Source organism: Lissotriton helveticus, chromosome 4_1, assembly GCF_964261635.1.
Source record: "Lissotriton helveticus chromosome 4_1, aLisHel1.1, whole genome shotgun sequence".
NCBI classification, from domain to species: domain Eukaryota; kingdom Metazoa; phylum Chordata; class Amphibia; order Caudata; family Salamandridae; genus Lissotriton; species Lissotriton helveticus.
Window position 1 is genome coordinate 998,294,238 of NC_136063.1, and position 288,358 is coordinate 998,582,595.

Sequence of the window (288,358 nt, forward strand, 5' to 3'; positions counted from 1 at the left end):
ACTATAACTTGCGCGCCCGCAATGCACTGCTCACGACATCACATATTACATCACTCATGACATGGTCAGTGACATCACTGATGACATCACTGATGACTTCTCAAATGACATCACTGATGACATCCTCCACGTGATAATCTGATGCACATACTGATGCCCTAATATAAACTTTGATTCACCCATTCTAAAATGCAGACTAGTATTTTTGAAACCATCCACACAACAATGCCAGATACTACATACCACTCACTCTTTCCTAGATCTACACACACATCCAGTCAATTATACATGTAGTTACTCATCAATACAGCACTCATACATCTATACACACAGTCACACTCTGCCACTCATCCATAGAGTTATTCACACACCTAGGGGCCTATAAAGATGGCGGACGGACCTCCACCCCAGAGGAAGAGGGATCGTCCGCAGGGGCAGCGGCAGTCCCTCCGTGCTAATTAGGATGTGACCGCCACCCTGGCGGTCACATCCTGCATCTTTAACATTGCGGCGGGTGCTGCTTGAAGCAGCACACGCCGCAATGTTAAAAAAGGCATGTTTACCTTTGCATGCATGAAGCTGCAGGCACCGCGTGGTGCCTGCCACTTCGTGCACGCAAAGGCAGGGGGTACCATAGGTACCCCCCATGTGCACCCCACCCCCCTTCACCACTAGGGGCCCGCAACGGGCCCCCAAAGTAAACACCGTATGCCTTTCCACGGCGGAAATGCCGCCATGGAAAGGCATAGGAGCACAGCCATCCTAATATGGCTGGCGGTGTCTAACAGACACCGCCAGCCATGTTAGAGCTTTTCCGCCGCGGTCGGAAGGCGACCGCGGTGGAAAAGCGGCGGACTGAAAAGAGATGCCCCAGCCATCCTAATCTGGCGGGGGTCTTTTCTCAGTCCGCAGCGGATAATCTGCATCCTCCGGGCCGGCGGTGGCAGATTATCCGCTATCATAATGGGCCCCCTAGTCAGTAATGTGAAGAATCAATCGCATACCCATTTACTCATGTATACAGGTATACACACCAACTCCATTATTTATAGACACACCACATCACTTATTTATACTGATACTAACACATATTTACTGTCTTATACAATCACTGATAGAAGCAGACACTCATTTATACACCTACTCTTCAAATAACTTACTCTCACTTATAGTCAGTTATATACTCCAACACTCACATATAGTGCTTTAAAATATATGTAGTTAGTCACAGATATACCACTGAGACATTCATTTACTCACCAACACACCCATACACACACTAACTCACCCATACAGCCCTTCCCAGATGCACTTTTGAATCCATACATCCAGTGAATCACCCACTCAGACAACTATGCAGTCTTACACCCCCGATTTACCCACACAGACACTCAAGCACCCATACAGATACTCAGACAACAAATCAATAACCCATATAGACACTAATGTAACTATTCACCAACCCATACAGTTGCTTACACACCAACTGAGAAACTAATACAGACTTTCACACAGTTTAGTCACTAACCCATGCATTCAGTAAGTGACGTTCAATCACTCACTTATACAGTCAGTCACGCACCTACTAAATAATCCCTTCAGGTACTTGTAAATGCATTCTTTCTTCAATACACCTTGGTATAGATATATATATATATATATATAAAATATGTAAACTTTACAGAAACACACATTGACTGGATGATGTCATCAGTGATGTCATCAGTGATGTCATTTGAGATGTCATCAGTGATGTCACTGACCATGTCACAAGTGATGTAATATGTGACGTCATCAGCAGTGCATTGTGGGCGTACGAGTTATAGTTAGCTCAACTAACTATAACGGGCAAATTTCAAGGGGTGGGCGTAAATTGCATAAGGGATTTACGCGGAGAGGAAGGGAGATTGAACCAATTTCCGCACTCTCCACATAGTTCTGTTACACGACGGCCCGCCTCCCGCCCGCAGTATTAAATAACATTAAAAAGCATTAAGTTACATTTAAAATAAACTTACCTTATCGGCGGCGCATCCGTCTTCATCGTGCCTTCTTCTGGGAACTGCGTAGGCGCAGGAGCCCGCACATACGCATTCCTCGCCAGGAATGCGCATGAGCAGGTTCCAGGCTCAGCGAGGCTGAAGAAGTCAATGGAATATGTGTGCAAAACGTAGAAAGGGTGCAGGGTAGAAATACTTTTACCCTCTAGACCTGCTTAGGGGTCCCAGAAGGACCCCCAGGGCCTACAAAGTTTTAATTGATTTTTTTTTAAAAAGAACCGGCAGGTGCGTGTAGGGTGCGCGGACTCTTCCGTAAAAAATAAAAATTAAAATAAAACAGAGCTTTTTTTATAATTAGCCTCCGGGGGAGGCTAAATACCGGGGGCAAAATTATTACATTTTATGGGGGGACTAGAGGGCCCTGGGGATCATCACCCCCGGAATACCAAAAAATAGTGGGGGAGGGGTCCAAGGTCCCCAAAGCCGCGGGGACCACCACCCCCCAGGGCTTTATGTATTGTGGGAGGGGGACTGTGTGGCCCCCCTCCTGGAGCACTTGAGGGCAACGTCACCGCCCAGGGCTAGAAAAAGAATGGTTGGGGGTCTGCAAGGTCTCCAAAGCCCCGGGGTCCACCACTCCCTGGGGCATTATGTATTGTGGGAGGGTTGGCTCCTGCAGTGTCCCGGGGTGTCCTTCCCGCCCTCCCATAGCAAGGAAATCTGTTTTCTCTTTCAAAATCTAAATCAGATTGCTTTTCCACATGGGGAGCTGCATGTTAGTAGCTCCCCATGTGGAAAAGCAATGCCAGCTCCCAAACGCGTAGAAGTTGTGCACCAATGGCGCTAGAGTCGTGCACCCTACAGATTATGAGTCGTGCATCCAGCACGTGCACACCAGGGGGCCGCACTGAGCGCTGCGCTGAGTGCGCGACTTCTAATTTTACCGTAAAAAAATAGCCCCTATCAGTAATTTCTAATATCCCTGGGGACCCCATTCCCCGGGTCTTATAAAAAAATGTTGGGGACCGTAGGGGGAACAAAAATGCCCTCACCGTCCCACCGGCTCCCTGTGTCCTTCAGGAGCCAGCATTGCTTTTCCACATGGGAAGATGCTAACATGCATGTGGAAAAGCAATCTAGTTTGGATTTTGAAAGAGAGAACAGATTTCCCTGCTCTCTCTTTCAGAATACAAACCAACTTTGCTATGGGAGGGCGGGAGCCGCGAGACTCCCGCCTTCTCATGGCCAACAGCAGTGTCCCGGGGGTAGGCACCCCGGGACACTGCTGTGTCCCGGGGTGCCTACCCCCGGGGTGATGGTTCCCGGGGCTTGAGGGAGGTCGTTGAGGCTCTCGCACTTCCAATTTTGCAGGGGGGCCTTGGAGCCCCCCCAACCATTTATTTTATAGCCCCAGGGGTGACTCTCACTCTTGCATAGGAAACAGAAATGTTGAGAAAATCTTCCGGTAAGATAACAAAGGATTTTGAAGTCCATTTTCAGCGTTTTTGTTGTAGTTTGCAGCCGTTAAAGCAATGACAATTTTAACTCTGTAGTGCTGAGCAGTCCACTACACGCCACTTGTGATGCACGAGGCGCTTGATGCAATGATGCTGTAGTCAGGACCTGATAAGGCCCCGTCATAGACAGCACTGGTTTCGGGGTCTACTTAAACCCCCATTCGAGTCCTCGCGCTGTCTGTCCCTTGCAGAGGTGGGAGGGGGGGCGTCCATTTGGGATCCGAGCAGGCAGGGAGGCAGAGACAGCGCCGTGACGGCAACGGCATAGCCCCGTACCTGCCCACCACTCCAGCACCAGTCCGCCGAGCGCCGTGAGGGGAACGGCCAGCGGAAACTCCATTTCCCAGGTGCCCCAGTGGCAGAGGCGCACCTGGGACGTCATAGCCAGCACCCGGAGGTGCAAACAAAGAGCGGAGCGCCGAGCGCTCTGTGGGGGCGTCCATTTGGGATCCGAGCAGGCAGGGAGGCAGAGACAGCGCCGTGACGGCAACGGCATAGCCCCGTACCTGCCCACCACTCCAGCACCAGTCCGCCGAGTGCCGTGAGGGGAACAGCCAGCGGAAACTCCATTTCCCAGGTGCCCCAGTGGCAGAGGCGCACCTGGGACATCATAGCCAGCACCCGGAGGTGCAAACAAAGAGCGGAGCGCCGAGCGCTCTGTGGGGGCGTCCATTTGGGATCCGAGCAGGCAGGGAGGCAGAGACAGCGCCGTGACGGCAACGGCATAGCCCCGTTCCTGCCCACCACTCCAGCACCAGTCCGCCGAGCGCCGTGAGGGGAACGGCCAGCGGAAACTCCATTTCCCAGGTGCCCCAGTGGCAGAGGCGCACCTGGGACGTCATAGCCAGCACCCGGAGGTGCAAACAAAGAGTGGAACGCCTCCCGTCCCGCGGGACGCGCGCGGGCAGAGCCCGGGCAGAGGGCGGGCCATCTACGGCCATCAGAGGCCAGAGGAAGACGGGCCGGGCCACCCCCCTTGGCCGTGCAACAAAAGGAGGTAAAGAACTTGGTCCAATATTCGTCGGCACACACCGGTCTTTTCCAAGGGAACCCCCTTTGTGATATGCCACTTTCTTAGATTCTATTGTGTGTTTCTTGGTGTCTCTGTGCTAATTACATCATGTCAAGCAAGGGGGCGTATAAACATCCAATTCCTACGAGGGATATGGCCAAGGGGACGCTGGACTATTACCTAAACAAGACTACAACACCCGCTGTCCATCAAATAGAGAGAACAGAACGACGACTATCTACAGACTATATCTCCAGTGACCAATCTCCCCCACAGACAGTTGCCGTATCACAAAACTTATCATTGCTGGAGGAACTCAATAGTTTATATAAATCTAACTATGCGGCTGTCGAGTCGAGAACTGAGCAATTTAGTGCTCCTATTTTCCATACAGTTACTACAAGCCCTCAGACCAGTGCACTACCCCAACCAAAAGAAAGACCCCTGGGCACTCCCCCTTGTCTACCTACAAAAGATAATGCGAAATCCATAATGCCTCTTCAGGACCCTTCGGGTAAAAGAAAACGAAATGTGGACACACACACAGGGAGCATAGCAAAACAGAAAAAGCTGACTCTGAGCCCAATACTGCCTACCACCTTTAGCCCTAAAACACGTAAGGCCACTACGAAACAACAATTGTCTGCACCCTCTACCCCACCAACCTTGTTGGCCCTGATAGAAACCATGATCAACTCAATGATATCCCCCTTGATAGATAGAATGAATAATCTAGGGGATAGGATTGCGGGTATAGAGGAAATGGCTAAGGCTAGCTTGCTACTCCTAAAAAGTATGTCAGGCTCTAACCATATACTGTCTTCATCTGCCACTGTAGCGCCCTCAATTGATCCACTAAGTAACTTTGATCAAAACCAACCAGCAGTCTCACATATGATACCTTCAAACACCCTGAAAGCATCGGCAAAACCTATAATAACACATGACACCTCCCCCAGAATAGGGTTGAACAAAGAACTCATACCCCATAAAGGGTTACTTTCTAATCTAGGGAACATGCCACGAAAAACTAATCATATACAATTACCACCGGAGGCTGCCCCGTATTTGTGCGTCCTCTCTGGAGTGCCTGCACTTACAAACGGAACATCTGAAAGCTAACAGGACTTAACAAACAAGGTGATGTTCTGGCTAACAAAAAATAGACCCCTGCCTCCCGATATTGATGGAAGAATACGAAGTGTTAGAAGGGTGGGCTGGCTAGGTCCACTCCGGAAATACATACCCGGCGACCTGGTATTGATAAACTTGAGAAATAATAACGTTGTCCGATACCTTCAAACCTGGCAGCCACAAATAGGAGATGGACCTATACATACCTGGGAACTATCTGACTTTTACCCCAGAGCATCTCTCCGCCCCCAATCAAGGCCAATGAAGAGAGTATCTTACCGATGGATAGGAACGGGCCCGGGGGGAGGGCCGATAATTTCCAGACTTTGTTCCGATGTACCCCGTAATGAACTTTAGGATTAGCTGATCTTCTTCAAAGATTTAATGTTGTATTAATATTATGCTATTGATTGTGTCACGAAATGTAATGGTGTATATATATGTAATGTGCTTTTATGATTTTATACTTCAAAATCGAATAAAGCTAATCGAATGAATGAACTCTGTATTTGTAAATATGCAGCTAAGTTTTGTAATGTCGACAACCTTGTCTTGCATTTAAATAGGCATGAAGTATTTATTGAAGTTCATTGCGAATCGTGAAGCAACACTGTCTAATTGTGATCGATAAAGAATTGAATGATTTGTGTACTTGTTTTGCTCGTAATGTGCATAGGGGCAGATGTACAAGTTCATTGCGTTACTATTGCATCACTTTTAAGATGGGAAAAGTGACACGAAAGTGGCGCAAAGGGGTTGTAAATCTGGTACACAGTGTTCTGTTTTACTTTGATTTCCTTTTTGTCATGTAGAGGATCCTGGGTACATATAATGGTTTCTGTACAACCAGTACCTTTCAACCCTACCCCGAAATGGCTTACTGCCTGTTACCATAGTAACAGCTCATGGAACACTTAAGTAAGCACAGAGGTTAGAAGTTCACCACACTTTGTTGCTAATCGAAACATTACTATGCTGGAGTTTTAAAAGTTTTCCATAGGAACCGTTAGTCGTAGCTATAGACTCTGGTAAAGAGCTGGTACAGAGTTAGCCTCAGTATTATACTTCAAGTTATAAATATCATTTCTATTTTTAAATGTTTTGGTTGCTTTGGTTGTTCACGGCAGCTTTGCTTGTTCACGGCAGAGTGGACAGCAGCGCCCATAACTTTAAAAGAGAAAGAGAAACGATGTGAGAGGGAGTAAGAGAGAGAAAGAGAGCAACAACAACATTAAAACTGTGAGAGAAAGTTATAGATGGAGCAGTTAATACTGGAGAAAATACTCGTAGCTCACCTTTTGCCTCCGTTGTGTGTCCAAGCACTTGCTGGTTCATAGTGCACCCTCCAGTTTAGTGATCTGAAAGATAGTATATAGAGATAGTAATAGCATAGTACATACAACTGGTCACATATATTTTTGCTTAATTTATTTGTACACTCAGGGTTATGTTTGATTTTCATCAACTTCCACTGTAAGGAGGTGTCTGTGCACTGTTTTTCTTTCAAAGTAGTATATATCATGCACTCCCACTGCATAGCTGTGAGTTCTCAATATTGCGTACCTAGACTGTTGCACCCCGTTGACTTGCAGAGTTCGGAGGTGAGTGTTTTTCAAGAGAAGTCAGAGGCAGATTTACAAGCTCCTTGCCCACTTTTCCCATGTTAAAAGTGACACAAAAGTAGCGCAAGGAGCTTGTAGATCTGCCCCTCAGACTGTTGTCACCTATCCTCACTGCTCAGAGGTAATTGTACATTCCTACGCAGTGAAGCTGCTGCACACTTCCCACTCTCTCCTTTCACAGATGACTTGTCGATGTTTCGAAAACAAGCTTATTTGCTCACCTTGTGCATTGGCGTGATTCAAATAGGGTGCACCACGTGTCGAAGCAGCCTTCTCAGACGTTGTTACGATGGCCATGCATCATCGCAAATTCCACAAACATAGAGCTTTGTAGGTGTTTTTGGGGGGATGATGCCAACTTGTGAAACACAACCTGTAAGATAAAAAGGAAGTTAACATTGTGTGTCATTTCTTTATCAAAGGAGAGATGAAGTGAGAGAGTGACTGAAAAAAATATTCGGAGCTCACCTTTCTGTCACCGGTGTGTTTTTCACATCGTGCCGGGACATAATGCACCCTGAAGCTCTACATATAAAAGATAGTTATAAGAAAGATGTCATGATTGGTATTTGTTACTATCTTAATGTGGAGTTGAATAACATCGCCCTTTCACACACCTTGCCTCTCGGATTTAAAAACAACTATTTGTATAGTTTATATTCCGGACTTTTGACCGATTATAAAAACTTTCCTGCTATTTGAAAAAAATATATACATGCAATAAGATATGGTATATAGGACCGCGTATGCCTAAATCGCTATGTCGCTTTTTTGTATCCAGTCTGCTGCTCCCCATCGACTCCCTCCAAGGCGTACCTAGGCCTCATTGCTCACCTTTTTGTGGACAGGACACCTTCTACGACATGCAGTCCCACTCTGCCACCAAACAATCTGACATATAGTGCTGAGTCTTGATATCGGTATGGGTAACGACATACTCGTGCTCCTATCATCATCGCAGGTTCCTCACCCGCTCAGTCCTTCCGGTACCACTAACTCAGTGACCAAAGAGGCAACGCACGTAGTGGTGGGCCCTTGTACTTGGTTGTTCGGGCCTACATGAGGCGTTCGAAGCACTAGAATGGACCATCACAGCGCTTGCGATGGGAGCAACTCTAAAATGGCGTAGAGCATCTGCGCCCTATCTTTTTTATTGGTAGGGTCACGTGTATAGTGACGCATGTGCTGGATGGGTGTGGTGTGGGTGTATACCAGCCATGAGGGAGTTTGTGTGCTTGCTGTTTTGACACCTATACCTGGAACTAAGAAATCAGTACAGTGGAAATCTGGGCAATGTTGCGTTTTTGTTTTTTCCTGTAAGCGTAAGCGGAGTGGGCTGGCCTGATATACTCCATTGCTGCGCAAGGCTCTGAACCATGAATCCGGAGCAATGGGCATGGTTCCGTCGTGAGCTATATTAGAAATCAAGTGATTTGGGTGTCCATCTTGTAGTGCTGACGTCACCCGGGTCTTAAACACAAATGTGTCATTATATCTGTAAAGTTCCACAACATGGCCAACATGGAAGGTACGGGGTATCACTGACCCTATATTCATTTATTAGTTGCATACATTAAAGATGGTGGACATAATGCATTTCTGTGATTATGAATGTTTGTTGTACATTCAGTGGAGTGTTGTAGTTGTAGTAATACAGGGCTGTTAAAGGTTTAAGTTGCAGTTTTTGACACATGAAAGGCAGATAATATATATACGTATGTGGTCATTCAGGTATACTGTTGAACTTGGTGCTGGAAACCAGTGTTCGAGGCTCGGAGTTGCGTCCGCATCCTGTTATAGTAGAGTAATGACGTAATCAACGCCTGCCTGAAAATGTTTTGTAAATACAGTGTTCATGTAATTTGCTGATATAGTTTTGGGTTGATTTTGTGCTATATAAATATGCTAGAAAAAAAAAGGAGGACTAGCCCACACCTACTGTCAGAGGTAAGATGGTTTTATAAGCTATTTATATCACAATATAATGTGGTAGGGCGCAGGAGCAGTATTTTACAAACATAATAAATACACAAATAGATAGTTGAAGTGTGTACGGGCATGTGTGCTGAACTCCATTTTATTACGTTACTGTTGGTAACAAGTAGAATAGTAATCATGATATCATACATAGATATTCAGTCATAAATGGTTTATGACTTTTGCTGTACAAAGGTAGGAGCAATACATTACAATAATACACAGGAGATTCTATCGTAAAGGGTTCATGAGTTGTGGTGCACTAAGGTAGGGTCGGTTTGTGTGGAACCTGAGATGATGTGTGCTTCAGGCAGACCGCACTGCTAACAATGTCTTTTGGCTACTAAATTTTGCCTTAATAAGGCCACGTGGCATTTATTTATGGTGCACTGAGTTAATGGTACGTCTGGTAGTCAGCGTGCTGTCTACTGGACTGCATAATCTGTAATCGCAATTGAAATAAAAGATGAGACATGTATGGAATACATTGTCGAAATGTGTATGTTTCAGGGACATTATTGTTCAAGTTGCGACCTGTGCTGTCCACAGAGTAGACTGCCATTGAGTGTGCCTTTGCACTTGGAGCATGAATTTTGTTTTTCAACTAAACCTAGAACTGATATAAAATAAGTTTTTAAAGGAAGGCTACTAAAGGGATATTGTATAGGGTTGGATAGACATTTTATGAAGTTTGGAACTGCACTCTGCAAATAATGAATGAAGAGTGAGTTGAATTCTGCCTGAATACGGCCACGTGGCGATGAATTATGGTGCAATGAGTTAGTAGGACCTTTGGGATTGAGCGTGTACGTAACCTACAATAATGTGTGGTCTAGACAGGCCGCACTGGGGGTAATGTTTTTTGTCTACTGAATTTTGCCTTAATAAAGCCTCAGGGTGATTATTTATGGTGTACTGAGTTAGTGGTACGTCTGGTGTTAAGCATGTGCTCACCCTGCGATGATGCATGGTCTGAACGGGCTGCACTCAAAGTATTGAATGTTGCATACTGGATTGCGTGTACTTTGAGAGGGAAAAAAAAATACCATTGATGGTTATCAATTGTTCTGCAAACTAGGTATACTGATTGCTCTCCATAACAAATTAAATTATTGCATTTCACGCAGTTCATTCTAACTTTCTCAAAATGGGGACATATGTCTGGTGGCGATGTTGAAGGTGATGCCCCAGGGACACTTGGTATTGCCGGTGGTGGAGGTACATTTGGCACTGTGTTCTACATTCTTTGTGAACGTAGTTCACAGGATGCTGGGATTAAAGGTGTTTGCACATACTAGCAGTGCCACAGGAGTATTTTTTGTCTGTGCCTTAAATAAATGAAGGCTAAATTCCCTACTGTCTGTAGTGTAGATAGAATGCTGAATTCAAGTTGTGAATACTACTGTCCGCAGTGTACAGTGAAGCCACTACTCAGCACAGTTATAGAAGAATGCTTTTTTTCACTTATTTTAACAAACTGTAAATACATACAGTATAATTGTCTCTGCATTAAGTAAATCGAGGCTGAATCCCATAATGTGTATAGTGTACTTGTATAGCTGTATTCAAGTTGTAAACCCTGCTGTCTGCAGTGTAGATCTTAGAGTGGAGTGCATCATCTGTAATCATGATTGAAGTGGAAGATAGAACATGTATAGAATACATTATTAAAATATGTATGTTTCAGGGACATTTAAAAGGGACAGTATGTCTCACTGTGACATAAAACTGTTCACTCTTCTTTGCGATGATTTATGGTGCACTGAGTTAGTACTATCTTTGGCGCTGAGCTTGTACGTATCCTGTTATAATGCGTAGTGCAGGGAGGCTGCACTGGGAGCAATGTTTTTTGCCTAGTGAATTCTGTCTTAATAAGGCTACAGGGAGATGACTTGTGGTGCAGTGAGTTAGAGGTATCGAAAGAACTCAGCGTGTGCGCACTCTGAGATGATTCGTGGTTTGGGGGGGTCGCAGTGGTATAATGTCTCTTGATTACTGAAATGCGTCATGTACAATCGCTATTCTACCTGAATCGTGAGCCGTCACAATGTAGATCAAAGGTAGTAGTCATCACTGACATCAAGAAATTCTTTTGTCGTATCTTTTAACAAAATTTGAGGACACAAAGTACAATAATCTCTACCTTAAATAAATCAAGGCTAAATTTCATGCTGTCCATAGTATAGATTCAAAGCTGAATTGAAGTTATGAACCCTGCTGTCAAAAACTGTATCGAAGGCAGTACTGAGCACAGATATGGACAAATTATTTTTGTTTCTTATTTTAACAAAAGCTGAACACATACAGTACAATTGTCTCTGCATTAAATACATCAAGGGTGAATTCCCTACTGTCCGTAGTGTAGATGCAAAGTTGAATTCAAGTTGTGAACCCTGCTGTCCACAGTGTAGATTGAAGGCACTACTCTACACAAACATTGATGAATGCTTTTTTGTCACAGTAAACAAAATCTGAGGACACAGTACAATTGTCTCTGCCTTACATAAATCGAGAATTAATTTAATATTGTCTGTAGAGCTGATGTACCACTGGTACCAAGTTGTGAACCCTGCTGGTCGCAGTGTAGATCGAAGGCAGTAGTTGACACAGACATCAAGGAATGCTTTTTGTCACATACGTTAACAAAATGTGAGGCTACAGTACAATTGTCTCTGCCTTAAATACATCTAGATTGAATTTAATATTGTCTGTACTGCTTAAGCACTTCTGGTATCAAGTGTTGAACTCTGTTGATGGCAGTGTACATTTGAAGGCAGTAGTTAGTACAGACTTTGAGGAATGGTTTTTGTGGCATCCTTTAACAAAATTCCCTCTGCTTTACATAAATCAAGGCCTACTTGAATGGTGTCCGTAGTGCAGATGGAAAGCTGAATTCAAGTTGTGAACCCTGCTGTCCACAGTGTAGATCAAAGGCAGTAGTGACACAAACATCGAGGAATACATTTTTGTCACATATGTTAAAAAAATGTGAGGATACAGTACAATTGTCTCTGCCTTAAATAAATCTAGAATTAATGTAATATTGTCAGTACTGCTTAAGCATTTCTGATATCAAGTGGTGAACTCTGATGATGGCAGTGCACATTTGAAGGCAGTAGTTAGTACAGACTTTGAGGAATGTTTTTTGTGGCATCCTTTAACAAAATTCCCTCTGTTTTACATAAATCAAGGCCTACCTGAATGGTGTCCGTAGTGTAGATGGAAAGCTGAATTCAAGTTGTGAACCCTGCTATCCACAGTGTAGATCAAAGGCAGTAGTGACACAAACATCGAGGAATACATTTTTGTCACATATGTTAAAAAAATGTGAGGATACAGTACAATTGTCTCTGCCTTAAATAAATCTAGAATTAATTTAATATTGTCAGTACTGCTTAAGCATTTCTGATATCAAGTGGTGAACTCTGTTTATCGCAGTGTACATTTGAAGGTAGCACTCAGCACAGACATTGACAAATGTTTTTTGTGGCATCCTTTAACAAAATTGTCTCTGCTTTACATAAATCAAAGCTAACTTGAATGGTGTCCGTAGTGTAGATGGAAAGCTGAAATCAAGTTCTGAACCCTGCTCTCCGTACTTGTAGATCGAAGGCACTAATTAGCACAGATATCGACGAATAATTTGTATCACTTATTTTAACAAAGTCTGGGGACATAGAGTACAATTGTCTCTGTCTTACATAAATCAAGGGTAACTTCAATGCTGTGCGTTGTGTAGATCCAAAGCTGAATTCAAGCTGTGAAGCCTGCTTTCCGCAGTGTAGATCGAAGGCAGTATTTGATACAGACATACGCCTGCGATGCTGTGGCGCTGAGTTCATAATGGGCCTGTATTGAGGAGGCACATGGTCATGGCGGCAGCCACGTGGCAGGCTGCGGACCTTAGCTGTGGCAGAGTCTCTTCTCTTTGTAGAAGTTAACCACGCCCAAGGCGTAGGCTAATTATTTATAGTCTTACGCTGACGATGCATATGTTGGATTAGCCCACTCTGCTTCTGCTTGAAGGAGGGGGAAAACACAGGTACATGACTGAGATATTCCCCAGACTCTGAGATAATATGGTTGCGTCCACTGTGCAGTACACTACGAGGCAGATTTGCAAGCCTCTTGCGCTACTTGTGCATCACTTTTCCCATGTTAAAAGTGATGCAAAAGTGGCACAAGGGGCTTGTAAATCTACCCCTACATGTATTAATAGTGTATCTACATACGGTGAGTTGTGTATAGCATTTCACCGGTAGTCTTGTCATTGTGTACATTATTGGTGATGTGTGAATTCCTTCTCTTATACATAGTTGGTTGCCACATTCTGAACATTGAGCTATTGTGCTGTTGAGCGGATATATTATTTTGGGAAGGTTTATTATCCTGTTTTGCTTTGCCTCTGAGGTAATAGAGGGGGAAGGGTCAGGAGGGGTGCTTGTAGTGATGGTGGCGTTGGGTATTGTGGTTTTGTTGGGTGTCGAAAGTTTATAATTAGTACCTCTATCACATATTCCTCTTTAAATATGGTATAAGTTGGATGTAAATTACGCAGTACATAGTGGACGTCCTTACACTACTTAAATGTTGATGTTAATTTGGTAGTGGTACGTGGAACTATTGCTTGTTTTTTTAGGTAGCATTACAGATTTGGCTTCTTGTTAAAAGTATGGGAAAGTGGTGAACATTATAATTAGGAATTGTCATTTAAAAAACCTTTGAAATTCACTGAAAAAACCATAGGTTTCAGACAGGGTATTGTCAGGAATTATCATTTAAAAAACCTTAGAAGTTCATTGAAAAAACATAGGTTTTAGGGGTGTTATAGTTAGCTGGACATTTCACTCGTACAAAACCATTGACGTTCCTCCGTTATAGTTAGTTGTACTAACTGTAACTCTCGCACCCGTAATCCACTGGTGGTGATGTCACATTTTACATCATTCATGACATGGTCAGTGACATCACTGATGACATCACTGATGACATCATCCACGTGACAATCACATACAACTATTATACAGTAGTATAATCTTTCATCACTCTTTGTAAAATACAGAGTATCATATTTGAATCCATTGAAACAGCAATACAAGTATCTAAAAACCCACTCAGTGATTCCTAGTTCTACACACACATCTAATCAATTACCTATAGATTCACTCATACATGTTGTCAATGATCAATAGAACACTATCAAATATACTTATACACTTTTATTAACATTACACACCAGCATATATCCTATTTACGTATGTAGTCATTCTACTCACTTTTGCAAACAATGTATCCTATTTATATTTACTCAGCTACACACTTATACAAATAGCACTTCATTTATTCATATAGATAATAACTCATACTTAGTGTGTTATGAAATCACTATTACAAATATATAGTTATCTATACAGTCACTCATGCAATTAATGAGTTTTATGTATACTTATTTATATACAATAACTGTCACATACACTGACTTTTATTTTTTCTACTTTGTTGGATATGTACCATTGAGAAATGCTTTTGCTCATCATCACACCCATAAAGATATTCAGTCACCTAAACAAGTATAATAACACGTACTCTTAACCTAATATATATACTGAATTAACTATTCACATATCTTTGGGCAGTCACAAATCACCTACCGAAGCACACACACATTCACTCTCCATTAAAAATAATTAGTTAACTAATCAATAAGTAATATAGAATTTCACAAAGCTAGTAACCAACTGGTACAGCATTTTACACAACAACTGGAAAAGTGATACAGATATTCTCACAGTCTAGCCACTATCTAATATATTTAGTGAGACATTATAAATTAGTCAAGTAAACAGTCAATCACACTGCTACTAAATCCTCCATCTAGATACTTATATATACAGTCATTCTTCAATTCAGATTGCTATATAAATAATACATATTTAAATAACAAACCAAACCATATTCACTGGATGATGTCATCAGAGATGTCATTTGAGATGTCAGCAGTGATGTCATCAGTGATGTCACTGGCCATGTCATGAATGATGTAATATGTGATGTCATCAGCAGTGCATTGCGGGGGCACGAGTTATAGTTAGCTCAACTAACTATAACAGGGAAATTTCTATCGTTTTGTATGAGTGAAATGTCCAACTAACTATAACGTCCCTGAAACCTAAGGTTTTTTCAGTGAAATTCTTAGGTTTTTTAAATGCTACTTTCTAATTATAACATACCTGGAACCTGTGGTTAATTATAATGTTCATTAAACCTATCTTTTTTTCCGTGTTTTTTAATTATCATCCCATTCTCAACCTGGTGAAAACTGCAAATCTCAGCACTCTTCCATCGATACCTTCCACCAACAATATTGCCACAAACAAGAGTGACAAGTAACGCTAATGATATCCAAAGTAGGCGCTCCTGTGCCAAAAAAAAACACGAAAACATAATTTCTCCATATTTTAAGCAACCAACCTAATCTGCAATGCGATCCAAAAAGCAGGCGATAAGCCGAATTACCAGTAAAAATTTAACATCAACTTTTAACTGGTGTAAGGAGGTCGACTATCTACTGCATGAATTGGACCCAACTCTCAGCCACATCTACAGGCCAACACGTGATAGAGCTACTGATCATGCAGCTCCGACAGCCAATAAGGCCACCACACCCAGCGCCACCACAACTAGAACCTCCCCCCGACCACCCCCTACTACCACTGAGGCAGCGCAAAACAGGACAACGGACCTTCACAAAACACCAGGGCCCCTCAGCCGCACAATAGCTGAATGTTGGGAGATGTGGCAACCAACTATGTATGAAGAAGGCAAGTCACCCATCAATAATAATGCACACAATACCAAGTGTAACGCTGATGTGCTGCACAGACCTCACTATGCAAAGAACAAACCTCTCCATGTGGAAATATACTATTGATACTTGTACTGTAGTGCACAGTGGATACAACCATGTTACCTCAGGCAGTGGGGAAGATCTCGGTCATGTAGCTGGGTTGTCCCCCCTGGAAGTGGAAGTGGAGTGGGCTGGTCCAATGTACATTACTCCAGCGTAGGAATATGAATAAATAAGCTGGGTCTCTGGGCGTGGTTCACTTGTGGAAAGACCAACTCTGCCAGAGCGGCGGCCCTCACCCTGCCACGTGGCTGCTATCATGACCACGAGGCTCCTCGACACAAGCCCCCTGTGAACCCAGCGGCACCGCACCGCAGACTTTTGTCTGTACCGACTATTGCCTTCAATCTACACTGCAGACAGCAGGGCCCACAATTCAGATGCTGTGGCGATTTCAGATGACGCAGTCCAGTTCAGAAGACAGGTTGCTCCCAGTGTGGCCCACCCGCTCCACACATCATCGCAGGGTGCACACACGCTGTGTGCTTCAGGTGCTACTAACTCACTGCACCATAAGTCATCACCACGTGGACTTAATAAGGCAGAATTCAGTAGGCAAAGACATTGCTTCCAGTGTGGCCTGCCCGGACCACGCATCATCACAGGGTACGCACATGCTGTGTGCTTCAGGTGATACTAACTCACTGCACCATAAGTGGACTTAATAAGGCAGAATTCAGTAGGCAAAATACATTGCTCCCAGTGCGGCCCGCCGGAACCACGTATCATCGCAGGGTGCGCACACGTCGAGTACTCCAGGTGCCACTAACTGTGCAGCTCAACTCAACGCCACGTGGCTGTGCGCCCATCCTGACCGCTGCCTCCGCTCTACACTGAGGTTACACTCAATCAATCAATCAATCATAGTATTTGTAAAGTGCGCTACTTACCCGTGAGGGTCTCAAGGCGCTGGGGGTGGGGGGTGCTGCTACTGCTTGGAGAGACAGGTCTTGAGGAGTCTTCTGAAGGCCAGCAGGTCTTGGATCTGCTGTAGGTGGGTGGGGAGGGTGTTCCAGGTCTCAGCGGCAAGGTGGGAGAAAGATCTGCCACCGGAGATCACTCTTTGGATGCGGGGGACTGCGGTGAGGGTGAGGCTGGCAGAGCGGACCTGGCGGGTGGGGTGTAGAAGCTGAGTCTTCCGTTGAGGTATGCTGGTCCGGTGTTGTGGAGTGCTTTGTGTGTGTGGGTGAGGAGCTTGAAGGTTATCCTCTTGGTGACGGGGAGCCAGTGCAGGTCTCTCAGGTGGGGGTGTTATGTGGCTGCGGCAGAGGATGCCAAGGATTAGACATGCGGAGGCGTTCTGGATGCGTTTCAGTCATTTAGAAGTTTGGCTGAGGCTCCTGCGTAGATTGCGTTTCCGTAGTCCAACCTGCTGCTGATGAAGGCCTGGGTTCTTCTTGTTGCAGTGGGGATCCACTTGTAGATCCTGCGGAGCATGAAGACAGTGTTGAAGCAGGAGGAGGAGACAACGTTGACCTGCACAGTCATGGAAAGGGTGGAGTTGAGGATGACCCCTAGGTTGCGTGTGTGGTCGGTGGGTGTTGGAGCTGTTCCCAGTGCGGCCGGCCACAAGGAGTCATCCCAGGCCAAAGGGGTTTATCCGAGGACCTCCGTCTTATCAAAGTTCAGCTTCAACCAGCTGCTCCTCATCCATTCGGCGATGCCTTCATTCTTTCGTGTCGGTTGGTTTTGGTGGTGTGGGGGTCTTTGGTGAGCAAGAGGATCAGTTGGGTATCACCGGCGTAGGAGATAATGTGGAGGTCGTGCTGTCGGGCAACGTGGGCGAGAGGTGCCATGTAGATGTTGAACAGCGTTGGGCTTAGGGATGAGCCCTGAGGTATGCTGCAGATGATCTCGGTGGCCTCGGAGCGGAAGGGGGGGAGGCGGACCCACTGTGTTCTGCCGGAGATGAAGGAGGTGGTCCAGTCCATGGCCTTCTGTTGGAACCCGGCGTCGTGGAGGCGTGTTTATAGTGTGTGGTGGCAGACCGTGTCGAAGGTGCCTGACAGATCCAGGAGGATGAGGGCTGCTGTTTCTTCATTATCCAGCATGTTGTCGGTGGCGGCAATGAGGGCGGGTTTGGTGCTGTGGTTGCTGCGGAATTCCGACTGGGATGGGTTCAGGATGCTGTTCTCCTCAAGGTAGCGGGTCAGCTGTTTGTTGCTGGTTTTCTCGATGACCTTTGCTGGGAACCGGAGCAGGGAGATGGGTCAGAAATTCTCAAGGTCCTTGGGTTCCGCCTTGGGTTTCTTGAGTAAGGCTTTGATCTCGGCGTGCTTCCAGCTTTCCAGGAAGATTGCTGTCTCGAAGGAGTTGTTGATAACTTTCCAGAGTTGGGGTGCAATGGTTGTGCTTGGTTGAAGATGTGGTGTGGGCATGGGTCTGACGGTGATCCGGAGTGGATGGAATTCATGAACTTGCAGGTTTCGTCGTCGTTGATGTTGGTCAAGGAGAGCAGGCGGTTGGTGCGAGTGTTGGTTGCGGGGGTGGAGGTGTCAGTGGTTGTCGAGGTGGTCGTGGCGTTGAAGCTGTCGTGGATGTCGGCGATCTTGCGGTGGAAAAAGGTGGCCAACGAATAGCACAGGTCTTGTGAGGGTGGGATGTCGTTGGTGTTGGAGCTGGGGTTGAAGAGTTCCTTCACGATGTTGAAGAGCTCTTTGCTGTTGTGTGCTTGTTGTCTAGGTGGTCTTTGAATGAGGCCCTTTTGGCGGCTCTGATGAGGTGGTGGTGTCTGCGGGTGGCATATTTGTGGGCTGCGTAGCTGTCCGGTGTTTGTTCGTGGAGCCAGTTCTTCTCCAGTTTTCGGCATGTTCGTTTGGAGGCCTGGAGGTCTTTGGTGAACCAACTGGCTTTCTTGCTGGTGCGACTGTTGGAGGATTTCTTGAGCGGGGCGAGGGTGTTGGCGCAGTCGTGGATCCATTGTCTGAGGTTTCGGGCAACGGTGTCGGGGTCAGTGGGTTCGGCAGGTGGGCGCTGGGCAAGGATGGTGGTTAGTTGGTCATCGGTGACTTTGCTCCAGCTGCGGTGAGGCATATGTTGGGTGCGGTGGTGCATGGTGGGCTTCCTGAAGGTGAAGTGGATGCAGCGATGGTCGGTTCAGTGGAGTTTGGTGGTGTGGCTGAAGGTGGTGTGGCTGAAGGAGATGTGGGGGCTTGAGGAGAAGATGGGGTCGAGTGAGTGGCCGGCGGTGTGGGTGGGTGTTGTGACGAGTTGTCTGAGTCCAAGGTTGGTGAGGTTGTCGATCAGGGTGATAGATTTGGTGTCGCTGTTGTTCTCGAGGAGGATGTAGTCCATGGAGGCAAGGCCAAGTGTGCTGATGTAGTCGACGATGGAGTCTCTGAACTCTGGTCAGAGTCTGGGGGAGTCTGTAGAAGAGGGTTCCTCTGAGGGTGGTGTTGGGGTTGGTGTGGATCTGGAAGTGCAGGTGTTCGGCAGAGTTGAGGGTGTCATCAGTGTTGGTTGAAACTCTGAGGGTGTTCCTGTGGACAATGGGGATTCCTCTTCCTACTCCATTGGTGCGATCCCTGCGGGTGATCTTGTAGGCTTCCGGGATGGCTATGGCAATGTCGGGTGCTGAGGCGGGGTTCAGCCAGGTCTCCATCAGGAAGGCGACGTCTAGGGAGGCAGAGTCGAGTAGGTCCCAGAGTTCAACTGCGTGTTTGCGGGTGGAGCAGGTGATTAGGAGGATGCATCTGAGGTAGTTTGATTCTTTCCTGGGCAGTGGTTTGGCGGGGTGGATGCTGGTGAAGCTGCTGTTCCGGCAGATGAAGGGTCCTTGGGTGCACTTCGTGGTGGCACTGTAGCAGGTGTGTACCCGTCCGTGGGTGAGTCCGTGGAGATTGCTGACATCGTAGTGGCATTGGGCGTCATGGCGTACGCAGGGGCCAGGGGTTCTGGCGCTGGGTGCAATCCAGGCGCGGACGGGCTTGCCATAGGTGCCCCTTCGGCACACCAGCGGCCTCCATATAAGGGGAGGTGGGAGGGCGGAGCAGCTGGGAGGTGGGGGCCAGCGAGGGGCGGGCCATGGGGAAGCATCGGCGGGAACGGAGGAATAACGGGATATGGAAGGCAAAAGGGGGGTCAGCACCAATACAGTAAAGGGGCACAAAAAGGAAGTGGAGAGAAGCAGGCAACAATTACCACAATTACAGGTACAGCAGTCAGAGGCACAGAAATGATGCGAAGGAACGGCGAACTTACGGCATTAGCGGGGAGAGGCAAGGACACACAGGAGGCTGCTGTGTGGCATGGGGAGCGGCCTGACCTGCAAGCAGGGTCAAGGGTCACAATTCAAGATTAGTAGTGACAAAAATTGTGTAAGAGACTATAATGGGTTAAGAAGACCAAATGCTCCCAATCTGTGCAACTCAAGACAACGTCACGTGCCTATGGGCCTTTGCTGACCGCTGCCTCCAGCATACACTGTGGAAGACCAGCGACACGTGGTGCCAACTAACCCTGTTCAACACAAGCCGATCCAACATGTGTAACTGTGTCCTGAGTCATGAATGGCAGCAACCCCAACTTTGTGGCAGTGACCATAGCACCAGGCTCCTTTCAATCAGTGAGGGATATTTGCATATGGAAAGCTAGCGACACGTGGTGCCACTGAACCTGAGCTACGCAGGCTGGTGGAGCCACCAACGTATGCACATAGCTGTGGGCCCTTGCTCCGGCCTACACTGTGGAAGACCGGCGACACATGGTGCCACTAACCGTCTACGACACAAGCCAATCCCACATGTGAACTGTGTCCTGAGTCCTGAATGGCAGTGACCCCAACTCTATGAGACAACCACAGCAGCAGACTCCCTTCGATCAATGAGGCACGTTTACATATGGAAGGCCGGCGACACGTGCTGCCACTTACTATGTTCAACACAAGCCGATCCCACATGTGTAACTGTGTCCTGAATGGCAGTGACCCTAAGTCCACAGCACCAGACTCCCTCTGATCAGTGAGGCATATTTCCATATGCAACGGCGTCGTCACGTGGTGCCACTAACCCTCTTTAACACAAGCTGATCCCACATCTGTAACTGTGTCCTAAGTCCTGAATGGCACTGACCCTAAGTCCATGGCACTGACCACAGCACCACACTCCCTTCGATCAGTAAGGCATATTTTGATATGCAAGGCCGGCGACACGTAGTCCCACTAACCCTCGTAAACACAAGCCATCCCACATGTGTAACTGTGTCCTGAATCCTCAACGGCAGTGACCCCAAGTCTGTGGCACCAACCACAGCACCATTCCCTTCGATCAATGAGGGGTATTTCCATATGCTACTACAGACTCCAGCAGGCAAGTAACTTTCACAGTCCTACACCCTATATATTATCCTTTTAGTATCCTTGCTTCAAGAACTTTTTTTATATCAGTTATAGCTTTACTACAATGACCAAATTAATCTTCAAGTGCAAACCAACATGGAATAGCAGTCTACACTGCGAGCAGTACACCTCGCAATTCCAATTTTAAATGCTGATTTCTAACAACAAGATTGTACTCAGAAAATACAACACTTCGTCAGAGTATTCTATACTTAATTCATCTTTTCATGATATGCCTACACCGCACTCAGTAGGGCTCGCAATTAAAATGATTTCTTCATTTATTAACTACAGAGTCCACTAGGCAAGTAACTATTACAGGACTCAAATCTCCGGCCGTTGTTATGCTGAGCTTCCCGCCGTAGCGGGCAGCAGAGCTCTCAATTTGAATTTTAGACACGTGGTGCCAACAAACCCTATTCAACATAAGCTGATACATGTGTAACTGTGTCCTGAATGGCAGTGATCCCAAGTCCATGGCAGCGACTACAGCACCATACTCCCTTCGATCAGTGAGGCATATTTCGATATGCAAGGCCAGAGACACATACTCCCACTAACCCTCTTTTACACAAGCCGATCCCACATGTGTAACTGTGTCCTGAGTCCTGAATGGCAGTGACCCCAAGTCCGTGGAATGACCACAGCACCACACTCCCTTCGATCAGTGAAGCATATTTCGATATGCAAGGCCGGCGACCCGTAATCCCACTAACCCTCTTTAACCCAAGTCGATCCCACATGTGTAACTGTGTCCTGAGTCCTGAATGGCAGTGACCCGAACTTCATGACAGCGACCACAGCACCACACTCCCTTCGATTAGTGAGGGGTATTTGCATATGGAAGGCCGGCGACACGTGGTGCCACTGAACCTGCACTACGCAGCCCGGTGGCGCCACCAACGTATGCACGTGGCTGTGGGCACTTGCTCATCGCTACCTCTGGCCTACACTATGGTCAGCACGCCTCACAATTCAGATAGAGTCCTGATTCCACATGACACAGTCCAGTAGGCAAGACACATTGATCCCAGTGCGGCCCATCCACACCAAGCATCATCACAGGCTCATACAGTCTCATTGCTTCTGGTGCTACTAACCCTATTTAACACAAGCCGATCCCACATCTGTAACTGTGTCCTGAGTCATGAATGGCAGTCACCCCAAGTCCGTGGCAGCGACCACAGCACCAGACTCCCTTCGATTTGTGAGACATATTTCCATATGCAAGGCCGGTGACACGTACTCCCACTAACCCTGTTCAACACAAACCCATCCCACATCTGTAACTGTGTCCTGAGTCCTGAATGGCAGTGACCCCAACTTCCATGCAGTGACCACAGCACCAGACTCCCTTCAGTCTTATTTGTTGTTGTTTTCATTAAATATTTTTTTTTATATGTAAACCTATACATGACTAAGATTTTTCTTTGTCCAGCCGCACAGGGACACTTCCGGGCCCAAGAAGGTTGTTGGGGGTATGTTGGTAATGTGGGAACAGGATGCGTTACCTGCTGATGTGGGGAGAGGCAGCGTCAAAGGGGTCTCTATCACAAGGAGAACTCTGATGTTTTCACAAATGCCTCGGACAGATGCCAGCTGACAGACTGAATCACAAAATGATTCGTCAATACTTATGCAGTGTGAGTTATGAACAGTTTGCACCCAGGCTCGCAGAGGGACAGCTGCATCCCGTCCGCTCGACTCACAGACTCAGTGCTACGAGCCGTCCGGGTCATTGCGCCATACTTGCCCTGTTCCGTCATACGCCACTCCACTCTGATTACGTTCAGACGTTGGCCCCACATAGCTACCTGTCGCAGGCGAACTCTCTGTTGGTGTGCAGGTCAATGGTCTAGTTCTCAACATCTCACGGCCACTCCCTGAGGGAAGGTTTGTGCACACACCACTCCCCTCCGGCACATGCATCACAGGCCATATGACCACGTAAATATATTAGATCGACAACGTCACATCCTTTATTGCCAGTACTGACTGGATGGCGGACGCTCCACGAGTCTCAATCATAAAGAGTCCATGAAAAGTTGCGCAGAACATTAGTCACACCCAGATCTGTATGGCCGTCAGGGGCCTACCATCCCTTTGGCGCAGACTACAGATGCACAGGGTTAGTGCCACCCAAAGCTCATGTGGCCATCAGGGGCCTACCACCAGGTGACACGGACTTGAGTTCCACAGTCTTAGTGGCACCAAAAGCTGATGTGGTCTCCGCCATTGATGACTCAGAACTCAGCGACATGTGTGAGATCTGCTGGGCTGTGGAGAAGCTGATGTGGTCTCCGCCATTGATGACTCAGGACACAATGACATCTCTGAGATCCGCAGAGTTCAGATGGGCATGTGGAGTGCTCACGGATACGCAGGGGCAGCAGTATCTCTCTCTCTCTCTCTCTCTCTCGCTCTGTCTCTCTCTCTCTTCCCTCTTTCTCTCTCTCTCTCTCTTCATTCCTTTCCCTCTATCTCTCTCTTCCTTCTCCCCTTCTCACTCCCCTTCTTTCCTCCTCTCTCTTTTTCTCTCTGGCTTTTTTTCCTTCTCTGTTTCTCTGTGTCTCACTCCTTTGATATGCGCATTACACACGTCCTTATTATGTGCTTTATTTTCCATGCTCTGTTGTCGACATCCATGGTCCCCACAGGAGTGTTCTGCCTTGTTGTTTTGTATTATTTTTGTAAAATTTTGTTTATTAGTTTATCGTTCATATATATGTTAATAAAAAATAAAGTTTGAAAATAGTTTATCATATATATATGTTTATAAAAAAATAAAGTTTGAAAAAAAATAATAAAGTTTTTGGTTGTTTTCTTAATTGCTGTCTGACTCTTACTTATTCTTAATACTGTTATTTGAGTTATTGTTATTTGTTATTCAGTGGTGTGATGTTGGCCTGTTGTGTGACTTGTGCTCCTTGTTGGTGTGTTTTATTTTGGCCATTGTTTATCTATACTTGTGATGTCCTTAATTGTGCATGTGTGCCATGGTGCCCATCTCCCCCATCCCCCCACTCCCTGCTTCTTCATCTTCCTGGTGCTGTTGTGTCTATAATTTGGTGCTCCATACATAAATACATGTAAAGAACAAATTAGAATAGTTCCTTGATTCTTTTAGGTTTCAAAACTTTTCTCTATTAGTTTGTTTTTAATTGTCCATATAAACATTTTTTTTCATATTCAACTACACATAGGAGTCAGCAGAGCAATGTATTCTATCAACAAACTTTCTAGAACACTCTTCAACACATGCAGGTTAAAAGTTCATCATTTTTTTAAAACCTAACAATATTTTTTTGCAACATTTTCTCAAACATTTAACGGCACGTGCAGGTTAAAAGTTCACGATTGTTTTAAGTTCGAGCAGTGCCTTCCAAATGCAAGTAGCAGGTGTGGTTGAGTTGAACAAATTTTATCCTATGGTATGTACTCCACGTTGAAACTGCTTTTTCTTAACCAATCACAAAGATGCTTTTCCACAAATCAAATGTGCACCCTACATTTAAAAAACAATGCTTTTCATCTCCCAATCAGGTATCGTTTTGTATGGCAAAAAGAAGTAGTTCCCCATCTTTAAACATATCTCTTATTCTACGAAGGAACTGCATGAGCTACAGACATCTTTCCATACCTTCCAGCCATATCTTCAAAATGCTAGCGTGTATCGTAGGACATAGCTATGTTTTCTGATGCAAGAGGTATGCAGAATAAAGACATATTGACTTAGACCTAGGTTTACAAAATATGGACATTAAATGGTTTGTACAGAGAGGATTGAAGTGGCACCAATTCCTACCTTTGGTTAAAACCTCTTTGCATCTTCCACACCCTGACCTCATAATAGTGCATTGTGGTGGAAATGACCTAGGCACAATGACTGGGGTAGGTTTGGAAATGCTTATGAAGGACACCTTGGGACAATTGATGTTACTTTTCCCTCAAACCGTCTTTGTATATTCCAATATATGCCAAAGACAGAAGTTGAAATGGTAAAAACAATGTTGTCCTCAGATTGAAAAATCTAGGAAGAATGTCAACAAAGCTGTGTCTGCATACCTCAGAGACCATAGAATGGGGTCGATCTACAACAACAACAAACGTTTTGATATGGCTGATATCTACAGAAGTGATGGACTACACTTCACAGATCAAGGAAACAGAGTTTTTCTGAATAACCTGAAGTTGTGCATCCACACCTACATGTAGCTCCAACTAATGAACACAAGGGCTCTTTTTAGAGCCACCCTATAACTGACAACTTAGACCCGCTATTTTAGAGCCAGGTAACAGCAACTCCCGAACCCTTGCCAACATTTATTCTCCACATAGCTGTGGCGCAGTAGCCAGACCATTTGACTTTATAGCACAGAACTCTCACTTTGATCACCGGCTCTAGCAACAGCTCAGGTTAGCACCATGTGACTCTGGGCAATAGCTCACTTTTTCAACGTCGGCCCCCAGCGCCTGCAGACCTGTACAAGTGAGTAGTTTGTACTTTACAAATACCGGATTGATTTGAAACGGCAGAATTGAACTTCACACTCCCTCTGTAGCACCCCCAATAACCCTACAGACGTCAAACTATTTAAAACAAAAGTTCCTCCTAGTACGTATGCACACATGCTGTCAATACTTGGACAGGTGTGCCGCAGCGGCCAGGAAACATGAGTTCAGAACACAGGGCTCACGGTTTAATCCCCTGCTCCTGCAACAGCTCAGCTCAGCACCATGTGACTCTGGGCAATAGCTCCCTTAATAGCTCACATGATTTCCACGCCGGCCTCCAGGGCCTTCAGACCCATAGGAGTGAGTAGTTTGCACTTTACAAATACTGTATTGATTTACCTTCGCAATACCTGTATAACACCACCTAAGCACAATATACAAGTTACTGTGTTCCACACAAAACTTCCTCCTACTACGTATAAAATATTGCTGACACTACTTGGATTAGTGTGGCACAGCGCCCAGAGCACATGACTTCACACCAAGGTACACACAGTTTGGGCTCACGGTTTCATCCCCGAGTCCAGCAGCAGCTCAATTTAGCAGCATAACACTTTAGGCAATACCTCACTTAATTTCCGTACCCTGCACTTTCAGACCGGTAGGGGTCAGTAGTTCAGCAGCTTTATCCCCGAGTCCGGCAGCAGCTCAGCTTACACCCCCAGCGCCATCACACCTGTAGGAGTGAGTAGTTTGCACTTTACACAACCCAAATTGATTAGATACATGCAAATTTACCTTTCGCACTTCCTGTATAACACCCCCTAAGCACCATATACAAGTTACAATGATCAAAAAAAAAGTTCCTCCTAACTACATGCTGACACTACTTGGGCTGATGTGGCACAGCGGCCAGAGCACATGACTTCACAGCACAAGACACACAGTTTGGACTCACGCTTTCATCCCGAGCTCAGTTTAGCACCATGAGACTCTAGACAATACCTCACATATTTTCCATACCCCAGAACTTTCAGACCAGTAGGGGTCATTAGTTTGTCCTAGTAGGTATAAACACATGCTGACACTACTTCCACAGGTGTGGTGTTGCGGCCAGGGCACATGACTTTACAGCATAAGACACACAGTTTGGGCTCACGCTTTAATACCTGAGTCCGGCAGCATCTCACCTTAGCAGCATCAGACTCTAAGCAATACCTCACTTAATTTCCATACCCCAGCATTTTCAGACCGGTAGGTATGATGTTCACTTTCCACCCCCTGTATAGCACACCCTAAACACCCCACATAGCTTACAGTACTCCTACCCTCCTCTTTTCTACTTTTTTCACCCTTTTTTCCCCTTACTCGCTTCAACAGAATCACAAAATGGCGGCCAACACTTCCTTGTTGCAACTGCTCGTAGCACTCGCAACCAATGAGCAGCAAGCTCCTGTTTGTAATATCTCAGCCAATCAGATGGTAGAATTCCCAAATATCGATATCTGAAAATGTAGATATTTCTCAAAAACTACTGAATGGATCTACACCAAATAAACAAAAGCATGCTTTCTAAACTAGGACCCTTCTCCTTGCCAAATTTGTGGTAATTCCATTCAACCGTTCGACTTGTAGCCTTGTCTAAAGTTTCCAATGGAAATTGCATGGTGAAAACACGTTTTGGACCCGCCCTTTCTTATCGGCCCCCCCTTGACGAATCACCTCCAAACTTCCGACATAGGAGCTGATATGAACAAAGAATTAGTTTGGAAAATTTCATGAGGATTTATCAAACGACGCCAAAGTTATAAGCAAAACAAAAAATGCTCTTCCTATATATATATATATATATACATACATATATATATATATATATATATATATATACATACATATATATATATATATATATATATATATATATATATATATATACACACACACACAAACGATTCCTCCTCCGAATGTCATCAGCTGCCAAAAAGTACTTTTGAAAATATTTCATTAAAAATTAAATGTTTGGTGAGACATAATTAATTTTAAAAATCATTTTTATTGTGCAGACGTGTGATTTTTTCTAGGCTGTTGTAGCATACTATTTTTAAGTGTTGCTCTTTATTTCTATGCAAACAAATGATGGACGGAATGCTGAATAAATAATACATTCACCCCAGTCAAGAGATCTGGGTTAAATCCATCGTTCTTTTGCTCACCATCCTACCCCAGTTAAACCCAGCCATATGCAAATCAGTCTTGACCCTGTGCCTCATGGGAACAGTCCAGACCGAGCTGCTAAACCATGTTCTCCCTGGACCGGAAACAAGCATGCTGGGACCGGTTTCTGGGTATTACCCTTTATCAGCCATGCTAGCTTGATTCCAGTGGCACAGTGAGCAAGGAACCCACGTCTGGGAATACCCATCCCACTTAGAGTGAAAAGTGTTACGCAAACAAATGTTGGACGGAACACTGAATAAATCATTCATCTACCCCAGTCAAGAGATCTGGGTTAAATCCATTGTTCTTTTGCTCACCATGCCACCCCAGTTTAGAACCAGCATATGCAAATCAGTCTTGACCCTGTGCCTCATGGGAACAGTCCAGACCGAACTGCCAAGTCAGGTCCTCCCTGGACTGGAAACAAGCATCCTGGGACCGGTTTCTGGGTCTTACCCTTCATCAGCCATGCTGGCTTGAGTCTAGTGTCACAGTAAGGAAGGGACCAACAGTCTGGGAATACCCATCCCACTTAGAGTGAAAAGTATTACGCAAACAAATGATGGACGGAACACTGCATATATCATACATCAACCCCAGTCAAGAGATCTGGGTTAAATCCATTGTTCCTTTGCTCACCATGCCACCCCGGTTTAGACCCAGCCATATGCAAATCAGTCTCCACCCTGTACCTCATGGGAACAGTCGAGACCGAACTGCCAAGCCAGGTCCTCCCTGGACCAGAAACAAGCATCCTGGGACCGGTTTCTGGGTATTACCCTTCATCATCCATGCTAGCTGGATTCCAGTGGCACAGTGAGCAAGGGACCCACGTTTGGGCATACTCATCCCACTTAGGGTGAAAAGTGCTATGCAAACAAATGATGGACGGAATGCTGAATAAATCATACATCACCTCGTCAAGAGATCTGGGTTAAATCCATCGTTCGTTTGCTCACCATGCCACCCCAATTTAGACCAAGCCTTATGCAAATCAGTCTAGACCCTGTGCCTCATCGTAACAGTCCAGCTCTTTATTTCTATCTCATCTCTTGCTGTGATGTTGGTTTTTATTATAGTTCATATTATTGAGTTGTTAAAGTTTTTTTTTTAGAAAGTTCTAAAAATGATAACTGTTTTAAGTTGTATTCTATTGAATTATATTTTGTTATTATGAAAATGTTCACCTTTTCAGGTCTGTCAGCACTCAAGATGGGTTTCCTCCCTCCAATCTAGCGGTGGCTAGCATTTCCCCCTTCAAAAACCATCAAACTTACTTGCAAGTAAATTTTCACTTGAGTTGACGAGCTTGTTGGCACTGCCAGAATTCCAACATGGCTGCCAACATGCTTCAGCACACTGCTGTTCAGCGGTCTAGTTCTCCACGTTAATCACTGCCTGCTGAATCGCGCTCCAACATTCCAAGGCGCACTTCAATGAAGATTTCACCTGAGAAAGAGCTGTTTCTGACATCGTGGAAGATAGATAGGGTAGTTTGCGACTAAAATCAAGTTTGCGGTTAATTTCAATGCTATTGGAAATTCCTGAGTCATAGGTTAGTATTTACTCTAGCGTATGCTCTGAAAACTCATGTATTAATCACTACCGCATGCCCATAGCAGCTTCATTGGTTTCCTTCAGTTCAGCCTCAACTCGGAAACCTCCGAAGCACCCCCAAAGGTTAATAACCTTTTATGTATCCAAAATAAAAACATTCTCTCCTTTAAAAACATCTAAATGCTGTAAATCTTCTCTACAGAAAAAACCTTCGAGGAGATAAAACGCATGTGTTCTGATTGTAGATAGAAGTCGGCTAGTAACGACTATCACTTCAATAAATCATAAACGCTCTCAACACCCACACATAAAAGATTGTAAGTGCGATTTCAGTCACAAGAGTTTGGGCTCTAAATAACGGGGGCACGATATTCCACGCGCCGCGTAGTCTCAGTCAATAAATTAAGAAATAATATAAGATATAATAATACTCCAATCAAGTAGAGTTAATTGCATAACCTCGCAAAGAAACAGAAGAGAAGCAACAAATGCCGAATTGCGGAACCTCAACTAAATATCCACTTAGTTCTATTCACAGTGAGTAGGTTAAAGGAATTCTGGAGGTGTGGAAAATCCCACACAAGAGAAGATAACAAAATATACACCCCATATGTTTTCTTGTACACTAACTGACGCAGGTTAAACGGTGGTCGTCACTCTAAAAGACAAGAGTGAAAGAGAATTAAGTGGATCTTCTCAGCACAAATACACAAGCATTAAATGAGAAGTTAGAAGAGAAGTAGACTCCAACACATACTCTGGTAAGACAAACAATTTGGTTTGAAGTAAGAAAGTAAGTCAAAGGTTGGTTGATACAGTAGTTACATTTATGCCAATGTTTCCAGTACTTACAGAAGTTTAAAAGAAGAAGAAGACGAAGCAGAACAGGCAGTGAAACTTGGGGCTGTATCTTCTCTGTCCCATTCCCCTTCCCCCCTTGGTACTTACCTGCGAAGGATTATCCAAACCTAGCAGGGACGTTTTGAGAGGGGCATTGGAAAAAAGCATCACTTTGCTCCTTTGCGGTTAGGCCTGACAATGTCACTCTGCTTTTGAATTCGAATTTTAATTTAACCAGTTACCAGTTAATTTTTGCAGAGTGAAAACATATTATATCAGTAATTTAAACAAAGCATTTTTCAAAATTTTTAGGAACTTTTTAATACATGTTTTATTAATTTGATTAGTATGTTTTTTATGGGTATATGATAAAGTAGATTGCACAACTTGTCTATTTTTTCCCATTGGCTGAGCTCTGTGAAATCTAACGGAGTTTTGGTGTAACTCCACGACATTCTGTGGAGTCAATTTCTGTGAGTCCAGCCCACCTTTAATGATCGGACAGTACTTTATTTTTATTGTGGACTGTTGGAGGTATCAACACAAGGTTCAATTGAAATGCGAATAACTACTTGGTATTGCTCTGTGAGGATATATTTTAATGACTGCTTTAATTATTACCTGTTTAAAATTCATAACTATTTTTTTGTGGGTAGTATTTAATGCTTTTCTATTTTATATTATTTCCCAAAATGTGGTGCTTAGCTTATTGGTTGTAGTGCATACATTAGGGTTATATTAGTATTTTGGTACTGTCTGTGGATAGTGTAAATTAGAACTTTTAAAGTTCTGCCCGTCATCCCAGCAATGTGCATTGAGTCAGGGCTGGTATGCTTTTTGCTATCCAGAAAATGATCATTCCTGTTCACTCCGTTCTATCATAGAGAACGGAGTCATCCTATGTGTGAGTTATTTTTAGGTGATCAGAAATATATAGCTCCTTACATCTTCATGGGGCTCTTTTGGCTTGCCTTACAGTTCTTCTGGTTCTAGTTTAGTATTTTTAAATTAGGTATTGAGAGTAACTGTCTCATTAGTTCTTCAGGAACATTCAGAATATTTACTTTTAAAATTGTTCTTTTATGTCTAGACTACATTACAAACTTGTATTTCAACTATGTTAGGAGGATGATTATGTTCTTTTATATTTTTACAGTGTTATTACTACACGTTATTCTAAAGATAACAGCCATTAGAATAGGACTTAAGACACTACTAGTGGGCTCTTTCATTGGTAGTGCTCTTTTACTGTATGTGTAATCCATATGGCTTAATGGAGTCTTCTTTTCTACAAAGTTATGCTTTTAACTGTGTTGGAAATTTTGAAATATAAAAATGAAATAAATGTGAGATGCATAATTTAAATATATATTAGAAGGTTAACATGAAATAATGTAAAACATTTTATGCTTGCATTCGTTGTCTTCTTTTTTTAAACTTTCTCTTGGTTTGTCCTGAAGTTTACAGGTCTATTCCTTTTCTTGAAGTTATTTTTTCATGCTTCACACATTGATTTCTCTGTTGGGAATAGATAACAACAGAGTAGACATTTTATCAGTTTTACTTACAAGTACTTTTTACATTGGAAATAAATGTCTCTTTGTGTTTTTTTTAGTTATAGCAAGTTAGTAATCTTTAGGCTAGATGTACAAAGTCATTTTGTGGTTGCAAACACCTGATTCACTGGATTGTGCACTTTATGACCACAAAAAGGACTTTGGAGATGTACAAACCTCAAATTGGGATTCTGCAACAGGTTGTTTGAAGGGGCTTGTTTAGAGTATCCCTTCTAAATACTGATTATAAGTGCTATGTATTAATGTTTTGCACCCACTGCCTACTTACTTACTTACTTACAAGTAGTGGTAAGACATTCACAAACTGGAATATGTTCACAAAGACTACTGCCTACTCTTAAAAATATTAGTTAAAATTCTTACTATTTTTTTTAAAGCATTCCGTTTTCCATTGAGGAAAACTAGTTGCATTAAAACAAATTGGGTTATTAAAGCAATCACAGATATGGTCGTCCGCATATCCCAGCAGGCCATCATCCCTGTGATGGCTGATATTCCTAGTGAGTTACATTTTGCGTCCTACCTCATTAGTATTGCTGAGATAGGTTAAATTGCAATCCACCAGGAATCTGTACTTTGTGAAATATTATTATAGGTCGGTTTGCAAAAATAGAATGAATCAGTTAAAAGTTGCTGCACACTTTAGGCCAACCTTTACCATATCCATTCTTTGTACAACTGGCCCCTACTTCTTTAGTAGGATGCACTTTGTTTCTGTGTGTTGATTGTTGGTAACAGTGTTGAAAGACTTCCACTCAGGGAGGTTCACTTTCTCATTTGTTATGGGGTAGTAGTACAGCACTTTGTGTGCCTCTCTGGTTCTGCTTTTATATTCCTTTTAATTAAGCTCAGTTTTCATATCTGTTAACTGGTTTGTAACTGAATTTGATTGGTTAAAGTTCTAGGTAGATAATATATTTTCAGGTTTTACTATATATGGAAGCCATCATTTAAAGTGTTCTTTTTTTACATGCTGCAATAGTGCTGTACTATATATATGTGTGTGTGTGTATTTTTTTGTTGTTGTTTTTTTTACTCCTCATCTTACCGTGTCAAGTCTTTGTGGAAATTTTACAGTCGTACTCTCTACCTGTGGACCACTTGGCTGACCACGCTTCACTTGGGTCGCCTGACCTCCTCCCCTTTAGTACCGGGGACATGGTGTAATCATTGGAGCGCCTGGATCATTCTTAGGTTCCTTCCCCACCTCATTAGAGGGTGCCAGATGTTAGACGGCTTATCCTCTGCCCTCTCATATTCCAGCCGAGCCATGATAAATGATGCTTTTAACCAGTCCTCACTTCTCAGGGGGAGGTGATCTTTCCATCTCCTACATATTTCCCTCCTTGCCAATAGGATCAAGTAGAGTAAAAGCCCTTTTTCCTGCCATGTGGCTGTCTGATAAAATAGACCATCATCCCCAAATATAACCAGGGAAGGGTTAATTTGAACCCTAGTGCTAAAAAGTCCTGACAGTGCCAATCCCACCTCCTTCCAGTATGATTCCAGCTCTTTACATTAAAAAAACATATGAATGTCATCTGCCATACATTCCTGACACCTCGGGCATTTTGGTGGTGGTACGGGGCAAATTTCCCGATTTTATAGGGGGTATAGTAGAGCCTATTGACCACGAAAAAATGATTCTTTTTCAGACAGGCAGGCTTTATGTGTTTCTATAATATCTTCAAAGATGGTTCAAGCATGCCCTCTGCCTGCGGTGCCATGGAGGAACTGTTCCATACCCCCTCTGCCGGGGGTATCCCAGAGTCTTCACCCTTTAATAGATGTTGGTACCATACCAGGATTTATTTTGTTATGGGTGTGGGGGATTGGCTGAGCCTTTCTAATTCCTCATTAGTTTTCATCTCCCCCTGTTCCGCTGTATGCCAGGACACCAATTGAAGATATTTAAACCTTGATAAATCTTCGCCCTCAAGTACTCCCATGGGTGTATCCCTTCCTCATCCATTAACTCTTTCCATTTTGAAATCCCAGCTCTTTTAATAGGTATTGCCAGGGCATCTTTCAGGCAGTCCGGGGTACCGGGTGAATCCCAAACTGGAGCTAAATCTGAGTAATACCCAATCCCACTGCTTACCCTTACCCTGTACCATATCTCTAAGGCAGTTTTTAATATCTTCAAACGAACTCGCTTGAAGAATCTCAGAGATCCAAATTCATACATAAAAGCGTTATATCCCCCTTCTACTCTTGCCATCTCTCCCAGCAATTTGCCCCAGGATGAGTCATCCGGCTTAGTAAGTAGCATGCGTAAGCTTTTCAACTGAAAAGCCACTACATATAAGCTAATATCAGGGAGAGCTAACTCACCTTTTAACAATCTTCTACTAAGTTTCTTCCAGGTCAGGCGCACCCCTTTGTCGCCCCACACAAAACTACCAATTTTGCTCTGTATCTTTTTTATGTCTTTCATGGGGAATGTTAGCGGTATTGTAGAAAACAAGTATAAAAGCTTGGGGAGAATAACCATTTTTACTAAATTCACTTTCCCATAGATGGACAATGGGAGGTTCTTCCATCTGCTAAACAAACGGTCTATTTCCCTAGTTGTTCTGTCCAAATGTATCTTTGGGATCCGATCCAATTCCTTAACAATATATATTCCCAGATATCTAAATTCCAGACTCTCTGTGCCAGACCATTGATCCACGTTCCAACACATGACCTCAGTCTTGGATCTGTTCACCTCATATCCTAATAATACCCCGAACACTGCTGTCAATTCCTCAATCGAGGAATAGCTGTACCTGGGTCTTTCGTGTATAAAATCAGGTCATCCGCGTAAAGGGCCAGCTTAGAGCTATACTGGCCTGACTGGAATGGAGTTTTTAAGGAATTTAGCCTGATTTCCTGAGCCAGGGGTTCAATAAATAAATTGAACATCAATGGAGTGATGGGGCACCCCTGTCTGGTTCCTTGCTGAAAGTTAAAGGCTGGTGTTAGTGTGCCATTTAAAATAATCCTTGTGGATGCACCTTTATAACAGTTCTTTAGATTATAAATAAATACTGGCCCAAACCCCATTATTTCCAGGACTTCCCACAGGTATTTCCAGCAGACTTTATCGAATGCCTTGGCCGCGTCCAAAGCTACCACGGCCAAGGGATCCGATTTTCCCACTGCTAGATCTATATTCCCCAGCAGAAGGCGTGTTTGGTCTTCGATATGCCTACCAGCCACGAAGCCCTTCTGATCTTCATGTATTAATTTAGGTGTTAGTTTGGCCAATCTCCCCGCCAATATGCCCACAAAGATTTTATAGTCTGCATTTGGCAGGGAGATTGGTCTAAATGAGTCTGCTCTTTGGGGGTCCTTCCCGGACCTCAAAATCAAAACAATGATCGCTTCCTTCCATGAGTTGGGGACACTGCCCGTAGGTGAATATACAGAGTTAAAAATGATTTCCAAGACAGGGCATAATTCATCCATTAAATGTTTATATACTTCGCTAGGAAGAGCATCAGTGCCAGCAGCTTTTTTATTTTTTAATTTCTTTATCTGTGCTGCTATCTCTTCTATAGTGATGGGCGCATCCAAACTATTTCTACCCTCTTCGGATAGTTTTGGCAGATTTTTACTGTCCAACCATGTGCGTAAGGATTCAGTGGACGAATTTACACCCTCTCTATACAGATCTGAAAATAGGGAGAGGAGACAGCGTTGCTTGTCCTCTAATTTCCTCGAAGTTTCCCCATTGTTATTGATTATTAGCACTTTAATATAATTCCTGACCCGGTCGGTTCTGTATTTCCAAGCTAATAACGCTTCTGCCTTTTCTCCGTATTCAAAACTGTCCATCCTACTTGCGTCCCACTGCGCTTTACACTTTGCTTCTAAATACCCTCTGTATAATTGTTTTGCCAGATCAAGTTCTTGTTCAATCTGGAGAAGCCGTTCCTGATCTATACTATGTGTATTAATCCTTTCCTGCTCCAGCTGACCAATTCTATTCTCGATCTCCTTCAATACCCCTGCCTCTATTCTGTTCTTAGCACAAATAATAGCGTGGAGCTTCCCCCTAAGCCCTGCCTTGTAGGCATCCCAAATGTAGTCCAGAGTTGTAGACCCCATATTGAATGAAAAGAAATCTGAAGTGAAGGCCCGGATAGAATGTATTATCTCTGGGTTGGAGAGCATAGCCCTCTTTAACGTCCATCTGGACTGCGTCAGCGATTGACTTTTCAAGTAGACCAACTGTATAGGAGCATGATCGGACAAGAGACTGGGCTTCACGACTATCTTCTTGATATCAATGGTAGATGTCTATCTACGAAAACATAATCAATCCTAGAGACATGTTTGGACTTCTTGCTGTAAAAAGGGTACCCCTGGTGTGTACCCTGATTAGCTCTCCATACATCCTCCAGGTTTAAATCATGCATCATATTTCGCAGTGCACGCGTATCTTTGGTGCCCCTATATAGTTGCTCACATTGGACCTGTCCTTAATGGGATCTAATAATACATTAAAATCCCCTCCCAGAATATAAGGTGGTGTCTCCAACATCAATATAGATTGTAATTTCAGGGGATAGGAGGGATCGTCCACATTTGGGCCATAAAAGGAAGCACATACTATATCAGTATTATTCAATATCATATTCGCTACTATCCATCTACCAGAGGAATCTGTTTGGGCCCCCCTAAACGTGCAGGAAATACCTTGTTTAACTAATATGGCCACTCCTCTGTTGTGTACCGTCTGCTGAGATACCTCAACATCTTTTATCCGTTTGGTCTTGGAGAAAACAGACCGACTCTCCACTAAACTCAGGTGTGTCTCCTGTAATAGGCAAATATGTGCACTCGACAACTCCAGATACTTAAGAATAGGCCTCTGCCTACGAGGGCACCGCATTCCATTGACATTCCAAGACATAAAAATGGTCTGTTTACTCCCCCAGCTTTGGTCCCCCATCATTCTTTCTATTTCCTAACAAGCATAATTTCCTAACTCTGGTGAGATGAGTATTTATTTGGATTTTTTCCCTATGCTCCCTCCCTAAGTGCTCCCCCTGTTACCCCACCCCTCGCCAACCCCCCCTGTGCCCTACCCCCCCCCCCCCATGAGGAACCCTCCCTTCCAAAAGGCTAAGCCTATCTGGCTAGGCTCCCTTGGATGCAGCTTTATTTCCATTTTATTCAGTATTTGTGCTATCCTGAAATAACCATCTCTATATCGCGGCAGGGGAAGGGTAAAAAGAAACAAAAAGAAGAGCTAGGCTGAGCAAGACAGCATTTCTATTCACTACCTTTTGATCCCTGTTCTTTCCTGATCTTCAAAATTAGGTTATCTGCTTCTTCCCCTGATTTAACCACATGCATGTGGTTGTTCCACATCACCCTTAAGTGTGCAGGAAACTTTAATTGTGCCCTTGCCCCCAAGCCGTTCAGCTCATCCAGCCTTCTCCCGAGCTCCCACTGTCTGGTAGCCATCACATGAGAAATATCAGACCTTATTCGAAAGCTGAAGGGGTTAGAACTGTTGAAAACAATTGATTTTTCTTTCAAGGCTGACGAGAGAATCTGCTCTTTCACAGTGTAGGTCAGAAAATTTACCAAAATTGTCCGTGGTTTTTGCCTTGCAGGATTCCTTTGAAAGGGGTCTCGATGTACCCTCTGAATTTCCTGTGTTAGGTCCACCATCTCGTCCCCTTTTAAAACAGTTCCCTTCAACAACGATATCACAAACCCCTTCAGATCAGTCCCTTCCAAAGCTTCAGGCACATTGAGTATTTTCAAGTTGTTCCGTCGAGAATGATTCTCTAACCTTTCGATGTCATCTTTTAGTTCTTGATTTTGTGCACTTAGCTTCGCAACTTCTTCATCCCTGGCATGCACAGAATTCCTTATTGATGGTAGTTGTTTTTCCAACGCTTCTGTCCTTAAAGTGACATTGTCTAGTCTCTTTGCTAGATATTCACACGAGGCCTGAATAGCTGCCTGGTTCGCTTCAGATGTTAAGAAACGACTAGACAGGTCAGCTTGATTATTTTCAGAAACGGTAAACCTGTTCGTTATTTCCTCTCTTATTGTCAGGAGAATATCTGCCAGCGTTGAAGAGGTTACATCGGAGTTGGTATTACCTGGTTTACTGGTACTGGTACTGGTATGTGCTGGATTTCCCTGCATCTTGAGCTTCCCGAGAGGCGGGTGGCATGGTTTGGGGGTATCCCCCTCTTCAGAGATACTGTCTGTCAGTGCTGAGTACTTGTTTGATAAACTCACATCCGGGTGTACACTCAAGTAATTTATATACATGTGCCATCTACACTTAGCCACTTTACTAATGGGAAGATACCTTAATCCATGATTTGGCTATATGCCACACGTTGAAATTGAGAAAGTACCAATCCATGCCCACTCGGGCGGTATTCGCTGAGAGTAAGACTATTTTTTCTACTCTGTGACTGGATACTTATGTGGTGAAAAAATGTATGCCCACTTGGGAAAATTCTTGTTGGTCTTCACCGCTGCAAGGTGGCTGAATAATTTATAACAACACATGAATTATTTGTTTCTATTTTTGTCATTGGGGCAGTAATCTGCATCATGTGGATTTCGATCGTAATATATCACCATTCCAATATGTCTGCCATTCATTTGCACTGGGGGGTGAGTGTGAGGCAGTCCTTTGCCTATGTCAATATTTTGTTTGTTGTAAAAGGACTAGGATTTGGAATCCATTACAAACGTGATCAAGCCTGTTGGTGAAACGCGTTGTTTGTTTTGCTGCCAAAATAAATCTTTGAAGCACAGCAACTCCTGGAGTGTCGTCGTACGTTTCCTTGTACATGGGAGATTTGTTTCCTGATATATATATATATATATATATATATATATATATATATTCACTGGAAAAACTATACGTTTCAGGGACGTTATAGTTAGAAATTGGCATTTAGAAACCCTTGAAAGTCACTGAATATGTTTTTTTCAGTGAATTTCTAGGTTTTTTTTTAAATGCTAATTTCTAACTATAATGTGCCTGAAACCTATGGTTTTCTTCTCTGAATTTCAACGGTTTTTTAAATGCTAATTGGTAAGTTTAATATTTATAAAACCTTTTTTTTCTGTATTTTGTTACTGTAATATCCTATAATTATTTTCTTTTATTTTTTTCATGTTATTTTAAATATGTAATGTACTATGTCTTTTAAAATATATGGGTTTTTTTTCCCAAAAAATACTGGAGTCACGTATCCATCATGTACCTATCACGATGGGTGCAGGAATTCAAGCCGCCATATTGGTAAAGTCGAGAAGGAGCCGCGTTTGGTAAGCAACGGGTGCGCAGTGCATGACTCCGCGTAACGTCATATAAGAATGGGTATGCATCATGTGTGCGATTAGTAAGCGACGGCTGTGCGGTGCCGGGACCCGCGTAACGTCATATACATGCTGGATATTGTCGGGTGCGCGACTCTTGTAAAAAAATGTTATGTTTAAAACTATATGTATATACCTTTAATGTAAATATTAAGGCAAGAGATTATCTAAACTATTTATAAAAATAATATATTTGTACTTGTAATAAAATTATATTATTCTTAAATATATTTTTGCGCAGTCTCGTTGGGTGGGCACTGGTTGCACCCTGGGTGCGCGACTCCCATGTGACTTTAAAAGAAACCATTTCATTGGATGACAATTTTTTCCTTTATAGAACTTGAAGAACGCAAACCTTTTTAGTCATTCTCTCTACTGCATCACAGGTGAGACACCTGTTGTGATTTTGGGAGCAAAAATGTGATTTTTTTGGTGTTTACTGGAAAACCTTTACAATGGCTTCTTCAAATCCACCAATAGACCTTCCATATGATGATGAAGACTTGGTACCACCTCCCAAGAGAAGACCAGAGTCTATTGTGTGGACATTTTTCACAATCCCGGAGGGTGAAAGAAAAGTAAATGCAAGAAAGGTGAGCTGCCCGCTCTGTCCCAGAGTTCTATCAAGAGGCAGCAAGAAGAAGTACTGGTGTGGCACTTCCAGTATGTAGAAGCATTTACAGACTATAATTACGAGACAACTTGCACGGGAACAGCTGTGACGAGCTCAAAGAAGCCACACCACAAACTGACCAGGGAGCTGATCCCAGCACTTCCTGAACCTCAAACTCCGCATCTTGCGGGCCAGACATTCGTCCAGAGTTTGCGACGCTCAAACAGCATTCCATAAAATGCAACCAATTTTATGTTGTGGGGAGCAGTCAGTTGATGCTGTTTGTTCAGCAGCAAGAAACCATCGCTGCTCATTTTTTTTCTGTTCCTATGACAATATAATTTCAAAAGTTAAAAGTTTTGTCTGTTGGTTTATTCGTTTTTTAATAAAACACCAAAAGATCACAAAACTGTTTAAAAAACGCAAAAAAATTAAAAACAAGAAATAAGAAAAAAAACTGTACTCTTCAGAACTACCTTATTTGATTAAAAAAGAGAAATAACTGCATGCTAATATCTGGGTGATTGCTTGAGTACATGTGTACAGCATGATTGATTCAAAGAGCACATGGGTAGTGACACGGAGATGGCTGGACTGCATGAGTAAAGCTCAGGTAATTGTAGCTCTGCATGTGTTAGTGCTTGGGTCATTGCATGAGTACATGGATAGTGAATGGATGATTAGACTGCTGCAAGGAGAGTGCAGGGTGAATTTATAACTGCTTGCGTATTGGCGTAGTGATTGGATAAGTACATGTTGTTGGATGGGTGATTGGAGGAGTGCATGAGAAGTAACAGAGGAATTGCTGGACTGAATGGGTAGTACTTGGGTAAGTGGAGGAGTGAATCAGTAGTGTGTAGGTGATTAAAGGACTCCATGGATAGTGCACATGTGATTGTAGCACTTCATGTGTTGGTGCCTGGGTCATTGCATGAGTACATGGATAGTGACTGGATACTAAGAGTGCTGCAAGGAAAGTGCATGGTGAATTTATATGTGCTTGGGTCTTGGCAGAGTGATTAGATAAGGATATGGGACTAGATGGGTAATTGGAGAAGTGCATAGGTAGTAAGAGGGAGATTACTGAACTGTATAGGTAGTGCTCACAGGATTGTAGAAGTGCATGTGTTAGTGCCTGGGTCATTGTATGGGTAGTGACTGGATGATTAGAGTACTGTAATGAGAGTGCATGGTGAATTTATAAGTGCTTGGGTTTTGCTGCAGTAAATAGATGTGGACATGAGACTGGCTGTTTTTTATTTTTTTTATTAATTTAGTATTTTATAGAGCGCGAACTTGACCCGTTAGGGTATCATAGTACTTTACATGAGTCATAGAGTTATACAAAAGGCTTGGAATCACATGGTATTCATACAGTGGTGGAAATATGATGATAGAGGACACGTATGTACTGTTTATGTTTACAATTACACAAGACAGGGCCTGAGGTATCTTGGGGGGAGACTAGGTAGTCGGGGGGGAGGCCAAAGCCAGACTTTAAACAGGGTCTCAATGGTGGTTGATGGCAGAAGTTAAACGAGTAATGCACCCATAAGGAAGTTTTTGGCTTCCTCCTTGAAGCATTCCAGAGAAGGCATTCTTCTAATCGCGAGTGGGAGAGTGTGCCATATTCTTGGTGTGACACCGGAGAAGGCTGGGTGATTGGAGGAGTGCATAGGTAGTAACAGGAAGATTACTGAACTGTATAGATAGTGCTCATGGGATTGTAAAAGTGCATGAGTTAGTGCCTGCGTCATTCCATGAGTACACTAAGCATAAATGCAACTGAATAAATAGGATCTGAACACATAGATAACTCATTACATACTATCTAGTTAAGTAGGTAGGTGCAACATGCCACAAAGGGTAATATATGGTGGTTTATTTTTTTGTTACATCTTGGCCATTCAATCTACAAATATGCGACATCATTAAACTATACCTTAAAACAGACTTTAAAAAGAAGAGAAATTATCAACACATTGAATCATCAATTTTAAAACCGCATATATCTTCAGCTTTGTATCTAAAAGGATGTGGTTCATTCAACTATACCTTTGCTTAAACTACAAAAAGAAAAGAAACCTAATTAACAGCACCTTATTTCACCACTCTATCTTTAATTATATGCCATAATTTATCTTTACCTCACTAATAACAGAAACCTAATTAATAACACCTTATAACACCTTATATACTCATCTTTCAAATACCACAGTTGTGCTGCATCTTTACCAAAGTATCTATAATTATACAGAATCATTAAACTATACCTTTGTAGATAGAAGAAAAAATTATGCCTAATAAACTACACCTTATATGAACATCTTTCAAAATACACATTTGTACTGCATCTTCAACCAACTATCTAAAAATATGATTCAGCATTCAGCTATACCTTTGAACAGACATATAAATATATATATATATTATTGTACAGACTGTTTTTAAACAAACTGTAAGTATAATGTAACTAATTCCAATATACATCTCTACATTTAATGATATATTTCAAACAACACAGTTTTAGAATAATGTCAAATCTTTTTTAAATAAACCTCAAAAATATATAACTCACTTTGAAAATAAAACTGTTGAATGAAAAATCCCACACACTCAGACAGGATTTTCTTTTACACACAGTCAATATAAATCACAAGACTCTGCAAGGTAAAACCAGTAATGGCAAGGTTTCCCTCTCCTTTTCCATACAAATACACATAAGCAACAATTTACATTGTTTCCCAGAGGTATTCAAATTGTAGAACACAATTCCATTGGTCACAGATAATAACCCTTATCAACTGACTTCTTCCCCCCCTCTGCCTAATGTCAGTTTCCATAGCAAAAGGGCATGCAACATTCAACTTAACTCACAGGTCGCAAGTTCACCACACAATGTTGCAAATGAGACCAGCGGGTGTGGTTGGCATTCCAAAACATGACCTTATAATTTCTGCTGTACCTTTCAAACATTTTCTACTAACTAATAAGAAACTAGCTTTTTAAACAAAGTAAATTGCACCCTATTTTTGAATGTACAATGTTCTTAAAAAGCCAATCAAATTTCTACTTTCTTTAAAACAGAATCTTGTACACCATTTTAGATATCTCTAATTCTACCAACTGACTACCTCAGCTATAGACATCTTTTCATCACCTACAGTCATCACTTCAAGATGCTTTCAATGTGGATTGTTGGGCACAGCTATGTTTTCTGGTGCAAAAGGTATGATGAACACAAAGGTATTGACAAAGACCTAGCTTTGCCAAATGTAGACATTAAATGGATTGGACAGAGAGGATTAAAGTGACATCAATTGATGCCTGTGGTTAAAACCTTTCTGCATCTCCAACCCCCTGACCTCATGATTGTGCACTGTGGTGGCAATGACCTAGGCACATTGACTGGGATACGTCTGAAAATGCTAATGAAGGACACCTTTGCTGAATTTATGTTGCTTTTTCCCCAAACTGTCTTTGTATACATATGCCAAAGACAGAAATGGAAGTGGTCCAATGAATTTTGTCCTCAGATTGACAAAGCCAGAAGAAATGTCAATAAAGCTATTTCTGCTTACCTCAGACCATAGAATGGGCTCCATATATAACAACAATCTACATTTCCATATGGAGGGTATCTACAGGTGTGACGGAGTACACTTTACTGATGAAGGGAACAGAGTGTTTCTCAACAACCTAAAGCTCTGCATCCGCACTTACATGTAGCTGCAAGAAACATTTAATAAACACACATCCATTGCATTCACACTAGGGGGCAATCCTGAGCGCAGCGCACCCTTTGCGTTCACACTAAGGGTCCGTGCACCCACCCCGTTTACACTAGGAGCCGCGCTAAGAGCCGCAAACCCCTCGGGTTAACACCATGGACCGCGCTGGGAGCTGTGCACCCCTCACATTCACACCAGGGGGGCGCGCTGGGAGCCATGCACCCCCATGTTCACACCAGGGGGCCGTGCTGAGCGATGCGCTAGGGTCTCGGATAAAAAAAACCACCAAAAACGTCCACTTCCATTAATTTACATTCACCCCGGGGACCCCATCCCCCGTGGCATGCCCAAATACACTTTTTTTTTTAACGGAGGAGGGGGACAGCCACCCCCCTCCTGAGCCATTTTGGGCCCCGGTGACCCCATCCCCCGGGACTTGGCCTCATGGTTAGGGTCCGTGGGGAGCCACAATATCCCAACGTTCCCACCAGCTCCCCGTCTTCTGCTGGAGCCGGAACTGCTTTTCCACACAGGAAACCTGCTCTCGCATCCAAAGTCCAAACCAGAGTTTGCAATGACAGGGCGGGAGCCACACAGCTCACACCCTGGCTGTCATAGCAAACAGAAGTGTTCCGGGAGTGGGCACCCCAGGATGCTGCAGGAGCCTGCCCTGTATGGTGGTGGTCCCCAGGGCCACCAAGGGCACCAAGAGGGGGCCGTGCGCTCCCCCAACAGATTCTTGCAAAGCCACGGGGAGGTGGTGGTCCCCGGGGCTCGGGGGTCCGTAACGGACCACGCATTTTCATTTATAGTGCCCCGGGGAGGTGGTGGTCCTCGGGTCGTGTGGAGGGGCATGAGCCCCCCCCCCACTCAGGTTATATTTAAAATAGAGCCCCTGGGAGGTGGAGGTACCTGGGGCAGCGGGAGGGGCCTGTGCCCCCATGAATATTTAAGAAAAGCCCTGGGGGTGGCGGTCCCCGGGGCTTGGGGGGGCCTTGGAGGCCCCTTCACAAATTAAATAAAAAGAAGCCCTAGGGAGGTGGCAGTCCCCGGGGCTGCCGGAGGGCTGTGTGCCCTCCAGCATATACTTTAAATAGCCCCGGGGCTGCGGGAGCCCAGCGGGCCCCCACAATTATGAATAGGGCAATGCTCCCAGGAACTGTCCCACTAGGGGGCCTTATTTAAATCAAGCGCGGAAGCCCGCTTTTCATTTAAAAAAAAAAATTCTGCAGTAGTCGTGGCCCCATCACGCTTTCCGCCGAAATTATAAAAAGAAATGCTTTTTTTTGCCCTGGGGCCTTGGGGGTCAAGGTGTTTCTATCCTGCCCCTTTTTCTTGTTTTTCAATATTTGTTTTACTGTTTTCTTGTGACTCGGTTCTACCGAGTCACAAGATGGCTGCCAACACTTCCTGGTTTGGGGTGTTGGCAGCCAATCAGAGTGAAGCTTGTGCTCGGGAGAGGTCGCAACTCCACCGCGTCCCTAGATATCGAAACATTTTCCCTCTGAAATTTTCAGGAACTACTGAATGGATTTACACCATTTAACAAAAAGGACTCTTTCTGAACCAAGGGCTACCTTTTTGCCAAATTTGGTGTGATTCCGTTCAGCAGTTCGGGCTGTAGCTTTGTCTAAAGTTTCCAACGGAAACTAACATGGGGGAAATGCATTTTGGACCACCATTTTTTCTTGATTCCCGCTTGGCGAATCACCCCAAAACTTTCAAGAAAGGAGCTGACCAGAGCTGATCACTAGTTTTGGAAATTTCGCAAAGATTCGTTAACCGGAGCCAAAGTTATTGGGAAAAAAATGCTTTTCCTATGAAATCTCGGTCCTAACTATAACTACGTACTGGAGACCACTAGTAGGTAATATATACATAAATATATTTAAAGTACTTTTTATCACTATAATAATATGCTAGTCGTTTATATGTTCGTCGTTGGTATTTTTTGCTAATGTATACTTGTATTAGTGTGTTATCAATATTTAGATACTCCTTTTTGTTATTGGTAGTTTGCTTTTCCTATATTTTTCATGACACTATAGTTGTTGTAGATATTTAGGTTATTAACATAAGAGTTTAAGAAAATCGATAGTATGATTCTTGATGTTTTTCTCACCATATTTTTGTACCACAATATGTTTGTTCTCAATAATGGGTCATACTACCACTGCCAGCTCCAGGTTTTTTTCTGAGTAAATAGAGAAGGTGTTATATTACATTTCAGAGAGATTTAAATAAACGCCTCCACCGCCGAGAGTCACTTACCTGCTGAGAGGGCTCCTGTTGTTTCAGCCGCCACCGCCAAGAGTCACGAAGGCACTTTGACTCCGCGCCGCCGCTCCGGGGGACTACAGCACCCGGCAGGCCTCGCGGCGGCGTGTGCAGGGTGACGCAGGACGCGCCAGAGAGCGCCAACGGGGCCATAAAGGAGGGAGAAGCCCGGCAGAGCGGGGGAGAGATTTAAATAAACGCCGCCACCGCCGAGAGTCACTTACCTGCTGAGAGGGCTCCTGTTGTTTCAGCCGCCACCGCCAAGAGTCACGAAAGCACTTTGACTCCGCGCCGCCGCTCCGGGGGACTACAGCACCCGGCAGGCCTCGCGGCGGCGCGTGCAGGGTGACGCAGGACACGCCAGAGAGCGCCAACGGAGCCATAAAGGAGGGAGAAGCCCCGCGTCGCGGGACGCGAGCGGGACGCCCGGACGAAGCCCGGACAAAGGGCGGGCCCTCTACGGCCCTCATCGGCACGAGGAGGCTGGGCTGGGCCATAAATGCTGCAGAAAATTGAAAAAGACGCCTCTCCAAGTAAGACTTGCTCTCCAGTTGCTTCTTTGCTTAGTTAACATACCAGTTTTGTGTGGAAAACGCTAAAGATGCCTAAGAAACAAGCGGAAGCTCAGTCAAACACTATTAATAATTATCTGGCGCAGACTATTAAAAAGATTAACACGCAAAGAAGAGAATCCCTGGGACTGAGTCAGTCCCCTGACATGCGATGTTTATCACCTTCTGCATCTATCTTGATTGATGATACTATCCTGCAAGAAGCTCATTGTGGCGATATTAGTAGCGGCTCTATTCCCCAAGGCTCTATTGTCACATCTGATTATGTTACTCCAGTACTTGAAGGATTAAACGAAGAGGCTGAGGGAAACATAGACACAGATACCGAACTTGAACTAGAAAAACAGATCTGTGCCTCAGCGGATGAACAGTCCCCCACAAGACAAAATGCCAGGCCAAAACGACAATGTACTAAAAACCCCCCAAAGCGGGTGGGGCTACGTCCAGGGGCAAAACGGAAGAGGGTTACTACTCCAAAAGCTAAGTCAGTGGTTTGTGATGAGGACTCACCCAAATTGTCTCTTGAGGATGCCTTCTTCGAAAAAATTAGTGAATTCCTTGAGACAAAAATTAACACCATCATCAAACCTCTAATATCAAAAATTGATAAATTGCAAGCAGAGGTAAAAAAGTTGGGTGGACTTCATACCTTGGTCGCTGATGGGGTAGAAAATATAACTAAAATTGTCACACATTTAAATAATATTATAGGGGGAAAATCTATTGGAGATGTTGTAACTGAACAAGCAGGTAATCAATTGCCAGAGGAGATTCCATCTTCTCATCCACCAACAATGCTTGATAACAGTGAGGGTTCTCTGTTAGTCAACATTCCCACAGATATAATCCCTCCGCAAATAACCCCTCAGCACAAACGCACACACCAGACCCCCTACAATTCTTAGTAGAAGCTACACCTGTGGTCTTGGTCTTAGCAAATGTCCCTCCATTGGAAGAGGGAATAGTGGAAAGCCCTACTTCCCTTAGTAGTAAGGCGCTACATTGGATGACTAGTAATATGCGGTTTGCACCAGGGGGGAAGCATCACCTGGCTAGGGTTATTAAGTCAGTAACTAGGGTCCCCTGGTTGGGAAACCGCCCGAAAAAATTCAAAGGGGATTGCGTGGCAGTGAGTTTCTCAGCAAATGAAGTCCTCCCCAAAATTCTTGCTAATATATTCCCTCCCCAACGCAGACGGGGCAATGTTGTTCCCTTGACTCTAAAGTTTTTTTATGGCGAGCAGCAGAAAGTCACCTACCCAAGGACCCCAGCCCCAGGGTGGGATAGTAATTGGGATTCGACTTTTAGATGGGATCAGGAATCAGGGCAAAACATAGCAGCTTATCACCACCATCCAGCACAATTTAACCCGATTGCACATCCCCTTCAACTGTCCAACCGCTATGCTCCACTGTCTTTTCTGGATCAGAATGATTGACTCCCCCCAAGACAGGAAAATGGAGGCGATGACCTTCAGCCTGTACTTAGTCCATCAGTGCGGAGTTTTGTAGGCATTGGGGCATGCAAAATTATGAGCTGGAACATCGCTGGTCTCAAAGCCAAAATTAATGACAAGAATTGGCTTGATATAATTAGATCCTACGATGTTCTTGCCTTCCAAGAAACTTGGGAAACGTCAGACAGCTTGGTTCTGGACGGCTTTTCCCATTTTTTTGTTCCTGCAGATCCTAGCAACGCAGGAAGGGCAAAGGGAGGCTTGGCCATATATATTTCATTAGACCTCCAAGGAAAGCCAAGATACATTAAATCTAGCTCAATAAATTGCTTAGCGGTTGAACTATCCATATCGAATTCCTCTCCCATATTATTAGTTAACTTTTATAATTCCCCTGTCAGTCAAATTCTCAATGAGCATTTGGCATCTTTAGAGGAATTCCTGTCTACCCACAGTGAGAACAGTACCCATGGATACGAAGTGATCCTCATGGGAGGTTTTAATATTCATCCATGCCATGCGGATTGCTATGTGGAACAAGAGGAATTTTCCTCCCCTTCCTCTCCACCACATTTTGAACATACACCACGTGGGCAGATGTTGGAATCGCTTCTAGCCACTTTTAACCTTTATGAATCATCTAGTCGCCCTATAGGTCCGAGGTTATCGACATATGTGAGCAATAATACAGGCACAATTATAGATTATATTTTTTTATCTCCTAGCCTTCTACCTGAAGTTAACATCTATAAGGTAGAAATGACAGTTTTTAGTGATCACAATCCTGTGATTTTAGAGATTATATCTCAGGGAGTCTTGGGAAAAAGAAAGGCTGATATCTTATGTGCTACAAAATTAGTCTTAAAAGATCAGAATCGGAGACTGAAGTGGGACCAAGTGACCCCTATCACCTTTTTGCAGGAAACCCTGGCAAAAGTAGAGGGTGAGGTTGCAATCTGTCTGGACAATAAGAATTCTGGCTCCAACATGATCGAGGCCTTTGATGCCATTTGCCGACAGGTCAACTTAGATCTGACCGTCAAGACAAAGGCAAAAGCAGATGGGTTCAGGGGCCCCGGATGGTTTGATTCAAATTGCTCCAAGGCTTTTAAATTACCTCATCCTCTGCTGACTGAAGAGCGGCCTTTCGTCCCGCTGACTGCTAGCGCTGGACGCCATCATTCACTTTTTAAAATTCACTCCTCCCGCCCTGCTGGCTCCTCCCACCTCTTGCGTCACGCGCCTATTTAAACGTCCCCTATGCGGCCGCGCAGCGGACGAGCGCAGCAGGCGCGCCGGCAGCGCGCCGGAGTCGCACCAGAGTCAAGCCCGTCTGCGCCCGTCCGCGGCCGGACGGGCCCAGGGGCCAGGGACGCTGCCACTGCTATTTCCTATTCTTCTCCCGCCCTCATGCACCTTCGCGCCGCCGTTTGTCCCCTATCGTCAGACACTTGGACACGGATCACTTCACTTGGAATCGCTGGTGACCTACCCCCCTACCTGGGACCGCTCACCCTCCCCACCCCCCCTATCACCCCTGAGTCACAGATCCGCGTACTTTATTTAAACACTCGTTCTTTTGTCAGGCATCAAACTGACATTTTCCACTTACTCTTGACTGAAAGGCCTGATGTCCTCCTACTCTCTGAGACCTGGCTTACGGACGACTCCCTTCCGGACATATTGGCAGCGCTACCTCCTGACTACTATCTGCTTAACACCAACCGCCAAGGGGGCCGCTCTGGAGGGGGGGTCGCAGCGGTAATTCGTAAGGACATCCAGGTTATCGCCTCCACCTCTATGACTCTTCCTGATGTGGACAATCTGGTTTTCAGCCTTGGGACCGAGGTAGGCGCAGTCACCTTTATGGTACTCTACCGTCCCCCCCAGCCCATGCCCTCTTTCCCTGCATCTTTTATTGAACAGCTTGTCAGCCTAGCTACCTCTTCCCCACGTATAGCCATCGTTGGGGTTTTTAACTACTGGTTCCAGCATAAGGACGCCGGTCCCCATACCTCCGAACTGTTCGAAGGTCTCTCTAGCCTGAACTTTAGCCAACTAGTTACTTCCCCCACTCATAGTGGCGGCCACACACTTGACCATATCTGGGTTTATGGGGTGAAGCCCTCCCACCCGCTCACCACGCCTTGTGTGTGGTCTGACCACTTCCTTATTGACACCACCATCTCTGTGGTTGGTCAGATTAGGATTCCCCCGCGGGAGGGTGGCATGGCCCGTAAGTGGAAGGCTGTTGATCCCTCCAAACTGCTATCCCACTTGTCTCTCACACGTCCCCCTACCCTCAATAATCCTGACATCAACGAGCTAGATGGCCAAGTTTCCAACTGGCTCGTGTCAGCTAGCGACATCTTTGCCCCACTAACCAAGTTCCCTCGATCCCGACACAGCAACTCACATAAATGGTACACTCCCCATCTCAAAGCCTTACAGCTGGAACTCCGCCAATTTGAACGTAGATGGAGAAAAGACTACTGCCTGTCAAGCAGAGATACTTATGTGGCAACCCGCAATAAGTACAAATCTGCCATCTCTGCAGCTAAAAAAGCCTATGTCTCAGAGAGAATCTTACTAGCCCCCTGCAAGTCGAAGGAGATCTTCAGAGTTCTGGACGAATTTACCTCCGATTCCAGAACGCTTCTGTCCCAGGCCCCTACTCAGGAATCCTGTAATGCACTTAGCACTTTTTTTTTACAGAAGATTGTTTTGATTAAGGACACCATTCCGGTCACCTCACTGGGCGCTGACTCCGCTACTCCCCCTCATAATGCTCTTTCTATTACTCAGTTCCCCCCCTTAGATCCTACATCCCTAGCCAGCCTGGCCGTTCGCATTAAGTCTGGTTCTCCTGACGACCACTGTCCACCTTCTATACTACGGGACATCTGCCATTCCTTACCCGACTGCATCCTTCCTTTGCTTAATTCTTCTCTCCTCTCCGGGACTGTACCCAGCTCCTTCAAGGAGGCCGTTCTAGTGCCTCTGTTGAAGAAGCCTGGAGCTGATCCGGCCGTCCCGGCGAACTATCGTCCTATCTCTCTTCTACCTTTTCTTTCTAAAATCTTAGAAGCCCATGTCACTGCCTGTCTCTCGAGGTACATCGAGGGCTCCAACTTCCTCGAAGCCAACCAGGCCGGTTTCCGTCCTGGTCATTCCACGGAGACTGTGATCCTGGCCGTCCTGGACACCTTGAGAGACGGAGCTGACAAGGGTACCTCCCAGGCCTTGGTATTATTAGATCTGTCGGCCGCCTTCGACACGGTGGACCATAACATCCTTCTCCACCGTGTCGAACAGGCCGGCATCCAGGGCCTAGCGTTGGCATGGGTTAAATCCTTTCTCACTGGGAGATCCCAGACCCTCAGCCTAGGTACATTCAGGGCCCCCAGGGAGCACCTGCCTTGTGGGGTCCCCCAGGGCTCCTCTCTATCCCCCCTTCTCTTTAATCTTTATCTTCGCCCTCTTCTTTTCTCTTTGAGGCAGTGGGACGTCACCGTCTTTAATTACGCGGATGACCTACAACTCATTTTCTCTCTAAACTCTTCCTCTGCTATCCCCACCTTCCAGGCAGTCATGTCCCATATCTTTCAGTGGATGTGTCAGAACCAGCTTAAACTGAACCCAGGAAAGACGGAGCTCCTCCTGCCGGGCAAGAGCGCCGTCTACTGGGGTCCACATTTCTGGCCGGCAGAGCTTGGCTCCCCTCCCACTCCGGTGGCCTCGGTGAAAAGTCTCGGGGTCACTATTGACGCTGGGCTCTCTCTCGGGCCGCAGGTGGGGACGGTGGTCTCCTCCTGCATGTTCCAACTACGCAGGATTAGGAAGGTGGCCTACCTCCTTACCCCCGATGCCCTGCTGCAAGTCATTATGGCCCTCGTTCTCTCCCGCCTGGATTTTTCGAATTCCATCTACCATGGTTTGCCCAAATGTTCCATCTACAGGCTGCAAATCATTCAAAACCAGGCGGCGAGACTGGCCCTCGGGATACCGAAGTGGCAGTCTGCCAAACCCCTCCTCATCAAACTGTATTGGCTCCCTGTCAGCCTAAGGGCTGCCTTTAAGCTTGGGTGCCTTATCTTTAAGTCTCTCTCTGGCTCTTGCCCCGCTTTTCTGAAATCCCTCATTCGACCTTACTGTCCTTCACGCAATCTTAGATCACTTCACTTACATCTCTTGGTGGTCCCTTCCTTTAAACTCTATAGATCTGGTGGTCGAAGATTCGCCTTCCTCGGCCCCAAATTCTGGAACTCCCTCCCTCTCCCAGTTAGGATCTCTGGCACTCTCATCCAATTCCGCAAATCACTAAAAACCTGGCTCTTTCCACAAACTAGCTAAATTCCCTCTGTCTCTTCTCAGCACCCTACCAGCGCCATGATACCCACGGTGACAGTGCGCTTTACAAGCACCCCCCTTAACATAACATAACATAACATAACAAGGCTCACGCTATTCTCTTAAAGGCTTTAAAAAAGAAACCTAGAGACAAAGTAGAGATAGCGTTACTTAGGAAGCAGTATAACCACGCTATCAGAGTGAGGAAACTCGAGATAAAAAACGAGGCATGGAGCGAATTATTATTGCCCGAAACACAACGAGACAGTGCCAAATTTTGGGCAATCATAAATCACCCATACTTCGTAGGACAAAATAACCAGAGAGCAGATTGTGTTGTACCAGACGATAAATGGGTGACACACTTCAGCAACATTTACAGTTGCCCTGATATCCCTTCAGATTGCGAGACGCTACTTTCGCAAACTAAAACCATAATCCCAGCCTTTACTCCAGAGGAGGTTAAGAAAGCAATTCACGACACACTCTGCAAAAAGGCACCGGGGCCTGATGGGGTCCCTCCAGATTTTTTCAAAAGCGCTCCTGAATTTAGTACCAAGATTCTTACAAATATTTTTAATGCTACTAGGGACCACATTTTTCCTATCAGTTGGACAAAGTCCACAATAGTACCTATTTTTAAAAAAGGACAAAGGACAGACCCAGCCTGTTATAGGCCAATCTCCCTTATAGATTCAAGCTTTAAAATCCTGGGGAGAGTCATTTTAGGTAGACTGACCCAGCTCATAGAAGGGAAGGACATTTTATCAAATGCACAGTATGGCTTTAGGGCCAAAAGAGGCACTATAGACCAATGCCTAAACCTGGAACAAATCCTAAATAAATATGTGATCGCCAAGGGGGACTCTCTGTACATGGCCTTTATGGACCTCTCATCAGCTTTTGACCTGGTTAACAGGGCTAAGCTGTGGAGGATCCTTCTGGTCATGGGCATTGATCCTCCTTTGGTTGAATATCTAGCTGAAATACACAGGGACCTAAAGACCTCAGTTAGAGTGACTAGGGAAGGAAGATGCACTTAACTCGGAGAGGGGGGTAAGGCAAGGATGTATCCTTGCCCCCCTACTTTTCACTCTTTATATAAATGACCTGGAGAAAGTTATGGCTGCATCTCATATTGATATTCCGTGTGCAGGCGAAACAAAGTTACCTGTCCTCCTGTACGCGGACGATGCAGTCTTACTAGCACGCTCTGGAGTGGCACTGAACAAACTCCTCTCATCCTTTGGGGATTTCATGACCTCGTTAGACATGAAAACTAATACAGAGAAATCCCATGTGATGATCGCAGGAGTCGCAGGCAGGAAAAGAAAGACTAAAACATTTTTCTGCACAGGGAAAGAGGTTAGGAGAGTCCCATCTTTCCCATACTTAGGGGTGACCTTTGATGAAAAGGGCACTTGGGGCCCCAGCACTCTGTTAAAAGCAACGCTGTTGCTAGAGCGGCAGCGGGGTTGCTTGGATTTGCTAAAAAATTAGGTGCCCGTCCCATGGAAAGCATTATCAAAGTCTACAAAGCAAAATGTCTGTCCATTGCCCAGCACGGCTCTGCCATTTGGGGGTATACTAGTCACGATAAAATTCAAAAAGCAGAAAATAAATTTTTGAAATCTCTGCTTTCAGTCCCCCAATCGACTCCCACTTACGTATTACACGCAGAGCTAGGTTTGGGCTATATAATGGACACCCTGAAATTAGCCCCAGTTATTGGATGGATGAAAACTTGGCTTAACCAGGAGCTCACATTAAATCACATTATTTTAAAAGATTGTTTAGCCCTGGATAGAGCCCTACATATCCCGTGGGTAAAATTTGTACAAACGCAGCTGACTCTTGCCGGACGTCCGGAGCTTTTTTCTTCTCCAGACTTGATTAGCCAGGATGATCTTAAAATAGTAAAAAATACCCTGACTAAGTTATATGTTCTGGAGAGGGAAGCTATAGAGCTTAGAAAACCCACGGTAAGGAAACATTGTATGTTGTCATCTGTTCCAGGAATGGAACCATACCTTGTCCTGGTAACAAAACCATACCATCGTTTCCTCCTAACGAGATTTCGTCTTGATTTGATCCATCTTTTCTTGGGCAATTATAAAAATTGGAGTAGACCAGATGATGCTGAACCATGTGATTGTGACCACTTTTCTACTCAGGACACGACACATTTTATCATGTTTTGTGGACATTATATTGATATCAGAAAAAGATATTTGTTTCCAATCCTGCGTAACCAAGGTTTTATTCAGGTCAAACCAGCGTTGATGTTTTTGCAACTCCTTCCAAGTGTTAAAGTAGCTTTCCATGTCGCTAGTTTTTTAGTTGCAGGAGTACGGATAAATAAGAACCGCACTAGAGTTAGGCATCTTACTGAATATTGAATACTGACTTCCCTTTTTTCTTTTAAAATTTTGTTTTATGAAGGGTCTCTTTTTAAACTTTTTAAACTTTAAACTTTTTAATACTTCTTAAAATTTTTATATGCTCGTTTTTGTATATTGTGATTTTAAAATGTTTTTGAATATTGATTATTTGTTGAATTATGTATTAACTTGTGCCTTGATGAATTGCTATGTAATTATGCTCATTCTTTTATGATTTTTAATAATCGAATAAAGATAATTGACTGACTGACTGACATTTCAGTAAATCTATTTCCCCTTTGAAGAGCAGAATGTCAGTCAGATTAGCTTTATTCGATTTCAGTATAAAAATCATAAAAGCAACAACAGTACATAGATATACACCAATACATTTCATTAAAAATAATAACATCTGTTAAAATTGGATTAAATCAATAGAATTAATCAGCTAATCATTGAAGAGCGAGAAAATAGATAAAATTGATTAAACGTAGGGGTGATGTGACCACTCAATACAAGACCACTTCTGCCCATCAGGTGGTTGCTCTGTGCTTTTTGACATTGCGACGGGACATATAATGTTCTAGGGTAGAATTCACTTAGGCTCCAGATAGATATAGGACCATCTCCTATTTGTGGCTGCCAAGATTGGAGATATGGGACGGCGTATTTATTCCTAAATTTTACAAGTACCAAATCGCCCACAGTATCTTTTGGAAGAGGTCCTAGCCAACCCACCCTTCTAACACTTAGTATAGTGCCATCGATGTTGGGTGGCAGAGGTCTATTTTTGGTTAGCCAGAACACAACCTTATTTCTTAGGTCCTGATGTCTTTCATGTTTCCCCTTTGTGAGTTCTGGTACTCCCGAGAGGACGCACACAATAGGAGCGGCCTCTGGTGGCAAATGTAGATGGTTAGTTTTATGTGACATATTGTCATGGTTAACCGCTGTTCCCTTATCTAATGTAGTTTCTTTGTTCGGCCCTACTCTAGGGTAAGAACTCCGTACTGTTGTGGCAGCTTTCGAAAGGGTTAAAGTTTTCATATGTGGGGTTACTAGTTGATTACGGGTGGTCTTACTTTGTGTTGTGGTTTTAGACATTTCTGTGGAGGCTGGACGTTGTGGTTGAGAGGGTCCTGCCATAGTTTTTATAAGTAACAAATTGGCCTTAATTGCTTCCTCGACACCCGTGAGCCTATCCCCTAAGCTAGTCATTTTTTCAATCAGCGGGGATATTATTGACTTCATCATTTTTTCGATCGAGGCCAATAGAGAAGCCTGGATAGGTGCTTTCGAGGTGGCAGTGCTCGGAGTGTTGGGCAGTGGGAGAATTGGGTTTAGTTTTTGTTGCTTAGCCTGACTCCCCATTTGTTTGACCCCATCTCTCTCCCTTTTAGCAAAAATTACCTGAGGGGACACTGCAGATTGCGAGTAAACTTTTGGTTGTGTTATAAGGGGAGTACCCTGTAGGCTTGGAGTTAGTTGAAGTTGACTGCTGGACCGAGGACTAGTCGTTGCTATAGCGCAGGTAGGGGCACTAGTTTGCACATTTTCTGATTCCACAGGAGCGTACGTGGATTTACACATATTGTTTAATTCCTCCAGCAGTGATATATCACGTTCTGCATCGGCAGTCTGTGAAGGAGAACACATACTGGAAGAACTAACCATGGCTGGGGATCGTTCTATACTCTCTAGTTCACTGGCAATGGGGAGTGTTGCCCTCTTTATATAGTAGTCCATCGTTCCCCTAAGCAAGTCACTCTGGGTGGAAATATTTCTGATACCCCCCTTACAGGTCATAGCGTGATAGCTTATATGGATTAACACTGAATCAGCAGCAGCAACTACCAGGAGATAGTTCAACAGTTCCACTATGGTGACGCTTGGGAAGGACCTGTAAGAAACTGAGGATTGTCAATGGGTATCTGTACCTTTTGTCTTTTTTCTTTCTTTCTTAGTTCAGTATCAAGGGGCGTGCCCCGTCCCGGCCTCCTCTGGCCTTTGATGGCTAGCCCGGCGCTACCCGTGCGCTACCCGCGACACGGAGGGCAGTCCTTCGTTTTAAGCGCCTCCGGGCGCTCCCTGGTTACTGGAGTTGGCGTCCAGCCGCTGAGGATCTTGGGGGATGTAGCAGCAGCGGCGAAAGCGGGGATAGAGAGGCGCTGGATTGAGGTGTATGAGGCAGCAGGTAAGGGACAGCACTTTGGCCCCACAGCACAGACAGGAGGGCAGTTGGGTCTCCTGAAAAATCCAGTATTCCACGCTGCAAGCACTGGGTCTTGCCCGATTTCCAAATAAGTCTTATGCCTTTAAGTGCCTTTAAATACAAAAAAAAACGGTGATTAAAGGCTAATGTCTCTTCTCTTGGAACAGTCTCTGTGCAGGCATATAATAACTACTAGGCTGGCCGCCACTGTCTCAACCCTGAAAGGGGCTCACACTTGCCCACTTATAAGCGCTGGCCTCACTCCGGGGCACACGTTTTGTAGATCAAGCCGTTGCTGCAGCCACCGCAACCTCTTTTCTCCAATCTCCCCTCTCACCTGCCGCTGGCTCCGGAACCGCCAGGAAAGCACAGGCACCACAGCGGGAGACGCTCACACATCGGAGTGAAGGGGAAAAGAAGCGCCGCCAAGAATCCGAAGAAGCCGAAAATTGCTTCTGTTCCACCACAGTATACAGCTGCTCAGCAAGGAAAATGCCCCAAAGTCTGCAGAAGCCACGAATCTCCTCCGGGTTTCACGAAGATCGGAACAGAGCCCTGCACGCCACGAACGCGCTCAGGAGCAATTTGCCACTGCTGAATGGAAAACCCTGCCACTTTGAAGTGTACCTTTCTTGAAACAGGGATTAGATCATCTGCTTGTGGTTATGCAGTCCTTGTGGAAAGATCAGTACTGACTCTGAAGTTCCAAAGTCAGGAGCATGTTCATGCTATTCATCCCCATTGGTCACAAAATGCTCACTGGCCACATGCTGAAATCTAACTAGAATACCAAAGGTATAATAGCATTTTGCATCAAAGCTCTGGTTAAAAGAGAGCTAGAAAGTATTGTGGTTTTCTTTCTTAATATATTTAATGAATTGTATATATTTTATATTTGCATTGAATTCGTTTTTTTAAAGTTAAACAATGACTGAACAATCAGTTACTGAGAGATATTAAAGTATTCATTTGGAAGGAAAGTTCTCCCTCATTCGTGTGACTCTAATTCTGTGCATTCCATAGGCTATGGGCGTGCCAGAAGTATCATCGGGAAACACCATATATTTAATGTGGTTAGAAGCCCTTGTGGTTCAGAGTTCATCATAAAATGGCAGCACTTAGAGGTACCCATAGGGAGCCCACTCCAAGATGAAGACACATACAGGAAAGCGGTGGGAGCTCATGTCAAGATAGCAGTACATAACGGAGAACCCACTGGGAGCCCACTCCAAACTGGCAGTGCCTTATGTGGGAAATCAGAAAATATCAATGCAGGGATATCAATGGGAAAGAGAGTCAGAGAACTTGTTGTAAACATCAAGTACTAGACATAGACAAAGAGAAGGTCAAATATTCCCACCTCCATTACTTGCTAAAATGACACACTTCATTTTGCATGCATAAGCAGTGTGGTCACAAACAACACTAACTATTCAATCACAACGTGCAACTTAAATTGTTAGATCATAAGGCAATTTGGATGCTTATGAACATCATTTACAGTAAGAAAAATATAATAAAATATTGTTCTTCAATCATTTGGGCATTATTTACTTTTCTTGTGCATTACAGTATATGTTGGAAAAGACCATGTTTATGGGGTTCTGGTGGACGTAGTAGCAAAATCGAGTTGTCTTGCTTGATGCCATCAGAAAAACAAAACAAACATAACTACTTATTCATTATATAAATTTTACAATATTTGAAACAAATGCATACAAAATCAAGAATTAACTTTGAAACGCCGATACATTAAAATAATTATGCTTACTTTCCCACTCTCAATTGGTAGATGTACATAATAATTTTATTGTTTACTTTGATTAATTTCACTAGCTTTTTGGCATCTATAAAAACTTTAGAAGCTACATACATGCTTGACGTATTATATTATTTAAGAAATATAAACAATACTTTGAAATTCAATCTTACAAAGACCACAATACATAACAGATTTAAATGTTCACTTCCAAAGCTCTAACTGCAATAGGTACACAAGCAAACAGGCACAGATTTGTATTTTAGTTTACATGGATACAGCACCGCCACATTTAACACATTTATAAGACTAGAACCTGCACCTAACTCCTTGCATCGGGAATATTCTAACGTTTGCCTTCGAAAAGCATCCTGTTGACTCCAGTTGTATTTTATACTTTTTAGTGTTCACAAATTATATTATAATAAAGTTTGAGTATGAGGACTTGAAGAACATGGTGAATATTCCAAAGAATTTCCTGTATTCGTAGAATAAAAGTTGCTGTTTTAAATAGAAGTAATAAACTACCTAATAGAACATCCAAGTTTTGGTTTGCTTATGGAAAGTGTCTTTGAAAGATAATACTTGTATTAAAACACAACTTCAAATGATTTGCAAATCTACATACGTTAGCTTCTCCCAATGCTCCCAGCTGAAACTATTAAGTAGCCACTTCTCACCCAATTGTCCTTAAACTTTGTTTCTCTTTCAGTGTTGCCTTTCAAGCTGTTATACTGTAACTTAAAATGCTCTACAGGAGAAGTAAGTATGCAAGAAAAAAAAGCAAATGCAAGAGTAATCTGTACTCATGCATATATGAGTGTGTATAGGGGTGAACATCTGTGTTCATATACATATATTTTTTGAAAGCTCAAGGGTGGCATAAAGCGATATTTTAGAGTTAAACCTGAGATTCATCTTAGATTTTATTTTAGCATTTGAGTAGTGTCCTGCATTTTTAGTAAAAATGAAATGAAAATTAAAAAATATGGGATTTCACTGGACAAAATGCTGCAGTGAAAATGTCACTTAAAAAAACGGAAATATATTCAAAATTGCATTGTTGTATTTTTACAGCGAAACTGCGCTTATGCCCTATAATGTGAATCTCAATGAAATTGACAAAGCGAGACACAGCTGTGAATTCACAATACTTTGTGATGTGGAAAACGGTTTAGCTCACTGATTTATGCGGGATCCCAAAAAAGCCCCTAAGGCATAAGAGGAGTATTTGCCAAAGGAAGACCCTTTGGCTAATTGTGCTTGCGCCATGGGGAGGTCATATAGTTAAGTATGCTGTAGGATGCTCGTAAGCCCCATCGTTTTACATACCGTACCATTTACAGCAGAAATTGAATATTCTGAACTCAATGAACACATTCCTGACTAGTGAATGTCACGAGAGATGTAAATGATGTTCAAAGCATCCCTCATTTCGTGGTAACTACTTCTCAAGTTTGTAATAGCGTATTAAATATATTCTGGTAAAATTGCCTCAAAAAAACCTGGAATGACTTAGAATAAGAAGAAAACTGAAATAAACATGTCATTTTTGCATTGTAACGTATGTAGTTGCAATTAATGTGTAAGACATTTTTTTCTTATGAATTATAGAAAATGTGTAATTAAATGTGAGCGCATTATATGGCCCAGTTTAGAGCTTGTTTAAATGCATAGAATTCCAAGTCCACTATAGTAACACAATAACTTTTGGATTTGTGTAATGTTACAAGTTTATCAATTTTACGGGTGGTGGGTAATTATTTAATGAATCACCTCTTGACAATTACTCACACTAGCCCAAATCAAAGTCAACAGTAAAAAAATCCAAAGACTAGCTTCATTACAAATGGCCCATAAAACTGTCAAGTGCTGGCACCAAAGACAAGTAATTTCCTTTTTCTTTAAAACCATTAGGTGGAATGGTAAGGGCGGGGGATGTGTTAAAGAGCTCGATGGGTCGATTACAAGTTGATACTTAAACAGTAAATGTGAGTCATGCTACTGAAGGTAGAGAATAATATTTATGCAATGTTGGATTTTACATGTATTTTTAATATCAACAAAGAGCAAAAAAAAAAACTAAAAAACGAAGGGCCATATTTATATCCCTTGTGGTGCAGGGCAGCAAGTCAGCTTGCTGCGCTGCCCTGTGTCACAGGTAAAGGGCAGGAATGAACTGCATTTATCCATTACGTCACATTCTTGCTCTTTCCCCTTGCGCTTGCACCGTTTTGGCAGCCTAGTGCCAACACAGGCACCCTTGTATCATGGCGCAAGGGTAACTGTGTTGAAGGCAGGATACTTTTTGTGCAGGAAGGGGCCACCTTCCTGTACAAAAACAATTCTGAGAGTTTTTTCTCTTTTTATGCGTGCTGCAGAATGAAGCACACAAAGAAAGAGGAGAAAACGAGGAGAAACAAAAATAATTCTACTCGTTACGCTTCATTGCAGAGGTGTATCTTTTTAGTTCATTTCCAGGTTTACCAGGTTGGGGAAATCCAGGTATGCATCAAAAACCATGGGATTTGCTTGGGAACACCCACACACTGCCCATGGAATGCCTCCCTCGTGCACATTAATGTAACACAGCGATTTGCGCGGCATTGCATTACTCAATTTTTTTAAGCCATTCAAAACCATGCAAAGTGGCTTTGCATGGCTTAAAAAATATGACTTTAGGTTTGCGTTGCTCTTGCACCACCTTGCATGGTGTAAGAACCATGCAAATCGGGTCATAAATATAGCGCTATGTTTGAAATATATCTTTTGCCTATTTTTACAATGATATCCCTGCAGCGGAACATCTGTTATTTTGTTTCCCTCTGGATTTTGCAAAAAGAGAGTGTAGAAGTTCAACTAGAAAGTTCTTCCTGTTATTTCTTTTTCAAATGTGCATAGCAATTAAGCAATAGGTGCTGCAGAAGCAATTGCTTCCATTATTTTACAGCAGTGCCAAGTTCGCGCAGCTCATTATGTTAAAACTACAATCATTATATTTCTTCTAAAGACTTCAATTACATTTCCATTTTCAACAATCGATGAGGTAAATTTACCCTGAGGACATTTTCATATGATTCACTTTAACTGAGGGAGCCTGATATTGCAAAAGGAAATTTCAAATATATTTTACTAAACTATAAAATATATGTTCTGGCACACAGTGATGACTGAAAGTTTGATTGGGCCCATTTCAAAAAGAGAATAGGTGAGGGCATCCTCGGGGAAAATCCAGAGTGAAGTATTACCTCACCTTATGCTTCCACTGAAATTAAACTGTAGTAATGTGTTGGGAAGGGAATGGCCCCTGTATGAGTAGTCATACTCTTCTGCCCTGTGATATTAAAGGTAGATGTTCAAATTAGATAAGAACTAACTTTTAAAAACAGAAAAACAACTTACATTTGCCAGTTGTAGTTTATTGAACTATCATTTGTGCCCCATCATGAATGAATGAATGAATGAATGAATATTAGTCTTCTAAAGCGCAAACTTAGCCCAGAGGCATCAAGGCGCTGCAGGAGGGACTGTCAGACAGAAATAGAAGTGAGGCTCAGACTGATGTACCTGTAAAGAGCCAAGTCTTCAAAGCCTTGCGGTAGAGAGAGTGAGACACTTGTCAGCAGGGACAGAATTCCAGAGCCTAGCTGTAGTGAAGAAGGCTCTGCCTCCCCATCTAGCTCTCTTAAACCTGGGACTGCCAGCAGATTTTTACAAGCTTATCTAAGCTGTTTAGTGGGAACATAGCACCTGAAAAGCCCATTAATGCCATCTGAACCTAGGTCACCATGTGTGTAAGACAGAGACCCTTGAACAGAATTCTGCTGTTTAAAGGGAGCCAATGCAGCTTGCTCACCGAAGCCAAGACTGAGTGGTATTTAGGGAGATCCATCACCAGCCTGGCTACTGCAGTCTGTACCAGCTGCAAGCGACAAACAAGGCCCTTGGTAATGCCCAAATAGAGAGCATTACAGTAGTCCAATCTGGACAGCACTAAGGCAATAACTGCCTGCTTTTCGAAGGCAAAAGAGAGGAAGAGGGAGATTTTCCTGAGAGTCCTGATAATCCCAAAGCAGGTGGACACTGTTCTGTTAACCTGAGGACTCAGAGAGAGAGAATTGTCCACTATGGCCCCTAGATTTTCTTCCTGGGATACAGGGCAGGGACAAGTACCAAGCGTATCTGGCCACCAATCATTGGACCAGACATTCTGTTGGTTTCCAAAGATCAGGACCTTTGTTTTGTCCCCGTTGAGTTTAAGATAATTCTCAACCATCCAAGAGGAAACTTGTGTAGGTACAAGGTTTAATATGTTGTAACATGAAAAAGCCAGGGTTCCTGGCGCAGGGCACAGACCTGGCGAGGAAGGGTGCAGACGGGCTTGCCTTTGGCTGGGTCAGAAAACAATTCGAGCGCAGCCTTCCTTCAACAAACGGAAGACAGTATGAGACGTGTGGAGGAGTACTCACTTCCCTCCTGAACAAACGGCAAAGCCGGACGGACCAAGGAAGTGAGGCGTGCCCCCAATTGAGTTAAAAAATGAAGTGCAGCAGTAAAAAGGAGGAAACTAATTCTAAAAAGCAGCCCTCATTAAAGAGAATTTGAAAGGATTTCTTAAAAGCGTCAGTATAACAGAGTAAAGTGCCCAGTGCTTGCCGCAATCAATCTATGTACAAGTAATCCACACAAGGTGATTGCCTGCAATCTATCGACCAATTAGCCTGATCCACTGTGTCCAGAAAGTCATCTGTCACTCGCTTTTAGCCAAAATCACTGATTGGATGGAAGAGAACGACATTCTCCTTTCCCTCCAAGAGGGCTTCGATGGAAAACTGGCACAACCGATCAGGTTTTTCATCTGTCTATGCTGGACTGGAAGGTGGTCCTGCTGGGTAAAGGGAGCCTGTATATTGCATTTATTGATTTAAAGACCACATTGGATCTTGTTCCCAGGGACAACCTATGGCTGGTGATCAGGGAGATGGGCATGCCTCCGGGCATCCTCGCACTTTTAATCAGGCTCCACGAAGAGAACTTTGCTAGGGTCATGAGGATAGCCTTAGACAGGTCACCAATCCAATAAAGGTACAGCGGGGAGTCCATCAAGGATGTGTCTTGGCTCCAACTTTATTTTCATTGTAGATCAATCACATTGATGAGCTTCTATCTGCCATCCCAGCGGATGCCCCATCCTTAGCTAAGCAAAGTTTACATACCCTCCTATTCGCAGACGACATCCTTTTTGTTTTGAAGACCCCAAAGTAATCCACACAAGGTGATTTCTGTCGAGACAGTCGACTGCACTGCTTATGACCTCACATACTATATAATTCACAACATGTTATTTGACATAATTATGGCATCACTGATGACATCTTAAATTATATCACTGATGACATTTCTGATATAGAAAACATTTCAGTGAAATTTTATGACCTTTATTAGGACATATAAATACCATTGTCAATTTTGTCATTGTCATTAGCTCATTAGGATTGATTTCAATAAAACATGAGCACAAGTCTTTTTTCTACTTTCAACATGCTGCAAGCATTGCCAAAGAACTCACCAAAAGAATCCCCACTATCCAAACCCTCTGAACAAAAGTGCAAGCTCTTGGAGTTCTTAAAATTGTGTGAACACTCTCGAGGGTCACCAATTTAATTAATTAATGGGTGCTTCTGTGGGGGGGTGCCACATTCCTAGCATCTCCACAAATGTTTAAGAACAGGTTTGTGGTACCCTCACCCTCTCTGGAAAAGACGCACAATTGATGGATAGAATGCAGGACAAATAAAAAATTCACCCCCAGTCAAGAGATATGGGTTAAATCCATCATTCTTTTGCTCACCATGCCACCCCAGTTTAGACCTGGCCATATGCAAATCAGTCTTGACCCTGTGCCTCATGGGAACAGTCAAGCTCGAACTGCCAAGCCTGGTCTTCCCTGGACCGGAAACAAGAATCCTAAAACTGGTTTCGGGGTTACACCCCTCTTCAGCCTCTTTCATGGTAGAAATATTTTAAATTACAATTCTGAAAATACCACTTTTAGAAAGTTGGCATTTTCGACCCTTGCAATTTGACGCCTGCAGCCTGTCCTAGGTCACATGGCCTATTATAGTTGGCATTTGGACTTTGTGAATTCCTCCTAGATAGTCACACAATAAAGGGATTAGGTGTGCCTTATTGTGCCATCTGCTGGGAGAATGAGGGGCTGGAGCTGGGCACAGCCTTTGTTGCAACTGCATTCACCCAAAGGGCTTGTCACCACTGCACAGTTCCTGAATCCAGCTAGGAGCCAGGGCAGGGGAGTCAGTCTAAGCATTTCAAAGAGCAGCCTCTAGAAATTTCTCCTACTCCAAAGAAGTCAACAGGTATAAAACTAAGATCCTCTGACCCACTCTTCAGGTCACATTTTGGACCTGCAGAAGGAATCTCAGAGCACTGTTTGCTGCTGTGACCTGCGGTGTACTCCACAAGACTTTTTTGCTGTACCTGGAAGAACTACTTAGCTGCCCAGCGCCTGCCATGAACCCTCAAAGGCCTTCCCTGCTGCTTGAGCCCGACCTCTTGCCTGAACTCTGAACTACCAAAGTGACCCCAGGGGCAAGTTTGCTGGCCTCCTGGGAAATAGCAGGTTCCCATCATCTTGAAACCACACCTGGACTCAGGTTTAGTGAGTCCTAACCATCAAAGAGGTGACCCTCCAGTCCTGGACCCCTAGTAGAAGAGCTAAAGTTGCATAGAGAGCCAAAATCCAAAAATTGGGCCTTGGCTAACAGCTGCTCTGGGAACCAAGAGAAAAACAAGACCAACCTATTCATCCATCCGGCCAAGGTACATTGTAAGTCAGCCTGACTTCACAGTAGCTCCCACTACGCTCTTCTCCACAAAAGCAAGTTCTGTTCAGTGGTCCTTCACCGAAGGGGTATTTGGCTTCCTGAAAGTCTCGTCAGCTAAAGCCTCCTGCCTCGTCCCCCTAGAGATGTTTAAATTCCTAAAAAAGGGCCTAAGTCTGAATATAGAAATGTTAACAGTGACTTTGTCTGGTGACTCCCCGATGATAGCGCTCCCTCTTCGGACAACTCCTGCAGCTATGTCTGCTGAGATTGACCTTATCAGGACATTTTCTCTAAAATTTGTTCTTAGTCTGAAGGTAAGTCCTGACCGGGACCAATTTGACTTTTGGTATCCAACCCCTGCTCCTTTGCAGTTGGCCATATTTTATAGTTTGACGCAGTCTCGCATGACCAGATTTCCGCTATAGGCGCTTTGATCTTTTAGGTGCTAGTTTTTACTAAAACTTAAAACATTCATAACATGTTCTACTGATTGGATTTTTGTCATTTTGCTGTCAAATGTATTTCTATTTCTGTGTTTAATTCATTACATTTTACTACATTTTCTAAATAGGTGAGGGATTTTGTTTTATGTTAATTTTTCACTTTATTAGTTTGTGTGCTGCATAGATACGATTCATCAGTGAAGTCATAAATGGTGTCATGCACCATGTCATGTGTGATGTAATATGTGAGCTCATAAGCAGTGCATGGCAGCGCGCTAGTTATAGCTAGCTCTGCAGGTGAATTTTTGTGTTATTTTTAGTTTTAAAAGTTCATGTTTTCACTGACATATTCACCTAACTATAATCTCATTTTAACCCTAATAAACAAAACCAGATCTTATTACACCTAAATATAACATTACTTTAATTTTTCAGTGTGTATATATTTATATCTATCTATCTGTTGATCTATATATATATTTCTTTATTTATTCACTGGAAAAAACAAAGATTACTGGGACATTATAGTTAGGCTCAGATTTCACTAGTGCAAAACCAATGAAATTCAGCAGTTACAGTCACCTGAGCTAACTAGATCTTACGTCCCCGAAATGCATTGCTTATGACCTCACATAATAAATCACTCATGACATGGTCAGTGGCATCACAATGGGATCTCAAATTACATCACTCATGACATTACTGATGACATCACCAAGTAAGTGTGTTTTCAAGAGTGTATGCGTTTTAAACATATATACTAACCTTCTGCAAATGTCAGATTAGCATACTAGTTGTACCAATAATGAGTGATACTATCTTTAACATGTGTAATCAGAGTGGGTGTGTGACTATCTGTATCATTGTGTGACTGGGTGTGTGATTGGTGGTATGGATGCGTGCATGCATGAGGGACTGCATGGGTGAGTGAGTAGATTTCTAACTAGGTCTTTAGGTGTGTGAGTGTTTGTTTCAGTGGTTGTATGGGTGGTTTTGTGAGTGTGTGTGTCAGTATGGGTGTGTGAGTGGTTTTATGGGTAAATAAGAAGGTATCTGAGTAGTTGTGTGGGGGACTGGGTGTGTGAGTAACTATGTTTGTGACTAAGTGGACATGTTAGTGGCTGTATGGGTAAGTGAGTGGCTGTGAGAGTGACTGTATGGGTGAGTGGTGAGTGTCTGAATATCTGTATGAGGGAGTGTCTGAGTATGTAAGTAGATGTATGGGTGAGTGCGTGGCTGTTTGAGTGACTGGTTAAGTGAGCTGGTGTGTAAGTTGTTGTATTGGAAAGTGAATGTCTGTGTGAATGACTGTATGGGTGAGTGAGCAGACATGGGAGTGCTCATATGGATGTATGAATGGGTATGTAAGTGGTTGTGTGGATGTGCAAGTGAGTGAGTGAGTGAGTGAGTGCGTGTATGGGTGAGTGAGTGGATATGTTAAAAGGCGGTATGAGTGTGTGAGCGGGTAGCTGTATAGGTAAATATGTCTGTGCGTGAGTAGCTATATGGGTGAGTGTATGGCCGTCTGAGTGGCAGTGTGGGTGAAAGGCTGGTTGTATGAGTCGCTGTATGGATGAGTGAATGGTTATGTGAGAAGCTATATGATTGAGCAAGTGGGTGTGTGAGTGGCTTTAAGGAGGAATGAGAGATAATATGAGTACATAAATGGGTATGTGAATGCTTGTGTGGGTGAGTGAGTGAGCGTATGAGTGGTAGTATTGGGCTGTGAATAGGTGGTTGAGTCGTTCTCTGTATGATGTTATCAGTGATGTGTTTTGAAATGTCATCAGAGATGCCATGAGGTATATCAATGATCATGTTCCGAGTGATGTATTATGTGAGGTCATAAGCTGTGCATTGCGGGGGGAATAAGGTAACTATAACCGCTGAATTTAAATGGTCTTGTACAAGTGAATTCTGAGGCTGTAACCTTTGTTTTTTCAGTGAATTTCTAAGGTTTTTTAAATTCTATTTCCTAACTATAACATCTGTGTAACCTTTGTTTTTTTACGTGAATTTCTAAGGTTTTTTAACTATCAGTCATGTTTGCAGAGTGGTGAAGAAAGGAGGAGGGGCCTCCAACCAGCTCTCAGGCAATCCCACTGTGTTGGACTTACTGGAGGTAATAGAAGGGGATCTTGGCCCCAAGGTCCCTCAGCATCCAAGAGAAGTTCATCCCCCAACTAATGGTGTACCAGGAGGTGCATTTGCAGAGTGACGGAGAAAGGGGGTGAGGCCTCTGACCAGCAATCCCACAGTATGGGACTTACTAGAGGTAACAGAAAGAGAGGATGAAGCCTTAAATCTAAAGCGATAGATCTTGAAGCTGCTGAAACCGGGTTCGAGTCTCAGCAGGGACGCTCAACATCCTGTGATTCTGGGCAAATCACTTAATTTCCCAGTGTCTAACAAAAATTAATGTGTCCATCTGTAACAAAACTGGTGCTCATGTAAAGCACCCTGATACCTGATATCTTCGGGCCGAGTTCACGCTATATAGAACTCTAAAAAGTAGTGTGCCTGGAGGTGCATTTGCAGAGTGGTGGAGAAAGGGGGAATAGCATCTGATAACCTCTCATCAATCTAGCTGTGTGGGACTTACTGGAGGTAAGAGCAGGGGTTGTTGTCCCCAAGGACCCTCAGCATCCAAGGGGACTTCATGCCCCAAAACATTGTGTGCCAGGAGGCCGCTTTGCACAGTGATTGAGAAAATGGGCAGGACCTCCGGCGCATTCTCCTGGGCGGGCATGCTATTTCATTTTTTTATTTATATTAGGGGAGGGGAGCTGCAGGCCAATTTCAGCCTCAGGGACACAATCCCCCGGGGAAAGGCCTTATTACAATGGGGAGGGGGCCCTGGGGTGATTTTGGCCCAGGGACTCCACCCCCAGGGCCATGCTTTTTTTATATATGTATTATATGGGAAGGGAGCTGCAAGGCCCACATCGGGCTGACTTCAGCCCCGGTAACCCTATCTACTAGGGCCTGGTCTATTTATAATAGGGGAGTGGGCCCATGCGGCCCCCCTCCCTGGGAAATTTTTGTCCCAGGGACCAGAGTCCCCAGGGCTCAGCCTTTCATTTAATATATAATTTATTGGGGAAGGGTGTTGAGCGGCCTCCATTTCCAACTAATTTTGGCCACTGGGACCCCATCTTTGGGGCCCGACCTTTTCCAAGGAGAGGAGGCAATGTGATTCCCCGCCATATGCCCATTTTGGCCTCCGGAATCACATCCTCTAGGGCCTGTCCTCCATTGTGGGTACCCTGGTCCCACCCCGGGCATGCATTCACATCTGGTGGTGACTGTGGGGAGAGCCTCAAGTCCCCCATGGTCCCTGCTGGGGCCCTGCCTCCTGTAGGAGCCGGCATGTCTTTCAGACACAGGGAGCTGCTAAAAATGCAACTGTCTATGTCTGAATTCAATTCTGCTCTGTTTCTAGCAAGCAATAGCATTTTCAATACTCTCGCTTGCTGACAGTAGAGCGCTTGTTGTGCCTTGGAGGGAGCGGTAAAGCTCACGCCAAGCCACAGCAAACAGACATGTCGCGGGGTGGGAACTCTGAGACATAGCACTAGCTGGCCTTGCACGGTGGCTGTCCACAGGGCCATTATTGTTTCAGGAGAGGGGCTGCGCGGCCCCTCTTCTTGTTGGAGTTTGGCCTGTCCTGGGGAGGTGGCAGTCCCAGGGGCGAGAATTACCCAGGAGGGGGGAGTGCGCCTCCCTCTCATGTGTAAAAGTTTATTTTGGTCCCTCAGAGCTGGTAGACCCAGGGGCGACCATGAGGCCCCCAATATAGATCTACCAGCCCCGGGGAGATGGCGGTCCCCAGGGCCGAGAATGGCACAGAAGGGAGGTCTCACTGCCCACCTTCCATTTTTAAAAATTGATTTAAGCCATGGGGAAAATGGGGTCCCCGGAACCTGGGGATTTTTTAGTTCCCCACATTATACATCTAACTGCCCTGGAGAGGTGGGGTTCTCTTTGGGCAAGGGGGGGGTTCAGCAAGGATACCTTAATTGTTTTGTTTTAGCCAGTGTAGGCCATAGGGCCCCTCCACATTAATTTAAACAATAGCCTGGTGGAGGTGGCCTTCCCTGGGGCATGGGAGGGTTTGCGAGACCCCCATTTGTTTTAAATAATAATGAACACATGTCCCTGGGACCGGGTACACCTGGGGGTTTAAAAATAGAGAAGCGCAGGGGCCAGCGCTTCTCTTCTTTTTTGTTTTTTGGTGGAAGTGGCAGCTCCAGTGCGGCTCCAGCCAATCTTTTTTTTTAAGTGTTTTTTTCCTGGCAGTGACCCCCTGGGACCCCTCAAAAAGGCCTGGAGGGTCACGGTAGTCATATCTTGCCACTTTTTCCTATTTTTTTAACTTTTTTTGTGGGACTTCGCTCAAGCTGAGTTCCAAAATGGCTGCCAACATGTCTTGGTTTGAAGTGTTGGCAGCCATTCAGATGTCAGCATGAGATATGGAGGGTTCACCGAACCTTCATATCTCTATATATACAAATTTGGATTTCAGTCAATATCTCTAAAACTACTTAATGGATTTTCACCAAATTACAAAAAGGCACTTCACTTCAAGAATATCTACCTTTCTTCATCAAGACGTACCCACAGGGGTCGGGATGACAAACCTCATCACGATCTGCCATTTCACTGTGAAAACAGAATATAGGTTTTAGAGATGGTTGTTCTAGAAATACACTAGAAAAAACATGAGTTTGAAGTGTACGGTAATAAACATCTAGGGCCCCATTAGGATGACGGGCGGACATCCCATCGGTAAAAGGGACCACCCGCCTTAAGGGCGGGGGTCCCGATGTTTGCATTAGGATGCGCCCGCCATAGTGGGGGGCACAACCCTCATTTTCAACATTGTGGCGGGCGGTGCTCACTGCACAGCCCGCCACACTGTTAAAAATGTATGCATGAATTTGCATACACGAAGCGGCAGGCACCACGCGGTGCCTGCTGCTTCGTATATGCAAATATGTGCACCGCCCACTCCTCCCAGAGTGAAGACCGCATGCCTTAAGGCATCAAATCGGGCCCATCATAATATGGCTGGCGGTGTCTATTAGACACCGCCACCATATTAATCCTTGTCCACCCCGGCCGCAAGGTGACCGGGGCGGAAAAGTGGCGGACGGTCTTTCAATCTGCCGCGCTCCCCCCCGCCATACTAATATGGCTGGGGGCATTTGGGAGAGGATGGCAGGCGGATTGCCCCCGCCAGGCCGGCGGTAGCTACCGCCAGCCTGGCGGGGGCAATCGGCCCACCATCTAATGGGCCCCCTAGTGTGTAAAATACTGTAATGTGTGTGCATATATGTGTTTTCACTTTAACGAAAAGGCACGATCGTCGCAGTTAAAGATGTAATCGCGATGTCCTGAAAAACTGCAAAAACAGAAAATAGGTCTGAAAGATGGTTTTTAAAGAAACCTAGTACAAAAATATGAGTTTAAACATGCTTTTAAAGAAGTTTTTATATAGTAATGAGTGTAGGGCAATGTTCAAAACAGAATTCTTTACATATTATTGTTTGATGTGTTGCTGGTCACTGAATATCTGCTTTTCTTTTCCTCTTTGCAATGTGTCTGGAGGAATCACAATTACAGACGACATTGCAGAAAAAAAATACGTTTTACAGATGGTTTTTATAGAGACCCTTTACAAAAACATGACTTTGGAGAATACTGCAAGAAACCCCTAGTGGGTAAAATAGTGTAGTATGTGTGCATATATGTGTTTTCACTTTATGAAAAAAGAAACGATTGTTGCAGTTAAAGATGTCATTGTGACGTCCCGAATATCCACAAAATCGGAAAATATGTCTGAAGAATGTTTTTTTAAGAAACTTAGTAAAAAAACATGAGTTAAAACATGCTTTGAAAGAAGTATGAATATAGCAATATGTGTAGGGCACTTTGATTGGAGACAAACATGAAGATTTAAAGAATCGTAATAGGAAGAATAATGTAAGAATGATGGATTTTCATTTGAAGAACAAAAGAGGGAGTAGCCCTATGTTTTCAGATAAAAACTACGATAAAAGATATATACTCCTGAATTCCAAGAGAAAATAGCTATAAAAAGAGCTCTAGAGTATCAATATTTTCATTTGAGCATTCTCCTAAACCACATTATTCTGGATAACTTTGCAGATGGTAGATTTAAGAGATACTCCTTCACAAAGTCCTTAAGTGGAAGCCCTTCAGAGAAAAGGATAGACTAACTTTTTAAGTGATTTAAGTATGTCGACTGAGTCAGGGAAGAAAAGATGGAAATTCAAACATTTGCTCACTAAATTTCAAAAACATGCAATCCAAGCAACAACAGTTCTGTTCTTAAGAATCAACATTACAAATGTCAAAAACAAAACATGAGAATAATCGTGAGTGGGCTTTTCTGAATGCAATTTTATTTGTAGAATCACTGCGGGCAGTGGAGGGTTGAGCATTGACGAGTCAGGTACAATAATGACACCCTAAGATAGTATGAAGCAGCTTTAAAGGTGGTATATGTGAACTATACCATTGAGTCAGGGTGAGAAGGAGATGAAGGATGGGATACGGCAAAAATGGACTGAACACAGGTATGTACAAATAAGAGGCACAGCAATACTTAACAAGGGTCATTAATCACACAAAACAGGATGACACATGCAGCTATAAAAGTTGAATATATTTTAATTATATACAAAAGAATATTGAAATCTATACACAGCACTTTTTAAGAGGAATCTTGTAGGCATGTTTGATCTCAATGTTGTTTTATGTAATGCTAATGGCTTTAACAACCAACAGAAGGCAACATCCATTCAAACATGGCACTTAATTCTATAACCATTCATAATTCATCTTCAAGAGAACCATTGGGTTACATCTAAGATAAATAAAATCCTATTTCTCGAAGAATGGGCTGGTTAGCAGATTTTCCCTTCCACTGAACCACACATAGAGGGGTAGCTTAAATGACTGATAAAATATTCGATTTTGAAATATTTTCTACAGGCACAAACAATAGGAGTCAGTGGACATGGATTAATCTGTTGCTCCATCAGACAACATATGTAATTATTAGCTTTTTATGGTCCCAAATTGGATGATCCCCAACTTGACTGTGTTCTGTGTTTTGGTCTGACACTGCAGTATCCATGACAAACTCTTTCCACTTGGAAAGCTCTGAGTAGCATGTTTATTGTTGAAGCTGAGACTGAGAAAGACAGTTATCTGAGTTATCTGACAGCGACTGTGGATGTACAATAAACTAAGGGGCATATTATCAAGGGGCTTTATCTCCGCTTTTTTGGCTTTAAAAGCCAAGAAAGCGGAGATAAAATTATCTCCCTATTACCAAGCTGTCACTAACACCAGTTAGCGACAGCTAATAGGAGATAGTGACCATCTTGGGCCCCGCTTTGCATGTCAGTGATATTTATCACTAATGACATGCAAAGTGGGCGTGCCAAGATGTTAGCGACTGAAAACAGTTGCTAACATCGCTATCTCCTATTACCAACTTTTGGAGATATTCGCGCTAAGCGCGAATATCTCCAAAAGCTAACACTTGCCCAGGAGCAGTTCTTAGCCATGTTATCCAATGGGAGGTGGATAACATGGCTAAGAGCATTTGCTCGATAATGCATGAATATCGCTGACTTTTCAGCGATATTCATGCATTGCGGACGTTTTTTATCGCATTTGCGATAAACCTTGCTAATAGCAAGGTTTATCTGCGATAAAAATCGTCGATTTGCGGCGATAATTTTTGTCTCTAAACAAGTTAGAGACAAAAATTATCTCTATTGGTTGGTAATATGCCCCTAAGTTTTATCACCTCTACTCTGCATGGACATTTTCTTGGAGTCACCCGACTTCACATAGTGGCTGTATTTAAAAGGTTTAGACAAGAACTGGTTGTAACTTATTCATGGTAGGCTTTGAATCCCGAGGTTGTCAAATATGCTTGTTTCTCCTCAAGATTTAAGACAAGCACATGGATTCATTATTTTCAAGTAACCCCCTACTCTGTCAACTATCAATTAGGATGTAATTCCATGGAAATTTCCATTTGTAGTCTTTAGTAAAATAAAATCTAGGTGCTATTTAACTAAATTATCACCCTATGGTGATAATTATCCAGGGTTGGTGGAACTTGTAGAGTTTCACTCTATGAAATTTCATGGAGATACATGAAAACTCATCGAGATTCCATGGAGTTGTGAAATCGGCATGCCGTGATTCTTGCACTGAATTTAATCGCCAGGAGCTTGCTCTGTACTGACAAATCAGCACGAAATGCACCCAGCAGCACACCAGAGGTTTTGCTTCTTGAGATGGCTTTATTGCCAGTCGAGTAGACATTTGATTCGAGTAGCAGCATTCTCACCACAAATGGTTGCAACCGTCCGTGTTGGGAAAATCTCACCAGGTGCCTCCTTAGCACCTGAAAATTGTGCTACGGGAAACCAATTCTCACTCAAGCTCACCAAATTACTGTTACCAAGCCATACAGAGAAAAAAACTCTGCTACTCCACCGGCAGAGCAGAATTCATAGCCCACCCCTTGCTTGGGAGAAAGTCTGGACTACAATGAATGTGGGGCAAATATCAAGAGGAAACCAGGGGAGCCCGAGAGCGGGGAGGAGAGCGAGCAGGCCTGCATACAGCAGAGGAAGCGTGGTCGCAGTGAATCCAGCTCGTGCTGTCTGGAGAGCTGTTCATACCTCCCGAGCAGAAAGTGAAACAACCTGAAATATTATAATGCTTCAGGGGCTAAGATTGCGCGCAGCACACTCTTCGTGCTAGATATAAAGCAAGGCACCTGCGGTCTTTATAAAAGTTAAATCATGGCATAGAGTGCTAGGAAATTTTTTATTAAATGAAATGAGACTTATTCACAATTTCACCAAGGAAAGAATGAGCCTCGAGAGCAATAAGTTGAGTAATGCATGTATATTTCCTCATATTTTGTAACAGAGTGTTGCATGTTCCTTCAAAATGAATAAACACCAATCATTGCAACAAACAAACAAAATCATTTATTTGTGCACCTGTTTCCAACTCGTAAGAGCAAAACATCAGACTGAATGATATGCGTGGAAGCTTCTGTTTTATGGAAGTAGTCCTCTAAGGAACAGTAAACAAGCACAAGTGCTTGAAAAGTGCACATGCACGCACGGCCATGCTAATTGGAAACAGATGCCCCCTGCGTGCCACTTTTCGCTCCCGCAAGGTGGATGCTGCCACAAGCACGAGTGCTTGAAAAGTGCAGATCAATTCCTAAAGGTCATCTCCTAGGGCAGTGCATGTGCGCTGTGCTAGGCTTGACCTAAAAAACTACAATCAGGAACCTAGAGGAGAGGATGGGACACTCATCAATTTTTTGCTTACAGACTCTGATATTAATAGATACCATTGGGAAGTATCTAAAAGGGAGTTACAAGATTATTATTATGAAAAAAGAAAACTTAACTCTGCTGCCCAAATAAAATGACAGCATGAAGGAGGTTGGGAAAATGTTACCCTGATCCTCCAAAACTATTATAAATAAGAACAGAATCAATACAATAATGAACTCACAGATAAAAAAAAGTGATTTCCGACAAAGCTATTTCATGTTTTTTTAGATCTTTATAAAAAAAAGTTATACTCGAGACCAAATAATACAAAGAAAATATATATTATAATATTTTTTTTAATTATCTCTCTCAAAGTTATTAGAAGCAATTAACAGATCTGTTTACCTCTGAAGAAATAGAAGAGGAGATACCGAGGAACAGTGGTACCATTAAAATATAAGGATCAATTTGGCTTTGTGCCAGGGAAAGAAATATACACTAATGCAAATGTTGGGGTGCAGATTGCAAACATTTTTATTGAAAATAAAAGTATTCTAGCTGCCTTGCCATTGCTACATGCTAAAAAAGACTTTTGACCAGGTAAGTTGGGAGACCTTAATGTTGAAATTATTTAGATAGCCTATCCAACTTATCAGTTTAATCGCTAAACTTTATAAAACCACAAAAGCCACCATAATGATCAATACCTCCCTGGCAGAATCCATTTCTTTTATGATGGTAAAAAAACAACACAGGGATGCCCCATGCCTACTCTTTTATTCGTTTTATTTATTAAAACCTAAGCAATTGCAATATGCTTGAGTTCTAAGATACACTGCAAATAGATTATTTTCAGAAAATTAAACTATATTCTGATGATATAGCTCTTTATTTTAATGAAAATAAATATATTTCAGATTTCCTTGAAGAAATACAGAAATTTTCATCAATAGGCAGCTATAAAATTAATCAATACAAAATGAATTGTTGCTATTCAGTTGTTCCAGTGATATACTCCTAGGGGTAAATTAAAACAGGATGAACAGACCATATGAAGAGATAGCTGTGAATATTTGTCACAGAGTATAACACCCATTATTCATTAAATTAAAAATCTCTCATTACAAAAGTGAACACCTTAATAAATATGTAAAAATATTCTCCTGTTAACTATAATAGGGTGCATGGCTCTAGTGCAGGTGTCTCCAACCAGTGGATCCCATTATCTCTTCAGAGTAGCTCACATCCTTAAGTTCGATTTAAAAACAGCACAAGGTCACTTTCTTTTAAGTTAAGGGAAGGCTGTGTTTATTTTACATTATTATATTCAGGCTGCAGATAGCAGGGCCTGATAATTGCCATTCTCAAATTACCATGACTAGAGAATCTGGATTTCATTAAAGACACGGAGGCTAACATTATGCATATAACTTTTAATGCAAACCCAAGCAGCCACATACATCATAAAGCAAAAGTTCCACATTAGAACATTAGAAGACGTATAAAAAGTGTGAGCACCAAACAATCAGCCTCTTTTAAATGTGGTGTAAAGAAGGAAAGGTCCAATAAACGTCCAAGAAAAGTGCAATAAACTTCAAGTAAAACTCCATAAATTCTTTAGTGTTTCACGAAGAAGAAAGAGATGAAAGATAAATAAACTGATCCGTAGGCCAAGATCATAAAGTTAGGAGACATTATCTGAAAAAGAGAGAGATATAAATGGTTCAAGAAAGAAAAAATCCAAAAGGTGGAACACAATTCTGTAAAGAAATATAATCATGAGAATGAAATGCAAGCATTTAAAATAAACATATCACAGTAACAAATATAAGATACAAAGTATGTCGAAGTATACTGTATGTTAAAATCAACCACCCAAGGGAAAGGATGGTAGGGGCAATGTAACCCCCCTGTGTATTTAATGAAATCCAGATTCTCTAGTCATGGTAATAGGAGAATCGTAATTTTATTACAAGACCGGAGGCTACCACTATGCATGTTGGTGGCCATGTGAGACAACATCAGACATATGAGTGAGTGGTTTACAATAGTGATGAGCAAAAGTCCTAGAATTAGACCAATCAGCAGCTTTAAGAATATCATCCAACACACCACTGGACCAGAAGGACTTACTGGCCATTGCACCTCTGATAGAATGTGGTTTGAAAATATTCAGATTGATACTTGCAGGAATGCAAGATTCATAACAGTTTTAACCCATCTAGCAATAGAGGCAGAGGTAATACCTTTGTGAGGTTTAACAAAGGAGATAAGTAACTGATTCACATAGAAGGGGTGAAGTGCATTCATTCTTAAGTCATATTCTTTCATACAGTCCATAACAAAAATATTTACATGTATCAAAGCGTTGGTAGAAAATAGAATTAGACATAGTCTTTGTTCTTCTATGCAGTTCAAATTTGACTCCAAACGTATTATAGGATCTATAGGAGATATCAGGAGCTTTAACATCAGAGACCCCACAACAAGAAATCAAGCAAAGAAGTGTAGCTAATTTGATGGAAAGGTTCTTTCTGTTCAGAAGAGAATTATCAGGCCAACTGGAGAAAAGGTCAAGAATTAATTTGACGTCCCACAAAGATTGATATCTAGGTTTTGGAGGTCTCCTAAGTCTGATACTCTTAAGGATTCTACAAACAATGGCATTTTTACCTATCGTTTTACCATTGACTAGGGTATGACCTATGGAAATAGCTGATCTATAACAATTGATAGATCTATAACTTAGACCCCTTTTGAATTGTTCCACTAGAAAATTTACTATGTTAACGATAGGTGCCTCCACGGAATCAAATTCCTTTCCAAACACCAACAAAACCAAACTTTCCAAATGTTGTTATATCGTTAGTGTGTCCCAGGGGCCCAAGATTCTCCAAGGAGAGTTGAAGCCGTCAATGAAAGTCCTGCGAGATCATTGGACCTCCTGACACTCTCCAGACAAGAAGGCTCAAATTCCCTGTTTGAACAAGAGGGTGAATTTGTCCATCTACGTCTGTAAGAAGGCCCAGAAGGGAAGGGATTAGGAAGGGGAGGTCGAAAGCAAGCTCCAGGGTGGTGGGAAACCATGCCTGAGATGGCCAAAAGGGAGTTATTAGTACAATTGAAGAGTGATGATGTCTAACCTTTTGAAGAACTCTCTGGATCATTGCAAAGGGGGGTAAAGTATAAGCATTGATCCCTACCCAGGATTGGAGAAAGGCATTGACCGCTAGAGCACCCAGGTCGGGCATCCAGCTGTAATAATCCTCCAGATGGAATGTCAGTCTGCTCGCAAAAAGATCTATTTGGAAAGGACCCCAAAAACTGTTGAGGGAATTGAAAACAGATACGTTGAGTTTCCAGTCGCTGTGATCCAAGAGGAACCTCGAGTTCCAATCTGCACAAAGGTTGGATTTCCACGGAAGGTATTCCGCCCTTAGGGAGATCTTGTGTTCTAGGCAGAACATCCAGAGTGTTTTGGCTAGGTTCGAGAGGTCTACTGATTTGGTACCTCCTAGGCGATTTATGTAAGCAACGGCGGACATGTTGACAACAGGATGTGCGAGCACACCGCTGCCTCTCAGGCAAGGTTCGCCCCTGGCATTCTAGGAAATGCAGTCTCTTGTAGCACGCTCCAATATTTTTAGTATTTCAACAAGGTTGGCGCAGATAGTGCTGATCTCTAGACACGTGTTTCTAGTTTATTAACCGCCATCAGTAGAGAATGCAGTCTTGTATTTTTGGGTTTGCTGAGGAGGCTGCCAAACATTACATCAGGTCGGGTACCACTCACTGGCGCGCAGGTGCTTCATCCAGGAGCTCGTCAGCTCAATGACTCACGAGAGTACTTTAAATAGACAACAGTATGTGGGAGCACACCGCTGACCCTCCGGCAAGGTTCACCCCTGGCATTCTGCGAAATGCAGTCTCTTGTAGCTCGCTCCGATATTTTGAGTATTTCGCCAAGGTTGGCGAAGATAGTGCTGATCTCTAGACAAGTGTTTCTGGTTAATTAACCGTCATCAGTAGAGCATACAGTCTTGTATTTTGGGTTTTCCTGAGGAGGCTGCCAAACATTATATCAGGTCCGGTACCTCTCACTGGCGCGCAGGTGCTTCATCCACGAGCTTGTCAATTCAATGACTCACGGGAGTACTTTAAATAGTCAACAGGATGTGGGAGTACACTGCTGACCTCTCAGGCAAGGTTCGTCCCTGGAATTCTGGGAAATGCAGTTTCTCATAGCTCGCTCCGATATTTTAGAGTATTTTGCCAAGGTTGGCGCAGATAGTGCTGATCTCTAGACACGTCTTTCTGGTTTATGAACCGTCATCAGTAGAGAATACAGTCTTGTATTTTGGGGTTTGCTGAGGAGGCTGCCAAACATTACATCAGGTCCGGTACCTCTCGCTGGCACGCAGGTGCTTAATCCATGAGCTCGTGAGCTCAATGACTCACAGGAGTACTTTGAATAGACAACAGGATGTGGGAGCACACCGCTGACGTCTCAGGCAAAGTTCACCCCTGGCATTCTGAAAAAGGCAGTCTCTTGTAGCTTGCTCCAATATTTTCGAGTATTTCGCCTAGGTTGGCGCAGCTAGTGCTGATCTCTAGACACGTGTTTCTGGTTTATTAACTGTCACCAGTAGAGAATACAGTTTTGTATTTTGGTGCTTGCTGAGGAGGCTGCCAAACATTATATCAGGTCTGGTATCTCTCACTGGCGCGCAGGTGCTTCATCCATGAGCTCGTCAGCTCAATGACTCACAGGAATACTTTAAATAGACAACAGGATGTGGGAGCACACCGCTGACCTCTAAGGCAAGGTTCGCCACTGGCATTCTAGGAAATGCAGTCTCTTGTAGATCGCTCCGATATTTTAGAGTATTTGGCCAAGGTTGGCGCAGATAGTGCTGATCTTTAGACACGTATTTCTGGTTTATTAACCACCATCAGTAGAGAATACAGTCTTGTATTTTGGGGTTTGCTGAGGAGGCCGGCAATCATTATATCAGGTTTGGTACCTCTCACTGGCCACAGGTGCTTCATCCACGAGTTTGTCAGCTCAATGACTCATGGGGGTACTTTAAATAGACAACAAGATGTGGGAGCACATCGCTGACATCTCAGGCATTCTGGGAAATGCAGTCTCTTGTAGCTCGCTGCAATATTTTTTAGTATTTCGCCAAGGTTGGCGCAGATTGGTTTCCTGTTTAAAAAAGGCTCCCTTGAACAAGTTGAGCTGACGAGCTCGTGGAGAGGCACCTGTGCACCTTGAGAGGTACTGTGTCCTGAGAATACTTTGGCTGCTTGCTCAGCAACCCCAAATATTTGATGCCTAATCTCTACTGACGATGGATAATGATCCAGAAACACGTGTATAGGGATGGCCAGTACAACTTTGTAATTACTCATGACAATCCTGCAAGCACACACACTTGGTGAACTGCATTGACAACAATGCTCACGGGCGACCTGCTGGGAGGTGAAGCAGTGTGATGCCACATTGTTTTCCTGTTTAAAAGGCTCCCTTTAGCCAGTTGAGATGACAAGCTCATGGAGAGGCACCTGCGCGCCTTGAGAGGTACAGTAACCTGAGAATACTTTGGCAGCCTGCTCAGCAAACCCAAATATTGGATGCCTAATATCTACTGACGACGGATAATGATCCAGAAACACGTGTATAGAGATGGCCAGTACAACTTTGTAATTTCTCAAGACAATCCTGCAAGCACACACGCTTGGTGAATTGCATTGACCACAACGCTCAGGGGCGACCCGCTGGGAGGTGCAGCAGAGTGATCCCCCATTGGTTTCCTGTTTAAAAGGCTCCTTTGAGCCAGATGAGCTGACGAGCTCCTAGAGAGGCACCTGCGCACCTTGAGAGGTACTATGACCTGAGAATACTTTGGCAGCCTCCTCAGCAACCCCAAATATTTGATGGCTAATCTCTCATGCTTACGTATAATGATCCAGAAACACGTGTATAGAGATGGCCAGTACTACTTTGTAATTACTCATGACAATCCTGCAAGCACACACGCTTGGCGAACTGCATTGACCACAATGCTCAAGGGCAACCCGCTGGGAGGTGAAGCAGTGTGACCCCACATTGGTTTCCTGTTTAAAAGGCTCCCTTGAGCCAGTTGAGCTGACAAGCTCATGGAGAGGCACCTGTGGGCCTTGAGAGGTATGTGACCTGAGAATACTTTGGCAGACTTCTCAGCAACCCCAAATATTTGATGCCTAATCTCTGACGAGGGATAAGGATCCAGAAACACGTGTATAGAGATGGCCATTTCAATTTTGTAATTTCTCAAGACAATCCGGCAAGCACACACACTTGGTGAACTGCATTGACCCCAATGCTCATGGGCGACCAGCTGGGAAGTGAAGCAGTGTGATCCCACATTGGTTTCCTGTTTAAAAGGCTCCCTTGAGCCAGTTGAGCTGACAAGCTCATGGAGAGGCACTTGCACGCTTTGAGAGGTACTGTGACCTGAGAATACTTTGGCAGCCTGCTCAGCAACCCCAAATATTTGATGCCTAATCTCTGACGACAGATAATGATCCAGAAACACGTGTATAGAGAGGGCCATTTCAACTTTGTAATATCTCAAGACAATCCTGCAAGCACACACACTTGGTGAACTGCATTGACCAAAATGCTCAGGGGCAACCCGCTGGGAGGTGAAGCAGTGTGATCCCACATTGCTTTCCTTTTTAAAAGGCTCCCTTGAGCCAGTTGAGCTGACGAGCTAGTGGAGAGGCACCTGCGCACCTTGAGCGGTACTGTGACCTGAGAATTCTTTGGTAGCCTGCTCAATAAACCCAAATATTTGATGCCTAATCTCTACTGACGATGGATAACGATCCAGAAACACGTGTATAGAGATGGCCAGTACAACTTTGTAATTTCTCAAGACAATCATGCAAGCACACGGTAACTAGACACAATATCGACTCCACAATATCGAATGGACAAAATATCGAGTTAAAAATATCAACAATAATAAAATATCGATAACAAAAATATAGTTGGGAAAAATATTGATTAAAATAATGATAAAAAAATATCGAGTACAAAAATATCGACTCAAAAAAATCGACAAGACAAAATATCGATAAATAGTCAAAGTAAAAAATATCGATAATATGTAGAAAAAAGGTTAAAAAAAATAAAATTATTAATAGTTATATAAATTGTAGTTAATGTTTAGGAGCGGGATGATGGGTTAATAGGGGATAAGGGTGGGGAGTAATTTAAAATAATTAATTAATTAATATATGTTTGTAAATATTTTTAATTATTAATTAATTGGTAAATAATTAATATTAATTAGTTAATTAATTAATATAATTTTGTACATATTTTTTATTAGTAATTAATTGGTAATTAATTAATATTAATTAGTTAATTACATTAAATAGAGTAATTTTTATATATATAATATTTTGTTATTGTTAATTATTTAATTGGGAAAAAATAATATTAATTATTACATTAAATTAATTACAGCTAATGTGCTAATATAGTAACTTCTTTGTTATTGTTATAAATGTAGTTAATGTTTAGGAGCGGGATGTTGGGTTAATAGGGGATAAGGGTGGGGAGTAATTTAAAATAAATAATTAATTAATATATGTTTGTAAATATTTTTAATTATTAATTAATTGGTAAATAATTAATATTAATTAGTAAATTAATTAATATAATTTTGAACATATTTTTATTAGTAATTAATTGGTAATTAATTCATATTAATTTGTTAATTACATTAATTAGAGTAATTATTTTATATATAATATTTTGTTATTGTTAATTAATTAATTGGGAAAAAATAATATTAATTATTACATTAAATTAATTACAGCTAATGTGCTAATATATTAACTTCTTTGTTATTGTTATAAATTGTAGTTAATGTTTAGGAGCGGGATGTTGGGTTAATAGGGGATAAGGTTGGGGAGTAATTTAAAATAAATAATTAATATATGTTTGTAAATATTTTTAATTATTAATTAATTGGTAAATAATTAATATTAGTTAATTAATTAATATAATTTTGTACATTTTTTTTTATTAGTAATTAATTGGTAATTAATTAATAATAATTAGTTAATTACATTAAATAGAGTAATTTTTATATATATAATATTTTGTTATTGTTAATTAATTAATTGGGAAAAAATATTAATAATTATTACATTAAATTAATTACAGCTAATGTGCTAATATATTAACTTCTTTGTTATTGTTAATTCCCAATTCGCCAGAGAATTGTCTTCAAGGGTCTGTGCATTGCCCACAAGGCTCGGTATGGCAAAGCACCAAAATATTTGAAATCCCGACTATCCCCCTACATACCGGGTAGGACCTTGCGCTCATCGGACGCCACTCTCTTGTCCCAATCCCGCTTTAAATTGACCACGGTGGGGGGTCGTGTGTTTTCCAACACGCTCCCAGCTCTTTGGAACAAACTGGACTCAGAACTCAGGAAGGAAAGTAAACTACTCTCCTTCAGGAAAAGATTAAAAACTGTACTTTTTAGACAAGCGTGGGGCAGATCTTAGGCATGCAACTGGTCTCAAGTGAATGTAACATCCCATCACGTAAATCTGGACAAACAGCGCTTAGAGACCCCTGTGGTTATAACGCGCCATATAAATTAAATAAATAAAATAAATAAATAAAATTAATAATTAATTGGTAATTAAATAATAATAATTAATTTTGGGTAAAGGAGTATTTTTAGGGTTCAGGGTCAGTTTTGGGTTTTTGGGTAAAGGGGTATTTTTAGGGTTCAGGGTCAGTTTTGGGTTTTTGGGTAAAGGGGTATTTTTAGTGTTCAGGGTCAGTTTTCAGTCTTTAGGTAAAGGGGTATTTTTAGGGTTCATGGTCACTTTTGGGTTTTTGGGTAAAGGGGTATTTTTAGGGTTCAGGGTCAGTTTTCAGTTCTTGGGTAAAGGGGTATATTTTTGGGTTCGGGGTCAGTTTTCAGTTTTTGGGTAAAGGGGTATTTGTAGTGTTCAGGGTCAGTTTTCAGTCTTTAGGTAAAGGGGTATTTTTAGGGTTCATGGTCACTTTTGGGTTTTTGGGTAAAGGGGTATTTTTTAGGGTTCAGGGTCAGTTTAAAGTTCTTGGGTAAAGGGGTATTTTTAGGGTTCAGGGTCAGTTTTCAGTTCTTGGGTAAAGGGGTATATTTTTGGGCTCAGGGTCAGTTTCCAGTTTTTGGGTAAAGGGGTATTTTTAGGGTTCAGGGTCAGTTTTCAGTTTTTGGGTAAAGGGGTATTTTTTGGGTTCAGGGTCAGTTTTGGGTTTTTGGGTAAAGGGGTATTTTTTTGGGTTCAGGGTCAGTTTTAAGTTCTTGGGTAAAGGGGTATTTTTAGGGTTCAGGGTCAGTTTTCAGTTCTTGGGTAAAGGGGTATATTTTTGGGTTCAGGGTCAGTTTTCAGTTTTTGGGTAAAGGGGTATTTTTAGGGTTCAGGGTCAGTTTTCAGTTTTTGGGTAAAGGGGTATTTTTTGGGTTCAGGGTCAGTTTTGGGTTTTTGGGTAAAGGGGTATTTTTTAGGTTTCAGGGTCAGTTTTAAGTTCTTGGGTAAAGGGGTATTTTTAGGGTTCAGGGTCAGTTTTCAGTTCTTGGGTAAAGGGGTATATTTTTGGGTTCAGGGTCAGTTTTCAGTTTTTGGGTAAAGGGGTATTTTTTGGGTTCAGAGTCAGTTTTCAGTTTTTTGGTAAAGGGATATTTTTAGGGTTCAGGGTCAGTTTTGTGTTTTTGGGTAAAGGGGTATTTTTAGGGTTCAGGGTCAGTTTTGGGTTTTTGGGGTACAGGGATATTTTTAGCGTTCAGGGTCAGTATTGGGTTTTTGGGGTACAGGCGTACAGGGTAAATATAAAATAAATTTATATTAAATCAATGAAATGAAATTAAAAATAAACAAATTACATTAAATTATTACGTTTTTAATTTATTTAAAATGTATATGTATTAGTTATAATTTTTTAAATATGTTTTAATGTTTTTATTTAATATTTGTAAAATTTTATGTATTTTACAATTATTTTTACATTATTAATAATACTTTTAAAAATAAGATTTTTTTAATTTCTAAATTTTTGTACTACGATATTATTTTTTCTATATTTTTGTACTTACCTTTATGAAGATATGACTCCGATATTTTTGATTTAGATATTTTTGTGTTGATATTTTTGTATGTAGATATTTGGTCTGTCGATATTATGTCATACATTCAACATAATATTAGTATTAGGAATATAAAGTGTGCAAAAAAATAATATAAATATAAAAAAAAATTGAATACATTTTAGTGACAAAAAGTTGCAAATTTTTCTGCTAAAAAATTAATTTAGTACTACTCTACAAAAAATATAATAAAATAAATGTAAATAAAATTAATAAAAAATATATAATTATTTGACAAAATTTTATACCATAACATTATACTAAAGTAGCAATTCTAATTTATACATGGTCAGTGTCCAGCACCTTTCCTGATATTAGTTTGACTGGAGTAGGAATAGTAAATAATAATTGGTCAGTGTCCAGCAACTTCCCTGATAATAGTTTGACTGGAGTAGGAATAGCAATTATTAATTGGTCAGTGTCCAGCACCTTCCTTGATATTAGCTTGACTGGAGTAGGAATAGTAATTAATAATTGTTCTGTGTCCAGCACCTTCCCTGATATTAGCTACACTGGAGTTGGAATAGTAATATAATTTTTTTCTGAGTCCAGCACCTTCCCTGATATTAGCTAGACTGGAGTTGGAATAGTAATTAATCATTGGTCACTATCCAGCACCTTCCCTGATATTAGCTTGACTGGAGTAGGAATAGTAAATAATTATTGGTCAGTGTCCAGCACCTTCCATGATATTAGCTTGACTGGAGTAGCAATATTAAATATTAATTGGTCAGTGTCCAGCACATTTGCATATAATTGTACATTACCGGGTTATTATATTACAAAATAATGCAAAATGGATGTTTTCACAAAACTTTATTACATTTTTTAAATTTTTTTATGTGTACTACAATACAATCACAATCAAAAAGTACATAACATTTTTTTGAAATGTAGTATTTGCAGAATAACACATTATCATTTATGTACATGTTGTAAATTATCACACAAAATTATTTAACAACATTTTTTCTGTAAATAAACATATTTATCATCATTAACTTTGAGTAACAAGTATTTATATTGAAATAAATAAAAAACCAGTTCTTTTTTCAGCTTCTTCCATTTATATTTAATAATGTTAATATTATATATTAATATTATTAAATATTTATTTTTTAAATTTACATTTTTATAAAGTAACATGACAATTATTATATTTGCTCAATCTATGGAAATACAAATTAAGACATTTTTTGGTACATATTTCAGACAATGTTGTTTTTAAATGAAACATATAAATATATTATGTTGTAAACTTTATAACTGTATAGGGGAAGAATATGTTTAATAATAATATCTGGTATTGGCAAAAGATTATTTATGCAATTATATCCTTTTATAATACTTAGAAATTATTATAAAACATTTTGTAATAATTAATAAAAATAATAACAAATATATTTATTATTATTATTATTAATTACTAAACATAATCATTTATCTCTTCTTTTCTGAAAAGCATACATTCAGAGAAATAAAAATACATTATTTCAGGGAATTGTTTATATATTAAATGGTTATAATTTTTTTATTAATAACAATAAATAAGTTATTTTATTTATTATTATTAATTTACCATAAACAATTATTATGTTTAGTTATAAACAAACACAAAGTTATTCCAATAAATTTACACAATAAGAAATTATTTACATATATTATTTCAAGTGTTACATAATTTTTTATTATTATTAATATATAATAATTACTATATATTAATTAATATTAAATATATTTATATTCTTTAAACAGTTTAAATTATAATGAGTCTAATGTATTAATTTGTTAAAATAACAATGTGTATGTATTATATTTTTTTACTATAACATTGTATTTTCTATGATACCTTTTCAAAAATGGTTTAAGGGGACTACTTTTTTACCGCGTAAGGTTATTGCGCTTCATTCAGGACTGGAGAAGCTCGCGGTTGGGAGTTGCTTCACGTGGAGAGAGGTGAGGTTAATTTTACATACAATTTATAACTGAGTGGTAATGTTTGAGGGTATATTCGAACTGTGTAGTGTTTTTGTGTGTATGTATGAATTGTTTATGTAGCGTTTAGGTGAAATGTCGTGGTTATAGATGCGTCGTGTATCTTTTAGTTCTAGTGTTATTTTAAGTGTTAGGAAATGTCTTCTTACATGGTTAATGTTAATTGTGAGTGTATTTACAAATGTTATGGGCTATTTGTGGGTGGGTTTCGTTATGTATGTTTTTTTACAGGTTCCGGTTCCTCGCATGAAAACTACATGGAAGGAAGCGTGTTTTTTTCCGGAGAAACTAATGTATGACTTATTATGGTTATATTTTGACATGTATCTCCTATTTTTCGTGTTTGCCAGGAGCGGATTTTAAATTTTTTAAACATTTTTTGGGTTTTTGGAGGGTTTCGTATTGGATTGATACATTGATATGCGTGACCGTTTTTTAAAAGTTGTGTGTATATCACTTTAAATACTAAAGTGTCCACACTACTGTTTTCGGGATTTCCTGGAGCGTTTATTTCATTTTTACATAATTTTCGGGTTTTCGAGGGTTTCCCATATTGGAATTGTCCTACATTGCAATGGATTGTATGGATTGTATTTTGCTTCATTAAGTCTTTTTCATCTACAAAAATTGTAAGTATTTAAAGTACTTTTTTTATTGGGTGGGAAATGTCGATCTTTATGTAATGTGTATGTGTGATGTAATTATAAATATTGCATATTTGTTCAGAAATAATGTCCCAAATTTTGATAAGTTTCTTAAACAAATATGTATTATTTATAATTGTTTAGAAATGTTTATGATTTTTATATTTACCATTATTGTAAGAAGACATTAGTATATTTTGTAGACATTTTTATAGTAGGCTTTTAGCTATTATTGACAGGTATTCTAATCCTCTAGTTGTAGGATATAGTGTGACTTGACTTTGCAGTAGTCGGAACATTTGTTTAGTTTGTTTAGTTAGTTTTGGACCAATTTGGGTCACAGATTGTTCCATTCTTAGTTCTTGATAGCTTTGTTCTTTTTTCAAAGCTTCTAGTAGGTTATGGAATGTGGGTTTGGCTCTGCTTGTGGTAGCTTGGAAAGCATTATGCCACCCTTCTACACTGTTGTTTGTTTTAGCCTCTTGGTTTAAAGTACTAAGATAGACATTCCAACAAGGGATTTGGAATTTGGGTTGGCGCGATGTCCAGATCTGTGCAACCTTCCCACCCAAGTATCTTCAAAGTAGTCCAGTAATGGGGTTAGTTTATCTTCATTCCTCTTGTAATATGTCCTGTCAATTAATAAATTATAGTGTTCCGCTACATCGGTAACAGGAACATAGGCCAGTGCTATCAATTTTTTAATTTGATAGGCAAAGGTGCTATCTGTTGAGTATAGAATACTTAAAGTTGATTTCTGGAGATGTCTCCATATGCTCTGATTGAAATGATAGTAGCAACCCTGGATTGCTGTGTGGGGAAATGTTTTCAAAATGCTATTAATCATAGCTAATTCGAAATCAATAATTATTTTTTGTGGAAAATAATTATTGATTTCATTTTTGAGAACATTTAATATTTCTGTATAAGTGTTTTGCTGTTTGTTAGGTAGCAAACAGTAAATGAAAGGGATGTTATAGTTATGGTATAAACCGTGGATGGAATATAGTTGATAAAAAGCTTTTGGGCATGGTTTAAATGTTCCATCTATCATCCATTGGGGACACTGTTGGATTTTTCTTAAATTACTTGCAGTTGCAAACATTATGATTCTGTTTGTACTGCTTTCATTGTCAAAAAGGATAAATTTGTCTTTATTGTGTGTGATGCACATTTCTGGTGAAATAATAATTTCCTCAAAAGTAGTAGGGTTGGGTTGGGTTGTGGTAGTGAGTCTTTTAGTGTATGCAATTGTGCATTTAAGGGAGTCAATAGAGGGTAGTTGACCTGAAGCATGGGCTGCGACTTTTAACAGTTCTTCTTTAAGGATTTGTGTTGTTGGTTTATCACTTTGTGTGCTAGCAGTTTTTATACTTTCTAAAGCATCTCTTATTTCAATTTCTGTGACATTGGGGGGATGATTGTGTTCCCTGGTAAATAACACATTAGTTTCCTCAGTAGTAGCCCTTCCATAACATTTGTTTGAGTAATATTTGGTACATTTCCAGAAAACTTTTCTACCACTTTGTCTTTCCTGATTATAAACATAACCCATATAACATAACAGTAATTTATTTTTCTGTGACATAACAAATTCTGCACCTTCTGTCATTTTGTTTTACTTGTTCTAGGAAAGAGTAGAAAGAAACAAAATCAAAAAACATATATTTCACTTTGTGGTGCAAACATAATTAATGATGTATTTATATTTACAGTTACTAAAAGTAGTAATCACAAATGCAGAACTGTATTTTGAAGGATTTTCTTGTATGTATTTCTTTATTTACTGTTGGTATGAAAATATAGAAATGCTAAGTTAATGTTTACACATAACAAACGTTTTTCCTAGGAAAAAGCAGTTTTCTATTTTGCTTAGTAGTACATTTGATGTAAACATTACATATACTTACTTGTTTAAATAGTTGAGTTGTAGTATTTGGTGGAGTACATCAAGGTAGTAAAGTTCAGATCTGTAGAGAAGATAAAATAAATAAATGTAAAATATTATAAATAATATTTGGAACCGTTGGGAAATTGGAAATATTTAAAAGTATACAAACTTCTAAATAAGTAGTTTTGTTTGCTGTAGGTAGAATAGATGTATGATGTATTCAGAATATCTGTAGAGGAAATATAAAATAAATAACATGGTGTTAAGAACATAGTTTTCGTTTTTTTCGGAAGTTTTAGACAAATTACAAGTATACTTACATTTTTTACAAGGGTAGTCTTGTCTTTTGGTATAGTTGATGTTGGATGTTTTTATTGGATCTGTAGGGAAGATGTAATATGCAAGATATGTTGTTTAGAAAATAGCATTTTTAATATTGGGTGTTTACTAACAAAAACATATATACTTACATGTTTAATTAGTGTAGTTTTATACCTTTGTAGTGTTGAAATAGGAAAATCTCAGAATATCTGTGAATAAAATGTTTAAATTAAAGAATGAATCTTGTGAAATAGTGTTTAAAAACAGCAGTTGGTGTATAACAGAGCATTAATATATACTTACTATCTGATTTTCCAGGTGAAGAAATAGGAGCATGTATTAGGAATTTATTTGGAGTAGTTTCTATCAGAAATGTAGAAGGAGATAAAAATTAAATAAGTGCAAGAGTTAGGAGATATAAGTAAAATAGTAGACTACTAATTTAGATTTCTAAATAATGCACTGTAACTTACTTGAATAATTAGCTAGTGAGCTGGATCTTTAAAGATGTTTGTTCAGGAACAAAATCTTCAGAGTGTTGGCATCTTCTTTCTATAGAGTTAGCAGCAACAAATGGTAGAATGCATGTATTCCTTTTATAGTATGTGTATTTTGTGTGCTTTGATTTGATTGGTTGTAGGATGAAATGAAGCATTGTATAGGCTAGTTTGAATTTTTTTTTTGTTAATTGGTGTGTTTGTTGATGTGAGAATGGTGGTATGTGGTGATTTCCGCATTAAAGCAGGTTAGTTGTTAAATAAAATAGATGTGTAAGTGAAAAAAAATAATGAAAATGTTAGTTAAATGTAAAGAATATTTTTCAAATGATAGAACGCATTTAATAGAATGTATAGTAAATGTAGACAAATATGAATGTTATAAAAGTAACAGGTATTATATGTAAAATGTTTTTTGTATAGAGCAATGACTTTTATTGACGATTAATATGGTATTTTAGACATGAAAGGGTACAAAAAAGAACTCGATATTTTATTTGAAACGATATTTTTGTACTCTATATTTTAGTAGTCGATATTTTTGTAGTGTTAGGGGTAATTTCATGAAAAACTATATATTTGTAGTAGATATTTATTAAGGTGACATTTATGTACTCGATATTCTAAAGAGTCGATATTTTTGACTCGATATTTTTGTAGTTGGTGTAATAAGTATACAAAGTCGATATTTTTGTCGTCGATAATTTTTCAACGATATTTTAGCAAGTCGATAATGTGACCGTCGATAATATTTCAGTGATCCCAAGCACAAACGCTTGGTGAACTGCATTCACCACAATGCTCAGGGGCGACCCACTGGGAGGTAAAGCAGTGTGATCCCACATTGGTTTCCTGTTTAAAAGCCTCCGTTGAGCCAGTTGAGCTGACGAGCTCGTGGAGAGGCACCTGCGCGCCTTGAGAGGTACTGTGACCTGAGAATACTTTGGCATCCTCCTCAGCAACCCCAAATATGTGATTCCTAATCTCTACTGGTTACGGATAATGATCCAGAAACATGTGTATAGAGATGACCAGTACAACTTTGTAATTTCTCAAGACAATCCTGCAAGCACACACGCTTGGTGAACTGCATTGACCACAATGCTCAGGGGCGACCCGCTGGGAGGTGAAGCAGTGGGATCCCACTTTGGTTTCCTGTTTAAAAGGCTCCGTTGAGCCAGTTGAGCTGATGAGCTAGTGGAGAGGCACCTGCATGCCTTGAGAGGTACTGTGACCTGAGAATTATTTGGCAGCCTCCTCAGCAACCCCAAATATGTGATTCCTAATCTCTACTGCTTACGGATAATGATCCAGAAACATGTGTATAGAGATGACCAGTACAACTTTGTAATTTCTCAAGACAATCCTGCAAGCACATACGCTTGGTGAACTGCATTGACCACAATGCTCAGGGGCGACCCGCTGGGAGGTGAAGCAGTGGGATCCCACTTTGGTTTCCTGTTTAAAAGGCTCCGTTGAGCCAGTTGAGCTGATGAGCTAGTGGAGAGGCACCTGCATGCCTTGAGAGGTACTGTGACCTGAGAATTATTTGGCAGCCTGCTCAGCAACCCCAAATATTTGATGCCTAATCTCTACTGACGATGGATAATGATCCAGAAACACGTGTATAGAGATGTCCAGTACAACTTTGTAATTTCTCAAGACAATACTGCAAGCACACACGCTTGGTCAACTGCTTTGACCACAATGCTCAGGGGCGACCCACTGGGAGGTAATGCCGTGTGATCCCACATTGTTTTCCTGTTTAAAAGGCTACCTTGAGCCAGTTGAGCTGACGAGCTAGTGGAGAGTGACCTGCGCGCCTTGAGAGGTACTGTGACCTGAGAATTTTTTGGCAGCCTGCTCAGCAAACCCAAATATTTGATGCCTAATCTCTACTGATTACGTATAATGAGCCAGAACACGTGTATAGAGATGGCCAGTACAACTTTGAAATTACTCTTAACAATCCTGCAAGCACACACGCTTGTTGAACTGCATTGACCACAATGCTCAGGGGCCACCCGCTGGGAGGTGAACAAGTGTGATCCCACATTGGTTTCCTGTTTAAAAGGCTCCTTTGAGCCAGTTGAGCTGACGAGCTCATGGAGAGGCACCTGCGCGCCTTCAGAGGTACTGTGACCTGAGAATACTTTGGCAGCCTCCTCAGCAACCCCAAATATTTTATGCCAAATCTCTACTGCTTACGTATAATGATCCAGAAACACGTGTATAGAGATGGCCAGTACAACATTGTAATTACTCATGACAATCCTGCAAGCACACACGCTTGGTGAACTGCATTGACCAAAATGCTCAGGGGCGACCAGCTGGGAGGTGAAGCATTGTTACCCCACATTGGTTTGCTCTTTGAAAGGCTCCCTTGAGCCAGTTGAGCTGTCAAGCTCGTGGAGAGGGCCCTGCGCGCCTTGAGAGGTACTCTGGCATGAGAATACTTTGGCAGCCTGCTCAGCTACCCCAAATATTTGATGCCTAATCTCTGATGATGGATAATGATCCAGAAAAACATTTATAGAGATGGCCAGTACAACTTTGTAATTTCTCAAGACAATCCTGCAAGCACACACGCTTGGTGAACTGCATTGACCACAATGCTCAGGGGTGACCCGTTGGGAGGTGAAGCAGTGCGATCCCACATTGGTTCCCTGTTTAAAAGGCTCTGTTGAGCCATTTGAGCTGACGAGCTAGTGGAGAGGCACCAGCGCGCCTTGAGAGGTACTGTGACCTGAGAATTATTTGGCAGCCTGCTCAGCAACCCCAAATATTTGATGCCTAATTTCTACTGACGACGGATAATGATCCAGAAACACGTGTATAGAGATGGCCAGTACAGCTTTGTAATTTCTCAAGACAATCCTGCAAGCACACATGCTTGGTGAACTGCATTGACCACAATGCTCAGGGGCGACCCGCTGGGAGGTGAAGCAGTGTGACCCCAGATTGGTTTCCTGTTTAAAAGGCTCCTTTGAGCCAGGTAAGCTGACAAATTCATGGAGAGGCACCTGCACTCCTTGAGAGGTACTGTGACCTGGAATACTTTGGCAGCCTGCTCAGCAACCCCAAATATCGGATGCCTAATCTCTGACGACGGATAATGATCCAGAAACACGTGTATAAAGATGGCCATTTCAACTTTGTAATTTCTCAAGACAATCCTGCAAGCACACACGCTTGGTGAACTGCATTGACCACAATGCTCAGGGGCGACCCGCTGGGAGGTGAAGCAGTGGGATCCCACTTTGGTTTCCTGTTTAAAAGGCTCCATTGAGCCAGTTGAGCTGATGAGCTAGTGGAGAGGCAACTGCATGCCTTGAGAGGTACTGTGACCTGAGAATTATTTGGCAGCCTGCTCAGCAACCCCAAATATTTGATGCCTAATCTCTACTGACGATGGATAATGATCCAGAAACACGTGTATAGAGATGTCCAGTACAACTTTGTAATTTCTCAAGACAATACTGCAAGCACACACGCTTGGTGAACTGCTTTGACCACAATGCTCAGGGGCGACCCACTGGGAGGTAACGCCGTGTGATCCCACATTGTTTTCCTGTTTAAAAGGCTCCCTTGAGCCAGTTGAGCTGACGAGCTAGTGGAGAGTGACCTGCGCGCCTTGAGAGGTACTGTGACCTGAGAATTTTTTGGCAGCCTGCTCAGCAAACCCAAATATTTGATGCCTAATCTCTACTGATTACGTATAATGAGCCAGAACACGTGTATAGAGATGGCCAGTACAACTTTGAAATTACTCTTGACAATCCTGCAAGCACACACGCTTGGTGAACTGCATTGACCACAATGTTTAGGGGCGACCCGCTGGGAGGTGAAGCAGTGTGACCCCACATTGGTTTGCTGTTTAAAAGGCTCCCTTGAGCCAGTTGAGCTGACAAGCTCGTGGAGAGGCACCTGCGGGCCTTGAGAGGCATGTGACCTGAGAATACTTTGGCAGCCTTCTCAGCAACCCCAAATATTTGATGCCTAATCTCTGACGAGGGATAATGATCCAGAAACACGTGTATAGAGATGGCCATTTCAACTTTGTAATTTCTCAAGACAATCCTGCAAGCACACACACTTGGTGAACTGCATTGACCACAATGCTCAGGGGCGACCAGCTGGGAAGTGAAGCAGTGTGATCCCACATTGGTTTCCTGTTTAAAAGGCTCCCTTGAACCAGTTGAGCCGACGAGCTAGTGGAGAGGCACCTGCGTGCCTTGAGAGGTACAGTGACCTGAGAATTTTTTGGCAGCCTGCTCAGCGAACCCAAATATTTGATGCCTAATCACTACTGACGACAGATAAGGATCCAGAAACACGTGTATAGAGATGGCCAGTACAACTTTGTAATTTCTCAAGACAATCCTGCAAGCACACACGCTTGGTGAACTGCATTGACCACAATGCTCAGGGGCGACCCACTGGGAGGTGAAGCAGTGTGATCCCACATTGGTTTCCTGTTTAAAAGGCTCCCTTGATCCAGTTGAGCTGACGAGCTCATGGAGAGGCACCTGCACACCTTGTGAGGTACTGTGATCTGAGAATACTTTGGCAGCCTCTTAGGCAACCCCAAATATTTGATGCCTACTCTCTACTGCTTACGTATAATGATCCAGAAACACATGTATAGATATGGCCAGTACATCTTTGTAATTACTCATGACAATCCTGCAAGCACACACGCTTGATGAACTGCATTGACCACAATGCTAAGAGCCTACCTGCTGGGAGGTGAAGCAGTGTGACCCGACATTGGTTTCCTGTTTAAAAGGCTCCCTTGAGCCAGTTGAGCTGACGAGCTGCTGGAGAGACACCTGCGTGCCTTGAGAGGTACTGTGACCTGAGAATACTTTGGCAGCCTGCTCAGCAACCCCAAATATTTGATGTCTAATCTCTGACGACTGATAATGATCCAGAAACACGTGTATAGAGATGGCCATTTCAACTGTGTAATATCTCAAGACAATCCTGCAAGCACACACACTTGGTGAACTGCATTGACCACAATGCTCAGGGGCAACCCGCTGGGAGGTGAAGCAGTGTGATCCCACATTGCTTTCATGTTTAAAAGGCTCCCTTGAGCCAGTTGAGCTGACGAGCTAGTGGAGAGGCACCTGCGCACCTTGAGAGGTACTGTGACCTGAGAATTATTTGGCAGCCTGCTCAGCTAACCCAAATATTTGATGCCTAATCTCTACTGACGACAGATAACGATCCAGAAACACGTGTATAGAGATGGCCATTTCAACTGTGTAATATCTCAAGACAATCCTGCAAGCACGCACACTTGGTGAACTGCATTGACCACAATGCTCAGGGGCGACCCGGCTGGGAGGTGAAGCAGTGTGATCCCACATTGGTTTCCTGTTTAAAAGGCTCCCTTGAGCCAGTTGAGCTGATGAGCTAGTGGAGAGGCACCTGCGCGCCTTGAGAGGTACTGTGACCTGAGAATTTTTTGGCAGCCTGATCAGCAAACCCAAATATTTGATGCCTAATCTCTACTGCTCATGTATAATGATCCAGAACACGTGTATAGAGATGGCCAGTACAACTTTGTAATTACTCATGACAATCCTGCAAGCACACACGCTTGGTGAACTGCATTGACCACAATGCTAAGGGGCGACCTGCTGGGAGGTGAAGCAGTGTGATCCCACGTTGGTTTCCTGTTTAAAAGGCTCCCTTGAGCCATTTGAGCTGACGAGGTAGTGGAGAGGCACCTGCGCACCTTGAGAGGTACTGTGACCTGAGAATTTTTTGGCAGTCTGCTCAGCAAACCCAAATATTTGATGCCTAATCTCTACTGACGATGGATAATGATCCAGAAACACGTGTACAGAGATGGCCAGTACAACTTTGCAATTTCTCAAGATAATCCTGCAAGCACACACGCTTGGTGAACTGCATTGACCACATTGCTCAGGGGCGACCCGTTGGGAGGTGAAGCAGTGTGATCCCACATTGGTTTCCTGTTTAAAAGGCTCCTTTTAGCCAGTTGAGCTTACGAGCTAGTGGAGAGGCACCTACGCGCCTTGAGAGGTACTGTGACCTGAGAATTATTTGGCAGCCTGCTCAGCAACCCCAAATATTTGATGCCTAATCTCTACTGACAAGATAAACGGGGGGGTAGGCCCAAAAGACCGGAGCCAGGTAGGGCCTTTTACAAATAGTATCAATAGTGATGACCTGATCTCCTTGTTCCTTATGTTTCAATTATTTACGAAATAACCACACTAACTTCTGTTTGTGGTTGGGTTATTTAATCACCCAATTATTTCAAAAAATCATTCTTTTAGGTAAAAAGGACTTCGTTCTCCTCAGAACCACACATACAGTTTACTAACATTAATCACATTACTTGACAAATAAATACAATTAACATATACAAACAATTACATGTACACACAATTCAATCCTTCCCACTTAATGGGATTTTCCACTACTATACACAGTACACTTTACTATACATAGTGCATAGGAAACACAAAACCAATGTGGAGAAAAGATATGTGCTCTTTGTTATTCAATCCAATTGAACAATAAAAGCCGTTTACAAATTACAAATCTAGTGTCTTTCAAAGGTGTCAATTCCTATATTGTTTTTGTGGGTGCTTTAATTTCACTCAGCGGAACTCTCGCTCTGCCGACGCGTTTCAAGCCAAACTGTTACCTTTGTGGGCTCTCATCAGGGCATCTTAGTTTCCAACATTGGGCTTATCTACAGGACAAAAACAAGTTGTATAGTAAAGTGTACTGTGTATAGTAGTGGAAAATCCCATTAAGTGGGAAGGATTGAATTGTGTGTACATGTAATTGTTTGTATATGTGAATTGTATTTATTTGTCAAGTAATGTGATAAATGTTAGTAAACTGTATGTGCGGTTTTGAGGAGAACGAAGTCCTTTTTACCTAAAAGAATGATTTTTTGAAATAATTGGGTGATTAAATAACCCAACCACAAACAGAAGTTAGTGTGGTTATTTCGTAAATAATTGAAACATAAGGAACAAGGAGATCAGGTAATCACTATTGATACTAATCTCTACTGACGACGGATAATGATCCAGAAACACGTGTATAGAGATGGCCAGTACAACTTTGTAATTTCTCAAGACAATCCTGCAATCACCCACGCTTGGTGAACTGCATTGACAACAATGCTCAGGGGCGACCGCTGGGAGGTGAAGCAGTGTGATCCCACATTGGTTTCCTGTTTAAAAGGCTCCCTTGAACCAGTTGAGCTGACAAGCTCGTGGAGCGGCACCTGCGCGACTTGAGAGGTACTGTGACCTGGGAATACTTTGGCAGCCTCCTCAGCAAACTCAAATATTTGATGCCTAATCTCTACTGACGACGGATAATGATCCAGAAACACGTGTGTAGAGATGGCCAGTACAACTTTGTAATTTCTCAAGACAATCCTGCAAGCACACATGCTTGGTGAACTGCATTGACCACAATGTTCAGGGGCGACCCGCTAGGAGGTGAAGCAGTGTGATCCCACATTGGTTTCATGTTTAAAAAGGATCTCATGCGCCAGTTGAGCTGACGAGCTTGTGGAGAGGCACCTGCACGCCTGGAGAGGTACTGTGACCTGAGAATACTTTGGCAGCCTGCTCAGCAACCCCAAACAATTGATGCCTAATCTCTACTGATGACTGATAATGATCCAGAAACACGTGTATAGAGATGGCCAGTACAACTTTGTAATTACTCAAGACAATCCTGCAAGCACACATGCTTGGTGAACTGCATTGACAACAATGCTCAGGGGCGACCTGCTGGGACGTGAAGCAGTGTGATGCCACATTGGTTTCCTGTTTAAAAGGCTCCCTTGAGCCAGTTGAGCTGACAAGCTCATGGAGAGGCATCTGCGCGCCTTGAGAGGTACTGTGACCTGAGAATACTTTGGCAGCCTGCTCAGCAACCCCAAATATTTGATGACTAATCTCTGACGACCGACAATGATCGAGAAACACGTGTATAGAGATGGCCAGTTCAACTTTGTAATTTCTCAAGACAATCCTGCAAGCACACACGCTTGGTGAACTGCATTGACTACAATGCTCAGGGGCGACCCGCTGGGAGGTGAAGCAGTGTGATCCCTCATTGGTTTCCTGTTTAAAAGGCTCCCTTGAGCCAGTTGAGCTGACGAGCTCATGTAGAGGCACCTGCGCGCCGTGAGAGGTACTGTGACCTGAGAATACTTTGGCAGCCTCCTCAGCAACCCCAAATATGTGATACCTAATCTCTACTGCTTACAGATAATGATCCAGAAACACGTGTATAGAGATGGCCAGTACAAATTTGTAATTACTCATGACAATCCTGCAAGCACACTCGCTTGTTGAACTGCATTGACCACAATGCTCAGGGGCGACCCGCTGGGAGGTGAAGCAGTGTGATCCCACATTGGTTTCCTGTTTAAAAGGCTCCTTTAAACCAGTTGAGCTGACAAGCTCATGGAGAGCACCTGTGTGCCTTGAAAGGTCCTGTGACCTGAGAATACTTTGGCAGCCTCCTCAGCAACCCCAAATATTTGATGCCTAATCTCCACTGCTTACGTATAATGATCCAGAAACACTTGTATAGAGATGGCCAGTACAACTTTGTAATTACTCATGACAATCCTGCAAGCACACACGCTTGGAGAACTGCATTGACCACAATGCTCAGGGGTGACCCGCTGGGAGGTGAAGCTGTGTGACCCCACATTGGTTTACTGTTTAAAAGGCTCCCTTGAGTCAGTTGAGCTGACGAGCTAGTGGAGAGGCACCTGCGCACCTTGAGAGGCACTTAATAGTAATAGTAATAACTTTATTTCGCATAGTTACTTAAAACCATTGCAATACAAAAATAGGTTAAAAACAGAGAATTATAAAGGTACAATTGTAATAAAAGAGAATAAAACATTCACATTTCCTTGGTTCGGATGTGCATGCAGCAACTTTGTAACCGATCAGTTAATAAATAAATTATAAGTTCAGCTTTGTGATTATAAAATATTTCTGCTTTCCTAATGTTCCCATAAGCTCTTTGAGTCAGTAGTGTCATTCGGCAAGCAGGGTTAGGTCAATAGTGCAGAGGCCGTTATAGATTTATTTCAGGCATCTTTTTTTCCACCGCCTTCATAAATTTTACGAAGCTACAGCTCAGGCGAGAGTCATGGGGAGAGAAACAAGCAAGGAATGCCTTCCTTCATGTGCGGATTCCTTGCCGATTGAAATGTTGTTTCAACAAGTGTTTCCGTTCATCGTGTAATTTCTCGCAAGAGCATATCAAGTGCAGCATGTCTTCTTGCCCCAAGCCACATAGCCGACAAAGGGGATCAACTTTTATTTTAATCCAGCACAGGAAATTTTGAATACAGGGTAGCAGGCCCAGCCTATGCTTTAAAAAATGCATTTTGACAGATTTGGAGTATCCCTCGCCAAGGTAGCTCTGTGGTGCCATAATAATGTACGTATTTAGGGTCATCCAACCATGTGTTCTTTTGGAGAGAGCTGCCTTATCTTGGACCCATGATAGCTGTTTTATCGATTTCTTGACCAATTTTTTAAAAGTTATATGATTTACTGGGGTGTCCTAGAGCTGCTCTAGTCCTGTGTTCGTCCGGCTGTCCAGTAGGAACTTGGCTGCTGCTGAGGACGGATATTGTACTAACTCACTCCACAAATATTCATTTAATGTTTCCTGTTTTGACTTCCTCACTTTGACCCAGGCTATCATGTAGGCCCCTGCCTTGCTAGGAGCTGTTGCTCGATGCCAAATTCTTGCCTGATTTGAGCTGGTGAGGTTTGTTTGGGCAGGCTGAAGATGATTCTGTAGGCGGCTGTTATTGTGTTATCAAGGATCTTGGCATCCCTTCCTCTAAGTGCTTCGCTCCTGTAGGTAATTGTTGGGAGAAGTTTAGCACGGATTACTTGCGTCAGGGGCAGAAGTGAGGGGCCAGAAAGTTTGAGGTTAAGAGACTTTAGCGAAATTGCCAGAGATAACCCTTTCCCTCGTATACTCGTTCTCTGGGCGGAGAACTGCCCGCTGTTGTCAATTTTCACTCCTAAGTATTTATATGTTGGGGTATCTCCAATTCTTGTCTTGTTCCAGTACCATGATGTTGGTTTCCTTTTTTTCCTGCTGATGGTCATTGTCTGTGTTTTTTCAAGGTTTATTGTGAGCTCATTTTTGTCTGAGTAGCATTGTGTTGCATTCAGGAGATGTTGAAGTCCTACCTTGGTATAACTTATAAGCACGATATCATCAGCATACAGTAGACAAGGTAGATGCAGTCCCCCTAACTTCGGAGCGTGGGAGTTACATCCATTTAAAATGGGGACCAGGTCGCTTAGGAACAAGTTAAATAGGGTGGGGGCCAGAAAGCAACCCTGTTTCAGGCCCTTGTTGGTCTGTATGCGCCTGGACAAAACAGATCCATCCCCCACCTTTATCTGTACCCAGGTCCCTGTGTGGAGGTTCATTAGCAGGTTCAAAAGTGGTCTCGATATCCCCCAATTGTTCTGTTTAGACCATAAGAGGTTCCGGTTTATATGGTCGAAGGCGGCCTTATAGTCAATGAAGCAGAAATGAATGGGCATTTTGTTAGATTCTGCCTTGTCTATGAGCATGCCCATGCACAAAATATTAGTCATTGTGCCTACTGATTTGGCAAAACCTGTCTGGTTTGCCGGGATTAAGGATTTCTCTGTTGCCCAGGCCCTCAGCTCTTCAAGAAGGATGCCTGCAAAATATTTTGCCTCATTGTCGATTAAAGCCACCAATCGATAGTTTTGGGGGGAAGCCTTATCTCCTGCCTTGTAAATTGGGGAGATAATTGAACCCTTCCAGGAGTTTGGCAGGATGTTGAAGTGTCTTATCTCCAAAAAAAGGGGTTCCAGGGCTGCTGCCCAGCCTGCCGCATCTTGTTTGTAAAGAATTGGCGGGATACCATTTGGCCCTGGAGCTCCCTCTCTTCTTTCCTTCTTAATCTGGCGCTGAATGATGTTTTTCAAGTTTGGCGAATTCCCTGTTTCGCTCAGTGAGTGCCATTCTATGGAGCTTATGTCGTTATTCGTTGGAGGTTTTTCATTAGTAGCAAGCTCCTGGTCCTGGTTTTTTCCCTCAGCCTGGTTAAAATGGGTACCAAGATAGTTTGCCCATGTGTCCTCTGCGATGTTAGATGAGATTCCATGGTGCGTTGGTCTTATAAATGAGTTTATTGATTTCCAGAACCTTGCCCCATCATTCCGTTTAATGTCAGCCTGAAGTCTCGCCCATAATTTATCCTCAGCAGATTTATTTGCTTCCCATTTTGATTTTTTTAATGTTGATTTTAATTTCCGTAATTCATCATGCTTTGCTGTGTCGTTAGGTACCTGTTGGAGCTCTCTCATTATACAATAGATTCTGGTTTTTACGCCTCTGATTTTGCTTTTATGTTCTTGAGACCATTTGTTCGATCTTTCATTGCCTGTTGTGACTGTGGCTTAGATCTTGTTGCATATGTAGACATGATGTTTGTAAATTGTTCCCATTTCGTGGTTTCGCTAGATCCAGAGCAGCTCCCAAAATGCTGTTTTGCTCTTTCCACTAGAGTTTCGTCTATGGCTGCTGAATATTACATTTTTTTGAAATTGACGGTGTGGATTGACTCTTTCAGGTCTTTAGATTGCTCAAAGTTGGGCTTTTCGATCCTAAAGATGGTTTCTTGGGGGCAGTGATCGCTGTCTCCGCTGCGGCCTATCTGGTATGATTTTAAGAACTGGAATAGTGGTAATGAAATAAAGGTATAGTCTAGAATGCTGCTTGTTCTTGTTGAATGAAAAGTTGCGGCTGAGGGGTTGTCTCCAGGGGTCCTTCCATTTAATGCCCTGATGTTAAAGAATTCCAGATCTTTTAAAGTCTTATTACCTAGCTTTGTTTGCTTGGAAAATGGCGGAGTCACTTGTGATGGAATGTCCCAGCTTGCATTTTGAGTTAGTAGTTCGTCTTCTTGTGTGGTGCCCATGAGGTTAAGATTAAAGTCCCCAGTAAGAACGATATTTGTTATGTGTCTTTCCCTTATGCAAGACTCCATAAAGCTGCAAAGGTCATTGGCTGCTTTTCTTTTCCTTCTAGGGTGGATATAGACATTGATTAATGTAAAGTCGGTGTCAACGGTACTTGTTTTAAGTTGTGACAGGTGAATATTGACAGCCAGCAAGGCTGTAGAAGTTGGTCCGACTTCTTTAGCAGTCAAGGTACTTGTGGCCGATATGTAAGTTACTAGGCCGCCTTGAGAGTGCCCATATTTAGCTATCCTTTTTGCAGCGGAGTAGAAGCGTAAGTAGCCATGAAGGTGCGGGGGATCTGCGAGCCATGTTTCTTGGAATGCCACGACATCAAAGTTTCAAATGTAGGTCATAAACTCTGTGTCAGTTGTTTTAGATGCCAAACCATTAATGTTCCAAGAGCATATTCTCAATAAGTCGTGGGCGCTCACCATTGACTTAGGGCTAATTTGTCAACCATTATTATTTAAAGTTCTGGCTGTCCATCTTGGGTCGGGCAGTCCAGATAATTGTGTATATTCATCTACAGTGCGTCGGGTGATCTCGTTATGTTGCTCGGCGTTGTTGCCCCCTGGCCCTACCGCTCCTCTCAGGACCGAGTTTCTGAGACTTTTTGTGATGACTTGTTCTGCCTCATTTTCCACCGGGACAAGAATATCAGGATATCTTGGCTTTGTATATGGTTGTATTGTAATCCCCCAGTTTTTAAAGGTTTCAGCCTCGGCATATATTTTTTGTGAGGTTGCTAACGATTTCCAAGTTGCTTTTGTTTTTTCTCTGCCTGTGACTTCATCGGCTATAAATTCAATAGAAACTAGTTCCGTGCTTTTTACTTCTGCCAAAGAGGGAATGTGGGATAGCAGCCGTAAAATGTTGCCTCTGTTCAGTGTGTCATGTCTTCCTTGCCAGGTGTAGTCTGGATTGAACCAAATGACACCTGTTGCGTTTCTTTGTTCGCTTGTCTGCCCACTCTCTATTTTCGGTTGGCTAGATCGCATTTCCTTTACTAGTCTTATTGCAGTTGTTTTCGTTTGAATAGAGTTAGGTGCGGTAACTCTTAGCTCTCGGCTAGGTATTTGTTGATTTCGTGCAGACTCTTCAACGTTTATATGTTCATTTGACAGCCCTCCCTCTGTTTTGGGAATTCTGGGTCGCAAGTCCTCTACTAGTCTTGTTGCAGTTGTTTTAAGCTGGTTTGTATTAAGTGCAGTTATCCTTAAATCTCGGCCGGTGGTGTGCGGATTCCATGCTGGCTGCCCGGCCGGATGATAATTGTCTCCAGGCCTGGAGATAAAGCATATGAGTTCTGCTGTCCCTGTGGTGGATGGTTCTTCTTCTCTCTTTGTGGATGATGTTCCTTGGGTATTTGTAGGTAGATAGCTCTCTGGCTGTCCTCTGCCCATTACTACTTTATCTAATTCCGAATTATTCTCAGGCTTCACAATCCGAGTGTGTTCTTGATTTTTTATATGCCGTGAATTGGGGCCGGGCTGCCTGCTGCTTTTTGTGCCTGTTCTGCGCTTGGGTTAAGGGTTATTTTGCTCAGTTCACCGATTGGGAGGCATGAGTTTTGTGTTCCTATTTCGGGCGCTTTTTGTGTACAAATCCCATGTTTTTCCGAGGTTTTTGTTTCAATTTTGCTGTTGCACGCTATCCCATTAATGGTTATTGCCTCCGTAGGACTCTCAGATATATTAATGGCTTCCTCGCATTCCGATAAACACGTGACCCCTTCGAATTGTGCTGCGCTTTGTTCCGTAGTTGGAATGTTCCCAAAGAGGTGCAGAAAGCCTTTCCGTTGTGAGTCAATTTTGTATTTCCTGCCTTTGCGTTTTTTTGCTCGTCTTTGCTTGGCATTCATTTTTAAGTTTGCATTATCTTCCTCCGTATTTTCAGAGAGTAGAGGATCTATTGTTCCGTTTTCACTCACCCCTGTGCTTGTTGGTATTATAGGTGGTGGGGCCCTTGATTTAGAATTACCTTGTCTGTTACTCACCGGCGCTTCTTTGGACATTGGATTATCTATGTCCGCTTTGAAGGAGCTATCGCAGGGATTGCTTTGTTTGCACTTAGATGGCCTTCTGAGTTGTGTACATAGGTCACTCAATATTGTTGGTAATGTTGCCAGTTTATCGATGATTGGGCCACATCCGCATCCCTCTCTATAATTCCCGAGCCTTGATTCGGCTGAGACAGTTTATTTTGAAGAAGCGTATTTAACGTGCCCAACTTCCCATCAATGGCAACCACGAATACAGCCAGTGTGTCGAGTAGCGTCAATTGAGTGTCCATTTTATCCGACTGATAGTTGAGGGCTTCTACCAGAAGTTGTGTTGTTTTAAGTAAACTGCACCAAGCGCTTTCATGCTTTGTGAGCTTTGGGGTTTCGTCATGATTTTCTGCAGTTGTGGGGCTTTTTTGGCCCGTCTCTGAAACCCCCATATCCTTCATTGGGTGTTCACAAGAAGCATCGCTTATTGTAATAGGCGTATTCGGCACCTTGGTATTTGTCTCACTTTTACTGTTGTCTTGAGTGTATGCAGCTGAAAGATCTTCCCATTCTTCCTTACCCTGATATGAAGATATTTCTATTACCTCTAGCGGCGAGGTTGGTGACCTATCAGTGTGGGCAGGATCCTTCCCGGTTTTCAACGTGCTATTGTGATCAATTGCTTGTTCGATATGGGTTAAAGTTTGATTTCCCATATTTAAGTCGTTCTGTTCCCAGCGCTCCTTTTCAAAGTTTACATTCGCTTTTTTGTTGACGCTGAGATACTTTGTTCTTGGCTTATTACAATGCAGTTCGTAGACCCGTCGACTTCGCCTCCCTTGCCGGGTATGGTGCCCTCATAAAAATTCCCATTAGCAGTAGTGCAAGGGCCTATGAAGCTTTTGTGAGGTGTGTTTATAGGTAGGCTTTTTGTATTATTATTTGCCCTGTGCACTTGAACAAGGTTTGCTTCTAGGACAAGTTTTGTTCCTGGCTTTATCTCTTTGGTTGTAACAGACCTTAAGATGGAGCTTTTGTCACGCTGAGGGGTTGATGTCACCTGTAGTGATCCCCTAGCCATAGGGCTGGGGCTTCCCTTGCTGTTGATTACTGGCAGTAAGTCAGTATGCTGCATAGGCTGGGAAAGCTGAGATGGTTCAATGGGTTGCTGTAAGCCTGAAGATTCATTGATGTTTGAGAGTAGTGTGTCCCCCGCATTTCTTAAAAAGTGAAACCTTGTGTAAATTTTTGGTTGAAGCATTGCAGGGTTAGTTTTTGTTTTTTTGCCCTTTTCTGCTTTTGTCGGTTGTTCTCTGCTCAGGCTGTTAAGGTCGGACTTATCGCTTGTTATATCAATTAGTGAGCCTTCGCTCTGAGTTGTTTGCCTGGTTTTGGTCGGTGGCTCTTCTCTTGCGAGAGCTTTTGGTGATCTTTTGCATTTGTTTGTACGTTTGTTTGCCCCCCCTTTATTCGTGGGGCACTCCCGAACACGTCCTGATCTCATATCACCAGGGCAGTCCGGGTGTCTAGGTCACGTCCGTTTTCACCCAATGGCCCAGTGACCAGCGGCCTGGAAAATGTGGTTTTGGAGTAATGCCTTCCAACACAGCCTCAGGGGTCAGGCGCTCTGACTGGTACTTGGCAACCAACAGGTCTGATGAGGCTTGCAACGATCGAAGTTCCTGCCACAGGCCTCCTGCTATTGCTGCCTAGTGCCTGTCATAGGTTCTCTGTCTGTTGCGGCTCTTCCGCCACCGAGCCTTCCACCGCTGAACCTTCTCTGCAAGCCCTGCCTCAATGCCTCAGCGACTCCGCTCCTTTGGCGTGCGGTGGCTTTCCTTAAAACCCCGCTTCACCAAGCTTTCTCCAAGCCCTCCACAGTAATGACGTCTTGCTGCAATCAGAGCTGCTGGCTCCTTTGTTCTCTACCCCAAACGTGACACCAAAGCAGTGATACAATGATGTTTGAGACACCCACAGTAACACGCTACAGAGAACGGGGGTCTCACAGCTCTCACAGTGCTTGCAGTGTTCCCGGTTCAAATAGTTCCTGCAAAGCACTCGTGCCAGCTACACAGCTGCACAGCCACACAATTTGCAGTGTTCCCGGTTCAAATAGTTCCTGCAGAGCACTCGTGCCAGCTACACAGCTGCACAGCCACACCGTTTTTTACAGATTTTACAGTTTTTTTTAATGTATTTTTTTATCCCACGGTGCACTGTGCCGCCAGGATCGATGCTGCCACTGCTTCTCCCTGCCGCGCTCAGAACTCAGAGCTGGCGGTTTACACAGCTTCTCAGCTTCCCCCGTGCTGCCTCAAAGCCGCCTCTCACCTCCTCTCCTTCTCCAGGCTGGCTCCGCGGCTCTCGGCTCTGCGGCTCCAAATCTCCAAGACGGCACCGAAGCTCTCCAGAGCCCCAATCCTCTCGCATCAGCCGTAGGTTTTTACAGCTGACCGCCGCCGCAGCTTTTCCTCTCCTTGCGGCTACTTGGCTGCTCGCGGTCCGTGGCGTGGTGCGGCGGTTTGCTGTGGTTTGCTGTGGCTGTAGCGTCCGCTGCACTCCGCTCTCTACTGCTCTCTACCGTCAATCAGGGGATTGAAACAGAGCCGTGTGAGAGGTACTGTGACCTGAGAATACTTTGGCATCCTGCTCAGCAACCCCAAATATTTGATGCCTAATCTCTGACGACGGATAATGATCCAGAAACACGTGTATATAGATGGCCATTTCAACTTTGTAATTTCTCAAGACAATCCTGCAAGCATACACACATGGTGAACTGCAGTGACCACAATGTTCAGGGGCGACCCGCTGGGAGGTGAAGCAGTGTGATCCCACATTGGTTTCCTGTTTAAAAGGCTCCCTTGAGTCAGTTGAGCTGACGAGCTAGTGGAGAGGCACCTCCGTGCCTTGAGAGGTACTGTGACCTGAGAATACTTTGGCAGCCTGCTCAGCAACCCCAAATATTTGATGCCTAATCTCTACTGATGACAGATAATGATCCAGAAACACGTGTATATAGATGGCCATTTCAACTTTGTAATTTCTCAAGACAATCCTGCAAGCATACACACATGGTGAACTGCAGTGACCACAATGCTCAGGGGCGACCCGCTGGGAGGTGAAGCAGTATGAGCCCACCTTGGTTTCCTGTTTACAAGGCTCCCTTGACCCAGTTGAACTGACGAGCTCATGGAGAGGCACCTGCCTGCCTTGAGAGGTACTGTGACCTGAGATTACTTTGGCAGCCTGCTCAGTAACCCCAAATATTTGATGCCTAATTTCTTCTTGACGACAGATAATGATCCAGAAACATGTTTATAGAGATGGCCTGTACAACTTTGTAATTACTCAAGACAATCCTGCAAGAACACACGCTAGGTGAACTGCATTGAGCACAGTTCTCAGGGGCGTCCCGCTGGGAGGTGAAGCAGTGTGATCCCACATTAGTTTCCTGTTAACGGTGGACATGTTGTCCATTTTTAGTATGACAGTTCTGCCCTGAAGAGAGTGTTTGAAACTCATTAGTGCATAAAGACCTGTGGTGAGTTGCTAGGAAATGTATGTGGTGAAAGATTCTTCTCGAGACCAAACTCCCCCAGTGTTCTGATCTTGGAGACAGGCACCCCAGCCATGAAATCTTGCATCTGATTCTAAAACAAAGTCTGGAGCTGTTCCAAAGATCCCTCTGCCATTACATACATCCAAGTTGTCTAACCACCAGGTCATTTCCAAAATGGCCTCTTGGTTTAAAGAAACGCGATCACCGTACCACAGGCCCGATCTCAGGGCATTTGCTTTTATCCTTTGAAGGGCTCGATAATTTAGGGGGCTCGGAAAGATAGCTTGTATAGAAGAAGATAGAAGACCCAGGAGTCTGGCTAATTCCCTTAGGGATAGGTTTTGATGTTTCAGGACATGTCTAATCTCTTTCTTGATTTTGGAAATCTTCTTTGGTGGAAGAAGAAGATAGGCAATTTGTGATGTCTACATTGAAACCCAGGAATTCCATGGACCTTGAGTAAGATAGTATTGACTTCTTCTTGTTTACGATAAATCCCAGATTCTCCAAAAGGTCTACTGCAGTCTTGAGATCCTGAAGGATTTGAGAGTAATCTTGAGACATGATAAGGATATTGTCTAAGTATATGATCAGACGGATTCCCTTTTCTCTTAGAGACGAGGCAACTGACCTCATTATCTTAGTGAAACACCAAGAGGCTGATGACAGGCTGAAGGGAAGAGCTTGGAATTAAAAGAGACGTTTTTTCCAAATAAGCTGAAGGAAGGGTTGATGTTCCTTGACCATAGGAATGGTAAAGTAAGTATCTTTCAAATCTAATTTGACCAACCAGTCCCCTTCTAACAATAGGTCCCTGGGGAGATGGATGCCCTCCATCTTGTCTTTTTTCTCTACAAGGAAGAGTGTCCTTACAAATATTAGAAGGTCCATAGGGACTTCTACAATTGCGCCCTTCTGAAGCATTGAGGAGATCTCTTCCTCTATTATCTTCTCTTGAGCTACAGTAAGAGGAATTTCTCTGGGAAGTGAATTTTGGATAGGAGTGTCTGTAAAGTCTATAGTAAAGCATTTTACAGTATTTAGAACCCAAGGATCTTGAGTAATTAGTCTCCAGTTACGAATAAATAATTTTTGTCTGCTCCCACTTTTAGGGAAGAAAAGGGGGGTGTAAGGAATTGTAGTACTCACTCTGAGAGTTGGTGTCGTTAGTCGCTCCTCTTGCGCTGAAGCCTCTTGAGCAGAATCCTCTTCCTCTTGGAGGTAATAATTGGGGTTGTTTGGAGGATTGATAGCCTCTTCCGCCGTAACCCCTGGACCTCGAATAGGGCCTGCGATTGAAGCGGCCAGAAGATTGGCCGCTTCTTCTGACCCTGCCAAATAGGTTATTGGAGTTGAAGATTTGTTTCATATTTTGGTGGGCTTCATCTAGCGCTGTGAAGGTGGATATGTATTTACCTAATGTTTTAATTAGGTCTTCACCAAAAAGCAATCCCTTGGGGTTGAGTGAGGGTTTCTTGTCAACTACGTCACTCAATTTTGGGCATATTTTAGTAAGGACAACCCTTCTTTCTGAGTTGAGATCGGCATTGGCGTTACCTAATAAAACTAAGGCCCTTTGACTCCATCCATGGATTATATCTGTGTTTAATGGAGAGCCATTGATATAGCTATCCTCGGCAGCATCTATGATTTTAGCCAAAGGCCCTAGTACATCAAGGAGACGGTCTTGACAAATTTTAAGGGATCTCTCCATACCCTTTCTCGGATCTCTACCAAGTTTGAAATGGTATTTTATGAGTTTGGGGTCAAGGTTTGGGGTATTGCAGACCTTCCCCTCGATTGAGGGTCTTGAACATTCTGCCCTTAGGAGATTGCGGGTGTCTCTCTCCAGAGGATTTCTCAGCCATTTTGTAATAAATTTGCTAACATGATGGGCGCTGTGAAATGGAGAAGAGCGGAGCCTGAAATACGGGCGGTGTGATCTCCACTTCGACTCCGTTGAAACGTAGTCGAAGAGTAGCATTTCAGCAAGTAAGGAGACCTCCGTGGAGATTATCTGTCTCGTGAGGCATAAGGAAGCGGTAAGAGCCGAGGCAGTAACGGGGTTCGGTCAGTGATGGGCCTGCGGGTGTTGATACGAGTGCAGGACTGGTTGCGCAATGGTAGCGCAAGTGTAATTTGAAGAGAAACAAATCATGAAATACGATTTAAACAGGTTAGAATAAATGCACAATTTAACACAGGATGGGAGAAACGGGAGCCAATCTCCATAAATTGGAGGTTGGATGACAGAGTGAAGGAGGGGGGGACAAATCCCAATAAGTATTTTAAGGCATAACAAAGCAGTAAATAGTCTAAGACTTGATAAAGGACTTTAAAATGAGAAGTCAAAAAGCATTAATAAAAGGATAATTTTAACAAGGCAATTATCAATAACAATCAGTAAGAGGGATACAAATAAGGAACTTATCTGCTTAGAGTCGCATTTAAAAGAGGCTGATTGCTTGGTACTCACACCTTTTACACGTCTTCTAATGTTCTAATGTGGAACTTTTGCTTTATGATGTATGGCGGCTGCTTGGGTCTGCATTAAAAGTTATATGCATAATGGTAGCCTCCGAGCTTTTAATGAAATCATCAGTGCTGGAGTCAGATTTATGACCCAAGGAACAGAGGTGAAGAACTGAAACACTGAGTTATTTAAATCTTAAATAAGTACTTGTCAACTTAATATTGAATTGTGAGAACAAAATTATGTTTCTGAATGCTTTTAAATTGTAGAAATGTAAAAATTACCTTAATGATTAAGTTCATTTTAATTTTCTCCCATTTTAAAGTGTCCCATTTACCAACAGTAGGCATCTTGCTCCCAGTAGCCAGAATACACTTTGTCATATTTATGACTGAAAAATACAGTCCTCTTTTTTAAATGGAGACATTTAAAGTGAAGAAAAATATTCCTATGAAACATTGAAGGCCTTAATACGAGTTTGGCCGTCTTCAGCTGGAAGCAGGAAGAACTCCAAGTCTGTGGTCCACCCTTCCTGCCGGATCACAAGATTTATCCAGGGCAATGAGTGGCGGTGCTCTAGCGGTCTCACTGTTGTGGTATGTTAGGCTCGTAGGAGCTCCTAACAAGGATCTTGTTGCTGTGAGAGAGCTTACAGCATGTTCCTGCATGGTGTGGCATGCACCATGTTGTGCATGCCATACCATGCAGAAACAAATGTGCAGTTCCAGGGGGGCACAACATGTGCCCCCCCGCACACACCCCCATAGCCAAATTAGACGGAGGCACTGTTAGGGTCCACTTGCCTGCATTTCTGCCATCCTTTTCATGGCAGAGTCACCACCATGAAATAGGGCAGTGAAAATGTAGATCAGAATATGCTCGGTGGTGCCAGCATCGGCACCACCAGCATATTTAGGCTATATAAAAACTGCCGCCACAGCAGGATCCTTGATCCCAGTGGAGGCGGTGGACTTGTGGTGGTACCACCACCACACTTGCAATCGGAAGGCTGGGTGGTGGTGGTCAGACTGTCACTGTGAGTACGGCAGTCCCAGGACCCCCATACTCATAATAAGGCCCTAAGTCTGAATGTTTTTCTCCATTTTCAAGTAAACCATGCTTCTTCACTTTAAAATACTCCCTTTTAAAGAAATGGCTTAATGTTTTTTGTTATAAATATGATACCTTGTCTAAAGTGGAAATGGGATTAAATTGAAATGATGAGTTTTATGCAATCCATATAAACATAAAGTTAACTCTTCAGTTTACTTTTCTCCCATTTTAAAGTTTTTCCTTTACACACAGCAGGCATCTTGCTACTAGTGGCTGGTAAACATGGTACCAGATATATAACTGCAAAATACAATCATTATTTTAATTAGGAGAGATTTAAAGTGCTGAAAGATGTTCCATATCATGAACATTTTTGCTGGACGTTTTCTAGACTTTTTCTTGCATTCATAAAACGTGTTCTATGTTTGCATTATACACGTAATGGTGCCACATACGACAAAAGGTATTCCAGTGCCACAAGTACATACAGCATAGGCTCTCAGTCACCCATACACATTTATTTGCTCATATGCAGAAATGTTCATGCATCCCCAAAGACCACACTCCTACTGACACATATGGCAGTCCTGTAATGGTGGCCCAAATCATAGTGTTTTCTTCAAACCACGGTTTCTGGCTCTATAGATATTTGAATTAAAGTCAATGGAGCTGGGCATGAGGGTGTCTGGTAACAATACACAAGTTGCTTAGTGATCAGTAGCTCACGATGATTTTCACTGATCAGAAGTAGCTCTCACTAGAGAAAAGGTTGGAGACCCCTGAAGTAAACCTTTTAAAAACTGCAGAGTATGTAGGGTACAGACAAGTGGACTATGCAGTTGTTTTTAAAGTTAGAAGCCACTGCATATATTACTAAGTGTCCTTATAATATTCTACAGTGATTACAAGTTAATCACTATAGATTATTCAAGGGTGCCAAGAAGTGTGCAGTGGTTTCTAAACTTTAAAAGACACTGCCTACTTTAATTCTGCTGGCAGAGCGGTGAAATCTAATTAATCAAGTAATTCAACATTACAAGAGTAACATGGAATTACTAAAGTTCAGCTGATTTAGTTGACAGAATTAAAACATCCACCGGGTCTAAATATCACTATAATATTATATGATGCAATGACTTAATTGAGAAAAATATGTTTTTGTGTTTGCAATTTTGTTTAAAGTGTATCTTACTGAAAACTTAGTCAGGACTTTTTCAGCTTAAAACCTGAAGGGAGAGTATTGTCGTTTTTGGTTTTAGTTTGACATCAGTCTAACCCCCATACTAATGGCCTTTACTGCCTTCCAGAGGAAGCAAGAAGCGTTTGCCTTTTTAGGTCTACAAACAGCTTTAACAGTCGGTTGTCAAAAACCTATTGCAAACAATACAATACCCAGAGTGGGCTTTGGGTGAGCCCCTTACTCATGATATGAGGGCCTCCTTTCCTATCTCAGTGTCTTGCTCTTGAGTTAATTATTTTCCTCTGTAATTTTGTGTTTGCCCGCTTTACCATCCTTCTGATTGGATGGGATGTATCCTTCCACTGCTGATTTGAAGGAAATACTTTTCAATTTTTCTTGTAGCACTACATGGGAGCCCATAGGCTTCCATACTCCCTTCCCTTCCAATTGATTCCTGCTGACTATTCCCCCATCAACTGCATTAATTGATACCCTCTTTCCTGTTCCTACCCTGGTCTACTGATTTATTTGTTAGCTGTTTTTTTCAGTGTTTTAGTAAGTGCTTGAAAGATACAAACTACAACCAGGTTGCTCACATCCCCACTTGTACATTGCTTCCCTACCCATCTGATGCTCTCACAGCCTTCCCCTTTTTACCCTTGCTTCAAAGTTTTAAAACTTTTATATATTAATTCTGTAGGGTCCTTGCAATTGCACAGTCTTACTGTGTCACCTACGAATTTTAGTTTGCATGTCATCTCCCACAAACACTATTTTTCAATATCCAATTCCTAAATGTCTGTTGGACATCTGGGAATAGTAATTTAAAAAGGAAAATTCCAAAATGGTCACTAGTGTGTTCATATGTGCATCCTGTGCACTTATTCTTGAAATGCTCTTTCTGTTTGATAAAAAAAAATTCCAAGACGGCTGTCCTCACGGGAAGATGTGGAAAACTAAAATAAGAGAGCTGCACATGGGGGCAAGGTCCAAGGTAAGAGACATATAGTAAAAAGAAGTAAGGCAGGCAGATGAAACCCTCATAGTGTAAGGTAAGGGAATAAGGGTACTGCTGTGAGTGTGACCTCTGTAGAAAAACAGAGCCCAGGTGATGAAAAATCTAACAACTGCAATCAAAAAGGAGAAGGTAAAAATATTGTGATGGCCATAAAAAGTGAACACATGAAAATACTAAACCAATAAATCAAATTGAAATGTATTAAAATGAACGAATGAGAAAATGCAGATTAAAAAATGCTAAGGGATGGATTATGGTCACCCATTAAAACTTACACTAGACACTGATGACCTCGCCAACTACCAGCCCATTGTTCACCTACAATTCATTGGCAAGATCATCATGTCCTACTCCAAGACCACTGTACAGCTAACAGGCTGGCTTCAGACTTCAGACATCACACTGCAGCACAGAGACTGCAATAATGCACATCAAAGATGATGCCCTTCTGACCACAAACCTGGATATTCTGCACCTTCCCGAAGCACAGCCAAAACAGAATTCCTGTTAACTGACAAGAACAAGAAACAAGACACAATTCACTTTTATAATGAAACTGAAACACTTTCTTCCAAAAACTGACTTCAGAACTGTTGTTCAAGCCCCTGAACCCACTTACCTCTTTGGTGCTTTCACCCTGCACCATTGCCTCCCAGAATCCACATTAGAACACATTATTGGAATCATAAACAGCACATAATATTTCATTTAGAGATCAAAAAATATTATCACATCACCCCCATCCTGATGAAACTCCATTGGCTCCACTAGCCAGACCGAACCATTTTGGAAACCAGCTACATCATTTACACAGCCATCAAGACCAGCACCTCTTCTTATCTTGCAGATAAGCTCACCATCTCTGGTGGTTGTTTGCACACCCACTGCCAAGATTCCATCAGACTGCAGTGTAAAAAAAAAAAGGCAGCAGATCTTCTCCATCTAAGCACCCACGATCTGGAACAACATCCCAGTATCCAGCAGGACTGCCCCAATGCTACTCCTATTCAGCAAAATGTTGAAGATGCACCTCTTTAAAGACCACTACATCACAATGCATTAACTGCCCGTAAACCAGCTATCTCCACTCTCACTGTTTGACTTAATGCTTGTCTTGAACCCTCTACAGCGCTCCTCTGCCTCATGGCTAGGTTTGCACTCAAGTAATACCATATACATACATGCTATGATTTGAATCGAAAAAGTTACACAGGTTTTCAGAAACAACCAGGAAGTCTAACAAACATACATTTTGATAATTATTGGAAATTTCTCCAGCAACCTAATGTTGCCAGAATACTTGTGTATAAATGACCAGTGCTAACAATATTACAGCACATTTTTCCCCAGTTTCGCAGCCTGACTTCTAAATAGTATGGAATTGTCTGTTGGTCACGTTCATATGCCATAGTTTTTTCTGCTGTCTTTACAGACAGCTAATCCTAACAGAGGGTCTGATTACAATGGTGGTCGGATGAATTCCAGACTGCGATCACTCCAGGCAGGTGACTGTCGGACAATATGTTGGCGGTCTCGCCCACCCTGTTATGATACGACTGCTGTGCAGGCAGCTGTGAAATGTTTTTTTCTAGAGTGACTTGTGCTGGGTCGAAACGTAGACTTCTACCTCACCTCACCAGCTTCTACCGCTAGCATGATGTACACAGCTGTTTGAGGAGCATGGTGTTTATAAGGTTTTTTGTACTGATTTATACATTGTGTATGACCCTGAGATCAGGAGATCGTCCAATAATTAATTTTTGTTGGGATCCTTAAAATAGTTGCATTTATTGTTTTTTCCCCTTTTTTCATGTAAGATTGTATATATATCCCCACCATACACCCTTCCAGCACTTTCACCCCCATCCCGTCCTACCCCCCTTGTATATGGGCACTTATTTAAATTTAAAAAGAAAAGTAGGCATTTGTTCCAATGTGTAGCCATTTAATATGGTTCTCAGTACATTGTGAATTAAAACTTTGTACACCAGATTTATTTTGTCTCATGTGTATTTATATATATGAATGTGTTATTATTCGCTGTAAACCTTTTTCTGCCTCTCCCAGTCTGGGACCACTCTGTCTGTAACGTTCATTCCCCCAGGTCCCAGTGACTTATATGGGCCAACCCTGTCTTTTATAACATCACAGGAAAAGGGCTGCAGCACAAGACGCTCTAGAAAAAAGTGTTTTGGGCACATCCATGCACCGTGTGCCAGGCACCACAGTGCATGGATGTGCCTAGGCCACTAAACAGTGGCCCACGGGTGACAGGGTCATGCTTGGGGCCCTCAAAGTCCCTTTCTGGCTGCCTAAGTCATGAACTGGAAGTCAGAAAGTGACATCCTAATCGCTACGGCACTGTCTGCGCAGGCACCACCTCAATTGTAGGGATTAGAGTCTGAACGTCGTCCCAAAGGCTTTCTTGAGCCTGTCGGAGGTGGCGGTCTCTCCCCCCTCAACATATTCGCTCCAACTTGTAATCTGGCAGTTGGACCGACGGCCTGTCGGTGGCAGTCCGCCCTACATCAAAGTTATTTTCCATGATATCCTATAGTAGTTTTATGTTTGAAACATCCTTCCTTTTAAAGATATTTAGTACAGGGTTTTAAAAGAACTGTGCTTTTCTTTTGCACACCTAAAAATAATATACCTTAGTCTCTGTGTATTCTTTTAGATTATTTTAGTAGTACTCACAATGGACTTTTTTTTACCCTGGGATAGCAGTTGATATGGGGATATTCCATTTTCTTACACTGAATGCCATTTTATATTTTGAGATGGAGTTACATTTTCGTACTGTAATTTTTTGGTAAACCTGTACTCAAAACGTTACCTAAAACTGAAGGTTTCAACAGTCAGCTAGTGTCAGTCCTTTGACAAGCATAACAGTGACGTGTCTGCGTTCTACTCCTGAGTCCAGAAGCATGGCAAGCTTGCAGATATTTGAATTGCTCAATAGCTCCTAGGTGTGCACGTGTTTGGATTCGCTGATAGCCTTTGTACGCTGTACAAAAAACACACTGGTACCAACACAACAACCTGACTCAAACTTTAAATCCCTATTTATCCAGAGGGAGATTAAAGCACATAAATGCAATCATTTTACTCGGATTGTATAGAAGCAGGTGCTGTGGGCCCTTCCAGGGAAATCACACTGCAAACATTCCTACCTGTGATCCTTCCATGCCAGAACCAGATAGCCTTATCGCTGCTGCTGCTGCTTGAAGTCCTTGCAGAAAACGAAAACGTAGAATTGCTTGTTTTTAATTCTCTCCAAAAAGAATGGCAAACAGTGGCCTCTGCTGTGACGTGTTTGCTAAATCCACTTGTCATTCTTTCTTTCATCTTCGGTGTTTCAAGTCCTGCACCCCTTAGGCCGGGCTTTTAATAATAAGTAAAGAAGGAAAGTTCAAGTGCTGCTTCGAAAAGCTGACGGCCATTAACTTTTGTTAGAGTTTCTGCAGTGTTATCAAACCCCCTGCAAACATTTGTAGTATGAAGTTTACATTGCAGCTGCTGATTGGATAATCATTATTGAACTCCTCTGTGTGTAGTACCTATGTCAAACAACCTAATATATTTAAATGCCGATTACCTCAGCAGAACACATCGTGCCTGATAAGATCAAAGGTAGTTAAATGTGCTTCAGATCAAGGACCCGATATCACCATTTGTTTTCATGCAAGTTCCTCTGCCCTGTTGTACACACAAAATTTTTATTTTAGTATTTAATCATTAAGCTAAGGGTGTTTTGTTTAGCTCGCGGCAAAGTGGGATTTGAGAGAAAAAATATTTAAGCGATTTATTTTCAGAAGGGATCTTGAGTTATGCAAATGCCCTCTACCAGATAAATTGCTTTATAGCTATCACGGGAAATCAATGACATTTCTATGTGTCTACTTAAGTATTTATTTCCTGGTTGCTATAAAGGTAGAGAATGCTCAGTGATTTCTCAGTGGGCATACTCAGTGTTAACCTCATGAGCGTAGATTAGCACGTTTACCCTATATTACGTGTTAGTAGTCATTGGTGTATTGTGTCAGGAAAAGGTTGGTGTTCTGCTTATTAAATCAAAATATCAAGGGGCGCTTTTGGGCTTGTCATAAAAAACAGTTTCCTTTATTCAGTATATTTTTAAACACCAGAACGTGACATTGTACAATTTTCAGATTTTGTTTTTCTCAACATTCATGGAGTCTACTCAAAAATTGCATTTTGTAGTATGTTTAGTACAACTACAAAAGTAATAACAAATGCTACAATAGTAATACAAAATGCTATCCACAAACCTGTAAGTGTAAATCTCCACCCACACCTTCACCTCACCTATCTTTTCTATGGGGAGAACCTCACACAAGTTTAGTACTTAGTAGTAAATGTGGAACGGACTAGGAAGAGTGGCTAGAAACATCAAAAAGATGTTCTGATGTGCCATATATTTGTCCTAAATACATAATGTTACCGTTCTAGTTGTTCATGAGAATACTGTGATAAATCTGCAGATAATCACTGGGGAGTTAAGTGTCAGTTTACTGCTAGTGCTCAAACTATGTTTTAGTCTGCTTGTCAGAATGTTTTACTGAAATGGAGGAATAAAATATTGGAGAACTCATACAAAATGTTTCCTAATTTGCTTTCTACAGTACTAACCATAATATCTATGACTAAATGCACCCCCTTATTTTGCTCATTTCTGAAGGATGGTTTGAGGTATGGTACAATGTTTCATAAATTAGAATGTTAGCGCTCAAGTTGTTCACTAGAACATTGTGGGAGGCTACAGTAGAACACTGGGGAACCAACGATCAGGCTGTGGTTGTTGTTGGAAGTGCATGTTTTGTTTGGTATGTCAGACTTTGTTCTCAAATGGCTAGGAAGATAGTGTGAATTTATTGAATATATGCTGCTATATCCTCTATGAGAAAATCATATGACAAAACAGTTTTCTCTCAAACATGGTTCATGAAATCTCAGAAGAGGATCAGCATTTTACAGAGAGTAAAATCACCTTAGAATACATTACTATTCCTTAAATTAGTATGGTCCCATCAACAAATGAGACATCTTTTGAATAACATCTGTTATCGCCGTTATTATGTGCTCTTTTTGGTGATCCTTGAAAACAAAAGCAGGCTTTCACTACAATGTATTTCAATGGTGACCATGTCACAAAGACCCGTAACGACTGCCACAACATGTTGTCAATGATGAGTAAAGCCAATCAAGCGGGGTACCTATGGGACACCCACATGTCCTTTGGGATCAGGGTTTGTTCAGCCTGCCCCCTTATATATTTTTTCTTTAATATTTAGAAAACTGAAATCATGTCCCTGATTCCTGTAATGGCTGCCAAAACATATTGTTCACATTGTGACGAACCAATCAGAATTGAGCAGCCCCCTTTAAAGTGCCAATCAGAAACTAACTGGACACCAACATTCCAGATATCACTATAATTTGAATGCTAATTACTCAAAAACGGCTGAGCAGACTTACATCAAATCACAATGAGCACGCCTTCTAAATAAAGATCTAGATTTTTGCAGAATTTACTGTAATTCTCTTCAGCTGGCCCACTCCATGCCGTGCACTCCAAAGGTTATGCTCTCTGAGGGAGTTGGGTGAATATAACTTTTAAAAAAGTGACATTCACTGCAAAAACAACGGTTAAAGTGATGTTATAGTTAGTTATAGTAATATGATCTTACTTTATGTTAAACAAACATTAGAAGTCACTATACTTTTGGAGATATATTCAACGTTTTTCTTCCTTCCTAGTAATTTGATACAAAAATGTAATAGTATTTGGAATTTATTTGTTGGCAAACAGTGTATGCTTTCAGAACATGTTGTAATAGCTGTATTTGTATATACATGTTTACAGCCTTGAAGAAGTCACCTTGTAATGAAACACATGCCAGCTGTTTTACCTGGTTCTAATCCATATTTATGGTCCATAACCATCTGGCATTTGTCTTCTATAATAATATGTCCAAAAGCACCACAGAATTTGAAGATCTTGGTCCATCAACCTGACAGGTCCAAATGTTTGTCCATAAAGAAGCTATAGCTTTAATTTATAAAACCATTAATCAAAGTCCAAGCGCAAGACGAATACAGCCGACACATGTTTCATCGTTTGATGACTTTTTCAAGGCTCAAAAGTATTGTTGATGAATCACAGGCATTCCAAATTAAAATGTTGTAGAAATAACATGCGTGCATCAGAGCCCAGAAGATAAAAGTTGAATAAGTAGCAATAATTCCTAGTAAATAATAAACACATAACAGACCAACTGTCTCAACACAATGCTCAGTATGCACAATGGTAGTGAGAATGCGTAGACGTAATAGGACCTCTGATTAGCCCATCACTATCACAGCCAAAGTAACAGCACTGTGTCACATTCCGTTATTGTAGAAATAAGTGAGTCTTCAATTTAGAATCAACAGTAATGTGAATACGAATTATTATAAAGGCTTAAAACTATTCTTTTTGAACGCTTTGTGAGTGCTTTGGTAATACGATTTTTCACAGCTAGGAAGTACCTAATGCAAACATTCTTCACCCTGCGCAGAACCCCTCCACAGAGAGCACAATCCTTCTAGACACCCAAAGCCTCTTAGTTGGTGAAGGCACTGCTAGTACACACAGCTTTCACCCGGTAGAGAACACTTTGCAGGTAGCCGATCTCTTGCGGGCAATCAAGCACACATGGGTAGGCAAAAACTTGATGTGTACAGTCTTCACTTGTATGCACAATTTCTTGGGCAGAGCCCACTCCTGCACACTGAAGGCCCCTTAGGAGAGTAAGCATCACTACTGTTGTATCGTTGCTGCCGGACTCCCGTCTGCGACAGGACAGGCAGCACAGGAAGGGGCGTGGGGAGGAAGTGGAAAGGCAGGAAGGAAGTTAGTTACGAGGCAGGGAGGAGAGAATAAAGAAGTGTTTCCAACCTGCTCCCTGCTCCTGTCGTGAATAAAGGGGAAAGCGACACTGGCGACGAGGGTGGGATCCCTGCTGAGACCCCACACGCTTATGATCCCCGCCGTTTGTGAACGGCCAAAGCAGCGAGCCCGCAGCCTACGTCAGCGCGATACGCTGAGAGCGCGAAAGTAAAATCGCTCCGCGCGCCGCGTGTGAATGCTGCCTGGAACATCACCCGAAGCCCTGCCCGCACTAGCAGACGGTAGTTCTGCATGATCCCAATCTGGCAAGCCTCCCAGAAACTGCGGGAAGGAGAAAGGAACAACCGAAAGTGGTGCGAAACGGCACCGAGGACAAAGAGTGCACCGGAGGCAGCCGACCGTGTTCAGGAGTAAAGGGGTGAGTCACAAGTGCCCGAAACCCCGAACGAAAAACTGCAGAGTGACAAACGCTTGAACAAAAGACTGAAAGAGTGATAACTATCAATCGATACCGAGACCACGTGTCTCGAGCAGCGGCCATCTTAGAGTCAGGCGCCCCCATAGGAATCCATTGCAATTTTGGTGTCGGCCATCTTAGAGTCAGGCACCACCAAAACTAATGTGCCCAAAACTACTAAGTGGACATTGGGGAAATTAGAAATCATCAAAATAGGCAGCAGCAACCCGTTGAGTGACCTCATAAGCGGAAAATGTCGGTCCCTAGCTCGACAGGCGCATCAGGAGGCGGACCAGCTGCTACAGGCAATCCACCAGGACCAGTCGTCCCAGGCAACCCACCACTGCTGGCACCGGTCCCTCAAGCACTCATGGGAGTACCATACCTGCGGCCACCAGAACCCCTGGAACTGACGTCCGGCAACAGCATGGGACCTAAGTGGAAGGGCTGGGCCGAGGATTTCGAAGACTACATGACTGGGTCACAAGTACAAGACCCCAAGCAGAAGTTAATAGCCCTGCGGAACCTGGTAGGGAAGGACGTTGCGCAGATTATCAAAGAACTGCCGAACGCGGCTACCGCCCCTTATGATGAGGTTAAAGGAGCCCTCGATCGAAGATTTCTACTCAAACGCAATCTGGACTACGAACGATACACATTTAATCTAGCTACCCAAGAAAAAGACAAGCGCATGTGTGACTTCATTGTTCGCATCAGACGGCTAGCCCGCCATTGTGAATTCGACAATTTCACAACTGAGACGCGATGCGGCTTCGCATAATTGAAGGCTGCCTATCTGAATCACTACGGCGGCGACTGCTGAAGAAGCATTACACCCTTGAAGAAATAGAAGAAATGACACGAATTAACGACCAAGCGGAAGATCACGCAAAGAAGATGGAGACCAATAAGACTGAGAGGAAAGAACTAGCATTCAGAATGCAAGCACACAAGGAAAGGAAGCACCGGACAGACTATCATAAGTCAAGTAAGCCGACACACACCACGTCTTCCCGGAGGCTGTCATCACGGCATGAATCGCGACACACCAAGTCCAGCAAAAATGCACCTGCGTGCTACAGATGCGGCCAGGACTATTCACACTCAGGACAATGCCCAGCTATTGGTCAGAGATGCCATCGCTGTGGCCGGGAAAACCATTTCGAAAATGTCTGTCAGACTCAACGCTCGGGGCGAAGATCATCCAAGCCTCGAGTCACCACACAGCATCACGCTCGTGCAGTGAAAGGAAGAGAAGGACGCTCCTCTAGTTCCTCTCGGTCGAGTGTCAGGTCTACGAGCTCGTACCGATCACGGAAGTCAACATCCAACGAGTCATCATCAAACACACCCGTGTCACAAGACAGTGACGAATACATCTGTATGGTATCAGACCCGGATCGGCTGAAAAGATATCCAAAGCTAGACATCCGGATAGGAGAACACCCGGCAAAGTTTGTTCTAGACTCGGGAGCCTCCCTAAACTACATCTGCACGCTTGAAAACCAAAGCATGAAACCACGACCCAAACTAGAACCCGCAGCCGTCCGGATACTCACGTGGATGTCCAGGAAGCCACTGCCATGCCTGGGCCGTTTCAACACGACCCAATTGTATAAAGACCGACAAATCCCAGCTTACATTCACATTGTGGAAGGACCAGACGTGGATGACTGCCTGCTCAGCCTGCCGACAGCTGAGAGACTGAAGCTCGTAGAACTCCTCTACATGACTGAAGATGCCCCGGACATTGTCGTAAAGTTCCCAAACCTCTTCAAAGGACTCGGGAAACTAAATCATTTCAAGGTAAAACTACACATCGATGAGCGAGTCCCACCAGTGGCGCAACACCACAGGAAAGTGCCGTTCCACCTACAGCAAGCTGTCGATGACGAACTCCAAGAACTACTAAAGACTGACATCATTGAGCGCACATCGGGGCCAACTCCATGGGTGTCGCCTGTAGTGGTAGTACCTAAGAAGGGGCAGGACAACAAAGTGCGCCTGTGTGTGGACATGCGTGCACCCAACATGGCAATCGAGAGAGAACGCCACCCAGGACCGCACATTAGCGATATGATCGCTCGCCTCAACGGAGCCACGGTATTCTCGAAATTAGATCTTAACAAGGGGTACCACCAGCTAGAGCTTCATGACAAGTCACGCTACATCACTACTTTTACAACCCATCAAGGACTTTTCTGCTACAAGCGTCTGAACTTTGGCATCTCTTCAGCTGCCGAAATCTTCCAAAAAGCCATCAGACGTGTAATTCAAGGGATACCAAATGCGTTCAATTACAGCGATGATCTATTGGTATTTGGCAAAGATCAGACCGAACATGACACAGCCCTGGACAGGGTATGTCACGCCCTGCTGAATGCAAATTTGACTCTAAATGCCGAGAAATGTGAGTTTCACAGGTCAACCCTGAAATTCTATGGCCACATCTTCTCCAGGGATGGCATGACACCGGACCCAGAAAAGGTGTCAGTCCTTGCGGACACTCCAACGCCACAGGACGTCAGCGACCTCTGTTCCTTCCTCGGAATGGCGAGCTATTGTGCACGATATATCCGAGATTTCGCTACTATCAGCCATCCCCTCAGAGAACTCACTCGTCAAGGCCAACCCTTTGCAAGGACAGATGCTTGTGAACGCTCATTTCATAACATCAAACAAGCTGTCAGCTCTGCCATCAACCTGGCCTACTTTGATGCACAGAAACAAACTGAAATTACTGTTGACGCCAGTCCGGTGGGCCTTGGCGCCATTCTGGCGCAGTATCAGGAAGACTCGGACCAACGCCACATCATTGCGTATGCCAGTCGCAGTCTTACCAGCACTGAAAAACGGTACTCCCAACCGGAGAAAGAGAGCCTTGCGGTGGTGTGGGCCTACGAGCATTTCCATCTCTTCGTATATGGCAAACACTTTACCATCAACACGGATCACCAAGCACTTGTCACCATCTTTGGTAACCCCAAGGCCAAGATGCCCCCACGCTTTGAGCGATGGGGACTACAACTTCAGGACTATATATACACAATTATTCACAAGCCAGGGAAGTCTGAAAACCCGGCAGATTACATGTCCCGTCACCCTCAGACAACTACCAGCGCAGGATGCTCGCTGGCTGAAGAATATATCCACTTTGTCATCGACACGGCATGTCCACCTACAGTTCCCATAGCGGCGATTCAAGAAGCATCTGCCCAGGATCCCGTCATACAAGACGTCGCATACGCAAAAACTTATGGCGACATGTGAAAGACACGTCCCAGGACTCTGGCCAGAGTTCTCAGGAACTGACTGCGTTCAAACACATTCATGAGGAGTTGTCCATCAGCGAAGATGGTCTGATCCTGAGAGGGGGGAGGATCGTAATTCCTCATAGATTAAGGCAAGGAGTATTCAACCTCGCTCATGAAGGCCACAGAGGAATAAGTGCCACCAAAAAGGCTCTTCGAGAACGTGTTTGGTTTCCGACCCTCGACCAGATGGTGGAGGCCACACTCAAAGACTGTGTCTCCTGTCAATTGGTAAGCCGTGATGAACCACCGGCCCCACTACAAATGTCAGAATTACCGGAAGGAGTATGGCAGCAAGTCACAATTGACTTCTTTGGTCCTCTAAAATCAAGCCAATACATAGTCGTCATCATGGACGAGTACTCCCGGTTCCCATTCGCACACCTGATATCATCCACCAAAGCGACTGCAGTGATTCCCGTCCTCGACAAAATCTTCGCAGCATGGGGTATTCCATTGCGGGTCAAGTCGGACAATGGACCACCATTCAATGGCCACGAATTCGCAGAATTCGCGAAACACCTCAATTTTAAACATCAAAAGATCACACCCTTGTGGCCCCAAGCAAATGGTATGGTGGAACGATTCATGGGGACCCTGAAGAAAGCAGTGCAGCAAGCAGAACTAGCTCACCGGGACATTCAACAAGCCCTGAATGAAGTGCTGCGGGCGTACCGCACCACGCCCCACAACACCACCAACCAATGCCCAGCTACGTTGATGCTAGGGAGAGTCCCTCGCACTCGATTACCCACTCTGGACAGTGCACTTCAACCTCGCACCGCAATTGTTGATCATGAGACGTTAGTTAAAATAGACTATGACAAAAAACTACAACTGAAGACTGTAGTGTTCCAGGTCAGCAATAAATATTCAGGAACTTAAGTTAGTTGAAGAGTAGGTTTATTAATAACCTCAGCCACAGGTTAACAACATTAACTGACAACAGGAACTCCCCACATATTCTAGAATCCCACACGAGATTAGAATACAAGGAGAGGACATTCCAGCATATTAAAGATGCAGTAACAAAAACAGATAAACACCATTACACATCTCCCTCCTAAAGAAACACAAGAAACAATAAGCTTAAACAACCAAGGACAAGTAAAGAAAACAGTCTTACAATGAATAATCCCTCAAGTAAGCAGGAGGTCTACGTACCCTTTGACTCCTACAGGAGGATGAAGATAAATTAGAACCCTTGACAGAATTGAAAGCAGAGTGATGCAATTCTTCTCTTCCACACAACAAATCTTGTGTAGGAATTCTTGACTTAACAACAACCACTCTGCTCCTATTCCAAATTCTCCCATCCTCAGTTTTAATGGCATTCCTAAACACCTTCACCACAGCTCTTATATCAGAATATTTTGACCATGGTCTACAACCGACCGGAGCTTTTATTCTCACAAGATCACCCACAAAAATCTTCTGAACATTCACACATTTTCTTTTGTCAAAATACAACTTTCTTTCATCAAGTTTCCTTTCTTCCTTGCAACGCCACTCACCAATTGTATTATCAACCAATCCTTTATTAAGTTCCATCCACCCAGGACACAACCAAGTGTTGGGAGCCCTCCCTTTAAACAATTCAAACGGAGATCTCCCAGTTGTTGAATGCGGTGCAAAGCAATAAGCATTGATTCTTTCTTGAAGAATAGACTTCCAGTTCAACCCTGATGACCTAGCTAACTGAATTGCCTCTTTCAGGGTTTTGTTTACCCTCTCAACCGCACCATTTGACTCGGGATGATATAATGAACATCTCTTATGTACAACACCACACTTCTTCATGTAATCTTCAAACAACCTCGAACAAAATTGTGGCCCATTATCTGAAAGAAGACTATTAGGAAAACTCTCCTTCCTAAAAAGTACATCCAGAAACTTTACTACCTCCTCCGAGGTAATTTCCCTAACAGCACTCACCTCAATCCACCTTGAATACAAATCCATTAATACCAAAAGATAAGGCGTATCACTAACACCTGACAAAGGACCAACTATATCTATAGCCAACTCATCCCAAGGATGTTTTGGTAAAACTCTCTTTACCATGGGCATCTGTTTTGTCTTTAATATCTTATCACTAGCACAACACTCCGGACAATCCCTCAGCAATCTCTCAATCTCTAGATCCATTCCAGGCCACCAAAACTGCGTCCGCAAAATCTCTTTTGTTTTAACTATTCCAAGATGTCCCGAATGTGCAGGAGACAATAACTTCTTTCTGATACCCAAAGGTGGCACCAATTTCGTACCACGAGTCAAAAAACCAGAATGTATTGAAAGCCCATCAGAAACTAACATCCAGGGTTTCTCCAACCGAGAGTTACCACTTAGTGAAATCATCACTTTTTTAATTTCTTCGTCATTCTCCAACTCATCTCTCCATTCTTTCTCTTCAATTGCCCCCTCCGTAACTTCACAAACACTTATGGTGTCATCACACTCACTAAAGTCATCTTCATTATCAAAATTTTCCTTACTTACCATCCTTGACAAACAATCAGCCGATTTATTTGAAACTCCCGGAATGTAGTCAACAACGAAATTAAATTCCTGTAGAGAAACTATCCATTTCCTGATCCTAGACGAAATTGCATCTAAACCCTTTTTATCAAAAACTTCTTTCAAAGGTTTATGATCCGAAAAAATGCATACTTTCATTCCCCAAATCAGATTTTTTAATTTTCTCAAGGCCCAATAGATAGCGAGAGACTCTTTTTCTATTACGGAATAATTAAATTCCGAACCTCTTAAACACCTAGAAGAACAACAAATCAAAAAGTTTTTTCTATTTCTTTTCTGAACAAGAACAGCACCGAGTCCTTTCTCACTCGCATCCGTAAATAAAATTGTGGGCAATCCCGGAACAAATGCCTGTAGAGAGGGTGCTTTATTCAACTCAGACTTAATGCACTCAAACTCCTTCTTACATTCATCTGTCTATTCATACTCTACATTTCTGGAAGTTAATCTTCTCAAAGATTGAGTTTTGTCCGCAAAATTACAAATGAATTTACCGTAAAATTCTACCATTCCAAGAAAAGAAATTAATTCTTCCTTGTTCTCTGGCTCCTTTACCTTGTTAATGGTGTCTACTAACTCTTTTTTTGGATAAATTCCTTCACCAGTTATTCTATGTCCCAAGTAGTTCACCTCTTGTACACCAAATTTACACTTGCTTCTCTTGAGCGACATGCCTGCATCTTCCAAGCGTTTCAAAACTGCACACACACGAGCATAATGTTCTTGAACACTGTCTCCATAAATCAGTAAATCATCCTGATAGCATCTCACATCAGATAACCCTCTCAAAATTCTTGCCATAATCCTTTGAAATACAGAAGCCGCGGATACAAGACCAAATGGCATTCTTTTGTATCTGAAAGTGCCCATTGGAGTGATGAATGCTGTTAGATCTTGAGAGGACTCATCTAACACAACCTGATGATACTCGGAAGCGAGATCCAGAGTAGTGAAAAATTTAGCCCCCTTCAACGTACTCACCATTTCATCAATGTTTGGCAGAGGAAACCTATCAACTATCACTTCCTTATTCAATGATCTCAGATCAATGCAAAGTCTAATCTCACCAGTTGGTTTCTTAACAATAACTACGGGAACTAACCATTCAGTAGCCTTCACTTGTTCAATCACACCATTCTGCAACAACTTATCTATTTCTTCTTTCACCTTTTCTTGTTCCATCAGAGGTATTCTCCTTACTTTCGCAACAACTGGAACAGCATTCTCTCTCAATCTAATGTGATGTTTATATCCTTTCAAACAACCTAAACCTTCCCTGAACACTTTTGGGAATTTTTCCGCTAAAATACCTCCCAGATCTACTCCACCTCTTTCACTTCATTAGCATTTACTTGTTGAATCTGTACTTGTGGGTTAGCATTTGGATTCAATGACACACCAAGTTGGCCCTGATGTACCCAACCCAGTAACGTATCACCCTTCTTAGCAACATAAACCTTACCCACTATTATCCTACTCCCAAGTTCTATTTCAGCCATAAAGCATCCAAGCATTTTAATTGGTTTATCTCCATACCCAAGTGGTCTCAAATCAGATCTCATCAGTTTCACTTTTCCTACAAAATGTGTATTAAACAACTCTTCACCAATCAAAGTTATGCGAGAACAGGAGTCGAATTTAAAGTTAATCATTACATTTTCTACTTTTACTAAATGAGTAGGATGATCAGTCACTTCACATTTTATCTCAAAAGTAATGGTTCTAACTTGTGTCTGTGGCTGACTCCATCTTTTCTTGGTTATTTCAGGCCTAAACATTTTTGTCTTGCAGAATTTAGCATAGTGACTTTTCTTCCCACACGAATTACACACAATTCTTAATGTAGGACAGATTGAAGAATTCGCTAAATGACTTATTTGTCCACATCTAAAATAGGCAAATTTGTTACTTTGTCCTGTAAATGGATTCTGACTTGTAAGATTAGATCCTGTATTTTCCTTCTCAAAACCACTTGACGTATCATTTTTCTTCACTTGACAAACAACTTTTTCAATTTTTGTTTCTTCTTTTTTTTGTTTTTTTATATCTCTTGACTTTCTATTCTCCAGTCTTTCATTCTGACATCACAATCCTTTTTTTTTTAATTTAAAAGCTTAGTTTCCTTCTATTGTTCTTGAGTTAAGCAATTTGCTTTATTTTGTCATAAAGAGTACAGAGTATGAAACTGCATTCCATTTTTGAAGCGCTCTGTATTCTAATTTTGAAGCGCACAATCGTCGGAATCTGAATTCTTTCCTTGAAGACGTATGGAACGCAGCGTAAGAATCTGAATTCTTTCATTGAAACGCAGCGCATACGTGCCTTTAAACGCACACCTTCGTCAGTGATGCAGAGCTTCCAGTACGCTGATCAGACTACGTCAGATGTTTTCGAGAGCATGCGCGAGAAACAAACGTTCACAAAAAAAAATTCTTATTATTTTCCTTAAATCCTTTTCGGCACACATTCTAAATTTGTTCCGCCCACCAAACTCCTCACCGCATGTTTCCTTCTTCGTGACACAGCCGCTGGGAAGACTTCGCTTCTTTTTTTTTATAAAACAGCCACTGGAGGAGCAGGAGAGACGTTCTTTTCCTTCCTGTGTTGAGGTAGGGGTTCACCCGATCGTGGCCAAACAATGTAGTGTTCCAGGTCAGCAATAAATATTCAGGAACTTAAGTTAGTTGAAGAGTAGGTTTATTAATAACCTCAGCCACAGGTTAACAACATTAACTGACAACAGGAACTCCCCACATATTCTAGAATCCCACACGAGATTAGAATACAAGGAGAGGACATTCCAGCATATTAAAGATGCAGTAACAAAAACAGATAAACACCATTACAAAGACCTATACGGATCGGCGCAAATGCGCAAGAGACACTAACATCAAAGAAGGAGACTGGGTGATGGTCCGACGTGACCGAAGAACAAAGGCCGTTACTTGGCTCACCCGCTGAAAGTTAGCAGTAGGAAAGGAACCATGGTCACGGCAGAGGCCGACCATAAACGGATAACTCAAAATGTTTCACACTTCAAAAAATGTAACTCCCACAGGCAAAATGAAAGCCAACATCGTGAGTCCTTCACTGACTCAGAGAGCCGAAGTGGAAGCAGGGATCGAAACTGCCCCAGCCCAGCGAGACAAGACAACACCATGAGCCACCGCGCCGAGACACCGGAACAGCGCCACCGCCCCAGACGACAGACCAGACGGCCAAGGCGCCTCATTGAAGAGGTCTAAGAGACAGTAAGACTTTGTAAAAAAAGGGGAAGGTGTCGTATTGTTTCTGCCTGACTCCCGTCTGCGACAGGACAGGCAGCACAAGAAGGGGCGTGGGTAGGAAGTGGAAAGGCAGGAAGGAAGTTAGTTACGAGGCAGGGAGGAGAGAATAAAGAAGTGTTTCCAACCTGCTCCCGGCTCCTGTCGTGAATAAAGGGGAAAGCGACAACTACTTACAACCTTTGCACTGTAGCCAAGCTTTTAAGAAGTCAAGAACTTGGAGCCAATGCACGCGACATGAGTCAGCAAGTCTCAGCTGAACCTCTCTCTTCACAACCACTCACTCCCTTCACACACCCAAGACCCATTAGGAGGCCCAGCATATTGCAAAAGCCTGCACCTGTTAAACAGTAAAGAGGTTATAGAAAATTAGATGTAGAAGTACCTTGCTGAATAACTTTCAGTTTGACAAGTGCATACCAAACTGTCATAAGCAGAGCATTTAAACTTTCAAAGACATATGACTGTGCATGTGCACCCAAGCAAACACATGGTCAGCCATTTGTAATGTTTTTGTAACAAATGTTTCTAAAAAAAGCATTTGCAAAGCCAATTGGATGACAGCAAAAACCAGACTTAATGGCTTTGCTAATGCATCTGTATAGTTGTAACCACATATTTTTATGAAGTGCAAAGCAATTCTCACAGGATTCTGATAGACACAGGATGCTACCTTTGCTAATTGTTAGTTGTAACTATTCGTGAAGTTTGTATTGGGATTAATTTGTGCACAGGTCTTGGGTGTGCCTGGTTCCCTGGGTTATCATGGAGGATTCAAATCTTTTCCTAGTCTTTGTTTCTTAGGTTTCTTAGATGGGCTCAATCTAATAAACTGGGGTAAAGATGCATAGTGGAAGAACATTTTTTGTGAGCAATGGCTGGCATTATGAATGGTTTCAGTTGTCTTCGAAAATATGATTTGTTGAAATCTTATTATAATAATCTGTTAGCTACTAATGCTGTCATTATACGGTTTTAAAATAGCTTAATACATTCAAGAATGCTTCAGACTAGAAAATCTCTATTCCTGTCGGCAGGCACTGGTGGAAAGTTTCATTTAAAAGAAAGCTGACCTTCAACTATCCGTCTTCTCTTTATGTGTTGACTATAAGGATAGCTGTACCGGTCTGTCGGCTGAAGTATTATTTCTAACACAGGACATATATTTAAAAAATACTGAAAGTTGCCTTTGGATAAGCCCCTTGCCTATAATTGGATTGCTTTGTTGGCTATCTCAATTGGCTGGTCTTCATTTTATTTTTTTTCCTCCCTATTTTTGTGTGAGTCGCACCCACAACCATTGTGGTATTACAGTGTTCTGATTGGATGCAGTCCTTCCTTTCACTACATACTTCAGGGAACCTTTTTTAAATTGTGTTTTATGAGCTCCATAGGCTTGCAAGTGTTTCCTTACTAAGGCCTCCTTTTTCCTCTTTTCACCCCATTCTCTTTCTTTTTACTTCCCCCTTCCCTTACGCTCCCCTCTAGACTCCCTCTCTGCACCCCGCTACTCGACCTTTTCTTTATTTTTTTAATGTATATTTTTATGAAGTCCTGGCAATTGCAAAGTGCTGCTGGACCACTCACTTCTTCTTTGCACTTTACATGGACTCTATTACCTTTTGTCAACGTTTTAATTTACTATTTGGCAGGTTAGTGTCCTAAATTAATAGGGCTGCCGAGCATCATGAGCCATGCACACTCAACTGTCAAAATGCACACATGCGAAGTACAATGTATGTGCATGCATGATTCATAATTCATGTTAACATATCAGCATAACTTTATTTTATTTACTTTTCTGTAAAATTATATATAGCGCAAACATGATCCTAGTGGGCATCAGAGCGCTTTACATGAAGGGAAGATAGGGTATAATTGAGCTAACAAACCTAGCCACATATATGAATGAATATGAGTGCTAGATTCAGTTTGTATACTTTTTGCTTTTCTTCATTGTATTCCTTCCTCCAGCTCCTTTCCTGATGCTTGCAAACCAACTTTTGGTCCTGAAGCTCTTGAGAGTACCAGGGAGCTGAAGGGCAACGCATGTGGAGGCGTACCCTTTTTGGGGGGGCTAACTTGTCTCCTGCCTTTACTAGCCTATTGGTGTAACAATTTGTTGCCTGGTCAAGGTTGGTAGGGAGCAGGAAGCTATTTGAAGCGAGGAATTTGTTTTAGTCTTCTGCTTCTATGTTTTTCCATGCCCTTGTTTCGAGGTAGTTTTTGGAGGGTTTAGGGCTTGAGAGGCAGGATGTAGTGAGTTTGAAAAGAACTGCTGAGTGGTCTGACCATGTAAGGGGCGAAGGCTTGTGAAGGATATCTGAGGGTTGTTTGAGAAAATGCCATCCAGAGTGTGCCCTGCTTGATGCGTGGGTCCTGTGACCAGCTGTTCAAAATTCCCAGATGTCATGAGGTCTAGCAGACTAACTGTATCAAGATCTGAGTTCGATTCAAGATAGAAATTGAAGTCTCCTAGGATTGTATATATGGTTGAATGTAGTCCTATTTCTAATAGGGTGCCAGCTTGCTCTATGAAGCGTTTCATCTCTCCCCTGGGGGTCTATAGATAAGTCAGTCTTTAAAAGAGTCATGGTGAGTGAGGTATAGACAGAAATCTAGCGCATCACATTCCTCATTTTTTAATGGATGAAAGGATGATGTGATAGAGTTATGGTGTATAACTGCTAGACCCCCCCTCCTCTCTTCTGTGGTCTATTTAGTGAGAAGCAGAGGTAGTCAGTGTGGTACTGAAAATTTTGGACCTGTGTCACAAGCATCGTCGTATCATGACGATTTTGATATCAAAAGACCGAGAATGGCCAGTATACTATGCACAAGCATTTTCGTCAACTTCGAGTGACGATTTCACCTTGAAATCGTAGTTTTCATTCTGAACGCTTGGGTTCCATTTTGTGTACGGCAGCCATTTTGTGAGTTGCCCTCACATAGGTCAATGATAAAGGCCAAAAACGGTCCTGAAGGACACGTACACCTTTCCTGACTTCTCTGCGACCCGGGCAAGCTGACTCCACCGCCCAAGGTCAAACCTGTTCGGTCAGTTCCTCTCCCAGTGGCCGAACGAGATAGCATCAAGGCACAACGTGCCATAAACCTTTCATCGCACACAAACCACTCCTAATCCCGCACACACCTGTCCCTGTTTCCTACTTTATTACTTGCTTTACGAGGAGGTGGCGCCCGTTTTTATTGGGGGTCCGTCGATATCTGATGAAATACTGGGCTTTGCCGGGTAATTGATTGTGGGCTGAACAAACTGAAATGTGGGATTGTCATCATGACTCTGCTTTTTCTTTGTAGTGAAAATATGTGAATGGTCAACTGTAAAAATAGGAATGTTTGCCTGAAGCCTAATATTTTGTATAAAAAGGGAAGGCTGGCTTTGTAAGATTGAGCAGTCTCCTGAGAATATACACCGTGTTGTACTTCTAGGACATCTGTTACGTGGTTGCAGCCAATAAATTCGATCTTTGATTTCACCTAGAAGACTCTGTGTTTCTGTAGTCTGAGGAAACAAGAGAGGTCGCTGTACTGTTCCTAAAGGACATGGGGGAAATGTCTAGCTGGCATGACCACGGATGTTGGAGTAACATCCTGGGGCATCCATTTTGTTGGATATAGAGGCCTCACACACCCCGAAGGATGTCATGCTTCATCATCGGCAGTTGCTCCTCGTCGGGGAGGCGGTGCAATCCCCGACGGGCTCACCTCAAAGAGGGGCTCTTTGGCGGAGATCTTTTTCCAACTGCCTTTTGGTGAGGTGGGGGTGTGTGGACCGGGCTAGGTGTGGTGGTGTGTGGGGTATTAAAATGTAGCAAGGGGTACCGGAATTTAATTTATTCTGGGGGTCCCCTGGCTGCAGTTAAAAAGAGGGGTTAGGCTCACTCCGAGTCAACAAGTTAGGTCAGGTGACCCTAGATGAGGCTAAAGGTGATGAAGGTCGACATGTTTCACGCTATGGGTCTAGTCACCCGCGATTCATCAGGACCGTGTAAATGTGCAGTGTCAAAGCATGCTAGTGTCATGTATGTTTAATGTTTACCTCTGTGGGTACTCCTATGCCTAAAGGTTGAGGACTACATGCCACATGAGGCGTCGGCGGGGCAAGACATCAGGGAGAGCCCAAGGCTAAAGCTCATTCCTCCTGTGTCCGCGCAGTTCGACCTACCCTTCACCGCCGAGCTCGAGTAGATGGTTTCTGTAGTCTGAAACAGGAAGGACCCGAAGTCATAGGGTGTTGTCCCTGGCACCGCTGGGTTACCGGATCAGTACCGGTTCTGAAAAACCCAGTACTTCAGTTGGCCCCCAACGTGGGGCGATATCAGCGGTACCGGTCCAAGCCAGAGGTTCGTGAGGAGCTTCATGTGAAAAGTTCTGGAGGAAGGCCGCCACTTCATCGACCCCTGCATGTCGACGTGGACCGTAAGTCTTTGCTGCGAGATTTCCCCGCTTCCCGACGGCTACGAAGGACTGCTGCCCTGACTATCGCCCGGTTTTGGACCCTTGATGATTGGTAGAGCGAAACGATAGACGAGTCTTCTGGTGAAGTCATCGATACCTCAGTTAAGTATAGGTGGAGCGTCTCCCAGTCCTTAGTTTAAGTATCCCTTCGGGATCTTTGATTTGGAACTTGCAAGTACCAAAGCCGAGGGACTCGTGTATTCACGAGAATATCGTAATCGATAATCCCTTGAAGTTTGAAGCTAGACTAGTGAGCGTAGATGCCTGGTCTTAGCAGACTTGGAAATTTGTTTTGTCTTGGTTGTAATAGGGATTCCCGATTGGAGGACTCATGTCCGGTTCCTCCGATTGGAACTCCAACTTATGAACTTTATGTGAAACATGGAGTAGGCCCCATCACCTATAACGAAGTGTGGATCAAATACACCAGAAAGGATGGAGTTTTAAAATGGCCCCAATATGGTAGCTTTGACAAGGAGATCCTAGATAATCTAGAAGTTAGACTTTTCAAGAAGAAAGCCCGGCCGGCGATGTTTGACTCTTTCTGCCTATGGCGAAAGGAAGCCAAACAGAAGGAAATTAAATTAGCGAAGAAAAATAAGAGAGAAAGGGGTATTTCGATAATGCAAGCTGCTATGCAGTTCAAAGATAACGAAGAAGAACAGATGAGTGAGCAGTTGCATAGGCAACGTAAAATGGTTATCGATAAATGTTACCCTGTTTTGCCGCCTCTTCAGCAAGATGCAGCAACAGAACTTGAAAAAGACCCCCTAATGTCGCATTTATTGAGTTCGCCACCCCCTTATGCGCAGAATGCTACGGCACCTCCGCAGCCTTTAGCCGCACAGCCTTTGGTTGTATTGCCTCCTGCTCCTCCACAACCACCGACTGCTCTTCAGTTGGCTCCTACTCTTCTGGTGCAGCCTCCTCAAGGGCCACCGACTTTGACATCTGCTCTGCCTTTGCTTCCTACAACTTTGACAGCTATATCGACTACCACTCCTGGTATTCCTCCTGACACTGCCTCTGCATCTGCCTGCCTCTGCATCTGCCTTGCCTCACTTTGCTTCTCCGCCTGTATTTTCATCAACTTCTCCCTCTGTTCGCCAGAGAATGACTAGCACTGTTGCTAGCCTTCTATATCCTCTCTTTGGAGCAACAGATGCAACCCCTGTCTCAGAGCGTAAACAGTTACGTAGCCAACTGCCTGATTCTAGGGAGAAGGAAACATTGAATTATTTGGCACATAAATGGGTTACTGAACCGACGAAATATGAGCTACAGTCTGTTATGGATGTCTTCCATCAGTGGGAAGCACCAAAATGTCGTGTATTTCTATAGGTTCTGAATCGATCCCCCTATTCCTGACCCTATTCTGGTTAAACTACCTAGCTAGTTAACTAACAGTCAGCCCATGAGGCAAGAAATCCCCCATGATGCAGATACCGTTATCTGACGCAGTCACACTACGGCACAGGAACGTGTTATCTGATTAGGTCATAACGCTTGAGATCTAATTAGACAAGCGACATTCCTCCAGCCCCTGATAAGGCATACGACGTTCTCATAACAAATCAAACCTATGACAACCTGGAAAATCCGTGCGGCCATTGTTTTGATTTCACAGAGAACTTTTGCAAAAGAATGTGCTAACGAGCAAGTCGTATGACATCTTTATTGACGTACCTATGTCCATCCTTACGTCAATCTCGGCACCTTTAAGGTATAAATATTGCCGACCTTGCCCTATGCAAACACACGCGTGGTGACAAGACGGAGCAGCCATACTTGCCGAAGCCGAGAGCAGAAGCAGACCCGCAGGCAGCAGCCCCGCCTTCCTGACGCGCTGAGAGACGCGCTGCTATCTCAAGCCGAGAGACCCAGCACCGGCGCTTCTGGGCAGCCCTCGCAGGCAGCCTGGAATATCGAGAGCAGAGAAAGAGATACCATTCCTCATTCATCCTAAATTCCAGGTACAGAACTGAATAACCCCTCCTAGAGAATTCTTTAGTTATTCACTTGGCAAAAACAAACTTAACTTAAACTGTAACTTTCTATTCCCGCCCACGCATTAGACTTAGGTCAGGTACACGGGGTAGGCGTATTTAGAAACACCAGTTGAGTACGTTTAGTCAAATGTATATGTGTATGTAAATATATTTTAATCATTTTAAACATCATATGGCTCAGAAACCATATCAATGTTTTTACAGTATTATTTTATACTATTGCTTCTAATGTATGCACTTTACTTAACTATAAGTATTGCAATAATATCGATCCATTTCTCTTGTACGAGAAAAGAGACTGATCAATAAATAACATCTTTTATTGAACACGCCCGTCTCTTCCTTTTCTCTACATTCTGATGAGACTAAGAATGCACGTACTGACTGAGTAAAATAATTGCCTTGTGCTCACACGACTCTTGAGATTGACTCTTGATTAGGGGAGAGCAAAGTTGTCATGTTCTATGGTTGTCAGAAACTAAATCCCTTCTTGTCTAATCAGGGGAGTTAATCCTTCCTTGAACATTCGAGAAAGTTTCTAGCGAACTCTGAGCTTAGCTGGCAAACCCAAAAATTAAGTCTAGTTTCGACAGTAGTAGACCTAGTTAACGTCTGGCCTAGGCCTTTACTGCTGTAGGTACTATTCCAATGCGCAGAGCCTATTGGGAAAATAGGAGCTACACTACATGGCGCCCAACGTGTTTGGAAAGGGCGATAAAACTAACGTAAGACATTTAGAGTAACTCAGTCGTGCTTTCTCACTCAGACCCCTTTTCCCAAATACTCCAAAGACGTCTGGAGTGGGTGAAAGGTTATTATATCCTCCAAAACCTCGCAGGAGGGAACTCCTATGTATGGTTCTTGGTCTAGTCAACGTTGAAGGATAAAACAGTTCCAGAATATTGTGCATCTAATCTCTGTTTCCATAAGAAACCTGATCTGCAAACAAACATAATACCATCCTGTCTGTAAAATGGCAGAGAGTGATGATGAAAGAGAGGCAATTAGATTAGCTACTGAAATAGCAGATGCTGATGCTACCATGCAAACAGCAGACCCGGATATAATACTCATCCAGGTCGCCAAAAGGAGATCTATAACCTTAAAACTTATAGAAAATGGACTGACACCTAGAGGTGGCACAGTCATATTCGTAATTGAGGCACACGAATATCGGCAGACAGAGGTATACTATACATGGATACATTTTCCAGCAGCAAATGCTGTAACAAAGTACTTCCACTATTACAAAGTAGAGGAACCTCCTGAAACGTACACTCCTTTCGAGGAGGTGGAAGTACCACTCAAATTCCAAGAGCATTTGCTCTTATTTGATGGCGCCCTAAAACATAACAATCACATTACAAGGCTCGGTCCTTTAGGAAGACCAGGAGCAACGTGGCCGGTCCTAGCCGGATACACACCACATCCAGACATCGAAAGAATGCCTGCAGCAGAGCTGTTAATACAGCTAAAACAACTACTAAAAATTCACAGACAATTAGTTCAGTATGTAATGCGGACTTCAACAATTCAGCCAGCGATTAAACTACCACAGCTGACCCCTCACCAGGGGAACACAAATAAAATTACACCACAGAACATCCAATCCTGCCTAGGTAAAGTTCCAGCTAAACGGGAACAAATACCATTCTGGTTGGCACAGAAAATTACCCAAATAGAGTCGGTGTTTCCTGACACCACCCCATTAGAAAAACACAGGATTCTGACTATATGTCTCCCAATGGGAATCGCACCACACATTGAGGACTGTGACACTTGGGGTACAGTCTTTGCTTCCATCTATACAAAAACGCACGGTGTTCCATCCATTTCGGTGATACCAGATGTGCTAAAACAAATTCAAGATGAATACGGTCCAGAACCTGCTTTAACTCTTGGCATGAAATTACTGAAAGACTTCAAGCAGGTCTCGGCTATATTATTAGCCAACATAAAAGGTGAAGCAGCAAACGTGGCGATCCGCCAGAGGTTAAAAGAGACAGATATAGCAGACCAACCAGCTGAAATTGCCAGAATCATAGAAAAATCCTATGAAGAACTAGGCAGAGATAGTCTAGGTGGAATACCAGTAAAACCGCAACTGACTACAAGTCCAGAAAAAATGTTTTTTAATAATAATAATAATTCACCAAAAAAGAACTGGGATGGGAACAAACAATCCAATCCTAAAGAAAAGAAATTCCAGTCCAGAGGAAGGTCTCCTAGGCGAAGAGAGAAATCTCCAAACCCGAGACAAAGGTCACCCCAGAGTGACCCCTCTGGGAATAGATATAACCTTAGAAATAGGGATAATATTAAAAAACCTGATAGATATCAAGACATTGATACACGTCCCTCTCAATCTTTTCAGAATTCCTCGCAGAAATCGGAAAGAAGAGGACGATCAGAAGAGCACGCCAAGTCCAAAGACAAGGAACCTGCTCAACTGAAAAAGAAATTACAATTTCCAAAAAAGAAGGTAGCCAGTATCAAGGTAGTTAACAAAGCCGAGGATACTGAGGACACAACTGAAAAACGGAGAGTGGGCTCAGACAATGCTAGACAGCGCAGCAGAGGTGAGCATAGCTCGCAAAGTCCTTATGAATCATCTGGAGACAGTGGACACGAATGAATACCTTCAAGTGGAAACTGCAGATACCAGAGTTAGCAAGCCCCACAAAATATACGAGATAACATTACGTATAGAGGGAGATAAGACTAGGAAAATAAGGGGACTATTTTGGGATAACCTCTCCAAGGGTTATGACATCCTTCTAGCTGAAAAAGACTGGCCACCAGAGTTTGTCAGGGAGTGCCCTCATGGCGAAGAAGTAATTATGCCTGCCTTCTCGAATCAAATACCGATTCATAAAAAATACACACTTGTTAGAAAGTGGGCAGTGGCCTTAGCACCTGCTTTATATAAAAATCATGTAGGATGGGATGAGGATTCTCCTCCTCACAAAATCCAGTTAAAATCACAACCAACTGCACAAAGGCAGTACCCAATTAAGCAAGAAGCTAAAAAACAAGTAAATGAAATACTAGATCAGCTAGAATACCAGGGGGTGATTGAAACTTGCACCTCACAAATGAACAATCCTTTGTTTCCGGTCTCCAAACCAGACAATTCGTACCGTCTAGTTTTGGATTACCGACACCTTAACACATGTTGCAAAACCTTTGCAGTGCAAAACTCACACAGTGCTGCACTAATGAATAACATAGTGCGCAAAAAATACAAAACTACCTTGGACATTTCCAATGGATTCTTTTGTCAAAACATAGCACCGGAGAGCAGATATTTAACTGCATTCTCAGTAAATGGCACTCAAAAACAATTCTGTCGGTTAGCCCAGGGGTACAAGAACAGCCCGGGGGTATTCTCAGCGAGAGTAACAGAATTACTACAACTATATGATGATGAAGCATTATCTTATGTTGATGACATTTACCTAACAGATGATGACTTGGAGACTCACTTGAAAAGAGTGAACACCATAATACTTGGGTTCGCTGCAGAGGGTTACAAATTCAACTTAAAAAAATCCAGAATTGCCCATCTAAAAATTCTATACGAAGGATATGAATTATCAAGTATAGCCTGGTTGACAATTTTTTAAGAACTAGAAGAATTAAAAAATCTAAAATATGAAAAGACGTATCCTCTGCCAATCGACATTCTGCCTCTACGACATTACGCCTGTGTAATCTATACAGACGGACATGCTCAACCCTCCGTTTGGGGAGAACATGCATACAATCCCACATGTGAGATTACAAAAGAAGTGTGGCGCGGAGGTAAACTAAGACCTCTATTAACAAAATCACACTCAGTAGAAACTAATTCAGAACTACAAACTGAAATAATAGCTTTGAAAATGGCGCTAGATAATGCGGATCGCAAATTCCCGACACTTATAGTGTCAGATTCATATTTCTGCGTCAAAGCATATAACAAGGATTTGCAGACATGGATTCAGAACGGTTACAAAGATGACACAGATGCACCAATAAAGCAGAGACTGCTCTGGGAACAAGTAGCTCTTTTGAAAAAAGAACTACCAAAGACTCACGTGACACACTCACTGAGTCACCAGCGTGATGGCGTTCACGTTGTAGGGAATTCATTGGCTGAAACAGCCGCAGCGGCAGCCAGTAAACCGGCTCCCGTAGATCGAAAAAAGCGTACATTAAAATACATTGACGGCGAAACATTGCTGGCGGTGAAAACATCATCAAAAGGCGACTGCTCAGCGTTACCGATCAATTATCCACTCAATTATACATACATAATCGATGCAAACTCCGTCCCTTTTGCTCGAATCCCTGGAGTGGGGGATAGAGTAATTCCAAACATGGACAGGAGAAACTTGTTAATCGCAGACGCACACATGGGCGAGGGTCTCAGACACCTTAAATTAAAAGATTCTCTGGAAGAATTACAATCACGGTACTGGTGGCCAGGCATGAGCCTGCACTACACCATGTTTGTAAAAAACTGCCAAAACTGCAACAGAGATCGCAGTGGGGAGAGAAGCAGTTTAATACCTCGTCGTATCAAGGCAGATAATATTACCAACAAAAAGAATGGCTTGCGATTAACATACACAGGCTAGTTCCACTTATAATGTAGATCCACAGCACTCGGCTGACGTCCGGACTGTTATACAAGATTTGCGAGTCTAAATGGCATATACGCTAAGAGCATGCTACGTTCGACCATTTTTTTTCACTCAGGCAATCCAGCCTGGGGGGGGAAAGAATGGCCAAATGAGCACAGCCCAGCGGGAATCTTCTCACTTCCTTCCTGAGGGTATGGGATGGTGTAAAGAAAAAACCAAGGCAGAAAGCAATCTATAATGGAAAGGACATTAGGTTCGGGAGCTGGGTGGGTCAAACATCTAATAAGTGTCCAACGTAGTCTAAATAACTTGCCAAGAAATTCTCTGAAGGGATTCAGTCCGTACGAATTATTATTCGGAACTAGGATGTTGATCTCTGACCTTGATAGTCAGACTTCAGTGGTAATAGAAAAAACCTTTGATGTCAAAGACCGTTTGGCTATTTTGCAGGACTTAAACAAAACAAGAAAAGACCTGAGCAACATACAGTTGAAACAACAGCCAACAACCACTGAAGAATCACCACCTGTCCCAGCAAGACCTGTCTGGATTCCAAAAGTCGGGGATCTAGTCAGGGAGAAGATCGCGGTAAAGAAGGAATTTGGGCCTTCTTACAGAAAAGCAGTTCCTGTCTTGTCTGTCAACGGGACAAGATCAGTTGTACTACCGCCACTTGCTGGAAAAAAGGAGAACCGAGTTGTATCCATCGACCTGGTAAAACCACACCATGTGGCTGATAACAAACGGTAGGCCAAGTGGACTCCCAATAAGTAGCAGAACACCAAGGTTTGCTACCAGTACAGAGGTCCTAACAAAGAGGCTCATCACATTCGAAACGCCTAAAGAAGAACAACAAGGACTATGCAACAATGCAATAGAACTCAGACCTCTGAAAACCCAAATAAAGACATTTAGCAGAGACACACCAATCTACAATGAAGTTCCAAGTGAAAATGCAAGAAACAAAAATCCTGAACCAATTGGAACAATTGACAGAACTGCATCTGGTTACTTCATCAACTTCGATGATTCCTCTGAAGGTTTCAGCGAACAAAAGACACAGCCATCATCAAAATCCTTTAAAGACAAAGCTAAGGAACTTTTGAAACAACTGAAAGAAACATATCTGGTTACTCCATGGATTGAATTTTGGGTGGGTTTTGGTGCATTTATCCTCATACTTTGGCTCATCATGGTATTTACCTTGGGACGCTTCATTGAGGGAAAATATGCTAAAATGGACACAGCAAGTCAGAACATCAACTTGGTCCTCAAACCACACACATCTTCACACGTCGAGAAACGAGAACTTTCTTCAGAACTTTCTTCAGCCAACTTCACAGCAATTCCAATACCTGGTGGGGTAGCCTGGGACAACACTGACTATGAAATTTATGGTCCGGTCGAGATCCTGAAATATCCACACCAAATCAAGATCTCCTTGAGTGACTTTGCAAAACCAAACTCATTTGCTGATGATTAGGACTTTGAAAGTATAAACAATATGATGTCTGACTTAGTAATGTCTGCTAAATTTACAAAACATGATTATTTGCAAGGTTCTACAAATTATGATAGTATGTATTGCTATAACCATTATGGTAACCATTTCTTGCATAAATCTGCACAACCTAGAAATGTTTTAAATTATAATCAATGGGAACATTGTGCTACACCTCCAAAAGGGAGCTCTAGAACCGTTTATGACAAATATTCATATTTTTCAGGTTTTAACATAACTAATGCTGAAACATTTTATTACAAATTGTCAAACAAGACAGGGATGAAAACCATGATAACCAACACGAAATTGATATATTCAGATTCATTCTTTGAAAAAATGAATACTTTTGGATTTGATTATTGGGACAAAAATGTTGATTTGAAAAGTGTTTGGGGTACAAAAGAATGGCAAGTACAGGGTATAGAAGCTTTGTTTAGAGCCTGCATGATCCCAGAACAAATGATATTTTTAAATGACACTGTTCAACAAACCACCTGTCTTGGCTTAGCCAAAATCAAAGATTTAAATAACCTGTCTATTCCAAAGCCAACAATGTTTAGCAATAACTCTGATACAGATGAAGAAATAGACATAAGCCATATATTAAACAAAAACAGAACACATCCTGATTGGAAACAATGGTTGATCTGGCCCACAGATACAAATAACTGTCAAGATAGATTCCTGAATAAAACACAGGGTTTTAAAATGACCAGGCCAGACCCTAGATATCCCCAAAGACATCACCCAGGGATAATAACAACCTACAGTGTGGGCAAATTATGCCTTCAATGGCTACAGACTTCCACACTGCCTGAAATTAAGCAACACCTAACTTTACTTACTGATGGTGCTGACTTGCGTGATTTCATAATGGGACCACGCAAACAGCGTCAAAAGCGTTTCATAGCAGCCTCTGTATATGCAGCATACAATGAGGCCTGGAAGGTTACTCAAATTGAGACAGCAGAAAGAATACGGGAAATTGACCGTATTAATTTGGAAAAATCACTTTCTGTAGTGGACAATGGGTTAATGACTCTGTCCTCCAGAATTTTTTCATTGGACAGCATTGTGTCTTCAGCAATCGATATATTATCGCAAGACTTACTGTTATTACAACATGGTCAGTCACAATTGCGTTCTATTGTACAGCTTGGCTGGACGTTACAAAATCTGCGTTCAGGCTATGTGCCTTGGCGTTTAATCAACACAACGTCACTATTCCAAATCTTTAACCTTACTGATAGACAAATCGGTATGGCGCAGAAGGGTGCTGATTATACAATCTTGAGCATTGAAAAACTAGAAAGATTACCAATGACAATGTCAGAACGACCTGTCAGTGAATGGATAATCCACGGAATCATAAATATTCCAATCTCAACCTTCAGGTTTCAATACTGCCAAAAATATATACAGGCTGGCATGTACGAGAAATTATGAAAGGGGTACCTTAAAACAACTTGGAACCTGCCCTATTCACATGCATGTGTCAGTAACAAAGGACAGAAAGTGTTTCTTAGTGGCAACAATTGTGCTATGTCACTAAGCGGCACGCTTCTGTGTAACGGTATTAGTTTGCACGGAGCCTGTGAAGGGAATTCATACAACCTTTCATGTCACCAGCAAGGCGCACCTGCAACTGAAATAGAACCATTCTTTCAAAGACTCTATAATGGGAGTTACATTCTTATTGTAGACCGCAGATGTTGTAGTCTTATGCCCGGGACTCCTTATCTCGTCACCACGACGGCGAAGGTCAAGTGCTGTGGACGTTCTTTGTTCCCCAGCTCCTTACCAGACAGGGAGGCAAGGGCATGGCCCGGTTTGAAAATTACTTCTATTCGAATAGACACTTTAAGCAGAATGAAAACAGTGCTTCTTCAGACGCCTACAAGGCTCACGTCATCTAAAGAAACGTATGATCTACAAGTCGCAAGGACGACTGCAGAGATACATACATTATTATCAACTAATTCCCCCGTACATTTCGCGGAAATCCTGAGCGAAATCTTAAATATTTCTGATACCACTGGGGTCTCAAAGGTATTTAAGACAGTATTTTCGATGGCATTAACACCATTCAAAGCCATACTGGGTATTTTTCCAGATTTCGTCCATTCGATTTTTGGCGGACTTCCCCTGATCCTGGGACTAATTGCAGGAATCCTATTCCTAGTCCTTATTTTTCGTTATGGCAACCCATGTCACAGATCAAACTCTCGCGACAATGGAAGATACGATCCTAGCCATTGGATACCGGGACCGGATATCAAAAATCCTGGGACTCTCCCGGCTTAGAGACCTAAACATGACTTGGTTTCTATCATTTCGACCAATGTGGCAAAGGTGTGTTTTACCTGTACTAAGGTGTCTGCTATGCGGAGAAGAATGCGTGTTAGACACCTGTCTGACGCTACAATCGGATGCGCCGGTGGATGCAGATACACTGTTGGTTCCTACCAAGGTTCACGCACTGTGCTGTCCTCAAAGGCTGCCAATTCTGATGACGGCATTCCTGGAATCTTCACCACTACGATTGAAGAGTAGTGAAGTTCAAGATGAAAGCAGCATCGAACAGGTACGACCTTCTGTCAGCAATGCAAATCAGAATGTCAATGGAGACAATCATGCGCACGAATGCATGGTTACCCCTATTTCCGACTTAGTGGAACTTTCCCATGAAGCTGTTGACAGTTTTTTCGAAAGCCTGAATGATATGATGTTCTCTCCGGAACAGAAATAGAGACTTTTGAGTAAACTCGCACACGGCGTTCCCTGAATTCGGCCTTCAACCTTTAAAAATAAAGTCACATGAACAATTACAATCCAGTTCACGGACAGCAACTTTTTTCAGCAAGCCCTTAAAATATTTTTCTATATATTTTTTCCCCGGGACACTGATCTTCTGCTTAAAGTAAGAAACTATTCCTAGAGAACTAAGATTTCTATTTTAGATACTTTATATAGACTTTAGCTGCCCGCTGGTATGTTCACAAATATTTTATTATGTGATGAAATGGTCTCGACCTTCCTTTCTGTATAGCTATATTAAGAGCCATTTCATGTGTATTTCTCATATACCAAAAAGCAATAATGCATTACAATGCGTGTTTACTTTTGCATTTAATTCATAGCTTAAGTGCATACAATATATATGACTGCAATTTTTCAGTATATTTGAAAATTTCGAAATGCATTTATGTATTTTGGGGTGGTAAGGTATACACTATACTCTATAGTATGTTGTACTATGTTATACTATGCATAGATTAGTAGATATGACCATAGTTAGCGTGGAGTGGGTGTCGTGTATTTCTATAGGTTCTGAATCGATCCCCCTATTCCTGACCCTATTCTGGTTAAACTACCTAGCTAGTTAACTAACAGTCAGCCCATGAGGCAAGAAATCCCCCATGATGCAGATACCGTTATCTGACGCAGTCACACTACGGCACAGGAACGTGTTATCTGATTAGGTCATAACGCTTGAGATCTAATTAGACAAGCGACATTCCTCCAGCCCCTGATAAGGCATACGACGTTCTCATAACAAATCAAACCTATGACAACCTGGAAAATCCGTGCGGCCATTGTTTTGATTTCACAGAGAACTTTTGCAAAAGAATGTGCTAACGAGCAAGTCGTATGACATCTTTATTGACGTACCTATGTCCATCCTTACGTCAATCTCGGCACCTTTAAGGTATAAATATTGCCGACCTTGCCCTATGCAAACACACGCGTGGTGACAAGACGGAGCAGCCATACTTGCCGAAGCCGAGAGCAGAAGCAGACCCCGCAGGCAGCAGCCCCGCCTTCCTGACGCGCTGAGAGACGCGCTGCTATCTCAAGCCGAGAGACCCAGCACCGGCGCTTCTGGGCAGCCCTCGCAGGCAGCCTGGAATATCGAGAGCAGAGAAAGAGATACCATTCCTCATTCATCCTAAATTCCAGGTACAGAACTGAAAAACCCCTCCTAGAGAATTCTTTAGTTATTCACTTGGCAAAAACAAACTTAACTTAAACTGTAACTTTCTATTCCCGCCCACGCATTAGACTTAGGTCAGGTACACGGGGTAGGCGTATTTAGAAACACCAGTTGAGTACGTTTAGTCAAATGTATATGTGTATGTAAATATATTTTAATCATTTTAAACATCATATGGCTCAGAAACCATATCAATGTTTTTACAGTATTATTTTATACTATTGCTTCTAATGTATGCACTTTACTTAACTATAAGTATTGCAATAATATCGATCCATTTCTCTTGTACGAGAAAAGAGACTGATCAATAAATAACATCTTTTATTGAACACGCCCGTCTCTTCCTTTTCTCTACATTCTGATGAGACTAAGAATGCACGTACTGACTGAGTAAAATAATTGCCTTGTGCTCACACGACTCTTGAGATTGACTCTTGATTAGGGGAGAGCAAAGTTGTCATGTTCTATGGTTGTCAGAAACTAAATCCCTTCTTGTCTAATCAGGGGAGTTAATCCTTCCTTGAACATTCGAGAAAGTTTCTAGCGAACTCTGAGCTTAGCTGGCAAACCCAAAAATTAAGTCTAGTTTCGACAGTAGTAGACCTAGTTAACGTCTGGCCTAGGCCTTTACTGCTGTAGGTACTATTCCAATGCGCAGAGCCTATTGGGAAAATAGGAGCTACACTACAAAAACAGAGATACATTTTTGAGAAAATGTGTACCTTCCTGAGTGAGGATTTAGAGGAGAATGATTTGGAGCCCAATCCACCTGAGTTATGTCATATACGGTTCGAGTTTGGGAAAGGCGCAATTGTGGGTTCAGATGTTAAGAAAGCAGTAGCGACATTGTTGTCGTTTAGGAGTGAAGGTGTTTCTCGGTCGTTGTTTGGGTCTGATTCCTCTGTTAAAAAGAAGGTGAGACAATATCCCATGAGAGAAGTTCCCCCACAATGGAGGGAAGGGGACCAAGCAGCTAACCCGCCTGTTCCAGCACACTTTCAGCATGTTTGGGTTCATGTTCCGTGGAAGCGCGCTGAAGTATTGGCCCTTAAGCAGACATTACCTGATCCCCGTAAAAATCCTGCAGGGTATTACAAGGAATTGACACAGACTGCAAGCTCTTGCATTATGAATTTAGCCGACATAGACATGTTGTTTGAAAATGTTGTTCCACAGCCTTTATGGGGAAAGATTCGTCATGCAGATCATGATCAGGAGTTAGGTGACACATGGGCTAATATTAGTGCTGCAGATTACCGACAAGTTGGTGGTGCTAAACCCGAACCTTTAGTGGCAGATCTCCCTGGTAGGATAATTACTTACATGAAGACCTTGATGCCCGCGATGCATGTGAATTGGGACAAGTTGTCTGCGTGTAAGCAGAAGAAAGATGAAACAGTGTCTGATTTCTTCACCAGGTTTGAAGAAACGTTTGTTGACCACAGTGGTCAAGATATGAGTACAGAAGGTGGTCAACGGTTGTTCGTTGACAAGTTCGTGCATAATTTGCTTCCCGAGTTGTGTAAGAAATTAAAAGATTCAGAAAGTTTGTTGGCCGTTTCCTCTTCAGCACAGATATTGGCTACTGCGCAGTATTACGAAAATAGAGATAAAGATGAGAAAGATAGAGCAGACAAGAAAACGAAAGAGTTAAAGACAAAGGTTCTTTTACAGCAGGCGTACCCGCCTCGTGGTGGTGAAAGTAACTATCAGCATCCTCAGCAGTTTCAGAGAAACGCGCAAAGGCCCGAATATCCTCAACAACGTTTTTCTGTGGGCCCTAATCAGTGTGCATATTGTAAAGAAGAGGGACATTTTAAAAGTAGTTGCCCTGCTTTACTACAGCATATGAATGGTGTTTCTAGTGCAAGAGGTCGAGGTACTCCACAAGCGCCTAGAGGTAGAGGACGTGGAAATTTCCCCCAGAGCGCGCGCTCATTTCCACCTCAGAATTCAATGAATAGGTTTGATCAGCAGAATAACGCGTCTAATAGGACAGCTCAGTACTATGCTGATGACTACTATGCAGAAGATGAGAATATGGAAGGTAATGATTGCTAGGACAGCCATAGACAAAGAGAGGGAGTTGTTTCAGTTCCAGTAGATCAGAGTGGACCTTATGTTGAGGTGATTACATCAGGTGTGTCAGAGCCTTTTCTGTTGGATACTGGTGCTACAAAGAGTTCTATTATGCACTCTAAACTCCCTGGCGCACCTTTGTCTGGCGAAATGAATGTTTCAGTAGGTTTTTCTGGCGCCCCGGTTAGGAACCCGATTTCTAGTCCTATGTCCCTTTCTGTTGGACCTTGTGAATTGGAAGCACCCCTTATTCTGACGACGGGTTGTGGTGAAAACTTGTTGGGATTGGATCTGTTGAAAAGATTGTACGCGACTTTGTATTGTTCTCCTTCGGGAGTGCAACTTACACTAGGTAAGAAAGTAGTCTCCCCAATGTATTTGTCAAAGGATAAACTTCCGATAGAATTATCGTCTCTTCCTGATACTCTTTGGGCTACTGGTCCTAATGATGTGGGTCTTTTGGAAATATCGCCATATGTTGTGACATTGAAAGCCAACGTTAAAATGCCACGAATTCCCCAATATAAGATTTCTAGTGAAGGTGAAAAAGCGTTACTAGCGATCATTTATGATTTGATTGAAAAAGATGTAATTGAAGAGACAAGAGGCAACGTTTGCAATAGTCCTGTTTTACCTGTTTTGAAGCGTACCAATCCTTCTCAGCCACCTGTTTACAGATTTGTGATTGACCTTAGAGAGGTGAATAAAATCGTTGTGCCACAATATCCAGTTGTCCCTGATATCACTGCCCTATTGACTATGATTCCAGCTTCCGCTACTTGGTTCTCTGTGATTGACTTGAAGAATGCTTTCTTCAGCATCCCTATTGCTGAGGAAAGTAGGGATATCTTCGGCTTCAGTTTAGGAGGTCGCAGCTTCCGCTTCAAAACGCGCTCCCCAGGGCTACTGTGAAAGTCCATCGATATATAGTCAAGCTTTGAAAGCACAGCTTGACACAATTGTTTTACCTGATGGCGCTACCCTTATTCAGTACGTCGATGATTTGCTTGTTGCTACAGATACTGAGGAAATCTGTAAAGAAGCCACGTTGTTGTTGTTGCATCATTTGTCTGACTTACATCACAAAGTGTCCCTTTCAAAATTTCAATATTGTCGACAAAAAGTGACCTACTTAGGTCATCTCTTATCGAAGGAGGGAAGGAAACTGACCCCAGAAAGAATCCAGCAATAGAGAAATTGAGTGTGCCTAGGACACAGAGAGAAGTGCGTGCTTTCTTGGGTATTACATCATATTGCAGACAATGGATACCAAATTTTTCGTTGTTGGCCAAACCTTTGGTGACATTAACCTGTAAAGATACACCGAATCCCATCCCATGGTCTGAAGAATGTCAGAAAAGTTTTTCCGAATTGCGCAATGCATTATGTTCGGCTCCTGTGTTGGGTACCCCCGACTACACTAAGCCCTTTACATTGTATGTCCATGAGAAAGAAGGTTGTGCATTATCAGTGTTAACACAGTTGTTTGGAAACAGGCATTGTCCATGTGCGTATTTTTCGTCGACTTTAGACCCGGTAGCTAAAGCGTTGCCGAGTTGCTTGAGAGCGACAGCGGCAGCAGCTGTTTCTATTCGGCAGTCTGCTGGTTTAGTCATGAATAATACATTGGTTGTGATGGTTCCACATGCAGTGGACACGTTGCTGAACAGAACCAAGACACAGCACTTAACTAGTGCTCGGTTGTCAGGTTATGAGTTGACACTGTTAGTGAGTCATGTGCACATAAAAAGATGCAACACGCTTAACCCAGCTACGTTGTTGCCGATTGAAACAGAGTTAGATGCTTCTGAACAGCATGATTGTTTTCTCAGAACAGAAGAAGAAACGAAAGGTAGAATAGACCTTAGCGACACTCCTCTTGCAAAGTGTGATGGTACCTTATGGGTGGATGGTTCATGTTTCAAGCTTCCGAATGGAGATACGACTGCAGCATATGCTGTTACGACTTTGCATACGATTGTTGAAGCTGCACGTATCCCACATAATTCAGCTCAAGCAGCAGAGTTAATTGCACTTACGAGAGCGTGTGTGTTGTCGAAAGGAATTAAAGTGACCATATATACCGACAGCCAGTATGCATTTGGTGTGGCTCACAGTTTTGGACGATTGTGGAAAGAACGTGGGTTCCTGACTTCGCATGGAGCTAAGATACAGCATGGTCAGTTGGTGAATGAGCTTCTTGAGTCATTAACTTTGCCGTTGCAAGTCACGATTGTGAAATGCAGTGCACACAAGAAGGTGACTGACGATGTTGATCGTGGAAATGCATTTGCTGACGAAGTCGCAAAAGAAACAGCGAGGGATGTGTTGAGCCGAATGTATGTTGCAGGCCCTGCAAGATGGATAGGTGACGTAGGAATGTGTGAAGACACGATAGAAAGTGTGAAGTCCATTCAAGCTGAAGCTACAGAGAAAGAGTTGAGTGTGTGGAGAGAAAGTACGGGTAAATTGGATGCGCATGGTTGTTGGGTTGAATTGTCAGAGCATCAGAGATGGTTGTTACCCGATGCGTATGTGCCTGCAGTTGTCACAATGGCTCATGGAATGTCTCACATCAGTGTGAAAGGGATTTGTAAGTTGTTGGCTCCGGTATGGCAACATGCTGAAATTCCCAAATGTGCAGAGAATGTGGTCAAGAATTGTATAGTGTGTCTGAAATACAATCCTGGTAGGGGAACCCCAACTCCAGCTGGTCATTTTGCGCCTCCGACGTATCCGTTCGAGGTTTTGCAGCTAGATTTCATCCACATGGAAAGGTGCAACAATCTGAAATACGTACTCGTTGTTGTTTGTGCCTTTTCAAGATGGATAGAAGCATATCCCCTAAAGGACAACACTGCCTTATCTACAGCTAAAGCCCTTGTGAAAGAGTTCTTCCCTAGGTTCGGAATGCCGAGAATGGTCTGGAGTGACAATGGGAGTGAATTTGTGGGTCGAGTGATAAAGAAAGTATGTGAAGGGCTAGGCATCCACCAGAAATTCCACGCTGCAAATCACCCCCAATCAGCTGGATTAGTAGAGTGCTACAATGGCACGTTAAAGCTAAAATTGGCCAAAATTCAAGCGAGCTCTGGTCTTAAATGGCCTGACGCTCTGCCTTTGGCACTCCTATCAACCAGAATGACTGTGCACTCGCGAGTGGGACTTAGTCCGCATGAAATAGTGTTCGGCCGTCCGGCCAACATATGGGGAGTGCCAAGGCCGAAAAAATTCAGTGAGATCGAACACCCTGTACTGCTTGACTATTTGTACGAATTGACGACTAAATTGCGTGTTTTACACCAACAGGTCCACGATACTCTGCCTCAGGTCTCTGAAGCTCCAGGACATCCGATCGATCCTGGATCCTGGGTGCTGGTCAAAAATTTCCAGCGGACAAAGAATGACCAGCCCCGGTGGACCGGCCCTCATCTAGTGCTTCTCTCAACAAGATCAGCTGTTCGAGTGGTGGGGAAGAAAAACTGGATCCACGGCGTACATTGCAAGAGGGTGCCTTTGCCTCTACCGTACGACCGGTGGGTCCAGGAGGGTGTCGCTGACTCAGAGACTGAAACTGTGCCTCGATTTCTGCCTTTCAGTGATGCAGGCATAAAAGGAACAATATCTGAACAAGAAAGTGACAATCTCTTGCAAGAAGCTGTGCCACCATCAAATCGATTGGACACTACAGAGCCTGAACTCCTGTTTAAAGACCAGACAGTACCTGGGAAGCAACGCTATAATCTGAGGCCGAGAACTATGGACAAATACAAAATATTCCTTTTCTTTGCTAAATTTTGAAAGTGCAGCTCTCTCATCTGAGAAACTTTTTCATTTTTGTTTTTCGAACCACCATCCGGGTTCAGCTGTAGGGTCGCGGTTGCCCAAAGTCTTTGGGGTGCAGCCAAAGACGTTAGGTTGACGGTTCTGGTTGGTCTAAGGGAGTTGCCCTGGACTGACAGAAGCATCCTTTAGCATAAAACACCCTACCATCGCGAGCAGCATGTTAGAGAGGATGGAGTTTCTCGAGATGGAGAGACCTGCCAAACAAATGAACTTTAAGACCACAATTTGCAGAATGATGACCAAGAAACGTTTTTGATATTGTGTGTTTTTATGTTGTTCAGTGTAATGATGTTTTTCATAGGATATGTTTTATCATCTTTTCGAGTGACACTTACACCCACTTCATCGCCCATACCTCCTCCTACTACTATTTCCTCACATTCTTTTCAACCTCTTCCTGAACATGAATCCGCTAGAAGATTAGAGTTTATTAATAACTCCTTCGTTCAGCTTTTGCACCAACACCAACTAGTTATGAACACTACTAACTGTTAGGTGTGTGGTCTTATGCCTCACACAACGGATAAAGGTATCCCATATCTGGTTCTGCCTTTCAGCCACAATGGTTCTGTGTGGGCATACAGAACCATGTTCATCTACGCACATGAGACCTACCCCCTACGTTCTGTGGAAGATAACCCTAAGAATAGTGCTCTAGTTAAGGGTATAGTAGACATGGTTAAGGAAGATATCTCCTATGAGACTATCCCGAGGGAAGAGACACTAGTTTATATAGGATGGAACGTGACCGGATATGGAGTCACTCTGAGTGAGAAACAGCAAGCTAAGAGATCTTCCCCGGTTTGGATTGTACCCCATCAGGGCCACTTATGTCTGCAAGGTATTGGCAAGAATCCCAGAGCTCAGTTAGGGAAGAGTATCTGCACTGAGACATATGTTTTTGCGTCTCAGACTTACCCTCCGTTCTTAGCAGCTAAGGGTACCTATTTCATCTGCCATGATAGAGCCTATACATGGTTGCCCCCTGACTTTTCGGGCACATGCTTTGCTTCGTTCCTGTTGCCTCCCACCTACACAGCGGCGGCAGATTACCATAAGACAAGGATAGTTAGAGGTGTCTTCAGTGAAGAGGACACTGCGGAACAAGAATTTGGAGACTTCGTGAGGGGTTTTCTGCCGTTCTGGGGACCCATGGTTAACAGCAGGAACATAAGGCACTTGACAAGGGTGGTTGAATCCACCGTGGTTGAAAGTGCTGGTGCCCTTAGTAACTTGACTGCTGAGCTCCAGTCGGATCGTCTTATGACCCTTCAGAACAGGGTCGCGTTAGACGTCATACTTGCAGACCGAGGTGGGGTATGTAAATTGATCCAATCGAGTTGCTGTGTTTTCATTCCAGATAACGCTCCAACAGTGTACCAGGCCATCTCCAAATTGCATTAGATTTCCGAATCTATTCATGTAGACAAAGGATATTGGTCGTTAATGGGATGGTTCTGGGAACTGGTATCCGGCTGGGGATGGAAAATTCTGATGGTCATTGGGATGATCTTAGCCATTCTTTTCCTGTTCTGTCTGTGTATACAGTGTGCTCCTGCACTATGTGGCCTCTGTGCTACATCATGTGTAAGGAAACCTGTATCGAGGGACGAGCTAAGTAATATGATGATGCTACAGCAACATCTCAATGACTTTACGAATATAGACCTGGACTCAGATTAGCATGAGTATAGGTTATTGCCTATGTAAGGGCAAAAGGAGGATCTGTGGTACTGAAAATTTTGGACCTGTGTCATAAGCATCGTCGTATCATGACGATTTTGATATCAAAAGACCAAGAATGGCCAGTATACTATGCACAAGCATTTTCGTCAACTTCGAGTGACGATTTCACCTTGAAATCGTAGTTTTCGTTCTGAACCCTCGGGTTCCATTTTGTGTACGGCAGCCATTTTGTGAGTTGCCCTCACATAGGTCAATGATAGAGGCCAAACACGGTCCTGAAGGACACGTACACCTTTCCTGACTTCTCTGCGACCCGGGCAAGCTGACTCCACCGCCCAAGGCCAAACCTGTTCGGTCAGTTCCTCTCCCAGTGGCCGAATGAGATAGCATCAAGGCACAACGTGCCATAAACCTTTCATCGCACACAAACCACTCCTAATCCTGCACACACCTGTCCCTGTTTCCTACTTTATGACTTGCTTTACGAGGAGGAGACGCCCGTTTTTATTGGGGGTCCGTCGATATCTGATGAAATACTGGGCCTTGCCGGGTAATTGATTGTGGGCTGAACAAACTGAAATGTGGGATTGTCATCATGACTCTGCTTTTTCTTTGTAGTGAAAATATGTGAATGGTCAACTGTAAAAATAGGAATGTTTGCCTGAAGCATAATATTTTGTATAAAAAGGGAAGGCTGGCTTTGTAAGATTGAGCAGTCTCCTGAGAATATACACAGTGTTGTACTTCTAGGACATCTGTTACTTGGTTGCAGCCAATAAATTCGATCTTTGATTTCACCTAGAAGACTCTGTGTTTCTGTAGTCTGAAACAGGAAGGACCCGAAGTCATAGGGTGTTGTCCCTGGCACCGCTGGGTTACCGGATCAGTACCGGTTCTGAAAAAAACCAGTACTTCATCAGGTGGAGTGGCTTTCACTAAGTCTGGACCAGAGGCGTCATCTGTCTAGGTCTCTGTGAAATTTATCATTATCCCCTCGTCTTTTAGGAAGGAGGCACATTCCGTGCTGTGCTTAACCAGGGATCTCGCGTTAATAAGGGCGCAGTTCCAAGCAGTGTCTGAGGTGACTTTACATATGTTTGTTAGTTTTTCCACCTGCTGCACGCTCGTGCCTGCATCTGCTTATGTACTGGCAGGGTCTCGAGATCTCGGGTCTCGGGATGAAAGATAGTTGTAGAGGTCACTTTCAGTGACTGATGTGAAAGTGTGCCAAGAGGCATATTTTTTGGGGAGATGCCTGGGTAGATCACTCCATTCAACGGACTGGGGGAATGTGTGGAATGATGAGTGGGGCAGCTAAAGTAATTCCTTGGCTGATTGTAGTTCGCTCTTGATATTTGTAGTTTTTTTTAAGAAGAAGGAAGGCAACTCTTCACAGTTTTCGAGCGTGATGGACCCAATGCCAAGCTGGTTTGATACATTGCATGATTGTTGCTTGATGATTTCAAATAGTTTTTGGGTCGATTTCTGGCTTGGTCAACCTGAGTTCTAAAGAAACTTTGGCTTTTCTCATTCTTCGGTTGTATGTGTTTCTCACTGATCTTAAACATTTTAGGAGTCCCAAAGAGAGATAGGGTCTCCAAGCTCTTTCTGTTGATCTTAGATTGTGTCTTTCAGAGTTCAAGTTGTCATTGAACTAAAGTTTAGAGACTTTGGTGGATATGTGTTTTTGTTGAAGGAGGGGATTGAGTCAAGGATTTCCAATATGGAAGTATTGTAGAAGTCTGAGAGTTCATGGACATCAACAAGTTCAGTCTGTGGAGTAAAGGTGTTGTTACAGCAGGTGGATAAGTCGTAGGGGTTTATATCATGAAGATTCCTTTTCCATTGTTGTCTTTTCTTCAATTGCGCTTTCTTCGGGGTCACCACTAAATTCATGAGGAATGTGATGTGGTAATGGTCTGTCCAGTCACTGGGGCTAAGGGACTCCAATGTGATGTTGTTCATCTTTGAAATGATCAGGTCCAAAGTCTCACCCTTGTTGTGAGTCGGACGGTCACATATTTGGGTCAACTCTTGGTCCGATAGAAAGGACTTCAGGCTGTTTGCTGCCTGGTCATTTCTGTCATTCCAGTGGAGGTTAAAGTCTCCAAGGAAGACCTAAGACACTTCAGGGTAATCGTTGGTTGGGACGACCTCCATGAATGAATGAGCTAGCACATGTGGGGGAAAGGATCCAAGGATGGAGAAATCTATATTTGCCCTAGTAGGGGAAGGGGGAACAGATGCAATGGTTCGGGATTGATTCTCAGGCCCTGTCGGAGATGAGGGCTCTGGAGTGGGTGTGGTAGCAGAGAAGGTGGGGTAATTATCACTGGCAACTGGGAGTGGGCTGAGAGATGTTGGAGTAGACATGGGCATTAAAGTGGGTGAGAGTACTTCATCGAGGTCGCTAGGGTGATTTTGGGAGGGAAGATGGTACTTATTGTTCACAATCTTCTTGAGGATAGGGAAGATTTTGTCCACTAATGTCAGTTTGTCGTTTGAGGACTGTACTAGAATGTTCCTAATGTTGTATATAGATATGGAAACGTCTGCCCTGCAGAACGGCGAAGGAGATACAGATAGTCTAAGACCATGTGATGTGCATATCCGAAAACCTATTTCAAAATTGCAGGACATGACTACCCTTGCATCCAGATGATCTGGACACATAAACACGTATGCCATTGGCTAAAAGCATTGACAAAGCCAAAACCTTTGCCTTTTAGAAACTAGACATTTTAGAGTGGCCAACCTGTGATTTTAGGAGACCCTTTTCAGTAGAGAATAACTATCCAAGTTAGCCATGGTCCCTTTGCTGGTGAACTGTGGCACTTCAGAGTAGAAGGTAGAGTTTATCGCACTGTGGCCATCTTTTCTAAAAGAACCATGATTCAACGATGCACAGTGTGTAATAGTGTTCTTGAGGGAAATCCTTTTTTATGCCATAGTAATAGGAAAAGTAATCCAATAAAGATTTAACTAAGGGAGAGGGAGAATATATTACACAGCTATAAAATGTCTGCATTAATGTGCTTGGCTACCAGAAGTGAGTCCAGGTAGAACACTGTGGCTGTTTTTGACTGTCAGACTGAAAGAAAAAGGTATTTGAACAGACATGCCTTTTTTAACTAATCAGTTACGTAAAACTGAGCACTTTTCATTAAATCTAACTTGCAAGATCCCTTTGGCCCTATAATGACTGCTCTAATTAATGCGCTTGCCCTGACTTTGAGGCATGTCTTCAGTGCTGGCCGCAGACCAGGGGGCGGTTGTTCGTATTCGAAACTGGAGTTCGAATAAAAAGTAGGTGGTCTGGGCAAACACTACACAGCTATATAAAAGAAGTGAACGGGGACAACACATTAATGAATATTCAAAAAAAGACAAAAGTTCACTCAAACAAAGGAACAACAGTTAGCAAAAGACAGAGCAATGAAAACAGGGAATGCCGAAGCAAAAATGTCCGTCCCGCCACATTTGAGCTATGGATCTGTGAAAAGAACCGAAAGGATCTACAAAATGTATCACAATCAAATGTTTTCATTTCATTGCCGAAATATCAGCCTCTTAGAAATAATCCGTAGCCGCTGCTATGCTTGCGTCGGCCCCTCTTCCAAGAAATCCTTTGAAAAGAAATCCTGTGCATGAGAAAGCCAAGTGAACAAGGGAATGGTTCATTTTCACAGCAGTGGGGATTTTGTCAATGAAGCAAGCTTAATGTTATTTAACAATAATTAAGCACTTTAAGTGTAGTCTTTAAGCTTGCTAATCTTTGTTGCTGTTTACATGCTACTGTTTGTTAAATGGCAGCGTTTATTGATTTGGAAAATTCAGTAGCACATTGTATATTTCTATTCAATTTGTGTTCCTACATGTGGTTCAGCATTTTTAAATGTCAACAACAAACTATTATTGATTGGCAATTAAAAGTGAGAGGAAATTAGCATAGTGGAAGTTTATGGTCATTAGCACACGCTCTGCTAGGCAATTATTTAGCTTGCTTTAACATTTATTTCTGCCGGGTATTGACATGCACGTGATAGTCTCTCTGAACGTTTTAATTATCCTTAAAAGGTACGCTTAAACGAACTGTGCACACGGCATGTGTTCATCTGCCATGCAGAAACATGCATGCTGGCATAGAAACATCATATGCGTGAATACTGCACATTGTGGCATTATGCTAGACAAGCCTTGGGATGGTGCTCTCATGTTAGAATCTGAGTATGTAATAATAATAATAATATTACTATGTGTGGGCATCTTTTAAAAAAAGGATAGCTGCAACCAAGATGGCTGACATAGACCTCTTCGCCTAGGACCTTTTACTGAATAAATCTACTTCTTCAGTTGATTGATTGCTTGCTGTCCTTACATTGCCATCCACCACTTTTTAATACATATCTCATTTCATATGAAGATCAGTCGTACAGTTGCAGCATGGTTCAATTGAGCACTGGCAAAATCTCTAACATTGGCCTGTCTTCCTTTGCATAGCGCTTCCTACAGCACTTATGTTGTTTTTAGGAGCTGTACATGCCAAGTGTTTTTTTCTCCTAGTTTAATTGTACTCAATGTATTCACGGTTAAAGGGTATTTAAACTCGTGGCTTTTAGATTTTAGCATATTTCAGTGGTGAGCATGTAATTCACTGAGCCCTCGTGATATCTTATGGGGAAGAATGTAATGGTCAATGTACTGACAGCAAGGAGCATAGCTCTCAATAATGTAGCAGATGCAGTGATACTGGCGTGCGGGGGGTTAAGGACTCCCCTGTACACCCAGATGGCTGTCTCGAACTAGCAGGGAAGAGGAGAAAATGTCCTTGCTGGCTATATGGTTGCACAATTGCTATGCTTAAAATATTAGAAACGTTCTCCAGCTTTGCAAACTAAGGCCATCATCACAAGTTTCCTGGGAACACTGCATCGGCAAACCCACACCAAAAATAACCGATACTGCAGAGTATAGTGATTCCAGGGTGTGGGGCTACTGCAGGATTCAATATTCTCTGCATAGGAATGGGGAATAACCATGGGAATCGATATTTCTGCACTGATATCCATAGGGTTTCCTCCAATCTGCACCCACCTAACCGCTGCTCAAAGTTCACCAGGTTTAACTGGCAAAACCTACACAGGGGAAAACATCCTAAGAGCAGTGTTCCTTTAAAGATACGGGCATACAACTTTGTTGGGAGATTAATGTAGATCTTGTTATGTGGACTTATTTCTAGAAACGTAGCATGATTTGGAAGTGATTGAGCACAGTAAAGCAAGCATGTTGGCGTACCTGTGATGAATGCATGGACCAAGAACATTTAGCAGAAATGCATCAGTATGCTTAAACATGCACCTTAAAGTGTATTATGATTCTGCTTAGTGAATATTTTGCTTCCAGGGAATTGCAATTGCGATAAGACTAATGGATTGAAGGTACGAAACGTTATGACCACATTTCTGTGCATTGCGCAACTCTAGTGCCTAATTTGTAAAAGAATAAATGCCAGGGCCCAAAGTGTGCTATGACGCCTTAGACTGGTGCTTTGAACTGTCGGAGTACTGAATACCAAGTCTGCATAGTGTTGATTCCACAGCATATCTGTTTCATCCACCACCAGACACTATCTGCCTCTTTATCTTGTTCTTCCAGGTTCATTGTCATCCCTGCTTTCTTTCTTTGCCACTGTTTTTCTCTTGCTCATTTTTTGCTGGTCCCTAAAAATGAGTGCTAATGGCTTTCACCTATAACCACCGGCTCAAATTAAGCAGTGCACAACTCCCAATTCTAAGTTACAAGTAATACTGTGCAAGAGCCTGTTAGAAATTGGGTTTTTAGTTGGCAGATGTTTCCACTTGTCCAAGTATGGACCAAAATCCTAGTCAGGGTAAGTCATATACACAACCTAAAGTAACCTATGCTCACCCTCCGGTATCAGGGCACAGAGCAGTCAGGCTTAATTTAAGAGGCAATGTGTAAAGTACAACACTTTAATTACAGCAGCACATTGAAAACACCACAAAAAGACCCCAAACCAGTTTAGAAAAATAGGAATATTCATCTGAGTAAAACAAAATCAAACTCTTTAAAGCCAAAAGCGCTTAGGGGTTATTTGAGGTCGCACTAGACCAGAGTAAATCCAAAGTTTCAGGATTACTGCAATAGAGTGCAAGCTGGCTGCAGGACCCACACAGATACTGCAGAAAAAGTACCTTGAATGGAGCAAGCGTCGGCGTTGAAAACTCTATGTGTCAGTTTCAATTCTCATAGTCGGATCGATGTGTCGAAGTCGAGCGTCGCAGTCAGATCTTGCTTCTTCGAAACCCTTACAATGCAGGTGGGATCTTGGATTGGAGCAGCATCATAGTTGAATCTCGCAGTCTGGTCCTGCGTCAATGTCGAGCCAAGCGGTGATGTTTTTGGGTTGGCATCGCATTGGTTCCGATCAGTGCAAAGTCGTTACCGCATCATTTTTTGCAGGAAAACAGGTGCAGAATCCACTTCCAATGCACAGGACTGGATTGGCACATCTTTTCAGGGCGGGACGCACAGTTGGAAGAGCCCAGCAGCTGAAGCAGAGTTAAAGGAAGTCTTTGATGACCTGAGATTTTAAAAACAGGGGGCAAGCCGGAAATTCCTTGGGGAAACTTGGGTTCAAGGATGTAGCGAGCAGGTCCAGTCCTTCTCACTCCAAAGCAAGACGCAACAGCCAGCACAGCAAAGCAGGTAGCAAAGTGTCAGTCCCTGCTAGAGCACAGCAATTAGCAGGCGGCAGGCAAACACAGAAATTAAGTTAGCAGAGTGGCATTACCTCCTTCAGTACAGCAGCTCTTCTTTCTGGCAGAATTTCCTTGCTTCCAGCAGAGCTCTGATTTGGTGGTGTCTATTTCTTTATTCAATTTTGATATATTTCTATTGTTAATTTGTAGTATTCCCCTGATGAAGATTAATAACCGAAATGCATTGGGAATTATGAAGATGTTATGAACTATGTGTATGGCATATGTTCAACGATATGAAGAGTACAAGATCAATTGGATGGAAATAAACACAAGAAGATCAAAGAAGATTGATGTTTCGTTAATATGTGTTAACATTTATGTTTATTAAGTTCGGTTTCAGTGTAGAAACTGTAGAGTTTTGAATCATATTCAATAATTTGCACTGTAGGCTTAAGTGAAAAAGATTTTGCACCGTCAGGGCAAGTGGAAAGTGTGTCCCTTATAGAACAGTTTCTGTTTTTCTTGTTTATTTTAGAACTTCGGATCAGGCCATCCACCCTGGGTACAGTTCTGAAGGTATTTTTCCATGATGTCGCTGGTGTACCTCCCTTGTTACAATTTGTCCTTGGTTCCCAGGCCTTCTCCTGTGTGAAGCACAACAACCTTCCTTTATCAACTCAAGGCACACGATTGTAACTTCTTCTTTCCTTGCCTAACTAATAAAACAAAGACATTATTCTATCTAAAGATAGTGCTTCTGTCATCTGCAACACAAAATGTGAGAAAGAACGGATTCCACTACACACAAGAAATTCAAACTGTTAATTCTAAAGCAAGAGTTTACAGGGACTTGCATTTCAGGCCTATGAAATTCAGATAAAATAAGAAAACACCATGTACACTTTGACTAATGCATTTACCTACGTATAAAATGACATGATTAATATGTGCGTCTAGTACATGAATATTTGTCAGTTGCATAACACAAGTTCTTCATGTTAACGGTTTCTGCTAGTTACATTAATTTTCTACGCTGGTTCTCAGAGCTCCTTGTTAATGGCCTAAAATACATCATGTTTCTATGTAAATACATTTCAAAATCCTAACACTTTGTATTAATACCACAAATGAATATATGCGGGGATGCGCTCTAAATGAGATTATGATGCACCCCTACAAATGAAATAAGTTCTCCACTCTATCACTTTTTTAGAGAATATTTATCTAAAAGGGTGAAATGAAAGAGAGGATTATTAATGTGCTCATTAATAACTTGGAAACTGTGTACAGTAAACTGTATACTCAAAAAAGTGAAAACAACAAGAGATATTATGAACAAACTATCATAGGCTACTGAAAAGACTTAGGGCCTCATTAGCCTGTTAGACCGACTGTCCGACCGCTGTGGATGTGATCCTATGCCGACCGCCGAGGCTGGGAAAGGTCCACCTGCCATATTACGATGCAACCGCTGCTACCACAGAGGTCTCATCTACAGGGTTCCTATACCCCTGAATATGTCACTTCAAGTGCCTATGAACTCACAGGAAACATGTGATATATACAAACATGCATGACATATGTGGGGCTATGCCTTGTGCTGCATGTACCCCATTGCTGGAGTGTGGTGATCTGTGCACAATCCAGTAGATGGGGCTATATGCCACTTACGACATACCTGCATTCTGGTGCACACTGGGTCGTAGTCTTTGGGGTTAAGCTGCCGCAGTGTAGGGGGGATCTGGAGAAAGGGATCAATGCCAGAGACAGCTGTTGAGCAGCTGATTTGCGTGAGTATGCACCCCAAATCCTTTGTTTCCGATGAGTTGAGGCAGCTGGCCGGTTAGCCATGGTTTTCGGAAATGCACATCGTAATCCAGATGGCAATCCGAATCCCCATACAGAACTATGGCTGCTGCTTTTCTCCAAGCACTATCTCAGCAGTCAGAGAAAGGATGTCAGAGTGGGTGGTCTGTCGGTGGTGGATTGGAGTACACAATAAATGCATTGTAATCAGAGGTCAGACTGACTGATTCCGACGAGATGGCATTGGTCGACCGCCTCTGACAGGATATCATAAGCTGGTCTGATCGGCATCCTAGTGAGGCCCTTCTAGAGGAAATAGACTTGGCATAATTGGAACTACAATAAAAAAGGTTGATAGTTAAGCTGTAAGTGGCGAGTTTCAAATAGGAATTTTGAAATGGTAAGAAAGCAAGTGACTTATCGTGGTCACTTATTACTTAAAGAAAGGTGTATTATTTAGTACTTAGGATAATTTGCCATGTGGTTAGGGTATATTCATAACATGACGTGATCATTTAAAAAAAGGTTTGTTTCAATATGTTGCTGCAGATTACCAAAATATTTTTTCTGATAAAGGATTAGAGGAATCCGAAAACCATAGACATACTTGAGCATCTGTGGATATTTGAGTTGAATATTGGAATATTGGATTGTCTTTATAAAAGAGAAATTAACCTTGGTAAAATTAAAATGAATAGGTGCATCAAATATTCCCAGGTAGTGCTTTACTTGGCTGAAACACGTAGAACTGTTTATTTTTCAAAACCATTAGACAAGTCCTCAAATGTGCTATCTAACATGGCAAGTGACCCTATGCCTAATTGATTTACCCCCTCAATTAAAGCTGTTGCTTAAACCCAAGTTTCACTCTAGGATATGATGATGATGATGCAAAAGATGTAGCAGGGAAAGCTTGAATCATTGCTAGCAGTTAATGTAAAACAAGCTTCTCATTCCATGCTGCTTTCAGAGCAATTGTTGGAATTAAAATTATGAGAAGAATGGATACACCAACTGGGTCCCTAGCCTCCACCCCTCTCCTTTTATCATGCAGAAGAGACTGTGTTGCCCTCAGTATTTGTCACACAAAAACAATAATGGTGGAGTGTAGAAACCAATACCACAGTCTCTGGGGTTAATCAAACAGTCCTTGGGATATTTGTAGGAAGGGGATACATGGAAAGAATGAACTTAAAATGGCAAATAAAGCATTCTATGCTAAGTTAGAAGGCATGGTGTGCCTATGCATTTTAGTAAATTATTGAAATAACCAGACTCACAGGCTCCAATTGAGTGAGGGACTTTGAAGCCAAAAGTCCACTAAAATTAGAAACAAGATTTTTTAAGAGCAAATACCCTCGCTGAGAAAGACAAGGTTGGTTGAAATAGTTTTGTTTTACACTGGGAGAAAGATACAGTAGAGTGGGACAGGAAAATGTCAACCTTCTAAAAGATTTTGGACAGTGAGGGGTTAGGCCTATATTCACGTCCAAACTGGGCCACAATCAAAGTACAAACAGGAGATTGTTTAGACGTGCTATTTAAATCAATCTATTAGAAAAAAACCTGTGATGCTTAAAGTGGGTTTGGTGTTTTTATTTCACCTTTGCTTTGTTCATTTTCTTCTAGAACATGCATGAACAACATTAAAGTTATGTCAAAGAGAAGAAACATACATGCGACAATTCAACAAAACATCACAAAATTGATACAGTACATTTTACATTTAAAAAATACACAACTAAACAATTGACCACATGAATGTTCACCGCAACTTTAACTGTCTATCATCCCCAGTACTTACCTCCTTCTCACGAAAGGTAAGAATAGCCTCATGAATGTGTCAATGATAAGTAGGACAAGTATAAGTTAGGACCCACACTTATATTATTTTCATATTCTGTCTACACTATAGAGTCCGATCAAGTCCTGGTCCTGAGAAGAACCCTTAAAGATAAATAGCGTTCCGAAATACAATACAGCTGGCAGCAACCATCACCACTTCACTGAATAACATAGTGTGCAAACAAGGCACTCACCCTGTTGTAACTATGGTGCCGACTAGCTGTCCATAGCAGGTCACAGTATTGTAAAGCACAACCAAGTCTCTACCGCTATTGTTTCTTTTCTAAATTAAGGACTGGTCATTCATGTTGTCAATTATTTAGTCAAGTATATTTTGAATGTAAAATGTACTGTATCGATTTTGTGATCTCTTTTTGAATTGTCACATGTATGTTTCTTCTGTATGACATGAGTTTACTGTCGTTCATGCATGTTCTAGAAGTAAATGAACAAAGAAAAGGTGAAATAAAAACACCAAACGCACTTCAAGCATCAAAGGGTTATTTTTGCTAATAGATTGATTTAAATAGCATATCCAAGCAATTTCCTGTTTGAACCTTCTAAATGTGTCTTTTTCAAAATTGTGACTTAAAATCAGACTTCACTATTAAAGAGTGTTTTAAATTTCAATTCTTCCAACGTATGCAGGAAATCAATATTCCATAAGTGAAGTTAGCACTTATTGAAGGTAACAGGGTAACTCATTGTTAGTCAATAGAGAGTAGGCTTTACAACAATGAAAAACTGCTTAAGGCGTTTTTCAGTGCTAGGGTATGCAAAACTTAACTACGTATGTCCATATTTTTAAATACAATGCATCCTGCCCTAAGAGCTTTTAGGGCATACCTTAGAGGTAACTTATAAGTATTTGAAAGAAAGATTTAGGCCTGGCAAATGGTTTATTTTGCCAGTTTGAAATGCCAGTTTAAAACTGCATGCACAGACTGCAGTGGCAGGTCTGAGATGTGTTTTGCAGTGCTATTTTGGTGAGTGGCACAATGGATTATGCTACCAACTAGTAGTATTTAATTTACAGGTCCTGGGTACTGGTTGCTACCAACAAAAAGTATTTAATTTACAGGTCCTGGCCTGGTTGCACCATGTTCAAGATTTACTAGCAAATTAAATGTGCCAATTAGGTATAATACAAGTTCACCATGTTTGAAGAAGAGAGCACAATCACTTTAGCCCTGGAAGAGAATTCAGCAAGCAGGAGGGGTGAATGCAAAATGTTTGAGTCAACACCATGCCAAGGATGGCAGGTCTAACAGCAGGTCAGTCACCTGAGCTTGGTCTCCCGATGTGGAATATATTCACGGGTTTAATGGTTTGATGGAGTTGGATAAATTAGGAAATGTAATGGATATTAAAGACTTTTTTTTGTTTTTACAGTCCTGGCTTCAGGAAAGCTCAATGTGTCACACTTTTAGATTTTTTTAGAGCCCTGCAACATGCCCTATTGGAGGTTGTCAGGTAGGTTACTCATTTCGAGTTCAAAATATGTCACCTCTGCCAGATATGTTGCAATGGCTTTCAATTGGACGTTGGCTGGCTTAATTCAAGTCAAATTCTTAGGGAAAGGGCTTCAAAGTTGTGTTCTTGTCAACATATATGTGTATTTAGATAAATGCATAGATAAAATAATGTGCAATTTAATTAGTTGTAGAATTATTTGAAAGCTTTGAGTCTTTCTTTTCCGTCAACTCAACTAATTTGTAATTTTAATTTACATATAGATTTTTTACTTTGTGATAAAATGGCAGAAGAATAAATACTGGCCTTTGATATCCCCAGATGTGAGTTTATTTTTTTTTTTTATCTGTAGCAAAAAAAAATCTATTTCTTCTGTCACAATTTAACTTATTCTTTTTGAGTTAACATGTCAGCAGTGATATTGCCTCAAATCTTAAGTCTAATAACAATGCGGCTTACGACCCTATTGATTATATATTTGTTTTTTATGTATTGTTTAAACTGTTTCAAAACAATAATAATATTGACAGTGCAGTTTCTAGCTCACTTAAGGCTTTTAAAGGGTAAACAGCATTGGTCTTGAGGTTTTTTCGAAATGTGGAAAACAACCTTTATTTTATCATGTCCCAAAGGGGTGATCTTAATGGCTCAATATTGAGTGAGTTAAAAGCTAAGGGAAGGGCCATATGGACCCTCTTAAGCACATAATAGGGACCCTATGGATAAACTGTATGATATCTATATAGCCTAAAGGGCTGAATACACAAATGTTTTAAGAGAAGAAGTATTGTTCTACTAAAATATTGTTGGGGGAATTGTGCCTTATAATTGAGAACTGTGATGACAGCGCGATCTAGTAGAAGTTTAACCTACATTTTTCTTCCTCTCCTTATAAGCTAGAGTGCTCCATAGTTGAGCTTGGTTGGTAAAATTATCTTGCCTCTCTCTATGAAAATCTCCTACTTCAGAATGACAGTATAGGTCAGGATCTCATCTAGTCAATAACACCTTGATTGATTTAAAATAATATGCCTACTTCAAAGCTAACCAAAGCAGATGGCCCAATTAATTTACTACAGGGCTGAAGGGCATATTTTTTTGTACCATGGTGTAGATGGCTTGTTCTGTTCAGCGCTATTCTCCCCTAAAATTGAATTGTTGGAAAATGTGTTTCTTAGAAAATGTTGATAATTAATGTGCAGAAAACGAAGGGGCGGATTTACAAGGAACTGACGCATCTGCATAGATATGTCAGTTTCCTTGCGCCAGTGCCAAAAAGCCTTGCGCCACCAGAATGCACTGCATTTACAATACAGTGCTCCTTGACGCCAGGATTAACAGATGCGTCATAAATACTGACGCATCTGTTGGCACAAAAGTGACACATTGCTGGAGTTGCTCGTGAAAGTGAAGCAACTAGTTCAAGTTCAAGTTCGGGCATTTATATAGCGCACTACTCACCCAGAGGGTCTCAAGGCGCTAGAGGGAAGGGTTCATTGTTTATCGAAAAGCCAAGTTTTCAATTCTTTTCTGAAGGAGAAGTGATTCTGAGTAAGGCGGATGTGGGTGGGGAGTGAGTTCCAGGTCTTGGCAGCCAGGAAGGAGAAGGATCTGCCGCCCATGGTGGTTTTTCGGATGCGCGGGACTGCGGCGAGGGCTTGACTGGATGATCTAAGTTGGCGGGTGGGATAGTAGAAGGACAGTCGGGAGTTGAGGCATTCTGGTCCTAGATTATAGAGGACCTTGTGTGCGTGGGTAAGAAGGCGGAAAGTGATTCTTTTGTTGACGGGAAGCCAGTGGAGGTTTTTTAAGTGTCCGCTATGTGCTCTTGGCGCGGGATGTCTAATATGAGTCTCGCTGATGCGTTTTGGATGCGCTGGAGCTTTTTCTGCAATTTTGTTGTAATTCCGGCGTAGAGAGTGTTGCCATAGTCCAGTCGACTTGTGATCAGTGCATGGGTGACAGTCTTTCTTGTTTCGAGGGGGATCCAGCGGAAGATCTTTTTGAGGATGCGAAGGACGTTGAAGCAGGAGGACGATACGGCGTTGACTTGTCTGGACATTGAGAGAGAGGATTCTAGAATGAAGCCAAGGTTACGTGCATGGTCAGTGGGAGTGGGCGCTGATCCCAGAGTGGAAGGCCACCAAGAGTCGTCCCACGCTGAGGGGGAGGATCCAAGGATGAGCACTTCAGTTTTGTCTGAGTTGAGTTTTAAGCGGCTCTGTTGCATCCATTCGGCTACTTCTTTCATGCCTTCGTGAAGATTGTCCTTGGCGGTGTTGGGGTCTTTGGTGAGAGAAAGTATCAGCTGGGTGTCGTCGGCGTAGGAGATGATGTTGAGGTTGTGTCGACGTGCGATTGGGGCGAGGGGACTCATGTAGACGTTGAAGAGGGTGGGACTGAGTGAGGAGCCTTGAGGTACGCCGCAGATGACTTCGGTGGGCTCTGAGTAGAAGGGGGGGAGTCGGACTCTCTGGGTTCTCCCGGCTAGGAATGAGCTAATCCAGTCCAAGCTTTTCCTTGTATGCCGATGTTGTTGAGGCGTTGTATGAGGGTACTGTGACAGACAGTGTCGAAGGCGGCGGAGAGGTCGAGGAGAATGAGGGCCACTGTTTCACCGTTGTCCAAGAGTGCACGGATGTCGTCGGTCGCCGCAATGAGGGCGGTCTCGGTGCTGTGTTTGGCTCGAAAGCCGTTCTGTGAGGGATCCAGGGAGTTGTTGGATTCAAGGAAGGCTGCGAGTTGGCTGTTGACGGCTTTCTCGATGACTTTGGCCGGGAAAGGGAGGAGGGAGATGGGTCGGTAGTTTTTCAGTTCTGAGGGGTCTGCTGTTTGTTTTTTCAGAAGGGCGCTGAGATCTGCGTGTTTCCATATTTCTGGAAAGGAGGCTGAGTTGAAGGAGCAGTTGATGACATCACGGAGTTGGGGAGCGATGATGGAGTCAGCTTTGTTGAAGATGTAGTGGGGGCAGGGGTCAGAAGGTGAGCCAGAGTGGATTGAGTTCATGAGGCGAATGGTGTCTTCAATGGTGATTGGGTTCCAGGAGTTGAGGTAGTTAGTTGGAGGGGTGGGATCAGAAGGGGGTGGGGTGAGTTGGTCATTGGGAGTGTTCTTGAAGCTGTTGTGGATGTCGGCAATTTTGTTGTAGAAGAAGGAGGATAGCGCGTTGCAGAGGTCTTGGGAGTTAGAGATGTCGTTGGATGCTGCGGGAGGGTTGGTGAATTCTTTGACGATATTGAAGAGTTCCTTGCTGTTGTGAGAGTTGTTGTCGAGGCGGTCCTTAAATGCTGATTTCTTGGCGGATCGAATCAGTTGGTGGTGTTTGCGGGTGGCTGTCTTGAGGGAGGTCATGTTGTCTGAGGTTGGTTCTTTCCTCCAAATCTTCTCGAGGGTGCGGCAAGTCTTCTTGGATTTTTTAAGGTCATCGTTGAACCAGGGAGCCTTTTTGCTGAATGATTTCAATTGGTGTTTTTTCAGGGGTGCTAGTTCGTCTGCGCTGTGTGTAATCCATTGCCTGAGGTTTGTGGCCGCTTGGTCTGGGTCCGTTGTTAGGGTGGGAGTGTTTTGGCTGAGGGATGTGAGGAGTTGGTCGGTGGTGATTTTGTTCCAACAGCAGTGTGCCACAACAAATAGGTGAGTCCCATACAAAAAGATCTGCCTCCACCCCTCTTTCCTCTTTCTTCACCCATGTTGCCTCTTTCTGCACCTCTGTTCCTTCTTTCTGGACTTCTTTTGTTTCTTTATGAACATCCCTTGCTTCGTTTTGCACCCCTCTTACCAGTTTCTGCACCTCTGTTGCTTCTTTCTGCACTACTCTTGCTTCTTTCGGCACATCTCTTGTTTCTTCCTGCATCTCTGTTGCTTCTTACTGCTCCCCTCTCACCACTTTCTCCACCCATGTTCTCCCTTTTTGCATCTTTAATGATGTATGGTTCTTAAGTGTTGGCACTTGAGAAGAGGTGGACTGGTCATCCCTAAACAGTGTAGTTTTGAAAAAAGTTACTTGGACTTACCCCTGCAGTTGTATTCAGGCTATACAAGTGGAAACTGGCCCCACAGCATGGAATTTGCTAGCTGGAAGCAATTGTTTGAGATGTGGATACTGTCTCAAATGTGCTCCCAGAGGTGTAGGTAGCACCCCTCTTTAGCAGCTGAGGGAGAGGCTGCAACTGCCCTGATATACTGGGAAACTGGGTCCACAAAATAATAATTAGTTCTTTATGGATCACATATTTTTACAGGTCCGCAAACAAAATGCAAATAAAAAACTCTGTTAGGAAATGTCATGAGAGAGAGTGGATGAATTTCAGTTGGCATGCACAGGGAAAGAAAAACATACAGAAAACCTTAAATAGGGGAAAACACAGAGAGAGGAACACATGGGAAAATAATGAGCATACGAGAGAAAGATATGAAAGAAAAGTAAGGATGAGAGGCAAAAGGATGGGTTGATAGAAAGGGGAAAACAGAACCAGAGGCAAAATAAAGAGTGACAGGAAGGAAGGAAAGTGAAAGGAAAGATGGAAGAGAGCTGAAAGGAAGGATGAAAGAGTGAAAGACTGACTGGATGGAAGTGTCAAAGGACTGACTGCTGAAAGTGTGAATATCTGGAAGGGCAGAAGAATGGACAGATGGAGAAGAGATATTAGATGTATAGTTAAATGATGAATGATACATGAACATAGTGATGGGAAGATGGGTGAAAAGATGGATGGAAAGGTGAAGGAAAAGGGCAGCTGGATGGACAAATAGATGCAAGAGTAAAGGGTGGATAGATGGAAGGCGAGTGAAAGGAACTCTTCAGATGTCTGCAGTTGCTCCCTTTACCCACATGGTCTTATTAGACTGATGTTTCAAGGGAAGAGTATTTTAATTTCTGCCTACTCCCTTGTGTGATCCCCGATAAAATTGATGTCATCTACTTATGGACTCAAATAAAGGGGTAGACTTTTTTCTTGGAATTTTGTCAAAATGATTAGCATTGTATTTAACATATAATTTGATAAGTCCCAAGTATAATTTAGAAAGATTCCTTCAATAGAACAATCTCACACAAGTCTGCCTGTTTATGTCGCAGAAATCTGGATTGTCAATATCTAGCAATATATACTCAGTAGCATTTATATTGCCCTCCCTGGGAAATAATGAAGGTTGTTTTTTTTCTTGATAAATAATCCCAGAGAAAACTGTTCCCATAGAGTTTTAAGTTTTAAATTGGGTACCATTCCGTTTGTACAGTCTCTGAAATAAGGGAAACAGTGTTGTGTAATGATGGGAAATATTACTGCTTTCTAATGTAATCTGTGACTTTGCTAATTTGTTACATGGCTTTCCTTTATTTATATTTTTCAGTGACAAATGTTGCACCCCTTTTCTTAACATTATGCTACAGCACATAAAATGTTAACTAAAAAATTGCTAGATAAAGTGAGAACTTTAGCAATTTGTAGATGCATATCTTAATTTTCAGCAAGTGAAAAAGATTTGGTAACTCAATAATTTTTTCTTTATGCAATGGTATTTTGAATTAAAAGACGGTTTTATTTATGAACACACACAGTTATTAAATATGGTTTTCTACCTCACAATGCAGTGTTGACTACCTATACCACAGATGTCTGCATATATACTGTATATATTGTAATTTCTTTAGTTGTTAAATAAGTAGGATATTTCTTATTAGGAATAATTGACAGTGCATTTTTATATGCTTACATACAACCTTACTCCAAGCATGTATAGACCTGTTAAGGAAAAGACTGCTTAGTAAAAACCTGTTTCCATATGTGCTTATCGTAATAGTGAAAGGGAACTTTTTTCACAGATTGGTAGCAATAAAAAAATTTCTTTGTACTACCTTAGTTCTAGCAGAAGAAATTATAACTTACTCATGTACATGTTTAGCCTACAGCACAGTAAATTGAAAGATTCTTGAACTATCTTGTCCAGCACAAGACACACAATTGATGGACGGAATGCAGAACAAATCAAAACATTCACCCCCAGTCAAGAGATCTGGGTTAAATCCATCATTCTTTTGCTCACTATGCCACCTTAGTTTAGTCCTGGCCATTTGTAAATCAATTCAAAAAGGGGGGTGGTGATGGACAGAGTATCACCCCCTTTATGAATCGTTTTGGCCACTATAGGAGTGGAAGGGTATGCTCAGACATGAGTCCCTTGCTCACTGCACCATCAGGATTCAAGCAAGCCGGGCCGAAGACGGCTGTAATGCCAGAAACCGGTCCCCGGAAGCTTGTTTCCTTTCCAGTAAATAATTGGCTTGGTAGTTTGGTCTGCCCTGTTCCCATGATGCACTGGGCCAGGGACAGACTAATTTGCATGTAGCCAGGTTCTGAACTGGGATGGTGCAGTGAGCTAAAAAACGGTGATGGATCAAGCCCTGATCTCTTGACTGGGTAGGAGTGTTCTGCTTAATTCAGATGCTCTGTCCATCACCACCCCCTTTATGAATCGTTTTGGCCACTATAGGAGTGGAAGGGTATGCTCAGACATGAGTCCCTTGCTCACTGCACCATCAGGATTCAAGCAAGCCGGGCCGAAGACGGCTGTAATGCCAGAAACCGGTCCCCGGAAGCTTGTTTCCTTTCCAGTAAAGAATTGGCTTGGTAGTTTGGTCTGCCCTGTTCCCATAATGCACTGGGCCAGGGACAGACTAATTTGCATGTAGCCAGGTTCTGAACTGGGATGGTGCAGTGAGCTAAAAAACGGTGATGGATCAAGCCCTGATCTCTTGACTGGGTAGGAGTGTTCTGCTTAATTCAGATGCTCTGTCCATCACCACCCCCTTTATGAATCATTTTGGCCACTATAGGAGTGGAAGGGTATGCTCAGACATGAGTCCCTTGCTCACTGCACCATCAGGATTCAAGCAAGCCGGGCCGAAGACGGCTGTAATACCAGAAACCGGTCCCCGGAAGCTTGTTTCCTTTCCAGTAAAGAATTGGCTTGGTAGATTGGTCTGCCCTGTTCCCATGATGCACTGGGCCAGGGACAGACTAATTTGCATGTAGCCAGGTTCTGAACTGGGATGGTGCAGTGAGCTAAAAAACGGTGATGGATCAAGCCCTGATCTCTTGACTGGGTAGGAGTGTTCTGCTTAATTCAGATGCTCTGTCCATCACCACCCCCTTTATGAATCGTTTTGGCCACTATAGGAGTGGAAGGGTATGCTCAGACATGAGTCCCTTGCTCACTGCACCATCAGGATTCAAGCAAGCCGGGCCGAAGACGGCTGTAATGCCAGAAACCGGTCCCCGGAAGCTTGTTTCCTTTCCAGTAAAGAATTGGCTTGGTAGTTTGGTCTGCCCTGTTCCCATGATGCACTGGGCCAGGGACAGACTAATTTGCATGTAGCCAGGTTCTGAACTGGGATGGTGCAGTGAGCTAAAAAACGGTGATGGATCAAGCCCTGATCTCTTGACTGGGTAGGAGTGTTCCGCTTAATTCAGATGCTCTGTCCATCACCACCCCCGTTATGAATCGTTTTGGCCACTATAGGAGTGGAAGGGTATGCTCAGACATGAGTCCCTTGCTCACTGCACCATCAGGATTCAAGCAAGCCGGGCCGAAGACGGCTGTAATGCCAGAAACCGGTCCCCGGAAGCTTGTTTCCTTTCCAGTAAAGAATTGGCTTGGTAGTTTGGTCTGCCCTGTTCCCATGATGCACTGGGCCAGGGACAGACTAATTTGCATGTAGCCAGGTTCTGAACTGGGATGGTGCCGTGAGCTAAAAAACGGTGATGGATCAAGCCCTGATCTCTTGACTGGGTAGGAGTGTTCTGCTTAATTCAGATGCTCTGTCCATCACCACCCCCTTTATGAATCATTTGTAAATCAGTCTTCACCCTGTGCCTCATGGGAACAGTCCAGACCGAACAGCCAAGCCAGGTACTGTTGTATTGCATTTTGGGACTCTACTGAAATGTTCCTGATTCATGCCCTTATATAGGTATAAATCACCATATCCTTATATAGGCATAGAAATCATAACCATATTTAGACATAGCTCATGCAGTACAAATACGGCAGGGCTACTTCCACTAGTTCCAAAAATCCACAACGATTTCTTGGACTGACCCTTGCTCGAATACTGACTTGTCCAAGAACTCATGGAGTTTTTAAAGAACTGAGACTCTTTGATGATGGTATTATGTCCACCTTTACGTCAATCTCTGCACCTTCAAGGTATAAATATATCCACACTTGCCATAGCAAGCACACAGTGGTTTGGAGCAGTTCGACTATCTACTTGCCTGACGCATCCTGCTACAGAAAGTGCCAAAGGAAGCCGACCCTCCAGCAGACGCACTGAGAATGACGCTGTCTTTTCTCTTGCTGAGAAATCCAGCTCCAGTGTTTCCAAGCTACCCTTGCGGGTTGTTGGGAAATCGAGTCCTAAGCCTACCTTCTTCATTCTAAACCAAGGTACGGAGCTGATTAGACCCTTAGAGAAATCTTGGATAGATTCTTGGCAAAGAATACTAAATTTATGCTACACCTCACTTACTTCTTCCCTCGTAATGTAATGTGTAATGTAATGTGTAATGTGTATACTTGTAAAGCGCACTGTTGCCAGCCGGCGTCCTGGCGCTGTATACCGCTGGGGAACCCGTCCTGGCTTTCCCTGTGGGATGGTCCCTGCTTGGAATCCCCAAGGTGGAGCCAGGCATCCCCGGCATTGAGGGGGCCGTTGTGGAGATTAGGCAAGCTAATGCCCAGAGTTGCCGAGTGCAACCCCTGATTAGAGTAGGCACCGAGGCGAGAATTATCGAGTCCGCTGACCCTGGTCCACGACCCTGCCGCGTCGGGAATCGAACCCTGGTCCCGGGCCGACTTCTGCTTCTTGGTCTGCCGCCTCTAACCAGTGAGCCACACCACTCCACTGCGTACTAGACTTAAGTTAGGTACATCGGGGTAGGCGTATTTTAGAAGCACCAGTTGAGTACTTTTTAGCCTCTGTTATTTATATATGTATTTATCTATGGTCTAGGAGCCATACAATGCTTTTACAGTATTGTTTTATCCTACTCTTTTTACTGTACGCATTATACTTTGCAACCAGTATTACGATTGTAGCAGTTAATTTCTTCTGCTTGAGAAAGAAGACTGTTCAATAAATACTTTTATTGAAAACGCCCGTCTATCTATTTCTCTGCACCTCTGGTGAAACGAAGCATGCACGAATGACTGACTAAAATATCTATCTATTGTTTCCACGACTCTGAAGATCAGTTTTATCTTGGGGAAACAAAGTTGTCATGTTTATGCGGTTGTCAGAAACTAAATCGCTTCTTGTGAACTCGAAAAAGTTTCTAGTGACCTCTGAGCTAGCTGGCACTCACAATTAAATCTAATATATTCGATAGAGACCTAGTCGACTTAAATCCTGCGTCACATCTATAGGATATATTATTCCAATGCGCAGAGCCTATTGGGAATATAGGAAGGGCCTTCAAATAAACCCTAATAGAAACTAATGTTGCATCAAAATTAATTATTTAAATATATTTGCTATTTTTTTAAACTTAAATAAACATTTTTACTTTTCCCTATACTTTACCACAGTGAGACCCGACAATCAGGGTATAGAACTCCCTATGCTAAAATGCAGGAAAAATTAAAAACGTTTATTAAATTTTACTATAAATTTGGAGTCATATTTTATGCTAAATATGATTCTAAATTAATATGATATTTTATGGTAAATATTCTAAATTAATTTATTATATTTATTTTAACTGTAAAACAAACAAAAGAAAGGCTGCAGGACGTTTAACTTCATTTCAATTAAATCTATTGTAATGCCAATGCCCCTGCAAATTGATGTCTTTGTTCAGCTTGTTGTTTCAGTGACCACCCTCCTGTCCTCTGTTGATTAAGTCCATTCCCCTACCCCATTCCTCCTGCCCTCTATGGTCTGTTGTGCTGTCTCTGCCCCTCATTCCCACCCTCCATGGTTTGTTGTGCTGCCACAGCATCTCTCTCCTGTCCTACATGGCTGGCCTGCTGTCCCTAACCCCCTGTCCCCAATCTCTATGGTCCAGTGTTCTGACACTAACCCTCCCACCTGCTGTATGTGGTGCATTGTGCTGACATAGACATAAGTCCTACGTCACATCTATAGGATATATTATTCCAATGCGCAGAGCCTATTGGGTATATAGGAACTACACGACAGTACTCCCTGGACCCTAAACAAGCATCCAAGGACCGGTTTTGGGGTTTCACCCCTCTTCAGCCAGGATAGCTTGATTCCAGTGGCATAGTGAGCCCAGGACCCACATCTAGGCATACCTGGCGCACTTACGGTGATAAAGCAAAAGACACACAATTGATGGATGGAATGCAGAACAAATCAACACCCCCAGTGAAGAGATCTGGGTTAAATCCATCATTCCTTTGCTCACCATGACTCCCCAGTTTAGTTTAATTTAGTGAAACCCCAAAACCGGTCCTAGGATGCTTGTTTCCAGTCCAGGGAGGACCTGGCTTTGCAGTTAGGGCAGGACTGTTGCCTTGGGGCACAGGGTCAACACTGATTTGCATATGGCTGGTGAGCAAAATACGATGGATTGAGGCCCAGATCTTTATACTAGGGTGAATGTATGACATTCTATAAGCTAGGTTAGCACTCTTGTTCTCCTATTGAAGATCATAGAGTTCTGGGTAAGATGTACGTAGCATTTGTGCAGTCGCTAAAAGTCGCAATGAAAAAATGGTCCATTTGCAATTAAAAATGGCCTTTTTTATATACAAACCAGAAATTGTGATTCAATAACACAATACCAGATTGTAATTTGAGTATGAGACCAAATTCCAGATTTTGTATTTGTGAGAGGTGTGATTATGGCGTCCCTTCCGAATACCGAATTGGAATGGTATGTATTAGTGTTTTATAAAGAAAATCAGAACCAAAACATTAATATTACGCCAACACAAACGTAGTGGTAAGCCATTTGCAAATGGGACGAGGTCCTTGGGACCTCTTCTCCTTTAAGGCCTCTTCCCCTTTATGAATGTAAAATACTGTTTGTTTAAGTTGAGGTTGTGGTCCATGGGACAAACAAACTATCTTTTTTAATGCATCCTGTTTTCCTTTATGGAAAATGTGCTGCATTTGAAAAAAAAAGTATTGGTTTATTTATAAGCAATCACAGACATGGTGGTCTGCTGACTTACCTCATTATTATTCATGAGGTAGATTGATAAGTTACCCATTTGAATCAGTATTTTGCTAACCTATTAACATTAGTTGATTCGCAAAATAGCACGTTGGTTACAAAAAAACTGTTCACAAACTGCAACCTGCTTTTTGTCACCAGTGCTTTGTACATCTGGCTCATTGATCCTTTTTCGACATTTATTGTGTGAATAATGTGTATTGGTTAGATTTACTTTACATCTCAGGAAGACATTGAGGTCCTTTAAACTATTTAGTCAGTATCTAATCAATTTATTCACTTGAGAAACAAAGTTGACATTTTCTCCCATTGGGTGAGTCTTAAGCCTGAAATATTTTACTCATTTTCTGGAATTCCAGTACTTCTTGAAAGATGTGTAAATCACAGCTTCACATTGACATAGAAAAACATTTATACATTCACAAATGTGCATGTTTCTGGAACACAAATGTAACGCACAAGCTTAGTAGTAAACTTTTTTTCTATACAGGGAAAATATAGCTTCCTATTTAGAAAACGTACACCAAAGTTTGGAGTGTTTCCTCCCCCATCCCACCCTGCTAATGTTTCGCTGAAGAAACAGAAATAGCGTCAAAGGACATTTATGTGCATGAACGCTCTATCACAAATCTATTTCAGTTATTTGCATTTTATGTTGTTGATAACTTCAATGATCATCACCTACATACTGTACACTATGCTTTTCATAAAGGTGTATTATATGATAACAGTTTAAGATTTCTTTTGTTTTGAATTATGAAGTACAAACACACAAAATCACAATAACTAAGGAGGTTTGTTGACCAATGGTGAAAATAAGGTTTCATTTTTAGGTAATGTACCATTTTACCAATCTACGTGTTTGCCCTATCTGTTCAGGTTTTGAAGGCTCATTGAAGTGTATCATCCACTCCTCACAAGTGGGTATTTCTGGATGGACTAATTCCAATTCTACTTCTAGCCAGCACCACTGCTTTCAGTTCTGCCCCTTTTCATTTGAATCTAGTTTAAAATGGTTAAGAGACATGCCTTGGGTGTATTGTATCTTCATTCCAACTGCAGCATCTAATTGATCACATACATCTTTGCAGTACATGGCAAGGCATGGATGCCTCCACTCTATATGAAAGGATGAGGCACCACCTTGATTGAACTTTGGGATATTGTCTCATCCTGTCTCGTCCATTTTCTAAGGATTATTGTGTAATTTTGATTTCTGTTATGACACTTACAGAGATCAACTATCAGGTATCTCTCCTCATTCATATTTGACACTGTTTGCAGTGTTCAGGAAATGTGAGTGTTAGATCTGGGGGTCTTTAGTTGGCAGAGGTAGGTACCACTGTCCAAATAGGGACCCTTGCTTCTAGTCAGGGCAAGGAGATAACCCTCTGAGATAACCCCTGCTCACCCTCTAGGTAGCTTGGCACGAGCAGTCTAGGCTAACCAGAGGCAATGCGTAAAGTATTTGTACCAACACTCACAGTAACACAGTGAAAACACCACAAACTTACTCCACAACAGTTTAGAAAAATAAAGGCATTTTTAATCTAAACTACACAAGACCAAAACGACAAAAATCCAACATACACAGTTCAAGAATATGGTCTCAAAAAGAGTTCTTAAGGTTGCGTTAGAATTCTCTACGTTGCGATAGTATTCTCTACTGATGCGTGAAAAGTTCACAGTTGCGTCACGTTTACTCACAGTACCTTTTAGTTGCAACAAAGTTCCAAAAGCAGAAGCTGGTGCAGTGGAAAACAAGCGATGCGTTGCTCCTGAGACCCTGGGGAGGCGATGCGACAGCCCCGCTGCAGCAGCGGGCGTGTTGCGACGAATCCGGTCTGTATGGGGAGGAAGGCCACTTGTATGGATTCCGATGCGTAGGTTCCGTAGGAAGTCTGTTCTCGCAAAGGCACGATGCGACAATCTCGTAGGGGCTGCGACGATCTCCGGGGCGACGATGCGCGGTCCAGCGGGGAGCCTCTCTCTCGCAGCTCCTCGATGCGTTGATTCTGCGACGATGCTCGCAGCGACGTGATGCGGTCCGTAAGCAAGCGGTGCGGCGATCTCACCCAGCGACGACAGGCTCTGTGACGATACTCGCAGCGATGTTCGATTCTCCCGCACCGGTCTGGTGCGTCCCGCAAACGAAGGATGCGACGTCTCTGGCAGCGGCGTCAGGCGCTGCGACGATCTCGATCTCCGTAGCGGCGGGAAACTTCTCGCACTGTCGGGGATGCGCTCCGCAAGCGAGCGATGCAACACTTTTCAAGTTCAAAAGTCACTCAAGCTTAGTTTCAAGCTTCCCAGCACAGGTCCAACCTCCAGAGGCCCCACAACTGGATCAAGCACTCTAGGAGGGACAGAACTCTCTCAGCAGAGTTCAGGGAAGCTGGGGGTGAAGTCCTTTTGTTCCTGGGACTTCAAAACAGGGAGCCAGCTCTTCTCAGGCCCTTGGAGATTCCTTCAAGACAGGGGACACAGCTCAACAGCAAAGTCCTTCCCCTCTCCTTGGCAGCAAAGCAACAGGTCAGTCCAGCAGAGCAACAGCAGGACAATCTTCCTTCTTCAGTTTCAGCTTTCTCCTTGGCAGAGGTTCCTTCTTGATTTCCAGGATGATCTAATTTTCTGTTGTCAGAGGTCCTGTACTTATACCCCTAAAGTCTTTGTTCTCTTGGTGCATGTGGGCCCTGAGCCCGGTCTAAACCAGTTCTGGGTGGATCCTGAGTACTTTGTTTTGCTGGCTGCATCTTTCCTTTCAGAGTGAGGAGCAGGGTCCTCAGCCGCCCAGCAGGGGGGTGGAGCCAGCATTGTGGAAGGCAGGCACAGCCTTATTCAGCCCAGGTACTAACTCCTCCCACCACTCCAGTTGCAAATGCAGTCATTCAGCCTAGTGCTGACTCATCCAGCCTCCTGGGGAATCCCCCAGCCCCTGTCACTCTCAAACCAGACAGTCAATACACAAACAGGCCCAGGCACACAGAAGGGTCAGACAAGAGAACAGCAACTTTCTAAAAGTGCTGTTCTCAAACACAGGATTTAAAAACAACCTTTCCCAAAAGATGTGTTATTACATTCTGAGTTCAGGGATACTAGATACTTATGTCCTATCTTGTTCCTATGGAAAGAAATGCTGTTAACCACTGTAGCCAGCATCCCCCATGTTAACCTATGGAGCAAGATAGCCTTACAGTAGTGAAAAACGAAAATGGCTGCCATTCACTACCAGAGCATGTCACCTGCACTAGTACATGCTCTACCTTTTACATACACTGCACCCTGCCCAGGGGGGTACCTTGGGCCTTCCTTAGGAGTGACTGATGTGCACAAAAAGGGAAGGGTTAGGCCTGGTCAGTGGCGACACTGACCAGGAGGACATGGCAGTTCTAAACTGCACACAGGCACTGCAGTGGCAGGCCTGAGACACCATTTTAGGGCTACTCATGTGGGTGGCACAATCCGTGCTGCAGGCCCACTAGTAGCATTTGTCATCACCAGCCCTGGCACACCCAGTGCACTTTACTAGGGACTTCATGGTGATACAAATATGCCAAACATGTATATCCAATCAGAATAACAATTTACATAGAGAGCATATGCACTTTAGCACTGATCAGCAGTGGTAAAGTGCGCAGAGTCCTATTGCCAACAGCCACGGGTCAGGAAAAATAAGGGAGGAAGATGCAAAAAGTTTGCGGATGACCCTGCAAGAAGGGCCAGTTCCAACACAACCCCCTTCCAGCCTAAAGCCAGGGTAGACCAACCGATACCTCGATGGGATTCCCTGCTTAAGGCGATAGAACACGGAAACTCGCCCACACAGCAGGGCAGTCCTGTTCTACGCCATCCTAAACCCAGTTGGATCACTCTATCCATACTCTCAGGGTCCACCATGCCAATCCACGTAGAAACCTTCTCCTCACCTGTGGACACCACCTGTGCAGCACCTAACCTTAATTTACTCACAGGTGTGTCCCAACAGACAGACAGCCAGCCACAGTGACCACCGACAGGGATCAGGGGTGAGACCCAGGCCTCATGCCTCTCAGGGCTCTCAAACCTCTGTGGCGTCTGAGGGTGGGGGGCAGTAGCCCCAGGTGCTTGGCACCCTTTGTCCATTCCCTCTCTTGTCAGGTCAGGTCTGACACTCTGGCCCTGACCCACCAGTCCCGGACCTGTATCCGGCGGCTGGACAAGAGGCGGGCTTCCCCACACCAGGTCCTCCTCTTCCTTGGGGCTCTGTACCCTCCCACCTGGAGCGGTACCCCCTTCTAGAATAGCCAGGGCACCTGTGGCAGGTGTCCCGCACCATTCATCCACCAGTTCAGGGGTGCTATCCTGCAACTGGTCTTCCAGGTCAGGGGGATACCCCGGGCCTGGCCCTCAAACCTAGGCTCCCAAGCCTCCAGGTCAGACAACACCTGAACCTGGCTTCCCCACCTAGGGTTTAACCCCTCAGGTTGTACCGGGGTCAGAGGCGAGGACTCCCTCCCTCTGTATCCCCTTCCAGAGCGCTGCACCCTCCCTACTGGAGGGGTACCTCTGGGAACCATATTGGTCAGGACACTAGTTACAGATGTCCTTCCTTCCAGGTCAGGCAAATCCTGAACCTGGTCTCCCAACCCAGGGACCAAAACCTGCGGTTGTGCATTTGCCTGGCACGCCAGGACTTCTGGGGACTCACATAGTACCCCCTTGAGGGTGACACACAACTCATGTGTCCTGTGACAGTCTGCCTGGCGCAGATCTCCCGACCCCTGTCCACCTGACAGCGCGGGAAGATCCCCCAGGACAGAAGTGAGGTCACCATGGTCACTTACTGGGGACTCAGCCCTTCTGACTGGTCCCTGACCCACTGGTTCTCCCACTGGGGACTCCTTCCCCCTCTCACCCCTCAGTCTGGACTTCTGTACCCTCCCAAGTGGAGCGGCACTGCCAGACACCAGAACTGATGGAGGCCAGGTTACAGGCACTCCCCGTTCCCCAGACACTAGGAGATCCTCCTCAAATGGCCTACAAGTACAGTCTAGGTCCCCAACCTGGTGTTCCCCCAAGGAACCCTCCAGGCCCCGAGACTGGGTTTCGGGCACCATGAGACACACCGTCCCACATTCATTCCTTCTCCACTGAGACCGGACATGAGCCCCTACACCCCTCCCACTACACTGGGACCTACCTGGGCTACACTGACCCGCTTCCACCTCACAGGTCTGGAAGATATCTAAGCCACTCCTTTTGGGATCACTCCCCAATACCTCCTCAGACTCTCTGGAATCCACCAAGAGGTCTGCCTCCAACGCAAGCTCTCTGGGATCAGAGAACTCACACTCCACCGGGTGTTGGCATAGCTCTGGAAAACAGGGACTTAAAATATGCTCTCCAACAAATGAATCACACAGCCCCCCACAGTTGTTAACCAAGCTACCCTTTGCCTCACCCTCCAGTGCCTCACACAAGTACCCCACACCACTCTCCTGAGACTGGCAAGACAGTATCTGACTGTCTCTGTCACACAACCCACACTCTTCTGGCTGGTCTTCACAAACACACACCAAGGCTTCTACCACGGGGGAACCCCTCTCCCTGTACCTCTCCTCTAGAGTCAGTTGAGTGTCCCTCCCATCACTAGGAATATGGTCCCCTGTGCCAGTCCCCCAATCTACTTCAGGGACACTGCACTCCACTGGAACTACATCATAAACCTGAACCGCCTGGTGTATGTCGACCCCCTCCCTCAAGTCAGGCGCCACATCTCTGGGTGTTTGTACCTTTCTCTCAGCACTAGATATCATAAACATGCTGCCACCATCTGAGCTGGACTCCACCTCCAACTCAGCAAAGCTCCTTCCTTGAGCATCCCATTTTTCTTTCTGGGCTAAGGCCCACCGGATCATACCTTCCTTGTTTAGCCGGTCTAATTCTCTGCACCTTTGCTCAGCAGCAAGGAACCACTCATCTTTCTCTTCCTCAATGTCAGAGAAGTCCTCCTCCTCAGAATCATCTGCTAATGTTGCTTCCCAAATTCTGGCCTCATGGGAATACAGGCATGCCTCAAGATCCCTCCTTGTGGAACCTTTCTCCACGGGCAGCCCCCTCTTCTTGCAAAAGGCTTTTATCTCCTCTTCTGTGTAGATGCACAGGTGGAAAAAGTTGACTTCCATTTTGGCAGGATTTTACAGGTGCAACATTTGCCAGAGTCTCAATATCCCAAAAATACTTTCAGGAGGACACCGGAAAAAACAAACAGTATGTGGTGGCGTAGTGGTCTGCACTCACTAGTGATGTACACCAATTGCTGTGGGTCAAGTACAAATACAAGTTCAAATCCCACCGCCTGACCACCAATGTTAGATCTGGGGGTCTCTAGTTGGCAGAGGTAGGTACCACTGTCCAAATAGGGACCCTTGCTTCTAGTCAGGGCAAGGAGATAACCCTCTGAGATAACCCCTGCTCACCCTCTAGGTAGCTTGGCACGAGCAGTCTAGGCTAACCAGAGGCAATGCGTAAAGTATTTGTACCAACACTCACAGTAACACAGTGAAAACACCACAAACTGACTCCACAACAGTTTAGAAAAATTAAAGGCATTTTTAATCTAAACTACACAAGACCAAAACGACAAAAATCCAACATACACAGTTCAAGAATATGGTTTCAAAAAGAGTTCTTAAGGTTGCGTTAGAATTCTCTATGTTGCGATAGAATTCTCTACTGATGCGTGAAAAGTTCACAGTTGCGTCACGTTTACTCACAGTACCTTTTAGTTGCAACAAAGTTCCAAAAGCAGAAGCTGGTGCGGTGGAAAACAAGCGATGCGTTGCTCCTGAGACCCTGGGGAGGCGATGCGACAGCCCCGCTGCAGCAGCGGGCGTGTTGCGACGAATCCGGTCTGTATGGGGAGGAAGGCCACTTGTATGGATTCCGATGCGTAGGTTCCGTAGGAAGTCTGTTCTCGCAAAGGCACGATGCGACGATCTCGTAGGGGCTGCGACGAACTCCGGGGCGACGATGCGCGGTCCAGCGGGGATCCTCTCTCTCGCAGCTCCTCGATGCGTTGATTCTGCGACGATGCTCGCAGCGACGTGATGCAGTCCGCAAGCAAGCGGTGCGGCGATCTCACCCAGCGACGACAGGCTCTGTGACGATACTCGCAGCGATGTTCGATTCTCCCGCACCGGTCTGGTGCGTCCCGCAAACGAAGGATGCGATGTCTCTGGCAGCGGCGTCAGGCGCTGCGACGATCTCGACCTCCGTAGCGGCAGGAAACTTCTCGCACTGTCGGGGATGCGCTCCGCAAGCAAGCGATGCAACACTTTTCAAGTTCAAAAGTCACTCAAGCTTAGTTTCAAGCTTCCCAGCACAGGTCCAACCTCCAGAGGCCCCACAACTGGATCAAGCACTCTAGGAGGGACAGAACTCTCTCAGCAGAGTTCAGGGAAGCTGGGGGTGAAGTCCTTTTGTTCCTGGGACTTCAAAACAGGGAGCCAGCTCTTCTCAGGCCCTTGGAGATTCCTTCAAGACAGGGGACACAGCTCAACAGCAAAGTCCTTCCCCTCTCCTTGGCAGCAAAGCAACAGGTCAGTCCAGCAGAGCAACAGCAGGACAATCTTCCTTCTTCAGTTTCAGCTTTCTCCTTGGCAGAGGTTCCTTCTTGATTTCCAGGATGATCTAATTTTCTGTTGTCAGGGGTCCTGTACTTATACCCCTAAAGTCTTTGTTCTCTTGGTGCATGTGGGCCCTGAGCCCGGTCTAAACCAGTTCTGGGTGGATCCTGAGTACTTTGTTTTGCTGGCTGCATCTTTCCTTTCAGAGTGAGGAGCAGGGTCCTCAGCCGCCCAGCAGGGGGGTGGAGCCAGCATTGTGGAAGGCAGACACAGCCTTATTCAGCCCAGGTACTAACTCCTCCCACCACTCCAGTTGCAAATGCAGTCATTCAGCCTAGTGCTGACTCATCCAGCCTCCTGGGGAATCCCCCAGCCCCTGTCACTCTCAAACCAGACAGTCAATACACAAACAGGCCCAGGCACACAGAAGGGTCAGACAAGAGAACAGCAACTTTCTAAAAGTGCTGTTCTCAAACACAGGATTTAAAAACAACCTTTCCCAAAAGATGTGTTATTAAATTCTGAGTTCAGGGATACTAGATACTTATGTCCTATCTTGTTCCTATGGAAAGAAATGCTGTTAACCACTGTAGCCAGCATCCCCCATGTTAACCTATGGAGCAAGATAGCCTTACAGTAGTGAAAAACGAAAATGGCTGCCATTCACTACCAGAGCATGTCACCTGCACTAGTACATGCTCTACCTTTTACATACACTGCACCCTGCCCAGGGGGGTACCTTGGGCCTTCCTTAGGAGTGACTGATGTGCACAAAAAGGGAAGGGTTAGGCCTGGTCAGTGGGGACACTGACCAGGAGGACATGGCAGATCTAAACTGCACACAGGCACTGCAGTGGCAGGCCTGAGACACCATTTTAGGGCTACTCATGTGGGTGGCACAATCCGTGCTGCAGGCCCACTAGTAGCATTTGTCATCACCAGCCCTGGCACACCCAGTGCACTTTACTAGGGACTTCATGGTGATACAAATATGCCAAACATGTATATCCAATCAGAATAACAATTTACATAGAGAGCATATGCACTTTAGCACTGATCAGCAGTGGTAAAGTGCGCAGAGTCCTATTGCCAACAGCCACGGGTCAGGAAAAATAAGGGAGGAAGATGCAAAAAGTTTGAGGATGACCCTGCAAGAAGGGCCAGTTCCAACAGTGAGGCTTTCCAGAAAATTGTATTTAACTTTCTCTGTGGTGTCAGCCAATGGCACTATGCACAAATTGTGTGTCAGTACCCCCAAACATATACTGAGCTCCCCCAAACTTAAGAAAGGTACCACTGGAGAAAAGACTCCCCATGTGAGTCATACAACCTGCCCTCCAGGAAGTGTTGAGCAATTTAATATCCTTTAATGCATCGTTACATTTTTCCTTCTAGTTTCCTTACCAACAGTACTAGAAATGGACTGTTTTATTTCACTTGGGGGTAATTAAATAGTAGGTTCCCCATTTCTAGATACAGTGCTTTCTACTTAATAACCATTTATAGAGACCATTCCCTTCCGCAATACATGTTATTATGTACTGTATTTGGGATGCTCAGTACATATTAATGTAATTTTACATATCAATAAAATGTTGAGAGTGAACATTCAACACAAACCTGAATGTTGACTTGGAAATGAAAAACATTTATGGACAAAACCACACCACAACATGGAAAAATATTTGTGGATCTGACATTTGCATTCTACTTATTTAGAAAGTACACTTTAAAAATCTGATCCAAAACATCTAAAGAAAATCCTCATGCCTTGTTGTTGTATTGAAGTCGGAGAGAGCTGTGGGTGGAGAAAAGGGTTGTCAATTGGTCTTAATAGCTTTTGTTCAGAGTCTTTTCTGATAGTGATCTAGTTACTCTCCATATCAACACCCAACCCCCACATCTGCCTACTCTGCTGTTGTTGTGTCCTCTTATGCCAGCCTTGGCCAAGGTATGTCCTCTCCTTTCCCCATGTCCCATTTTTCCTACTTCCAACTAGGATCCCCCGCCGAAAAATTGGAGAAACACATGAGTACATATACCCACTACTTCAGGTACATAACCTTACATCTTTCATCATTACAATTGTGACCATGACAAACATTGACATTGTCATCACCCCACTCCCATGCAAGGTTAAAATTCTCACAAACTACGTTTAACAGTTGGTGCTGATGATCATCAGTAATGCAGCTGAAGCACACATAATATCTTCTTCAATTATATTCCTTTGTTAGAGATCTATAAACACCTTAGCACATTGAATGCGTTGGCTTATTCAAGCAATGCCATTCTCAAATTTCCTCAAATTGGCAAACTGTAAGGCAGGCAATATTTTGAGATAACGAGTGATGATCGATGGGTTCAACATACATGGCTGTCAGCTGAACATATGATGTTACATATTTCCAAGTTTACATTGTATATACATGAATCCACAAATGCTACTGTGGGGTTGATTCCGATCCTGTAAAAAGCGCTCCGAATCGTCGTACGGAGCGTTTTTTCCCTGTACGAATCGTACCTGTAAACGTCCCGTACGTACGATGAAGTACGATTCGTACCAGGAGCCGTACTCCGTACGAGTCGTACAAGACACCGTATGACTCTAATCTCCATACGATTCTCCCTCAGAACCCGCTGTACTCGACATCTGTACGGTTTGCGGATGGTTTTTATGACCCAGCAAGTACGATACATGTCGGGTACGCACCGTACGACCCTTTTTCTACGGGAGCTGAAAACAGCCGTAAAAGCAGAGTTCGCGCCGAAACAGGTACGGAACGGCTTCCCGGGTACGGTGCGTACCCCCATGATCGCAGGGGTACGCACCGTACCCCTGCGATCATGGGGTGTACGAGCCGTACCCCCATTGTACGATTGGTGTACGAGCCGTACCCCCAGTGTACGATTGGTGTACGAGCCGTACCCCCATTGTACGATCGGTGTACGAGCCGTACCCCCATTGTACGATTGGTGTACGAGTCGTACCCCATGTTCGATCGGTGTACAAGCCGTACCCCCATTGTACGATAGGTGTACGAGCCGTACCCCATGTACAATCGGTGTACGAGCCGTACCCCCATTGTGCGATCGGTGTACGAGCCGTACCCCCATTGTACGATCAGTGTACGAGCCGTACCCCATGTACGATCGGTGTACGAGCCGTACCCCCATTGTACGATCAGTGTACGAGCTGTACCCCCATTGTACGATCGGTGTACGAGCCGTACCCCCATTGTACGATCGGTGTACGGCTCGTACACCGATTGTACATGGGGTATGGCTCGTACACTGATCATACATGGGGTACGGCTCGTACACTGATCGTACAATGGGGGTACGGCTCGTACACCGATCGTACAATGGGGGTATGGCTCGTACACCAATCGTACAATGGGGGTACGGCTCGTACACCAATCGTACAATGGGGGTACGGCTCGTACACCCCATGATTGCAGGGGTACGGTGCGTACGCCTGCGATTATGGGGGGTACGGACCGTACGGTGTGTATGTGTTTGTGTGCTTTTCTGTACGACTCGCCCTTACCTGACGTGGATCGTACGAATCGCGTCCTCATACCCCGGTCCGGATCATACTCGTCGGGTCGTACGGCATGTGTACAAGTCGTATGGTATGTGTACGAGTCGTACGGTATGTGTACGAGTCGTACGGTTCACGGTTTCAGCCTTGCAATACGTACGGATCGCGAAGATTCGGACGGATTCACGGAATACGGATCGTACTTCGCAACTCGGACGGACGGGTACGATTCGTATGGAGAGGGCTCCGGATACAAATCGCACAGACATTTTTTTTTCGGAATCGACCCCTGTGTGTGAATGTCAGAATGGCCGACAATGTGTTTCCGACTGTTTATGATAAGTGTCTGTCGTGATAGAACTAAACATGGTTATACGATGTACCATAGCTTGGTGACTGACTGGCCTCCCTCATGTGGACCTCGTGTGTACCTTAATGTGGTAAAGAATTGACATCCCATTGCACTTAGTTATTTTTGCACTTTGAGCTGCCTGGGTGAGGTGTCCCTAGATAGTGTGTGTCTCCTGAGCCAAATGTGTGTGCCTACCAAAGCTCTGAACTTTGGTGAGGTTAACCTGACTTCTTTATCTCTTTGCAAGTGGGGGTTAGTAAGTGAGGGATAACTTGTTTCACTTTTATTTTTGATGTAGAATCCTGATCTATCTCTATCTTTTGGCTGCATTTAATCACACAGCAAAATGAAGGTGTGTCAGTTAAAAGTGCATTTATTTGACTAGTGTGACTTATGAGCAATGTATGTGATGTAATGTGAGCTCTAATGCAAGCCCCTTTGATGGGGTTTGATTTTTAATCATTTAAACTTTTGTATTTTTTTTTTCATTTTCACTGTATGAGTGTAGATATCTAAGATTGTTAATGTTTTCATTGTTTTCATTTTCATATGATATAGAATATGAACAAATATTTGTTATCATCTTGTTCATTAACAAATACATTTTATATTTGGCCAATATCAAAAATGTGAACTACATTATGCAAAACTGATATACTAATACATATGTTTGATATGGGAAAGGACTGTAGAATTTTTTTGTGGATGGATAACGTTTATGTTGAGTTCAAAAACATGTGTTTTCAATTCAAATTCCAAAGTAGAAATGGTTTGGGAATAATGGGTAGACACTCTTAAGGAATACACAAAGGCTTATACCATGTTTGGGGATAGGACAACTGAGACTCGGTCAAACTGAGTGAGTGAGAGAATGAGTGAGTGAGTGCTCCAAAAGGCACTCTTTAGCCTGCTCATACCATAATCTCACTCACCAAGGTAGCTTATTATTTTCGGAAAATATTGACTGAGGAGCATAACTGTAAGGCATTTCAAAATTTTCCATCATGCCAGTGTGATTGGCATAATTCATGCAAGTTTGTGTTCTGTAAATATTATGACAGGAACGTCTCCTGCATGCCATATGGGTGTGTTCTTCTGCTCTGAGTGACACCTTGCATATGAAATTGGCTACTGACCTTTATTTGAGGTCTAGATTCATGCAGCTCTAGTGTGTCTGCAGAGGCCTATCTCTGTCTCTGATTATGTGATGTGCAGGGCTTGTCCTCTAGCCTGAAGGGGCACACCGAGCATGCCATCCTAGTTGATAGAAGATTACTAACCCTGTGCTGGATGTAACATACACGGCAGTGGTAGATACATACTGTGTTTGTGATTTATAGTTTCACCAGATCCTTTTATCTGTTTCAGTGAGAGTGTGACCTATGTATGCTTCTTGCATAAAATTCTTCTGTTATATGTCGCAGAACACTGTGCACTGACATCAGGTATGTATGTCCAGTGTGTGTGTGCAAGTATAGTGAGACTACAAAACATTTGTAGTATTAGGACTCTATTTATATGTGCATGTATGTGTTTGTGTGTGTGAGTGTGTGTGTTTCTCTCTAAGTAGGGAAGCCAGATGGATCCATTTCGGATGTCTCTAGTTTAGCCATACACATGATGAAGGATAATGAGTGCTTCTCAAGACAGTGGAAGTGTATTGCTTGCATTACTGTAGCTGAATGGTGGCAATCCAGACATTGGCAAGGCAAATACATATCTAGGACAGGTCTGCCATTTTGAACATGTCCCTGGTTACTGCTTTAGAAATGCTGATGAAAGCCAGGAAAACAGAAGCAAACAATGGCAGACTCCATGGTACGCCAGACCAGGAGCACACACTACAGATGGGGACCATAGGTCCCATAAAGGCAGGCACTAATGATCACACAGGCGCCACAGGCGCCTCAAGAGTGGAAGCATGCATTGATTCTTCCACTGATCAAGAAGACTACCCTTGATCCTCTTATCCATGCTAACTACAGGCCCATCTCTCTCCTCCCTGCTCTGGCCAAGGTGACCGAGAAGTACGTGCATAGCTCCATTACCAATTTTATTGAGAGTAATAACATACTTCATGACTCCCAATCGGGCTTTCGCACGAATTTTAGCACAGAGACCGCCCTTCTCGAGGTCACCGATGCCATCAGGGAAGTCTTGGATACGGGAGGAAAGGCCATTTTAGGTATGCTGGATTTGTTGGCGGCTTTTGACACCGTCCCCCATGAAGGTCTCCTTTTAAGACTCCAGGAGATCGGTTTTCGTGGGACGGTGTTGAACTGGTTTAAGTCATTTCTGACCGGCCGCCGGCAAGTGGTCTGAGCACCTCTGTTTTCCGCTGAAATGCCGCCGCTGGAGGTGGGGGTGCCGCAGGGCTCTATTTTAAGCCCTGTGCTTTTTAACATCTATATGGCCCCTCTGGCGGCGGTTGAGGAATCTTTTGGTGCCCAGATCATAACCTATGCTGATGACACCCAGCTGCTCTTTACATCTGAAAGGGGTAAGGATTTTGATGGCCCGCGGATTAGAGACTGTCTCGGAGCCGTTTTTACCTGGTTCCAGCGACACAGCCTAAAATGCAACCCCGACAAGTCGGAATTGCTTTTTTTTGGATGTCCACCTGATCCTCCGCCGGATGCTGCCTCTTCCAAAGCCAAAAATCTGGGCTTTGTGATTGATGATGGCCTTGCCTTCGGCCCGCAGATTATTGGGCTGACCGGCAAATGTTTCGGCCGCTGTTGTCGTTGAAGCACAGAAAGATCATTGTGCAGGCCTTGATAGGCTCGCGTTTAGATTACGCAAATGTTCTCTATCTTGGCCTACCGAAATATCTTCTGACGCGACTGCAGAATGTGCAAAATTCTGCGGCTAGAGCCATTTTTGGTCTCCAGCGTAGAGCCGGAGCCACAGAGTTGTTAAAAAAACTGCACTGGCTCCCAGTCGCTAAGAGGATTGTCTTCAAGGCGCTTACCTTTGCCTTCAAGGCCCTTCATCGGATTGGCCCTAAATATCTACAGAAGCGCTTGGCTTTCTATGTGCCTCGTAGGACGTTACGCTCCGCGACTTTATCCAAAGCCCTGATTCCTCCCATTCGCCGGGCTAGAATCGGAGGATGTTCTTTTCGCCTTCTAGCGTCTCAAGGCTGGAATGATATGCCTGTCTTGCTCAGGAAAGCAGAGGACCTGATGTCTTTTAGGAAAGGATTAAAAACCTGGCTTTTCTCACAGTAACTTTTTTCTACCTTTTTCTGTCTCCGATGTGTTATGTTTCTTTTAGAGTGAGGGCTCTTTGTCAAAGCGCCGGGACACCCCTAGGGGTAGCCGTGCGCTATAAAAGAGCATTTTTAACATAACATAACATGAATAAAAGGGGTTGGCTACCCAATTACCCAACTGATACTGATTTTTTTATCAGTCCCAACTTGTGCTGTCCTCTGCAGATATATCTGTTCTTGGCAAAGGCCTATGCTTTATTATTACCGACAGGACAGATTTCTTATCCCTACAAACAGAGCTACAAAATTCTATCAGAAAATCAAGTTGAGGATATGTTTTTGCTAACAAAGAAGTAACAACTTGTAACTCAATGTCAGGATTAAAACCTCCATCAACCTTTTTTTCCACGAGGTGCAGTGATGAAGACTCATAAAGGGTCTACCAAACACTGATCCAGCATTGATTAAACCTTACCAAAACCTAAAGATTAAAGGCTGAGCATTAAGACTAAAGCCCACAGACTATAAATTATTTCTGATTTAGGACAGGTGGTATCACGGTGCATTTGGACATTGGTCGTACATTCAAATCCTATTAACTCTCTAAATCCTACCCAGAAGCCTTAACACATTAAATACAACACTAACCAAAGTGTAATTAAATGAGATATTGGTCTCTCTACCATAGGGGCAAATGAAAAGTATTCGTCTAGCCATACGTTTGAGTTGGGGCTAGGAATGTCTTGGCAACTGCTGGCTCCCATAACCCAGAAACGCCAAACTCTGAGGAACGCAAACAAAGGTCTCAAAACACCGAATCCCCTAACTGAAGTATTGCTGCTAGGTGCTCCCTAGCATTAATTGTGACTTTCTTTAAGAAAATGAACCCAATTCAAAAATTTGCACTCCTAAAGGACCCTGTGACATCAATTTCTGCAACACCAGAGGAAACTTCAGGGCTGCCTTACCTTTTAATACCTCAAAAATCAGACCACTGGACTGAAAGTCACCCACTTGTTGTGCTAAAGGTATCAGACCTAATAGTGGGCACCCAAGCAAGTCCACCACAACAGTCAATGCAAAAACCTGTTATGACCATTGGAAAGTCTTCCACATCAGCATTCAAATTCAAGCAAAAAGCCATTCTCGTAGAAGCACAGGTCCGTGCCCCAAACAGATCGCACTCCAACCCACGTAGAGCCAATGTTAAGTCCTCAAATCAAGAAAGAAAAATAAACACTGGCTTTGGTATCACTGCAGAGGATGTTGGGCTGGAAGATTCATGGTTGCATTCAATTTCAATCTCAAATATTATGGACCTAGTACAGGTTTTGGAAATCAGGAAATGAATGGTAGATGACTACAGCCCAGAATATCTGCCCAGCATAAGCACAACAAATAAAACTGCAGCAAAGCAAGGGACAACGGGACATAAAGAAAGAAGCAACAACACAGGACAATCACCACTGTTAAAAATCAATGTCAACGGAACAATGAATGGGATTAAAACCATAGCCCAAGATCCTGGACAAAAGAGATCGGAGAAAACTCATACGAATTCATGAACAGATGTCTACATGTCTCGAGGTAGCCCAGAGGACAAGGAAAATATTTCTCCTAATAGACAGAAACATATCTGGCCTGCCCATATCATTGCACCAACAACACCGAATGCTTCCTCAACAACTCTGAGTAAACAAACACACAGCATCCCATGTTGGTGGAAATCCTACTGACAATTAACCCTGGGCGTAGTATGCGTAGTGGGGCTACGCAAAGCAACGCAAAGTGGGCGAGCAACAACGCCCACCTACGCACTTCGCTTAGCCCCACTACGCGCCTCCCTCCGGCCCTCCCCTACATACCTAGTTTTGGTAAATTGTGAAATAAAAGTAAATAAAAAGGCACTTACCTTGTCCGCTGCATCCCGGGACTCCCTCTGCTCGTTCGCTCCGCCGTCGCCGCCATCTTGGATAGCAATGCGCATGCGCGGGCGTCCGCGCATGCGCATTGGTATCCAAGACGGTGGCGACGGCGGAGCGAACGAGCAGAGGGAGCCCCGGGACGCAGCGGACAAGCTAAGTGCCTTTTTATTTACTTTTATTTCACCATTTACCAAAATTAGGTATGTAGGGGAGGGCAGGAGGGAGGCGGGTGGCGGGCAACTTCGCTACACCCACAGGGTGGGCGTAGTGTTGCCTGCTATGCCTACTTTGCAAATTGCAAAGTAGGCAACACTACACCCACTCCGTGGGCGTAGCGAAGTCCTTCGCCCAGGGTTACTGACAATGTTACAAATGAATCTAGGACAGAATATCGAGAATGCAAATATCGACAGACAAAATATTGGCGCTGGAATATCGAAGGCAAGTATATCGACACCCTATCTACAACATGGTAAGTACAAAAATATCGAAAATAAAATATCGGTGTTAAAAATATCGTAATTAAAAATATCGTTTTTTTTCAAGTAAAAAAAAAATTAAATTAAATAAATAATACTTATATGTAATTTAAACGTATTTAAAAATGTATTATAATGTTTAAAATGAATAAATAATACATATTTAATATTAAACATTTAATTAAAATTAAACATACAATATATAATATATACTTAATTAAGATATATATATTTATTAAATTATTTAAAAATATTAACAAATACTATCAATTAAAAATACATAAACACTCATAAAATAATAACATAAATAATAATAAATAATTATATTTAATAAATACCAAAAATTAAATATAATTTCAATATTTTAAAATTTTATTAAATACAACATTATGTAATATATTAAATACATAAATAAATATAAATAATATTGGATAGCGTAAGGGTAAAAATTATTATTCAAACTCCAAAGGGTGCAACAGTAGTGAAAGCGTTGGATAGCAGGTGGGTAAAAATTACTATTCCCACTCCAGTAACTGCAATAGTAGGGAAAGCGTTGGATAGCGTAGGGGGAAAAATTACTATTCCCACTCAAGAGATTGCAACAGTAGGGAAAGCGTTGGATAGCGGGTGGGTAAAAATTACTATTCCCACTCCAGTGAGTGCAACAATAGGGAAAGCGGTGGATAGCGTACGGGTAAAAATTACTATTCCAACTCCTGAGGGTGCAACAGTAGGGAAATCTTTGGATAGCATAGGGGTAAAATTACTATTTCAACTCCAAAGAGTGCAACAGTAGGGAAACAGTTGGATAGCGTAGGGTGAAAAATTACTATTCCCACTCCAGAGAGTGCAACAATAGGGAAAGCGTTGGATAGCGGGTGGGTGAAAATTACTATTCCCACTCCAGTGAGTGCAACAGTAGGGAAAGCGTTGGATAGCGGGTGGGTAAAAATTACTATTCCCACTCCAGAGAGTGCAACAGTAGGGAAAGCGTTGGATAGCGTACGGGTAAAAATTACTATTCCAACTCCAGAGGGTGCAACAGTAGGAAAAGAGTTGGATAGCGTAGGGGTAAAATTACTATTCCAACTCCAAAGAGTGGAACAGTAGGGAAAGAGTTGGATAGCGTAGGGGGAAAAATTACTATTCCCACTCCAGAGAGTGCAACAGTAGGGAAAGCGTTGGATAGCGGGTGGGTAAAAATTACTATTCCAACTCTAAAGATTGCAACAGTAGTGAAAACGTTGGATAGCGTAGGGATAAAATTACTATTCCAACTCCAAAGAGTGGAACAGTAGGGAAAGAGTTGGATAGCGTAGGGGGAAAAATTACTATTCCCACTCCAAAGAGTGCAACAGTAGGGAAAGGGTTGGATAGCGGGTGGGTAAAAATTACTATTCCCACTCCAGTGGGTGCAACAGTAGGGAAAGCGTTGGATAGCGTAGGGGTAAAATTACTATTCCAACTCCAAAGAGTGCAACAGTAAGGAAAGAGTTGGATAGCGTAGGGGGAAAAATTACTATTCCCACTCCAGAGAGTGCAACAGTATGGAAAGCGTTGGATAGCGGGTGGGTAAAAATTACTATTCCCACTCCAAAGAGTGCAACAGTAGGGAAAGCGTTGGATAGCGGGTGGGTAAATATTACTATTCCCACTCCAGTGAGTGCAAAAGTAGGGAAAACGTTGGATAGCAAGTGGGTAAAAATTACTATTCCCACTCCAGTGGGTGCAACTGTAGGGAAAGCGTTGGATAGCGGATGGGTAAAAATTACTATTTCCACTCCAGTGAGTGCAACAGTAGGGAAAGCGTTTGATAGCGTACAGGTAAAAATTACTATTCCAACTCCAATGAATGCAACAGTAGGGAAAGAGTTGGATAGCGTAGGGGGAAAAATTACTATTCCCACTCCATAGAGTGCAACAGTAGGGAAAGCGTTGGATAGCAGGTGGGTAAAAATTACTATTCCCACTCCAGAGAGTGCAACAGTAGGGAAAGCGTTGGATAGCGGGTGGGTAAAAATGACTATTTCCACACCAGTGAGTGCAACAGTAGGGAAAGCGTTGGATAGCATAGGGGTAAAATTACTATTCCAACTCCAAAGAGTGCAATAGTAGGGAAACATTTGGATAGGGTAGGGGGAAAAATTACTATTTACACTCCAGAGAGTGCAAGAGTAGGGAAAACGTTGGATAGCGGGTTGGTAAAAATTACTATTCCCACTCCAGAGGGTGCAACACCAGGGAAAGCGTTTAATAGCGTAGAATTTTATTTTAACATACTTATAAATTATTCTTATATTTAAAATAATGTATAAATAATTTTTTTAATACATCAACATCAATAAAATACAATTACTAATTAATAAAGCCAATGAAATTTAAAAAATGTAATTGACAATAAATTAACAACAAACACCATTAAATATTAATAATTAAATATGACTCACCAAATAATGAAAATAATAAAAATAACTATTTATCATAAAAATAAAAAATAAATTAATTTTAATTTACAAATACAATTTAAGAAACAATATACAATATATAAAAAAATTGTAAAAAAGTTTACCAATTAATTAATGAATTTTTCTAGTTATTAAAAAATAATTATGATTTTAAAATATTAATTCCCAATTAAATAAATTTATTATGTTTAAAAATAATTATTTGCCATTTAATAATTAATTAATACATTAATTATCAGTAAAAAAATTGTTTAAATAATTAAATATTTACAATTAAATTACTTCCCACCCAATACCCCTATAAAACAACAACACGCTCCAATACTAAAACATCACATTTAATAAAAATTAACAATAATTACCAATTAAATAATTAATTTATCAATTAAAATGATTAATTTCCAATTAATCAATAATTACAAAATACATTATACTTCAAATAAATTAATTATTTACAATTAAATTACTTCCCACCCTATTCCCCTATAAACCCACAACCCACTCTGGTACTAAAACATAACATTTAATAAAAATTAACATTAATTACCAATTAATAAATTAATTTATCAATTACAATAATTAATTGCCAATTAATTAATAATTACTAATTTATTTTTACATAAAATTAATTAATTAATTACAATAAAATCACTTCCCACCCTATTCCCCTATAAACCCACAACCCGCTCTGATACTAAAAAATTACATTTAATAAAAATTAACATTAATTACCAATTAAATAATTAATTTATCAATTAATAATTAAATTAAAAATTATTTACACATAAATAAATCATTAATTATTTACAATTAAATTACTTCCCGCCATATTCCCCTATAAACCCACAACCCGCTCCGGTACTAAAACATAACATTTAATAACATTTCACATTAAATACCAATTAAATAATTAATTTATCAATTAAAATAATTAATTGCCAAATAATAATTAAAATAAAAATTTATTACACATAAAAATATTATTAATTATTTACAATTAAATTACTTCCCACCCTATTCCCCTATAAACCCACAACCCGCTCCGGTACTAAAACATATAATTTACTTAAAAATTAATTTATTAATATATATAAAAAAATACACATATAATATAAATTAATTTAAATACTTAACAAATACATATAACACATACATAATAAAAAACATAAAAATAATACTAATATCGATATTAGTGACATCGAAATTAGTTACATCGATATTAGTGACATCGAAATTAGTTAATTCGATATATATGCTATCGATATTACTAACTTCGATATTACTTACATCGATATAAATAAATTCAATATTACTTACCTTAGGATCGATATTCTGTCCAACGATATTCTTGACATCGATATTCATGACCTTCGAAATTTCAAACACAATATTTTGGTAGGTCGATATTTACAACTCGATATTTTGACTGTGTACCGTTACAAATGTCAATATAATTTTAAACTTGCAGTCAAACAAACAGATTCATTTATGAACCTGATAGCCTCACACATGTCTATTACTAACTCAAATCTGGAAACTTTAACAACCTTAATTTCAAGGGTTTAATCAGTTTACTCATCATCACCAGCAAAGTGTACATGCAGTCAAATAATAAATAAATTGTCCACTCTTCCTGAAGCTCCATTCGGTATTCTGGAAACAAAAAGAACAGCTCTAGTAAGTAAGCCAGTTGTGGGCAGTCAAACTAGTGTCCTAAAGTGTTGGAGGTGGAAATTGAACCCCCTAAAAGACTACATGACTGATCAAAAATCACCAATAAAAAGCACCTAGAGAAATTCCATTTCCAATTCTTACACCTTGCATAATCCTGTAATGTGACTGAGAAAAGCCTTCCATCCCCAAGATCAACTTAAAGGCAGCATAAACAAGTGAGAAAGGTGAGAAACAAGATGCAGCAGTTGAAGGATGCTGCACCCAAGAGAATCTACCCTAAATTTAGGACAAGTAAAACAGGAGGTGAAGCCACTGCTGCCATTAATTTATCAGACTGTCACCTCAACATAACATTAAGCACAGACACCGTCTCACAAGACTCTCTTGATACAATGCTCCAGCTAAAAGAAGCTACAAAAAATCAAGTAAACAAAAGTCTGGAAATTCAACTATTAGATGTCAATAACCAAAGAGATGAAATACTATAAGCAAAAGAATCACAGTTCATCCACTCCCCAGCAAATGTACAATTTGACACAACAAAGAACTACAGGGGCAAATTTATTAGAGGTCATGTTAACCATAGTGATAGATAAGAAGAGGTTCCTAACTCATACATATCTCATAACACACCTGACATAGACTCAATTACAAGTAAGCCTTCCATCCAGCTGACTCACTTTGCCAAAACGCTTTCTCCAACAAGGGCTAACTTAAACTTTGACCCGCAAGACTTCGCAAACCCACGTATTATGAAGCCCCACATCATGAGTATTTAAACCAATGGTTGTGATTAAAGGTTTTTTGCTTAGGTTCAAACTCCTTATGAAAACAGAAGACAACAGGCATTTGGCAAAACAGGAACAGTTTGTTTAATTAAACAGTTCGGCAGGGAGAACAGTTACAGGCACAAGGTCTGAGAACTGTCTCAATTTACATTGTTTTGGTGCGCATAGAAATACAAAAGTATCACAAGCAATAAAAGATTCCTTCAAACCGTATATGGTGAGGAATGTTGGTTGCTGCCACAGGGTCATACATTACTAGTCAAATGGATACTTTCGACACAGTGGGGACAGTGATGAATGTGTCCAGATGTCCGGCACGGGGAGCGAGTGATCACTACATGTGCTAATTCTTGATTGGCTGAGTGTTCCTAACTCATGTGACATCTGACTTTATGTTTTTTTGGCGCTCACATCCTCCCTCCAGTCATGTGTGATTTATTGGGGCAATCTCCCCTGACCATTGTAATGTTGCTGTGCCTATCTGTGGGATTGATCAAGAGTTTCCTGCCCAAGTGTTTGCCTGCCAGCTATGCACCCTCGCAAATGTGACGCATCAATCAGTAATCCCAGGCCAAGTCGCAGTGCGTGCCTGACTACATACTTGCATGCCGAGGTAGATGTGGAGTTTAAAATGGGCAATTCTATTATTAGGGAAGATAAATTGTTTTTATCGATAAACACATCCATATCGATATTACCATTCCCCCCTCTAGTTTATTCTTCAACTACACTATCTAACTCATGGATTTGTGCTTGGGTACTGTTGTTCCCTATGCTCGCTCTTAACTACAACAACTTTCCTGATCACTTGCATTCTACCCAGTTTTAGGACTGCTTTTTTTGCAACAGTAATTTGCATAGACCAGATATGCATCATGGGAACCAGGAGGATGAATTCAAAACCATCCCTGCTCATTGACATCTCCTTCTTCATGCATGCTTCTCTGTAGGTTATGCAATGCTTGGATGGCAAGTTTTAAAGTTCCAATGTTCTGTCACTTCCTGATATGAATGTGCAGCAGGCAGCACTGATCTTGGCACAGGCCCCTCCCTCCAATGCCGTCATTAAGTCTAGCACATATCAATGCTGCATTACCATCAGGCGGTTGGCTCGCATTTCTTCCCTGATTGAATTGAGTTTGAACTTAATGTTGTTAATCATTTGAGAAATTCCCACTGGGTAATCGGGAGCCAGTGGGTGTTAGCTTTTGTCTGTAGGGTGAAGAAGGGTATCAACCCCCCTGCCCCTAGTTGTGCTTTTGTGAACAGCCTTAATTTATCTGGATTGTCTCTGAACTGAGCCCAACCAAAGTGGTATACCCCTTTCTTTACGCAAGCTTGGAGCAGCAAGGTGGTCTTTTTCTGTAACAGGTGCTGGTACAACTCTCTTAGCTCTTCTACGGGAATGACCAGGGTCGGGGTGTGCAAAGTCACGGGAGAGCACAGTCCCCTCCAACCGGGAACCAGCTGGGTGTAACAATGTTCGCAACACTGACAGTAAAAATCCATCAGCATGGAGGTGCCCCATTGCATATCCATATCCAGAATATGCAGAATCACTCCGCAGCTAGTATTCGAGACCATCTGCAGCGTTCTTTTTCCTCTGAAACATAAGGAATACAGTTTAAGTTTCTGTATAATCAGGGGTTTAACTTTCCCTTCTAGCCAAGGGTCTCAACCCACCTTGGTGTCCCAGATCTCCTGACATGGGTTATTTCTTCTTTAACTGAGCCCTTCCCCATGCTTCCCATTCCACCTTTATCCTTGAGTTTGATGGCCCGACACAGGAATTCCATGTAGGGAGACCACTTGTTGTTAAAGAAGACCGCCCCATATATACTAAGTGTCACTCTAGGTCTACAGATGGATGGTAGTGCTGACGAAGTTGGTGGTTTTTGCTACCTCCAAGAATCTCTTCTCTAAGAAATCTCAGGGCCAAACAGTATCCACCCCAATGGTGCCCTTACTATGCACCCTGTCCGGCTCAGTTTGGATATCTGTGGGTTCAGTGAAAAGGTATAACATTGTTGGGTTAGTGTCATATCGGGTCAGGTTAACAAATATCCTCTGTGGTTCTATCTTGTTGAGTTGGATCTTGGGCCTTATCTTACACAGGTAAAGGTGAATAACAAAACAATGCAAAAACTGGGAGGAGGAGGGTCCATGGGAAAATTTATAACGACCTACAGAGATACTTTCCCAAAAGACTATGAAAAACATACTAATTTCTCTAGAGGTTTACAATATTACTTGGTGCCCACCGGCATCCAACGCTGCTCACCAATGTCTAAACACACCTCATGTGGGCGTCCCATATAGGAAAAAGGAGTCCCATCACTCACCAAGAGGTGACATGCTTCATCATCTGGGTTCTCCTCCTGGCTGTAACCCCTAGTACAACCGAGGACTACAACACCCTCAAAATGAGGAGTAGCGCAGGGATGTTTTTTAGGATCTCCTAAGATATACCAAAACTCAAAATATGATGAGCTATGGTGTCCTATTCAGTGATGGAGGCAGTGAAAAAAGAACAAAAATGTGATATTAATACTGGCTACTAAGAAAAAAGTATATTTATTATATATTTCTTAGTGTCAGGGTTAAAAACTGTGCTAAGGCAGTTTTGAAAACATAAACTGCTACTGTCAAGTTTAGAAAGTAGGTCTTCATGTTTCAGCTATAAATGACCTAAAGAGTGTCTAGCATTCCTCAGGACCTATAGAATATAAGCTACTGCGTAGTAAGTGTGTGATACAAATGAAAAATGTCATAGAAATCTTTTTTTACAACTTATTGAACCAATTGTTACATTTCAAGGTACGCCATTGAACCTGTAGTTTGCGGGTAGGGAACCTCACCTCACCTGGCCACTGCTCAGGACTTGAGGCACCGCTCTATCCGTCGGTATCCCGGGCTTCTCTTTTAGCCTGCGTCCATGGCTAAGAGATGCACGGTGTTTAACATGTTTAACAGAAAAAGGTATAATACAGTTACAAACCAGTTAAAACCATTTGATAGATGAAAAACCTTGCAGTGGACCGAAGAGCAGGAGTCAGGTAGGAAAGAAACTAACCCCCCTCAACTTAGCAGGTTAATTGCTAACTCACACCTTTAGTGTTTAAAATGTTTAACAGAAAAAGGTATAATAGTTAGAAACCAGTTAAAACAACGTGAAAGTTAAAAAGATTAAGCGTTTTGCAGGAGCGCCAGAGCAGGTGTGTCACCACAATAACAGCTATCCGTGACATGCAAGAAACACTTTACTTTAGCCTGTGTCTTGAGACAGGTAAAGCCTATCTGTGTCTACAGCTTGTGGGATCAATGAACAGACAACATGTTCCATCATAACATGGCCTGGCTGATGCTTAGGAGTCTACTGAGGCCAAGTGTTGGGACCAAATGTTATGTAAAACGGCACTACGTAGTGCATATGGATGCTAGTGTTTAGTACACAACCATACAAGTATTTCTGTTCTGTTTCTTCTCAATCTTAAAGAAATATCGCACTCACGAGGGGGGGAGACTTTCAGCAAAAGACCGTTTATTTAGTGCAACGGAAGAACAAACAATTCAGCACCCAGCTTTCCTCAGTGTTCAAAATTCATTGTGCAAAGCATGTTTATAAAGCTTCGTTCAAAACACAAATTGAGGCATTGAGGTAGAGAAAGGACATATTCACTCCCTGCAGCAATGGGTGCCATTTTGGAGTAGGCAAACACCTATGGATCTCAAATAAATGTTCATCATTACATTTTGTAGGTGCAAAGTGTGGCAGAAATCAAACACATCATTTTATGCAATTCACATAATAAAATGTTTAGATACTTTTTCATCTTTCATTCACAATTTCAATGCCTCTTGTTGGAAATATTGCCATGGATCGGCCAGTGTCCCCTCTCATATCCCTTAGTACATGCCTCTTTCGTGTGTATTGCTATACAGAATTCTATACTGAAATTAAATCCAATCAAATCCTCGCACCTCTAATTAATGAACATGTGATCTTCATCCAAAAATCAGTTTTCAATCATTTTTCTTTTTCAATTTCAATTCATTTTTCAATCATTTTTAAATCATCTCTAGGTCACTTTAAATCATTTTCAGAACTATTTTAATCTTAAATTACTTCTCAACTAACTGGTTTCTTTAAATTATCATCCTCATCATGACCCTTGTTCTAAGTCTATATTCCCAGTACAAGTCTATAGATAATCCTGCATGCATTGGAGGCACCCTTGCACAATGGTGCAAGGGAGCCTACATTAGCACTAGGCAGCCGTAATGGTGCCAGCACAGAAATGAAGGGAGGAATGCACCGTATTGCTTAAATATGGTGCATTCCTACCCTTTCACCGTGGCATAGGGCAGCATAGCAAGGCAACTTGCTGCGCTGTCCTAAGCCAAAATCCCATAAATGAGGCCCAGATTTTAGGTGCAGTGGTTGTTTTTATACCCCTGAATATGTGGGTATAAATATTATCATGAGAATCAATTGGCATTTGTCAAAATGCCATATTTGTACACACTGGCTTACATTTGGAAGGCTTAAATGCAGAGAAATACAAATGTTAATAAAAATGTTCTACTATTCTGAATTCCCACATGTCACCCGATAAAAATGGTATCTCACTTGTGTAGGTAGGCCAAGTCGTGTGAAAGAAAAGGCCCCAAAACACAATATGAACACATCACATTTTCCTTGGAAAACTGATCCTTTTTTGCTATGTGGCTAGCTGTGGATTTTGAGCTTTAACTCAGTCGGCACCTAATATGGCTTAGAAAATGTGCACATTTTTCAAAACGAGAAACACAGTGAAATCCAGGGAGGGGTGACTTGTATGGCTTACCTCTGAGTTTCTTACACAGAAGCCCTTGCAATCCTCAAACTTTGACTAAAGAAACTTATGTGATGGAAACTTCTGGAATCTGAAAGGAGCCACTGATTTCATACCACCTAGCATTCCCTCATAACTCTTTATAAATTGGTACCTCACATGTGTGGTTAGGCCTAGGGCCCGAACCAGGAAAGGCGCCAAAGTGCAACATGGACACTTCACATTTTTCCAATAAAAAGAGCTCCTTTTTGTGGAATGTGTAGCTGTGGTTCCTGGGCTGTAGCTCAGCAGGCACACAGTAAAACCTTCCTATTTTTAATACTAGACACCCAGGGGAATTGAGGGTTGTGTGACTTGCATAGCTCTCACGACATTTTTTTACCTAGAAGTCCTTTCAAACCTCAAGCATTCACTAAGAACACATTTTCCCCACATTTCTGTGAAGGTAAGTTCTGGAATCTGCAGTGAGCCACATATTTCCTACCACTTTGCATTCCCCCCATTGTGGTATCTATTAAGAAATGTTGGCATATTATGTAGTTACAGACCATTTCTTATATGAACCGTTGTTTTAATATAAAAGGGGCCAAAGTATAAAAGATCACTTAGTGCGCACAGCAGGACAAAAAGTTCCCAGTAACAAAACCTTATCAACCTTATCAATCGATCAATCAATTAATATTTGTAGAGCGCAAGGCTACTCTGCAGGGTGTCTCGGCAATGAAGACTTGTCCATCACCGCTTCAAGAAATACAAGGTAAACGGCACAGTTAAACAACAAGGGGGCATATTTACAAAAAATTGGTGTAGGGCAGTGCCACAAGTCATTTTGCTTCGCTTCCCTACGCCAATTTGAAATGGCAGAAATGCACCATATTAACAAGATAAAGTTCATTCTTGTCCATTCCTGCCTGCGCCGGCACACAATTTGCAGCTAAGCGCCCTTGTACAATCGTGCATGGCTGTCTGTGTTGTTGAAGGGACACCTTCCTGCACAAAAACAATCATGAGAGGCATTTTCCTGATTCCATGTGTGCTGCAGAATGCAGCACATGTGGAAAGAGGAAAGAATTTGAAGAAATTAAAACATTGCTCCTCGTTACGCCTGCTTCAGGAAGGCACTAGGTTTTGGCACTGCCCCAGGTTTGTGAGATATTGTAAATCTGGGAAGTGTCCAAGTCCATGGGTGTTGTGTGGGAACACCCACAGCAATACCCGTGGAACACCTCTTTGAAGCATTGAAGCAGAGTAAGGCAAGGCAGCGATTTGCACTGCTTTGCCATACTCCATTTCTGCAAGGCCATGAAAAACCATGCAGGGTGGCTTTAAGTGGCCCTGCAGATATGGCTAAGCCCTGTGTGCCCATGGAAAGTCACAAAAAGTGATGTTCTGGTGGCGCGCAGGGCTTGTAAATAAGCCTCCTGGTTTTTAGGATATGCTTAAAGGAACGTTTATCCTTAGTAGCACATGGGTATAGAGGAACGGCATTCCAGCTAGAAGAGGCCAGAGCAGAGAAAGAGGTACCTCTCTGTTTTTTTCCTCTTATGTTTTGGCAGCACAGCCTGCAGTGCATTTGAAGTGTGCAGAATTCTTGCTGGATGATAATGTATGAGTCTTTTGGCTAGGATCTGAACCATAAAAGTTTGTATTGGTCAATATCACTCCCTTGAACTTCGCTCTATCCCAAATGGCAGTCAATGCAATTCCTTGAGATGAGCAGGAATTGAACTGTTTTTCAGGATATTTAGAAGGAGCCGGTCTGTGGCATTCTGTATCAACTGGAGTCTCTTAAGTTGGTACAATGGAAGATCCCAGTATAACGCATAGGCATAGTCCAGCCGAGATGTTGTGAGGGCATGACTACCATCTTCTGGCAGTGAGACAGAGGCAGTAACAGAAACTTTCTCAAGGATCTGAGAAGTCCAATACATGTATCAACCATACTTTCCACTGGGAGTTGAAGGACAATTTATTGTCAAAATTAACACTGAGGTTCTGAACCACTATGGCAAGAGTTGGAGGAGACAGAGCAGATCTAGGCCAAAAACAGACCACATATGGGGTGCCAATCTGCTAACAGAGCACTTCAATTGTGGGGATTGTGGTGTTTGTCATTTACACTAAATACTAACAGCCAGATTCATCAAGCGAAATGCGCTCGCAAAAGGGCCAGATTCTGAGAATCTGGCCCTTTGCGAGTGCAATTTTTGCATTTGGGATTCATCATCCCAAATGCAAAAATCGCTAATAAAGAATTCGCAAATTTGCGAGGATTAGCATTTAAGGAATCTCTATTAGAGATTCCTTAAATGCTATTCATGAAACATTTAAAAATTGTGAATTTGCAATTTAGGACCGCTATTTACCACGAAGTGAAACCTCGTGGTAAATAGCGAAAACTTAGAAAAATGCATTTAAATGCATTTTTCTAAGTTGCATGTTACACACACACCCATGTGTGTGCACAACATCAGTGTAAATTCACTTTTATGGGGTGCTACAGGGTGTCCTTTGGACACCCCTGCACCCTTGAAATCGCATCCTTATTTGCGATTAGCAAATTGCTAATCGCAAATAAGGAACATGTAGGAATCGCAATCTTTTTTGCAATTCCTACATGAATCCCGTTTTGCAAGTCCTTAATAGCGATTCCTTATGAATCGCTATTAAAGACTCGCAAAACTGGTCTTTGATGAATCTAGCAGAAAACTCTTTAAACATGGTGCATTCGTTTTACAGCTAAGGCACTTTCCAATGTAGTATGTTGTATATGTTACCCATGTCCTTTTATTTATATATGTCAAATGATGGAGCAGGTGAAGATGCGAATTGGAGAGCACTGGAGCTTAATTCAGTTCAGGATGGCCTCTGCCCATTTGGTGGCACACTGCATTGAACTCAAGCGCACACCTGACAATACTAGGTGGCAGGTACTGGATGTGGCGCAGGTAACAGAAACAAGGGGTAATATTGCCCTCATTCTACAGCAGCTAGAGTGCAAATGAAGTATGCTGGTGATGCCCCTGAACGAGGATTGAACTCAAATATAGAATGGTATAGTTTTATCTTACTACTCCAATGCTGAAACTTACCTCATAGAACTGGCATCTTTATGTGACCCCCTTTTGAAAGGACTGAATTTGTCTATTGTTACCATGGAACTGACCTCTAATAATGTAAGTTTATTGGCAAACTGCAACGAATTAAAAGATACGTGACAATTGTGTGAATTGTTTTCTATTTTGATTGGAGTATGGTTCTGTCATGTTTTATTTTTTAATGTTTGCATTGACTGTCAAATGCTTAGTTACCTTATAATTTATTCTGTGAGTCATCCCTTATCTGTTGTGCAACGTTAGTTCTTGGAATAAGGATAATGGACCCTTTTGCAAACTCCCTAAAATATACAGTGTTGTGATGTTCAGTTAGTATGTTGTTTCTACATTGATCGTCCTGTGTTTTCTCACTTAATAGTTTCTCCTGTGTGTAATCTTTTAGCTGTTGTGTCACTGCAATTTTTAAACTGTGCAACTATATTTACTTACCCTGACCCTTAGCTGTTTTGCCACTTTTATTTTCAATTTTTTTTTTTTAAGTTTGATTTATTTAGGAATGGAAAAGGGGAAATGAAGGGAAAGGGAGGGAAGGAAAAGAAGAGTTACAATAAGCAAATGGCAGAAATAAACAATACAAATACAAATATAAAAAAATAAGCAGTACAAGCATGAAAAAGCATGAACATATCATAAAAAACAGGACAATTTAAGCAAAAGTATAATGTATATGAATACAATAGCAATATCAATCAAACACAAGTGAATATATAAGTAATAAGGAAATCATGGGGGTTTACGAACTTCAGTTATGTGTGGAGCAGGAGAGGGAGGAGCTGGAGCAGAAGAAGAAAGATATGTTACCAAAGGGAGCCAAAGTAGGTCCCGTTTAATAGCCAAGGATATGGGGGAGACGTAATTGGTGTCTAAACGGTGATTAAAACAAATTGCATTCCACCAGGATTGAAAGGTAACATTCGTAGCTTGTTTCCAGTTAGAGGTAATGGTATGAAAAGCTACAGCAAGGAAAAGGTCAAGTAAAGAGTAATGACTGGGAGGATGGGAAAGTTCTGGCGAGAGGGAACCTAGAAAAACTAGTAGTGGTGAAAAGGGGATCTGGAATCGAAAAATCTTTTGAATTTGCTTCCAGACCAACTGCCAGAACTTGGAAATAGGGGGGCAGTCGAACAGCATGTGTTTGAGATCAGCAGAGGGGAATGGACATGACCAACAGGAGGAGGGAGTGTCTGATGTGAAACGGGATAAGGCGAGTGGGGTAAATAAAATTCTATGATAAATAAAAAATAAAGTTTGGGTAGTGTTAGCAGCTCTGGAGGTCTTATGGAGTTTAGTCCAAATTTTGTCCCAAAGAGGAACCGGCCATGTCTGAGAAAAGTCCAGTTCCCAAGCGAGTTCAGTAGGAGATTTCAATCTATCTTTGGTGAGACGAAGAGAATTGTATAAGGCGGAAGCAGAAGGAGATGTGTCTAATAGGAGGGAAGTGGGTTTGCAGGATGCCGGAATTTCATTAGAGGAAGGAAGAGCTTCAAGATATGAAAGTAAGACTGGGTAAAGGGCGTCGTATTGAGCCCGGGCAGAAACGGGTAAAGAGAAAAGAGATCAAAGGTGTTGAAATGAAATAGGCTTGCCTTGAGATATTAATTGAGATATCCAGGAAAGGCCTCGAGAATGCCAAGTTTTCCAACATATGGCGCGATTTTTTATTTTAAGAAGAGTATTATTCCAAATCGGTTGCTCATGAAGAGAAAGAAGAGATGAATAAGAGGACGAGATATAAGGAGAAAGGAGAGTACGAGAATATGAAAGAATAGGGGAACGAAAGCGAGTTAAGGAGGATGTAAAAGATAAGAATTCTTGAAAGGTGAAGGGAGAAATAAAAGAGGATTCCATGCTTAGCCAAACAGGGGGATAGTGAGGTTGATCGGACGATAACCAGCGGGTAGTTTGCTTCAGAGAAAAAGCGCGATGATAAAGTTTGGAATCAGGAAAGCGGACACCAGAGTTAATTTTGTCTTTACGTAAGGAAGCAAGGGCTATTCGGGATCTTTTACCGTTCCAGAGGAATTTTAGTAGCAGGGAATCAATTTTTTTAAAGAAAGAGAGAGGAATATGCAAAGGAGCATGGAAATAGTATAAAGGAGTAGGGGAGATAACATCATTTTTATAGAATTAAGGCGACCCCACCAAGACAAAAAGAGTGGATGCCAACGAGTGATAGCTGCATCCATTTTTTTATATACGTAATCAAAGTTAAGCTTGAGAGTATCAGATAATAAGGGAGCAAACCAAACCCCTAAATACTTAATTTTAGAGGGTTGCCATGAAAATCCTGTGGAAGAGAAAAAGTGTTTCTGACAGAGAGGATTTAAAGGTAGTATCTCACATTTATCAGCATTCAAACGATACCCGGATACTGCAAAGAGGAGACTTGATTAAGAAAAGAGGGAATGGAAGTAACAGGGTCATAGCAGTAAAAAAGAATGTCGTCGGCATAGACCGAGAGCTTGACTTGTTGGGAACCAAAGGGAAAACCAGAAATAGTGTCATCGAAACAAATTTTTGTAAGAAATGGTTCTAGAGCTAAAATAAAAAGTAAGGGAGATAGTGGGCAGCCTTGTCTAACTCCTCTATGAAGGGAGAAGTAATCCGAGGACATGCCATTAACAAAAATAGAAGCTTGAGGATTAGAATAGAGCAAAGAGATAACAGAGATGAATTTAGGAGGAATGCCAATCCAGCGTAAAGCCTGAAACATAAAATCCCACCCAATGCGATCAAAAGCTTTCTCTGCATCGAGGGAGATAGCAGCAAAAGGAAGAGTAAGTGAAGAAGATTTACTGAGTATGTTAAGAAAAACTCGAGAATTGTCGGAGGAAAGACGTCCTTTTACAAAGCCAGATTGTTCAGGTCCAATGATGTCCGGTAAAAGAGAATCCATACGCAGGGCCAATATTTTTGCCATGATTTTATAATCCGTATTGACCAAAGATATTGGTCTGTAGTTTTTGCATAGGGAATGATCTTTATCCTCTTTTGGAATTAAGCAAATCAAGGCTTGTTGGAAGGTGCCACTAGAGGAGCCACAGTCGGAGAAGGATTGAAATAAAAGTAGGAGTTTGGGGAGAAGAATAGAGGCGAAGTGACTATAAAACTCAATGGTAAAACCATCGGGACCCGGGGATTTACCATGATGAAGTTTGGAAACAGCATGGGAAATTTCAGAAAGAGAGATATCACATTCTAAAGTATGGAAATCAACATGTGAAGTCGAGGGAGAAGGTATGGATTGAAAATAAGCTAGAAGATCATCAGGAGTGGGAATTTGTTCAGGAGTATAAAGGGTATTATAGAATTGAGCAAATTCCGCAAGAATCTCTTTATCTTTAAATGTAGTTTCACCAGAAGAGGTTTTAATAGAGTGAATTTTTGTGCGTTCCTTACGAATCTTTAAATAGCTAGCCAGGAGTTTCCCCATTTTATTCTTACCTCCGTAATACCTAGAATTACATTTAAGAAGAATATTGGAAGCAGCTTCTGTTGTGAATTTGTTAAATGAGATTTTGGCATCAATAAGATCTTTAAGGGAAGAGTCAGATTTAGAAGAGAAATAGGTTTGTTCTAAGATCTTAATGTCGGCCAGAATTTTCTCTGATCTGGCCGCATGTAATTTTTTCCGTCGGGACACAAAATTTATAATAAAACCCCTAGCAGCTGCTTTAAATGAATCCCAAACTATAACAAAGGAAGAGTCGGGGTTTGATTTAAAAGAAAGAATTCCTTAGCGAAAGCAGTAAATTCAGTGTTAAAATTGGGGTCTGTAAGCAAAGCATTATTAAAACGCCACCTGCCAGAGTGAGGGGAGAATGGAAGTAAGTCTAGGTCTACAAAAACAGGGGCGTGATCGGAAAGTAGAATGGAGCCAATTTCTGAGCGGATAGCGTGTTGGGATAGGGGTTTACTGAGAAATATATGATCAATACGGGATTGGGAATGATGAGGAGGGGAAAAGAAACTATATTCCCGAAGGGCAGGGTTACAAAGTCTCCAAATATCCACAAGGGCATTATTATTAAATGAGTTAATAAATTGCGTATGCATTCTAGAGGGGGTAAATTTAACTTTGGAGTGTCTATCAAGGAAAGGGTCTACAATCTGATTGCAATCTCCAGCGAGGAGAATATATTCTCCAGTAAGGGAAGACAATTTGGTAGAAATAGTAGGCCAGAAAGATTTATCAATTGCAGTAGGAGCGTAAACATTAAAAAGGGTGAGAGGAATGTTATCAATAAGCAGAGTAACAATAAGCCATCGGCCGTCAACATCACATTCATGAGTAATGGAAGAGACATTTAACTTTTTGTGTAACAAGAGTACAACTCCATTTTTCCTAGAAGTAGTAGGAGAACAAAGAACATGACCCACCCAGCAACGTTTAAGTTTCAAAGCCTCCGGTTCAGAAAGATGAGTTTCTTGAAGGAGGGCAACATCAGTTTTGAGTCTTGCTAAATGTGAGAGAACCCTCTGTCTTTTAATGGGGTTATTTAAACCTTTAACGTTCCATGTCGTTACACGGAATGAAACAGATTAAAAAACTATTATAAATAACATGCTCAAAACTGCATAAAAATACAATAGAAGCAACATGCTTAATAATGCATAAAAGTACAATGGAGAGAAAAGAAGAGAAATAGAAGAGATGGATGAAATGGAAGAGAAGTCAAGGATATGTGCAGATAAAGAGAACCAATGAAGAAAAAATAAGTAGATGTGGAAATGATAGACATGGTAAAGAGAAGGAGGAAAGAGTGGAAAAAATGAGAGATAGGTGAAAAAGAATCCAGGGAAAAAGGAGAAGAGAATGCAAGAAAAGAGAAAGGGAAAGAAAAAGGTGACAGAGAAAAACAAAGAGACAGTACAAGTTCGAAGAGAACGACTGAAGGACATACTTACGGGAACGAAAAAACTCGAACAGGAATGGGGGTGGTGGTTGCGGGAGATGACGACGTTAACAACCAGAATGAGCAACCGACCAGTGATACGTAGATGAAATGGGCAAGACAAAAAACACTGGGAAGCATCGAAAGGGGTCGACGAGGGAGACATCTAAAGGAAGGAAAAACATATTAGAAAGTAGTATACGAAATCACAGTGAGAACATAACTCGACGAAACATCACAGTATAGAGAAATGAGTTAGCAACACAGCCAATGAAATAAGAGAGAAAACAGTTAACATTAAATAAGCAACATTAAGGAAGAACAGATATAAACATAATCAGATGAGAACAAGCAAACAAATCCAACAGTAGCAACAGGCATCCTCAGCCAGACTTGGAGGTGTCCATAACATCTGGATTCAGTTGGCGAAGAAAGGCTTGCAGAATCGCAGGATCATCGTAGGTGGTGGTTTTGTCTTTGTACGTAACCTTGAAGAGGCAAGGGTGTAGGAGACCGTATCTGGCATTGATAGCTTGCAATTGAGGTCTCAAGTCTAAAAACCTTTTCCGTCGATCAGCAGTGGCCTTGGAGACATCTTGCGAGAGATAAAGACGGTGACCCTCCCATATGATTTGTTTCTTGAGTTTGGCAGCTGAGAGGACCTGCAGGAGATCTGTATATTGTAAGAATAGCATGATAACCCCTCTAGGCTTGGTAGAAACCTTGGGGCCAAGACAATGTGCTCTCTGGATATTTATGGAGGATAGAGCCGGATTGTCCAGTATCTTCGCAAGAAAGGACTGGAAGAAGACGGTAGGGTTAGACCATTCTGAAAGTTCCGGAAGGCCGTACAAGCGAAGGTTGTTCCTGCGGTTTCTATTTTCCAAATCCTCGGTTTGACGCCTGAGGAGAAGAATTTCAGCCTCTATTGAAGGAATGCGGGAGCAGGAAGAATGTAAAGAGTCTGAGGATTGTTCCAAAGTTGCAACTCGAGAGTCTAAAGAAGTCCATTTCTCCTGCATAGCCTGCATATTTTTTGTGGTGGCTTCCATAAAGGGTTTGAAAGCTCGGAGCTCCTCCAGAATGAGGTCCATGGAGGAAGAAGAAGAGTTGCTCCCAGGCGAGGGTGGATCTTTCTTCAACCGTTTGGACGAGGTCAAAGAAGGCTGTGCCTTTCCTCCAGTGTGAACTTTAGGGATAGCTCCATGAGTCGAATCAGATTTTGAAGAATTGACCTCCTCCATTTCGTGGGTTGGAGAATCAGAGTCAGATCCAGATGGCAGCTTCGGCAAAGAGGTAAGCTTCAAGGTGCGGAGTTTCCCCATAAAAGACAGTCAAGCACCAATATAAAAGGGGAGATAGGAGATACCTCGCAAAGACAATGAATAGCGACAAGTAGTGGTCCCACTGCGTAGAAGAAACAATCCAGAGACTATCAGGTCTGAACGCAGGAACGAAGGTACTTGGGTAGAGGAAAAAGGCCTTCCAAAAACTTCAAAGCATGGAGAGAATAGAAGTACCAAATACTGAGAAAAAACGCTGCGTGTAGACAATATATAGCAAAAGACGTTGAGGTGATGATAAGGCACGCAGTTCCAAATAGGATTCAAAAATGTGAAGGAGAAGTCCTCAGTGAATAGAAAAACAGCGTTCGTCGAAAATGGCACTGCGAATGTACAATTCGGGGTCAAAGAAGGAGCAGAAGATCTCATTAAAACTTGAGCAGGAAATGGCAGCTGTCAGAGATGGAAGCTGTGAGGCATCCTACAGCGCAGCGCAGTTGATATAGTTCCTGAGAAAGTAATGAGGAAATGCGCAGTAGAGATACATGCAGTACTCCTCTGAGGTGTTCTTAGTGTCACATGAGTAAAGTAAATGAGAGTGCGTCACTGCCTAATGCCAGCAAAAGTTGTGGTAGAAAGCGCTCGGAAAGCGGACTATGAAGACATAGGGCTTACCGAAGATCGCTCTGGAAATTGAGGCGTAGCATCCATGATATCGGCCGTGGGAACCGCCAGGCGGGAAGACGCCTTGAGGAGCCAGCAGTCGCGTCACTCCGCGGCCATTTCAAAATGGCGGCGACAGCCGTGAAAGGAAAGCCGTCGGGAAACTCCCACGCTGGACTGCAGAAAGTCGAAATGAAAGGAGCGCCGTACTCCGCTCATGTTCCGATGCACGAACATGTGATTAAATATAAGGAACTCGCCGACATAATGCCCCTTGTGAAGAGGAGATGTGTGGTCGGCAGCGGAGCGCTCGGTTTACGCCGCCATCTTGGCCGGCGTCCAAGCCACGCCCCCTTTATTTTCAATTATGATGTAACCCATCAGTGACACTGATGATGGCAGAAACACACTCTGCACTTGAGGCCTTGTTCAAGAGCATTATTACACTCTTCATGGAAGTCCACGGCCTTTACTTTAGATTCCTTGTCCGACAGTGACAGTCTTCATTGGCACATTGACTAGAGCTGAGGGTAAGTTTTGTCTACCCAGGTTTACATCTACTCTTTAAAGGCCCTTGTGTGACCAAAAAATGTCATTTTATCAAGTGGGATTCGATGTCTTCCCACTTCCCGAGTTCAGATATGCCAGCAAGTCATCTAAGTCATATGTTCATTCTGGCAAAGCGCTCCAGAAGGTGTGAATCTTACATCACCCTTTTCTTTAATTCCAGTATTCTACGCAGTATTTCAGAGAGTGCAGTGTTGCCCACAGATTCTTGGTTAGTACTACTACTCGCCGCTTGATGTTATGGTAAATGCGTGCATACACACAGATACCTAAATGTATGTGTTTCACAGTTAGTGTCTCAGTGGTTCATCATCATAAACAGCTGGGTGGATTGGAAAATACATGGTTTGTCGTTTTACCACTAGACAAAGAGGCATGACTGTTCCACGAAGAGAGTCAAACATTGAGACAAAGCCTGCTCGCAATTGTCTCCTAAAATAAAGCAGGTGATCTGTGTGACCCTCTGAGTATTGTAACCCTCTCACTGTCCCTTTGTTTATCATCATGTTGACAGGGGATTACAGACTAGAGTGTGATTAGCATGGTTGATAGCTGGCACACCTGTGTAGTGCATAGGGACACTGCAAAGGTTATAATATTATTTTACCTGTCTTAACATTTGCCGATGGTACTGCATTAAATAGAGAGATCCTGTGACACATCCCCTCACAGAATCCCATGTGCAGGAATATTGCAGGCATATATGGCGAATTCAGAAATTCAGAGGATCAAATTCTTTCTGTTGTTCTATTGACTCGGCCAGGGCCTCCTGGCGCAGATGCATTTGCAGAGATCCCAGAAACTGTCTGAGGCTCAGTGAGTTATTAAAACCGTTCTGATGTTCATGTAACCAGTGTAACGAAGACGGCAACAATGAATGTAGACATCTTCCTAATATTTTGCTCCTTATCTTGTTTCCTGTAATTATCATGAACAAGAGCGTATACTAGGCACCTTACAAAAGGTTGTGCTGTGGTTTAAATTGAGATATAATAACAGCTTGACTTTGGAAAACCTTCCAATCACAGCACTGTTTAGTACATTTTAAAATACCTGCAGGCAGAACTCCTGGAATTATGCATTTGTGTGGCAGCAGCGTTTTTCACGTAAGTATAGATTTGCCGCATTTGCAACATAATGTATTATCTGCTTCATGATTTGCCTTTTTCAACAAAAAAATGTTCCTAGCTCAATCGGTTAAAAAGTTACTAAACATGCCAGCAACAGATGTTGCTGAGTAGTTGAAGGCACTTTGCAAAGGTTGACTGGCCACCTTTCTTTTGCTTATTGCTATATTTTTGTGTTAAACTGATACTAATAAGGTGCAGTCAATGCCCAGGAAGTATTAACACGTGTAAAACTGACAAAATAATGTAGTATCATAAAATGTCCCTCTTTATGCTGTATAATTTGCCTTTTCTTCCCGCATAATTTACTCAACCCTGCCCCATAATTTGGCCCTTCCTTGACACAAAATTCCAGTGGATCAGAGGAAGTGAGTGTGGACTTTGATAAACATTTGAGCACCTGTACTTCATTTTTTTTAAATTAAGCACTGCCCTAGGCCCTTGTGTGACCCAAAAATTTCAGTATATCAAGCAGGGTTCGATGTCTTCCCACTTCCCGAGTTCAGATATGCCAGTAAGTCTTCTAAGCCATATGTTCATTCTGCCAAAGTGCTCCGGAAAGTGTGGATCTTACGTCACCCTTTTGTTTAATTCCAGCACTCTACACAGTCTTTCAGTGGGTGCAGTGTTGCCCACAGATTCTCGGTTAGTACTCACCGCTTGATGTTATGGTAAATGCGTGCATACACACAGATACCTAAATGTATGTGTTTCACAGTTAGTGCCTCAGTGGTTCATCATCATAAACAGCTGGGTGGATTGGAAAATGCATGGTTTCTCGTTTTTTTCACTAGACAAAGAGGCATGACTGTTCCATGAAGAGAGTCAAAGATTGAGACAAAGCCTGCTCGCAATTGTCTCCTAAAATAAAGCAGGTGATCTGTGTGACCCTCTGAGTATTGTAACCCTCTCACTGCCCCTTTGTTTATCATCATGTTGACAGGGGGTTCCAGACTAGAGTGCGATTAGCATGGTTGATAGCTGGCATACCTGTGTAGTGCCAAGGGACACTGGACACTGCAAAGGTGACAATATTATTTTACCTGTATTAACATTTCCTGATGGAACAGCATTAAATAGAGATATCCTGTGACATATCCCCTCACAGAATCCCATGTGCCAGAATATTGCAAGCAGATATGGCAAAATCAGAAATTCAGAGGTTCAAATTCTTTCTGTTGTTCTATTGACTCGGCCAGGGCCTCCTGGCGCAGACGCATTTGCAGAGTTCCTTCAAGAACCCATAAACTGTCTGAGGCTCAGTGAGCTATTAAAACCGTTCTGATGTTCATGTAACCAGTGTAACGAAGACGGCAACAATGAATGTAGACATCTTGCTAATATTTTACTCTTTATCGAGTTTCCTGTAGTTATCATGGACAAGAGTGTCTACTAGGCACCTTACGAAAGGTTGTGCTGTGGTCACACAAGGGAACAGGGGGATTTAATCAAGATTATGAACACTAATAGGCAGCAGCACTGTAACATCCATTTTGTTACTGTGGGCCGATTTTGGTAAAAAACATAAATAAATAAGCCCCAGTAACAAAACCACCCATTTTAAAACCAGTCCAGCTCCCGCCCTTCCAGGCTACCGGAGTTGGTTACTACGTACTCGGTTACATAACATTGCTGCAGTTACAGACCGGGCACTGCCTTATTAGGGGGACTGCTGATCTGCTGCACACTGCATTCAACAGGCTGCTTCAAATAATAGTGCATTCGCTCTGAACTGCAGTGTGCTTATGATGATAAGGCGGGCGAGGGGCGAGAGTGGATTCTAAAAAGGTTACGTTTGGTTACGCTTTACGCACGCTGTCACGGAAGCTCCAAAGGACCAAACCCATCCAAATCAGTGTCCTGCCCACCAGCAACACTGACTGAAGGCATGGAAGGCATGGATTTGTTCTTGGCAAGGCACACTTCACCGGAAAGACAGATTGTGAGTAAACAACTGTAGATTATATTTGTGTGACACACGTTCAGTCAGTTAGTGTTGATGTGAGTTGGCAGTGGCAGGTACTCAGGTCTGATAAATAGGACCGGCACCGGAAAGCACCAGCACGAATTAAGCACTGAAAATGGCTCTCTTTGGTCCACACCATAGCGCTTATGACACTGCGTCACCCTTTCCACTTGAGTGTAAATGTATAACCAAGAATAAGTCACGGTTTCACAGAGGAGTGTGATCTTTATGTACAAAATACTCTGCTCACCCACAGTGTCTATTTTTCAGGTTCCCTACACACCAAGAGTGAATATAATTTGCTAGTCACTTACACCAGGGTGCTGTCTTTGGGCATGAGTTTTTCAGCCACATTGCCCATATTAGAGATAATGGGAATGCCAGGTAGCATATCCTAGACGAGCTTATTTTTTGTGGCTCAACTACCAAATTTTATGAGTTATTGAGTTTTATTTATTGCTCATTACGAATGCTCCCCGGTTAGAAATGGGATTTTTGGTTGGCTAGAGCAAGCGCCTAAGTCAGGCAGAAACAAACACTCTAGTCAGGGCAAGGGAGTTACACACCAAAGATAACCCCTGCTTACCCCCTTGGTAGCTTGGCAGAGGAGTCAGGCTTCTTCCAGAAGCAATGTGTAAAGCTTTTGTGCAACACACACATCAACGACACACTAGGTACAACAAAAAGAAACTTCACACAAGGTTATATGAAAAATAGCCTTTGTATTAGTCATAAAACACAATAAAATGCAATCACATATATACACTGTGCCACCTTGCACTAGGTATTACTTTACAGGGGATTATGTACACTCACAGAGCCAATCAGTTCACTGTCATCACCATTAGCATATAAGTAGTGAAAATCACAAACAACCAGTAACTACTGGTGAAGGTACACTTGGCTGGAACACTTTAGACAAAGGTATCAGCAACAGTGCCCCACAGTAAACACTTGAAGTATACAGATCAAGATCATCTCCCTGGTGTGAACATCACAACATTACACAGGACCACACATTAGGCACAGCATAACAATCACATTGGGCCCGCCTTAGGCCTTTACCTCATTAGTAGTGCACCGTAGGAACTACTAGCAGTGTGCACACGGTACAGTAGAATCACTGCTAGAAAAAGGATCACCACATATTATGCAAATAGTAATCTAACCACAGCTCACCAGCAGGGCGCATAGCAAACATCATTAGGGGGCACCTATTCTAATGACTAGAAGGTGCCCAGGACCCCTTCACTGCAGCCTCCCCTAGGATGCTGCTCGATATCCTGCTTCCTTTCTGGTAGGTTTCTGGGCCTTTTGCCCACCTTCATCTAGGACTGCATGAATGCCCGTGGGCTATGGGGCCCTCACTCACCGGCCCTCCCAGGGATGCAGATATTTGTGTGGGGACCCTTCCCCCTGGGAGACCTGGGGGCCTCCGTCGAGGTCTCCCCCTGTCCAAAACGCCCCAACATCCAATATGGGTGCAGCTGCGCGCAGCCATGCAGCGCAGCTGCCGAAATGTGGAGTATTTCTCGGCCGCGGGCACAACTAATTAGAAAGTGGCTCAGCCCCAACATGATGTCTCCCAAGCCCCACTCGCTGGGGCTTCTCTTTTGGCTGCATCAGGCCCCGCTCACAGGACCTCTCTTCCTGTCGCCCAGTCTTTTCCCTGTGACTGGTGATCCCTGCTCAGCCTCTGCTCCTTTGCTTGCCAACACGGGTGGACTGGCCTCACTCTACAACAGGCTCACAGGGTTTCTCGGGGACACAGGAGCTGCGCCCACAATGAGGCTGCATCTCTGCCTGGCTCCCTCTGGCCTCACTTCACAGGGGAGGCCCCACCCACAGTCAGGCACAGGCTTGCCGGGCTTCCGGTTCTTCCGCGGGCCTCCCCTCTACCAACCAGGCATCTCCTCTCTCGGGTGCCGTGACAGGACAGAAGGGCCTCAGGGGAATGGCCCACCCTTGCTGATGAGTTCACTGCGCCTCTTCTCTACTCGGCACTACCTCCGTTGGGCTTCCTGTTGCCGCGGCAACCAGCAGAGTCCTGCTGAGAGCCTCGGCTGCAGCTCTCTGCATTTTTAAAACGGAAGTGCTTCACCACGTTCTCTATGAAGACAGTGCCACTTTGCACGCACCCCCTTGAGCGACGGTGCTCATTATGGGCACAGTTGGAGTCCTCTCCTCGAGCTCTGGGAACAAGGTGCCTCAGGTCCTTCAGTAAAGTGCTCCACACCTCTTAAAAATATAGCGCTCTACACATGCTTGGTTTAGGATGAAAATAGGAGCATAACAGCGGTCCCCACGCAATGTCACCAATCGTGTAGGACAAGCCACAAAGTTGTGGGGGAAAACAGGGGTACACCAGCAAAGTGCCCCCAGGAGGCCAGTACAATAATTCCCTCAGGTAGAGTGATAGTCCTCCCCTAGTCCTTGAGAGGCAGCAGGTCCGTGGCAGTTCCTCCTGGTCCCACGCAGTCCTTCAGCAGCCTGCCAGCTGCAGGCTTCAAATAAGCATCTAACAGCACCCTTTCATGAGGTCACAGCCCCAATACTTATACTGCAAGGGTCTTTGTTCTTCCCCTGCACGGGGCTCTGCGCCTGGTTCAAACCAGTTTCTGGGGGCACTCACACCTTTCTCTAAAGGTGCACCAACACCCCCTTTGTCCATGTAGGCTCTGGCCCCAGACACAACACACGGGGGCGGAGCCAGAATTATGGAAGACAGGCACAGTCTCATTCAGTTTCAGGGGCTACTCCTCCCACCACTCTCAATGCAGATTGGCCTATTCAGCCTAGTTCTGACTGACCCAGCTCCTGTCACTCCAGAGCCAGACATGCAATACACACCAGGCAGGCACAAAGACACATAGCACACAGAAATGTCAATGCCCACTTCTAAAAGTGACATTTCTAAAATAGTGATAATAAATCTGCGAACACCATTGCACAGCATTTACTACCACTATTCCAAACATACCAAACTTGACCACTCTACTCCTCTCAGATCAGGAATTACCACTGAAACCTTTATCAGGGAATCCCCAATGCATTCCTATGAGAGGACAGCCTCACAGTAGTGAGAAATCGAAATGGCTGTTTGTCACTACCGACATGCCACACAGTGAAGTCACATGTCCTACATTTTACCTACAATGCACCCTGCCCATAGGGTTAGCTAGGGCTACCTTAGGGGTGACTGATATGTAGTAAAAGGGAGGGTCACAGACGTGGCACTCACTTTATTGTGCCAGATCAGAGGCAGTAAACTGCGTGCACAGGTCCTGCAAAGGCAGAGGCCTGAGACAGGTTTCAATGGTGGGTGGCGCAATCAGCGCTGCAAGCCCACCAGTAGCATTTAATTTACTGGCCTCGGGTATATGATACCACTTCACTGGGGACTGAGAGGTAAATTAAATATGCCAAACAGGTGTAGACCAATCTTACTATGTTTACTGCAGAGAGCACACACACTTTACACTGGACAGCAGTGCTAAAGTGCCCAGAGTCCTAAAACCACCAACACCATGTCAGAAACAAAACTAGGAGGAAGGCAAACAGTTCAGGGATGACCCTGCAAAAAGGACAATTTCCAACACCCCCTATCATCTCAGTCTTGACAAGATCAAAATATCCAGAATCTGGGTTGAAACACCATTGATGTGAATAACAAACAACGGGGTGACTATTTGCAGCCAATGGACTACTGAAACTTATCCTTCATAGTTGATTGTTATGAACTACACAAGCACTCTTTATACCTTGTATATTTGTGATAACTGTCTTTTTGTGGTTTCTTGTCACTGGGAACACTGTACACTGTATTCCACTTTTATTTTGATTCATGGCATAAATGTGCAAGGCTACTTTGCTTTTTAATTGTATATTTTCCTGGATGATACCAATGAGAGCCATTGTTTGAATATAATGGGCTCAATAGACAAAGGTAAACTGAGATGAAAGTCTAACTTTATGACTCTTGGTATTCCCAAAGGGCATTTACAAGTAGTAAAGTCAGCATTTTGTCTCAGTTAAACTTATGTTTTGCTCATATGACAACAAAAGAGTGATATGAAGAAAAATATCAATACATTACCACTAATTCACCTCCACAGGAGATTAAACTAGGAACACCGGGAAAATACCACATAACCAAGTGAAAAAGAAACAAATTCTTTTAAAAGAACCCTCACTCACCAACCTGGTTGGTGACATGCTTCATCATTGGGTTTCCACTGGAGGGACCGAATGTCCCCCTAGTGTGCTACTACGCCTGTTTACAGCGGAGCTGGTTCTTTTGTGTGTGAAAACAGTGAAAAACCAATTAAGTGTTAAATGTGTGTGAAATTAAAAAATGCCTAGCTGTGACTTATAATCACTTTATTAAGAGTCCAACTGGCATTAGGTTAAAAACAAGTGAGATGGGACTTAGCTGAGTTTTATGATTGAAAACCCCAGTCCTCTGAGATAATGGTCAACATGTTTCTGCTCTTGAGCTAAATTCGCTCAGCATTCGTCAGGACCTTGCTGTTAATCCCCCGTGGTATGCGCGCGCTAAGGCGCACCCAGCCGTGAGGATATTAATGTGAAAATGTTAACAAGAAATATGATTTTACTCACGGATTTACCCGTGGGGGCACAACCAGTATTTTCTGGGGCCCGCTATCTGTAACAAGAAAAACACAATAGTGATGTAAAGGACACTTAACAATATCATTTGCACAAAGAACAAAGGATACTACTGCATAGTAACAAAAGTTGTTGTCCTTCACCAACATACACCCATTATGTGGCATAACAATCACGTATTAAGGACATTTAGTTTAAATAACTAGTTGCCAACCCAGTTACTTAACAACCTCTTAGTGCCAAGTCACTGTAACTCTCTATTATTATTAAGGAGCGAGTTTATAGTGACTATAAATGTCGCATTGTACCTTCAGGCTAAGTGAGTAAATATTCTCAAACAAACACACACGCCTGAGCCAATGAAGTTGTAATATCAGTGCACGCTCTTTAAAGATAAAAGATATCGAACCCTAGGTGGGCTGCGAATACTCTTTAAACATGGAAGAAATGGACCTGTCATATAACTCACTGATTTCGCAATGGATTCTCATGTCATGGGCTTACACGGCAGGGGTTATCTTCACGCTGTGCAACCTAAAAATGAAAGGGAAAGCTGTTGTCAAACAATCCCCCCAAAACATCCGGATTTTACCGAAGTTTCCATCTCTCGAGTGGCTGGTTTAAACACCACCCGCTTGTCTTGAAAACTTACTTTCTAGCCGGCGACTCCCCGCGGTCTACCTACTCAGAAGCACTTCCGTGGCCCGAAAACGATTCAGGCGGCGGTGCCGCGCTGCCAAATACCAGAACCGCAGAGTTCACGTGTGATTGACGTCATCACGCCATTCACCCGCATTAAAGGGCCAGAAGCCTCGGCCTGTAGAGAATGTGAGGCTCGAATAACCTCGCTCAAATCTCATCACAAAAACTTTATTGTTCTCAGACAACATTTCATTGCTGTACTAAACACGGGACAGGTAACGATCTTTTGTTACAGCAGCTAAACAGGATCAAAACAAAGAATTGTTAGATCGTATTCAGAGGTACAAGTCTGGTTTCTTACTGCTCATTAAGATCATTCGCCTCATAAAAGTGTGTTAAAGTGACTGTCATTCATTCGTTAACAATATATGGCTGTCCTATATTTTGAAAGGTACAGACTGTCTAGAGAGTATCTTAATTCAGACTATGCTAAAAATTGCAGGGACTTACAACCAGTAAACAGGAGCAACTACGAATGGGTACCACCAACTAGCCTGTGGTATACAGTTAGCGTCTCATCACAGATCCCCAAGGGATATCATCATTCAAGCCTGAATGGTGACTAGACAATCGATAGATCCATCTCTGTTCTTTTTCGAACAGACTTCTTTCAGTTCCCCCATTTATATGTTCGATAATGGTCCACCTCATATCATCCAGTGTATGTTTTCTCTCAATGAAATGGGCAGTCAGCTTGGTGGTATTCCTTTGGCATCGGATATTGCTCCGGTGCTCGCAAATCCTCAATTTGACATGTCTTGCTGTCATTCCCACATATTTGAGGTTGCAAGGACATGTTATTAAGTAAATGACATTACTCGTATTGCAGTTTGTGTGGCTTCGTTGTTCCCACTGTTTGCCAGGTTCGATGTTCAAAAAACTGGTGTGGGAAGTTAGGTGGCAAACACTGCAATTCCCACATGGGAAGTGACCCGTCACTGCTGGGAGCCCCCATGAGTTTAGTACAGTTGCTTCCTGTCTTCTTTGATGTTTAACAGGGCTTGTATGTACTAGTGAGTCTTTCAAACTCATAGCTCTCTTGTAAGAAAACAGGGGTTTAGCCCATTCATGTTTATGGCTTGTTATGATCTTCCAATGTTTTTGGATGCAACGACTCACTGCATTAGATAATGAATTGTAGGTGGTTACACATGTTAATGGTACCTCTGGTGTTTGTTCTTTGGGATAAGAATCAAGGAGAGCATCCCTATGTTGGTTGGTGGCTCTTTTTCTTCTTTTGTTTACGATTTTCTTTGGGTACCCTCGTAATTCCAACTTCTTTGTGAGGTCATCTGCTTGTATCTTAAAATCAGTCTTTTCACTGCAATTCCTCATGAGGCGGAGGTACTGTCCAAATGGGAGGTTTTCTTTCAAAGGATTATGTTTTGGTCATAGGTTTAACTGAGACCAAAACTGAGACAAAAGTCTAACTATACTACTCGTAAATGTCCTTTATGAATACAGAAAGTCATAAAGTTAGACTTTCATCTCAGTTTACCATTGTAAATCAGGTCCAATATCTCCGTAGTCAAGTCTGGTGTCTGCATGAAGCCAATCTCCTGGGGTTGAGGGAACCTTACCCTATGTCTGCACTTTATTATGGTGGAGCTCCGGATCTTTCCAGTGCCTAAAACCCTGCCTGCTTACTGACAAATGTAAGGAATGTTTCAGGCTAAGCAGGATGAGATGCTCTCATGGCTGAGAATAACATTGTTTTCCTGGTGTGGGGTGCACCCACAGAAACAAATGCTGACAGAGAGCTAAATCAGACTTGACCCATACTGTCAGTGGGTCCCTCCCACATGTCGCTGTTTGGTATTAATCCAAAAACTGATCCAAACATTGTACTTAGTCAGTCTACATTGTATCTGGTGTCCACTGCAACCCTGAGCCGCACAGAGCAACAGCACCTCACTCACCCTTGGATGCCGGATTGGCCTGGAAGAATGCAACTGCACAACCACATGGCCACTGACTGCCTGCTTGACCTGAGAGGTCGCAACAGCACCTCACTATTGAAAACTGGATCAGCCTGGGAAACCACAACTGTACCTTGCTGTTCGATGCATTATCAGCCCTGGAGGCTGTGCTGGTACACCACCAAATAGCACCTCTCTGGTCAAAGAGACCGCCTTCATGTGCAAAGCAGTAAACCAACATCCAGACCAATGCTGCCTTCAGCTGGTGCCATCAATCCCACCCACCCATGAGAGCAGCCTCGACAATTATGGATTGCACCTAGACTGTCACCTGAACTGTGGGAGAGGGTGTGCAAGTATCATGAGGCTCTCCCGCAGCCAAAGCTGTTGAGCCAAGGCACACTTGAAGGCAATGCATGACACAGACTACATTTACTATTTCTATTCATTTGTTAAGCACATGTCTACCAAAATAGAAATTTTGGAGTTTTGTAATGAGGTAAGAGTGAAATGTAAACATTAACAGAAAAGGAAGGTTTTTAATGCTTTTAGAAACTTCACCTGGGATGAAAACATTTTTATTTGGAGAGGGAGGTTGTTCCAGAGTTGTGGGTCAATTTAGGATAAGGCTCAGTCTTCAATATTTGAACATTTAAACCTTGGACCTGCGTGTGGGTGTTAGATCAAAGTTGACTTCTCGTGCCGAGAGTTTTCTGTGTTGTGATAGACACTGTGCATGAATGATAGTGTCTTGAATATTATACACTGTTTACTGGAACTCAGTGAAGGGTCTTACCTGCTTTGCTCACATTGGCATCTTTTCTTATCTTACAAACTATTATAGTGGCAAAGTATTGAACTCTTTGCAGCTTAATAATCTGACAGCCCTAACTAAAGGATATTACAGTATCCAATTCTTGACATAATACATGTCTGAACTGGGGTGGTGTGGTGTGCAAAAAAACGATGGATTTAGGCCCAGATCTCTGTAATGGGGTGAATGTATGACATTGTTCTGCATTCTGTCCATCAACTGTTGTTTTTGCATGATACAGGCATTTGCCAGCATGGCATCGTTTTTGTGGCAAATAGATTAAAACCTTTTTTAATAGGTTAAAAAAATAGGTACAAATAGTAATGATTTTTTTTGCATACATAATGTAAGGCTGGAGTCTAAATTAACTCCTCAGGGTTTGACTTCCTTAGGAGGAGTGGGTGGTTTAACCATTGATTTTGGCCAAGTAGTATAAATCAGAATGCCTCTCTTATTGCTTAGAATAAGAATTTCTGATTTGCTGGCATTCCGTTTAAGAAGGTTGGTTGCCATCCAGCAAGGCACTTGAGATAGACACTCAAGTTTAAAGGTAGGGGGCAGATGACTGGTCTAAACAAACTGACAGCTGTTTATCGTCTGCATAATTCTCTTCTTTGCCACCAAATGATCTCATCAATTTTGCCAAAAAGCAAAACTTATACATTAAACAACACTGGGGACACAGATGACCCCTGTGAAACTCTAAAATTGACAGGAAAAGATGATGAGTGGAAGGGAGGTAAGGAGACAGTTTAAGAATGTTTACCTAAAAATAATGAATGCCATTTAACAATAACTTCTTCAATACCAAAATCTGATAGGTGACTAAGCAATATTTTGTTGTCTACAATGTTAAACGCCATGGAGAGGAATAAAAGAATAAGTGGAGCACAGTCGCCATGATCAAGGATCATCCCCACCTTTTCTTCTGCTAGGGTCAAGGCTTATTCAGTACCCCTACTGGGGCAGAGCCAATGTATACCAGGTGTCACAATAGTTGAAATCTAACAGGAATTCTTCCAGTTGTATTAGTACCATGTTTTGTGTGAGTTTCCCTGATGCTTGGGGAAGAGTGATAACCTTATAGTTTCCACTACTTCTCCAGCTACGTTATACTTTCTCAAAAGATTAGTTATTACTCCTATTTCCATTCCAGAGGTACCTTTCTAAGAGATAATGAGTGATTTACTATGTTTGCAAGAGCTGAAGCAATTACTTTTAAATAGGAATATAAGACAGATGCAAGACAAATAGCATCAGGGGAACATGATTCGAAGATGTTAAATATCAATATAATTTCTTCTAAACTGGTCGGACCAAACCTGCCCTATTTTACTTCTGATGTTGTCTCTTCAAGAGGAATGGTATTATTTGAGAGCTAGAGCTGCAAGTTGTTTGTTTCTATATAAATCTTCAGAATTTTGGAAACAAAGAAACAAGACAATTCTTTCCAAAATGTTTGTGAAGGAGCAGCCTGTGGCGACAGACATTTTGGAGCTAAAGAATTACAATATAAAACAGTTCTTTGGTAGAGTTTGAAACCTCTGAAATTTGCTTCTGTATCTGAGCCCAGATATGATCAAGAGTATGACCCGGATTATGGATTGCTACCTGTACATTTTGATTGATCCCAAAGATACTCATGGTTTCATAAACCTCTGTAACTGCTGGGACTCGTGCATTAACAATCTGAACCTTGAAGTCACCTAAAATGTATTGAGAACATATATATGGAGCACCTAAACGTTCATAGAGTTTTACAAAAGATTTAGGGTCACATGTATCAAAAAAGCATTTTGTGATTACCAACTTGCGATTTTTACCAAATCGCTATTTGGTGATTTCAAAATGCTATGTACGTAAGGAATCAACAAAGGTTTTGTGATTCCTTAACATTACCAAATAGCGTGATTTCAAAATTCTATGTACGTAAGGAATCAACAAAGGTTTTGTGATTCCTTAACATTACCAAATAGCGACTCGGTAACTAGGTTATCGCTATTAGGTAATACTACTCAATTCATTCCGATGGTCCTAAAGGCCCATAGGTGCAAATGGTTTTGCATTAGCTAATTTGCGACTACCTCATTGATAATCACAAATTAACGAATGCAAAGCCAAAGGTGCCCAGGGGTCTAAGGCCCTCCTGAAGCACCCCCTAAAATACATGCGCACATATAAAGTGCACACATGCCCTAGGTGCATTTTTCAAAATTTGCACATGGTTACTAGTGACTTGGAGCTAATGGTAATAGCATTGTTCTAAAGGCATAGTTGGCATTTGGAAAATGCTTGGTTCATGTTCTTAAGGAATAAAAAATTGTGATTCCCTATTTGTAGTCGCAATTTTAGGTAATCGGAATTTTTTGAATTCCTTCAATTGTGGCTACAAAGCCTTTCATACATCTTGAAAGGCTATTTTGCATTTGCAAAAGGCCAAAATTACAGATTCGCACTGTTTGCAGATGAACATGTTTTGATACATGTGGCCTATGTCATCTTGATTAGGTATGTGATATATGACTACAAATGCTTGGAAGCTGAGACAGAGATGTGGGGAACTAGATGATAATTGGACAGAGGAGAAGATGACTTCCTGCACCACAGCAGTATCTGCAGTTAGTACAACTTAAATACTTCTGCAGTGCCTATTTACCTCTCATCAAGTTATGGTGAATGGGTAGGGTGTCCCAGTCCCTCTTACTTCTTTTGTAATATACTGAATGTTGCTGGATTTAAGGTCTGGTGGCTTAATGGGCGAATGTGTACATCGTAGAGGCCTGTGTTCAACCTCATGGTCACAGGTTCAAATCGCAGAGGGCCCACTCATTCTTTCATCCTTCTGAGGTCGATCAAATGAGTACGATTGAGTTGGTTAACAATAAACAACTGTTATTCAGCATCAAGATACCCTTGGGTGACCGTGTGCTTTACAAATACACATGTTATGTAATGTCATGTTATCATGCATGTTGTGTGGGACTTCCCTGTAGCTGTACAATAATGGAAGTGGGTCCATGAATCAACGAAGGCTTTCCTCGGGTAGTCACCTGCCCCTGACCCCAAAGTAGCCCTGGTATTACTAATGGTGGACTGGGACACTCGCCCGGGAATGGAATTGTGGTGGCCAATAGAGATATATTCCGTAAACAGGAAGCTAAAGAGCTTGAAGAGTAGGTGAGGCTGGTGAATTACTCCGCCAAAGCCAAGGACTCAGGCTATAAAGCTCAAGATTGTGTGCAGAAACACCAGATGATTTAGTGTCACCATGGTGCTAATGTAAACTTACCTTTGTCTGCTGTCTTACTTCCCTTATTGATGGACCTTATTAATTTAGAACTGTCTGACTGATGAACATCTTTCATGCGATTGGGTTGGTACATGTAAGATTACTCATGACCCACGGTTCAAGCTTGCCTAATAAATAAATATATTTTAACACTGTTTTGCACTTTTAAAATGCCAAAAATAAAGATATATTTAAAAGCAAATGACTAAGAAGGTTCCATGGAAAGCACGTTAGTGTATACAATTGCCTCCATGGGGATCAGAGGTATAGGCCTCAATAGGTTTAAAATGTACGCTTTTTATGAACTACTGTCTCGCCCCTTCCTCTTTAATGAGTGTGAATTGTTAGCAAATGCTAAATTTCTCAAGGATTTTATTGACTGGTTATGGAGTTGGAAGAATAATTTAACAGGCATGATCTTGAATCAGCTGAAATACTTCACTGCCATGGATGGGCTTATAGCAAGCGCACACTAAGAAGTTATTTTAGAAGTGGTTGAGAGAAGCCATTGCTTTTTCCAGCAATGGTGCGAGCATTGGTAGGAATTTCAATCCTTCAATTTTGCTACTGATATAAAGGATGCCCCACCCGTAGCCCTATGTATTTTATTTGTTCCCTGGTTGTTTTAGGGGGAAGTAAGAACATGGATGCAGTGAAGTAATATCGTTGGAGGAATAGCATTTGTTATCTTAAGGATCTACACATGATCTTAACTGATTGTCTTTATAACAGGCAAACCATGTTGACTCATCACAGATGGGTGAAGACGGCCATGCCTTTGGCGCTCCTTTGCCGCATCAGCCCTGTTAGGCCTAGCACATGCTGTAGGACTCTGATCTACAAAAGGCTAAACCATCCCCTCTCAAGATGGCGAAACTTTACTTGTCTGTTATTCTTTGAACAGGGCAACCAGCAGATCACAAAAACTTGCTAAGTGTACTCTAAAAAATGGTGAATCACTGAACTGAGGCCCCTGAATGTGGTGACTGCTCTAAACTCCCTGCACAAAACAAATGGGCGGACCAGGAACAAAAACAATCCCATGAGAAATAATTGAAGCTAATTGCGGTGACTGCTGTAAAACTCCATATGCAAAACAAGTGGGTGAACCAGGGAGTGTAACAATCCCATGGGAAATATTTGAAGTTCAAGTGTGTCTTTTCAGCATGTAATTTAACAAAAATGAAAAGTAAAGAAATAAAACAATGTTTGAAAACCTTTAGATTGTAAACTAACCGATAACTAACGTGCCATATAATGACTGCAATGTGCCAAATACAATTTATAGAATGAATTGAAAGGAAGCAACATTTAAGATTGAGTGGCTGCGTTACGCTCTTAACCTCTATTGAGAGTGACTATGATAATTTGCACCAGTGCCTTCTTCATTCCTCTGCCGGCAGTAATGGGCATTATTGCTCCTGGAAGTCCCTGAGAAAGAAGAGGACATTAGAACAAGAAGCAGTTATATTACTTGAAGAATGTAACCAGCGATTTGATTCTGTACGCATTGTTTGTTTGCGCATTGCTTAGTTTTATTCTCTAATAAAAGTATTTGCTTCTTATCAAAAACAAATACTGGGCGGTACATTCGAGTTATTGTGTCTGTTGGTTGATTGTTGAGCTCTGAGCTCTTAACCTTCACACTACCTCCTTGAAAAGCTGTAGACGGCTCACCCCTACTACCCAAAGAGTCAAGTGTGGGAAGGGTTGTAGTTGACCCAGTTTGTGGTCCTATCATAGGACAGACCCCGGGACAACAGTGGCAAATGATCCTAAACTCCTCAGTTGAGTCCCAGTAGCCCCTTTCTGCCATGTTTTTCCAAATGGGATCTCGCAGGAATGTATCCCCAAAAATATTTTTAAAGTATCTCAGTTTAAAATAACTTTTACTGCAGAAGACTGGTTTGAGCAGAAAATGTGTTGCAAAAGACATTTTCTCCATAAACCAGATCCTTGCCGGTGTCTAGAGTGGCTTTTGATTGTTAGTAATGCTCTAGCTTTCAACTTTCAATCAAGATATCCCAAAGGTCATTTCATTTAATTTACACATAGTTTAATGTAATTTTCCTAATATTTTGCGTCATTTCATAGAAACAAAATGGGATGTTGTATACTCTTACACTAAGTTTTCAATAAATCCCCCATAGCCCTCTACAAGTCATACATAATTTCCCTGTCTCAGTTACAGAATTGTACATATTACTACATATATATTTTTATAAATCAAAGACACCATAGATCCTCAGGTTTTTCTCGATTTTTGGCTGGTATCCTTGAAGTCACCGAGGAAAGGTATAGCATGCTTGTCAATTACCTCTCAAAAATGTTAATTTAACAGTTCAAAAGTAATTGTGGGACAATATTAGCAAATCTGTCAGGGGGCGAAGTAGACAACAAAGTTTTTTAAATGAGACTCAACATAATGACGAGCTTCGACTGCTATAAAGATACATTTGAATTGCCACGGGCATGACTGTCATTTTAAATCATCTAATGTGAAAAATTTGATAGCATACTGCTTTTTATTGATTGCACTGGCACGGATTTTGTGTGGGAACATTGTAAAATGAACGAGTCCACATTCTTTTCAATTACATCTTCGGACCTTTGAAATATTTAATATACTTTATTTTCAGCGTTTATTTATAGAGTCTACTTCACTTTTGTGAACAAGTTCTCAAAATAAATTGCAATGATAGATTCTGATTATATTTTAAATCCCGTAAACTTTGAACTTCATCCTGTTTCTTTCCCCTGGAACAAATTATCATCCAGTCACTTTCACCATGAGAGTAACCTTTATAGAGACTTTCTCACTTGTCTGCTCTTCCTTGAAGGTCGATTAGGGCTTCAACTCTGTTATCTGTTAGGTGTCTGATGGAGTCCTCCAGATAACAGGGGAGAGAGCAAAAGGAAAATAATGTTTTTGAAGATCAAAAGTGGCTGTTCATTTTGTTATCTGACCCTATCTGTTGTCATAGTAACAGGTTTCTTTTAACCTCTGCCATCAGATGATTTTTCTCGAACCTATCTGTACAGAGGATTCTCTTTGATAAAGAAGTCTTTGCTGGCGCAGGACACCAGTACTGCTGTGTTCCATTCCCAGCTTGGTGTTCAACAATGAGACGCGTCTGAGACATTCTCTCACATGTCAAGCTCGGCATTGTTGCTTTTTTAATTAAAATGTTGTTGTGTTAATCTTTCAAGGCTGAACAAGGTACAACATACACGTAAGTATTCTAGATGTTGTTTTATTCATTGATATGATAAAGATTCCAACCTACAGAAATAAAGTGCTCCATCGCTGGCCAGTAAATGCAGGCACTAAGCTTAGTAAGAACCCCAAAAAGTTGAATAATAGGACACACACGCGCACACACACACACAATCTTACTCATTTACACACAGCCCAACCATACCTATGCTCTAAAGCACTGAAGTATTGCAACAGAAGACATCAGACTCTGCTTCATTGATAACTTTCCAAATGGCAAGTACCATTTTTGTGTTTATAGGAAATGCGGTATAAGACACAGTGTAACCTATATGTCTATTTTATGACATATTTTAACTTATCTAATCTTCTTTAGGTTTTTAAGGTTATATGACGGCTGTATGAAGAGGAATTCATTAATTACTGGTTCAAAAGCACTGAAACATGAAACAATTAATATTGGTGAATAAGCAAACACAGATCTCAAATTAAAAACCTCAAGAAAGCAGCCAAGGAAAAAGGACTTTTTTTTCTTTTTTTTTTTTAGTCCTCATATATGCCACCAGTAGATGTTAGCTCTAAGCAGACGTCCTTCAGGCCACTAACACAAACCTTCCTTTACCGCCCTTGTGTTTGTGGATAGCCATTGAAGATCGTCCAGAGGTAAGGTTAGTTCCAGTCCAACTCCCTTTCCCGATGTTACTTGCTATCAAGGGAGGACAAGACCACTTAACCTCTGGCATAATCATTGGACTTTTTTTGTTGTTATTTTTCACACCAGGCTTTTAGTGCAGACCACACCGCAGCAGACTTAACCGCTCCACATAGTAAGTCAAGACTACTCACCGCCATGATGTTCCTAAGGCAGTCCGCGAATTTTGGGGGAAGTTCTGATTTCCATTCTTTGCAGATCTCTCTTCTCGCGATGACAATTACGTAGAAGATAAACTGTGATGTGCAGCTATCTATACTGTATTCGGGCAAAAAAACAAATAAAACAAGTTTGGGAGACCAAGTTATAGGGATTAACAATGACTCTTCCAAAAAACCACAGACCTGCCTCCAAAAGATATCTAGTTCAGGGCATTCGGCAAACATGTGAATGTCATCTGCTGCTGGTAACTTACACCTTGGACAGAAGTACTGTTCTTCTGATATTTTTGAGAGTTTGGCGGGTGTCCAATAGACCCTGTACATTGTGAATAGGTGGTTTCTTCTCAGATTTGATGGTTTGATAACTTTCTGTGACATTATGAAGGAGTCTGACCAGATTTTTATTATGTCGTCTAAGGTTTGTATTGGAAGGATATCCCATAATTTAGTTATCTCAGCCTCTGGATTTTCCTTATACTTACTGCCCGTTATCATTTTGTACCATCCCGCCGTCTCGCCCTTCCATCCCTTCTGCTTAGTTATTAAGTCAAGTGGGAGGCTCTCCTCTTCCGTGTTCCAATTTTGACTTCCCCACGGATGTATGACGTTATAACGCATACTTTTACTCCGCAGACCATTACAACGCGACTTTTACACCGCATACCGTTACAACGCATAGCGCCTTGGGGCGCTGGATAGTGGTAAGTATAATTTACTATTCTAACTCCAGTCCCCGTGGACCCTAGGGAAGGTGTTGGATAGTAAATTATACTTATTCCCTATCCTAGAGCGCCCCCCAGCGCAATGCGTTGTAATGGTATGCGGAGTAAAAGTCGCGTTGTAATGGTAGTGCGGAGTAAAAAATGCGTTGTAACAGGTGTATACCCTTCCCCACCATGCTGATAATTGGTAAAATTTAAACCTTGTGATAGTGCCCTCTGTTAAACGTGATAATGTTTCCCAACTTAATAGGCTTGAGACGTCACAGAGGTCCCCTCACTTTATAAGGCCAGCTTTCTTCAGAGGGAGAGCTAGTTGATCCAATAGACATTCTGGAGTACCAGGGGAATCCCAAATGGGGGCCTGAGCGTGGTAGTAGGGGATGCCTGTGAACTTCCGTATCCATCGCCAATTATGTAAGGCTGTTCTTAGAAGCTTTAATCGTATTTTAAAAAAAAAGTTTTGGTCACCAAATTTGAACAAGAAAAAATCTGCACCAAATGGGAGGTCTGCTAACATAGCTCGAAACAGTTTGGTGGGAGAGGTGTGGCGCCGCGGCCAGGGCGACTGACGCTGGAATCTGGGGACCACGGTTCCATCCCCGGCTCCGGCGGCAGGTTAGCCCAGCACCATGTGACTCTGGGCAATAGCTCGCTTAATCTTCCCGACGGCCCCCAGCGCCTAGAGACCCTTACGGGTGACTGTGCGCTATACAAATGTGGACTTTACTTTGCCGTGTGAAGTATCATCCAACTTATTGGCTAAAAGTCTAAAGTTCTTAAATTGGAAGGCGTAGCAATAGGAAAGTAAGTCTGGAAGTGCCAATCCACCCAGTTTCAATCCTCTCCTGAGCTTCTTCCAAGCTATTCTAGGGGTTTTTGTAGCCCAGATAAAAGTACCAATTCTTCCTTGTAGGTTAGAAATATCTTTTTTATTGAAAATTAAAGGAATAGAATTAAACAAAAAAGTAGCTTTTGGGAGAATTATCATTTTTACCAGATTCACTCTGCCGTAGATGTTTAAAGGAAGATTACTCCATCTAGTTAGGAGTTTTCTGATCTCTTTTACCACTGTTCCCCAGCTAGTCTTGGAAGTGTTGTCTAGTTTTTGTGTGAGATATATTCCCAAGTATCTAATTTTATATTTTGCTTCAGCAACTGGGGCAGGGTTGTTCCAGCTCATTATTTCGGTTTTATCCCTGTTGATGCTGTACCCTGATATTGATCCAAAATCTTCAGCCAATCTAAATAATCTTGGTATTGCTTCTTCATGATTGGAGGTGTACATAAGTAAATCATCAGCGTACAGAGCTGTCTTCAGTTCGAGATTTCCTATTCTGAATGGTTTTATTACAGGGTCCTGCCGTAAAGAACATATAAAGGGTTCAATATAAATGTCAAAAAGAAGAGGGGATAAAGGGCAGCCCTGTCTTGTCCCTCTGGAGATACTCACCCAGTCAGTAAGGCTGTTATTAACCAGGATCTTGGCTCTCGGATTTCTATATAGTGTTTCAATTCCCTTGATGAATACTTCTGGGAAGCCAAAATTGGTCATCGACTTCCAGAGAAAATGCCAGTTCACCTGGTCGAAGGCTTTGGCCGCGTCTATAGCTACAATAGTGAGAGGTGCTTTTGTTTCAATGGCAATATCAATTGCTCCAATCACTTGAAAAGTCAATTCGTTCAGTTGACGACCTGGTATAAATCCCCGTTGGTCTTGGTGAATTATTGACTTAATTATTTTTGCCAGCCTCGACGCAAGAATACCAAAATATACTTTCAGATCAGAATTTAAAAGTGAAATAGGCCTATAAGACTCAATCCTTTCCGGGTCTTTATTAGGTTTAGCTATTAAAGAGATTGTAGCATCAGACTAGGAGGGAGGTATTTGCTCACCATGGATAAAGATTTTATTGAGAAGTTTCTGTAATGGGGCCAAGATCTCTTCCACATTATCCTTATAGACTTCTGTCGGAAGTCCATCGGGGCCCGAAGCCTTATTTCTTGCCATTTTTTTTAATTGTAATCTAATCTCGGCCTCCGTTATCTCAGTAGCTAGAAAAGCTTTATCCAGATCGTTTATCTGAGGAAGTTCGATTTGGGTCCACCAGTCCTCCTGTTCACTTTGTATCCCCTTAATCTTCTCCAGATATAATTCTTCGTAAAACAATCTGGCTTCTTTTTTTATCTCACTGTCTTCTGATAGAGATAAACCGGTTCCACGCTGTATTAAATATGTAATATTATTTCTGTTTTTCTCCGTCCTAGCCTTCCAGGCTAACAGGGACCCACATTTCTCACCATATTCGAAATTGCGGAGTTTACTAACTTCCCATTTATCTAGGATTATTTTTTCAGCTCTAGTTTTAAAATCTGTTTGGAGATCTAGAATTTCTTTCTCTAAACTTAAGATATTGGGTTTATTTTCCAGGACCGCCAGTTGAAGCTGATGTACTTTTAATTTTATTAATTTAAGCGCTTGAGTGTCTCTATCTTTTATAAGTTTCCGGTTTAACATTATTTGTGAACTGTATATACCTCTTAAATAAGACTTGAATGTGTCCCATACTATATATTCTGAGGCACTATTCTCGTTAAACCTGAAAAATTCACCTATACTTTCCTTTATTTTATTCCCAACCACAGTATCTAAAAGGATCGTTCTGTCGAGTGTCCAGCGAGTTTCTAATGTTTTATCTTTTAGTGTGATTTGTAGCTCTACCGCAGAGTGGTCTGACAGACCCACTGGAATATATGAGACTGAAGTAGTGCTCGATAAAAAGGATTGATCAATCAAAAAAAAGTCAATTCTAGAAAATTGATGGTATTTTTTGCTAAAAAAGGAATACTCTCTTCGGTCACCATATTTAGCTCTCCAAATGTCTCTCAATGTATAATCCTGCATTATATTTTTTAGGACAAGAAGAGATTTTTTGGGGGGATTATATTTAGCTTTTGAAGTGCGGTCCAATTGGGGATCTAATAGAAGGTTGAAATCACCTCCTAATATAACTGGAATTGTGTGCTGTGACATGTATTTTTCTAAATTATGCAGAAAACAAACTTTGTCTTCGTTAGGGCCATAGTATACCCCACACAGTAACTTGGAACCCCCAATCAAAACAACAGCAGCCAACCATCTGCCCGATTGGTCCGTATTCCAATCGCAAACCCTAAAGCCCACGTTGGCTCTCGCTATTATTGCGACTCCTTTGGTCACACCTGTTTGTTTAGAACACAAGATATCCTGGACCCAATTATATCTACCAAACAGATTTTTACATTCTTTTTCTCCCAGGTGAGTCTCCTGTAGGAAAAATATACACGCCCCAGAGTTCTTTAGAAACTCACACACCATCTGTTGTTTCTTAGGGTTCCCCAGGCCATTTAGATTCCAGGAGAGGATTTTACTACTAACACGGGCCATTATCTGGTTTGCTACCCCCTACAAAAATTGATGGTGACCTGTACCTGAATTTGAACAAGTTTAATTTTACATCATATGAGGACATTTTCAACTGTTTTTTCCCTGTCCCTTTCCCACTGTGAGCCCTCCCCTCCCTCCCCCCGAGGAACCCCTCCCTCCTGATGGGCGTCAATGCGCCTTTAGGAGGTCTACACCCTGTCCCACCTACACCTATTAAACGAACCGTGGTTTTCCAGCATTATATATATATATATATATTTTTTCCAACTTTATTTCTTTCTTTTTTTTTTTCTCCCCCATCTTTTCCTCGTCCCCTTCCCTCTTCTTCCTAGTGAGTGTATAAATATCTATGTGCACTTTTTTTTCACTTCTCCTCCCAAACCACTTTCAGTCTTTTTTTAATTTTTTTTAAACTTTTCCCCACTATTTATCTCCCTCCCTCCTCTTTCTCCTCTCCCTGTTGTCATGCATATATGAAAAAAAAAGAAAGGAGATGGAAGTTAAATGACTATTCTTTCGTTTTCATTTTAGCTAGCAATTCCTCAACTTCCTCTGGAAAATGGCAGGAGAACATTTTATTGTTCCACATAATTTTTAGGAGAGCCGGGAATTTCATCTGTACCTGGGCCCCCATTGAGCCCAATTCTGGCATTTTAGAACCCAGCTCCCATTGTCTTTGAGCGGTTTTACCTCCTATATCCGATCGTATTTGATATGGATTTGCACGATAATGCATTGAGGTACGTGCCAGACTCCGACTAAGAATCAACTCTTTCACACTGTATGTTTGAAAGTATACAAGAATCTTCCTGGGTGTCTTGCGATCTGAGTGCAACCTAAATGGGTCCCTATGCACCCGCTGGATCTCCGCCTCCAAATTGATATCTGTTCTGTCTTTCAGGATATCTTCACGGAGTAGTCTGCATACGAACCCCTTTATGTCTTCTACCTCTTCTCCTTCAGGAATTTTTAGAATCCGGAGATTGTTGCGCCTAGTTTGTGTCTCCAATCTCTCCATATCCATTGTCAATGTGCGGTTCTGTGCTTTTAAAGAGTCTATGTCTCTCGAGTTTCCTTTAGAAATCTCCGTCATCGCTGAGACTTTACTTTCCAATGCACCCGTTCTAATACTAACTCCCTCCAATTTGGCCTCGAGAAGGTCGAATCTGTCATGCAGACCTCTCTGATTTCTCTCAGAGATCTCAAATTTCCCCATCAAGTCGTCTCTTAATGTATGAAATAGAGAACCAAGCCTGTCTCCTTCATCCTTTTCCCCAAATAGATCAACTAAATCAACCCTCCGGGGCGTAAGAGCTTGTATGTTAGAGGTAACAAGAGGTAAAGAATGTGCATTAGCATTGCCAATTGGAGGGCTCGGGCAACAGTATTTAGAAATTGTGCCTTGCTTAGATGGTGGAAGGCTTAATTGTGATGGATTAGTAAGGGCATCCTGGTCATCCCCTATATCTCTATCTTGCCCGGTGGAATTATCAGCGCTTAATTCTATTTCTGCTTCTGCTTCTTGACCTCCCAGGGTCGGGTCTAGTACGGCATATTTATTCGTCAGAGGTAAGAGCAAGGAGAAGTGTTGCAGGGTAACAATAACTTTATCTGAGCTATCAGGGCCTGTGTCTCTCACCCCTTCGGGCTCCTGCGCCCCCTCGGGATCCGCTTGTACCGCTACCTTTTCTTTAAAATTCACTGCCGACTCCATGATTTTAAAGAAGCTCTTTAATGAGGGGGTACCTCTGAGTATCTGTGGTTGCTTAACCGCTTTAGTTGACTTAGCTCTCCCTCTTCCTCCTCTTCCTCCTCCTCCACCTCCACCAGTACCAGTCTTCTTTTTCTGCTTAAGCAGCCATGGAAAAAGGACTGATATAATGTAAAACATGGAGACATCCTCCATGCTTTGTATAATGAATACACAGCAGGAGCTAGGCTATGGAGTCAATTTTTATCTCCATTCATCACAAAGTAAACCACCCAAATAGTATTTGCAAACAGCCTCAAATGGGTTTCCAAACAACCATTACCGGATAGGTTTTTAAGAAAGGCACACGGTGTAAATGCCAACACACCATTCACTAGGCCTATTACTGCAGCAGCATCAGAAGTAGATGAAGGTACAGTCATTCCATTCACTTTTGCAGCACTACAATAACTAAGACCAGAGAAACAATCAGTGGTGTGGCAGTTTTGGAACTTTAAATTGGTTCAAAAAATTGGTGCCTAGGAAGTTTTGTGCTGTTTGTGCAACCAGGTTCTGCATTGTGGCAAAGTTAGACAATATCCCATGGTAACCAGTGGTATGTGGCATCACCCGAGGCTATCCACCCCAACAGCATGGCTTATGCTGTGATGCAGAAGATTCAAGCAGCTGAAGGGCAACAGACTGCTTCACAAGCAGTGCTGCATCAACAATGGGAGGAACGTGATGAAAAGATGCAGTATTTCGCAATGTACTGCAGGCACTTCCTAAAAGTAATGGTCTCTGGGCACTGTCTCAAAGCAATAATCTTTGGGAAAATGAATAAAATATTTTTAAAGGATATCTCTACGCGGAACACAAATGTTAAAACTAATGCTAAAAAAGATTTTGAAAAAGTAGTTCTGAACAGCAAAAACATGTTAAAAACACAAAACAAATCAAACCAAAAAAGAGTGAAAACACACAAAAAAATACACAAAATAAAATTGTACATCCACCCATATTCAGTGGATGTTATCTTCTTTTTATTGGCACTCACCCATCTCAGAAACAAAATACATGATTACACTTTAATAGGGTCACATTCTTTTTAAACCTTGAACTACCTCCCATACTCTATTCACTTTAATAACATCACCCATTTAAAGACCTCACATGTCCTGATATATTAAGTCAAGAGGTTGACCTATATGCATTTGCCACTGATAACAGACCGTTTGACACGCCCTATGGATAACCCTCTGTAGTTTTGTAAAATACACTACATAGACTCCTGCAATGAGCACAATGGCCAACAAATGGTAGTGTTAGGCGTGCAACTCCTTTTAAGCATTTAACCACCTATGTTTAGCTTACCCCTACACTCCACATCAACAATCTACAATGCTTCAAATTCTTCAACAAAGTTCTGGAAATAAACAACCACACCTTATAAACATCCTTGTCACATAGCATTTGTTTACAGCACTTTATTACTCCTATTTAGCCTTGGCAATGGCTCAGAAACCCATGGTGGATAATTTATTGTGAGCAAACACTTTGGATTCTCTGCCAGGTTTTTTGCAACAGACGTAACCTACTTATAAATATACCTGTGCAACCCACATCAGGTGTGTTCATCTTTTCCCTTGTTTTACAGGGATTACTACTTGCACCCCAGAGTTTACTGGTTTGAAAATGGTGCATCACATAACTTTCAGGATGCACGACCACACTTCAATTCTATGCACCCATATGTATACACACAGGAACTTTATTTTGTATATGGATATGATGTGATTAATGATGCCAGCAGAAATGTCGCCAATAATGTCATCTGAGATGTCATCATGCATGCCATCAATGATGTCATGTAATATGTCACGATTGTTGGTATTTGTGCGATCATAAGCAGTGGACAACAAGGTCACATGTTACAGTTAGCTCAGTAAACAATAACTAGCGAATTTCAGTGGTGTTTTACTTTTTAAATGTTAGACATTGAGCGACTTTGTCAATTACCTTTAGTGTCCCTTTAAACTTTGTTTTTCTTTAATAAATGTCAGTGTTTTTTCCATAAGAAAAGTGATTTTTGCCATACCCAGCTATAATGCCACTGTAAGCTTTGTTTTTATCAGTCAATATAAATATTGAAAAGTTCTAGAAAAGTATATTATTCTATTTGAAAATAATATACTAACTTTTGAAATGTAAAATAGATGTCATTTTTTTTAAATAATTGAATTAATAAGAAAATATCTATTTAAATTGATTACATTTCAATTCACAATTAAGTTAATAGAGAGTGCAGGGACCAACTAGCTCAGTTTTACCATACTCACCTGGGCTCATAAAACATTCACACTTCGAACTAATGGTCCTGCCTAATTAATTACTAATTTAATCACCCTATCAGTGCTTTGAGTCCTTTTAGGACAAATACCTGTAAACCATGACTTACTAATCCTTTTCACCTTTACTATAAGTCCTAGGGATCAAAAGGGAGTTTAGTTTAAATAGGTAGTATTTAAAAAACATTTTCTTTTCCTGTAATAAACCTCAGACTCTGAAAAGTTTTAAAACATTTATCTATGAGAGATTTTCTTAGTCAAATTGATAGAGCCACAATCTCGTGACTATGAATTGTACAAGCAATAATATAACCAGTAGGACATAAAGTTTGTAGGAAATCACAGTAACACCTTTAGACATTGGTACCTGGGAAGGGCGAGAAAGGGAAATAGCACAAGGACACACCACATGGATTATATTTACCTAAAATGGTGCAATGACCAATCCTGGTCACGGGCTGGGACAAAAGACCAGGGCTAAACTTCCGACTAATCAGGTGCCCACGGGACAGGACAGGTGCAGATCAGGACAGGTGACTTCCTCTAAGAGCAACAGCAGCGTCACACCCCTCTCTCTAGGAAAAGCCAATTAGTACCCTGATTGGGCAATCGATTCTTCTGACAGAGAGCTCCGCCAGCACCTCTGCTCTCGATCACCTATTGAGTGCGTTGGGTCAGTGACAGGTCAGCTATTCGGAGAAAGTCGGACAATTTCTCTATCTTAGCCTACCTTAGTTATACCATTTCGAGGGCAATGTACCACCCCTAAATGTTGCAAATCTATGTGTTCCCCTTCAGTGATTGGTCAGAAAGACGAGGAGAGGTCATCACACCATACCAAGATGAGATCATCTAAATTGACTTGAATTGATCAAATTCCCACCCACAATTTACTTTCTCACGTCTTTATTCGGCCCACCAAGATTGGCATACAAATTATATACATTGTATTTATTTGAGTCGTCTTGCTTCCTGATTAGAGGTCAGTAGTGCAGGTTCCCAGGAACATCGTGGGTAAGAAAGGTATTGGCAGCTATTTATTGCCAATGCTTTAGATATTTCGGAGTTTGAGTGCGCTTGCGCTGAATCGCCCAAAATGGAGGATGTGACAGTATTAAGGCCCAAACTACAAGCTATCAGCAAAGTCAAAGAGAAACATATTAGAATACAAAAATAAATTAATGCACTGTATACCACTTATATCTACTCTAACCCTATTACTTTATTTTAACTTTTTCACCAATGGTTAAGCAAGACGAACAAGCTCAGTACAAGCTGCAGCATAAGCCTAAGCATGTGAGGTTTGAAGCGGCCATTTCTGGCACTAGTGCGCAGAAGCAAAGATTACCCACCAAAGCAGAAAGGACACCACACCACGTGAGTGTGGCAGACGTATGCCCAGTGAAATTCCCGCATTGCAGCAGCCATTTTAATGCATTTGAATTACTGTTAGTAACAGCACATAGGCGAGCTTCGACTAGATACTAGAAATGACGTGAAATGCAAATATTAGTTAACAAAACATGTTGGATATTACATTACAGGTTATTTCGAGAGGGTTGAGTACAAGCAAGTTTCTGTACGTATGAAACCTTGCTCCATCAATCCCCTCTTTGATGATATTTTATATCATCACAAATTAAGGAACCAGATGCCAACTTCAACATTCTCCCAGTTCAAATTCTTCAATTTCCTTTGGGAGTTATTTTTCCACTCTCATTCTGGAAAACCTTCATTCTCTTATATATGTCCCCTTTTAGTTCTTCCATTTGAATTTAATCTAATTTTCCTTTCTTCTTTTTCTCATTTACTGTATATCATTTTCTACTTCTGCAGCATTTGCACCAAATCATTATCACCAATATTAGTAATGATATTTCCATTATTGGCATCAGTACTTTACCTATAATACTTCTACCTACATTAGAAATCCAATTACCAACAGAAGAGAAACCATCAGTCAGTCTCTTCTATGTACTATCAACTTCCAGTGGTTTCAATTCTTCTTCCAAATTAGTAATGTTCCTTACATAACTTCCAATTTCAACACTTTTATCTGGTATGTAAATGCAACAATGTTGCGCTTTCAACATTCTACAGACTCCGCCCTCTTTTGCTAATAATATGTCAAGAGCAAGCCTATTTTGTAAAACCATTGATCTGATTGCAACCATTTCGGTATTGATCAGTAAAAATCCACCAGCAGTGTCAGTCGATAAGCGATCCACCACTGAAGATAATATACAGATTCTTTGAGTATTCAGAATTACTCCTACTGAAGGTATCAATGCACTAAATATGTCACCTACAATTTCTGCAAAGCTAGCTCTTTTATATAGTGTTAGTTAATTTTTGTGTTCATTGCTTCCAGTGATTCTTTTTACATGGTATACCTTTGGAATACTATTCCGAAATAGCAACTCCCATACCAATGATCAGGCAGCTTAAAGTAAGCTTTGTTCCCAAAAATATAATAGACTCCAGGAAATACAGGATCAGTTCCCCCTTTTAGTCCCCATCCCCCAATTATGAGGACATTTTGTTCACATTCACTGGAACCGATGAATACATTGTTATACTCAGTTTTCTTTCTATGTAGACAGATTTTCCCCTTCTTTTCAAAGTCCAAAGACGTAGCAGCATGAGGTTCGCCAGTTGCCATACATTCCTCCCTTTCAGCCCATTTAGGTATCTGAGGTTTCGGTTCAGTGGCATTATTTTGGAATTCCTGTCTCCTTTTCTCTACTAAATTAAAAAATATCTTCTCTTCTTCATGAAGTTTACTTGTTAAATTGGCTTTGTGTGCATCAGCAATATCTATTGTTTCCATCGTTAGAAAGTATTCACCCATAAATTGGGAATCTTTGCTAGTAAGGACAGGATTCATTCTTCTTCAGATAGGAATTTCAGAGAAAATGACATCTATGTTAGAATAATAATACTGTAGTCTTCCAGTTTTAGAAAACAGGCTAGTTATTATGCTACAGGAAATACCATAGGTCAGGGGTAAATGATGGTAGGTAACACCTTCAGCTACTGAAGTGGGTAATTTCATACAGACATAGCAATCACTAATCTGCATAGTCTCTACATAATAGACTAGCAAATACATTCATATCAGTTTCATTTCTGTTTCTAACATGATGTAATTCTATCTCATCTGGTGCTTACAAGTCTACTCTATCTTGTTTATTGTGCGCTACCCTTCAGTGTATACTAGTGTCATTTTGCTTAGCAGCCACCAAGTACAGTATTGCTATTGTCAATCCTAACCATACTACTAGTACTATTAATACACTACAGATACATATCCTACAGCATGTCTTTATATAACTTATTTTCGAGTTTCCAGTAACTCTTTTATCAGCCATTTTTGACTAAGGAGGCTTAACACCTCTTTGAGAATTTTGCACAGAGTACACCTGTGCTTTATCTCAAGTTGGCCTCACTTCTTCAATATCTTGATCAGCGATCAATTCTTTATCACTGTCATCACTGATTTCCAGATTTTCGAAATCTTTAAGGATGACGTATTTCCAATCAGGGCCTTCGAAATTATTGTTCAGCTTTTTCAAGCGTGGACTTCTTCTTGGATTGCTTGTAGATGGTTCAGTTTGATTTGTCACTTCATCTACTTGTTCTGGCTCTTCATCTATTGTGACTAGGCGATATTTAGGTTTTTTAACAAAACCAGGCCATTTATCACCTTTTCTGAGTCTTTTAGCTGGCTCTGTGCTTTCTGATTCTTCAAATGTGCTTTTGTTTCCTTTAAATTGTGCCACAACTTGATTTTCGTCAATTTCAGGTTTCTTCTCTAACTCACCTTGTCCAGGGCTTATTTCTGTTGACTGTTCTGCCTGGATGGATTCTTCTAGAATAATCTGGCCTGATTCAGGATATGACTTTGTTGGGCCTGGAGTTTTTTCTTCGTCCTGAACCCGTTTTACTAATCCTGTCTGGTCCTGCACAGGTCTTGCTGATTCTTGATTGTCTTCTGCCTGTGCGTTTTGACTAGTACCTATCTGTCCCTCCTCACACAATGGAGTTGTGGTAGGGGTTTTGTTGGTCTGAGTATATTGCTCTTTCCTTAACTGGTCCTCCTCATGATTACCAATTATTTGTATTTCTGTAATCTGATTACGTTATTCTATACCTAGCTCATCTTCACTATCAGTCTGACTATCTAAATATGTTTGGCTTTTTGACCTCACTCTTATTTCAGGTATGTTAACTACTGGGATTCATTCATCCTGACTGGTGCTCGGTTGTTCCTCGTCAACTACTTCAGGATCAACTTCTTGAGACCCTTCAGCTGTACAACCTTCAGCCTCAACTTCGTCAGGTTCTGGTATCCGTTTAGTATGACTTGCGTGGATCCAGTTGGGGATTCCCTGTGGTGCTGACCAATATTACTTGTTCTGGTTTTCCCCACCTTGGTGCTAGGCAAGCTTCCAGGGTGTGATTCTTTATCACTACCCAATCTCCTGGGGAAACACCTTTACAACACAACTTTTACATGTCACTACAACGTATACCATTACAACGCATGTCATTACAATGCAGTCATTACAACGCATAACATTACAACGCATACCATTACAACACATAGTACCCTTACACTATCCAACACTTACCCTACTGTTGCACCCCCTGGAGTTAGAATAGTAAATTGTACCCCTATACTATCTAAAACTTACCCTACTGTTGCACCCCCAGAAGTTAGAATAGTAATTTTTACCCCTATACTTTCCAATACTTACCGTAAATGCAATGTAATGGTATGCGTTGTAAAGGTAGTATGCGATGTAATGGAATGCGTTGTAAAGGTAGTTTCTAGAAATGCGATATTGTGTCATGCAATGTAATGGAATAAGCTGTAAAGGATGTTGCGATGTGAAAAATGGGTTGTAAAGGCATGCATTGAAAAAGTATGCGTTGTAACGTCATACAACCATCTCCTGGGTTCAAATCACGTGCTGGAGTTGAATGTCTGGCTTCAGCGTCTTCCCCAACCTGATGAGAGATAGAACATACTTGGTCAGCAAACTCTTTGCAGTACTCCAACACTAAATCATCAGATATAGTTAACAGCTGATGTCCTGGCACACATGCTTGCCTCATTGCTCTTCCCATGAGTATCTCATGGGGACTCAAGCCTGTTTGCTTGTCTGGAATGCTTCTGAGTCCCATCAGAACTAGAGGAAAAGCATATGGCCATTCTAATTGGGTAGATTCGCACATCTTTCCCAATCTTGCTTTAATCGTGCATTCAATTGTTCTACCACTCCAGAGGCCTCTGGGCAGTATGCACAGTGCAGTTTTTGCTCAATATTGAATGCTTCATAGATCCGAATAATTATTTCATTATTAAAATGTCTTCCTCGGTCTGACTCAATTGTTACTGGAAAACCGAACCTCGGTATGAGTTCTCTTAAAAATAGTTTGGCTACAGTTAAGCTATCATTTCTGCGGGTTGGGTATGCTTCCACCAATTTTGAAAATAGGCAGACAATGACCAAAATATACTTCAATCCTCGACAAGCAGGTAACTGAATGAAGTCAATTTGTAATCTAATAAAAGGGCCTTCTGCTTTCCCAATTTTCCCAGGGCACACTCAGTTTTCTTACCAGGGTTTAATCACTGGCATGTTAGGCAACTCTGGCAAAGACTTTCTGCTACATTCTTGAACTTCGCATTGAACCAGTCCCTTCTAAACAACATCACCGTTGTATCTCTCCCTATGTGTGTGTCCCCATGGTACATTCTGGCCATTGGTGCAAGCATACAGTCAGGTAACACTGGTCTCCCATCTAGGTAGACTATTATGCCATCTTCAGATCTCATCTGATACCCTATTTTCTGCCAGTCTTCTTTTTCTTTGGGCTCTGCCTCACCATGCAAATCTCTCACTTCCTCCCATGTATTCACACCACTCAATAGCATAAGTTGGCAGCTATTTCCACATGCTTCAATTTTCTTGTTTATTGCCATTTTATACTTGGCACAATGTTGAGCAACTTGGTTACCGGCTGTCACTCTGTCAGTTCCAGATTGGTGAGCAGCACACTTCACCACGGCCAATTCTTTGGGCAATTTAATTGCTTAAAGTAATTCTTTTATATATTGTCCATTTTTATTAGGAGTTCCTGAAGAAGTCATGAACTCCCTTTGCAACCATAGCTGGCCAAAGTCATGCACAACCCCGCAGCTATCAGTGTAAATTGTTACTCTCCACGTTTTCCCAATTTTGCACGCTTTTATTAAAGCAATTGATTCGGCTACTTGTGCAGACTTGACCCCTGGTAAATAGGATGCTTCGACTATATTCGATAGAGTGCATACAGCAAAAGCAGCGCTTAATCCTCCTTCCTCATGGCGCATATACGAGCCATCTACAAATAACTCATGCTCTGGGTCTTTTAATGGTTCTTCCTGTATGTCTGCACCAGGTTTAGTACTGAATTCAGTTAAGCCGATACAATCATGTTCGACTTCCTCTCTTACTTCCTCAAAGTGAGAATTTGGTAATAAGGTCGCTGGATTTAGAAAAGTACATCTCACTATTGTGACATTTTCTAAACCAAGAATAATTATTTCATATCTAGTCATCCGACTATGTGTTAGGTGCTGAGTACGTGTTCTGGTTAACAGAATCACGACTGAATGTGGAACATACACTGTTACAGGATGTCCCATGACAATGGATTCACTTTGCTCAAGACTCATGCAGGTTGCAGCTACCGCTTTCAGACAACCTGGCAGTGCTGATGCCACTGAGTTGAATGTTGCAGAAAAATATGCTACAGGTCGTCGCATTAATCCATGGATCTGGGTTAGAACTGAAAGAGCACAATTGTCTCTTGTGTCACAAAATAGTGCAAACTTTTTTGAATAATCTGGCATCCCTAATGTTGGAGCTTCACACAGACTGTTACGCAATTTCAAGAAAGCAGTCATGCTTTGATCATCCAACTCGACTGGGTCTTTTGCTCGTTTCTTTGTAATTTGAATCAATGGCTTTGCAAGTACTGAAAATCCCACAATCCACTGCCTGCAGTAACCTACAACTCCAAGAAACTTTCTGATTTCTTTCTGAATTTGGGGTAATTCATGTTTTGAATTATCCGGATTCTTTCTGATGTCACTCTCCTGACCCCTCTTTCTATCTGGTATCCCAGTTACTTTACTGAGGTTGTACAGTATTGTAATTTCTCTGGGGATACTTTATGCCCACCTTTTGCTAGATGGTTCAGTAATGCAATGGAATCATTCACACAGTCATTTCTTGTTCTTGATGCCAACAATAGGTCATCGATATACTGCACCAGAACAGATTTTCCGGGCAGCACCAGTGATTCTAGGCACGTTTTCAAAATAGGATTAAAGATGGATGGACACTCCGTGTACCCTTGAGGAACACGATTCCAAACGTAAACATGGTCTTCAAACTTGAACGAATATAAAAACTTGCTATCTGGATGCAGTGGGATGGAAAAGAAGGCATGGCATAAATCAATTACAGTAAATCATCCTGCTCCCCGGGGTATTTGATACAAAATTACAGCTGGATTTGGTACTACTGGGCAAAATGGGACAACAATTTTATTATTTTTACGGAGGTCTTGGACCTCCCTGTACTTTCCGTTTGTTTTTTTATGCCAATTATAGGTGAATTACAAGGACTGCTCATTATTTCTTCAAACACCCTATTTCTTGTGCAACTTCCGCTTTTATTTTGGGACTTATTTTGTACTGACGAATATTTGGGTAAACTGCACCTTCTTTCACTGTCACTTTTATGGGGTCGACATCTGCCCTTAGGCCTACTTCTTTACCTGTAAAATCCCATACATCTGGATTCACAAAAGTTTTTAGTTCTCCTGGTAAGTCTTCTAGGCACATCCTTTTAACTTCTGTTTCTTGTCTGACTAGCATAATTTTATACACTCCGTCTTCATCTTGAGTCTGAATTTCAACACCATTTGGTGTACAAAAGATTAGGCAGTTCATTTTGCACAGTAGATCCCTTCCTAGCAAGTTTCAGGGCTAGAATCGCACACTACGAATTTGTGCATTTCTCAGAAGTTGCCAATACAGACTTCCATAGGTTCTGTGACAGGGGTCCTAATTTGTTTATTAGAAACGCCCACTAGTTGGATCACTTCTCCGAGAAGGGTAGTTTTGGGATGCCTGCTGTTCTCACAGTAGAACGGGTAGCACCCGTCTCCAACAAAAAGGTAACATCATGTTCCTCCACTTTCCCTTCAATGTAAGGACCTGACTGATCTACCGGTAAGGATATGCCAAGTACGCAATCCTCCCCCCCCTCTCAGGCACCGTCAATCTTCTTCTGATTAAAAAAATTTATCCTGCAAAAGAAACTGTGCTGTTACCGTATTTTTCTTACCACTTCCCTCCCGAAATCAGGCGTCCACACTGTATTTGGGTTGACTCACAAAATCTGGCATAGGGGCTTGAGGCAACTGATTCTGTATTATGTGTTGCTGCTGTCTCATTGATACCTCATTCTGCGTCTGTGGATTCAAAGTTTGATTTTGGACATTCTTATTCTGTATTAATTTACACTCCTTTCTCCAATGTCCCAATTTTCCGCACCCATGACATGGAAACTTTTTATTTGCCTCTTCTTTACTCATTTTCCCTCTGGGTTTGCCCCCACTTCCTTCACCTTGGTCTTCCCCTCTTTTCTGATTATTTGCTTGCTGACTTAACTGAAGTTCCTGTTGTTCTGCCATTTTTACTTGGGCCCACATTACCTTTTCTACTAACTTCTTTCGTTTATTATCAATTTCATCCTCACAGTATTTTGCATACTTGAGATTTTCGTCGACAGGCTTCGTTTGACAACACAGTTCATGCTCTTTAATTGTTTGAGAGATTTCAGGATTTTGTCCTGATAACTAAATAAAATGTGACATGTCCTTATTATCAATGTTTTCTAAACCACTGTACTGTTTCAATACCTGAAAGAGGCGTTCATAATACACATGTACAGATTCATCTTTATTTTGTGTGGTTCTGTCTATTTTAGTCCAATCGGTTTCTATTGGAGGAATCTTTCCCTTTAAGTAAGTTATCACCTGATTGTATTTCTTCATCACATCATCCGATGGTGCTCCTGTTTTTGGGTCTCTAGGGTATTCATCATTTGGCCAATCTACTGTCATTTTATACTCGGTCCATAAATCAGCTGGAACAACAATGTCAAATAATACATCTAAATCTTTTAACATTACTTTTGACACCTTCACAAATCTTTCAACTTGTCGGTACCATTCTACAGGTTTTTCTCTAAGCTTTGGGAAATCATTAGTAAATGATACAAATATCCTGGCGGGACCATGGGACATGTGCATAACCTCCTTCTGGCACTTCTCTCATTGGACACAACCTTTTGACTTTTTCTGCTTCTTTTAGTAAATACTCAGAAGACGTTTTATTTGCCAGTGCCCCTTCCTTTTTTTTTGTCCATCTTACTTTCCATTTGTCCAAATCTCCCCATTTTTGCAACAACAATAATAATTCTTTTATCTGCATTTTCGACCTGACACATTCATGTTTTCCAAATCTTTGTCAGAAAATTCAGCTCTATATGGTTTCTGCAATACCTTTGATTTGCCAATGTAAATTCCCATTTCCAAAGCCAAATTCATTAACTTTTCATGGTATATTGTTGTATTTCGAGTAATAATTCTGCATATAAACAATAATTCATCTTCATCAAATGAGTTCAGTCTGTCCAATCCCACATTTCCCGCAACCATTTCTTCTAATTCTACCCTCAATTTGAATATACCAACCTTTGACTGTGATTTAGGCTTCTCTATGTTTCGGGTCCATCTGTCTAATTCTTCTGGACTTACTACAGTTTCAGGCCTCCTTCCAGAGGATGATCCAATCTGTACCTCTTTTGAACATGGGGGGTGTAATTTTCCTGATCGAGTCAGTTACTGGTTCTCGTATAGGTAAATCCATTAGGGAAAGTACTGACTCACATTCACTTGCTTGATCATCAACTGTTAGGGTTTCTTTTCTTGGCTGTACAATGGGTATAGTCAGAACAGGAGCTTTAAGACTAGCTTGCTTATCTCCATATAAAGGAACCTACAGGACCTAATGTTACAGGTATTGTCAAAGCTTCAGGACTTGTATTTAACTGAGAAATTTTCTGAATGAATTCACTACGCTGTTTATTTAAAGCTTCCTTTTCGCTTTCTTGAAGTACCTTTTCTAATGAGGTTTCATGTATAACCTGCGGAACTAAAGGTGGTTGTAAGAACAGAGCACTAGTAGGTTCTTCATGGTAAGGTGGCGGATTTTTCATTAACAAGTCATCTAAATAATCATCATCCGAATCATCACTAGTAATTACATTTTTCATTTTCCCTGTACTTTTACTTCTTGATGGTACTTCTGTGGTAAATACAGGATATAATCCTTCTACTAACATAGATAGTCTCCACCTTTTCATTTGTTTATCTCTTGTCTCTTTTGGAAATTACGGGTAAAACTTACTCCAATTTCTGTCACTTCTAGACTTGTCTCGCTCAAACGCCTCTGTCTCCCACTCTTCTAGAGCTTCATATTGCGTTAATCTTGGTCTGGGATCTAACTTATTCATACGATTTCTTGAGTTATATAAAATTCTTCCATTAAAGGTACCATGTTCGGAAAATGCCAAAATACCATCTTCTTTAGTGTACTCTATTCAGTTCTTTAACTACACATATGTGTGATAGCCCCTTTCTACCATCATGTATGATGCGGGTGTATTAGTTGGTGGAGTAATAATCCCTTCTCTGGTTTTAATAACTTTTTTTGAAATAATTATTCTACTGAAAAGCGACATCTTTCTTGTTTCTCTGTACATGATAAGGTCTTCCTCTAATTTGTTGTTCTTTCGCAAATCCTAAATATTTTCTATCAGGACGGTTACCTATAAATGCTGGATCTAAATGCCACATATACCGCTACTAAAAGAAAATCGCTTAATTCAATGTATTTGGTTTGTTTACTTTGCAGAAATATTCCTCCAATACCAGCGCGTCGCTTAATTTTAATGACCAATGAGGTTTAGAATTACAAGCAGCGTTAACCATTTATTGCTCGGCTTTTCTGTGACGTGAATCTCACTATCTGCACTCACTTCTCCTTTACAGCTTTCTCACGGCTACACACCTGCTTTTTCTACCAATCCCAGCGCGGCTCTCCGTGACGTCAGTGCAGCACCCACGACTAACTCCCTCCTTTGCAAGGTAATACGACAATTCAATTTCTTTCAAAATGTAATTACACATTTCATTAATTGACAACATCAAAACATTCGCTATTGTGCCTGATTGACTAAATTCAAAAGAAAAGACAATTTCTTTCACAACGAGTAAACCTAATTTCATCTACTCTTCAAACTCTGTGAATAAAACAATCTTCCGTTTACTCTTCACTTAAGAAAAAAGAACCTGCTACTCCTTCAGAATTACCCTTTCTAGGTGATATAAGACCAAAGTTTCACCAGTGAACTCCTTTGCTACCAATCACTCTCACTTTTATACTAGAAAATAAACCCTAACTAGTGCTTCAAGTTTTACCTAACTTTACGCCCCTATTCATCAAGCCAAGTAACCTCTCAGCAGCGTGGCTTCTATTTACCACCCGCTTTCTTTATCCTGGGATATTCCAGGCAACATTTAACAACACAAGCAGGTTTTTGGGTTAGTACATAAAAATCAATAATCAATAATCAACAATCAATATTCGATACACAACTAACTACCTAATTTCAACTAATCCTTAACCATAGCTCTGCTACCAGAAAATTATACTGATAGAGCGAGCAGGGATCAACTAGTTCAGTTTTACTGTACTCACCTGGGCCCATAAAACATTCACACTTTGAACTAGGGGTCCTGCCTAATTAATTACTAATTTAATAACCCTATCAGTGGTTTGAGTCCTTTTAGGACTTATACTGTAAGCCATGACTTACCAATCCTTGTCACCTTTGCTATAAGTCTTAGGGATCTAAAGGGAGTTGAGTTTAAATATGCAGTATTTAAAACACATTTTCTTTCCTGTAATAAACCACAGACTGGGGAAAGTTTTAAAACCTTTATCTATGAGAGATAAAGCCACAATCTTGTGACTATGAATTTTACAAGCAAGAATATAACCAGTTGGACATAAAGTTTGTAGGAAATTACAGTAACACCTTTAGACATTGGTATGGAAGTGTGGCTCAGGGGTTAGAGGCAGCAGACCTGGAAACTGAGATCGGTCCTGGACCAGGGTTCAATTCCCCGCCTCGGTGGGTCTTGGGCTAAAAATTCCACGGACTCGATAATTCTCGCCCGGTGCCTCCTCGACCCACGGGTTCTCACTCTGCGACTCTGGGCAATAGCTTGCTTAATCTTCACAACGGCCCCTTGCGGCGGGATGCCTGACTTTCACCTTGTGGATACCCTGCTATCTCACAGGGGAATACCAGGACGGGTTCCCTAAGCAAGCGCCGGGAAACCCACTGCGGGTAGCTGTGCGCTATATAAGCTCAACTACATTTACATTTACACATTTACATTTACCTGGGAAGGCTGAGAAAGGGAAATAGCACAAGGACATACCACATGGATTAGATTTACCTAAAATGGTGCAATGACCATTCCTGGTCATGGGCTGGGACAAAAGACCAGGGCCAGGCTCCCGACTAATCAGGTGCCCACGGGACAGGACAGGTGCAGATCAGGACACGCAACCTCCTCTAAGTGCAACGCCAGCGTCACACCCCTCTCTCTAGGAAAAGCCAATTAGTACCCCGATTGGGTAATCGATTCTTCTGACAGAGTGCTCTGCCAGCACCTCTGCTCTCGATCACCTATTGAGTGCATTGGGTCAGTGACAGGTCAGCTATTTGGACAAGTCAGACAATTTCTCTATCTAAGCCTAACTTAGTAATACCATTTCGAGGGCAATGTACCACCACTAAATGTTGCAAATCTATGTGTTCCACTTCAGTGATTGGTCAGAAAGACGAGGAGAGGTCATCACACCATACCAAGATGAGATCATCTAAATTGACTTGAATTGATCAAATTCCCACCCATAATTTACTTTCTAAGGTCTTTATTCCGCCCACCAATATTGGCATACAAATTATATACATTGTATTTATTTGAGTCTTCTTGCTTCCTCTTTATAGGTCAGTAGAGCAGGTTCCCAAGAACATCATGGGTAAGAAGGGTTTTGGCAGGTATTGAATGCCAATGCTTCAGCAATTTCGGAGTTTGAGTGCGCTTGCTCTGCATCGCCCAAGATGGAGGATGTGACAGTATTCAGGCTCAAAATACGAGCTATCAGCAAAGCAAAAGAGAAACATATTAGAATACAAAAATAAATGAATGCACTGTATACCACTTATCTCTACTCTAACCCCATTACTTTATTTTAACTTTTGCATTCATGGTTAAGCAAGACGAACAAGCTTAGTACAAGTTGCAGCATAAGCGTGAGTATGTGAGATTTGTAGCAGCCATTTCTGGCACTAGTGCTCTGAAGCTAAGATTTCCCCCCAAAGCAGAAAGGACATCACACCACGTGAGTGTGGAAGACGCCGCATGAGCAGTGAAATTCCCGCGTTGCAGCAGCCATTTTAATTCATTTGAGTTACTGTTAGTAAAAGCACATAGGCGAGCTTCCCCTAGATACTAGAAATGTCGTGAAATGCAAATATTAGTTAACAAAACATGTTGTTTATTACATTACAGGTTATTTTGAGAGGGTTGAGTACAAGCAAGTTTCTGTACATATGAAACCTTGCTCCATCAAAGTTAATACTGCTGCAGCACATGTTTACAATGGTCTACATTAAAAATACATATTTTGAATTAATTTACAATAATGTTTACTACAAGCTTATTTTTGTAATTTTTTTTAGCTTTATAACATTTTTGACATTTCCCTAGACTTTACCATGAGGACCTCTCTTTCCTAGTCGAGGAGATCTGTACCTATATGTGTAAAATTACAAATAGCAATTTATTTCAGCAGGTGAAAACATGTAAGTCTACACTTTCTGGTACATATGCACTCATAAATGATGAATAGTCAAAGTAGTACATTTACTAGAATGTGTAAGAGCAAATTTACCCTGGCATCTAAGCTTACCTTTGTGCATTGGTCCCTACATTTCTACACTCCTTTTTACCAGATTTTACCCATAGCCCCGAGTCATTGTTGCAAGCCATGCGCTGGTCCGGCGTACGCCAGGCCAGACCACTCCGCTTGTGCTCAGAGGGGGGCACACATAGCTACCTGTCACAGGCGTACTCGCTGCTGGTGTGCAGGTCACAGGTCTAGTTGTCACCATGTCACGGCCACTCCCTGAGGGCATGTTTGCGCACACACCACACCCATCTGGCACAGGCATCACAGGCCATATGACCTCGCAAATATAAGGGGTAGACAGCATCACATTCCCCTCGGCTGGTGGTGACTGGATGAAGGACGTTCCACAGTTCTCAATCATAAAGGGTCCATGAGTTGTTGTGCATAGGGTTAGTGGCACCCGAAGCCATGCGGCCATCACAGGCCTACCATCATGTGGCGCTGACTGTCGTTGCACAGGGTTAGTGGCACCCGAAGTCTTGCGGCCGTCACGGACCTACCACCACATGGTGCTGACTTGTGTTGCACAGGGTTAGTGGCACAAGAAGCCTTGCGGCCATCATGGGCCTACCACCATGTGGCGCTGACTGGCGTTGTACAGGGTTAGTGGCACCCAAAGCCTTGCGGCCATCACAGGCCTACCACCACGTGGCGCTGACTGGCGTTGCACATGGTTAGTGGCACCCAAAGCCTTGCGGCCATCACCAGTCTCCACCATGTGGCCTTGACTGGTGGTGCACAGGGTTAGTGGCACCCGAAGCCATGCAGTCGCCACAGGCCTGCCAACGCATGGCGCTGACTGGCGTTGCACAGGGTTAGTGGCATCCGAAGCCTTGTGGCCATCACAGGCCTACCACCACGTGGCGCTGACTGGCACTGCACAGGGTTAATGGCACCTAAATAGCTGAGCGGGTGTGCAGCCTGCGTTAATGACCTGTGCACTGATGTGGTCTCTGCCCTTGATAACTCAGGACTCAGCGTCATATGTGGTATCTGACGCACTGATGTGGTCTCTGCCCTTGATAACTCAGGACTCAGCGTCATGTGTGGTATCTGATGGGCCACGGGCGGACCCGCATGATGTGGACCATGCTATGGTGGCGGAACCGGGGCCTGGAGCTTGCATGGACACGTGGTGTGCCTACTGGTGGACACACCAGTGGCAGCAGGTGAACAGTGGGACCTGTGTGCGCATGGGTGGCGGTGTCTCTCTCTCTCTCTCCCCCTTCCTTTCCGTCTCTCTCTCTCTCACTATGTCTCCCTTCCCTCTCTCTCTCTCTTCCTTTCCTTTCCTTCTCTCTCTCACTCTCTCTGCCTTCCCTCTTTCTCTGTCTCTCGCTCTCTCTATCGCTCTCTCTCCCTTCCTTTCCTTCCCTCTCTTTCTCTCTCTGGCTTACTTTCCTTCTCTGTTTCTCTGTGTCTCGCTCCTTTGATGTGCGCATGACACACGTCCTGATTTTGTGCTTTATTTTCCCAGCTGTGCCATCTAGATTGTCCCTGACGGACCCGATAGGAGTCTTCCGCATTGGTGTTTTGTGTTGTATTTCAATAAAGTTTTTGGTTGTTACTTCAGAGCTGTGTAACTGTTTCTCGTTCTTCTGGCCACACATGTGTGTATTTATTTTGGCAATGTGCGTCATCATGCATTTTTTGTGGCTCTTCTTTCGTGCATGGTATATGTATGTCCGGGGGGGGGGGAAGTGGGTTGCTGGGGGTGGTGGCGGGGGATGTTGTGGCCCTCATGGGTGTCGGAGCTGCATAATCATTGTCTCCATGGCATCTGTGGGTCTTCAGGTGTGGCTCTAGGCTGGGCTCCCTTTCATGCTGTGGGTAGTCGTCCTACTTAGCACCAGCAAAAGGCATGTGTTAAATACCTGGTGCAATCGCGGCTTATCGCCTCATTTTGTTGCGCTTCGCAGATCTGGCAGTTCATTGTTAAAGTGGTGTTGTGGTTTTTTCATGTGTTTTTGCACGGGAACGTCTACTCTGCATCTCATTAGGGTTAGTTGGAGGTGTCCACCCTGGGGGTAAATTTTGGGTCAGTTATTGCAGGAATACTGGCGATAAGTCCTTGTGAATATCCCCCTCTGTGTTACTCTTTCACCCCAGCTCCTCCGTTTTTTCCTGAACGCTTCCTGTTTGGTTGGGCTATTTTTTTGTATTTCTCCCAGCTCCTTAGATTCTCCCCTCCCTTTTTAATGCCACCCATCGGCGGCATTGAAAGGCTCCCTCCTTGCCCCACACGTTCATCCGTTTCTCCTCTCCACTCTGTATCCCGTTTATTATTTGTATTCTTGATATACTTTTTAGGAGGGCCAGAAGCTGCAATTTCCATCATGGATGCGGCTTTTGATAAATGTGAGTTTGTGCACCTATTGTATATTTTCAAAGTTTTCCTCTCCAAGATGTGAGTCTGTGGTCTTGGAATGGTATACCTAAAAAAAATCGCAGCAGCTTCATGATGTAGGTGCACTCATGCATCATGATGCATGCATACTTGTACATTGTGATGCCTTACATACGCATATGTCATCACACTGCAGCTAAAAGGCAAAATGGTTGCTGCATCATGTCCCTTTTTTTTTTAGTGCCGGTTTATATAGCGCAAACTCAACCCGAAGGTATTGGAGCGCTTTACATGAGCACCGGTTACGTTACACAAGGCAGTTCAGGCACGGGGAGATTAAGTGATTTGCCCAGAATCACAGGATGTGGATGTGACCCCGAGGCTTGAACCTTGGTTTCCAGCACCAAAGTCGGCAATCTAGCCGGCAGACCCCATCCTCTCTCCAGGATGTACATGCATGGTGTGGAATGCCCAAATATATGTTAACATGCTGGGACTGCTGTAGCTTGAAGATCCAACCATGCACATGTGGTGCATAAGTGCATATGCATCAACGGGACGAGACTTTTATGTTTTAAGTCAGGTCTCCTATTTTGTCTGCATAAACAAATAGAGACAAAGCCATTGGTTCTCACTTTACTATAGCAAGACACACGTGAAAAGGCGGTATGCTTACTTTTGCTTGTTACAGCCAGACTTATTGGCTTTGCCAATGGTTGTTATGCTTGCTTACACAAGGAAGGACAAATCCCTTTTGAATCAGTACCAGGAAAGGGAGGCAGCCACGTTTCCATGAAACATTTTAAGATGCTGTAACATTTCTTGCTTCCTGCTATTGAGCCTTTGAGTTTGGATTATCAAATGCAGCGTTTATTCCTTAAGGATCCCCAAGTGACTGATTCTTTACCCGATAATGTATGCTAACTGGACATATCACCAACGAACTGTGCAAGGCCTGTCACCATCCTACAGTGGATTTGGTACTTTGCCTTCCAATGAATTATTTGACACTCTGAGGCATTTAGGAGCAAGACGATCAAGAAATGGTATTGATTTATTGTCAGTTATGCTGGCTAACTTCATTCCTATATCATCAGTCATTAAGTACACGTAAACTGTGAACTTTATTCGCAGGATTGACACGACAACTAACCTCATCAGCTTGTTTCCATTTCGTGCACGTTTTGCTCGATTTCTTGGAAATTTAAAGGGCTCACAAAGAAATACATTTTTATTGAGAACATCGTTTTATATTCAAAGAGTCGCATATCTTTAGATATCTACTAAGGACGATCTCTATGAGAGACAAAACATCTGCTAGTATTTATGCTATGGGTGCATATTACACTTTTTGAGAAAATACATTTTATTTTGCAATGCTTTTTAATTGCCTACCTTACTTCTAATAATTTAGTTAAGCAGAATGGCATCTAGCAATAACACATTAAGGGGTTTATGTATGGGGGATTGGTGTAGGGCAGCGACGAAAGTCTTCTTGCTGTGCCTATATGAAAGGGTAGGAATGCACAGTATTTCTGAAATACGGTGCATTCCTGTCCTTTCCCCCTGCGTGTGTGCACTATTTGCTGCCTAGCGCCAATGCGGGAACCCTTGCACCATGGTGCAATGGAGTCTGCATTGCATGCAGGATTGTTTTTTGTGCAGGAAGGTACCTTCCTACACATAACAATCCAGAGAGGTGTTATCCTCTATCTATGTGTGCTGCAGAATGCAAAGAGGAAAAAAATAGGAGAAATAAAAATATGTATCTCCGTTACACCTGCTCTGGGGAGGCATACGCTTTTGGTGCTGCCCCAGTTTTATATGATTAGGGAAATCTGGGGCAATGTCAAAGTCCATGGGTGTTGCATGGTAAAACCCACCGCAATCCCCATGCGGAGCCTCCCAGGTGCAGAGTATGGCAACACAGTGACCTGCGCTGCCTTGACTTGCTCCATATCTATGAGACCATGCAAAGGCACGCAGGGTGGCTTTGCGTGGTCTCATAGATATTGTTGAGAGATTTGTGCAGCCGGAGCATCTGAAAAAGTGACTCTCTGGTGGTGCATGCCTCTCATAAATAAGCCCCTAAATGTTTACCACCCACATTTCGTTCTCCTGTTGCATTACTAACTGCTTTAGGAATTCATCTTGCAACATTGTCTTTTGTATATAAAGATGGATCTCAAAATTGTGGGTTCAGGTTTATTTTTATAGATAACTTTGACAATTGTGGAAGAGAATGAGCAACTTAGGGATAAAATTTAGCTACCTGGAATGCCTTTTTTTGTTAACTAATATTATATACAGAGAGCTTAAGACTGAGACTGTGACTGCACCCATCCACAGGAGTTGTCTAGGTGGTCTTTGGGACCCTCTTCTCCCCTTTCAAAGGGCCTGCTTGAAGGAGCACACTGACTATGTGCCAACTTTATATGGTGCATAGCCAGTGCGCCTCGTGGCGAGTTCTTTAATTCACGTCCCCATTCAAATGAGGGGACCCCCACTCTTGATTGCTCTGGCACCAAATGTGGGCTGGCAAAATCAATATTATAAACATGGCTGGTCACAAATCTATGTCCTCCTTATTCTAATACACCTATTGTGTCACCTAGCCATGCACCGTAATACACACCCTGCTCTTTGGTTGGTTAACTCCATTGTAGAGCAATCTGCCCTACAGGAACAATTTTTGTCTATTTTACCTGCCAGTTGCCTTTATTACATGGGTTATGTTAACAACAACAAGGGACCCCAATTCAGTCAGCAGGGGACCTCGGGGAACATACTTTTTAGAACAACAGCGGTCCCATGCATGTAAGTATATACGAAACAATAAATATAGACAGAGTCAGATCTATATTTGGAGCGACATATCCAGCCGGACAGAGGTCTTCAAATTTACTCAATGAACAAATGATTCATACAGAATACTTTTAACAATTCACCAGTGTGATGCACAAGCCTGTGCCCAAACACTATCAGATCAAATACAGAAGGTAGATTAAGAACATAGAAGGGCTTTTTAAGGCATAAGTAACATTTTCTGTTTAAAATTCAATTGTACAGAAGTATCAAGAAAGCACCATTACATCACATATTGTCAGGTCCCCTGCCTACAGGTCCAGTAAAAAGAAGCCTGTCTTGAATAACTCTAAAGGAATGGTAATAGCTGTTTTATCAAAATTGTGGAAGCAGCATTGGGCGCAGGGCAGACAGCAATATGTCGGCAAGATGCCCCGAAAAGGAGAACAGGTTAGCGCTCTAGTCTGCCAGGAAGATTCGAATGGTATCGGTGAGACGCGCGGAGAACTGCGCACTTCACCTGATCATCGAGAGGAGTAGGAGGTGTATCTGCGCGTCGTGTTTAGTCAGGGAATAAATAAACGCGTCGCGAGGTTTTTCAGAGTGAGAGAAGAGTAGCGTATCAACAGAATTCAAGTAAGACGGTTCCAGACTGTAGAATTATAATTACGTAGCTCGAGTCAGCTAAGCGAAAATTCTCTATCCTTCCTTTTCTTGGGAACAGTATTATTTGAGGCATGAGAGAAATACTTAGAGCGCAGTGAATTAAATGAGAAGAGGTGTAATTCCTGATATTCATAGAAGTACATTCAAGAGACAACTAGAACCAACAAACTAAAGTTAGAATAGACAAGAGTGAGGTACAAGACAAAAGACAGAATAGAATAGATGTGCAACAAGCCAAGTGTATATGAGAAATTTCGAGTATTGAAGCAACTACAGAAAATAATATTTACTTTAAAGGTGAAGCAAGAAGATTACTTACCAAGCAGTTGTTCGCTGTCCTGTAGGGGAGCCCCTGAGAATAAAAGAAAGATAAAGAGGTTAAAAAGGTAGAGACATAATAAATACACAGTACATTTCATTACAGTGATTACAACTCAGAACAGAAGAACACCAGAATAGAAGAGAGGAACAGGCACACAGCTCTTTGGGTAGGTTATCAGTTATAAGAGAAAGCAATAGAGTTAAGATAAGTAAGCGCAGGGAGAGTTATATGTGATTTTATTTTACAGCGTCATCAAGCCAACAGAGCAGAACTTAAGTAGTCATAAGAAAAAGACGAAAAGAAGAAAGAAGACTACATTTGTGTGCATTCTCTTCTCTGTCCAATTCCCCTTTCCCCATTGGGGCTCTTCTGGCTACGTATTTAAAATTTGTGCGTGGCTGGGGAGTTCTGAGGTGGAATTGGGAGCTTGCGTCGTTCTGCTCCTGTGTCACTGGCCAGCACAGAGAAAGACTGGTTCTGACAGAGTGAAGTGCCCACGAAATAGAGGCACCTGAGCAGAATGGCGGAAGGTTTGGATGTGAAGAAGCTAGGAAATATTTTAGATGAAATACAAAACGAGCTAATAGCGGTCAGAGCGGAAAATAGGGAACTAAATAAAGACACCACAGAGTTGGCACATAGAATAGGGAATTTAGTTTCAGGGGAAGGGTTCAAAATATCTTCCCCAGTGTTGGGTTCATTTGAGGAGTCAACTCCATCTCAATCAAAGGTAAACACACAAGTAATACATTCCTTGTCCCCTGTGATTCCTCTGCCCCCCCTGAACGTTTTAGTGGAGACCCTCAAAAGGCACAAGTCTTTTTAACTCAATGCTCTCTGCACTTCATGTGTAGACCAGCACTGTTTCCTGATGCGCAGTCTCGACTAGCATTCATATTATCCTATTTAAGTGGAGATGCCGCGGCCTGGTCTATGCCCTTGGTCACCAGAAGCGATCCTGTGTTATTCAATTTAGAAGACTTGAAGAAAGAATTTATGCGGATTTTTGATCGACGAAAGGTGTCTCAAGCTACAGACAATGAGCTTTTAGAGATTCGACAAGTAAATAGAGAGTTAGTAGCATATTTGGCGCAATTCAACAAGCTGGTGTTAGAAACTGAATGGCCTGAGAAGAAACGAGCAGCAGTATTTTATCAGGGATTAAAGGACGAACTAAAAGACGCCTTAGCACAAGTTCCCAATCGTCCCACTGACATCTCCGCCTTGGTGGATCTCGTGTTGGAGATAGATTTTCGTCAGAGCGAGAGAAGGGGTGAGAAGAAGCGAGATTATAGACCCAGTGTACCACGTTTTGATAGAGCCAGATATGGACCTCACAAGGAACATGATTCTAATCGCGGAGTGGAACCTATGCAAATAGGAACGATACGAGGGCCTCTTACAAAAGAAGAGAAGGAAAAGAGGCGGAATAATAAACTGTGTCTCTATTGCGGAGGTAGCGGACATTTTGTTCGAGATTTCCCTAAAAAACCTAAGACTTCGTCGGCGGAAAACGCCATGCGCCACCAGTAGTTGGGGTTGGACTGGTGGTTGCAGAAACAAATTCGGCTCCAAAGAATCACGCATTGGCAAATACCTTACAATCTGCCTCTCCACATTTGGTAATATCTGTAACCCTGAGTTATCGAAATCACAGAAGAGAACAGATTGCTGTGATGATAGACTCCGGGGCAACAGGCAACTTTTGCGATCTACGTTTTGCTGAGAAGATAGGATTACAAGCAATCCAGAAAGAAAAGAGTGAGTCAGTCAGGGCTGTTGATGGTACAAATCTGTCTTCAGGCCCAATTGTAAGTCACAGTGAATTAGTACATTTAGAAACTGCAGAAGGACATTGTGAAAATTTGCAGTTTAATCTAATTGACGCCCCGCAATTCCAATTGATCTTAGGTTTACCTTGGCTCACGGAGCATAACCCAACCATAGATTGGGCAGCAAGAACAATAACTATGAATTCGATTTATTGCAAAGAAAACTGTTTCAAGGATGGAGAAAACAAGGGTGGTCTATCACCAGCCTATCATTTAAGCAAAAATGAAAATTCTGTCTGCGTGATTGACACGGTGACTCTGCCTGAAAAGTACCAAGAATTCCAGGATGTCTTTAATGAAGCTGAAGCAAAGAAATTACCTCCTCACAGAGAGTATGACTGTAAGATAGATTTAGAACCTGGAGTAAATTTGCCCTGCAGCAGAATTTATGCCCTAACCGAACAAGAGGATAAACATTTGAAGAGTTATCTGGAAGAATACCTGGAGAACGGTTTCATTCGACCTTCTCAGTCCCCAGTTTCTTCCCCTTTATTTTTTATTCCATAAAAGAATGGGGAATTACGCACGTGCATTGACTATAGGGCCATAAATCGGATAACAGTCAAGAATCGATACCCATTACCCTTGATTTCGACTCTCCTAGACCAAGTGAAAGAAGCCAAAATCTACACTAAACTTGATTTAAGAGGAGCATACCATTTAGTCCGGATTAGAGAAGGAGACGAATGAAAGACGGCATTTAGAACAAGACAAGGTTTATTTGAATACCAAGTGATGCCATATGGGCTATGCAATGCTCCTGCAGCCTTTCAACATTTTATAAACGATGTTTTGAAGGATTGTATTGATCAGATCGCGATAGTATATATCGATGATATTTTGATCTACTCAACTGAAGTGGGAACCCATGAGAGTCACGTCAAAAAGGTGTTACAAAGACTTCGTGAGAATGGGTTATTTGTCAAACTGGATAAGTGCGCCTTTGATGTGACCTCAGTAGAGGTTCTGGGGTTTGTGCTTGCTCCTGGGGGAATCGCCATGGATAACAATGAGATAAAAGCGGTGACTGAGTGAAAATCCCCAACTTCAGTAAAAGAAATCCAAAGTTTCATCGGATTTGCCAACTTTTATAGAAGATTTATTCAGGATTTCTCCAAGAAGCTAATCCCAGTCACACGCCTATTAAAAAAGGGAGTACCTTTCCAGTGGAGCACAGAAGCGGAGACCGCTTTTGCACAATTGAAGAAGGATTTCACCTCTGCTCCGATTCTGTTGCATCCAGATCCAGCAGAACCATTCTTCGTAGAAACAGATGCCTTCAATTTTGCCTTGGGAGGAGTGTTATCACAGAGACACAAGACTACAGGCCAACTGCATCCAGTGGCATTTCGTTCCAGGAAGCTAACACCTCCAGAAATCAATTATACAATCACTGAACAGGAACTGTTGGCCATAAAGGATGCCTTCAAGGAGTGGAGACACTATCTGATGGGGGCTCGACATATTGTAACTGTTTACACTGACCACCAAAATCTCGGCGTGGGAACAGACCGAACTACCGACTAACCCGGTAGAATCCTGGCACCATCGGATTACGCTATTGTAACGCGGTTCAAGTCTATTTTGCCCGAGTCTGGGCTCACCTGCCTTCATAGGCTAACACCGCCTTGCCAGCAAAGGCTGACTGTATCGCCCTGGCAACTAGAGGCTTAATAACGTTAAGGCATTAAATAAATGTCCTGATGATGGTCCCCATGATTAAGTAGGGGGACCGAAACGCCGTCGACCTGTCTAGCACCCTATACAAAACTTGATTTATATGTGATGTAATGGTGCTTTCTTGATACTTCTGTACAATTGAATTTTAAACAGAAAACGTTACTTTTGCCTTAAAAAGCTCTTCTATGTTCTTAATCCAACCTTCTGTATTTGATCTGATAGTGTTTGGGCACAGGCTTGTGCACCACACTGGTGAATTGTTGAAGGTATTCTGTATGAATCATTTGTTCATTGAGTAAATTTGAAGACCTCTGTCCGGCTGGATATGTCGCTCCAATTATAGATCTGACTCTGTCTATATTTATTGTTTCGTATATACTTACATGCATGGGACCGCTGTTGTTCTAAAAAGTTTATTACCTGGGTGCCATATGCTGCTACCACTGTCTGCATACTACGTGGAGGGACACACTGGATGTGATACAGTTCTATACGTTAGTGAAATGCTGCGAGCATCATGGAATTTCATGTAATTTCCCTGAACTTTGTAATTACACAACAGCAAATTACACAAACATTTCAAAGCCCTAATGTTAGGTCCAGTCCATTCAAGCAGATACAAAATCTGTAAATAACAATAGTTAACAGGTATTCTGTGTCAGGTTGCTTATAAACATTTCAGTGATTGTATTATTCAAGTTGATTGGGACACTCAAGAAATTGGTACAAACGACACACATTTCAGCGACGTCCATTCCACAGAAAGCTTTCCATAGCGGACAGTCTTGATAAGGGTTTGTTTAGGCACAAGGACAAAATAGAAGGCCTAATTCTCTTTAGATCGCTACCCATAGATACAAAGATATCAACGGGAAAGACTTAGCCATAGAGGTGGTATGATGAAAGGACGAAATGAAGGAATTTACATTAGGGAACTGGGGGTAATCTATAGGGAAACTATGGATTATCAGGAATTAAGCCAAAGACAGAGCACAGCACATACAAGTAAACAGCTGAGTATCCACAATCAGCAACATTGTTTAAAATAAAAAGTGTTCAATGTATAATTAGTTCAGCAAGCAATCTTCATCATAATTGTTCAGTTGTTTTAACAATGATACAGCAGCAGCTGGCACGTGTTTTGTCGCTTCTCTTGCGACTTTTTCAAGGCTCCAAAAGTGCATGTATTCTAGAAGTAGGAGATCGTATTTGTCCTGAGAATATAAGTTCGTAATTTGTCCGGATTCTGTTCTCCAATCATCAATAATTCATGTTAGTGTGGTATAACGCATCCGGAACGGTAACGTATTGCCCCCAAAGAATTATATTCAAAGTTCAAAAGTGTGTAGTTGCAGTATACATGCATTTGCAGCTCACCTCTCACAAGTATGTTCATGTGTGAGACGACATCTTTCAATACGTAATAAGATGTCCAAGGTAATAACGTAAAATCTCCAAATTGTTGTACTGGTATTTCGGGCAGCAAAAGTGGTTATTCTCCCGTCCACATTTCCGCTCTCAGTCAGGAAGGTATTGATTAGGTCTTGAGACACTGTGGGTAATTACCTAGAGCTAAGGCGAGGGTTTTACTAGGGGTAAAGGGAAATGCTCACAGGGTGGACTGACAATTAAGTTAATTTCTATCCCGAATATATTTCTTTATTTGGTCCTTATATGTTCTGATGATACCACATATATTCATATAGAAATCATATATTTGACTTAGCCTTTAACTCTTTTTTAATTGGTGATGTTTCCATATGCATTAATGTAAGTGCTAAATATATTTTACCACCAAGGCAGGATAAGAGAGATGTTGGGTTGAACTTGCTTTATTAAAATAGCCAGATTATCGAATAAAGAATTATTGCAACAAAAAAAAGATATATTTCTAAAGTGGTTCAAAATCTTCCACAATCTATGTATGTACATTGACCTATTCCAGGTGGAATAATTCAGACCTTTACCTATCCATCAGACTAGTTAACTCCCTCAATAATGGGGCTTTAGAGATCATCTAGTTGTGAGAATTTGCCTGAGACTTCCAGTGTCTGATATTTTTATGCCTAGAATGAGAAACACTATAGCAACAAAGGTAGCAGGGTGTACCAGTTAGAGACTTAAATCAAACATTGGATGATTTCAGGTGCCTGTAATAAAGTGTTTGTTAAGTTATACCATTTAGGGGAACATTTGAGCATCCCAAGAGAATACCACATGGGAATATATAAATTGAAAAGTAGTCCACAATTAGTAAGACAATTTTAAATAATTATTTTTTAACAGAAACATAAAAAAACACATTCTAAATATACCTCATTACAATGTTGGGGAGTGTCATTTCATTATGCTCCATCTAATGCTGCTGACTCCAATAGGTGTGGCTGTCAACTATTGATGATGACTCTTTAGGTGTGGTTGTCAGCTATTGGTGGTAAATGTTTTGAGTTGCTGTAAAATAGTGAAGAACACTGGTGAGAATCCTTGTCAAAAAACAAAATAGCAACAAATAGGATTGTTGTGGATGGGGCAGAGGACCACACTAATCATGGACACACTTATATATCTGTACATCAAAAAAACACAAATTACTTTGAAGGACAATCATGAACCAGCACTGTTATATTTGTTTACCTCTCTTGAAATCTCTTTGCTCAAAGTCTGTGTGATACTGTGTTTGGAGACCTGGTTCCTGACTAATCGTCTTGTCCTAGAAAAAATTTTATTTTGCAACAATGCAGACATTTGTTGCACAGAAAAACTAAATTGTATCTTTTAAAATGGCATATCCAGTCACACATGTCTTTATTGCTACCATTGTTAACACCATAATTACTTGTGAATACACTTTTCTGGATTTTCACCCCTCTCCATTTAAGGGACAAAGATTGCAATAGCAATGATAAGTTGGGATATCTGTGATTGCTTGCAACTAGCCTCTTTTCTCATTAACTAAAGATACATCATTGATACATTGATTTATGTTTCTGTGATAGTTGGTTTTCTCCCGGGCTCAAGTAGGTGCGTTTTCCGCTCTACACAGACATAAGGAGGGACATTACTGCCTTCTTGGGTTAGAAGAGAATTGTCTTATATAGACATTTTATGAATCCGGCATGAATGTCAATGCCTAGAGTGGGCTAAATTAGTTGCATTACTGTAGGGGCGGTCTGAGTTTCATATAAGGGAAATCTTTGAGTAGAACTAAGGTGCCTTGCTTCACTTTTTTCTAGAGGCATTACATTGCATGTTTACATTTTCAAGAGAGAGTAAATATTTGTTCCAGGTAGGTATAGTTTATTTATTTGAGAATTTCCCATATTTTAAACCGTATTTAGTTATTTGGGCTTTATGTATTCTCCGGTAAAATTGTAATTTGTGTTTTTTTATGTGTATTTTAGATTCTACGTGTTTCAGTAGTTTTGTAGTGCTTGAAGCTTCTGTTGTATTGCTTGTTCAGTTGAGGATAGTAGAAACATCTGTAAACATTAGTCAGTTAAGTTGTTATGGTTCGAGGATTGATAATTCTTCTAGGGTTAATGCAAAGTAATGTTTAAATATGATGGCTATCTACCTTTTTGCTCTGGTTTAAATAGGTTAGCCTTTTTATTTATTGTTACACTAGATTTGGTCAATTATATATTCTTGTGTTGAAGTGAAATACCTTTTCTCCTACCACACTTTTAAGGAGTTGTACACTTTCGGAAATCAGTACAGTATCCATATATTTTCCTTTTTTGTGCACTGCAAAGATTTACTTAAAAATGCATGTAAGTTATATATGTGGTCAGTGATTCTCTGATTATAGAGAAATTGTACTGGATTTTTTTTCTCGGCATCTCTTTTTCATTGAGAGATGGCTGGATTAATTTCTTTAGTATGGCACTGAAAATGTTCCCACGGTTTCTATTCTTGCACATACCTCTGAAGTTTTGTGAGATATGGGCATTATTGATATCAGTTTGACTAAACTCAAAGGAAATGACCTGCACAGACGGCCACATTTAGTAATTTTTCCATTGTTTATTACATTGAGGCAGTACTGTCTTTGCCTAATATGTTTCCCAATTAAAAACGCTATATGTTCTGATGAAGGTCCTGCTTATTCTTGCTCTTAAACCAAACAACTTATGTTTATTAGAGAATGACATTAGCCTTAACATAAGACTGGGTCCAGTCTTGTTGTGGCTATCAGTATGGCGGAGGTCTACAGTGGATTTGACACAAACAATTGTCAAGGACAGTTGTAAATTAGATTATTATAAAAGAATTAAATGGTTAAATTACGTAGAGGTCCTTCTGAAAGCGTTAGAGATAGGAGAATTATTCCAGGACCCAGAGTCCCTCAAAAGGATTTCAAAGGAAAGAATAACCGATTTTTTTATTAAGAGTTCAAAGTATGCCCGAAGAGAAAAGAAACGGATTCATCATTCCTCCATTCTTTATGATGTGGTATCATCAAGATCGGGGGAAGGTTTTCAGTATTTGTCACGCATAAATAATGCGCAACACAGAATTATCCTTTTGCGTTTCCGCATGAGCATGATCCCGTTACTCATGGGATACCCCCAAAATATACATAAATTAGTAGACCTCTTACCCTGTCCCTGTAACAACTACGCAGTACAGTCAGATCTACACATTGTATTATCTTGCAAGAACTATACAGGGGAAAGGAAAACATTCATACTCTCTATTCTGAGATACCACAATTTTAGGCAGTGCCGGGTGGCCACGTACTTTTTAAAAACTCTACCGGATCAATTTGGAGGGACATTACTGCCTTCTTGGGTTAGAAGAGAATTGTCTTATATAGACATTTTATGAATCTGGCATGAATGTCAATGCCTAGAGTTTGCTAAATTAGTTGCATTACTGTAGGGGGGGTCTGAGTTTCATATAAGGGAAATCTTTGAGTAGAACTAAGGTGCCTTGCTTCACTTTTTTCTAGAGGCATGGCATTGCATGTTTACATTTTCAAGAGAGAGTAAATGTTTGTTCCAGGTAGATATAGTTTATTTCTTTGAGAATTTCCCACTTACATTTAACCGTATTTAGTTATTTGGGCTTTATGTATTTTCTGGTAAAATTGTAATTTGTGTCTTTTTTATGTGTATTTTAGATTCTACGTCTTTCAGTAGTTTTGTAGTGCTTGAAGCTTCTGTTGTATTGCTTGTTCAGTTGAGGATAGTAGAAACATCTGTAAACATTAGTCAGTTAAGTTGTTATGGTTCGAGGATTGATAATTCTTCTAGGGTTAATGCAAAGTAATTTTTAAATATGACTATCTACCTTTTTGCTCTGGTTTAAATAGGTTAGCCTTTTTATTTATTGTTACACTAGATTTGGTCAATTATATATTCTTGTGTTGAAGTGATATACCTTTTCTCCTACCACACTTTTAAGTAGTTGTACACTTTCGGAAATCAGTACAGTATCCATATATTTTCCTTTTTTGTGCACTGCAGAGATTTACTTAAAAATGCATGTAAGTTATATATGTGGTCAGTGATTCTCTGATTATTGAGAAATTGTACTGGATTTTTTTTCTCGGCATCTCGTTTTCATTGAGAGATGGCTGGATTAATTTCTTTAGTATGGCACTGAAAATGTTCCCAGGGTTTCTATTCTTGCACTTACCTCTGAAGTTTTGTGAGATATGGGCATTATTGATATCAGTTTGACTAAACTCTAAGGAGATGACCTGCACAGACGGCCACATTTAGTAATTTTTCCATTGTTTATTACATTGAGGCAGTACTGTCTTTGCCTAATATGTTTCCCAATTAAAAACGCTATATGTTCTGATGAAGGTCCTGGTTATTCTTGCTCTTGAACCAAACAACTTATGTTCATTAGAGAATGACATTAGCCTTAACATAAGACTGGGTCCAGTCTTGTTGTGGCTATCAGTATGGCGGAGGTCTACAGTGGATTTGACACAAACCATTGTCAAGGACAGTTGTAATTTAGATTATTATAAAAGAATTAAATGGTTAAATTACGTAGAGGTCCTTCTGAAAGCGTTGGAGATAGGAGAATTATTCCAGGACCCAGAGTCCCTCAAAAGGATTTCAAAGGAAAAAATAACTGATTTTTTATTAAGAGTTCAAAGTATGCCCGAAGAGAAAAGAAATGGATTCATCATTCCTCCATTCTTTATGATGTGGTACCATCAAGATCGGGAGAAGGTTTTCAGTATTTGTCACGCATAAATAATGCGCAACACAGATTTATCCTTTTACGTTTCCGCATGATCATGATCCCGTTACTCATGGGATACCCCCAAAATAAACATAAATTAGTAGACCTCTTACCCTGTCCCTGTAACAACTACGCAGTACAGTCAGATCTACACATTGTATTATTTTGCAAGAACTATACAGGGGAAAAGGAAAACATTCATACTCTCAATCCTGAGGTACTACAATTTTAGGCAGTGCCAGGTGGCCACGTACTTTAAAAAAACTCTACAGGGTCAATTTGGAGGGACATTACTGCCTTCTTGGGTTAGAAGAGAATTGTCTTATATAGACAATTTATGAATCTGGCATGAATGTCAATGCCTAGAGTGGGCTAAATTAGTTGCATTACTGTAGGGGGGGGGTCTGAGTTTCATATAAGGGAAATCTTGAGTAGCACTAAGGTGCCTTGCTTCACTTTTTTCTAGAGGCATGGCATTGCATGTTTACATTTTCAAGAGAGAGTAAATGTTTGTTCCAGGTAGGTATAGTTTATTTCTTTGAGAATTTCCCACTTATCTTAACCCCTACGATGCTAATGCCGGAACGGTTCCGTCATGAGCTACGGTTGAGCTGTGCTCATGACGGAACCGTTCCGTCATGACCACGCCCGTTTTAATTAGGGCCCAGCACCGGAGGGGGAATCGCGGTCGCGCTGAAAAGGTTAAACCGCATTTGGTTATTTGGGCTTTATGTATTTTCTGGTAAAATTGTAATTTGTGTTTTTTATGTGTATTTTAGATTCTACGTGTTTCAGTAGTTTTGTAGTGCTTGAAGCTTCTGTTGAATTGCTTGTTCAGTTGAGGATAGTAGAAACATCTGTAAACATTAGTCAGTTAAGTTGTTATGGTTCGAGGATTGATAATTCTTCTAGGGTTAATGCAAAGTAATTTTTAAATATGATGACTATCTACCTTTTTGCTCTGTTTTAAATAGGTTAGCCTTTTTATTTATTGTTACACTAGATTTGATCAATTATATATTCTTGTGTTGAAGTGATATACCTTTTCTCCTACCACACTTTTAAGGAGTTGTACACTTTCGGAAATCAGTACAGTATCCATATATTTTCCTTTTTTGTGCACTGCAGAGATTTACTTAAAAATGCATGTAAGTTATATATGTGGTCAGTGATTCTCTGATTATTGAGAAATTGTACTGGATTTTTTTTCTCGGCATCTCGTTTTCATTGAGAGATGGCTGGATTAGTTTCTTTAGTATGGCACTGAAAATGTTCCCAGGGTTTCTATTCTTGCACATACCTCTGAAGTTTTGTGAGATATGGGCTTTATTGATATCAGTTTGACTAAACTCTAAGGAGATGACCTGCTCAGACGGCCACATTTAGTAATTTTACCATTGTTTATTACATTGAGGCAGTACTGTCTTTGCCTTATATGTTTCCCAATTAAAAACGCTAATAGTTCTGATGAAGGTCCTGCTTATTCTTGCTCTTGAACCAAACAACTTATGTTTATTAGAGAATGACATTAGTCTTAACATAAGACTGGGTCCAGTCTTGTTGTGGCTATCAGTATGGCGGAGGTCTACAGTGGATTTGACACAAACCATTGTCAAGGACAGTTGTAAATTAGATTATTATAAAAGAATTAAATGGTTAAATTACGTAGAGGTCCTTCTGAAAGCGTTAGAGATAGGAGATTTATTCCAGGACCCAGAGTCCCTCAAAAGGATTTCAAAGGAAAGAATAACTGATTTTTTTATTAAGAGTTCAAAGTATGCCCGAAGAGAAAAGAAACGGATTCATCATTCCTCCATTCTTCATCATGTGGTACCATCAAGATCGGGGGAATGTTTTCAGTATTTGTCACGCATAAATAATGCGCAACACAGATTTATCCTTTTGTGTTTCCGCATGAGCATGATCCCGTTACTCATGGGATACCCCCAAAATAAACATAAATTAGTAGACCTCTTACCCTGTCCCTGTAACAACTAGGCAGTACAGTCAGATCTACACATTGTATTATTTTACAAGAACTATACAGGGGAAAGGAAAACATTCATACTCTCAATCCTGAGGTACCACAATTTTAGGCAGTGCCGGGTGGCCACGTACTTTTTAAAAACTCTACCGGATCAATTTGGAGGGACATTACTGCCTTCTTGGGTTAGAAGAGAATTGTCTTATATAGACATTTTATGAATCTGGCATGAATGTCAATGCCTAGAGTGGGCTAAATTAGTTGCATTACAGTAGGGGGGTCTGAGTTTCATATAAGGGAAATCTTTGAGTAGAACTAAGGTGCCTTGCTTCACTTTTTTCTAGAGGCATGGCATTGCATGTTTACATTTTCAAGAGAGAGTAAATGTATGTTCCAGGTAGTATAGTTTATTTCTTTGAGAATTTCCCACTTATCTTAAACCTTATTTAGTTATTCGGGCTTTATGTATTTTCTGGTAAAATTATAATTTGTGTTTTTTTTATGTGTATTTTAGATTCTACATGTTTCAGTAGTTTTGTAGTGCTTGAAGCTTCTGTTGTATTGCTTGTTCAGTTTAGGATAGTAGAAACATCTGTAAACATTAGTCAGTTAAGTTGTTATGGTTCGAGGATTGATAATTCTTCTAGGGTTAATGCAAAGTAATTTTTAAATATGATGACTATCTACCTTTTTGCTCTGGTTTAAATAGGTTAGCCTTTTTATTTATTGTTACACTAGATTTGGTCAATTATATATTCTTGTGTTGAAGTGATATACCTTTTCTCCTACCACACTTTTAAGGAGTTGTACACTTTCGGAAATCAGTACAGTATCCATATATTTTCCTTTTTTGTGCACTGCAGAGATTTACTTAAAAATGCATGTAAGTTATATATGTGGTCAGTGATTCTCTGATTATTGAGAAATTGTACTGGATTTTTTTTCTCGGCATCTCGTTTTCATTGAGAGATGGCTGGATTCATTTCTTTAGTATGGCACTGAAAATGTTCCCCGGGTTTCTATTCTTGCACATACCTCTGACGTTTTGTGAGATATGGGCATTATTGATATCAGTTTGACTAAACTCTAAGGAGATGACCTGCACAGACGGCCACATTTAGTAATTTTTCCATTGTTTTGTACATTGAGGCAGTACTGTCTTTGCCTAATCTGTTTCTCAATTAAAAACGCTATATGTTCTGATGAAGGTCCTGCTTATTCTTGCTCTTAAACCAAACAACTTATGTTTATTAGAGAATTACATTAGCCTTAACATAAGACTGGGTCCAGTCTTGTTGTGGCTATCAGTATGGCGGAGGTCTACAGTGGATTTGACACAAACCATATTCAAGGACAGTTGTAAATTAGATTATTATAAAAGAATTAAATGGTTAAATTACGTAGAGGTCCTTCTGAAAGCGTTAGAGATAGGAGAATTATTCCAGGACCCAGAGTCCCTCAAAAGGATTTCAAAGGAAAGAATAACTGATTTTTGTATTAAGAGTTCAAAGTATGCCCGAAGAGAAAAGAAACGGATTCATCATTCCTCCATTCTTTATGATGTGGTACCATCAAGATCGGGGGAAGGTTTTCAGTATTTATCACGCATAAATAATGCGCAACACAGATTTATCCTTTTGCGTTTCCTCATGAGCATGATCCCGTTACTCATGGGATACCCCCAAAATAAACATAAATTAGTAGACCTCTTACCCTGTCCCTGTAACAACTATGCAGTACAGTCAGATCTACACATTGTATTATTTTGCAAGAACTATACAGGGGAAAGGAAAACATTCATACTCTCAATCCTGAGGTACCACAATTTTAGGCAGTGCCGGGTGGCCACGTACTTTTTAAAAACTCTTCCGGATCAATTTGTATGCTCTTCTGTTGCCTCAATTTTTTTGGGCTTGTCTTAGGAAGAGGAAAAAGGTGGCACGACATTTTAGTAGCAACAACTAATTAATTAATTTTAAATTCTGAACTGCTTTTTTCATAAACTTTTTTACGTGAATATACATGGATCACTGCAACAGTTTAATTCTTATTTTAAATGTGTATATATTTTGTTGGAATTTTTAGATAACTTGTGCTTTTATGATCCTTTTTAAAAAAGATCGAATAGAGCTGTGTGACTGACTGACTGACTGACATTAGCCTCATCCATTTTTTCCTGATAAAAACTCTTTGCACACTTATTGTTCCAATGTAGATTGTTCTCCGGGTATTTTGGCTATGTAGCCAGTCATTTTCACATTCAATCTATCACTATAAGTTATGCAAAATAGGTTTTATAAAGTTATGAATACAAGATTAATCGATTGATATCAAGAGATATGAACGATGACTAGTTTGTCATCTAGTAAATCATTAAGTATGCCCTTTCCCATATAACATCTTTTTATAACTGTTTATAAAGGAGGAACTACTTGGGGAGTTAGTGTAGTGATTCATACTTGGAAAGGATTATTAGATTAATTGTTTTGTAACTGAGCAACCATGGTAGGCACTTCTTTAAGGGGTATGTTGTTTCCATTGATTTCTGCTCTTATTTTACCAACGACATTACAAAGTTCTAATGCTTGTGTATATAGTAATTATCTCCCATTGGAGTTGTGTGTAGTGTCAGCTTGTTAATTTGTTGGTTTATGGTGTTGAGGTAAGTGCTTATGTCCTTTAATAGCTGTATAGTGTATATCTGTAACTGTTCCCATGTTAAGGTGTCTGCATGTTAGAATTTCCCTTCTAGTATGAAAATGAAGGCCTGTTTGCTGTAGTGGTGGGTTAAATTTGTGGTATGTGTATGCAGAGAGGAAAATAGCAGACTCTTGTTGGAATAATAATCAATATTTTAATTCTCATGTGCTTTGGGTTTCTTTTTATTTGTGTTGGGTAATTCTATTGAAGTATAGACTCTGAATTCAGGTATCCTGCAGGTAGTTGAACTGCCATTGTGCACCAGTAGATTTCGTGTTTCATCGTAATTAAACCCCTCTGGTTGGTCGAAGAATGTGGTTAAAAGAAGGAGAATGTCTGTTGCATATAGATATAACTTTTGTAGTGTTCCTATTAAAGCTTAAGAATATTTGACAGTTCAAAGTGACACTTTTTCTAAAAAAAACACTACGTGCCCCAGAAACCCCTACTGCAGTAGGAAGCGTTAAAACTACTGATTCTAAGAAGGCCACCACGATGGTCGTTTGAAATTGAACTGTGCGGGAGGTCTAAAAAAGAGGTACGGTGCCTTATCTTTCTCCGCTTTTTGAATAACTATTATGGAGCCCGTGGTTGACATAGGGAGTAGTACGATTGTTGTTGCGCTTTAGGAATCGCCTGGGAGTAAACTCGAGTCTTGCACTGCAACGGGAATCGGCAGATAACCGTGAGCAGGTACGCATTAACACGCCGTGTTCTACATTGTATCCATCTAATTATATTTTGTGGTTTATACGAATACAAATGTATCCCCTTTTCTTCGCCAGCTTAAATTACATAGAATGCGGCGAACATAAATTAACGCATTATCGAGAGGCTTAACAAAAAGGATTACAGCTGTCCGTATGCGTCACGTTGAAAGGTACGTGACACGTGCTCAGAGAGTTTTTCATAAACGTTTTCTTAGAAACATGTTTTATGAACGGCGAGTAGAGAGAATCTAAAATGATTGTGTTCCATGGTAGATTCTGACAAGAAATAAAGATTGGTGCCATATTTCAACGAACAGTGATATCGGCCTGAAAAATTGAGGTATGAATAAAATAGGGATTTACCATGAAAAACAGATTGCGATACAACAACAAACCTGATAGATATATTCATATCTTCTTCTTTAGGGATTTAACACCATAATCTTTCAAAGTGAACCTTGTTTTCCAAATATATGGACTGAGACATCGCAATAAGAGCCTACCATTAACATCAAGAAGGCTCTATTGCCCAAGTTACTCAGGTACATAAATAGAGCTCCATTCCTAAGTAGTGTAATTGAAGAAAAGAGAAGGAGTTCACAGGTTTAAATAAAACGTAATTCTTTTTCTTACATCTTATACAGAAAGTGACAAAGCCCTGATGAGAATCTGGGAATTGGTTTTCCTGGATGTGAAACGCGTCGGCACAATCAAGGAGCTTATAACGACATTGATAGTTCGAATTAATTCCTGCTATTATTCAAAATTGTTATCATTTGGTGGTTTTGCTCCTTTTTTTTTACTTTGTCTTTCATTCGGATATAGATTCATTCAGTCTGGAAATAGTACAGATATAAGTACATATTGTTGTTTGTATAAAGCTTTGTATTTAGGATGTATGATGTCAATAAGTGTTTGTAAATTACGTTGTCTATTTTTGTAAATGTTATATATAATGTATGGTTTTGCCTTTTCATTCAAAATTGCGATAAAGAGATACATAAAAAAGTTTTGAAATCATAAGGTATAAATAAAATACCGGTGCAAACCAAAAGAATTTGTGTTTGACCAGGAAGTTGATCATTTGAAATTTAAAATGTTTTAGGCACCTTTTGTGTTAATTGATATATGTAGGGCCCTGCCTATTCCATATTCCTAGGGGCCTAACTCCTTAGCTTTTTGTAATTCTATTTTGTGGCAGAAAGTTACGCCTTCTTCATGTTTCTTTGAGAGTTTTCATGGCGAGATCTATAATTTAAGGATGCATTCTGTACTCAATTTCCAATACAAAATTTATTTTAGCGTGTTTTATGCCAATTTATCCAACACAAACAACAGCATGAGAATAAAAAACAAAGACTCAAATGTTTAATCTCAGGTTGTCATACTTTCATAAACTCTTTCTAAAAACGTTACCATTTTAAATCACAATTGTATATCTTCACAATTCTTCATTTAAATTATGATTTCCTTAACTCTACTTACCATATTTGTCCAATCGATTGGACAGCTCTATAGTATAGTACAAACATTTTCTCAGTCCTCAAATTTCTCTCTTTAAACACCCTCTGTCATCCATCAAGGCAAATGACATAGCTGTAGATGCAATATTCACATCCTAATATCTAGAAACATATTATTAGCCAAATATTGGTGGGGTTGCTCAGTATGCAAGGTGTTACCTATGTAACTATGTTTGAAGCAACATATAATTCATATGTTTACTGCTTTATTAGGAGCTAGGTAGTTTTCTTCTGAGTCCCTGAGTTACATGGATTTCTTGGAATGCTACACTCATTTACTAAATTTAAATTGAATTGATGGCATAATAGTCTCTCATTAAAATACAATGGGCCATTGGCATATGATTACATAAAGTGTCCTTCCTCCTTGCCTATGAATAGTCAATGCCAGGATGTAAGATCAACTTCCTCGTGTGTTGAGTTTTTAATTGAGAATACATAGCAGTCTGAACACAGTTCTAAATTTTAGGAGTAAATATGGGAGTGGCTATTGGGATTAGGTTGAAAATTAAGACTATCTACGACAAAGTAGGAAGAATGGGAAAACTACAAAGGGGCAAAAGGAGGGATAGGAAAATATGTAAACACACCTACAGAAGTGTAAGCAACTTGCAATTCACCAAAGTTACACCCACGTCTGCTTCAGTAGCACTACAGCCCAAAGAGGATCCCCTCTACCCCAGCCAAGCCTTGAAGTGAATCACAAACCATACATTGCCACAGACAGGTATCCCAAGTTCTAGCTCAATAGTTACTAAAGAAATCTGCAATATATGCTGGGTCCTCTAGTCCACAATTCTGTCCTTAAGTGAGACATCCTTAGCACTCATTTACCCAGACCCTGGCTCACTGCAGTTACTGCAACTACCAGCGTTCACTCACAGCTGCAAAGGAGAAATAACTATGAATTGAAACTGTCAATTTGGAACAAGCACTTCAATCAATCAATAAATTAACTTTATTTGGTTTTAACATATAAAACCATAAAAGTATCCAGTACATACAAATTAATAAAATAATTACACAATTCATCACACAATAATCCAGATGCCAAAGAAATCTCTAATAATCCGAAGCCTAAAATACAAAGGTAAATACATATTCCCTTAAGCCTAGATAAAAAAAATTAAACAGTTGAAAGGATGGGTCCCAGGACCTTATCTAATAAATGTGTATCATCAGGGTGGCTAAAACAAAGAAGAGACCAACCCTAACCATTGCTAATATTTAACCAAGACAGGCCCGGGACTTCTCCGCAGATTACAGAAAACTAAGGACAAAAAGAATACATTCTTCCTGCAACAGTTGTAAATTAATAAGAGCTGGTCAAACCTGCTTAAAATTCAACCTCTTAAAAATAGGGGTAATAAAAGTTTTCTGGGGGACCGCATAAAATGTACAGAATAATAAAAAATGTAGCAGATCCTTCTGGAGACACCCTTGCAGCCAACACAAGATTGAAAAAATCCAGGTGAAACCTGGTCAATAAAAAACTTTGTAAGGACTTAAAAACCCCAAGAGGTATGGCTCAGTCAATAATGTTCTTTTCAACGTTAAAATGTTTTGGACACTAGGGGGCATATTCACAAGGAGCTATCGCCAAATTAACGACACTTTATCGCAGCCAAAGTCGTGATAAATGTACCTCCCCATTCACAAGCTGGTGTTAACAGCTCACAGCACCAGTTAACCCACGATAGCAGCTGCAAAAACATCGCCACACAGGACCCCCACAACTATCGCTAATAAGATGCAGAGTAGGCATTCCCGTGCAAAAATCCGCAACAACACGACACCTCAACATTCTCAATGAACAGCCAGATCGGCGATAAGAACACAAAACATGCAATAAGGTGCATTAGCAGCATGAAATTAACACCTGCTCTGACCTGGTGTAAAGTTGTATGACAGACTGCACCACTAAAGGGAGCCAAGCCCAGGGCGTCATCGGAAGGGCAACAGATGCAATGGAGCCATTCATCATGCAGCCCGGACACCCAAGAGGGCCACATTACCCACTGCCACCACCCCAACACTCCAACCCCCACCTGGAACACCCCCCCGGACCACCACTGAGGCAGCACAGACAAAGACAGCAGCCCCCCAGGACACGCACTTGCCTCACAGACCCAACAACTGACAATGTCACCTTCCACTACAGGCTGAAAGGGACAACCATCCTACACATCCTGACCACCATCGCCTAACAGGCCTACGGCACCACCACAGTGGGCCACCAACATCCCACCAAACACCAAGCTGCTGGCTGTGCCGCACCTGTTAGCCCCTGGCACACCCCAACCAACAACCGCCAGAGTTAGAGGAGTCTCACAACCAGCCACATCCAAGTTCCCCACACCCCAGGCCTGGACATCACCATTACCCTGGCACCCCAGTCCCCATATGTCCAACACAATGCGCAGGAACTGCTGGAGACCAAGCAAGGACCATAAGCCATAGCCGGATGCACGCATGTGTTGGGGGCAATTCACAGCACACATGTCCTACCTGTGCCCCCTGGTGACACAGCACACAATCACAACTACTGGAAGCACATGTCACACATCAATGTGCAGGCAGCATCAGAACGCCGTGGGACCTTCACCAATGTCGCCTCCAAATACACAGCCAGTGTGCATGATCCCTTCATCCTCCGACAGTCCATCAGCAAACCAGCGTTCCCTAGATGGCACCAAGGAAAATGCACAGCTCCTTGGCAAGTTCCAAATTAACACCCCACTCACTTCAGCTCCACAACCATGCAATCCACAACTCTGGCAATGAACATCTCACAAAATCACAACCAACATGCACAACAACATGGCCACCCACCAGACACGACATAACAACTTACAATGGTAACCTGGGCAAGATGTGAACATGAGCCATCAACAGCATGGCACCTCAGCCACACAATAGCTGAATGTGGGGAGAGGTGGCAACCAGGCATGTGTGAAGGATACAGTAGAACCATGATTGGGAAAGTACACAAAGCCAAGAGTGGAGGCGATGTGCTGGACTGACCACAGATTGCAGAACACACCCATATGCACGGCGACATTAAACCTCTGGTGTATGGAGTGTAGTGGACAGTGGATGCAACCATGTCACCCCAGCCAGTGGGGGTGCTCGCGGATATTTTGAAGTGTGAACAGAGTGGGATGGCCAGGCGTACACCAGACCAGCGTAGGGGTGTGAATAAAAAGCACGTAGCCCTGGGCGTGGTCCTCTTCCGGAAAGCCCAACGTCTCTGCCAGGGCAGCATCTCCCACTCCGCCACGAGGCCGATGCCATCCTTGTGAGTGGAATTGCCTGCGATCCTGTGCGCATGCCGTACGCCGGGCCCCTGGACCACGAACCCATCAGGTCCGCCCCTGCGCAGCCAGGCCAAACTGATCACCTGCCAACACAGGCGTGTGTCAAGGAGGGCTCACCACATGCCTGTGTAGGCTCCAAGCTCCAAGCCCGAGGCCCGCGACCCTGCCAGCCTCTCAGACCTTTGCTGGCTCCCTGATGCTGGTCCACATTACTCCTTCCTCATTAACATACTCCACCAGCATCCTCTGCGGCCCAGTAGGTCCCATATGTGAAACTGTGTTCTGGATCCTGAATGGCAGTGACCCCAAATCCTGGCCTGCAGCCCCAGCACCTGACCCTCACAATCAGTGAGGCATAGTTCCATATGGGCATATTGTGACATATAGTGCCACTAACCCTGTTCAACGCCAGAAGGCGACATGTGGTGCCACAAACCCTGTTCAACGCCAGCCGGCAACACGTGGATGAGGGACCAGGACTACCCTGTGGACCAGTAGATCTCACATCCAGCACCTAGTTGTGTATCAGGAATGGCAGAGTCCACAACAGTGGTCGCACGGAGACAAGGAGGAGGAAGATGCGGCTTAGTCCGGACGAATGCCGGGTCACAGTCATGGAGGTGACCGAACACGTGGTGCCACTGAACCTGAACTATGCAGGCCGGTGGGGCCACCAACCTATGCCGGCAACACTCGGTGAATGGCCCGTGCTGACCGCTGCCTCCGGCCTACACTGCTGTCAGCCTAGGCTGCACTCGAGTAGGTCACAGATTTGGAACTGAACATCGAGTATGCAAAGGCAGATTAGATATCATTGCATGCAAGGAGAAGCGTAAGAGTATGATGCGTGGCATCTTAGCGGAAAAAAAGGATCATCCTTATGGAGGTGATTGTACACTACCGACAACTGCCCTGGTGTCACTAACTCTGTGCATTGTGAGACAATGACATGTGACTGTGGGCAACTGCTGACCGCTGCCTCCGGCCTACTCTGCGTTCCAGTAGGTCACAGAATCCTGATTTTGCAATGGTGGAGTTCATATCAGTGTACCGGCATCATCGCAGACTGCAACCCCTCACAGCCCTGGTGCCACTAAGTCTGTTCCCCAACATTTATGAACACTCACTGGTCGTACATAGGTGGCATCTGAGTCTATGGACTAGGGGCAACTTTGCATCCTCATGTAGCTGATACTGAATTGGTGGTGAAAACGAGGCTTGCGCTTTCCACCCCACAATTTGCTGCTTCCAGATAAAATCAAACCTTCCGCATCATGCCCTGGACTACAACTTCCACTGTCCCCCTCAACCCTCCGCAACATACATCTTGGATATTGATGAGGACCCCCTCAGGTCGCATGGCCCATCTGACTGCACGGCAAGTTACTGTCCCGTGGCTGGGTGCCTGTGCCGGCCGCAGTGCATCCGGGCCACTAACTCTGTGCTGGTCTGGGCCTGTCTCCCTTCCTCTGAGATATTGGATGGCCCCTGAAGCATTGGCCTTGCTCAGCACTCTAGGTGCCAGTGACTCAGTGCACCACAGGCCATTGTCCGTTGCTGATTGTGTTTTGTGCTGTGGAGTGGTTGCGCAGCTATGTCACCTCAAACAGTGTGGGGGCCCAGAGACGTTGATGGGAAGATGATGCAGGTCTAACACACCCCACTGCATCTGCATCAGGAATATATATATATGGAACACAATCCGAGACTTTTTCTTCACATGAGCACGCTCATCTCTAGTGTCCCAACCCCAGTGCATTGCAACTCACTGACACTTCTGTTTACATGTTGGCTGTCCTCTGGACTTTCTCCGGCTCACTCCTTGTTGCTCAGCAGTTGACTCTGTCATGCATGTGTTTTCTGTTTCCCTTGCATTGGTGTCCAATGTTCAAGTGGTTGCCGGCACCAGACATTCTGTGTGGAATGGCTTACACTCACCCCACACACATCCAACACAGGTGTACATGTGGCTCTGCCAATAAAGGGGCCGGGGGCATGTGTCAGTAGCCAGTTCTACATGACATGTGCATGTGTCCCTGTGGTCTTGTTGTATGCATGAGGACCCTGGGCCCTGCAACATTACATTGTGCTGTGTACATTCAATGCAGACATGTCACTGCAGGCAGCAGGTTGGAGCTTGGAATGTAGCTTTGTCGTCATCCACTCAATTCGTAAGGGGAAACGCCAGGGCAATCGTACGCAGAGCCAAAATGGGTGTGTGACTGCTATTTGAGCGCCCCCGGGCGTGGTTCTTTACTGTGAATGTGCATCTGCATGTGTCTCTATGGCAGTGTGGGTCTCCTTAGTGGGGTGTGGGTGGGCCCTGAAGGGTGATAGACATCTACATATGTGTCCTATTTTGCATTCCATGGGTTTGGCCCCCACCAACACCTGTTGGGCCACCTCCTTTTGGCGTGCTGACACATAGCATTGGGTTGCCATGTGTGGGTGGGTGAAGTGTCATGGGCCAGCTGTGCTTGCGGGTGCTTTCTGCTGCATGGTCTGTTGCAGGCTCGGTGATCTCCTCTGAGTAGCTTGGCTGGCCGGGTTCTGGTGGGGGGTTACATGGGATATCCATGGGCTGTTGTAGGGCATCGGTGTCTACGGTGTGCTGGTCCTCTCTAGGATCACAGATGTGTTCTATTCTTTGCTCTGCTGAAGGTGTTGTGTGCCCCTCTGTGATGTGAAGGGGAGATGCATGTTGACTTTGTGTTGACATGTATGTTTGCGCATTGTGCTGGTTTGCATGCAGACTGTATGTCAATGTACATTGTGCCTGTTTGGGGGTGCAGGATTCTTCTGCGGGACAGTGTACATCTTACAGATGTGAGGTCGTACGCGTACATTTCCATTTCATAGTTTCCGCCTCTGTCAGATGTAGTAGGCATGTTTCTGTGCATGTGTGGAGCCAGTTGTGTCCTCTGTTCTGCAGTGACGGCTATGCGCATTGTGCCATGTTGTCGTCAATGTGGGTGTGCAGTGTGCTACACCTCATTGTGCATGTGTGCCATTGTCCCCATCTCCCCGTCCCCCAAGTCCCTGTTCATTGCACTCCCTGTTGATGTTGTGTCAGGTCCTCTTGAGCTGTGTCTATACTCCCTACACCTTGCACCGCCTCCACACTTATGACTGTGGCCTGGGTTTCCTCCAGCTCCTCCTGTGGCACTGGACTGACACCTCCTGTCTCCGTTGCTACCTTCCTGTTGGCAGTGGGTTTTTGCCTGGTTTAGGTTGTCACGTCATGCCGGTGCCTATTGGCCTCCTCGGCACTCCAACTGCGTTCCAGGTGGTCTGCTAGTAGATCAGTTGCTGGTAGTGTTCTGTCACCTCGGTGACGCTGGTCTTGTTTTCCTGTGGTCTGCACCACAAATCCTTTCCCTCTTCTCCTTGGCCTTCCCCGGCCCCTTGTTCCTTGCTGGTAGTCTGTGGGGGTTGTGGGGTGCGAGTTGGCCTTCGTGCTGGGTCAGGGCACATCCATGTTGCAACATGCTTTTGATTATTTCTGGTGTGTTTTTCTGTGGTTTTTAGGTGCATTGTCCCGCCAGACGTGTGGGATTTGCAGGCCTGTGGCTGTTTTTCGCAACTTTTTGTACCGCGGTTGGCCTCATCGCATGTTTTTAGCGTTCGCGTATAGCATGGGTACTCACAAACTTTCTTTCGGGGGCCAAATTTACAGTGTAGTTTGTGGCCGAGGGCCGCACTGGTGGGGGCGGGGTCAGAGGGGGAGGGGGCGGGGCTAAAGCAAAACGAAAACTTGTGACCATGAGGTTGCACACAGGTCCCTGCAGCAGATGCCTTCATCCACTGAGCCACCTGACCCAGCATACACACATCTCTCTCTCCCTCCTGCCCTCCCTCTCCATCTCTCTCCCCCTCCTGCCCTCCCTCTCCATCTCTCTCCCCCTCCTGCCCTCCCTCTCTATATCTCTGTCCCTCCTGCCCTCCCTCTCCATCTCTCTCTCCCTCCTGCCCTCCCTCTCCATCTCTCTCTCCCTCCTGCCCTCCCTCTCCCTCCTCTCTCTCCCTCCTGCCCTCCCTCTCCATCCTGCCCTCTCTCTCCCTCCTGCCTGCCCTCTCCCTCCTCCCTCTCCCTCCTGCCCTCCCTCTCCATTTCTCTCTCCCTCCTGCCCTCCCTCTCCATCTCTCTCCCCTCCTGCCCTCCCTCTCCATCTCTCTCCCCTCCTGCCCTCCCTCTCCATCTCTCTCTCCCTCCTGCCCTCCCTCTCCCTCCTGCCTTCTCTCTCGCTCCTGCCCTCCCTCTCCATCTCTCTCTCCCTCCTGCCCTCCCTCTCCCTCCTGCCCTCTCTCTCCCTCCTGCCCTCCCTCTCCCTCCTGCCCTCCCTCTCTCTCTCCCTCCTGCCGTCCCTCTCCATCTCTCTCTCCCGCCTGCCCTCCCTCTCCATCTCTCTCCCCTCCTGCCCTCCCTCTCCCTCCTCTCTCGCCCTCCTGCCCTCCCTCTCCATCCTGCCCTCTCCCCTCCTGCCCTCCCTCTCCATCTCTCTCCCCCTCTTGCCCTCCCTCTCCATTTCCCTCTCCATCCTGCCCTCCCTCTCCCTCCCTCTCCCTCCTGCCATCCCTCCTACCCTCCCTCTCCATCCTGCCCTCCCTCTCCATTTCCCTCTCCATCCTGCCCTCCCTCTCCCTCCTGCCCTCCCTCTCCCTCCTGCCCTCCCTCTCCATCTCTCTCTCTCTCCTGCCCTCTCTCTCCCTCTGCCCTCTCTCTCCCTCCTGCCCTCTCTCTCCCTCCTGCCCTCTCTCTCCCTCCTGCCCTCCCTCTCCATCTCTCTCTCTCTCATGCCCTCTCTCCCCCTCCAGCACTCCCTCTCCATTTCCCTCTCCATCCTGCCCTCCCTCTCCTTCCTGCCATCCCTCTTGCCCTCCCTCTCCATCCTGCCCTCCCTCTCCCTCGCACTCCCGCCAGCCCTCTCTCTCCCTCCTGCCCTCTCTCTCCCTCCTCCCTCTCCCTCCTGCCCTCCCTCTCCATCCTGCCCTCTCTCTCCCTCCTGCCCGCCCTCTCCCTCCTACCTCTCCCTCCTGCCCTCCCTCTCCATTTCTCTCTCCCTCCTGCCCTCCCTCTCCATCTCTCTCCTCTCCTGCCCTCCCTCTCCATCTCTCTCCCCTCCTGCCCTCCCTCTCCATCTCTCTCTCCCTCCTGCCCTCCCTCTCCCTCCTGCCCTCTCTCCGCCTCCTGCCCTCCCTCTCCATCTCTCTCTCCCTCCTGCCCTCCCACTCCCTCCTGCCCTCTCTCTCCCTCCTGCCGTCCCTCTCCCTCCTGCCCTCCCTCTCTCTCTCCCTCCTGCCGTCCCTCTCCATCTCTCTCCCCTTCTGCCCTCCCTCTCCCTCCTCTCTCTCCCTCCTGCCCTCCCTCTCCATCCTGCCCTCTCCCCTCCTGCCCTCCCTCTCCATCTCTCTCCCCCTCTTGCCCTCCCTCTCCATTTCCCTCTCCAGCCTGCCCTCCCTCTCCATTTCCCTCTCCATCCTGCCCTCCCTCTCCCTCCTGCCCTCACTCTCCCTCCTGCCCTCCCTCTCCATCTCTCTCTCTCTCATGCCCTCTCTCTCCCTCTGCCCTCTCTCTCCCTCCTGCCCTCTCTCTCCCTCCTGCCCTCCCTCTCCATCTCTCTCTCTCTCCTGCCCTCTCTCCCCCTCCAGCACTCCCTCTCCATTTCCCTCTCCATCCTGCCCTCCCTCTCCCTCCTGCCATCCCTCATGCCCTCCCTCTCCATCCTGCCCTCCCTCTCCCTCCCACTCCCTCCTGCCCTCTCTCTCCCTCCTGCCCTCTCTCTCCCTCC

At 42.5% G+C, this 288,358-nt stretch overlaps 1 long non-coding RNA gene across 1 annotated transcript; it reads right to left on the bottom strand.

The window, feature by feature from the left end:
* Positions 1–90,249: 90,249 nt before the first annotated feature.
* On the bottom strand, positions 90,250–90,588 carry LOC144827404 (uncharacterized). Its single transcript, XR_013610172.1, has 3 exons — positions 90,551–90,588; positions 90,400–90,459; positions 90,250–90,309 (listed from the first exon to the last, which is right to left on the bottom strand). It is a non-coding gene; the product is annotated as an uncharacterized LOC144827404 (long non-coding RNA).
* Positions 90,589–288,358: the final 197,770 nt, after the last annotated feature.